Consider the following 283,421-nt stretch of genomic DNA (forward strand, 5'->3'; position numbering starts at 1 on the left):
TATAATTTAGATGTAAAATTTGAGGAAAGCCATGGCCCCTTCTGCGCCCGTTCCGTCCCTGTTCAAATGTTCACAACCTGAACTTGAATCCAACTTTAAACTGAATCCAAGCTGTATGTTAACAACCTACTTTCAAAATGTATGAATATTGGATATAAGATATTCATTTAAAACTAATTGAATTCAAGCCTAATCCAAATCCTTCTTTGAATCTAACCGGATATTATTTAAATGAGAACTTGAATCCACATCCAGTCGAATGTCTTTTGTTAATCCAATCCAATTTCTTGCTCGATCGAATGTAAGACCTTTTTCTCTATCCTAGTTTTTGTTGAATATCGAATTCAAATTGAATATTGACATCACTAAACGTGGCCTGAAGTATATTCATAGTCGGCAGGTATTGCGCTAATCAATGTTAGGAACAACACCTGCCGACATGTAAACGGTTTATATTTTTTCTTTCTCTTTTAAAATTAATTTATCAGAAGAACGAAAACTTGGGCGATAAACATATACGGGGTTGATACAGAGATTTACAAGACTACTGCTCATCAAGAATAGGTATACCCAACATGATCCAGATCCACATCTTATTTGTTTTTTTTTTTTTTTTTTAAAGAAAGAACATTGCTTGAATCCTTTGGAATCTCATCGAGGGGCATTTCTTAGCACCCAACTAAGCCACTATCGGGTAAAAATTTAATGCGGGATCCAAGTGATCAGGAAAGCACAGAACTGGTTTAATAAAGATTTGACACTTAAGTGCAGCTGGATCTATCTTTACATAAATGGCATATTTATATATTAGTACCACATGGACATTTTAGTTATTTACATGGTTCTGCTTGTCTCTAATTAACAGATATAATTTAAAGTAGTAAAGAATTTATGCCCCTATCACTATGTCCAACCTGTCGGAAAGTTCCCGAGGGTGACACATGGTTTTTTTGCGTAATTTCTACTAGCACATGTTTGCTCTATCATACTTTTTATTATTCAAAAATTCAACTCCTTGTCCGAAAATGATCAAAGTTCATTCGGATGCATAAATTCTTATATCAAAGTCTGCATTTGACAAAAATTCAATTTTGTAGAAAGGGAAATGTAATCTCCAATCTATAAATATATCCAGCAAGTCAGTTTCGGTGCTAACTCAGTGAGACAAAGAGAGATTATTTCAAGTTGTAGGAAAGCTCATATATATATATATATAGCTTCCATTATTGAGACGAGTCAAGGAGAATTGAGGAAATTAATAAAAAAGTGTTCTTTTAGTCTTTTTAATTTTCAGTTTCTTTCTTTTAGTAACTAGAAGCTGTTTTGTTATTCATCGTACTGGGCGCACGAAGTGTGAGCTGGCGAGAAGCTGACAAGATCGGTCGCCGAATTGCAGAGAAAGAAAGAGAGGATTATTGATTACCGCTGCCGCCTCCTCTTTTTTCTTCCTGGCCTCACCTTCTTCTTTCCCCTTGTCACTGTTTCTTCTAAATTGCCAAAAACTCAAAAATATGGAAAGGGAAATGTAATGCGCAATTAGGCCTTCTCTAATGTATAACTATCCACCAAGTCAGTTTGGGTGTTTAACTCTTTCTTATTGTGAGACAAAGGAGAGATGGTTTCAAATTGTAGGAGAGCTCATATATGTAGCTTCCATGTGCACAGTGTCTACTAGTTGATAGAATAAGCAAGGCTCCAAAGGTTTTGTTAGGCATACCATGGAACGCCGCTGCTAACAGTAGTTAAAATCATGGAATGATGTATTTCTTAACTATGAAAATGTCAAAGAGGAACTAATCAGTAATGATGAGGCAAAGATGAGTACATGAATTGCCTCATTAGTCAGGGCCATCAATAGTAAGAATATTATTTAAGAAATATGGCAAATAGTGACTGAAGAGGAGGGAATAACAGGAAATGAATTGATATTCCAATTCCATGCACTCTTCCGATAACTCTCATGTATTTACAGGTGATGAGTCTTAGTCTCAGAGAAAGCAATCTTCCCAAATGATTGAGCAACTAATTAAGAAAGTCATACCAAGTAGTTAAACTGACAAGGGGCTCAGATTCCAAACCGATCATTGTTTTTTCCTCAGCAACGATTGCTTCAGTAGCAGCCGATGTATCTAGTGGAAAGGAACGACTCGTAGAAGCTTCTGATCTTGTCCTTGTATCATATTGAGTGAAGTCATCAGGGAAAATGTGCCTCAACCACGATTGGCCTTTCCTGCCTTCACATGGAGGAAACACGACTAGTTTGATCTCCCTTTCCTGACTGCCGTCCACCCAAATTGACAACTCTCGTTTCACGTAGTCTGGATCATCTTGGATGCTGCTGCGGTGGAATCTCCTGTACTCATTAGCCTGTTGAGAATAGTGGGTGATGCCATCCGGGATTTCACAAAATCTGCCTTCCCCAATCTCATCATCACCTTCAACCTTTTGGTTGCCTTCACCTCCTACGACCAATACCTCTAGACATTTCATCTCCCACAGAGGCAGGCGACCTCGCAGTCTATCACATCCTCTGATATACAACCATTTGAGAGACTCAAGCAGCGGAAAAGAATCAGGAAGCACTTCAATGCTACTATATCTGAGATTAAGCAACCACAATCTTTTCAAGTTGCCGATAGAATTAGGCAACAACGTTAGGGATGTACAGGAAACTAATGCTAGCATCTCAAGTTTGGTCAAGTTTCCAACGGAATTGGGCAATGTCAACAGAGATGTACAACCATGCAATTCTAAGGCTCCAAGTCTGGTCAGATAACCAATGGACTCGGGAAGGCACGTCAGCTGTTTGCACTCATGTAAACGTAGTATCCTCAAACTCTGAAGACATCCTATGGTATCAGGAAGCCTTTGGATGTCGATCTCACATAATTGAAGCATGGGCGTGGCAGTAAGGACTTCTGCGTTAGGGTCAAGGTGTTGGCCCAGTTGCTTGCTCAATGTGGCCCAACTTGCAGCCCTTTGTTCCCGATCAAAGTCTTCAGGGAAAATGAGCCTAAGCCATTGCCACTTCTTTAAACCTGCGAAGCAAACATATTCCCACACTCGGATAACCCTCTCCTGGTGATCCCCCGTTGTAATTGACAACTCCCATAGATCTAACATATCATCAGGAGTATCACCACATCCCATGAAACGAATTCTCCTGAACTGTTGAAGTTGTTCAGAATATCCACTCATCTCTACCATGTCATCCGGCACTTCTTCATCGACTTCCTCTCCTTCCATGTCATATCCAACTTCAACCTCCAATATCTCCAACCCTTCCAAGTCCAATAAAGGTAAGCCGCCACTCAGCTTAACGCAAGCGTTTATGTTCAAAAAACAGAGGCCACAGAGAGACTTCATGGTACTAGGAAACTCCTTAATGCCAGATCGTCCGAGTGAAAGAGAATACAAATTTGTCATGCCCCCAATGGAGTCGGGCAACGCCGTAAGAGACTCGCAACCCCATAAAGATAGGAACGCGAGCCTAGTCAAACATCCAAAAGAAATAGGCAGACACTTGAGCTTTTTACAATCAGACAGATAGAGTTGCTTTAGATTCGGCAAATGCACTATAGATTCGTCGAGCTCTTCCATGTCACTGTAAGATAAATCAATCACGCGTACGCAATGTAAATTAGGTGTTCCAGTACTCAATGTTCCTCCCAGATCGGGTGACCAGTCTTCGCTTTGGTATTGACGGTCGACGAAGTCATTAGGGAAAATGAGACTCAACCACTCTCGTCCAGTGTGTCCTTGGAAATTCAACTCCAACAAAAAGATCACCCTTCTCTGATCCCCCACCGTAATTGATATGAACCACAAGTCTGCCAGCTCTATAGTGCAAAGATAATCGATCGTCCTACACTCTTGAGTATGGGGAGACTTGGCACTCATCTGCACTAGGTTAGCTACACCCTGGCCACAAACTTCAAGAATAGAACCCACTGTCAATCTTTCAAGACTTTTCAGTTCCCATAATGGTAGCACAGTTTCCAACTTATCGCAGTGTGAAATATTCAAATGGGTCAAACTTTCGAGAAACTGTATGCAATTAGGGAGCTCTTCAATCGGAACATATGCAAGAACAAGCTCTCTCAGTTTCCTCAGATCCCCAATAGAACTTGGCAGTACCCTTAGAGTGTCACAATGACTCAAGTTTAGCTCCTCAAGTCTGGTTAAACTTCTGATTGACTCAGGAAGGCATTTCAGCATTTTGCAGTCCTCCAAATTAAGGATCTTCAAGTTCTGCAGGAAACCAATGGATTCAGGAAGCAGTTCGATGTTTGAACCAGACAGGTCCAGCTCACATAGTTTGGTCAGGTTACTGATAGCGTTGGGCAACTCTCTTAGTTCTCCACCCACTTGTAATTTCTCGAGATTTGTTAATTTTTCCACCGACTGATCAGGAATATTCTTTTCCAACATGTTCTGGCATAGCCTAAGCTCGCTTAAGTTTTTCAGGTTTCCTACAAAATCAAGCAATGCTCTTAATTGACTCGCTTCTTCAAGAATCTGGCCCTCAACTTCTCCTGAAGCTGTGGCAACAGTTGGTAGCATTTGTAGCTTCTCGCAACCATTTAGGGACAATATCTCTAGCTTGTGGAGTGACCTTATTGAATGAGGAAGTGCATCGATCTTAGTGCCATGAAGGTACAACTCAATTAACTTCTCTAATTTTCCAATTTCATTTGGCAGCTCCCTTATAAGTTGGCACCCTGAAATATTAAGGTAAACCAAATGCTTAAGAAGGCAAATGGAATCGGGAATCGACACCAACTTGGAGCAGTTCTGAAGGTATAGCTTCTCTAGCTTCAAGGAACAAGAAAAATCAGGAAGCTTCACAAGTTCTTTGCATTCACTAAGGTCAAGCGACTTCAGATTAGTGAAAACCTGCCAATCAAAGCATGATTTCTTTTCATAAGAAAGAAATTCTCCATCAAAAACACAAACTAACATACAGTACTACTATACATGACTCTGAAGACGAACCTTTTTCTTTGACATGTAGCTATCACTCCAGACTTGAATAATGTTGCTCCTTGACAAGTCTAAGAATCCAATCTTTTGGATGTTGAAATTGTCAGGTAGCATTTTCATGGAGCAATACTTCCATTCTAATGATCTCAAACTGATGGCCATCTTGCTGAAGTCACCCATGAGGTGGATGTCATTTAAGTGAAGAAGCCTTAGATTCGACATATTAGTGAATGCTTCCACGTCCAAATTTTCTTCTTCTCGTTCAGGAACCTTTCGACAAACTATGCCTTCAATTTCAGGAGTCCCCTGATGATGGATTTCATTAAAATTTGTCAAACTAATAGTTCGTGCAAGTTTAATTAACCATAGGAGAATTACAAGTACATACAAAGAGATTGGCTCATTCTCTTACCGCGTGTCCATCCAATACATCCCACACTTGCTGTTGGTCCCATAGCCTGCTACGAGAGGAAATATTTCTTCCCATGTCTCGTAACAAATCATGCATACGTAGCTTCCCATGGTCATCCACCTCAAGAAGGCATTTTTGCGAAAGGGCATCGATTGTTAACTCTGGGGCTTTGAAGTCACACCCTTTTAATATGTCAATAATGTGCTCTTTTTTCTCATCAATGAAGAAACAAGCAACGTCCAAAAATATGTTCTTTTCTTCCTGGTCAAGCCCATCATAGCTTATTCTTAGGCACCCGTCGATATCATTATATGCAAGACCCCTCAACTTTGTTACCACTTCCTGCCATATTCTTTTATTGTTCTTTCCAATCAACGATGAGCCAAGCACCTCGAGTGCTAGCGGAAGTCCCCCTGCAGCTCCGGCAACTTGCTCAGATATCTCCGCGTATTCCTCAGTGGGTTTTTCATTGTTGAAAGCATGCCAACTGAACAGCCGTAGTGAATCTCTGTAATTCAATTCATGTACTTCATGTTTTCTCTCTACTCGATGTGCATCCAGCACATGCAGATCTCTAGTGGTGATGAGAATCCGTGTTCCTTCACCAAACCAGTCGCATCCTCCAGCTAATGCTTTCAGTTGATTCCTATGGTCAACATCATCAAGAATAGCAAGCAATCTTGTGTGACGGAATCTCATTCTGATCTGAGCCATCCCCTCACTAGAGTTGTATATATCTAAGGTTCCATGTTTAAATGCCTTGGAAATGAATTGTTGCTGCAATTTGGCCAGCCCATCTTTCTTCACTCCGTCCCTGATGCCTTCTATGTAGATGGCTTTATCAAACCTGTCCTGGAGTCTGTTATGTATTTCCTTTGCGAGTGTTGTCTTGCCCACGCCTCCCATCCCATAAATCCCAACCATTTTAACGCCTCCTTCCTCAATACTTAGCAATTTCATTACTTCTTCAACCCGGGAGTCCATTCCCACAGGATGGTCTGCCACATGCAACATTACGTTATCACTGTGCCCACCTACTCTTTTCACAATTTCTTGTATCACTTGTGCTTCTTTCTTACTTGATCTGTCAAATATAAATAAGAAGAAATGGAGGCATAAATGTCATTCTGAACAATCAAATTTCCCTTTTCTTTTCTTCTAAATTACGAAAACAACTAAATAAAATGCAAGTACTCAATAAGAGATCTGTACCTTCGGCAAAAGTAAAGCAAATAACTTTTGATAAAGGGTACTTCAATCTCTTATTTGTCTATTGCTACGGAAGTTGGACATAATTACTAGTTAGTGGATTCTACTAGAGACCAAATTCAATTGGTAACTAACTAGTTAATCTCAACCGATTGAAATATCCAGTTTTGATCACTCGGGGGCTATCTAGCCATTACCATTTTTTGCTTAATTAATTTGACTTAAATTTGGATTCAAACGATACCAGGCGAACCACATGAGGTGAATCGTTCTTATATCCAAGGCACCTTCATAAGTTGTGTCTGATGGCGATGAAGCCTCTCTCTCTCTCTCTCTCTCTCTCTCTCTCCCAAATGCATACCCTGGGCCTGGGCCTCCATGGCTCTCAAACCATGGAGTACCATGGGAGAGGGTTTCTCTATGTCTCTCTCATCATGACCTCCCGTCATGGACCCCGAGCCCCTTTTGGGTATAGGACCTACAGACTTCAGAATTCTCACGATCTAATATCTGTGGATCACATGAAATCGGAGGCCATTAATCCAATACCAAATCCTCAATTGGCAGACAAAGACAAGGAGAAACATCAAAACAGGGAGAAATATCAAAAAAGAACTAAAACACATCTAATCACATTAAGTCAGATTGAAAAGTCTGATCAAAAGGCAAGACAAATTTTTGCCCAAAATCTCTCAAAATTCACATACGCCGCTGGTGGTTTCAGGGGTTTAGGTCTACTTTTCCGACCAAAAACCAATGGTTTCTACCAGTTTTTGGTTCAATTGAATGCCGAGGATCCTAGAGAATCTTTTAAACTAGTGAAAGCACATAAAACCTCAAGAGTCCAAGGAAAACCCAAGAGAAATCACTCGCTTTTCATAGATATAGTAGGCAAGGTAAAAACAGGAAAAAACCACTTTTGATCCATCAAACCCACATCTAGATCTGATTTTTATCTTGTAAAACAATCGCTTCCCCCTTTTAGATACGTTTAGCAATTAAATCACTGTAAGAAATCGTGATTTTAAGGTTAAAATATCTGACTTTTAGGCTGAAAAATGAACGCCCAGAAGAAGCACTGTTCATTGTCTTTCTTCTTGTTTTTTGGCAGATTCCGGTGACGTCCGGCCTTCTCCATCTGAACTAATAGAGAAGGAGAGAAAGAGAGATCAAGCTCGACCCTTGGTTTCAGTAGAGAGGGAAGAGAGGAGCGAGGGAGAACGCACGGTTCGACCCCTTGCTTTCATTTTTTTTGTTTTTCTTTTTCGCTCTTCGTCAAAACAAGTTTAAAACAGGTAATCTGCTTCCATCCGCCCAAGACATATTTCCACCATGATCATGACCGTTCATTCAACCCAAATCGAGCAGCCCAAATGGTCTTACTCTTGTCTGGCAAATACCGGAGAGAGAAAGAAGAGACTTACTGACGATTAAGAAGAAAACCTTTAAGCTGACCAACTTTGCTCATTGCTTGTCTCCATTCGTCAACATCTCTAGAACACTTTTGATGAGTGGAGAAAGCCATTTCGAAAGGGCCACTCTGATGGCTCACGTTGGAAGGCTCAACGTAGAAGAAGACGGGGATGATCTCCTTCTTGAGTCGAAACATCGCTGCCAATTCCATCAAGCACGCCTTAGAATCAGCATATCGGCTCGACAGGATGACCACACAATACCTTGAATTTGCAATTGCTTCCAGAAGCCTTCCATCGATTTCCTGACCAGCCTCGATATCCTCTTCATCTATAAAGGTTTTAAATATTCCTGCATCTTTTAGAGAATTGTAGAGGTTCCACGTGAACCCTTGGCGGGTGTCTACTCCCCTGAAACTCAGGAAAACTTGATATTTGAAAGAGCCAAAAGAAAGGAAGGAGCTCGAGGATGGAACCAATGTTGAAATCGAAGAAGCAGCCATAGCAGATCCCCTCGTTAGAACAGATCAATTTCAAAAAAGATGTTTCTGTAGGATAAGGAAGAGGCGACATAAATAGCTTGTGGAGAATAGCAGAGGGATTTTCAGGTCAATGAGGGAAAAGGAACCATGTGGCTCTCTCTCTCTTTTTCGCCTCTTACATCAGTGATGCTATGCACGATAAATCATAAAAAAAAATAAAACAGGGAAATAGATTCCTGCATCTTTAAGAGACGTGGGGGGCTGGAAGAGACGTGGGGGGCGGCGATGAAGTCTTTGAGGGTGTCTTTTCCGCTAAAATTCAAAAACATTTCGTATTTGATCACCCCAAAAGAGGAGGAGGAGGATGATAGAACCCGTGAACTCGAACAAGGAGCCATAGCGGAACCCCTCGTCGTTGGAGGAGATGCTGGAAGACCCGAGATCTTAAATCGGCCGATGTGGAGGATAGAACAGGGCTTTTGGTCTATCACCTCTCTCTCCATCGGTTACATCGATCGATGATGGATAGTGTGCGTAAGAAGGCAAAGAAAACTTTCGCAGGTCACGCCCAATGTTTTGGCGGCACTACTAAGTCACGCATCCACAATTCTTTTTTACCGCGTAATTTGAATCCAACTCCTGGTTTGGATTTCTAATTAACAAACATCTGATCAGTCAAGTGTAAATGGGTTCCATTAATCGGCAGTATTCTAGTCGAATATCACATCAAGTGCCATGCTATTGGATGATCAGGAAATGGGAAAATACTCGAAATTAGGGTTCCTTTTACATGCCAATCTATACAGAACTTGCATTGATCTATACAGAGTCCGGTCAAATTCCCAATGGATTCTGGCAGTGTTGGCAGGGATGTACATTTGCGCAACACTAACTCCTCAAGTTCGCTCAGGTTTCCAACGAGATCGGGCAATGCCTTTAGAGATGTACAGTTGGATAGGTGCAAGCTCTTAAGTCCTATCAAGTTTTCGATGGGATCAGGCAACATTGACAGAGATCGACATTTGGTAAGTATTACCTCCTGAAGTGCCGTCAACCTACCCAAGGAATTGGGAAGAGCTGATAGACATCCACATACGTAGACGTGTAACTTCTTGAGTCCTGTCAAATTCCCAATGGAATGGGGCAATGTTGATAGGGATGTGCATGAGCCTATTTGTAACTCCTCGAGTAAAGACAACCTTTCGATTGAATAGGGCAATGTCGATAAAGATTCACAAACAAGCACATCTAACCTCCTCAGTCCTGTCAAATTCCCAAAGGAATCAGGCAATGCCAATAGAGATTTACAACCAGCAGGATTTAACATCCTCAGCCTAGTCAAATTTTCAATGGAATCAGGCAATGCCGATAGAGATTCACAACCGCACACATTTAAATCCTTCAGTCTAGTCAAATTTTCAATGGAATCAGGCAGTGTTGACAAGGATGTACATTCGAACAATACTAACTCCTCAAGTTCGGTCAGGTTTCCAATAGAATCAGGCAATGCCAATAGAGATTCACAATTTTCCAGCTTCAACCTCTTAAGCCATGTCAATTTTCCCATGGAATTAGGAGGAGCCGATAGGCATTCACAATGGGACGTGTCTAAACTTCTAAGTCTCGTCAAATTCTCTACGAAATGAGGCAATGTTGAGAATGATAACTATGATAGTGATAACTCCTCAAGTCTAGTGAAGTTTTCGATGGAATTGGGTAATGCCAACAGAGATGTACAATGAGACACGTCTAGCATCCTCAGTTCGGTCAAATTCTCAATGGAATTTGGCAATCTTGACGGGGATGAACACCAGCACAATCCTAAATGCTCAAGTTTGCTCAACCTTCCAATGGAACTGGGCAAGCTGTGTAGATGATAACAACTTGCCAAGTCTTTCATCTTCAGTTTGGTTGAATGTCCAATGGACTCAGGAATGTCCGTTAAACTGCTGCAGCCTCCAAGGCATAGTTTCTCTAGGTTCAAGGAGCGAGAGAAATCAGGAAGCTTCGTAAGTGCACTGCATCCACGAAGGTCCTGCACCTTCAGGTTAGTGAACACCTGTCCATCAATGGAAGCACCATTCTTTTTTTTTTTTTTTTTTTTGGGTAAGAAAGAAATTCTCCATCAATGAAGCAAGCAACAGAAATATGGTCCCACACATGAGTATAAATTGAAACTAACCTTTTTCTTTGATATGCAACAGAAGTGACTCTGTGCTGTTCAATTCATGGACTTGGTACTTTTTAGCCACATGACGATGCGCATCCAGAAGCTGCACATCCCTTGTGGTGATGAGAATCCTTGTTCCTTCACCAAACCAGCCACAGCCACCAGCTAATGCTTTGAGTTGATCCCCATGGTCAACATCATCAAGAACAGCAAGCACCCTCTTGCCAAGAAATCTCCTTTTTATCTCCGCAGACCCCTCATTGGGGTTGCGTATTTTTTTGCTTCCATCTTTGAACACCTCAGAAATAAATTCGTCCTGCAATTTGCGCAGCCCATCTTTTCTGTCCTTGACACCATCTATGATTATAGGCTTATAGCTTTTTCAAACCTGTCCTGGAGTCTGTTATGTATTTCCTTTGCGAGTGTTGTCTTGCCCACGCCTCCCATCCCATAAATCCCAACCATTTTAATGCCTCCTTCCTCAATACTTAGCAATTCCATTACTTCTTCAACCCTGTAGTGGATTCCCACAAGATGCTCTCCCACAGGCAACATTACATTATCACTGTGCTCACCTACCCTTTCCACAATTTCTTGTATCAGTTCTACCTCTTTCTAATTTGATCTGCCAACATTTAAAAACAAAACGAGAAGGCGGGGAGTGAATGTCATGTTATATATGCGGTTACTTTTTTTGTTCTTCCGAATTCAGAAAATAAATGAATAATATAAAAAAGAAATGTAAGTTTTTTAAAGCTAACAACAAATTTTTCTAGTTTTGGTAGCTTTTCCATCTCAGCTGCCTATTTCTACAGAATTGCGGGTTTGATTTTTTATGTATTCAAGCAACTACTTACAGCAAAATTTGAACTGTTAATTAGAAAATATCATCCCATTGACATCTCTAGTTTTGTTTTGGGCTCAACTATCTAGCTTGCTAGTAGTGCAATTTGAGACTTGATTTGATCACTTTTACTTGGATTTGGGTTTAAATCAAAGTCACACAAAAAAATTCCGTTTTAATTTTTTTCGAGTATAATACGGTGAGCTCAAAAAAAAAAAGGTAAATTGCTAAAAAATAAAAAAATATATAAAATGCAAAAAAATAAATTAATAAGAAACTAATATCACAAACATTAAAAAATAAGTAGATTTGGAGCAAATAAAAATTATAAAAATGAAAAAGAACAGTTTGACATTAAAAAATGTGAAAATGAATAAAATGAAAAAAGAGGAAAAAGAAAAAAGTGAAAAAAGGAAAAAATAATAAAAATGGAAAATCATATTTTTCGCACTTTTTTTATTTTTAACGTTTTTTTTTCCTCCCTCTCTCTCTCTCTCTCTCTCTCTCACACACACACACACACGTGTACATAGAGTAGTGATGAACAACAAAACTTTTAGTGGCATTTTCATTATGTTAGATCTAATACCCGAGAGTTTAATTTAAACTTTGTACTATCATTAATGGAAAGAAGAATCAATGGAAAGAAGAATCAATCTGATTACCACTCTAAATTGTTCAAAGTACTGATCACTATCATTAATGGAATGAAGAATCAATCAGAATTATACTGTGGGCCTTTTGATGCCTTTCATAGCTTCCCTAGTTTTGCCACAACCTTGCGAAAGGGGGAACCCTGTTTATGGTGTGCTTGATGACATTGATGACATTCCCCCGCCAGTCCCAATTCCTCTTTCATCGTCCATGTTTCCTTTTCTTTAGATTCCTCTGTCTGTATTCTCCGATCTCTTGACATTTGCAATTGGTTGAGAAAATAGTATCTACTACTTAGGACTTTCCAGGTGGCTAAGAAGGAGTAGAATAGTGATAGCAGAGGCATAGATGCTTTATGAAAGAAGGGAATGGATGGTCATTGGAATTTTCATTGAAAGGTTGTTGATACTAAAAGTCACTTAACTTATTCAAGTCAAAGTCAGACAAATCTTTCAAAGTGCTTACCAAATTTGATGGTCATTACAATTGTCTTATTATGGGTTTCCTACGCTTCCCCCTAGGCAAATAGTGACAACGATGAATGAGAGAAGTAAAAAGAAGAAGAAAAAGGGGAAATGGAGGATATAGACGGAGAGTAAGATCTTCATATCCCAGACTGCCAGCATCAACACTAAAGCGTTTTCCAACAATTACATTTAAAATGTTGTGTTATTTGTTGGCTGCAATGGAGAGGATTTGTTGCCGATCGGTGGAATGTAATTGCACAAAATTTGTGTCATTCCATAAAAACTTTAATTTGTTGTGATTTTTCTTTTGAATTTTGATTAGTGAATATGCCATTTCATTAGCTATAATTTCAGAAATTGTAACTCTTGGAATTCTCAAAGAATTTGATGTTTCACCAGCATTTCAGGAGAGAGAAAGAGAGAGAGAGCCGATAACATGGGAATGTATATCAAAATTAGGGGACAAGAAGTCCCCAAGATACAAAAATTGAGGACAAGAAGTCCCCTAGTTACAGTAATTAACTGCAAGACAAAAGCAATAGATGAATACAACTTACAGAAAAACAAAATAGGAGGGGTGGAAAGAGAGTGGAAGGACAGAACAACATCATCTCCCAGTCGCAGAAAGAGGACAACGCCGCAACTGAATGGCAAAATGAACATCTCCCTGCACAAGACGAGCCACAGACTCCGGCGAAGAGAAGGTGCCCCGAAGACCCTGTTGTTGCGCTCCTTTCAAATATGCCATCAAGCTGAAATGAGCCACAACCTCCAAACACGGCCCCAAGAAATAGACAAGTTGGGGGAATGACAAAAAAGAAAAAAAAGACAAATAGCAAAATGAACATCTCCTTGCACAAGACGAATGGAGAGAAAGAGAAAAAGAGTGAAGGAAAAGGAAAAGGTAAAAAGTTATAGCATAATTCATACACCAATCAAAAGATTCATGATATTGAGTAGTGATGAACAACAAAAATTTTAGTGGCAATCTGATTTTATGAGATCTATTACCCGAGAGTTTGATTTGAAGTTATACCCAACTTAAAATATTCCATGGTTCTAGGCAACTGGGGAATTTAAGAATTGTGCATGTAAAATCTCTGTTACACTACAAACATGTAGGTCCAAATGCAAAGTTTGCCTTTTACTTCCTGTTTTTTTTGAAAAGGCAAAGTGGGGAAGGGAGAGAGAAACTTACTGGTGACTAATAGTGAAGCCTTTAAGTTGACCAACTTTAGTCATTGCAGTTCTCCATTCGTCAACATCTGCAGAACTCGAACTCACTTGATGGTTTTTGAATGCCATCTCAAAAGGGTCCCTTTGATGGAGCACATCAGACGGCTCGACATGGTAAAAGATGGGGATGATCTCCTTCTTGTGCTCAAACATGGTGGCCAGTTCCATCAAACACGACTTAGAATCTGCATATCCTTTTGACAAGATGACCACACAGTACCTCGACTCTTTTATTACTTCGAGAAGCCTTTTGTCAATTTTCTCTCCGGACTTCATTTTTTCATCGTTCATCATCAATGAATGTATGGATTCCTGCATCATCGAGAGCCTTGGAGAGGTGCCCTATGAAGCTTTGTTGGGTGTCTTTTCCCCTCAAACTCAAAAATACTTCGTATGTGAAAGAGCCAACAGAAGAGATGGAGGAGGATGGAACCAATGCTGAATTAGAAGAAGCGGCCATGGCTAAACTCTTCCACTCTTCCTAAGGTTGTATCGATTTTAAAAAAGATGTTTCAGCTGGGAGAAGAAGGAAGATCAAACCTAGATAAGTGGGACGCTGAAAATTGCAGAGGAAATTTCAGTGGAAAGGGGGAGAAGGATGAAGGACCTTGTCATGATCACCTACTCTCCCTCGGTTTCAATATTAATAATGGATGGCGTGAATAAAAAACCAAGAAACCCACAGTTTTTCTCTACCGGTTTTTGTCAAATGAACCAAGGTAGATCTCAAACTCAACTTCTGATGGCTAAAATTCTCAAATTGGATATTCTTCCGCGTGTAAACTGTTGAGATTTTTTTCTTTTTTACCAAAAACCTATACAAAATTTCTAGCTTTTTAGCTATCAGTTGAACAAATCCTGTACAACTTTTATGAGGACAGTGTATGAAACAGAGACAATATTCATCAGAATAAGCTTTGCTTCAAGTAACGCAAAAAATTTTCTACTTTCAAATCGACCGAAAAGCCTCTCGTTGGAAAAGTGTGTCAGCTGCTTCAAACCTTTGCGAATTAATCATCCCATCAAACGTTCCTTTTAGCTGTACGGAAGAACAATGTTAAGAGCTACGTGAATAACAAACTTAATAAGTGCGATTTCCAATCAACTGGTGGAGCCAAAATTTAATTTTAGTCAGAAGGAGCACTAATTTAATAACTTTAATGTTTTTAAGGGCACTTTTGTATGTAAATAATCAAATATATCGGATTATTAAGATAACGATAAATAAACTGTTTCGAACAACATCGGATCTTGACAACATAAATTTGGTATCATTTCCATTTTTCATTTAAAATTTATTTAATGTTAATTTTTGTTTAAAGGAATCAGAAGTAGGATGATAAGTGATAACCGATATGGTGTTGATGAATTTACAACGTCGGTCGGTCGGTGGCCATCATGGATGGAGCATACCCATCAAGATCCAGATTCAGATCCAAATATCAGTTTAAAAAGAAATTGCGATGTCACGCACGGCCGTTTCTTAACGCCCAATTAATCCACTGCCCAAAAATATTTGCCTAAAAATATTTAATACGGAACCGAGCTGAAGAAATCACCAGAACTGCCGTCATCTAAAGGCAATATTGAATTTGGTGTTTGATAAAGATTGAAATTTCATACAAAAGGGACATCCAGTTATCTGTTTTAAATTACATAAGCAATATTCAATATTGAGTCATTTGAAGGTTGGTGCAATGGCAGGGTGGGTGCTGGTAGGTGGTCAATTCTTCTTTTCGAAACATCAATATGTCGACTTCTTTGTCATGTAGAAGTTGAAGCACAATGGGGTAGCATCCTAAGACACTGAAAGCAACCATCTACTTAAGGAGAAGAAAGAGTTTGGTAAAAGTTCCGGCTCTCTTTTGAGTGGTAAGGAAAAATTTGCTCACTCATTATATCCAATATTGGCTCCCATTATATCCAATATTGAGTTCTGACTGAGAAATTTGATCCTTTCTAATCAAGGAAAAGAATTCATGCATGGGATGATTGCATATCAAAGAATTAAAAATCAGCTCATATTAAGCGAGGGCAGGATACTTGGACCAAAAACTAATTGGGTCCTTGAGTACTTCTCAAGTAGGCTGTAAAAGCCTATCATTTTTAATTATATGCAATTGAATATGGTTGTAGAGATGCATATATTCATATATATAAACAGATATACTCAATATAATAGTTGGCCTTGTTAAACCTACCATTAAGGCATAATCAAGCAGTTATAGGTAAATTAAATGTATTAAAGAGGAGGTTACAACTTTGTCATGAAAAGGGAGTTGACAAAATACATTGATGGGTGCATTCAAAAAAATGATTTAGATAAAACTGAAGAGTCATCTTTCTTGTGAGAGGTGCAAATTGGGATGGCAGCTTTTGGGGCTTTAAAGAGGTCTATTTAACCTTGTTTTGCAGCAAATAAACCTGTGCTGCAATACAGAATGGAAGGTCAAGCAAAGAGACTCTAGATAGCCAAAATTATCATTCACTTATATATATATATATATATATATATATATATATATATATATATATATATATAGTTGAGTCATTTAATCGATTCTGGTGAACAGTTGAGAGAAAGACATGGATATGAAAGTGATTTAGTTTCTCCATGTCTTGAGAAAAAGGTGATTTAGTTTACATAATTTTTTCATTGTTTTTGTCTTAAATGTTCATCATAATAGAACGGATGGTTTTAATGAGTGAGTTGGGTAACATATGTATCGGTCGGCAACCGATAACAGGTTCCTTATGGTGGGCATCATTTTTAAGATGGGCGTAGGGCCGGTGGATAAGGTTTCGATTGGTGCCACCGATAAGCGCATCTCACCAACACCTGACTGTAAATAGTTTGTGACGCGATACTGGACAACGTTCCATTGTGACGTTCCATCATAATTGAAGGATTCAGACTAAGGGATGAAGAAATCTGTGGGTGCTACTTGTTATCGCTGCCAAAACGTTGGGCGTGGCTTGCCGAAGTTTTATTGGAAATCATCTTTTATGCACCATATATACATGGTGAACTGGTGATTGATGTATTCATGATCATGTGGTTCCTCCTCCTCTGATGTCAGTCTCGGATCCAATTCCTTCTCCCGCAAAAACAATCTGGGTGCGATCGGCCATGGGCGCTTCTTCGAGTTCAACGTCGTTCGTTCCCTCCTCTTCCTTGGCGTCCTCTTCCAGGGAATACGAAGCGTTTCTGAGTTTCAGGGAAGAAGATATCGGCCAAGGCTTCGGGGGCCACCTCTACACAGCTCTCAGGGATGCAGGAATCCGCACTTTCAAGGACGATGGAGAGATGGTGGCGGGAGTGAACAACGAGAAGCTCCTGAAAGCAGCACAGGAGTCAAGGTGCTGCGTGGTCGTCATATCCAGTCGATATGCGAATTCAGATCGGTGTTTGAACGGACTGGCAGCCATGTTTCGGGCTAATACGGAGATCATCCCCGTCTTCTACAATGTCGACTCTTACGACGTGCGCAATCAGAGTGGCCCTTTCGAGTTTGCTTTCACCAAACATAAACAGAATCACACCTATGAAGCTGTTGAGGAATGGATGCATGCGATGGCCACAGTTGGTAAACTTAAAGGTTTCCATGTTAATCACCAGTACGTCTCTCTCTCTTTCTTTCCCTCAAGATCTCTCCTTCTCTCCCACTGTTGATGTTTTTTGTTTCTTCACTTGCTTGTCTCATGGTTTCTGTTTCTTTACTTGCTTATATGATTATATCTTGTACTGATATTGATATCTCTCTCTTCCTTCGTCTTTTCCAGTAACCAGAAAAGAAAGAGAGATAAAGAGCCGATAAAATGGAAATGTATATCAAATTTTGAAGACAAAGTCCCCTACATACAAAAATTAGGGACAAGAGGTCCCCTAAATACAGTAGAGAGAGAAAAAAAAAATTATGGTTCATCGAACCAAAGATTTTAGTATGATAAAAGTGAGAATTTATGGTTCATCGAACCAAAGATTTTAGTATGATAAAGTTTATGGATCAAACTAAGGACCTTAGTTTGATTGTGGGCCTTCTGATCTGAATCAAACTGGTGAATATCTCATATCCTGATCAGCATCTCAGATTAAGAAAAAGGCATTCGATTTGTTTGAGATTGGTGTTCTTAGAATTTTTATATCCTTTATTTCTTGCAGCATATGAAATCTTTTGTTTGAAATGTGAAAGAACTACACGATAAATTTGTAAACTTCTTGAAATTCATGAATCTCAAGTGATCAAAGTACGCTCCTCCGCGCGGCTTCTAGCTTGACATGTGGACTTGAGATTTATGAATCTCAAGGTACACACATATTTTGGCTCCTGTTTAGCTTGAAGCTTTAATTTGTCTTGAGCTTCTGCAATTCTTAACTTCAAACTTTGCTAGAATCGTGGATTAATAATCAAGATTTGTCCCTTATTAAATCTGACAGTAAGATCATAGATCGGAGATAAGTTGTCTATTAATACTCGCTGATCTATTGTATATATATTTCATAGATGTAAATATACGATGAAGTTCGTCCGCAAATAACGAAATTCTTTAGAATTCTAAAGTCGAATCCATCAGTCAAATTTAGCATTTACGAAGTGATCATTTAATTAGTATCAAGCCTATCTATCCTAATATGTATATGTCAGATTCCAATTCCATTGGAAAAGATGGGTTACCTTGGATCTGAAGATTGAACCCTAAATCCATGTAGACGTCTTAAATCAAAAATTTTAACGGCTACGTTAAAAGACCCGTGAGAAAAACAAAGAGAAAATAATCATCATCCTTTTCTCCTTGTTTTTTTCTCAACTTTTCATCAGATGGATCTATGTTTGGTGTCCTCTATTCATTAATTTTAAATTATAGTATGTGTATTTGCCAAAACTCGTTATCAACTTTAAATACCTATATTTACTATGTATATTTTAGTTATTTCATAATTTTGAAAGAGGAGAAAGCTTAATTGATATATATTATAAGGTCCGTCCTATTATTCTTTTTGTTTGGCAGGTTGAGTAGGGAGAGACAAGTGATACAAGACATCGTGGAAAGAGTGAGCGGGTGCAGAGATAATCAGTTGCGTTTTGTAGATCGTCCTGAAAGAAATTTCGACTCCCCTGTCCGAGACGTCTCAGAACTTCTAAGTCTTGAGGAAGGAGGCGTTAAAATGATCGGAATTTATGGGATGGGAGCGGTGGGGAAGACAACAGTCGCAAGTGAGCTACTCGGCGGACTCTCCGGTAGGTTTGATGAAGTTATCATCATAAGGGGGATCAAAGACAAAGCCAGAAACGATGGGCTGCACAAATTACAACGAGAGTTCATTTCTCCAGCATTAGAAGATAACGAGGAAGAAACATATAGCTCCCGTGCGGGGATCAACGAGATCGAAAGGCGATTTCGTCACAAGAGGATACTTGCTATTCTTGATGATGTTGACGACAGAGAGCAGTTGAGAGCATTAGCCGGTGGACGCGACTGGTTTGGTGAAGGAACGAGAATCGTGATCACCGCAAGGGATGTGCAGATTCTGGAAGCGCATCGCGTAGATAGAAAGTATGATGCCCAGGGATTGAGATGGATCAACGAATCCTCATCACCGCATCATGGCCGGTACCACTATCAAGGAACAGATCATCATTTTCAACGTCAAAGGAACTATCCCCAACAAGAACGAGAAGAAGAAGAAGGTTTCAACACTTTTCATGCATCCCTTCGTCCCGGACAAGATCAAGAAGAAGCTCGGATGCGCTTCAAGAGGTATTAAGAGTTGTTTGACAGCACGACGCTGTGTCAGTGTCTCATAATAAATCTGTCTTAATTCTTTAGGACAGATTTATGGAACTGTAGCACCAATCTTGGCTGTGGCCTAATCTTTGAAACAGACTAATAAAGTGTTGTGCTGCCAAACAACCCTAGTTTATCCTAAATGAAACAATTGATGTGGTTTCATTGCAGATTTTGTGAAGGGTTCTACAGTCCCTTGTTTGGGTTCTACCAGTGTATATACATACATATTATGGGGTGTGGGCTTTGCTTCTTGTTTTGAGTGTGTAAAGTATATGGAGCGTGGTGTCCTGAGTGGGAACGCTTAGGAAAGTGAAGCAGTTCAAATAGGTGAGCTTGATGAGTCTTTGTAGGTCGTTTGATGCAAGTGTTGTTTTCTTCTGTAAGCAATATTTTTGAGAACAGTAGTAGCCTATTCTCTAAGTAGTAATGCAATGTTATGTTTGCTTGGTTAGGTTTCCTTTGTGAGCATGTTGCTTGCTGATTGCTTACTAAAGCTTCATTCGACTTGATTAATGATGCGATATTCAAATCTAACTCTTTCTTTAGTTAAATTATCTGTTAATATTGATTAAGTGGATCTCTGTTAAATTACTTACAAGAAATTGTTCAAGGTGCTCAAACTCTGTCGAGCTTTCATCATATGTATTAGATTCCAAAGATTTTATCGTAATCAAAGCATCATTTGAATTTGGTTGTCTGTATATAAATTTTTAATGTTAACTCCATCAAGTTTTCTCCAGAACCTCTCTCTCTCTCTCTCTCTCTCTCTCATGTAGATGGGTGAATCTTTCTTCTGGCTATTGCATTTGATGGATGTAAAACTTTCTCATAGCCCATTTTGTTTCCCCGCAGACCAAATTGAATGAAAAAATTTTCATTGATTTCACATGTGAGTGACTCCAACTTGTCTAAATCAAGAACTTAAAAGTTGAATCATTTTGTGGGTCTTTTTCAGATTGAAACTTTGAGATTTTGGAATCAGCAATGGGCTACAAACTTGACCTAGTTGAGCCCACTAGCTGGCTAGCTAGCCCCTCTCCTTTACTACATTCTGAACAACATGTGGCACGTCAACATCTTCTTGAATGTGAATTGATTTAAGGGGAATCCTGAACCATGAGATTATCAATCTCAACCTTTTTGAGAGACGAGAAGAATGTGGCCGACTTTTAAAGATATCAAAACATTTAAAGAAAATGATCTGCCAAAATTATTTTTGGAAAAAGGACTCCGTCTTCTGAGGGATTAAGGGTACCCAAGGCATCTCAAACATGATATCCCCCAAAGGAATTCACATCCAATTACTAATCAGGATTTGGATTCGAATCTGCAGTTTCATCACCGTAGGGCCTGAGAAAATTTGCATTCGGAACTTATACAACAGAAGCTTCTCCTTATCAATCTATTATTTTGTTAAATTTCCTAGAGATAGACTCACATGATCTCTCTCTCTCTCTCTTTCCCTACATATATGTGTGTGTTTATGCATAAGTGCGTATGTGTGTGTGTGTGGAGAGAAGCAAAGATAGATGAGAGGAGACCGAGTCGTGTGTACACTGTGAACGCACGAGTATATATCAAAGGAAAAAAGAAGGTTGCAGCATTTTGAAATTTTTTACAAAGTAATGTTTATTATAGACTTTTTCGCTTTTTCATAACCCATTTTTATGCTCCTAAAATGTTTTTCTTTTCCTTTAGTCAAGGGTATTTTGGTCATTTCACATCATAGGCCTGCACAATGGCACCTTAATTCCAAGATCAACACTACTCAATACTTTCAAGATGGTACCCTCCAAGACATGGCTACTAAATGCCACCTAACCCCACATTTGGTGTGTGGGGTAGAGAGAGAGAAAGGCTGGAGGAATTATTACAGCAGCTGCAGAGTGTGCTATAAGATCATCGCCAGTGGCGGAGCCACATGGTGGCTAGTGTGGACAGTTGTTCACACCAGCTTCACAAAATTAGTTTAATATATATGTTAATATTTTGATATATTTGATTGTTATGTATTTGATTGTTATACATATAAGTGCCCTAAACAAATTAAATGCCACAAAAAAAAAATTGCGACTCAGCTAGTGATCAACGCCAACATTAGTGATCACCGCCAACATTATTAACTAGCACATTCCTTATAATGATGCTGGCTTGACAATTCTCTCCCTTCCCCTCTTTGCCAACTTGCACATTCCTTATGATGCTGATTTGATATTGATCTCGCCCTCTCTCATTTACAACAGAAAGAAACAAAGAACTGCAACAGACATCGACTTGTATACGAATTCCACTGAAATATCCAGCATTATAACACAGGTGTATAATATCCTGATGTTGTTGGAAGACTCTTGAAAGAGAATAATAAAATACTAAAAAGGACAATATTATACTTTCAAGAAAAAGGTCACACCGTTTCCCAGATAAAAATCACCTTTTCTATTTCTCTTATGCTATTTGTATTTTTACTGTTTCTTCATGTATTTTATTTATAATGTACGTGGACGGTAAGCAGTGTCTACCATTTTCATTTTTTGTATATTCAAGATGTTATACGATCTTCCCTTGCCAATTTCTCAAGGATAAGACTTGTATCTCTTCCTTTCTCTCGGTATATGCATATTTATTTTATATATGTATGTGTACTTGTTTCCCAGCTCAGAATCATGCATTCTAAAGTCTGAAATCACATTTATCAAATTGAGAGTCAGATGGGATGCTCATTAAGCATTTAAATTATTTAATTCAGTAGTTCACAGTTAAACTCCGTATAATAGTATTTGGTAGTTGATACCAAGTTGGAATCCCACTGAACTGGATCCAATATTAAATTCAGCTCTCTCTCTCTCTCTCTCTCTCTACAGCTAAATTGAAGCTGACATTCTTTCCTCACCATAATGACTTCCACTTCACCATTGAAGGTGATCATCCAATCATACTATGCTCCTTTCTTTTTCTTTTTCTTTTAACCAAAAAACACGATCATAGATTTTTTGCTGAGTATATCGCAGCTGCCAACTAAAAAGGTTGTAAAAGGTGATCCAGATTCAGGTTGGATCCAGCTTTTACTGAATTCGACTAATTAGATTCCATGTACTCGAACTACAACCTTGTTATATATAAAACCGGATGATAAGCATAAGTTCCAAGATTTTTATATGGAACTGGTTCGGGACTTTGTCGGATCCCAGTTGGACTTCGAACTCAACCTGGCCCGAATAAACTACATATGGATCTAAATTTGATGAGTGATCGGATCCAAATTTCTTTATCAAGTGGCCCGACGGATAAATGGATTTAAAATTAGATCAGCAACCCCATATATCCGATCAATTTACATCCCTAGATTCATGTTTGTGACGCCAAAATTCAAGTTGTCCCTTCATGTAAATTTTCTCAAGTTAAAACACAAGAACAATGTCAATAATGTCTTATTGCCTTCGGGCCAAGAGACAAACCATTAAAGTTAATTCTCAGCTAACTCAAATTCAATTTCAATAAACGCCTAAATTTTTGTTTCTACTTTTTTGTGTTTTATAGAAGGGCAGCTTTAGTCATGAATCCAAAAGAAGAAAACTGAATGTCTGATTTTGCAGTGATAGATATATAGGCGTGTATATATATATATATATATATATATATATATATATATATATATGCAGTGAAGAGGATAAATGTAAAATATTCATATTATGCCATAAATAGTTGAATGTGATTTCTGTTTTCTTTGTTGGTGGGCAGGAATTTTTACTTTTGGGATGCAAGGTATAAAAAAAAAATAATTATGTCCTTAAAATAAGCGGGAGACTTTTATTTTAATCGTTTTAAAAAAAACAGATTCTTATTTTAGGAAATTCAAAAAGAGAAAATGTAACATTATTTTAGGATTATGGAGAATGGTACTCTCCCCTTAAAAAATACATATGACAGGGAATAAAATAATTTGGAAATGAGAGATTTCTTGTGGGGGTGTGGGGATGATTTATAACCAACGCTGAGTCCTTAAATTGAAAAACCCCCCACGCAACTCCTCCCTTTCTTTCTTGTTTGCTCACCAAAGCCCCTGTAAATGACGATCAGCACATTATTCTCTGAATCGGAATGGGCAGGTTTCACTTCATACTAAACCTCATCTAAGGTCCATGTTTCGGGTCAGTTAAAGAAAATATATACAACTGCTAACAAGGTCTGGATCTTGCATACGGTTTTTATGTCCAAAACCCAACAAGGATTAGAGTCGAACCCACTTTGGGTTTCAACAAGACATCAGATCCGAGTTTGAACCGAAACATAAAGCCCGATAAGTGGTTGTATTGGATCCATTAATATATATATATATATATATATATATATATATATATATATATAGAGAGAGAGAGAGAGAGAGAGGGGGATCTGGTGTTTGTAGCGGAAATCCAGGAAGTTTGGCCAGAAATCCTGAAAAGTGAAGGTGTGATCCTTCACGACTTTTTTCCCCATCATAGCGTGCAACGACATAGAAATGAGGGAGGCGGGGACCTTGTTGCGGAGAAGAATAATAGCACATACTAAATTCAGGAAAGGGATTGAAGATGCATTTGCCACCTCGCTCTCTTTCTCTCTCTAAAAAGTGGGCAGCATATAAACTAAAAAGAAAGAAAGAAACAGCTACCAGTTCAAAAGCAGAAGCCATAAAGCCTGAATTCCCTTTGCACAGGCTATATCTCTGCCGGATTTTCTGATCAAGTTGACAGCTCTCTCTCTCTCTCTCTCTCTCTCTCTCTCTCTCTCTCTCTCTCCTAGAAAGTAGGCTGGCTGTTTTTTGTATTAAGATTTGAAGCTTTTGAAGGAAGAAGAAGAAGGAGCAAGGGGAAGACATGGGCTTTGCTACTGCTGGTGATCTGAAACCCAGCATCTCTGTGAAGAGACACTTCCGACCAACCTCCATCACCATTTCAAGCACTGCCACGGAACGCACCCACGAACGTGAATGGTAACTAACTACCTTCCCTCTCTTTTTTGCTCTCCTCTCCCTCTGTCTCGCTCTCTCTCTCTTCAATTAATTTTCCGGAGAATGAATGGAAGATTCAGCTCGTAAGCATTTTGTCCCAAAAACAAGAAAACATATTTCGCGTCGTTGGTAGATTTGGGCTGTTATGCCAGAAAGGTCCTCCCTCCTTCAAGTATGCAATGCAACTTTATTTCAATAGCCCATTGATTATTGTGTTCACATGAGGGCATTTTTTAAAGTAACATTTTCATGCATCCTTTTTCCTTTAGTAAATCTAGATTAGTAAGGTTTTCCCCCAGATTAATCAATAAAAATAATGGTATTCCTAATAGCACTCAAAAATTAAAATAAACGCCACTAAAAGCAATCACAAGCCTCGCGAGTATAGCCTCTTACGATGAAGCTATACCAGGTGACGAATGATAGCTGGAGGAATGCCATCGTACACCAGGTGTCGAATGATAGCTGGAGGAATGCCATCGATCTGACATTAGGTTTTCTGTAGAGGCTAATTTTCTACAATTTTGGAAGGATATACAATAAGAATTACGAGTCATAATAAACATACTAGTTTGGGATTTTTGATCTTCATCAACTAAGGCAAGACAAAATATCCATATTGATTATTCCTTGGCAGTCCTTCGACTGGTAAAACATGATCTACACCAGCCACCTACAAATAGCACCTGTCTTGAACATTGCAGCACCAGAGCCTTCTCGTTGGGTTCCCTTTTTAGGTTTTCCCAACTGGTTAAAAGGAAACCTCCCTGAACCCTTCAGGAAGCAGCAGCAGGTCCACGAGAATGTGCACCTCCCCAACCCCAAGGGACACAGGCCACAGCTTTAGCAAACCAATAAATGCAAATGCAACTCTCTTGGTCAAAGCCTTGTCCCTCGAGCGGTGAAACCAGACAATTCCTGACTATGGCTGTTATTTTGGACAGATGCAGCTGGCAGGTACATACGGAAGCTGGCTTCTTTTCAATTTTACATAGAACAAGCACCAAAAAATTCCTTGCCTTTTTATTGAATCTGCTTTCCAAATGACAACAATATGGATCCAACATGTCCGCCAAGGATAATTTTCTGCTCCACGTGCTGTCCCTCTCAAACCAATAATCTGTTTCAATTATAGTCACAAGTTTATGAATCCATATCTTTGTGCAACCTTGTTTCCACGGTCACTGGCCTGTCAGACGACAGCACAACTTTGAGATCCTTCTGGAGGAAAACTCAATCAAGTGGACCCTTTGTTGATGGTGAGGCCGAAAGCAGGCAAGTGCAATGATTTATCACAGAAAATACATTCGCCTTCTTAGGTTTAGTTCTTGGAAAGGATAACCGCCAGTATGGAATAATACAACAATTACCCAAACTTAAATTACACCATGAGTACATTGCTATGGTAACATGGTTAGACTGCAATTGAATTGTGGACCTGCACGCTGCCAACAGTGGAATAAAAATTCTACACCACACTAATATGATATGTTAAGTACCATTATAATATCAGACTCCTTCCATATGAATGTAAGTTTTGTAGGTAAATCTGTGTCCAGGAGAACATCGCCACAAATTACAACTTGATGGTATATTATGAGCATGCAATACTTCCAACAGTAAGATGGACAGATAAAATGGGTGCATTATGCAGACGAAAGCTGAAACCTGACTAGTAACTGACAAGAAGCTCATTTACCACAAAGCCAAAAGAAGAATGAAATATCAGATCTTGATAAGAAAATACTGATGATAAGCATTTGCAGTTTCTCCTCTTATACAGTTATACTTGTTGCTCACAGAGTCCCCTTCATCTTGATGCAGGCCACTTTCAGATGTTTCCAGTGACCTTACAGTTGAAGTGCAAGAAGCAAAGTTCTTCCTTCACAAGGCACCTCTCTCTCTCTCTCTCTCTCTCTCTCTCTCTCTATATATATATATATATATATATATATATATATATATATGTATATATATATATATATATATATGTATATATATATATATGTATATATATGTGTGTGTGTGTGTGTGTGTGTGTGTGTGTGTGTGAGCATATCAAGTATAGCACAATCCCATGATAGACTTTTTACTCTCTTTTTTCAGGATCAATATTCTGTAAAGGCTGCAGATGTTGACCTCATGCCAACAGACATTTGTATTACTATTTAATATACGCATCAACCTTAAAAACGTACAAACATAAAAAGTTGAAAGAAAAGCCATTTGAGACGCAAAGATGTTTTTCTGCATGCAGTAATTCACTGCATGTGAGTGTACAGACATTTAAAGAGAATTATAATTGACAAGCAAACTACTTGATGAGCTGAGAATTGTTTTTATTAAACATATAGAGAAACACAAGAAATTTGTGACGGACCTGCACCAGAATTCAGCATCTTCTGGAAAAAATTTCCTCCATATTTTAGGGAAAGATTATCTGCATAACCATCATTTTATCTTCTCTCTCTCTATTCATTCCTCGATTGTTGGTTCCTAGCCAATCTATCTTCCAGACACGGTCCAAAACAATCTCCCTTTGCCATACTAGTAAGTACAAAAGTTACTCACTAAATTTGTTCTCCTGTCACAGTTTCCTCTGGTTTGCCAAAGTGGGAAGATCAGAAGATTGTTGACTGAAGCAAAGGATTCAAGTTTCCCTAGGATAAGTCTTGATAGATTTCCAGGCGGACCAGAAGCTTTTGATTTAGCAGCAAAATTCTGCTACGGCATAAATATTGAGATCACACAGAAGAATGTCGCAATGCTGAGATGTGCAGCATATTACTTGGAAATGACAGAAGAGTTTGCAGAGAAAAATTTGGAAGATCAAACAGAAAAGTATCTGAAAGAAGTTGTATTTCCTAGCATTCCAAATTCCATTGATGTCCTTCAACAGTGTGAAAATCTACTTCCAACAGCAGAGGATATTAAACTTACTAACAGAATTATCAATGGGATTGCAGCAAATTTGTGCAAAGAGCAACTAACTACCAGCTTATCAAGACTTGAACAAAACTTCCATCCAAAAGCTACCAGCTCAGAAACTGATACCTCAGCAGACAGGTGGGGAAGCAGTCTAACAAAGTTGAATATCAACTTATTCCAGAGGGTCATATCCACACTAAAGTTTAAGGGCCAGAATCAAGATATCATTGGAAAAATTTTGGTTAGCTACTCGAAGTTTTCTCTTCAAGGAGGATGTTTAGAAACAGAGCTCCAAAAGAAGCAGAAACTTGTAGTTGAAACAATAGTTGGATCGCTACCAACACCTTCAAGAAAATGTTCAATGCCAGTAGCCTTTCTCTTTGGCTTACTCAAAGCAGCAATAACATCATCTGTGTCATCAACATGCAGATCAGATTTAGAGAGAAGAGTAGGCCTGCAATTGGATCAAGCAGTTCTTGAAGATATCCTCATTCCTTTAAATCCATCTGACAGCAACTCCACATTGTTCGACATGGAAACGGTTCAGAGAATAGTCTCTAATTTTCTGAATTTGGATGACGGACAAGGTGATGATGATCTCGTACAAGCTCAGACTGATGCATATTATGAGCTTGATAGCCCAAGATCTCCTAACCAGAGATCAATCTTCAAGGTATCCAAGCTCATGGACAGCTATCTTGCTGAAATTGCAACGGATGCAAATGTGACACCCACCAAGTTCATTGCCATGGCTGAACTACTTCCTGACCATGCAAGAGTCCAGAGTGATGGACTCTACAAAGCCATTGACCTTTTTCTCAAGGTAATGATCAACATATCAAAATTTTTTGTATATGTCAGACTAACAAACTTCATAAGCTCAAACCCTCACAAATTTAATTCATACAATTTTGGATAACTTGTGGCTTCAATTAGAATTTTCTTCAGTTTTCAGATGTGTGCAGAGCTTCCAGCCGTCCTTTGATCTAAGAGATGATAAAATTTCTCTTATTAGGACTCCGAACTCAGAAGGAAAAAGTCGCCCATTTCTTCCAACTAGAAACAGAATATTGATTACCCTTAAGATTTTTCCCAGAGCTTCAAAGACCAAATTCAGAAGATGAAAACCCAGTTGAGATTGAAAACGCTGCTTTCTTTACATGTCCTACTGCTGTCTCCAGATTCCCAGAATGTAAGAAGTTAGGAAATCAAAGTACCACAGCATTCTCATGGCAGGACAAGCTATGGTTAGTTTTTTCTCATGGATAAACCCCTTACCAGAGAACAAATTGTGCTCTTTAGACTCCAGGCCAAGGTATCAATATTCACTATTTTGCTTTCTCTAAATTTGTCTTATTACATATTTCATGTTTGCAGGCTCATCCTAATATCAAAGAATCAGAATGTTATCGCCTTTGCAAAACCATTGACTGTCAAAAGCTATCTCAAGATGCCTGCAGCCATGCAGCTCAGAATGAGAGACTACCCATACAGATGGCAGTGCAAGTTCTGTACTTCGAGCAGATCAGACTCAGAAATGCCATGAATGGAGAGGGAAATCATCAGCATCAACATCAGTTTTTCAGTTCTGCCGACTCTCAACAAAACTTCCATAAACTGAATTGTGGGGTCGGAAGTGGCACCATGTCACCAAGAGACAATTATGCTTCTGTACGAAGAGAAAATAGGGAACTGAAAATGGAAGTAGCAAGGATGAGGATGAGGCTGAACGACTTGGAGAAAGACCATATCTCAATGAAACAGGAGCTCATCAGGTCAAATCCAGCTAGCAATATGCTGAGTTCTTTTGCTCGAAAGCTAAGCAAACTTCATGCACTGTTTCGAACTAAAGATGGCAAATCTATCAGCTCAAAAAAAGCACATATAGATGCTCGTTTTCTATTTCAGAAGCATTGGCGCCACTCTGTTTCTTAAAAACAAGTAGCAGAAGAACAGGTAACAAGTGAAAATTGTGATACGAGGTGATAAAGTATGTTTTCTATATAGCTGTTTTATTTTGTTCTCTTCACTTCTGGACATAATTGTATTCAGCGAGCAAATGAATATCACTCTATTTGAATAAGAAACAGCAGCATTGACATCACATGGTACAAAAAATTCATTTTAATGAAAACAATCTGAGGCAGCAAATTTAAAATGCAAGAGACCCAGTAATGAGGCTAAATCCATATCTTTCAAGGAATTCTTTTAGTTTTGATTCTTGACATGCACTTGCTTGTTTGCATTCCAGGTTTTTGACGGCAAAATTTTTCTCAGATATTTTTTCCAGCAAAGTTGTTTTTCTCAGAGAATCCCGTGAAAATTTTGGCAAAGTTTAAAATGAAAAAAGTCAAAAATTAGGTAAAAATAAAATAAATCAGAAACTAATAATAAAACATAAATAAACTTAGATGAATGTGATAAAAATAATGTTTTAGTTATGAAAAATCATTTAGTTTAAGTTCAAATTTGAATACACAATGATATTCACGTTAAAAAAGTGAAAAATATAAAAATCGGGAAAAACAAGAAAAAACATGAAAATATATTGTCTCGTTTTTTCAAAATATCATCATTTTTTTTCTCGTTAATATCGTGATATTTTTGAAATATCGCAATATCTGTGGCACTACCTGTTTGTACTGAAAGAGCTAACCACCTCCAATATTTCTGATATAATAGAATCACAGGAGAAAAAGACAATCAAGAATTAATGAGCAAGAAAGAGCCTAACTTCCAAACAAGAAGTTCATGAATGGTCTGTTGCAAACAAAGTATGGCTTCAGCAATTTAGGAAAGGACGTGCTTAGACTCACGTTCTATTTCAAAAAGGTAGGCAACATAATATTGTTTCTTGCTAGTCAGCGTCCATAACAAAAATGAAAGAAATAGAATTCAACTACGTTGACAAGAGAATGATGTTTATTTTCCTGATTGTTCCCATATTTCAGATATGTAAGAGACCAGATGAGTATGTCACATAGGTACGGGTGCGGGTACGGACCATTTTCAAAAAAATTGGGTACGAGGGTACGGCCGTACACACACGCTGACATATATATATATATATATATATATATATATATATATATATATGTGTGTCAAAAAATTTCAAAATGAATAACATATTCACAAAACGCAGTATGGAAGTAATTAAGATACAAATATATCAGCTTTCTTGATTCTCCATCGCATCATCAAGGTTAGAAGGAGCAACAGGTCACGCTTTTAAGATATATTGACATCTCTGTGGTTATGGCTCACACTATTATCGAAGAGCCAAGTTATAGAGAAGGAATGGATTTTTGAAACATTGTATGAAAGATTTTAAATGAAAAGTTGTGAGGAACTATGTACAACAAAGGTTTAGAGTGAAAAAGGAAACAAGAAAAGAGGGGGATTTTTAATTTTTAACTAAAAAACTGTACAACTTTGGACTTGGTCAAAGTTGACCGAGTCTGAAAATGAACAAAAAATGATCCTGGGTACGTTGACCGTACCCGGTACTGCGTTGACCGCACCAGGGCAGTACCCAGGGCCGTACCCGTACCATACAGGTACTCCTCCTTAAGAGGAGTACCCGTGTGACATAGTGAGATGACACAACACTGAGATGTTCAACTTGAGGAAAGATAGCGGTTGTATGACATTGTACACCATGTCTACAGTAATAATGAAAAAAAAAAAGCCACATATTACATAGTTTATTACAAAAATGTAATGACCAAAATCAGAAACAACGAATTGGAAAACCTTGGTTAAGCTAATGAGAACCTAGGAAGGAACTTTCAAAATCTTTAGCTGATTTTTGCCGCCTCAACTGAATTAATCTTTAAAGTCTCTGTGCTTAGGATCACACTTGTTACTGAAATTTTGAAACATATACATTGATCAAATAAACTCCAAGTTAAGTTCTGCCTAACTTTGAAGTCTGCAGTTTTCCTTTCTGAACCCCAAACTCACTGAGGACTATTCACATTTCAAACTTCCTTCATCAGATAGACAACAAGTTACAGATTTCTACCTTCCCATTTACTGGTTCAGCTTTGTCAACCACACCAACTATTTCTTGGAAAGAGACAGCTTTTGTGTTGCCATGTTTGCTCAAGCCAGAAGCAGCAGATTTCCACTCTTCCTAACACATAAGGTCATCTGAAGACAAAAAGAGAGAATAAGGAAGGGCATAGGAGTACAACAGTCAGATAAATGAAGCCAGTATCAGTCCATTTTCCAACGAACAAATGCAAAAAACCATCTAATTTAAGGAGAGCTAAATCACTGTATACTATCATAAACTATCAGAGCAAGACAAATACCCAAGGCCCTATCCTAATATCACAATGGTGTAAGCAGCTTTTATAGTGATCACTGCATGACCATTTCGTTTACTGATATACTGTCAGCTTATTTTAATGCCCTGTTGTGGACGCACACCTCTTAAGCTGTTAACCTTTCAAGAATAGCCCAAAGGGGATCCATGCAATGGAAGGGGCTTTGCCCATCAGAAAAATAGCCAGATTTTAAATCACATGGGCGCCACCTTTTGTGCAAGCTTAAGCAGGTATATGGCCTGGAGTGGGGGTGCTAACCACAAGGTTTTATGCCACCAGGGTTGCGACTAATTCTCACATCATCCTAAGTGTGGTTTCCTCATGAGTTGGGGGAAAAAGATTGGACCATTTGCTAATGCACATGAAGCATAAGAGAACAGCACTACAAGCGAGAAAATCTTATAATTTCAAATAATCAATCATACTTCTGAATGAACTGGAGAAAAGGTTGAGTTTTTTCATTTTCTTTAGTTGCTAATACAAATTACATGTGATTCAAAGTTTGGCATAAGTTGATAGGGCCAAACAGAACCACATAAACTATAAAGGGATAAAATAATGCTTCAAGGAGAATAAGTGTGAAAATGGTACAATCAGCACGCAAACTACAAATTGAAATACTTCAAGCAGCAGATCTCAAATACCAAGCACATGGAAAAAAATAATGTCACAACACTGAATTAACTGAAAACATGGAAATTCCTCTTGTCCCATAAGAATTTACTAAAATTTATTTTCTTAAACGTAAAAAGAAAGCCTGAAGCCAGAAAAGAAGGTACATGACAGGTATCCTATGTTGCTCTTACATGCTTAGAAGTTAGAATAGATAATGCCAGGTTATTTGTTTTTCCTTCAATAGACTCCAATTCTTCGAGATATTTGCGGATGTTGATGGCTTGGCTTCTCAACCATATGCATCCTACTCTTCCTCTGGAAATAAGTCCAAACATAACTTACTCAGAATTCAAAAATTTCACCTCTCATTTCTTCGCCTGTTATTCGTTTTGCCAGTAAAACCAACTTCCTGGCTAAAACTATTATCAAACTCTCTAAATCTTCCTTTTTTTTCATATGTGAAACGTTCCCTGTGTCGAGGATGATCAAAATTGCATAGAGCACCATCTCTGTCATTCATCCTTCTGCCAAAAGTACCATCCCAGGATTTATTTGATCTTCCTCCATAATCACCACCACGACCTTGTCTCACAAACTTTCTCTCTCTATCCCCTCTATCAAGGTAACGGGATCTCCTAAAACTGTCATTATGATCTCTCTTGCCAAAAGAGTTGCTTAAACCACCTCTTCTCTCTCTTGTTCCAGAATGTGGATTGTCAATGTATTTATGGCCATTGAGGTTTGAGGAAAATCTCCTGTCTGTACCATGGTCAAACCTATTTCTTTTGCTACCTCGTTGGGATCTCACAGCACCTTGATCATCAGAATCTGATCCAAAGGACAACTCATCATCGGTATCAGAGAAACTTCTTCCTTTCCTCAAGTTTTTCCTGCCCAAACTCGAAGCAGCCACTTTCCTTTGCTTATGCCGCACGGCATGCCCAACCTCATCATCAGTATCTGAATCAAACACAAGTTCATTTTCTGAATGAGAAGATGTCTGCCTAAATGAACCGCGATGGCTTCTTCCACCTGCTCCTTTTCTGGAATGTGTGCTGGCACCAGAATTCCAGTCAGAATCATCGGAAAATTCATCATCAGAGTTGGGCTCTTCCACATACTGAGAGCTGTTATAAGTTGATTTTCTCATCCAATGAGATGCCCTTTCGAGAGAACCAGAATGAGTACCCTGGTTGCCTCCAGACAAACTATCTGCTTCGCTAAAATCATCAGAATCAGAAGAAGCCACCACCTGAGAAATGCCTGATGAGGAAACCTCTGACTTGGAGTCGCCAGTTGAAATATCTAATTCGTAACTGTCAATGTCATCTTCTTCTTCATCAAAATCATCAAACCCAGTTCGAGCACCAAATGAAGAGATTTCTCTTCCAACACCTTCTTTAGACTTGCCTCTTTGGTAACTTCTTTGCATTTGGGTGGCTTCAAAGGGTTCATCTTCAAACCTAGAAATAGGTTCTGAAGAGGCACGGCCACTAAAAGAAGATTCTTCATCTATTCTTGGGGAGTCAGCATATTCAAATGCTGCAACATCAGCCCCATCAGACTCATTGTCATCAAAATCAAAGTTCCAAGCATTAGTAACATTTTGAATATTGGCCACTCTCTCCAGTCTTGTTCTTGGACTTGTCGGTGGCCTCTGTTGCAACTGATTCTCAAGAAATTCATCAGGTGGGCGTTTGTGGTCACAATGAAAGCATGCCATGTTTCGCCGGTAATTCAAGAAATTGCACCTGGCAAGAATATGTCAAGCAAACCTACTTAGCTGTGAACAAACACATGAACAGTGCATGAAAATCTTTTTCCAGTATCCACATAGCAACATTTCTATTGCATCTCTGGCAAAAACAAATAGTCACAAATTAATAAGATACTAGATACTAAAAAATTTGAGTGCAGTCCAAAACACATACTGCGGACATTCCCATTCCCCAGGCAGTAACTGCCTCTTTGGCCGCCTCGCATCGCACTGCAAACACTCAGTGTTTTTAGCAAAGTTCATAAAATCACACCTGAAATCAATAACGAAGAAGATGTCAGTGTCTAATAAAACGTGTATGAACCTCTTAACTCTTGAGAAGCAACCAGTAGAGGATTACTACCAAACTAGGTGGGTGGAATATATTGTCCAGCATCCAGCTTGATAATTTTATTTACCAAATAGGCAAATACCATAACAAAATGACAAAAACTGAACAAAAGTGTAGAAAAATAAATAAATAAATGCAGACATACTTTGGACAAAGCCAGTCTCCCTTCTTCATTTCAATGTCATCACGACCAACCCGCTTCTTTGGCGGTGGAGGTGGTTGCTTGACTTTTGGTGGAGTTTTCTTGATCACTGGTGGCGGAAGGTTTGGATCTATAGGAATGGCACTTAGTTTTACAATCTCATGCAGCAACTTACGGATGACTGTCTTCACTGGTTTCATTTTTATAATTAGCTTGTTCTCAACTGATCCATTAATGGGATCAAATCCGTAAGTCAACAAAACGCGCATAACGTCAAGTGTCCTGGCCTCATCCTCCTTGCGTGTCAACAAATAAGCCCTCGCACAAGAACTTCTTAAACTGCATGAACTACAGACCTGAGGACAGAATAGCATCATGGACTCAGACACAACAACTTCCTGAATTGGGAAACATGAGAGACCAACCATGAAATACATTGCAACGAACTCTTCTTATACACATAAAAATGGATTTTTAGGTTGTGAAGATATCAAGAGTAGGTAATATGTGAAAAAAAAATGACGGTAAAGTACAAGGCTATCTATTGGGTAACAAACTTATGATAAGTAATGAACAGGAAACGAGGTCACCATCTATACGTAAACACGTATATCTGCATAAGTACATACGTATTTTTAGATATGGGACATTTTGGTACAATCTTCTGTACATGCAATCTAGTTGGATTTTTTTTTCATCCCTTAAAAAATTTAAACTTATACATCTGAACTACAACTTTAGTGAGATCAGCTTTTGAATAACCAATGCATGTTTAAATGTTACTTTCATGATTTGAAAAACAATGCATGTTTAAATGTTACTTTCATGATCCAATAAACAATGCATGAAAATGCCCAAAATTTTGTAGGACCAAAAAGCACAACTTTTTTTTTTTCAAAAGAAAGACAAATAAAGACTTCACGAAAGGTTTTCATCATACTGGACACATTTACGCCATTGGATCAGGTAAAAACAACTTCTATTATGAAATCCAAATAAAATTTTACATAAACATAATTGTGAAAATGTGTGGTGTGTGTGTGTGTGTCTGTGTGCGTGTGTGTGCGCGCGTGTAACGCAAACTCATGGTTCAAGTGCATCAATACTATGATAATTTCAAATTCAAATGTGAACAAAATGGGAGTGACAAACAAAAGGCAGAGATTGAAATGGAAAAAAAAGCCTATAGATAACAGCTTCATTGTTGCAACAAAAATCAAAAGTTTTGGTCTGCTTACATCTCCTTCGTCAAGATGGACATACTTTCTTAGTAACTTTGCAGAAAATACCACCTTGTTATCCACGGAAGGACAACCATGACCAACAAGAATCTGAATATCCTTCCTCGATAACGACCTAATAATGAAGATTAGGTCAATACCATAGAACCAGGCAATAATCAAGGATTCAAGCATCATATACAAGTGACAAAACTAAGTTACTCCAACACATTCGTGGGTAAGTTATATATAAATATCAAGCTCTAAAAAGGAAAGTGCAACTATGTGCCGGGGACAACCAAAATAAGAAATTGTTAGGCTGGTGTCTAACTAGATGTCTTCATTGATCCAGTCGTAAAATTCCATGCATTCAATATATAAATGACTCACAGAGGTTGCATCCTCACAGGAACATAGGCTTAAATATAACTTCTCTATATAGGATAACTGAGTCAGCATCAGGTCTTTTTCAGAACCTATGAACAAAAAAAATGTGTTGATCCAGCTGTCCCGATTATCAATATGACGCTTGATCAACGTAACCAGGCGACAATACGTTTGAGGATCAACGAATGTTGTAACCTTATAGGACAAAGTTACAAACTATAATTCCGAACAAATAAACAAATAACCAGGAAATCATCACTCCTAGAAGCCCCAGAACGTGGAGTAGAAAACTTAACGAGGACCGATATTTGATCACATGGATCCCAACGATTTTCATTGAAAGGAATGCAGTATTTATCCCCAAAAACCCCGTCTGCTGTATACCTTCGTTGAATTTAGATATGAAAAATGTCCAAAAACAAATAAAGCTTTGTCTGCCAGTCTATTTTCAGGTTTTTGTGGTAAATGCATTCACTTTTAGTGTAAAAGCAATATTATTAATGCCATATAACCTAGAGGAGGACTAGAATAACGTCGGGTTATAAGGATCAGGAGCCAATTTCTAACCTCAAGATGTCGAATCGGTCTCGGCCGAAGTTCAGACAAGCTGTCCGGACGGTCGCCCAATCCCTTGTGAAGGCGAACCCTTCATCGGTTAAACCCAACGCATTCACAGCAACGTTCTCGAGATTCCGATACCCTGATGGATTAACACCAACGTTCTCGAGCATCTGGTCCTCGCTCTTCTCCTGATGACCAAAATAGTTATGTTGCAGCAAACGCTCCATCAGCTCAATCCATTCCGGCCAGGGATGGACGACCTCCATCGCCAACCCTCCGCCCCCAGCCTTCTGCCCCATCTCCTCCTCTCTGATCACCTGCTTCAATCCCACGACGCCACTGGAAATGACCGTCTCAGCCAGCGAATGAGCAGGAGCCGGAGTCGGATTAGGCGCCTCGACCTCCGCCTTGGCGGCGGCGTCGCCTTTCTTCTTCTCCCTCCACGCCCTGATTTGCCTGAAAGCCTCGTCTTTACGAGCACGTTCGCGCTCGATCATGTCCATCTGGTCGAAGACGAAACTCAGTCTAGCCGAGAGCCTCGGCACGGGGCCACTGGCTTTTGCGGCAGGCTCGGACTCTGGGAACGGCTGGGCGGAGGTCGAGAAGGGGGAAGCCCCTCCGACCATGGAAGTAAAACCTACAGGCACTACCCTCCTCCTGGGAAACCACGGCAGGAAACGGAAAGAAGGTTGGTGCCATCCCCTCGACGAGGACTTCAAGAGGAAGAGCAGGGCCGTGCCGGTGGTCATGGTGATTGCCACTGATATGGTGGCCGGCCGGATTTGCCCCGGCGAATCTAAAACGGTAAAACCTCACAAAACCCTAGTAAAACTGCGGCTCTCCTTCCCGCCTCCTCGGTCCCTCTTTCTCAGGAAGATCGCGGCGCGCGAAAAACACAAGGGTATGCTATAGCTTGGAAATTTTTCCTTTAAGCACCCTTAGTTTTGCAATTAACTCCATGAAGGGCCTCTTCTTCAACGCATCATTGCACCGGCCTCGGTTTTTGCTGATAACCAGCAAGGATGACTTTTTTTTTCTGGTCTATAATTTTATATATTACATATATAATGTGTTTTTAATAACTAAGGCCTGTTCCGGCCTCCTAATCACGAACCTGGTTTTTGTTTAAATGCAAAAAAAAAAAAAAGGATTTTTTTAATATGACCAATCTTAGGTTCGAAATTTAGTTTCTATTATTTGTGTGAGAGACACCCCAATTGGTAAAACTTTTTCTTTCTACCTCAAATTGAGGGTTGCTTTGAAACTAGAGTACCGGTGCGGTCAACATAGTTCGTGTTATTTAACTCAACTTATAGTATCTGTAGTTGTCTCTTCATCCGCCACAAAATAAAAGCGAAAAACTTCAATTCAGACAAACACGCATTATTTTTTACGCTAAATAAGCACGTTTAAATATGATGATTTTGTTTCGTTAGTATGCTTCTTCTTTTTTGTCAATATTTATAATACGTACTTAAAAAATCATCAAAAATTTTAAAAAATTTATATACTAAACATCTAAATGTATCAGTGTACATGCATATATATATATATATATACTCAATTTGTTTACATTAATTCACGCCAATTTGGAACATGCAATACAATGGAAGACAAACAGGAAGAAAAGAATAATGTACACATACACACACACACGTATATATGCAAACAAGGAATCAAGCAACAGCAGTGTGACGGCCGCTGCCATTTTCTTTCCCTTGGAAACGGATGAAGATGATTTTGATTCATCAACAAATCACATTAAAATCTTTTGCCTTGATTGGTCCCAAACTCATTGATTATATCTCTGTTGGTAGTCAACAATCTTTGTCTACATATAATTCATCGCTGCCTTGCTTCGTCTGTGTGTCTTCCATCATTGTGTAGCTCATTCTGTATCCATGTTAGTTCTCTGGTGTTCAACGTCGACTTGTTTGATAGATGAGTAGTTGTCCGCCGTTGGATTTTTAAGAGGGCATCTGGCAACAGAAACATTTACACATTACCATATTAATTTGACTACTTCTCTTATCAATTATAATCTCCAATGGCAAGTTGGGATGCTTGATAGCAGGGACATTAACAATTTATTCTAGAGATTTGGGCATATTTATGAAACACTCCTTGATTTGTACAACGCATTTAACAACAGGGACATTAACAATCAATCATAAAAAATTATAGCATGTTCATAAGATAACATGTTTTAATTTTCTATGAATATGCCCCAGTCTTTATGATCAACTGCAATATTCTTATTGCCAAACTCCCCCTGGTTGTCATGGAAACAGTCATTTACAAAAAAAACAAAACACATACCTTATAAATATTTAATTAAAAACTGTTATTAAGTTTGTATATACACATTATACACGTATTGGGTGTGCTTGATTGCTTATATATATATATATATTGGCATTCCATATTTTTGTCAACATGGCAAAGAAATAAAAATACTACCCATGGTTCGCCAGACTAAATATTTTAAGTAAAACTTAAGATCTACACTTGCCATCCTTATTTTATTTTATTCATTTTATGAAAAGATCTGTTAAAAGGTCGGACAGAGAGTAAGATTAAAGATAAGTGAATCTCAGTTCCTAAATATTTTATGTTAGAGTAAGACAAGGGCAGTCAAATAGCCTCTAAATCTTCTTACAGGTCACCTTACATTGCATGTCTAATATTGTGGAGTTTAGTTCCAAGTATCAACATTGCCTATGATATTAATTGAAGCAACTCAATTGGAACTGACATAAGTTTCTGATTCGAAATGCTGTCAACCTATGGGAGTTTTTGGACATTAGTTCAGTTGAATATCCAGAAAGATGCCGCGGCGAATAACCATAAAGTTTTGAAATAAATATTTGTCTCACCTATTTACAATAACTCAAACCTTCGGCACTCAATTGGCAATACCTATAAGTTACGAGTCGTTCTGTGAGAAAAAAGATTGGAAAATCTGGCGGGAATGCAAGTCGAGGCGACGAGGCCATGGCGATTAGCGCGCCACCGGCCATTTCTCCTTCTCTGTTCTGCTACCTCTCTCTCTCTCTCCCTCTCTCTCTGGTATCAGAAAACCAGAAGCCTTGCCAGCGGCGGAAGATGGAGGAGCCGGAGTCGGAAGAGGTGTCCTCGCAGGAACCGCTTCCACAGATCACTGATGACGATGTCCGCCTCCACGGCAGCTCGCCCTCCGCCCTCTCTTCCTTCCTCTCTGATTCGCCTGAAAACGCCAGCCTCCATCTCTCCTTCCTCATCTCCTTCCTCCACCTATTTTTCTCCCGTAGTATTCCTCCTAACCCCCAAACAATCTCTCTCATCTCTCAGTCCCTCCTCCCTTCACTCCCGGTCCGCCTCCTTCCTTCTCTCATGGAAACCCTTCTTTCCCTTTTCCAGGAGGCCCCGACCATAGATTCCGACCTCGCTCTCCCTCTCGATCTCATCCCAGTTGCTCTTTATTTGCTCCAGTCCACCCCGTCGCTCAGGATTCCTGGATGCCACGACCAGGTACCTGCGATCGAGTACGTAGACTCTGTGCTCGATCGGATTCTTGAGCTGGAGTGGACGCATTCCTTCCTATTGAGACTCACTCATCTACTTCGTGAGTTCCCATTTGGTGAGCGGAAGAATTCGCGATCGTCCGAGTTCCTGTTAAAGGTTTTCGCGGTTATGGAGGGCGTTGATCCTCAAGACGTTCCCCCTCTTGTTTACAAGATCCTAATTCTGGCTTCGAAGGGGTTCGACAGAAAGGTTGTCGCCAATGGGATAGTTGGATTTTTCAGCGATGCGAGGGCATGGCCAGCTCTGGTTCGGAGACAGGTGGAAGGAACGACGCTGCTGCATCTGGATTTCGTGGTGAAGCAGGATCCGTTGTTGGGCCAGCAGTTCCTAAACACACTGAGGTCGAGTCCCGAGAGAATGTCACACTTTGGGGTTGCAATGTTGCTCTCTTTCGGGAGAATTCGGAGGTTTGCCGAAGCTTCCATGAGCGTTCTACGGATCGCAGTCCTCAATTCTCACCGCGATCACCGCTTGGCAAGGTCATTTTATGTTTGATTTTGCTGTCATTTTTGTTTGTGAATTTTTTCTTTTGGATTGCTGCAGTATTTATACTCGGATTTTATTTTATTTTTCATTAGTTTACAGCAGTTGCTTTTTTATGGAATTTTGTTGTAGAGAATTTTATTTGCCATTGTAAGTTATACATCAAGTTTTGATTTCGCAGTGTTTGTAAATGGCTTCCGGATAATGTAAAGGAAGAGTGCTTCAAGTCAGTTAAAATGGTAGAACAGGCTATACTAAGAGCGGTAATTCTCTCTCCTCATTTTTCTTATGGTACAAAGTTTAATGAAAACTAGAATGATGACAACTTTCGGGTTGGAATTTTTTCGTGCATCTAAGCTTATTATTTTACCTTTTAGATCCATGAGAGCAGCTCCGGGAGGGAGTACATTATACCCAACATAGTGGAGCTTGGGTTCCTTTTGTTAGAGTCAGCTGGTCGTTCTGACGAAAGAAAAGATGACGAGTTGTTGGGCGTTGAAGGACTGGGCATTCAAACACTCAAGACATTGTTTGATGTCCATGACATAGCTAGAAATGAGGTGGACGGAAACTTAACATAGTTAGCCTTATGATCAATCTAATTATGGTTGCTAGATGGCAATACGTCAGACATTAATTTTTCTGTTCATGAATATGCTGCCGCAGGTGATTGAGCAGTGCAAGTTTCGGATACTCTCTCTAAAGCCTCAACAGAGTGTGCCCATTATCAAGTATTTTCAACTGCAATTTATGTATTTTTAGGAATCTTAAAACTTCTCATGCTTGTATTACGCTGTTTCAATCGTTTTCTGATATCCTCCGAATTTGGCAGTTGGGTTTTGATTATTGTTATTTAGTGTTCAAGCTGGGGTTTGGGAATGTTTACCTGCTAATGATAAAAGAAATTAGTGTATAAATCTATATAAATTTTGAGGTTACTAAATATTGCACTGAGCTTGGGCCTTTAGCTTGATCATTCTTAGGGATTCCGATTAAATTATTAATTATTGGAAAATGGGAAATCTTCTGATATCTGGAAATTGTCACTTTACATTACTTTGGAAGAGAAGGCGGTTATTGATTTATTGATTCTTCAGTTGTCGCTGGAACCAAGACTGGTGATTGGAATGACATTCTGGGTGCTTGTTACATCTCAAAGGTTTCTGCTTATGTTACTTCAGAAGGGTCGGTAAATGGGGCATGTATAGATCTTTAGATAGGTACCAAGTCTATAATGAACAAGCACTAGACATTTGACTTTGTCAAAGGAGACGATACAATGTCATTTTTCCAGTTCCATATGCTGAGTGATACTGTGATAATCTACCAGCTTCTGTCAATCAAATTCTGGCATCGGGAGGGTGGCATTGTTTGGTAAAGTGCAAACAAAAAAATTGACCAACCATTAATAGCTGAAAGGCATTGGCTGAGACAAGTTTGAGAGTTGGAGGGGTAGCTCTGCCCTTCACTACACAATGTCGTCATTCGTCAATTATCAAAAGTCATCTACACGTGTGCATGAGTATGTGTAGGTGCACATGGGTTCTTCTTTCTGTTGTATTATATAAATTCCAGTTCACGAAAAACTTGAGGGTGGGATAGCTATATCCTAGTTATATGGATGCTTAGCTGACTGAGGATGGATGCTGCACATCTTGAGATGAATGCTTTGTGCAACTTTCTAGTTCCTTGTTCTTCTTGCACATTTACCTGCAGACTAGAAATATTATTCTGTTGCATGTAAGGGAACAGTTTTCTTTTAGTTTTTGAAGGTATCTGATTCTGCAGACTTCTCAGCCGCCTGGTACAAAGTTATCCTTATCCGTTGCTGGAGCATGTTGCCCATCTGAAAGAGCTGTTGGACTATTTCACATTCATGCATTCTGGAACCGCTCTGAGCATTTTCATTGCACTTTTACCGCTCACCAAGCTCAGTCATGATCTTAAGGTCTCTGCAATTTGGTTATCTTTTTGCACAAGTTTCTAATAAGTGAGCCAGTGTGGCTTACTTTATACTTAATTCTTTCCCCAAAACAACAGAGGTATATGATTCTGGTTGTCCGGAAGGCTGTATTTAGAAGAGAAATTGAAGTACGTGTATCTGCAACCAGTGCAATTGTTCATCTGATCCTGTCAGAACAGAAAATTGGTAAGATGGACTCTGATTCGGTATCTGAGATATCTAGCCAAGCTAGCTGCAGCCAGCAAGCTGAGGTAAACTGTCAGATGGGAGCCACTCTCTTCCAAGAGCTAAGGGGTCCACTAAGGAGGTGTCTATCTCAGCAGGTATATTTTGGTTTCTCACTGGTCTCTCTCTCTCTCTCTGTATCTTTCTCACTCGCCCTCACACACACACAAGCACACATTGTCTTGCATCAGTCTAAGCATGTTGAATAATTGTTTTGCTTTGCAGGCACTAGTAAAAGAGACCTTGTACCAAGGCCTTGTGAAGCTTGTTTTGTTTGATCCATCTCTGGCGGAGATTGTACTGGATTTCCTTTTGCCTCATTTTCTTAAATTCAATATATCCCAAGAGGTAACATTTGGTTCACCTCCTATCTCAGATTCTCAGACTACCAATTTGGTTGGTTAGTATAAATGGACCCAAAAGTTTAATATTCTGCCCTTACTTATCCATCTGAACTTCTTGGACTATTGTTTCCAGAATGTGCAATTCAGCCATACAAACCATTGTCTTTGCTCATGCATTTGTTGCAGTTTGTTTTTCATTATTTAAATTAGTGCTTGATATATGTGTTTTTTGTTGACAGGAATCCAATTTTCGTCTTGTTTTGGACAATTGTATTAAAATTGAGAATGGGAAACCCTATCTTGATGAACCACTTGATTGTTTGTTTTCATGTGCTTGTTGGATTCTTTTTCTCCAGCCGCCAGGTAAAACTAAGCAGCCATTAGATCATTCATGGTCTTGCTTTGGCTTCTCTCTTTCTCAGGAGAATGAGGTACTTTCTTGCATATTGACCTCTGTTTAATAATAAATCATCAAATTTTCAAAGTCACAGCTCTGGCTAATGATTGGTGGCTAATGCAGCCAGGTGGGGTCTCCTGTGCTGAGGCATTTGCAAATGCTGTATTGCAGGTAAGGAAGTACTTCGGGACAGTGAGATTGGAAGGTATGGTATATTAGCTGTTAGTATCATTCTCCTGGAAACCTTGTTCTTGGCTGCTAATTTGCCTTTACATTTCTTCAGATATTTTAACTAAGGAGATAGACGTACAGTCTCTGGATGGACAAACAACTAGTTACCATGCATTTATTTTGTTGGGAATTCTAGAGGTGCTGGTAAATGCTGTTGCGACAGACTTGGAAAAATCAAAGGAAGGAGAAAAAAATCAATATGAAAAAGAACTTTATAATTTCCTTAATTTGTATGATTCAATTGAGAAGGTTTACTTTCCAAAGTCTACTAAGAATGGTTCGAAGAGAAAGAGAGTGAACTCTACTTCCTCGGATATGTTTAATGCGCCCAATTGTGAGAGCAAAGAGGGCCATGAAAATGAGTTGCTGAAGCTCAGACAAAGAAGAAGCCCTTTCCTGTCAACCGTGAGTGTTCAACATTTATTCATGATGGTGATGCAAAATGGTGATGAAAGTCACAATTGCCAAGCTGTTTCTCAGAATTATCATCAAACTTCCCAACAAAAGCCATCCGCATGTCACTCTAAGCTGATTCGTTTTGTACTCAACGCTTGTCTTCGTCAGTTAAAAACTTACTCCTTGATGGCATCTGATGACCCATTGAAGGCTTTGATATATGGAGATATCAAGTCCCTAGGGCTTCCATTGTTGCAGCTGGTTTGCCTGCTTGAATCACATTTGGACACAGAGAAAATACCAAAGATCAAGGAAGCAAAAGAGAAAGGAGCTTTTGATGATGGAGAAGGAGTACTCCATTTGTCCCTAATGTGCCTGCATGAGTTATTCAAAATAATTCTATTAGGGTCTCATATTGAGGATACTCTAAACGAAATGATGTCCGATTGGAAACATATGTTTAATTCAGGGGAAAGTGCATGTATGGAAGATAATGAAGTTGGTCAATGTGATTTATCTGTTGGAGATCAGAAGCTGACAACAGTTTATTTGTTTTTCAAGATGGTTATAAGGCCACTATTTTGTAAACTTCTAGGACTTTCCCAATTTCGAGAATGTGAGGTAAATACAAACTTATATCCACTCGATGTCTGTGTCTCCAGAGAAGGTTTTATTTTCTTAATGCTTTTGTTTTTCCTTTTCCTCTCTCATGCCTATCAGTTTCAAGAAAACACACCTCTGGAAAAATAATAATTGTTCTGATATATAACTTTATTGCAATAATTTAATATTCACATGGCTTCAGACTTCAGTTTATATTTACAGTTTTAAATTCGTTTTATGCATAAATTTCTGGAAGCTGCAAGAATTTGCATTATGTACAGTGAACTAGATTTCTAATTTTCTATATCTGTAAAGGTTTTAGTTTGGCTTTGTTTGGGGTCTCTTGTGAATCTTTAGCCACTGCTTACCAGCCTTCTAAGTAGGGCACCTACATACTGGTATTGGTGATGCTTATTGCCATACATGCCATGTTGTTATCAGCGTTCTTGAAATGGTTTTGCTTAAGACATGATTTGTCATGTGGTGACAGGAGATTACATTTTTGTGTAGTTTGTACTTGATGCTTCTTTCAGATTTCTTGGTGTATCGGGATTCTTGTGCAATCATATATGAGCTATTTTGTCTTCATGATTATAAAATTAAATTGCATATCCAGTTCAACCTTTGTCTTTGTGGACTGGGTTAAGTTCCCTAGTTCGTTGCTAGTACTTATAATTGGGGAAGCAACTTGTGCTGCATTCCTTAAGTTGGGTTGCTGAAATGACCAGGGCACAGGCCTAGGTCATGGTTAGATAAGCAATGTATGCGTGTGTCTTTTCCTATCTTTTTTTGCCTCGCCCTCAATCTACATATTTCTAAATGGACACTGTTGTATGGAGAAAAACATAAGTGATTGTTTTGTGACCTTGTGTATTTGAATCTTTTTCATGGTTTGCATTGCTTTCCCATATTTCTGTCTAATAAGTGCAAGCAGTCTCTAAGGGTGGGAAGCAACAGTCTGTTGATTACACTTTTAAAACTTGTCCTTTCCAGTTTCCCATGTCCTGGTTTCTGATAGTTACTAACAATTGCCTTGGAGTAACTTAGTGCTCAACAACAATCTATTTTCAGGTTCTCCTAGACATTGCTTTGTTGCTGGGGAAAATATTACCTTGCAGTTTGGCGAACTCTATTGGAGAATGGGCTAATCACATGTGCAGAACTACAAATTTGGCTAATCCAAAGGCTTCAGAAAGTTTGTCAGCAATAGCTATTTATTTAAGCTCATCCCCCAACGATCTAGCAATTGCTTGCAGCATGGCATCGGAGCTTCTGAAAGTCATAGGAACAGAGGAGGAAGAACCAATTAAAGAGTCTAAAGTCTACCTTACAATAAATAATTTGACAGGAAATGCTGTTGCTACTCTCATTCTTCATTCCATGGAATATTTTATTGTAGATTTAGAGTGGGCTGTCTTGAAATGGAAAACTGTTTCGAGAGATTCCAGCCTGCACTTGGAAGCAGCACTCTGTGCCAGGGCAGAAGCAGTTGTAAGCTTGGCTTCCCAGTTTGCCGAGATGAACCTCAAAGGTTATGGAACATGAAGAGGATTAACTTTAGAGTGGGTGTTGGTAATTAAATGAAACTCACATGTATACTCTTTTTGATGTGCCAGATCCTCATGCAGAACAGTTTCTGAAATTGGCTGCAAGAATTTATAAGAACTTGGCTTGTATAGCAAAATTTTGTATTGCATCTAAGGGTTACAAACAGACCATACCATCTAATGAGTTCCAGAAACTTGTTGAAGTTACCTGCAAGAAGCTCACATGCTCGCTATACAATTTCATGGCTCTAAAACAGGGGGTAATCTTGGTTACCTACTACTTTTGTCTTTTTAAGTGTTGCAAAGTTTGTTTCATTATCATTATTGTCATTGTCATCTTGCTGTCTCCCACACGACTGACTAGGCCATGGCTACTAGGGGATCGACTAGGTTGAGTTTCTTAGTGTGCCTCATTTAGGGCATCTGTTCAACTGCTTAGGCTGGCAATGCTATTTTACCATGCATGCTTTACTCCTTTTTATATTTTTTTTCATCAAATTTGTTTCAGTTTTTTTCTTTCTCGTAGTTGTGCTGTATATGCATGTGGTACAAGTTTGTTGATCTGTTTTTTGTTCATAGACATGCACATAAATGGTTATATACTGGCTACCTCAATAGTACTAAGCCATATAATTTTTTTCTTTTGAATTTCAATACTCAATATTGTATACAAGCTTTGTTATGCAGAGGTTTAGATTTTTGGATCACTGGAATCAGACATACATTAAGAATTGCTGGTGATCCAAAAATCAAGGACTGAAAATGAATCCAATTCGCTAGGCTGACAAAAAAAAAAAGATCGAAAATCTTATACAAGGTTGATTTATAGGTTCCTACATCATGCTGGCATGTTATATCATTTGATTGGGTTAAGAGTTAATACAACTCAGATAGGAAAACTTGAGCAATTTATGTATAGGATTATTTACAGAATATCTAGGTTGCATGTACATGTACTTGCATGTACTGCCTGTTTTTGTGCATGCATGCCGTGCAATTTTTTTTTCTTTTTTTGTGTGTTCTCTATGACTTCCACAATTATTGCAGGTATTTATATGTCAATGTCAATATGTTGTTTTTTCTTTTAAGATTTATTGCAGTCATATACAAGTACAATGTGCTTTTCTTTTTCTTTGCTTTTCTACAAGGACTAGTTACCTCATATTAATGAATGATGTCACTTTGTTTCTTATTGGTTTTTACAGGCTACATTCTTTTTTCCATCTATTCCATATTATTTTGGGTACCACATAGAACGACCTATGCATGATATTGCAACCTAGGTGCTACCACTAGCCATTTTGACTGCAGAATTTTGTCATCATTGTCATCTACCCTCTTCCATGACTTCCTCATCTTCTAAGGCATGTTTGACCTAGCTGCATAGATTTGTAAAGGTTTTATAGCCTTCTAACCAGGATTTGGATAGGAGTCCATGTAATGACACAAATTTCCATTGTTAGGGGCTTTCTGTTTTTTGCATTTCAATACCTACAAAATGGTTCTTGAATATAGTATTTTTTGAACTGTTAATCAAGATTTTATAAATTATAACCCATAAAATTTTAGATTCTTCAAAACCTGAACTTTTGAATTCTTGAAGTCCTATTTACACATTTGGAACTGTATCCAAGAGGCTGTTTCCAGGTTGTCAGAGGGATAGTTGACCTTGTATACGGCCTTGTCGTTCAATTTCAGCCATAAGCTTGGGTGAGGGACGACCGGCAAAAAACCTTCGTTGTCATGGCAATGATTGGCTGTGTAGCTTCAACGGTTTTCGAGTCTAACTGGTCCCAGTTGCTAAAACGAAGGTTTTTTTCTTATATGACATTTCATGATAAAATTGCAGGATCAACAGGAAGTTTTGAAGAAGAAAGGGGTTGTAAATAAGATACGGAGGGAGACAAAATGCATCCCAAACCTTGTATTTCAGATTGAAGATTATGAGAGATATCTCATTAAACTGAGCAAGCTAACTAAAGTGAACTTGCTCAGGCATGCCAAGCGGAGCACAGCCAGGGATTTCAAGATACTGGACATTAGGAGCATGAACGAACCGGGTGCATCTGGCCGCAGATCAAGCCAGGCAAGTCATGACGAATGTCAAAAGGGATCAGATGATGAATCGGAAGAGGAAGAAAATGAAGATGCTCAGGATGAAGGTGGGTCTGGTTCGCCTGAATCTGCTGAAGAAAGGAAAAATGACGATAGTAACGAGGAATGCACAGTATTAAGAACCAAAAGGACTAAAAGAAACGTTGTTAAAGATTCAGAAGAAGATTCTGAGTAGGTAGCGACGTAGGGTCGAGAAATTCATGGCTGTTTGGATTGAAAAGAAGGATTTCTAATTGAGTAGTGCAGGAAGAAGAGTCAGTTTAATGACCCTGGTTCTCAAGACTTTGAGTGACGGAGGCACATGACTGCTTGGGCCTTTTGGGTACAAAAAGTTTGTTCAAAGAGAGAGAGAGAGATCCTGTCAAATAGCAATCCATCAAGTGGGGAAGGAAAGCATCAGAAGCAAGCTGAAAACCAGATTCAAGTATGTTAATGCAGTTACAGGTTTAACTATCTGACTTGGTTTTCGTCTGCAAAATTTTGTTCAGTTAAAAATTTGTAAGATAAGAAAAGGGAAGCGGAAGAAGCTTTGCTGAAACAAGTTACTAAACTTTTTGCTGTCATTTTCTAGTCGATGAATATCTTTGAATCGTCACCGGCATCTGAGCATCGGCAGTTGGGACTGAAGTTTTCAAGGCAGGAATATCTGTACACGTCTCGATGGTTGAAGCTCGTGTCCGTTCTGCTGGTGTTCCAAAAGCGACGAAGAAAAAGAATTCTAGACGTCCAGTACTTCAAACCGATTGGAACTCTTGGTAGAAGTAGACCAGTTAATCTGCTATTACTGAGATCTGTAAAGTCATGTGAGGATTGGACAGGGTTTTGTTCATGAAAGATTTGAACTGAAGGGTGGGTCTTGTTCATTATGCTTCCCTGAACGACGAGCGATTTGGAATACAAAACTTGTTTTTAGCGCACGGAATCTTAGGCTTGGCGACTTCACCAGCACGCACACATAGAGTAAACAAGGTTTTGGTCATTTAGCCGATTTTTATGATTTTGGTCATGAAGCACGTGGAGATCTCATCATGCAATTTCAGATCGTACCCTTAAGATCGTACTCTTATTTTTTTATGCTTCCAATGTTTTAGATTACTTCAGAGAACGATCTAATTGTTTTCAGTCTAAGAGTAACACACCGAAAAGTGACAGCATCCACAGGATTTGAACTTCAATTCCCTTGAACGTAAGCTGCCCAATTACACCCCTTGAAACTATCCTCTCCCTTCTTGTTTGCTGGAATTAACACTCCACAATAATGTTAAGCTTTGGCAAAATGGTGCAACACTGGCAACAGGTTCTGTGGTACAAGCGAGGGTGCCTCTCTTAGAACAGCTTTCCATTCTGTAGAATTCCCTCCTCTACGGAATCAAACTATCATCCAATTTCTCAGCTTCTCGCATGAGATGCATATACCATAATGCTGGTAGTTAAGCCTAGGGATCAGGTCGGCCTGGCCCAGTTTGACACCCGAAACTCGGGCCAAGGCTCGGCCTGATTAAATTTAAAAATATTTTAAATATAAAATAATATATAATTAATTGTAATAAAATAATATATATATATATATATATATATATATATATTAATAACATAAATATTAAAAAAACATTATGTGGCTTACTTGGGCTTATCGGTTTAACTGGGTTGGCCCGATGCCCTTTTTTTTGGGCCCGAGTCGGGTAGAGTACCGGGTACCCGTCGGGGGCTTGGCCCAATGTCCAGCCGCATTTTTTGTAATAAGATATACTTTTTTAAGGTACTCGTACTCGAGAAGTGATCAGCTCGATCCTTGAACTGGTGCTACATAATTGCACAAAATAGGTATAAGAGTATTATTAATTAATTTTTGCCTTTTATTTTGAAACATGTAATTGTATGGATATAATTTTTATGGTCTAAAGCTTCAAATTGAGTGATATACCACTTTATTTAAATGAAATGCCAGTCACAGTGCTCATTTAGTAGGATATTTTGACATCGAAGAGTATTAAATAAAAGTACAAATAATGTAAACCAAGAAATTGCTTTTATTAGTTAAGAAACTGCCGCACTTAGAGATAAGTGGGGTCCTGAAAATTTGTATATCCTTATGAGTTATGTGCACTGGATATCAACTTCCTAATGTCTATGACATACAAATTGGAAATTCACTAAAAGCTGTTGATATTTGTTTCTATGGCAACCAGCCGGAAAGATCTAACCCATTGACGGCTTTAATTTGGATCTGATAAAAAATTAGATTGTAGTAAAATAATCAATTTATGTGTGCCTAATCTGACTTTAAGATTTATATGGTTTGAGTCCAAAACTGGATCCAGATCCGATTGATGAGATGTGATTAGGTGGGACTTGGTAAACCCTCGATCCGGCCTCAATCTGAACTTGTTTTATACTTCTATAATCCACATTCGGCCACCATACTCTTTATAGTCTAAAATATTGTTACAAAAAACGTGTTTTATTTGAAAAAAACGTGTATAAAACGTGAAAAATAAGTCAACTATATAAAACGTGAAAAAAAACACGTATAAAACGTGAAAAACAAGTCAACGGTATAAAACGTGAAAAAAACGTATTTTTTTAAAAAATGCCAAAAAACAAAAAATGCGTATAATACCCATTATATTTTTTTTTCCTTTTTTGCTGTTTTTTTATTAATTTTCATTTTTTATAATTTTTAAAATTATTAAATGTTTTAAATTTTTTAAAAATTTGTCAAAATTTTTCCTTTTTATTTTCAAGATATAAAACTTTACCGTATTATACCCGTCTTTTTCCTAGCCGTATAATATCCATACACATTTTTTGTGACAATAGTCTGAATCCCCATGATTCTCTACAATCCTAGTGGGACATCCATATATAAGCAAATAAAACTGTGGTACCAAATCCATTTGTTGTTGAAGCAGTGTGTCCCACAACTAGATGAATCTGGAATTCTTATTGGGACTCATCCAGAATATGAGCAAAAAAAACTGTGGTGCTAAATTCATTGATTGTTTGAACAGTGTGTCCCAGAAACTCTGGATTTCAGATCAGCCTCAGATCTGAGATCTGGGGCTATTAAATTCCTTTAGTTCATTTTCCTCAAATATTATCAAGGTTGAGCTGATTTGGGAGGACAATATCTTGAGCGTGCCTAAATGAAATATTCAATCAATCCATTTATTCAATCGGGTCGTCAACCTGGGCATCAGCCAGCCCGACTCAGAAAACCCCAGCTCCAGCCCCGGGCCAGGCCTAATCCAATTAAATTTAAAGATATATATTTTAATATAAAATAATATATAAATATAATTAACTACAATAAAATATTATAAGTATATATGTATAAATTAATAAAAAATTTTAAAAATAAATTATTAGACCCGAATCAGGCTTATCGGGCTCACCCGACCGGGCCCAATAATGAGTCGGACTGGCCCGGTGCCAGCCTTAGTCGTCATATAAGTCCATAAATATTTAGATGGGTCCCATTTGTTTGGGTCGTGGGAACTTCCATTAAGCTTCGAAGAAAAGGCATTGGATTCCTCTTGTTTTTGTATGTAACGGGTTTTGATACTTGGATGGGATGAAAAAGCCAGTGAAAAGGAGACGAAAGGAAAACGACTGGAAGGGGCCCACTAGATTCAACATGGGGTTGCTTGGATCAAACAAATCCAATGATGAGTTTTTGGGTCCAGTTCGTCCCCTCCACACAATTTCAAGCAATTAACTCTAATTTTGAAGAAGGGAGTCGCATAGCTGATCAGACTGGCAGACCCGTGAAAGTCTCATAGTTAATTTAATTCATGTGGTTGTTACTCCTCTAGATGGTAAATAGTCGAAGCGCGATACTCTAGTTGAGGTGTGTACAAGTCTCCACTCAAGTCTCGAAACAACCCTGTGCACCAGTAGTAGAAGGAAAGGTAGAGGAGCTTAGGAATGTTCAGAAAATGAAAAAAAAATTATGGATAATGGTTGATCATTTTACTGACGCAATTAATTGTGTCTACCGGAATCTGCCAATCTTTTATGAAATAAGATATGACAACCGATATTCATGGTTCATTTTATTTGTATTAAAGTGAACATGTTATGTAAACTACATGATTGATTTTGTAATGATTTTGGTTAATTGCAACGCAGATGGGTAGCTTTGCAAGGGTTTGGAAAGCATTAAGACATAAATTTCATGAACACTCTTACTCCGGATATTAATATTTTATATTTTGATGCATACTTCAAGCCACTATTCTTAACAAATATACGACGATGAATGCACTTCCAATGTTAGATTTGTAAAACAATGTTTAGAAATTTCACTAATTTCAATTAACATAGCATAGATAATTGAGAAACTTGTTTTGACAGAGATGCCTTTGGAACTGTTCCATGCATTCCCTGGTTTTGCGTGGAAAAGCAGCAAAAAAAAAACAAAGGTGCCTTTAGAACGGCATTTGGTGAGAAGAACATTGTGTTATCAAAACACATACTTCTTAGAACATACATTTCAAGAATACCATGTTTTCATTCTAAAAAAATATATGGTGATTATGCTTAGATTTAAGAACAATATTTGTACTTAGAACATAGTGTTTTGGGATCATATATTTTAGAAACATGGGCAACGAACATAGTTTATTGTTTCCAGACGAAAATGTAACGACAGATCTAGAAGCGAATCTTTTGGCGAAATGATATTATTGATAAGTTTACAAACACATAAGTGTTGATAGAATAACAAAAGCATGCGTAAATTTTGGGTTCGTTCCATTCAACCAATTAAATTAGATAAGAAAACACACGGTTAAATGAACTAAATCTAAACTTAAGCATGGTTCTTTTTTTTTTTGTATCATCAAAACTTTGAGTGTATTTTTTAAGAAAGTTCAAGTTAATTTATGTGGGTCAATTATATTATGGGATATCTTTAGCTTTTAAACTTAAAGATATTTCAAAATGAAAAATTTTGAAAACCATAAAGGTAAAAAAAATTGGTATTAATGACACTGATTTGTGCATTAATAAAAGGTCAGAGAGAGTGTTTCCGAATTGTTTAAAAGCTAATTTGAAGGAGGAAGGTTCTTCCTAAACCATCAACACACCCTTGGATCGTTCTCATCGTCTCCAATGACTTCGCGTCATAAACCAAGATTCATATGTGCCATTGCGTAATTGGGCAAGTCGGAATCTCGACACTCCGCCATTTATTTGGCGTCGCTTTTGCCTCTGTATTTTTAGACCTCTCACAGGCGGAGGCACAGATACTCAGTGAGCAGTAAGGCGGAGAGATGACGGAGGAGGGCGGAATTATCGGGAAGCCGCCGGCGTTGGGGAAAGAGCAGAGGCGGCAGTCTAAGGTCACCATCAAAAGCGCCGACATGAAGGAGGAGATGCAGAAGGCTGCCGTCGATCGCGCCGTGGCCGTAATGATCTCCAACCCAACTTCCACCTTCCCATTCTTCTTTCTCTTCCGCCTAAATTCTTTTCGTTTGCTTTTCTTCTACAAAATTTCGTGTTCTTGGAGTACTTTTTCCTTCCTTTTCTTAGAGGGGTTTCTGTGTAGTGGCGACGAAATACTATTCTTCTTTGCCGTCATCATCGTTTTCTTGTATCTGTTTCCAGGCGTTCGAGAAGCATAGTGTGGAAAAGGACATAGCCGCTTACATCAAGAAGGAATTCGATAGGATGTACGGGCCTACCTGGCATTGCATCGTCGGTCGCAATTTCGGTATTCTTTCTTTCTCCCTCCAATAACAGTATCATATTTGCCGGTTCTTTTGGCGAACTTTCATTGGCTCTCTTTTCCTTTTCCCTTTCTTTATTTGATTTCTTTTTGTTTCTTTTGTTTTTTCTGAGCGGAGACGTTTGGGTCTTGCATCTTGATGTACTCGGAATGATGGGGCCATCTCCTGATCATTTGTGATGTAATGTTGCTTTTCAAAGTTCTGTAGTTGGTGGATCTTGGGGGCGTTTGGTTTCTTGAATTAGTTTTGGTGAACCCAAGTTGGGAAACATATGGTTTTGGTGCATCTGTGGAGCATTTGGGAAGCACCATTGGGAAACATTTGGTTTTGGTGCTCCCAACTTGGGATCTTTCTGTTGATAGTGAATTGCTGGAGTGTCGAAATAGAATTAGGAGCTATCTTGGTATGACTCTGTTGCTCCATTTGTCACGAAGCACCAGCATTCCCTTGTACGCTGCCATTAAAAGGTCGGATAGTCTGTTGTGAAGATTGATTTGGTGAACAAAGGATTCTTTGAGTAGATGTTGGACGTCCTACATCTAATTAATGTTACTGATTATGCCTCTTCCTTTGGTGGATATACTTACCATTGACTTGTGAAGATGGTCATACTTGTTTGTCGTCCGGAAGATGTTTTCCTGCAGTGTGGTAGTTGGAGTAAACGGGGGTCAAGTCTAAAGGGGGATTCCATGTCAACAAGATTAGTAGTTCCTTCTTCAATATTTATGTCGAAAATTATATGATAGGAGATCCTAGTTAAAGTATGGCCGCCTACATGGAGGAGCGCATTATCTTAAGGCTTTCTGTTTCTTTGAATAGCAAAGATGGGGATGCAAGACCTTCTGGACGTTTGGATCTTTTGTTATATAATAAGTAAACCTCTGGCATCTTTTAGTCGACAAACTGCTTAAATATTGCTCTTATATGTTGACCGTTTCTCATCTTCGTTCCTTTTTATTATGTTCATAGCAATAATCCTAGAAAGTTTCAGTATCCTGGCGAGACGATTGAGAAATGTAAACTCACTTCGCTTGTGGGATTTGTATGAGTATCATCTTTTCCTCTCTCGGCTCATGTGTTGGAAATTCAATTTCCTGTTCTTTTGCTGCCTGCCTCTGCGCTTTTTCTTTTCCTTCCAAGATCGATTCATATTTTAATAAGAGGCCCTGCCCCTGCTTGACTCCTGCATCTTTTTTTTTTATTTTACATTGTTAGCTTGATAGGCGAGATCATCACACGCTATATGCTTGTACATTCTCTTGCTTAGTTCCAATGGCTTTTCCCATCGTTGAGGAGGTGACAGTGCCTTGCTTTTAATTGTTTGGCCAGTTCTACTCCTACCAAACTACTTCGTCCACTTATTGCTCGGTTTTGATGTAATTGGCATTCAGCAATGATTTTCTTCCTACTTCTGTGATCTATATTGCGCTTTCTTGCCATGAAGTTGTAAGAAAAGTTCTCGCGTCTATGATAAGTAGGACTACTTAGTATTTCCCAAGGTCATTCGTCTGTCATACTCCAATTTCCTGTTCGATAAATTCACTAAGGAGACTGTAATTCGGAACTTGTCAACTTACTGATATCTCCTTCCTTTTTCTAGTTTAAAATTTCAATGATTCCTATGCACGGTTGTTTGGTACACCTGTCTTCCCATGATTCCTGACCGCTACAGTTCTAAAATAGAGATGATGCCTTGTACCTGATCTGATACCTCTTCTTTTAAAAAGTTGAATCAGGAAGATAAAAATAACAAGAATCTCTTGTAAACGATATTTTTTTTTATTGATGTTTTCTTTATTGAGATTGGTACCTTCATCGGATCGCTGGTCGAACGCATGAGAACCACTAATTTTCCGCAATGACTGCCAACATTGTCGATGTTGAAATAGGGAACCAACATCATAGCATTTTGAACTTTTTTCTGCAGCATAACGTCTGACAATTTTCTCGCCATGTTCTGTGCAGGGTCCTTTGTAACTCATGAAACAAACCATTTTGTGTATTTCTACTTGGATGAGAAAGCAGTCTTACTGTTCAAGTCTGGATGACGAAGCTGCAGCCTCGGTTTTAACGATATCAATGATGTTGGTGTGTTAGCGTTGATTGCTGTGATGATGATCACTGTAATGGGTACCTTAAAAGATTGATGCTGATCTTGCTTAGTGATAGAGTCAGTGCCCATTAATTCATGTAATTTTGCAATGTAAGAATGCGGACAGGATATTACTATGAAACCTGTACATTTCTGATATTTCATTTGTGTGTTAGTTTGCTTCCTAGCAAGATGGTGGCATTACAATGAACTGCTCACCATGTTTACAGTAACAAAAGGATGAATCTGTTTTGAAAAGTTAGAAGCGGATATCAATCACAATAAAGCTAGAATTCAAGCTTCAATTGTCTATGAGTCGGATATGAATTATAATCTCCAAAAGAACAAAAACTTTGGAGGTGGGTTCCTCACATTCAGTCGTTAGCATGCCATATCCGGTCCTCCTCCTTTACGTGCATGAATATTTTCTCGATTCTTGCTCATTGCCGCTTAAATTCTACCATCAGTAATAACTTTCTCATGCTTCATTCAATTATAGATCCAAAATTTTGTGCGTTACCTGCGTCAAAACACTTTTTCAACACAAAGTTAAAAATTTGTATTTTGTTAAAACAATAAATTTTCTTATCGTACTTGAAATATCATCCGTGGATAACTTTCATCAGTAAGCACTTTAAAATGACTTGAAAATGATTACTTTTTAACAACATCAAATTCACATCAAATTCAAGTACTCGAGCTTTAATCGACTGAAACGACTCATGGTGCCAAGCTCGGGTCAAGTTATGACGCGCTGGATCCCGCTACCGAGCTCAGGCCGAAGACCGGCTCTGGGCAGCCCTAATTTCCAGTAGGACCCTTGATAGTCGGACCCAGGTCGGTTACACGGCCCGAGTCCCGACCTCGTGCAGAGTTCTTTTTGTGGTTACCTCGATTGAATCTGTAAATGAAGGTCTAATAGTGTACGAGGACATATATTTGAAATTTTCTTAATTCCGGAAATACGTGGCTCCAATATACTGGCGGCTTGTTCTTTAAGTGTTTTACCCAATTTCGTGAAGAAATGCGATCTTCATGTTTGCTGCTTGAGGACGACGCTGTGAAGAATCCTCCGTTCGCCTCCCCTGTAGACGATCCTCTTGCGCATTAGCTCTTTTTCCTCCCCTGCGGTACTGACGCTTCAGAAGTCTTTCCTGCAATCTCAATCGAAGTGGGTTTTTCGAGAATGTTTAAGAAGTAAGCTCTTTGCCTTCTCCATTCTAGGTTTCGTCGTCTCTTTTTCGTTGTCTTCTGTGAATTGATGGGGCCATCTTCCGCTCATTCTCCTGAACGAGCGTGGCAGGTCCGACTCCTTTTGATGATTTTGATGGTGGCGTTCGTTTCCTGAATTCGTTAATGACCGTTCTGAACCTTCTGTTCTGTTGTTGCTCTTGAATCCCGTTTGTAGTGCCCATTGTTGGTCTTGGAGATGGGCATTGAGTTCATGATTCACTTCTTGGGTCTTTGTTGTGTGTGTGTGTGCCTTTTTTTTTATGTTGAAATGAATACGAACCGGCATTGCTTCTTTAGATGTCATCGGTTTGTTGGCGGGATTTGACTCGAGAAAGTCTGCAAGAGTCAGTGGAAGAAACGACTGAAAGGAAAAGTTTCATTACTTGATAGAAGAGAAGCAATGGAAGGCGGTATGAAGGATAACTGTAAGCCGAACCAAGTTGTTATTCTAGGTAAAGAAGGAATGGAGAAACAGGACCCATATGATCGGCTTACTGTAGCTTAGATGAAGACGATCGATGAACTTATATGGTGGACTTCATGTAGTTGTAATAAGGATGGTCGACGATTTATATTCGTAAGATTGATGAGTCCATGCTACAGAACTCGTTCCACTTGTATGGTACGAGTGACTTATGATCGTCACCAAGAGGAGGGAATGTCGGAAATTTGAAACCGGAAGTAGAATACCTGCCCCAATATCGGAGCTGGATGTACGCCTGGTGGGTAGGGGGGCTTGTGAATTTCGCCGGATTGATGGGACATCAAACGTTGAAATTTCGAAAGGGGCATTTGTAGTTGCGATCTGCGTTTACTCTGTTGCGTGCAGTGGACCTCGATGGCTTTATCTACTTGAAGCCAGCCAAGGTATGCCGGTAAGAGGGGTTGATGGTGGTGGTGGGAAAAGAGAAGGCCTATCTACTCACACTTTTGAACTAATTAAAAACCGAAACAGGAATTCAAGGAAAAGAGGATTTGTGAATCGAATCAAGCTGGAGATGAAATCTTTAACTAAACAAATGAGCAACTTTGTTTCCAACTCTTAGGAAAATGCGCTTTGAATGAGGCTATCATCATTTTATCATAGAACGTGGTTGGTCAATCTTTGTATGGTATGCATACTTTGCAGTTTGAGGTTATTAAGTTTATGTAGCCATACAATGACTGAAAGGTTATTTTCTAAGTGAATATTTCATAACTATGTTGCTAGTTTGGCAGCTATTTATACTAAATTGCGAGAGGAGGAGACTAGCTGTATGACATCTGCGCTTAGTTTGTTCTGAATGGAGTTGGGGCATAAGTATTCTAGTTTCCTCCATAATGCATCTGGAAGCCTAGTTAGTGACAAATAGTAAAAGAGAAAAAAAAACCCTTATCTTTTTCTCTTTTTAAGTTTTGCCCTACGAGTCTCGTTCTTGAAAAGCCCCGCAGGCTTTTTCTTGCAATGCTTCCCATACAAATTTCTCATTCAATTAATAATCTTCATAACTGAGAAACGTACGACATAGTTGCACTGACTATGTTATTGCTTGCTCGTTTTGATCATGGGATGGCTTACAAGGGGTACTTGCTAAACTTTCAGGATGATTCTATTCTTCACTAAGTGCCATCTGAAGTTTTATGTGTGCATTACTTAAAGTGTACCTAGTTTTTTGTTTAGGTCCACAAGGAACTTATTTTCCCCAAATGCAGTGCACCAGCAAATGTATACGTGTTGCACTCTATCGATCTTGTACATAAGATCATCCATACAGTTTATTCTGTCCATAGGTAGAAAATAAGGACGTTATAATATGTCTAGCATGTATTCGGACTGTCTCTTTATTATGAATTTCAGAGTGCTTTTTCTTGTTGTCTATTATTATTGTTTTTAATTGTGTTAAACTTAACAGGTTTACAGCAGAAGATGTTTCTTCACAAAATCAAGTAAAGGCATCTGTGCAACGCAAGATCCGCCAAAGTATTGCCGATGAGGTATTATATTTTTCTTGTTACACACTTTACTCAGTGTAGCATAAAGAAATCAATTAGTTCACAAAAATGGAACCTCAGTTTCAGCAATTTCACCTTATGCTATTACCTTTGCTCAATTTCCAGTATCCAGGTCTTGAACCAGTGTTGGATGACTTGCTTCCAAAGAAGTCACCCCTCATAGTTGTGAAATGGTATGTCCATTTATTTTGTTCATATATTTTTTTGCTATATGATTTTTAAGTGTTATGTTTGTCAAAAATTACTGAGCAGACCAAAATCCTACTATAAAAACCAATATTTTTGGGATTTAGAGCTTGGATGATTACCATCTTAAAAAATCTTACGGGGAAAAGAAAGCGAAAGAAAATACAATGAAGGTATAAATTCAGAAACAGAATCACGAAGCTGAACCATTAAAAGAGCTAATATTTTTTTTGTTAACTTTGATAATATTTTTCTAGGATTTAATTTCTGAATGCATATGCATGATCATAAGAGCCAAATGCATAGAATGATAAGCAATGAAGAAGCCTAATCATCTCATATGACTGCATAATTGGCATGGTGCCCAGTGCTCACCATGTGTTAGGAAAAGTAACCTACCTCTTTTGTATTATGGTAGCTTGCAGTTCAGAAGCTTAGCTCTTCCTTATGTTTTTATGCTTATTTATTGTTATAGCTCCAATTCGTGAGAAAAATACCGGATATTTGATACTTTAAGTGAATAAATTTGTTAGGTTCTCAGGCCAGCTCTAACTTTTTACATACAAAAGCCGTTATGTATATATTTCTATAGTCTTCACGTGAACCTACTGCTTCTAATTCAATTTTTGTTTTATCTTTCTAGTCAAAATCATCTGAATTTGGTTTTGGTGAACAATGTGCCTTTGTTCTTCAATATTCGGGATGGACCTTATATGCCAACGCTTCGCCTTCTTCACCAATGTAAAGTATATCTACAGTTTCTCTTATCTTTTATTCTTTTGGAACTAAGGATATGACTTTCTAATTCTCTTCCTCTTATGAATAAGTGATTGCTTAGCGAATTCTGCTTTACTCCTCCTGTTAGTATTTTTCTGGGAAGTAGAGAAGCTTGCACAGAACTTTGGATTTCCTAATATTTATGGTCTAGGCTCTTTCTTCTAATTTGTTGCCATTGTTCTTGTAGATCCGGATGTGATGAAAAAATTTCAAGTGGACAGGGGTGCAATCAAGTTCGTTCTTGCTGGTGCAAACATAATGTGTCCTGGTCTTACTTCCCCTGGTGGTGTTTTGGATGATGAAGTGCTGGAAGAAACTCCTGTGGTATGGAATTCATTGTCTTCTCTGTAGGGCTTGGTGTAGGAATAGCCCTGACTGTCACTACTTTGGTCTAGATTGGTATCTCAAAAGTTGTTTGCAGATTTGTTTGGATGCTGATATTCAATACATTCAAGCCAAGTTATATTCTATGATATTTGACTTGGATGTTTAAATGTTTCCCAGGCTATAATGGCGGAAGGAAAGCAACATGCACTTGCAATTGGTTTTACAAAAATGGCAGCAAAGGACATGTAAGTTCTACTGATAACCACATGGATTTTTTTGCAATCCTGAACAAGAGGGGTCATGCAGTTCCCCGTGGTCACTTTGGTACTAAACTGGTACCGTGTCTCATGCAATGAAGTTATAACTGATAAGCACACTATGATTACCTTTCTTGATAAGGACCAAACAGTTTCCCTGCTTGCCTTCTGTAGATGCATGAGTACTGAGGACTCTGTAGGTTTCATTCATTGTGGTTCTGTGTCTTCTGACCATGGCGTTTATTGAAATCATGCTCCGGTGCTGTTTATATATACTCAAAGTTCAGTGCTTGGATTTTGGAAAGATAATTCCTGCTTCCATGTGTTTATAAGAAGCTGAACTTTTGGACTGTTTTTTCAAAAAATGTACGTTTATGTAAACCATCTTTGAAGCCTTGTTGCACCAACAGAATGTTATATGATGATCAACAAAAGTTATTGAAGTCCACAAAATCACTCAATTTGATGCTTCATGGTTATGATATTGGTTTTGGGTGATCTGTTTTTGAGCAATGAGCATCCATCAAATGAAGTAGTAATATTGAAGCTAAATGTCTGGATACGCTCAGTCATGCCGGGATAGCTGGCTTTACTTTTACCTAGTTTCCACCTTATATTTCACTGCTATTGAGATAGCATCAACTTGTGTAGGTTTTGACAGTTCAGGGTTTACATATCTACGTAGCTTGGCGTTCATAACTGAGGCGCGTGGCTGCCTTTTGAATTCAAGTTATTTATCACAGTCCTTGTCATTGTGGATACTTGTTTACCATTACTGAAGAGCTTCATTTTAGAACTTCCTCTAAAAAATTTGTTCTGCTTGTTGATATATCATAGTCTTTTGTGATTAGCATCTAATGATGTTTTTTTTTTTAAAATGTTGCAGAAGAGCTGTAAACAAAGGTATTGGTGTGGATAACATGCACTATTTGAATGATGGACTTTGGAAGGTAATTAATCGAATCCATGTTTCTCTTACAGTTGTTGGTTTATGTACTCTTTCAAAGGTAATAGTTGTACTAGCAACTACAACCTGCATGATGGAGTTGATATTTGCAGAATGCATTTTCATTTGTTTTGTGTTTCATTGTGAAGCACGATATTTTAACTTCAGCTTGATGTGGGTTCTTGTACAGATGGAACGACTAGACTAAGGTGATTGAGCCAATCAATATTATTGATGAATGAAGTGATTGAGTGGTAAGATACCGTTGGTTGTTCTCTTTCAAAAGTAAATGCTTTCCTTGTCTTTTGTAATTTACAAATGCAAAATATTTATGTAACACAATATCAAGAGGCATCTTGTTGACATGAATAAGCACTTTTTCTTATATGAAAGATATACAAAGGCTGTAGACTCATTCCATCTCCGGCTTGACAAACAAGCTGGACTCTCTCTCTCTCTCTCTCTCAGAGGCTTGTATTTCACTTCTTATGTCCAGCAGTGTCAGGAAACTTTTTGTCTCATATTTCTATTGTTGCAAGTATATTTTTCAAATCTGCTTCACAATGAATGCATGTACACATGAATTCGGTGGTTGGAGCCGAAATGATGAGATTATCTACAGCCGTTCTAGTGAATCCTTTTGCTATTGAGAAGATTTGAATGCAACATATTGAGGTGCTTCTCCTTCCAAATGGCATATGTCAAAATGGTGGGTCTTTTTTCTTCACCTGATCTAGACCTGCTACATTAGATATTATCTGAGCCAGTCGCGAGGCGTGGCACCTTAAAAACTCATGTCTACCACACCTTCCCCTGAGGAAGCTGTAGCCTTTTCCTAGTACAGGGAATGCCTATGATGGGTTTTCAACAAGAGATATTTGGATGTATCTGCCTCTTTCCTACTTCTGTAGTATGTCGGTGCCCCTTGAAGCCCCAGACTCACTGATGTAAGGAATCCATAGTAAGTTCGATCTAGTTTGAAGTTTGTGATTCTAGCTAAGTTCTATAACTTCTATTGTATCTCAGTCCGGCTCTCCATGTCTATAGCTCTAATGGATCTGATCCTTTTGTGTCCCTACTCCCTAATGTTAGAACTTAGAACCACTGGAGTTTGTAAGGTTATACTTCCTTCCATATAAATTTTGTAAAGTGGTCTCCGTAATGTGTCTTATAATGTTTTCCAGAGTGATGTTTAATTTGCTAATCTGTTATTCAGTCTTTAACTGCTTGTTGGAGCAGCAATTATCCGAGATAAAGGTTCAATGGTTCACACTATATAACGGTAGTTTTGATGGTAAACAATGCAAAATTGGGAGAAATTGTTCATCCTAACTGCTTGTGCATTTATGTGAAACATATGCCCCAGTCGATGTTTCTGATGATTTATTGCAAGGTGCGCTATGTTGTTGTTCCAGACGATCCTGCAATGTACAGTTATACTTTGTGTCTGTTTCTTTCAAAATGCACAGATTCTGGCCAGCAATACAGGTTTGTTTATGCTGCCTTGGAGATGCTTGCAACAGGAATTATTTCAATTATCAAATCTGTTTGAAAATAAAAACTACAGCTGATATTTAAGAACATAAGATCTTTCATGTTCTTGAAGCTTTTGTCCGCTTCATATTGTAAAAGACACTTGATTCATACATTAGGAGATTCTTGACATGGCACTGAACTAAGTGGCTCACCTTGGTTGTCTAGGCTAGAAACATGCACAGATGCAGGGTGTAGCAGGCAGCTCGGCTCTGTTCTAAGTCCAGCTCACCTTGATGGAGGGACTTGGTTGCGCAGCCGAAGTGTTTAAGCAAGTCGAAAGAGTACGAGAGCCTGGTCACTGCATAGAGCACAGACATAATAAACTCGCCCAGTCCCAGCCAGTCGCCCACCACCATGACCTTAGACAAGGGTCTCATGTGGAATGCTGAACCTGTCTACTCACACACGCACACACACTCTATATCTCTCTCTTTGGAAAAGAGTGTCAATCAATGTCTGTCAGTTTCACATTTCCTGTTTTTCCAGATCGATGTCAGTCGTTGTACATACATGTTTAGAGGGTCTTTTGCCCCTCTGGCTCCACATCTGATCGTGGAATTGGGTATTCTATGGCATTCCCGCAAGGCTGGGTGTCGGGGGCCGCCGGTGGGTACCTAGTACCCAGTCCAACTCGGGTCAAAGCCCGAAAAAAGGGGCACTGGGCTGACCGATTCTAAACACGGTTCAGTTGGGCACGATAATGTTTATTTATTTATTTTATTAATTTATATATAAATATAATATTTTATTATGATTAATTATATTTATATATTATTTTATATACTTTTTAAATTTAATGGGCCAGGCCCAAGTTTCGGGTGTCGGTCCGCTCCTTATCGGGCTGGGCCGGGCCAGTCCTATGCCCAGGCTTGCCTTCACGGAGGGTAATGGTAGCCTAAAGTTATGCAAGATAATGGAGATGGGTAAGCTGTTTTTTTTCAAGGGAACCAACCATGTGATCACCTCGTCCAGGTTGGTGTTGCGTTTGTTTCTCACCTGGTGAAAACCAAGGATGAAATGATTTAAGACGGAATCTTATTGGAAGAGACTTCACCAAGCAGGAACAAGCATTTCTAGATAGAAAATGCAAAAAATTCTTCGTTACTAAGTTGTTGAAATCAAGTTTCCTTGGTGTCAGTAAATTGGGACCGTAAAAAGAAATGAAGGAAAAATGCTTTTGCATGCAAGTTAATGTGTCCCCACAAACATATATGCTTGAAAAGCTATATGCTTTAAGCCTCATGAATGCGACGAAAGGACTGGCATGTTTTATGAATCTGATGAAAGGACTGGCATGTTTTAAGTAATAAAATATGTGGCTCAGGTTCAAGGTCGTGGCAGAGTTGAGCCGTCCTTGGTTGTCACGTTGGCAATCATGGTTTTATTCGTATGAGCAGATAAGGAAGTGTGGACCAAGGACACTAGATTTTAGTCCTTCTCCCATGAGTTTTTCAGGTCTGGACTCTAAATTTCCTTCATAGTTCATTTGATTCCACATCCTCGTGTCCAAAAACCAAGCTGAATCAGCCAACTGGAAACTGAACCGGTGACAAATCAGCTTGATTTGTCGTCCAACAAGTTCATTTTTAATTATTTTAAAATATATTTGTCATCTATTGTTCATTTTTAATTATTTTACAATTTTTTTTGTTTTCCATTAATTTTTTAAAGTGAATTTACTAATATTTTTTTCTATCGATTCAAGCTCCACCGCCGAGTCAGCCCATTTACTGAATCTAATCCTTGGTCAACTCAACTTTTGATTGTCACACAATGGTACGTCTAAAAACTCTATCAAATTTGACAAGCGTGCAGTCTTTTCATTGTCATCGTTGTCGGTGTGAGCTTAGTTCTGGTCCTCAGGTTGTTGGGTCCATCAGTCAGATTCAGGCTATGGACATGTACGACTCAGAAACAGCATGCTTACTGAACCAACTTGTGCTAAAGTCTTCCAAGCTGCTTAGTGCGTTTCTCTAAAGCAGTCTAATCTAGCTGCCATTATGGAAACGTAGGAAAACAAAAGACTTCATAAGAAGAAAGCCAATTCATCTTTTTCGCAATACATTATTACAGCAGCTACCAAAATTGAACTATGATGAAGGTGAATTTGTACATGTCTTGAGGCAACACACTGCATACACAGAGACACGAGGGCGCTCGTAATGCACCAAAAGATCCATGTGGAAGAGGCCAGAAAACCAAGTTCTCCAACTAATCTATCCACGTACAAGAAAGTCTCTGCTCCCCCTTCATTTTTCATCTCTTGTCTTTACACTTCGGTATGGTCTTCCTTGGAGAAGTCGGTATCAGCTTTTGACGTATCATCCCTGTTTTCACAAGCATCTGTCCCTACTAAAAGCTTAGCCTTGAGGGCCTCTTCCTCCCAATTGGTATTCCAGATCACAGTGAAAGCCATGAGAGCAGCAGCGATTTGTGCTCCAAGGAGACCATAGCAGAGGCCCAAGAACCCAAACTGGAAGGTGAAGGCCATAATTAAGGCAATGGGAGAACCTACAAGGTAGAAGGAAATTAGATTGATCCTAGCACCAGTGTTGGGTCTGGCACTGCCTCTAAGCACGCCACATCCTGTAGTTTGTGGACAATTGCCCAATTCACATAAGCCAATTACAGGCAGAACTTGCATGGTAAGCTTCAAAATCTCTTCATCTGTACTGAAAGCTTGTCCCCACAGCCTTCTTCCTACTATGGTCCAAACCAGACCTACCAGTGATATCCCGAAGGCCAGCACCATGGCCACAAGTGCAGCCAGGTGTGCCTGACTTGGCTTTCTAGATCCTAGCTCGGTGCCAACTCGAGTTGAGACCGATGCACTGAGTGCTACCGGAAATGCATACAGCAAAGATGTTGTTTGTATGACTATGGCTGCAACTGCGACTGTTACATGTGGGTCAGGAAGGTAGCCAGCTGAAAGTGTCATGAACTCATACCACCACCACTCCAAGCAAACACCTACACAACTTGGCAGTGCAAGACGCAGCAATGTTATCCAATGACCATTGTTGTCACCTTTAGAGATGAGGTCCTGCCATGACATTTTCAGATGATCAGTTTTAATGAATGTATGAAGCGACCAAAGAAACCAAAGACGAATGCAGGGCATCATCAAAATGATCTTTTATAGTTGTAACTTGTTACTAACTGGAGTTTTTTTGTTTTCCTCAGTAGCTTTTACCACATAAAGGATTGAAATATGATATTCATGGAACTAACGGATAAATTTGTGGACCTGAAAGGTCATAAGTGAATTGAGGACTTTATTAGAAATTTAGCAGCACTGCTTGATCAAAATATTAGAATATGCATAGTGATATATTTTAAATAAGATGTGCCTGTTCCTGTCCTCTTATTCTGTTTGTCCTCACAAGCTCTGAATGTCTACTGGACTACAAATTACGCTGGAGCAATAAAAAAAAGAAGTGACAAGTAACGACATTGGTGTGAAAGCTTGTGATTGAGACAGCCTGGGCAAAACTGAGCATGTCTACCAGAAAAAATACAATTATCTGGAAAAATGGAATTGCAAAATCCTGCATGTTCTGACAGAAGTTCAACACAGATTCTTCTTCCTGACACAGATCCAAAGTGATCGGTTCCTTTTTTGTACTAGATTCTTCATCGAGAATATTTTATCCTATCAACTCTTAATTTAAAGGTGTTCTATCAAATTGGTCCTGCATCTATTTTCGAAGAGTCAGAATTTTGGCATTAAGCAGTACCTGTTTGCATCCAGTTGGTGGACAGGAGCCAGTGTAGAGCATGTACATGAGAAGAAAAATGAGTGTGTTCAAGTTGGTGCAACAGGATGCAATGGCGATCCCAGGGATGCCTAGTTTGAGTACAAAAGCAAGCAAGAAGGTCAGGGGAACGTGAAAAATGACAGCAATGGTGGTGCTCCACATAAGAGGAGCAGTATTTCCTCTGCATCTAAGATATATACGAAGCGGATGGAGAAAGCTGTTGATGATAAGATCAGGTAGGGCAAAGACAGAATAAAGGCTAGCCATCTTTGTGATAGAAGGATCTTGCCTAAAATAGACCAAGACGGGTTGCAGGTTAAGCCATAAAAGTGATACAGGCAATGAAGTAAAGAGTAGCAGGAGAATTGTGCGTCGAAGACTGAGATGAACAAGATTAAGATTTTGAGAACCAAAGGCTTGGCTGCAAATGGGTTCCATGCCCAAGGCTAAGCCACTGAGAAGTGAGTAGCCAGTGATGTTTGTAAACCCAATGGCAAGTGCACCACCAGCTAGCTCAAGGCTGCCAAGTTTGCCCATGCACAGGACAGAGGTCATGGATCTCAGATATGTTATGAGATGCATGGTGGTGAGGGGGATAAAGATCTCCTTTAGTTGCTTTGCCTCCTCCACGATCTGCATGAAGTTTAGAACAGATTAGAGCAGACGTTGTCAGTTATACAAAGAACAGAAGAAACATTAAGATGATGCATAACTCCTGATCTTTTGAGTTGAAATAGCAAGGAGGGGATTTCTTCATACCTGTTTCATTGATGGTTGCTTTGGACTATGGGGATTATCAGTAGGTGCCATAATTGTGTCCCAAAGTTGTGTGTGTATGAGAGCGAGAGAGAGGTGTTGAACTCATAAATGCGAGTAAGGGGATTTATATAGTGCATGGGCAGAGGGTAGATTCTACGTGCGGAGGCCGCTATTGATGTTCTATTTTCTCAAGGAGATGAGGTTAAATCATTTTGTCAGTTAAAGGAACCCAGTGAATCTGCAGTACTCTCTGTTGTAGCTTTGGTCCCGGCAGGTTGAGAGAAACCGATGTCATTTCACTTTAATTAAAAAGGTAGAGAGTTACGGGATTGGGACGTTTGGATGACCACCACGTCATAAACTATCCGATTTTATTTTCTCTGTGGACTCCGAGGTGTCCCGTACCATAATTCACAAGAGAAGGAGAGAGCAAAAAAAAAGTTTCTACTTATATTACTTTCGAATCTGAACTCCATGTGCTTCTGCTATTTCATGCTTGTAAACCCCTTAAATTTACGAACTTTCCATATCGTTTATCTGCAAAGAACATATCATATATGACAGTGTAATCATATACTCACATGACAAGTTACATGTATGATTACACTGTCATATATGATATGTTCTTTGCAGATAAACGATATAGAAAGTTCGTAAATTTAAGGGGTTTACGAGCATGAAATAGCAGAAGCACATGGAGTTCAGATTAATATAAGTAGAAACTTTTTTTTTGCTCTCTCCCTCTCTTGTGAATTATGGTACGGGACACCTCGGAGTCCACAGAGAAAATAAAATCGGAAAGTTTTTGACGTGGTGGTCATCCAAACGTCCCAATCCCGAAACACTCTACCTTTTTAATTAAAGTGAAACGACATCGGTTTCTCTCAACCTGCCGGGACCAAAGCTACAACAGAGAGTACTGCAGATTCACTGGGTTCCTTTTAACTGACAAAATGATTTAACCTCATCTCCTTGATTTGCATATGAACAATACAGAAAGTTCATAAGCTTAAGGGGTTTACAAGCATGAAATAGCAAAAGCACATGGAGTTCAAATTCTAGAAGTAATGTAAGTAGAACTCTCTCTCTCTTGTGGGTCATGCTACGGGACGCGCAGTGCAATAATTTACACTTGGTTTCACTTCTCCTGGCATCAGATATCCTTTTATCTTAGAACATCCATTTCCGCTGGTTTGGCCCTGAACTGCTGTGCAGTGGTTGCATCGTTGTCCGTAGACTTTTACCATGTTCATGAAAAGAACATATCCAAGGTCTCCCCATCACCTTTTTTCGCCTTCACTCTCCACTGAGTTACTCCAAATGGATGAGATTCCTGGTTGGGCTTTTGATGCATAAAGCTAGTTTCCTTCTAAGCAGCAATTGACTGTGACAGTCCATGTATGCTACTCTTCTGCGGTCATCTTTGGTTATGCAGTCCTCATCTTGAGCACCACAGGAATCATCAGTGAAGGTAAAGCACATGGGCATCGCTTGGGTTGGCATATGCAACTTTTTATAAAAAATGGGGACTACCCTCATCTGATTTCAGAGCAAGTATGACTGGAATAAAATAGAACAGGAAATTTAGGCCTTGACACAAGGGAGCCATTCATCTATCAAACCGCACTTTACACCAGCCAAAAAAGACTGGAATGAAATAGAAAGAACAGGTGGAAGTTTACCCCTTGAACCTTAGCTATCAAAATTCAGAAGGGATTTCACATGTTCTAGTCATGAGGTGTTTCTATCTCAAGATGAAAATGGAAATCCTACTCCCACCAAGACCACGGCCATGCTTTTTCACGGCTCAATGGGCGCACTCTTTCAGTCTTTCAAGCTGAAAGGTGAATGTGATGTCAGTGGAGGATTTTTCTTCCAAAATGTCTTCCACTTTTCAGTTTACTTCAGGCAAGGGATACTTTGATAGCTGTGAAAAGGCATGGTTGTGGTCTTGGTGGGAGTACGATTTCCAGTTTCACCTTGAGATAGCAACATCATGACTAGAACATGTGAAATCCCTTCTGTATTTTGATAGCTAAGGTTCAAGGCGTAAACTTCCTGTTCTTTCTATTTCATTCCAGTCCTTTTTGGTTGGTGTAAAGCGCGGTTTGATAGAAACCATATTCATCGGACGTGGAGATCAAAAGCGCCTAATTTTTCTATTTTTGTTCTTTCTGATGGAAGCTGATGAAAAGTGCGCCTTTTGAAGAGCTTTATACGTCAACCTGATCTCCAGAATTCTCCCTCCCTTTCTCTCTCTCTCTCTCTCTCACATATACCAAGTGTAGGCATTACCTGTTCATGTTATATAAGTGCGCAACAGTGGATGGTACCAACTTCCTGTTTTGCTTTCTAGAATCATCTGTGAGTTTCTAACCAGCGATTTTTAGCTGCTACACATGCGCCGTGCTCAACAAAGATGGGGCAACTTGCTTTTAGGTTCGCACGACATGTCTGCCTTTACAAATAACGAGAGGTGGTACGTTGCGCATCAATGTCAAGTCAAATCTTAGACCCTGCCTCCCCAGCACATTCTGTCAGCAGGATCCTTTTACTGCAGTGATAAAATGAAATAAGATCTGATCACGTGTATACAGAGGGCTCTACAACTCAAGAGCCAACTTAAGCTAGGCTCGAAGTCGAATTGTTTGAAAACTCAAGCTTGCAAACACCATGAACTTGACTCGATTAAACTTGAGTAAGCTTGTTTAATTTAGGCTACAGACAAACATTATATGTAAATACACGATGACAATATAAAATGACAATGCCCAGATTTATAAAAGTAGAAAGAAGCCTGTTTCAGGAAACAAGCTGCTCTCTGGTCGTGCCCATCTCATGCGGTTCGAGTTTGAAGTTTGAACTAAGGTGCTTACTGAAGCATCTATTACCAGACTCTTCTAACTTTGATGGATGGCCATGGCCAAGAACAGTTGGGCTGCAGCCTCAAGTTTCATCCAGCAATCAGTGTGACCTACCAAAACTGTTTCACTAATGCTCATAATGGAGAGCGGTACCATTCTAAAAAAGTGGACCACGTATCTCTTTGAGAAAGTGATCTGACACATTATTGTACGTGGAACTGCATAGCATATATTGCTCAAACCAAATCAAGCTGAAGTTACCAACATCAGGTCTATATCAGTGTTTCTACTATGGTACTGTATCCAATATGATTTAGGGTTTGATAGTTTCAAAAATACTGTGTGTTTTGCTTCTTAATTAGTCTAAATTGCTTATTATTGCTTTTAAATAAACTCGAGAAGTAGATTCTTCTTGGCTGGGACATCATACCAGCTGTCAGCAAATCGACGTGGTGCCAATACCGATATTGACAACACTGGTCCATGCAGCAGACGGCATTATGCCGCGAAATCTACATGATGTGAACACTGATTGGATGCCACGGACCACCGTACTATAGGCGCCACGTTGAGTATTCAAAGACTGCAGACATGTCTGCACGGTGGCCATAGTTGATCTGGCAACTTCACTTCACTGCCCACCCCTTGGTCTGGACCATGGAGGGGAACCTACCAATGCTTATACAGCTGGTAAATGAAAGAGCAGTGGGCAGTTACATGTTCCTCTAGATGGGTCATGTGATACCTTGGCTGAGCTAAGTTAGAGTAGAACCCAAGCAGAAACAGCTCTCAGGATGGTTAGCATGTGTGTGTGAGAGAAAAGTTATATTTTGTAAATAAAAATATGCTACATGCTTTATTGCTGAAAACTTGCATGATATAAGAATGTAACCGCATTAAAACAAACTGTCACGACAAAAAAAAATAAGATTCACATGTAAAATAATTCAATTCAACCATTCTCCTTTGAAACACTAAATATGTCCATGTGATTGCTTAAAGCAGTCAACTATATCTAAAAAAAGTTGATTTTCTTGGTAGAAAAGAGATGAGGTTATGAAGTAATTCAAGGGAAACGTTGATCTGAATCCTTATGGAACCAGTGGCAGAACTCATTAGGATGCACTTTTCTGGCCCAAGAAAATATCTTTTTCTTCCCCAAAAAACCAACCACCATCTGGATCATGCACAGTTTTTTCTCAGACATGAACTAATCAATCTCCTCAATAATGTGGTGGACTCTGTCCTTCATATGTCCCACTCAAGAGGATTTGACTGCTTGATTTGATGAGTATAGGTATGCAGGTTATGGAGGTGTGCAATACAACCTAGACAGAGCTTCACATAAATAGTGAGTTTGGGTTGACTGCAGTAAATGAGTGACAGAGGGAGGGGGACCTAATGATTATCATATAAATCTTTTTCATTAATTTCATTTTCCATCAATAGATTTGTTTTACAAATAAGCAATACAGATATATAATTATTCGATTCCTCCTCCCAATATCTCTATTCCAACCTCTCTCTCTCTCTCTCTCTATATATATATATATATATATATATATATATATATATAAAATTAATATTCAATTAAGAAATTAGATCAGGTTCAAAATTAAGAATGACATTTGATCGGTTTCGGATTTGGATTCAGATTTTGATTAGATTTAACTTTAAATAAGTATAATATATCCAATGCCCTTACACTTTGAAAACCAGTCAGATTCAGTTCAAAATTTATATTTAAATTGAGAAATGAATGTAAAAAACAGATTCATTCTGAATTCAGATTTAACTTTTCTTTATTTGTATTCAAATCTAAATATGTGAATGTTTGAAAATATCTTATTCGAATCCTATCCATTCTCGGAGGATGGAGGAAAAGGCATGGGGGAAGGGGGTGGGTACGACTCCTCTAAATTTGCCCTTAAGGCTTTAATTCTTATTTTGATGTTTTTCTCAAATCTAATCAGATCAATAAATTTTACAATTCCAAAAACTAGAGGTATAGTTTTTAATGTGTGTTCTAGATTTTATAAGCTAAAAATAATTTAAGGAGTATAGTAGGACTGGTGGGTAAGCATCCCATAACTTGTGAATTTGTTTCCGTGGGCCTGATAGGATGGGTGTAGTACCGAGCCGAAGGTGCATTTTCTCCACACTAAACTCCGTCGTAACCCTGGACCATAGAGACAAAAAGAAAGGAGGAAGCTTTGGCAGACGCATGGTGCATTGGCCATTAAATTTTTAAACCATGGATGTAAGATCTGATGGGAGTAGTGGTGGGACTAGAAACTTTGGTCGAGCCGGTCTCGCTTAGTAGGATGGGTGCTTGTCGGGGGACTGACCAAAGTCTGGTGTTAGAACCCAACTTCATTACAACGGAAACTTTCAATGGCAAGCATAGGCAATAGCTCACACCAGTCACACGGTAGCTCTACTACTACACAGGAGGGGTTTCTTATCCAAAATCTGGAATTTAAATCTGTGTAGATCTCTAAAGATCCTTGGCAACAATTTCATCTATCTGATAGAATACAACCCTGTTGCTCTTGTAAAAGGTGAATCAAACTGACATGCCATTTTTTCAGATTTGGTGTCATTTTCAAGAGCTTGTTGCTATCACAATTTCTCCTTTCGTTTTGATTGAGGGAACTGGGTGAATGAAATCCAGTAGAGCCCTAAAATCCTCGAGTAATTTCTCAACACCAAGTAGAAATTCAACAGATTGTAGTCCTAATTCACTGAATTATGTGGATTGGAGCTCGATCTTCCTGCTTTCTAGGGATCCAAATGGATCTGATTTGGTCTTTTTTTTTTTTTTGGTGATCCGTTGGACTTGGACTTCGACCCAATTCCTAATTTACTTAATTATCTTTGGTGTGACCCGTCTAGTTTCCTACTACATTCATGGGCTGAATTTCTAAATTTAAAAAAAAAAAACAAAAAAGGTACCCAGATTAAAAAGGATCGGTTAGACTTGGTTTGATACTACTCTTCCGGGTCTGACCCGAACGGACAGAGATCTGGATCTTGATGACTTATCCAAACAGGACATATCGGTATTCACTTGAGTAATTTACGTAAAAGATGCCCAAATTTTCGGTATTTTACAAACGTAAGATCAGATTGCGGATTTTTGTAGGTGACTCCCTCCCTGAGGTTGTTATTTTCTGAACAGCCCCCAACTCCGACCCTGGGGTCAGAGTGTAGATATCGTAGTTTATGTATCCAAACAGAAGTCGGGAAAAGGTATCATTTAATATCTTAAGGATGAGAAAACCCTCTAAACAAATTTGATCGATTTGCAAAATTAATATAAAGTCTTTAAAGTCACTTTTAAATTCATTTTATACCTTATTTTTTGTAATTTCATTTCCAAGAATATTTTTCTTAAAAAAATTTTAAACTAGGTTTAGCAAACAAGTCTAAATATTAAATTTTAAAATCTGATTCAATTTCAAGGTTTTAAGTCCAAACTTCCGTGCCTAAACTATTTGCTTTGAACAGTTTAAGCATTTGGAAGAACACAACTGTCTATACTTAATTCAATCTTGTTGTCGCGGTACAATGTTTAATCCTCCCCAGGCTGTGTAATGACAACTGACGGAAGTGTTCAACTGAAGTTTCTTAAATTTTGGGTTCATATCTTAGATATGTGAAAATTCAAGGGACTTTTTCTTGAATGTCTCAAAACCAGGGCACGCGTGATAAGGCCTGAGGATCCTCTCCCCCTTCCTCTCTCCATCTGTGCAAGAGTCTGTAGCTCGGCAGCCATGGTAATCGCTCTCTCCTTTTCCATCACTGCGAAATTCTTTCTTTTCATTGGATGGATCTGTAATGGCATCTCTTTTGTCTGTGATTTGTTGTGGTATCGACTTAGTCGCTGGTGGGAAGAGCAAGAAGACGAAGCGCACGGCCCCCAAATCTGATGATGTCTACTCTGATGGCTCCCGTTGGAAGGCTCAACTTAGAAGAAGACAGGGATGATCTCTTTCTTGAGTCGAAACATCGCTGCCAATTCTATCAAGCACGCCTTAAAATCAGCATATCTGCTGGAAAGGATGACCACACAATACTTTGAATCGTCAATTGCTTTCAGAAGCCTTTCATCGATTTCCTCTTCAACCTCAATATCCTTTTCATCCATAAAGGTTTTAAATATTCCTGCATCATTGTAGAGGTTCCACGTGAACCCTTGGCGGGTGTCTACTCCTCTGAAACTCAGAAAAACTTGGTATTTGAAAGAGCCAAAAGAAAGGAAGGAGCTTGAGGATGGAACCAATGTTGAACTCGAAGAAGCAGCCATAGCAGATCCCCTCGTTAGAACAGATCAATTTCAAAGAAGATGTTTCTGTAGGATAAAGAAGAGGCGAGATAAATAGCTTGTGGAGAATAGCAGAGGGATTTTCAGCTCAATGAGGGAAAAGGAACCACGTGGCTCTCTCTCTCTCTATCTCTCTCTCTTTTTAGCCTCTTACATCAGTGATGCTATGCACAATAAATCATAAAAAAAAATAAATCAAGAAAACAGATTCCTGCATCTTCAAAAGCCTTCTAGACGTGGGCCGCGGTGATGAAGTCTTTGAGGAAGTCTTTGAGGGTGTCTTTTCCCCTAAAATTCAAAAACATTTCGTATCTGAGCACCCCAAGAGAGGAGGAGGAGGATGATGGAACCCGTGAACTCGAAGAAGCGGCCATAGCTGAATCCCTCGTCGTGAGATCGTTAAGATATCTTTGGAGGAGATTGGTAGGGTCGGTCTAAAAGCAACCGAACCTACTCCCAAGATTTATGGAGGGAGGCGCACCAATTGAAGAGATGTTAAGATTTACAATTTCAAATCCTTGCCGGACAGTCACCCCAGCTTAATATTCCCTTGGGTCAAGATGAACAAGTGAGGTTAAACCCGCCCAAGTCTTAACCTATACAGAAATCTAAAAAGATGTGAGACTTATTACAAACGTAAGCGATACATGAAATCACTCCTCACTCACTCAAACCATTCATTCAAGCAAACCATCCTGTCAAACCATGTCTAGGCGAAACAAACCATGCTCCAAACCCTTAGGCCAAGTAACCCTGAGTTGTGTCCTAGGCCAAGAGGGCTTTGGAGGAACTCAGCTAGTTACACGCCAATGTGGCTGATGTGCAAGCAATAACACCCTTAGCCCGTGTCTATAAGAAGGCACGAATCTCACCTCTCGGGGCCACTCCCGAAGACTCCACTTGCTATCACCAAGGATGAAAACCGCAGCCTTAGCTGCCCCCTTGGTATTCACGATCCGCCATGAATGTCCAGCTCTTTGCTTCCGTACACCTTGCGGAACCCTAGTCGACCCCAAGTTGTAAGAGAGAGTTGGGGGAAGCAATCGCCAATATCGCTTGGCGGACGCGGTTCCTTCAATGTAGGTCCGGTGGTAGGCTTGGCTGGTTCGAGCCTTCTAGGTCCAAGCCGTAGGTGGGTCCACCTTCTGAGTTCTCCTCCTTCCAATTTGGACTCCTCCCAAAGAAGGCGCAGGGATCACCTACCAATGATTGTGGTAGAATCTTCCAAGATCGGACTGATGATTGAGGACTTGCCCAAATGATGTTGATTGCTCGTTACAAAGGATCCCTTCCTATTTTGGTGCACGAGATCCTTCCTTCCAATCTTGGTGCGAGCTCAGATTCATTCAATATCCACGTGGAAGATCTCTCTTGATGGTTGGTGATTGATCTCCCGAGATTAGGCGAGATTCTTACCTTTAGTGGATTGCGTCTAGGTGTAATGCACCTAATCTTCCGAGATAATCTCCTTCCTATTTCGTTGGAGGGAAATTAGGAAGGGTATCTCGCCAAAGTGGGGACGAGCTGGCCTCACCCCACGTGTCTTCGCTTCCATCTGCCACGTCACCTCTTCTCTTATTGATGGAGTCCAGATACGATGTATCTGGAAGCGTAGAAGATTTCTCTTCCAAGATTGTCGCTAAAGATCAGGAAGGTAGGACGCGCCAAAAGCTTCCTTTTTGGGAACGGTTGGACACTTGGCACGCCTCCCTTGTGTCTTGCGGCGCCTTCCACAAATGTCACCCTAGCTGGCGACTCCTTCCTCCCTGCGTTGACACCTGGCCTCCCGAGATCAGCTGCGGATCTCACTTGAACAAAAATGTAGCCAAAGGATTTGGAAAGGAGATGGCGCCCAAATGTTACCTTTTTGGAGAACTTATGCGTTAGGGCTGCCTTTTCATCTCCGGACGAATTTACTCATGCTAAACAAGAATTAATTCAAGTAAAATCAAGATATAGCAAGGGCAGACTTGGAATTGAGTACCCAGTGGTCGGATCAGGCTGGAAGTCACTGGATCTGACCGGAATTCTGATCTACTCCATAAAATCCGGCAAACAGTCTTACAGACGCTTAGAACTTGAAGTCGCTGATTCAATGGTCAAATGAAGTCCATATAAGTTGATTTTTGGATATATTGTAGAACTTTTAATTACGAATCCAACGGTATATGGCTCGCCTGAAAACACCACCGGAATCGCCGGAAACAGCCTCTGCAAATGGCGGTTCTGTGGCGGACTGCGCCTGAGCGGCGGCGGCAGAAACAGTGAACTTTCGCGGTAGATTTTCCCGGTGCACCCTGGTCCGATCAAGCTGAAATTTAAGTATGTTGTATCTGAGGCCGAGATCTTTCCAACAAGCTATAAAACGCCATGAAACTCCCTGTGAATCTCCAGATATAGCTAATTTATCAGGGATGATTTCTGTCGCTACCTTCAGAAATCCGAGACCACCTTCTTCCGCGCGTTTCCTCCTTTCCTTCCGCGATTTCACTCTTTCCTTCCGCGAACTTTCTTCGGTCTTTCTTTCTTCTTCCTCACCTCACTTCCAGGTTTTAGCAACTCCATGTACACTTTCTGGATGTGAAGCTCTTTCGTTTAGCCACTGGAAATCTCAAGTCTCCACCGGTGTTAGACCGCAACCCCAAGGCTGCTGAATGCGCCGATTTGCTTCTCTTGATTCCCCTCGTTGAAACCTTCCAACCTATTTGATACCGTGCAGGTCTTCTCCAGTCAGACGAAGGTATCTTCGAATGCAAGAGGGGTCTACCTGTTGATCTCCTAGATCGGGGAAAACCAAAACCACTATCGCTAAGATTCGGGAAGATGGAGGATACTTAGCTTGCGATAGTTGCTCCGCCGAATGTCGATGATGAAGGTGGACGCCGGCTAGACCCACGGGCTGTCGTCTTCTTCACCTTCCTATAGATCGGCTGCCTCTAATCACCCTCGTGTTCAAGGTGATTGCACAGCCACCTACCCAAGGCTCCTTGGTTCGGATTCGTTGAAGATCACCACGGTTAATGGCTACCGGCAGCCGAGTAAGGAACCTCAATACTCTCACGGCAATAGTGAGTATTGTTGTGTAGTGCTTCTAAGGAAGCCACGCCCTAGGGACCAAGAACTCCACGAGGGAGAAAGAGAGAGCTTCTCTCACTTCATTCCAAATCAAAGCATAATGAACATCGTCTCGGTTTCGTGCCTTTATAGACATAGGCCGAACCGGTTCTTAACTTGTCTCGGTATGAGACTTACAAAAACCGACTCAAATAAAAGAGAAACGGTACATGAATTAAATGACTTAAACAAAATAATAAAATAGTCTTGGGTGCTCCTCCCGGATCCCAAATGAAGTCTTCAATCTCATGTTCTTGGATCTTGGACCCGTCTTTCATCTCATGCGTGTGGATCCTTCTTGGATCTCAGATCCCCTTATGGCTGTCCTTCGGATCTTCTTCTTGTATCTTGCTAGATCCGGATCCACTTGTCTCCTCACGCTGGTCCATGGTTGCACTAGGTGGTCCATCGCTCCTCTTCATGCTGAGCCCACCTTCTTCTAGGCTAGAGACACCTAGGTCTTCACCCTCTACATTAGGTGTGCCCAGGTCTTCTTCATCTAGGCTAGGTGCGCCTAGGCTTTCGTCCTCTAGGCCAAGCATGCCTAGGTCTTCCGCACCTAGACATGATGAGTCTAGGTCTCATTGGTCAAGGTAACCTAGGTCTTCTTCGAACCTCGCGTTCTTAACCTCACAAGAGAAAACATCGCCTTCACGCAAGAATGCCTTAGACGCTTTTTGGAGTTTAGTCTCCCTACGTTTTTCATCAACTCCGCTAGAAAACGCCTTAGCCGTAAATACTAGAGAGAAACTACGAAAGTTAACCTTCCTAGAGTTTTTACCCTTGATCGAAGTCGCTCCTACTTGTTCTTCGCAAAACTCATGAACACAAAGGTTAGCCTCACAACAAATATGAGCGCCTTCGGCGGAGGTACCCATGTGTGAAGTACGGGCTCTAAGTAGGCTCGTCCTCCCCAATCATCTAGGGTAGATTGTGCCAACTCATTCCAACTCATAGGACTCAACTCAACCATCCAACCTTCAAGCTTTATGTGAGGACCGTAATCTCTTGGAAGTGACCCAAGCAAGGACTCATGGTGCTCTTGGGGATATTTGGGTCATGTGTAGTCACTCCAAGCTTGGTTTGGATAAGACTTCCCACGATCATAAACTTGCCATTGAGGCTGTTTAGATCCATCTACATGCTGCTCAATGAATATGCAATCTTGCACAACATGAAAAAAGGGTTCAAGGAGTGGTAACTGATCTTCCCCAATCGTAATTCTCCTCTTCCATGCTTCTGCTGCATCACTCTTACTTAATTCATCTTCATAGACCCTTAATTCATGTCTTAGACCATAGTCCCTTGGGACTATGTCAAGTTGCGACTTACGTTGCATGTGAAGCCACTTAAGTTGCCTCCAATTATGCGGCCTTGGTTCATGTGTACCTGGATCGAAGATCAATCTATTATATATTCATGCATTGTTCATTCGTTGGAGCTCAATAGCTATCCGGTGTAGAGAGGTAGTGTTCCAAGTTCTCCTTTCACATGTGCCTTGATCATCCTCAAGATTGACCTTGTTGTCAACAAGTCTCTTGAGATTGGTAGCTTTAGGAGCATCCTCAATATGTTGCCTTCTTTTCATCCAAAAAGACATTCCTTTTCCCCAAGTAGGCCCTTTCACTTGGATGACGTGTGGAGGTTCGAGAGCATATAAGGGTGGACTAAGGATAGTGATCCGGCCTTGCCTCATTGAGTCCTCTTCTTTCTCATAACCATGCCCTGTGTTCATAATGGTAGGAGCTGAGATGGTGATTTGGAATGATTTCAAAAATTGGTCTGCCCATACACATATGTTGAGGGCACCACCCTCCTTAGGCAACAACTTGATCTCTTTGGAAAGATTCTTCCTTTCGAGACAAGTCGTCATGTTTCGTTCAATGCTCTTCATTTCGGGGCTAAGGTCATCACCACCCTCCTTAGGTAATGACTTAACCGCATGGGTGAGACCCATCTTCTTGTGATAAGTTGCCATGCATAGGCCGGCCTTTTCTATGCTTTCTTCCTCGAGGCTAGAGATAGTGCCACCCTCCTTAGATGACAACTTACTCTTGGTGGGGAGAGCTTTATCTTCTTGGTACTTTATCAACCCTTCTAACTCAGCCATTTCCTGCCACTCAAGTCTCATGTAAACTTGATTGTAGCCCTCCAAGCTTTCAGATCGTTTTGGTGGCCTACTCTCAAGAGCTTCTTTCTTGAAGGACGCAAGAAAAACCTTGGCTTCTTCCTTGGCAAGAGAACTAATCTTCATTTTGGGCTTTTGCAACTTCATTTTGAAGACATGATATCCCTTTCTAATCTTCGTGGGAGGCTGATGTAGGCTGGTACTTTCTCCAACTGGCTGGACCTGGTTAGTCCCCTCAGTTTGCTTTAAGTTGCACCTCTTGGGTGCTTGTACGATTCTTGTGATTTCAGCTAGAGTGGAGGGCTCTTGCATCATTTCATCATCTGACTTTTCCTTCCTGGAGGTTTGTGCAACTTCTGGTTTCTTGGGGCCGTGATCTTTCTTTTCTAAGCTTTCATCTACCTTAGATTTGTCATGCCTCTCCTTCTTGAAGTTAGAAATGAGTTTTTCAAGATTCTCTTGGAGCTGCAGTATTTGACACTTCATGTCTCCAGAGGGCTGATTTTCTAGTACTTCAATTGAAGAAACTTTCATGGGAATGCTTGGAGATCTTTGCATCTGGTTCTCCTTTAAGCATAAGCCGATATCTCTCCTTGCCTCTAAGTGCTCCCTTTTTATGTTTGATTTTGAGAGATGGGTTTGAGTTGAAGTTCGGGTGACCCATTCCAGCTTGTAGTCACTACTCACGTCTCCTAATTTGAGGACCTTTCCGGGATAAACTTGCATGTAGCATCGGGGCTTAATCTCATACCCCACAACTTGTAAGCCACCACTTTGTGTTTCATTGGACAACCACATCTTTCGGCTGTCCCTTTCAATCACGAGCTTGAAATGATAATTATGGATGTTAGGATGACAAAACACTAAGTCACATTTAGGGCTTGTCCCAGCCACTATGCACCTCAGTCTTGGGTCTTTTTCCAATACGGTTCCATGAATCAAGGTGACATCTCTATGGAGTACACCCTTCTTATAGCTGCGTAGGACTAGGTCCTTTTCATCCTTTCGAGAGGAAGTGGTTTGACCATGCAGATTGTAATCTTGGCTTGAGCTTTGATCATGCTTCTCATACCTCCTTTTTGCATTACTCGCTGAGGGAGTTGAGGTTTAAGAGTGGAAACTAGCTTGCTCAAACCAAACCTTCCCATATGTAAACTGGTATGGCTTGTTAGGTTGCTCATCTAGAGAGGGCTCTTTATAATCTTCGTCCCTTTCATCATAGTGCCCGCAACTGGATTGACCATAGGATGGACTCTCAGAATATTACTCATCCTCATCAAACTGATTTTCCTCATAAGGATTATGACTGTAGGATGAACCGGTCTCCATGTTCATGCTTTCCCAATCAGACATGTTTGCTCTCTTGTCGTGGATTGGGGTCAAGGTCCGAATAAAGCTCGAAGGGACTGGGCTAGCGGGGACTGCCCCACCTATCCCAGCCTCGGCTGCTTTGTAGTGCAGCCCTCCAACCTCTCACCAACGCACCCACCTGGTGCCGACGTTAGTGTGCTGGTCTGAAACTAAACCAGCCCGAGATTGGTCTTCTACAAGGGAGGCGAAATGTAGTCGTCTGCCACCGCGCCCACCTGGCGCCTCGGTAACTGTATCTCACCCTCAGCCGGGTCTCCAAAGGTACCTAAACTGCCGCACCCACCTGGTGCCTCGGCAGCGCAACTCGGGTTCGATCACCCTATGACTTTGCTTTGTGCAAAATCGCTGTCCTGAGTGTCACTACAGGCTGATGGTAGCCTAAAGCACAACTGTACTTATCGTTTTTGGACCTCAAACTTGGTCAGCACAAATATATAATAGCTATCTAACTCTCCACAAAATTTTAGCTCAATCCGAGATGTCTAGCCCACTGAAACAACACGATCTTCCTGACAGAATGTTCACCCGAACAGATTCTGTCCGCCCAGCCTGTTTGGCTGATATATGGTCAAAAATCTGAATTTTCTATTAACTTCAACTCTAATTCCTTATATGCCCTTAAAGCCACAATATTTATACACCTCTACACCAAATTTCATAAGATTTCGAGGTCGTTTGCCCCTCAAACTTGACTATTTTCTCCTGCTGGCTGCTAACAATCTGAATTCTGTGGTTTATACTTTCACCTCAAGCAGTCCGAATTTTGCTATTCCACTGATATGCCATCTGAAGCCACTGATGTGCTCGCCGTAGAGTTCAAATCAATCCTCCATTTATGGATTGATTGAGTTAGCATGAACAGAAATAGACGACCCTAGACTACAGAACTTAATCCCTTCTTTTGAACAGGAAAGGACATCTAACTCCTAGTTCATGCGGAATATTCAGCCCGTTGAATCCATTGGCCCTGATTCTCCTGAATCTTGTTTCCTAAGGATTCAAACACTCTACAATCTCCAGCCGCATTTTGAGATAGGGGAACAATTTTGTATATTTTTATTTCAGATGATTACTGATACATATTTGAGATCCCAATTCATGTACGAACATATAAATTGAGATATACATGAACTTACTGAATTTAAGAGAAAAATAACGTTGATCAGCTGGTCAAATATTTCAACTCATCTCAACCTTTTGATATCTCTATTGATGAGAGGGACAAAATATGCACAATTTATATAATGGAAAAAACATAATTAGGTGATCTAAATACCCAGACCATCTATCATGGATGAAGTCATAATAATAGCTTAAACTAATTTTATGACAGGTCATGTAAAAGTTTAGCTTTAGACACGTAAATCTTAAGACCACCAATCCACAGTTTAACAAGATATTTTTCCAAGTTAGTTACTCGCAAATCACGTGGCATGATCAGAATAGTGGGAAAAGGAATTGATAAAAATTTACTAATCATCCAGCTGGAAGGATCCAATGGAGTCCCGACTCTTGCAAAAGACAAAAGTGTCCAACCGAGGCTCAGGAACTGCAGAATAAAAGCCAAAGTCAGTAATATATTCGATCAGTATTTTATCATATGTTACTAATATGCAAACGTGGAAAAAAATAAGCATCCAAATTGAGATATTGACAAAAAGTGATAAGATCATGAGAACAGAGTAGTCAATACAGCGATAAATGTACACAAGGTGTGAATAAAGAAAAAATACGCATAACTGTAGGATGTAGCTCCGTAAAGACATGTAAGGTCATTCAGATAAAACAAACCATTGACCCTGGGTTTCGTGAATAACAGCCATAGCATCAGATACAAGATAAAGTGTAATGTATGCTCCAAAAAAAATTCAAAACTATTCAGAAAGTACAACATGCTCCAAATGAAAAAGGGTTCATCTGTTCAAGAGGGAATGACCTTTCTTATCTTCTTGTACTCGTGTGAGAACTCTTCAGCCAGAGAATGCACAGAAGTACATCCAGTGAAAAAAAACCAAAGCAGTGAAGAAGCATCAACCAACTAATGCCAAAGCAATGTCAAATGAACAACTAAAGGCTCATTCTTTCATGGAGGGACCAAACAACCTTTCCCATTTTTTTGGCATATACTCGTACCATCATATTAGCAGTGAGATAAGAGGGGTTTAACAAGGGGAGAGACATGAACGAAAGTCAAGCGAAGATGGAGATGGAGAGAGGAAAAAGTTTCGGAACTACCATCACCAACTCAGGTTTTTGCCATTTTAATCAAGATGATCACTTCAAACTTGATGGGAAATTTTCGAGCTTTCCAATAAGTTCACCTTGACCCCGACTACTCACGGCGGTCACAGTGGCACTCCAACTCTCCGGTGTGAATGCTACTTGAATCTGCTGAAAAAAATTCTGCAAGCAATTTCTGGCTATGGCTGATATCCGTAGAATCAAATCTCCAATGGACTGAAATCTGAGTACGCCTGGGTCTCCACACGGCTCTGATACCAACTGGTAGGTTGGTATCAGTAGGGTCTAATAACTTTACCGAAATACAATAGGAATACGCTAGAAAAGTCTTTTTGAATTCCCAGCTATAGCTGATACTTCCGGCTGAATTTGGATGCGCCCAGGTCCCCCACAATGTTCTGATACCAACTGGTAGGTTGGTATCAGTAGGGCCTAATAACTCTACCAAAATGCAATAGGAATACACTAGAAAAGTCTTCTGGAATTCCCTGCTATAACTGATACTTCCGGCTGAATTTGGATGCGCCTGGGTCCTCCACAATGCTCTGATACCAACTGGTAGGGTCGGTCTAAAAGCAACTGAACCTACTCCCAAGATCTATGGAGGGAGGCGCACCGATTGAAGAGATGTTAAGATTTACAATTTCAAATCCCTGCCGGACAGTCACCCCGGCTTAATATTCCCTTGGGTCAAGATGAACAAATGAGGTTAAACCCGCCCAAGTCTTAACCTACTACAGAAATCTAAAAAGATGTGAGGCTTATTACAAACGTAAGCGATACATGAAATCACTCCTCACTCACTCAAACCTTTCATTCAAGCAAACCATCCTGTCAAACCATGCCTAGGCGAAACAAACCATGCCCCAAACCCTTAGGTAGGCCAAGTAACCCTGAGTTGTGTCCTAGGCCAAGAGGGCTTTGGAGGAACTCAGCTGGTTACACGCCAATGTGGCTGGTGTGCAAGCAATAACACCCTTAGCCCGTGTCTATAGGATGGCACGAATCTCACCTCTCGGGGCCACGCCCGAGGACTCCACTTGCTATCACCAAGGATGAAAACCGCAGCCTTAGCTGCCCCCTTGGTATTCACGATCCGCCATGAATGTCCAGCTCCTTGCTTCCGTACACCTTGCGGAACCCTAGTCGACCCCAAGTTGCAAGAGAGAGTTGGGGGAAACAATCGCCAATATCGCTTGGCGGACGCGGTTCCTTCAATGTAGGTTCAGTGGTAGGCTTGGCTGGTTCGAGCCTTCTAGGTCCAAGCCGTAGGTGGGTCCACCTTCTGAGTTCTCTTCCTTTCAATTTGGACTCCTCCCAAAAAAGGCGCAGGGATCACCTTCCAATGATTGTGGTAGAATCTTCCAAGATCGGACTGATGATCGAGGACTTGCCCAAATGATGTTGATTGCTCGTTACAAAGGATCCCTTCCTATTTTGGTGCACGAGATACTTCCTTCCAATCTTGGTGCGAGTTCAGATTCCTTCAATCTCCACGTGGAATATCTCTCTTGATGGTTGGTGATTGATCTCCCGAGATTAGGCGAGATTCTTACCTTTAGTGGATTGCGTCTAGGTGTAATGCACCTAATCTTCCGAGATAATCTCCTTTCTATTTCGTTGGAGGGAAATTAGGAAGGGTATCTCGCCAAAGTGGGGATGAGCTGACCTCACCCCACGTGTCTTCGCCTCCAGCTGCCACGTCACCTCTTCCCTTATTGATGGAGTCCAGATACGATGTATCTGGAAGCGTAGAAGATTTTCCTTCCAAGATTGTCGCTAAAGATCATGAAGGTAGGATGCGCCAAAAGCTTCCTTTTTTAGAACGGTTGGACACTTGGCACGCCTCCCTTGTGTCTTGCGACGCCTTCCACAAATGTCACCCTAGCTGGCGGCTCCTTCCTCCCTGCGGATCTCACTTGCCCAAAAATGTAGCCAAAGAATTTGGAAAGGAGACGACACCCAAATGTTACCTTTTTGGAGCACTTATGCGTTAGGGCTGCCTTTTCATCTCCGGATGAATTTGCCCATGCTAAACAAGAATTAATTCAAGTAAAATCAAGATATAGCAAGGGCAGACTTGGAACTGAGTACCCAGTGGTCGGATCAGGCCGGAAGTCCCCGGATCTGACCGGAAAGATGACCGGAATTCTGATCTACTCCATGAAATCCGGCAAACAGTCTTACAGGCGCCCATAACTTGCAGTCACTGATTCAACGGTCAAATGAAGTCCAAATAAGTTGTTCTTTGGATATGTTGTAGAACTTTTAATTACAAATCCAACGGTATATGGCTCGCCTGAAAACGCCACCGGAATCGCCGGAAATAGCCTCTGAAAATGGGGGTTCTGTGGCGGACTGCGCCTGAGCGGCGGCGGCAGAAACAACGAACTTTCGCGGTGGATTTGCCTGGTGCACCCTGGTCCGATCAAGCTGAAATTTAAGTATGTTGTAGCTGAGGCCGAGATCTTTCCAACAAACTATAAAACGCTATGAAACTCCCTGTGGATCTCCAGATATAGCTAATTTATCAGGGATTATTTCTGTCGCTACCTTCAGAAATCCGAGACCACCTTCTTCCGCGCGTTTCCTCCTTTCCTTCCGCGAACTTTCTTCGGTCTTTCTTTCTTCTTCCTCACCTCACTTCCAGGTTTTAGCAACTCTGTGTACACCTTCTGGATGTGAAGCTCTTTCGTTTAGCCGCTGGAAATCTCAAGTCTCCACCGGTGTTAGACCGCAACCCCAAGGCTGCTGAATGCGCCGATTTGCTTCTCTTGATTCCCCTCGTTGAAGCCTTCCAACCTATTTGATACCGTGCAAGCCTTCTCCAGTCAGACTAAGGTATCTTCGAGTGCAAGAGGGGTCTACCTATTGATCTCATAGATCGGGGAAAACCAGAACCACTATCATTAAGATTCGGGAAGATGGAGGATACTTAGCTTGCGATAGTTGCTCCTCCGGATGTCGATGATGAAGGTGGACGCCGGCCAGACCCACGGGCTGTCGTCTTCTTCACCTTCTTATAGATCGGCTGCTTCTAATCACCATCGTGTTCAAGGTGATTGCACATCCACCTACCCAAGGCTCCTTGGTTCGGATTCGTTGAAGATCACCACGGTTAATGGCTACCGGCAGCCATTAACGGAGTAGGGAACCTCAATACTATCACAGCAATAGTGAGTATTGTTGTGTAGTGCTTCCAATGAAGCCACGCCCTAGGGACCAAGAACTCCACGAGGGAGAAAGAGAGAACTTCTCTCACTTCATTCCAAATCAAAGCATAATGAACATCGTCTCGGTTTCGTGCCTTTATAGACATAGGCCGAACCAGTTCTTAACTTGTCTCGGTATGAGACTTACAAAAACCGACTCAAATAAAAGAGAAACGGTACATGAATTAAATAACTTAAACAAAATAATAAAATAGTCTTGGGTGCTCTTCCCGGATCCCAAATGAAGTCTTCAATCTCATGTTCTTGGATCTTGAACCCGTCTTTCATCTCATGCGTGTGGATCCTTCTTGGATCTCGGATCCCCTTATGGCTGTCCTTCGGATCTTCTTCTTGTATCTTGCTAGATCCGGATCCACTTGTCTCCTCACGCTGGTCCATGGTTGCACTAGGTGGTCCATCGCTCCTCTTCATGCCGAGCCCACCTTCTTCTAGGCTAGAGTCGCCTAGGTCTTCACCCTCTACGTTAGGTGTGCCCGGGTCTTCTTCATCTAGGCTAGGTGCGCCTAGGCTTTCGTCCTCTAGGCCAAGCATGCCTAGGTCTTCCGCACCTAGACATGATGGGTCTAGGTCTCATAGGTTAAGGTAACCTAGGTCTTATTCGAACCTCGCGTTCTTAACCTCACAAGAGAAAACATCGCCTTCACGCAAGAATGCCTTAGACGCTTTTTGGAGTTTAGCCTCCCTACGTTTTTCATCAACTCCGCTAGAAAACGCCTTAGCCGTAAATGCTAGAGAGAAACTACGAAAGTTAACCTTCCTAGAGTTTTTACCCTTGCTCGAAGTCACTCCTGCTTGTTCTTCGCAAAACTCATGAACACAAAGGTTAGCCTCACAACAAATATGAGCGCTTTCGGTAGAGGTACCAATGTGTGAAGTACGGGCTCTAAGTAGGCTCGTATCAGAGATGCTGGGAGACCCGAGGTCTTAAATCGGCCGATGTGGAGGATGGGACAGAGCTTTTTCAGGTCAACTGGGGAGAATTAGGAGGTCATCACCCCTCTCTCCATCAGCTACATCGATCGATGATGGATAGGTGTGCATGAGAAGGCAAAGAAAACTTTCGCAGGTCACGCCCAATGTTTTGGCAGTACTACTAAGGCACGCATCTACAGTTTTTTCTACCGCTTAATTTGAATCCAACTCCCAGTTTGGATTTCTAATTAAGAAACATATGATCAGTCAAGTGTAAACGGGGTCCATTAATCGGCAGTACTCCATCCGTAAGGTCAAATATCACAGCAATATGGCTCAGTTTCCCAATACCATGCTATTGGATAATCAGGAAATGGAGAAATGCTCGAAATTAGGGTTCCCTCTACGTGCGTGCCGATCTATACAGAACCTGCGTTGATTTGTCGACAGATACACGCCCATAATGGCTGATCATTGACAAATAAAACAACATTTGTTACCTTTTCTCCTTTAATTCTGATAGACCCTGATGAAGAATGGGCCTCCTTCCGAAAGAAGCCACCTGGCAAAAAAAAACCACCCTTCCCCCTGCTCTTTAGGGCAGTTTGGGTGAAGCAGTAGTATACCCATATTGTGGAGACGATGGCATCATACTTCCTATCTAAGTGACTGCACATCCCTTGCAATCATAACGATCTAGTTCTTTGCCAAACCAGTCCCGTCCACAGTTAATTCTCTCATTCACAGTTAATTCTCTCAATTGCTCTCCATCGTCAACACCAACAGGCGGAGGTCGAGAAGGGCGAAGCCTCTCCGACCATGGAGATCAAACCTACAGGCACTACCCTCCTCCTGGGAAGCCACGGCAGGAAACACAAAGAAGGTTGGTGCCATCCCCTCGACGAGGACTTCAAGAGGAAGAAGAGGGCCGTGCCGGTAGTCATGGCGATTGCCACCGATATGGTGGCCGGCCGGATTTGCCCCGGCGAATCTAAAGCGGTAAAACCTCACAAAACCCTAGTAAAACTGCGGCTCTCCTTCCCGCCTCCTCGGTCGGCGCGCGAAAAACACAAAGGGTATGCTATAGCTTGGAAAATTCTCATTTAAGCACCCATCATTTTGCAATTAAAATACAAGGGTATGCTGTAGCTAGGAAAATTTTCATTTAAGCATCCATCATTTTGCAATTAACTCCATGAAGGGCCTCTTCTTTTAACGCATCATTGCACCGGCCTAGGTTTTTGCTGATAATCAGCATGGATGATTTTTTTTTTGTCTATAATTTTATATATTATGTGTATAATGTATTTTTAATAAATAGGGCCTGTTCCGGCCCGGTCTGCCTCCTAATCACGAACCTGGTTTTTGTTTAAATGCCAAAAAAAAAAAAACATTTTTTTAACATAACCAATCTTAGGTTCAAAATTTAGTTTGTATTATTTGTGGGAGATACGCCAATTGGTAAAACCTTTTTCTTTCTACCTCAAATTAAGGATTGCTTTGAAACTAGAGTGCCATTCAACATAGTTCGTGTTATTTAGCATGGAGTGTCCCTACTTGTCGCTTTATCAGCCACAAAATAAACCCGAAAAACTTCAATTCAGACAAACACGCATTATTTTTTGCGCTAAATAAGCACGTTTAAATATGATGATTTTGTTTAATTAGTATGCTTTTTATTTTGTCAATATTTATAATAGGTACTTAAAAACTCATCAAAAATTTTAAAAAACTTATATACTAAACATTATACATGCATATATATATATATATATATATATATATATATATATATTCAATTTGTTTACATTAATTCACGCCACACATGCACACGCACACACACACATACACATGTGCAAACAAGGAATCAAGCAACAGCAGTGTGACGGCCGCTGCCATTTTCTTTCCCCTGGGAATGGATGGAAGATGCTTTTAATTCATCAACAAATCACATTAAATTTTTTTTTGCATTCATTGGTTCCAAACTCATTAATTATATCTCCGTTTGTCGTCAACAATCTTTATCTATATACAACTCATCACTGCCCAGTTTCTTCTGTGCATCTTCCATCATTGAAATGACAATGGATGCTCTACTTAAGTTAGCCATGTTGATTCGGACCCATGGTACATAACCGGCCAACTGTTGTTTTTATTGCTGTAATTATATATATATATATATATATATATATATATATATATATATATATGTATGTATGTATGTATATATTAGTTATCTGGTGTTCAACGTCGACTTGTTTGATAGATGAGTAGTTGTCCGCCCTTGGATTTTTAAGAGGGCATCTGGTAACATAAACATTTACACATTACCATACAAATTTGACTACTTCTCTTGTCATCTCTAATGGCAAGTTCGGATGCTTGAGAACAGGGACATTAACAATTTATTCTAAAGATGTGGGCATATTTATGAAACACTCCTTGATTTGTACAACGCATTTAACAATAGGGACATTAACAATCAATCATAAAAAATTATAGCATGTTCATAAGATAACATGTTTTAATGTTCCATGAATATACCTCAGTCTTTATGATCAACTGCAATATTCTTATTGCCAAACTCCCCTTGATTGTCATGGAAACAGTCATTTACAAAAAAAACAAAACACATACCTTATAAATATTTAATTAAAAACTGTTATTAAGTCTTTATATACATTGCCTACGATATTAATTGAAGCAACTCAATTGGAACTGACATAAATTTCTGAGTTGACATATTTTAGCTGGCATTCTATATCTAATTCGACGTGCTGTTAAGCTATGGGAGTTTTTGGACATTACTTTAGTTGAATATCCAGAAAGATGCCGCGGCGAATAACCATAAAGTTTTGAAATAAACATTTGTCCCACCTATTTGCAAGAACCCAAACTTTAGGCACTCAATTGCAATACCTGTAGGTTACGGGTCGCTATGTGAAAAAAGAAATCGGAAAATCTGGCGGGAATGCAAGTCGAGGCGACGAGGCCATGGCGATCAGCGCGCCACCGGCCATCATTCCCTCTCTGTTATTCTCTCTCTCTCTCTCCCTCTCTCTCTGGTATCCGAAAACCAGAAGCCTTGCCAGCGGCGGAAGATGGAGGAGCCGGAGTCGGAAGAGGTGTCCTCGCAGGAACCGCTTCCACCGATCACTGATGACGAGGTCCGCCTCCACGGCAGCTCGCCCTCCGCCCTCTCTTCCTTCCTCTCTGATTCGCCTGAAAACGCCAGCCTCCATCTCTCCTTCCTCATCTCCTTCCTCCGCCTATTTTTCTCCCGTAGTATTCCTCCTAACCCCCAAACAATCTCTCTCATCTCTCAGTCCCTCCTCCCTTCACTCCCGGTCCGCCTCCTTCCTTCTCTCATGGAAACCCTTCTTTCCCTTTTCCAGGAGGCCCCGACCATAGATTCCGACCTCGCTCTCCCTCTCGATCTCATTCCAGTTGCTCTTTATTTGCTCCAGTCCACCCCGTCGCTCAGGATTCCTGGATGCCACGACCAGGTACCTGCGATCGAGTACGTAGACTCCGTGCTCGATCGGATTCTCGAGCTGGAGTGGACGCATTCCTTCCTCTTGAGAATCACTCATCTGCTTCGTGAGTTCCCATTTGGTGAGCGGAAGAATTCGCGGTCGTCCGAGTTCCTGTTAAAGGTTTTCGCGGTTATGGAAGGCGTTGATCCTCAAGACGTTCCTCCTCTTGTTTACAAGATCCTAATTGTGGCTTCGAAGCGGTTCGACAGAAAGGTTGTCGCCGATGGGATAGTTGGATTTTTCAGCGACGCGAGGGCATGGCCAGCTCTGGTTCGGAGACAGGTGGAAGGAACGACCCTGCTGCATCTGGATTTCGTGGTGAAGCAGGATCCGTTGTTGGGCCAGCAGTTCCTAAACACACTGAGGTCGAGTCCCGAGAGAATGTCACACTTTGGGGTTGCAATGTTGCTCTCTTTCGGGAGAATTCGGAGGTTTGCCGAAGCTTCCATGAGCGTTTTACGGATCGCAGTCCTCAATTCTCACCGCGATCACCGCTTGGCAAGGTCATTTTATGTTCGATTTTGCTGTCATTTTTGTTTGTGAAGATTTTTTTTGGATTGCTGCAGTATTTATACTCGGATTATTTTATTTTTCATTAGTTTACAGCAGTTGCTTTCTTATGGAATTTTGTTGTAAGAATTTTATTTGTCATTGTAAGTTATACATCAAGTTTTGATTTCGCAGTGTTTGTAAATGGCTTCCGGATAATGTAAAGGAAAAGTGCTTCAAGTCAGTTAAAATGGTAGAACAGGCTATACTAAGAGCGGTAATTCTCTCTCCTCATTTTTCTTATGGTACAAAGTTTAATGAAAACTAGAATGATGACAACTTTCGGGTTGGAATTTTTTCGTGCATCTGAGCTTATTATTTTATCTTTTAGATCCATGAGAGCGGCTCCGGGAGGGAGTACATTATACCCAACATAGTGGAGCTTGGGTTCCTTTTGTTGGAGTCAGCTGGTCGTTCTGACGAAACAAAAGATGACGAGTTGTTGGGCGTTGAAGGACTGGGCATTCAAACACTCAAGACATTGTTTGATGTCCATGACATGGCAAGAAATGAGGTGGACGGAAACTTAACATAGTTAGCCTTATGATCAATCTAATTATGGTTGCTAGATGGCAATACGTTAATTTTTCTATTCATGAATATGCTGCCGCAGGTGATTGAGCAGTGCAAGTTTCGGATACTCTCTCTAAAGCCTCAACAGAGTGTGCCCATTATCAAGTATTTTCAACTGCAATTTATGTATTTTTAGGAATCTTAAAACTTCTCATGCTTGTGGTACGCTGTTTCAATCGTTTTCTGATATCCTCCGAATTTGGCAGTTGGGTTTTGATTATTGTTATTTAGTGCTCAAGCTGGGGTTTGGGAATGTTTACCTGCCAATGATGAAAGAAATTAGTGTATAAATCTATATAAATTTTGAGGTTACTAAATATTGCACTGAGCTTGGGCCTTTAGCTTGATCATTCTTAGGGATTCCGATTAAATTATTAATTATTGGAAAATGGGAAATCTTCTGATATCTGGAAATTGTCACTTTACATTACTAAGAGAAGGCGGTTATCGATGTATTGATTCTTCAGTTGTCGCTGGAATCAAGACTGGTGATTGGAATGACGTTCTGGGTGCTTGTTACATCTCAAAGGTTTCTGCTTATGTTACTTCAGAAGGGTCGGTAAATGGGGCATGTATAGATCTTTAGATAGCTACCAAGTCTATAATGAACAAGCACTAGACATTTGACTTTGTCAAAGGAGACGATACAATGTCATTTTTCCAGCATAATTAGGTTCCATATGCTGAGTGATACTGTGATACTCTACCAGCTTCTGACAATCAAATTCTGGCATCGGGAGGGTGGCATTGTTTGGTAAAGTGCAAACAAAAAAATTGACCAAGCATTAATAGCTGAAAGGCATTGGCTGAGACAAGTTTGAGAGTTGGAGGGGGAGCTCTGCCCTTCACTACACAATGTCGTCAATTTTGAAAAGCCATCCACACGTGTGCATGAGTATGTGTAGGTGCACATGGGTTCTTCTTTCTGTTGTATTATATAAATTCCAGTTCACTTAAAACTTGAGGGTGGGATAGCTATATCCTAGTTATATGGATGCTTAGCTTACTGAGGATGGATGCTGCACATCTTGAGATGAATGCTTTGTGCAACTTTCTAGTTCCTTGTTCTTCTTGCACATTCACCTGCAGACTAGAAATATTATTCTGTTGCATGTAAGGGAACAGTTTTCTTTTAGTTTTTGAAGGTATCTGATTCTGCAGACTTCTCAGCCGCCTGGTACAAAGTTATCCTTATCCGTTGCTGGAGCATGTTGCCCATCTGAAAGAGCTGTTGGACTATTTCACATTCATGCACTCTGGAACCGCTCTGAGCATTTTCATTGCACTTTTACCGCTCACCAAACTCAGTCATGATCTTAAGGTCTCTGCAATTTGGTTATCTTTTTGCACAAATTTCTAATAAGTGAGCCAGTGTGGCTTACTTTATACTTAATTATTTTCCCAAAACAACAGAGGTATATGATTCTGGTTGTCCGGAAGGCTGTATTTAGAAGAGAAATTGAAGTACGTGTATCTGCAACCAGTGCAATTGTTCATCTGATCCTGTCAGAACAGAAAGTTGGTAAGATGGACTCTGATTCGGTATCTGAGATATCTAGCCAAGCTAGCTGCAGCCAGCAAGCTGAGGTAAACTGTCGGATGGGAGCCACTCTCTTCCAAGAGTAAGGGGTCCACTAAGGAGGTGTCTATCTCAGCAGGTATATTTTGGTTTCTCACTGGTCTCTCTCTCTCTCTCTGTATCTTTCTCACTTGCCCTCACACACACACAAGCACACATTGTCTTGCATCAGTCTAAGCATGTTGAATATTTTTTTTGCTTTGCAGGCACTAGTAAAAGAGACCTTGTACCAAGGCCTTGTGAAGCTTGTTTTGTTTGATCCATCTCTGGCGGAGATTGTACTGGATTTCCTTTTGCCTCATTTTCTTAAATTCAATATATCCTAAGAGGTAACATTTGGTTCACCTCCTATCTCAGATTCTCAGACTACCAATTTGGTTGGTTAGTATAAATGGACCCAAAAGTTTAATATTCTGCCCTTACTTATCCATCTGAACTTCTTTGACTATTGTTTCCAGAATGTGCAATTCAACCATTCAAACCATTGTCTTTGCTCATGCTTTTGTTGCAGTTTGTTTTTCATTATTTAAATTAGTGCTTGATATATGTGTTTTTTGTTGACAGGAATCCAATTTTCGTCTTGTTTTGGACAATTGTATTAAAATTGAGAATGGGAAACCCTATCTTGATGAACCACTTGATTGTTTGTTTTCATGTGCTTGTTGGATTCTTTTTCTCCAGCCGCCAGGTAAAACTAAGCAGCCATTAGATCATTCATGGTCTTGCTTTGGCTTCTGTCTTTCTCAGGAGAATGAGGTACTTTCTTGCATATTGACCTCTGGTTAATAATAAATCATCAAATTTTCAAAATCACAGCTCTGGCTAATGATTGGTGGCTAATGCAGCCTGGTGGGGTCTCCTGTGCTGAGGCATTTGCAAATGCTCTATTGCAGGTAAGGAAGTACTTCGGGACGGTGAGATTGGAAGGTATGGTATATTAGCTGATAGCATCATTCTCCTGGAAACCTTGTTCTTGGCTGCTAATTTGCCTTTACATTTCTTCAGATATTTTAACTAAGGAGGTAGACGCACAGTCTCTGGATGGACAAACAACTAGTTACCATGCATTTATTTTGTTGGGAATTCTAGAGGTGCTGGTAAATGCTGTTGCGACAGACTTGGAAAAAGCAAAGGAAGGAGAAAAAAATCAATATGAAAAAGAACTTTAGAATTTCCTTAATTTGTATGATTCAATTGAGAAGGTTTACTTTCCAAAGTCTACTAAGAATGGTTCGAAGAGAAAGAGAGTGAACTCTACTTCCTCCGATATGTTTAATGCGCCCAATTGTGAGAGCAAAGAGGGCCATGAAAATGAGTTGCTGAAGCTCAGTCAAAGAAGAAGCCCTTTCCTGTCAACCGTGAGTGTTCAACATTTATTCATGATGGTGATGCAAAATGGTGATGAAAGTCACAATTGCCAAGCTGTTTCTCAGAATCATCGTCAAACTTCCCAACACAAGCCATCCGCATGTCACTCTAAGCTGATTCGTTTTGTACTCAATGCTTGTCTTCGTCAGTTAAAAACTTGCTCCTCGATGGCATCTGATGACCCATTGAAGGCTTTGATATATGGAGATATCAAGTCCCTAGGGCTTCCATTGTTGCAGCTGGTTTGCCTGCTTGAATCACATTTGGACACAGAGAAAATACCAAAGATCAAGGAAGCAAAAGAGAAAAGAGCTTTTGATGATGGAGAAGGAGTACTCCGTTTGTCCCTAATGTGCCTGCATGAGCTATTCAAAATAATTCTATTAGGGTCTCATATTGAGGATACTCTAAACAAAATGATGTCTGATTGGAAACATATGTTTAATTCAGGGGAAAGTGCATGTATGGAAGATAATGAAGTTGGTCAATGTGATTTATCTGTTGGAGATCAGAAGCTGACAACAGTTTATTTGTTTTTCAAGATGGTTATAAGGCCACTATTTTGTAAACTTCTAGGACTTTCCCAATTTTGAGAATGTGAGGTAAATACAAACTTATATTCACTCGATGTCTGTCTCCAGAGAGGGTTTTATTTTCTTAGAATCTTAATGCTTTTATTTTTCCTTTTCCTCTCTCATGCCTATCAGTTTCAAGAAAACACACCTCTGGAAAAATAGTAATTGTTCTGATATCTAACTTTATTGCAATAATTTAATATTCACATGGCTTCAGTTTATTTGTACAGTTTTAAATTCGTTTTACGCATACATTTCTGGAAGATGCAAGAATTTGCAATAAACTAGATTTCTATATCTGTAAATGTTTTAGTTTGGCTTTGTTTGGGTCTCTTGTGAATCTTTAGTCACTGCTTCCCAGCCTCCTACGTGTAACGTAGGGCACCTACATACTGGTATTGGTGATGCTTATTGCCATACATGCCATTTTGTTATCAGTGTTCCTGAAATGGTTTTGCTTAAGATATGATTTGTCATGTGGTGACTGGAGATTACATTTTGTGTAGTTTGTACTTGATGCTTCTTTCAGATTTCTTGGTGTATCGGGATTCTTGTGCAATCACATATGAGTTATTTTGTCTTCATGATTATCAAATTAGATTGCATATCCTGTTCAACCTTTGTCTTTGTGGACTAGGTTAAGTTCCCTAGTTCATTGCTAGTACTTATAATTGGGGAAGCAACTTGTGCTGCATTCCTGAAGTTGGGCTGCTGAAATGACCAGGGCACAGGCCTAGGTCATGGTTAGATAAGCAATGTATGCATGTGTCTTTTCCTATCTTTTTTGCCTCGCGCTCAATCTACATATTTCTAAATGGACACTGTTAAAACATAAGTGATTGTTTTGCGACCTTGTGTATTTGAATCTTTTTCATGGTTTGCATTGCTTTCCCATATTGCTGTCTAATAAGTGCAAGCATTCTCTTAGGGTGGGAAGCAATAGTCTGTTGATTACACTTTTAAAGCTTGTCCTTTCCAGTTTCCCCATGTCCTGGCTTCTGATAGTTACTAGCAATTGCCTTGGCGTAACTTACTGCTCAACAACAATCTATTTTCAGGTTCTCCTTGATATTGCTTTGTTGCTGGGGAAAATACTACCTTGCAGTTTGGCGAACTCTATTGGAGAATGGGCTAATCATATGTGCAGAACTACAAATTTGGCTAATCCAAAGGCTTCACAAAGTTTGTCAGCAATAGCTATTTATTTAAGCTCGTCCCCCAACGATCTAGCAATTGCTTGCAATATGGCATCGGAGCTTCTGAAAGTCATAGGAACAGAGGAGGAATAGCCAATTAAGGAGTCTAAAGTCTACCTTACAATAAATAATTTGACAGGAAATGCTGTTGCTACTCTCATTCTTCATTCCGTGGAATATTTTCTTGTAGATTTAGAGTGGGCTATCTTGAAATGGAAAACTGTTTGGAGAGATTCCAGCCTGCACTTGGAAGCAGCTATGTCACACGGATACGGGTACGGGTATCCTATGGATACGGGTACGGGGACACGGCATTTTCAAAATTTTAGGATACGCGGATACGGCGAATATTATATTCAAAAAAATTAAAAATGATAATAAAGAAAGTCTCAAACAAAACATTGTTCATCACCAATCTCAAAAGTGATAACCGCTAAGACATAAGCAAGAAAGTCTCAAAGAAAGTTACAAAACATTGTTCATCAATCATCACAAAACATTGTTCATCATCATTCTAGTCATCATCAATGCCCAAATCATCGTTCTCCCCAATCTCCTCTTCTTCCACAGTAGAAGATGTTGAGGGAATACAAGGTTCTTCGAATCTTGAATTAACAACTTCAAGTTCATTCTCTTGTTCTAAGTTAAAGTCGTCAACATTCACGTCCCAATATTTAGTTTCTCCTTCCCTACAAGACAAAAAAATTGTAATTATTATGATGTTAGCGAATAAGAAGAGAAACATCTAAATCAATAAATCATATACTTAATTTACCTATATTCTTCTTTGTTCCGTGATAGAAGCCGAAGGTTAGAATGCACATAAACCAGATTTTCTGCACGTTTGCTTGTGAGATTATTTCGTTTTATAGTGTGGATTTGTGAATATGTACTCCAATTTCTCTCACTGCATGAAGATGTAGCAGGTTGAACTAGCAATCTGAAAGCAAGGTATTGAAGAGTAGGATAAGCAGTTCCATGTTTAATCCACCAAGATAAAGATGGATAATTATCTTTGTCTACAGTTGCACCTACATCTTCTCCAATTCCAGTAGAAAACCTTTCAAACTCATCATTAGCTCGGCGATTTTGATGTACATCAATGAAAATCCTATTAATACATGCTACTCTGTTTGTTGATAATTCTAGATCCAGATGTGGTGGGGTTCTTCCAACACCCCCTGTAAGCCACTTTTTTCCATAATATTTAGGATTTAATGTATGTGCCATGCATTGAAGAGGATTGCTACTTTTATCCCATCTTGCAATCAATATTCTATGCACATGATCAAAAAATGCTGAATCTTCAAGTGCAATACTTTTTTTTTCATGCTTAAAAATAACCTCTTGGATTTTTTCAATCATAGTGTCCCACATCTCATACACACAGTGCAACGTTGAATTATCACAATCAAGAACTCTCAACATCTCCCAGATCGGCTCTGTGAATGCAAGAAAATAAAAGATTTGATCCCACCACTTGTCTTCAAGAATCATTCCTTTGATTGCTTGAGCTTTGTCATCATCATCAGCACGGTAGAAACTCCAATCATCATCAGTCACCATACTGATCAATGCACTTTTCACCCTTTTTATCCTTTTGACCATAACAATTAGAGATGCAAAACGTGTCTCTGCAACTCTTAATAATTTTAGATCAGAATGCTTGTTATAAATGGAAAGTGCATGTTGATGATTTACTATGAAATTTCTGATGTTCCTCACATCCTTTTTCAAGTCTTCAATCCACGAACATAATTCATAAGCATGAGGATCTTGCTCTTTACTTGGTGGATTGCATATACTCTTTAGAGCCAAATTTAAGCTATGAACTGCACAAGAAGTCCAAAAGATATGAGGGTACTCCTTTTCTATCGCAATACCAGCTGCTCTACATACAGGTGCATTGTCTGTAATTAGCTGAACAACGTTTTCTTTCCCCACTTCTTCAATTATTTCCATAAACAATCCTTTCAGATACTCAACACTTTTGTATTCACCAGATGCATCTATTGCTTTCAAGAAAATTGGTCCATTTGCTGAAGTTGCAATGAAATTAATAAGAGGGCGTCGTTGCAAATCTGTCCAGCCATCAGAAACAATAGAAACTCCGTGTTGATCCCAAGTGAACTTTTGAGACTCTAACAATTTGTTCACTCGAGTCATCTGTTGTTCTAGTAGTACAGTGCGAAGCCTTTCAGAACTAGGGGGAACATACCCAGTCAAGTTAGAATTTGTAATAGATGTAACTAAGTCTCTCCAATATGGACTTCTAGCTACATTAAATGGTATGCAATTAGCATAGAAAAATGTTGCCACTTTTAGATCTAATTCTCGCCGTCCTTGTAAACTAAATGAATCCTTAATTGATTTCTGATGAACATCAACAACTTTTCTTTTTTTGGTAGGATTCTGAATATCATCATGTAAAATTGAAGCAATGTCAATGAAATCAGATCCAGATGATGTGCTTTTCTTATTCTCAAAGGCTTTTTGTTCTTTCTTCAACTGAGCCAAAGTCTCGTTAGTGATTTTCTTACATGGTTGAATTCCTTTTTGACTGATTTTTAATAGATGTGCTTTCACTCTTGTATATGATCCATTGAACTGTCCCTCACAAAAATTACACCTAAAAAAAGCATTTCCACCGCCTCCAGGAGGTTTCCCCATTAGATTCACGTATGACCATAATGGTGGCTGAGGTGTAGCTGATCCAGAACCACAACTTGTAGGTTGAGAGTCTTGAGACTGAGACACTGTTTTTCCTTTGCTCGCCATACTAGATTGAACATAATAAAAAAATGGAAAAAACGTATAATGAACATAAAATTTATGAAATAAAACAATACAACAAACTGACAAAGTATAAACATGCACTGCAGTCACAAAACTTCAGATATTCAGAAGCAGAACGAAGGCTGAATAGTGAACAGGAACATTCAGGAATTGTAAATGATAGTACTGCCAGACTGAATAGTGAACAGGAACAGAAGCAGTTCGTTAAAGCCTAAAACTAAAAGAAACATGAACAATAGCGAAGGCTGAAGTGAATAGTGAACAGTGAACAGGAACATTCACGAATGGTAAATTATATGTTAATGCCATCTAGATATCACGTATTCATCATTGTCTAGCATCATGAACAACAGCGAAGGCAAAATCCTCAAATCGGTTATACACCCAAAACGGCAAAATCCCCAAATCCCAAAATCAAACAAAAAAAAAGAAAACATCGCACATAGCATTGAAGAATATGATTCTAAACCGTCCAATCTTCAAACCAAAACATCCCCAAATCAGATTTTAATACCCAATGTAAAAAATCCCCAAATAAAAGTTGAAACCCTAACTTCTATTATCGAAAATAATCGACAAAACACTTACCTGTCTGTCGCTGGCTGCCGCCGGACGCCACCGGAAGTCGCCGTCGATCGCCGGAGCTCGCCGTCGCCCGCCATTGCCTTACTGTGCTGCCAGCCTGCTGCGGAAGCCGTGGAGGGTAAACGAAGGTCGAGCGTCGAGGGTAGATGTTAGTGCGTAAAACAAAACGCGGGTTAAAAAATCAGTTATACAAGTGGTTTGGATCGGGTCTGACCTAGACCCGATCCAAAACGTATCCAGCCGTATCGCCGTGTCGGGATCCCCGTGTCCGCGTGTCGACACCGGTACTCGACCCAGTCTGCCGTATCCGTGTGACATAGGGAAGCAGCATTCTGTGCCAGGGCAGAAGAAGTTGTAAGCTTGGCTTCCCAGTTTGCCGAGATGAACCTCAGAGGTTATGGAACATGAAGTGGATTGACTTTAGAGTGGGTGTTGGTAATTAAATCGAACTCACATGTATACTCTTTCTGATGTGCCAGATCCTCATGCAGAACAGTTTCTGAAATTGGCTGCAAGAATTTATAAGAACTTGGCTTGTATAGCAAAATTTTGTATTGCATCTAAAGGTTACAAACAGACCATACCATCTAATGAGTTCCAGAAACTTGTTGAAGTTACCTGCAAGAAGCTCACATGCTTGCTATACAATTTCATGGCTCTAAAACAGGGGGTAATCTTGGTTACCTACTACTTGCTTCTTTTTAAGTGTAGCAAAGTTTGTTTCATTATCATTATTTTCATTGTCATCTTGCTGTCTCCCACACGACTGACTAGGCCATGGCTACTAGGGGATCGACTAGGTTGAGTTTCTTAGTGTGCCTCATTTAGGGCATCTGTTCAACTGCTTAGGCTGGCAATGCTATTTTACCATGCATGCTTTACTCCTTTTCATATTTTTTTTCATCAAATGTGTTTCAGTTTTTTTCTTTCTCGTAGTTGTGTTGTATATGCATGTGGTACAAGTTTGTTTATCTGTTTTTTGTTCATAGGCATGCACATATATGGTTATATACTGGCTACCTCAATAGTAATAAGCCATATAATTTTCTTCTTTTAAATTTCAATACTCAATATTGTATACAAGCTTTGTTATGCAGAGGGTCAGATTTTTGGATCACTGGAATCAGACCGGACTGAAAATGAATCCATTTCTCTAGGCTGACAAAAAAATGATCGAAAAACCTATACAAGGTTGATTTATAGGTTCCTACATCATGTTGGCATGTTATATCATTTGATTGGGTTAAGACAACTCAGATAGGAAAACTTGAGCAATTTATGTATAGGATTATTTACAGAATATCTAGGTTGCATGTACATGTACTTGCATGTAATGCCTGTTTTTGTGTGCATGCATGCTGAGCAAATTTTTTTTTGTGTGTTCTCTGCGACTTCCACAATTATTGCAGGTATTTATATGTCAGTGTCAATATGTTGTTTTTTCTTTTAAGATCTATTGCAGTCATATACAAGTACAATGTGCTTTTCTTTTTCTTTGCTTTTCTACAAGGACTAGTTACCTCATATTAATGAATGATGTCACTTTGTTTCTTACCGGTTTTTACAGGTTACATTCTTTTTTCCATCTATTCCATATTATTTTGGGTACCATATAGAACGACCTATGCATGATATTGCAACCTAGGCGCTACCACTAGCCATTTTGACTGCAGAATTTTGTCATCATTGTCATCTACCCTCTTCCATGACTTCCTCATCTTCTAAGGCATGTTTGACCTAGCTGCATAGATTGGTAAAGGTTTTATAGCCTTCTAACCAGGATTTGGATAGGAGTCCATGTAATGACACAAATTTCCATTGTTAGGTTTTTTTCTGTTTTTTGCATTTCTATACCTACAAAATGGTTCTTGAGTATAGTATTTTTTGAACTGTTAATCAAGATTTTATAAATTATAACCCATAAAATTTTAGATTCTTCAAAACCTGCACTTTTGAATTCTTGAAGTCCTATTTACACATTTGGAACTGTATCCAAGAGGCTGTTTCCAGGTTGTCAGAGGGATAGTTGACCTTGTATACGGCCTTGTCGTTCAATTTCAGCCATAAGCTTGGGTGAGGGACGACCGGCAAAAAACCTTCGTTGTCATGTCAATGATTGGCTGTGTAGCTTCAACGGTTTTCGAGTCTAACTGGTCTCAGTTGCTAAAAGGAAGTTTTTTTTCTTATATGACATTTCATGATAAAATTGCAGGATCAACAGGAAGTTTTGAAGAAGAAAGGGGTTGTAAATAAGATACGGAGGGAGACAAAATGCATCCCAAACCTTGTATTTCAGATTGAAGATTATGAGAAATATCTCATTAAACTGAGCAAGCTAACTAAAGTGAACTTGCTCAGGCATGCCAAGCGGAGCACAGCCAGGGATTTCAAGATACTGGACATTAGGAGCATGAACGAACCGGGTGCATCTGGCCGCAGATCAAGCCAGGCAAGTCATGACGAATGTCAAAAGGGATCAGATGATGAATCGGAAGAGGAAGAAAATGAAGATGCTCAGGATGAAGGTGGGTCTGGTTCGCCTGAATCTGCTGAAGAAGGGAAAGACGACGATAGTAACGAGGAATGCACAGTATTAAGAACCAAAAGGACTAAAAGAAACGTTGTTAAAGATTCAGAAGAGGATTCTGAGTAGGCAGCAACGTAGGGTCGAGAAATTCATGGTTGTTTGGGTTGAAAAGAAGGATTTCTAATTGAGTAGTACTGCAGGAAGAAGAGTCAGTTTAATGACCCTGGTTCTAAAGACTTTAGTGACGGAGGCACATGACTACTTGGGCCTTTTGGGTACAAAAAGTTTGTTCAAAGAGAGAGAGATCCTGTCAGTCCTTGTACATACATGTTTAGTGGAATTGGGTATTTTATGGCATTCACGCACGCAAGGCTGGGTATCCGAAGCAGCCGGTGGGTACCCAGTACTCAGCCCAACTCGGATCCGAGCTCTAAAAAAAGGCACTTAAGGCTGGGTATCCCGGGCCACCGGTGGGTACTCAATACCCAGCCCAACTCGGACCCGAGCCTTAAAAAAAAGGCATTGGGCTGGCCCGATTCCTTATCGGAATGGTCCAGTTAGACCCGATAATGTTTATTTATTTATTTTATTAATTTATATATAAATATCGTATTTTATTATAATGAATTATATTTATACATTATTTTAATTTAATCGGACCAGGCTTACCTTCACGGAGGGTAATGGTAGCCTAAAGTTATGCAAGCGTATGGGTAAGCTGTTTTTTTTCAAGGGAACCAACCATGTGATCACTCGTGCAGGTTGGTGTTGCGTTTGTTTCTCACCTGGTGAAAGCCAAGGATGAAATGATTAAGACGGAATCTTATTGGAAGAGTTCACCAAGCACGAACAAGCATTTCTAGATAGAAAATGCAAAAAAATCTTCCTTACAAAGTTGTTGAAATAAAGTTTCATTGCTGTCACTAAATTGGGACCGTAAAAAAGAAATGAAGGAAAAATGCTTTTGCATGCAAGTTCATGTGTCCCCACAAACATGTATGCTTGAAAAGCTACATGCTTTAAGCCTCATGAATCCGATGAAAGGACTGGCATGTTTTATGAATCTGATGAAAGGACTGGCATGTTTTAAGAAATAAAATATGTGGATCAGATTCAAGGTCGTGGCAGAGTTGAGCGGTCCTTGGTTGTCACGTTGGCAATCATGGTTTCATTCGTATGAGCAGATAAGGAAGTGTCGACCAATGACACTAGATTTTAGTCCTCCCATGAGTTTTTCAGGTCTAGACTCTAAATTTCCTTCATAGTTCATTTGATTCCACATCCTAGTGTCCAAAAATCAAGCTGAATCAGCTTGATTTGTCGTCCAACAAGTTCATTTTTAATTATTTTAAAATATATTTGTCATCTATTGTTCATTTTTAATTATTTTACATTTTTTTTTGTTTTCCATTAATTTTTTAAAGTGAATTTACTAATATTTTTTTTCTATCGATTCAAGCTCCACCGCCGAGTCAGCCCATTTACTGAATCTAATCCTTGGTCAACTCAACTTTTGATTGTCACACAATGGTACGTCTAAAAACTCTATCAAATTTGACAAGCGTGCAGTCTTTTCATTGTCATCGTTGTCGGTGTGAGCTTAGTTCTGGTCCTCAGGTTGTTGGGTCCATCAGTCAGATTCAGGCTATGGACATGTACGACTCAGAAACAGCATGCTTACTGAACCAACTTGTGGTAAAGTCTTCCAAGCTGCTTAGTGCGTTTCTCTAAAGCAGTCTAGAATTGAGGACTTTATTAGAAATTTAGCAGCACTGCTTGGTCAAAATATTAGAATATGCATAGTGATATATTTTAAATAAGATGTGCCTGTTCCTGTCCTCTTATTCTGTTTGTCCTCACAAGCTCTGAATGTCTACTTGACTACAAATTACGCTGGAGCAATAAAAAAAAAAAGAAGTGACATGTAAGGACACTGGTGTGAAAGCTTGTGATTGAGACAGCCTGGGCAAAACTGAGCATGTCTACCACAAAAAATACAATTATCTGGAAAAATGGAATTGCAAAATCCTGCATGTTCTGACAGAAGTTCAACACATATTCTTCTTCCTGACACAGATCCAAAGTGATCGGTTCCTTTTTTGTACTAGATTCTTCATCGAGAAAAGTTTGTCCTATCAACTCTTAATTTAAAGGTGTTCTACTATCAAATTGGTCCTGCATCTATTTTCGAAGAGTCAGAATTTTGGCATTAAGCAGTACCTGTTTGCATCCAGTAGGTGGACAAGAGCCAGTGTAGAGCATGTACATGAGTAGAAAAATGAGTGTGTTCAAGTTGGTGCAACAGGAGGCAATGGCGATGCCAGGGATGCCTAGTTTGAGTACAAAAGCAAGCAAGAAGGTCAGGGGAACGTGAAAAATGACAGCAATGGTGGTGCTCCACATAAGAGGAGCAGTATTTCCTCTGCATCTAAGATATATACGAAGCGGATGGAGAAAGCTGTTGATGATGAGATCAGGTAGCGCAAAGACAGAATAAAGGCTAGCCATCTTTGTGATAGAAGGATCTTGCCTAAAAAAGACCAAGATGGGTTGCAGGTTAAGCCATAAAAGTGATACAGGCAATGAAGTAAAGAGTAGCAGGAGAATTGTGCGTCGAAGAGTGAGATGAACAAGATTAAGATTTTGAGAACCAAAGGCTTGGCTGCAAATGGGTTCCATGCCCAAGGTTAAGCCACTAAGAAGTGAGTAGCCAGTGATGTTTGTAAACCCAATGGCAAGTGCACCACCAGCTAGCTCAAGGCTGCCAAGTTTGCCCATGCACAGGACAGAGGTCATGGATCTCAGATATGTTATGAGATGCATGGTGGTGAGGGGGATAAAGATCTCCTTTAGTTGCTTTGCCTCCTCCACGATCTGCATGAAGTTTAGAACAGATAAGAGCAGACGTTGTCAGTTATATAAAGAACAGAAGAAACATTAAGATGATGCATAACTCCTGATCTTTTGAGTTGAAATAGCGAGGAGGGGATTTCTTCATACCTGTTTCATTGATGGTTGCTTTGGACTATGGGGATGATCAGTAGGTGCCATAATTGTGTCACAAATGTGTGTATGAGAGCGAGAGAGAGGTGTTGAACTCATAAATGGGAGTAAGGGGCTATATATAGTGCATGGGCAGAGGGTAGATTCTACGTGCGGAGGCCGCTATTGATGTTCTATTTTCTCAAGGAGATGAGGTTAAAGCATTTTGTCAGTTAAAGGAACCCAGTGAATCTGCAGTACTCTCTGTGGTAGCTTTGGTCCCGGCAGGTTGAGAGAAACCGATGTCGTTTCACTTTAATTAAAAAGGTAGAGAGTTTCCAAACGTTCCAATCCCGAAACTCTCTACCTTTTTAATTAAAGTGATTCTCTCAACCTGCCCCGACCAAAGCTACAACAGAGTACCGCAGATTCACTGGGTTCCTTTAACTGACAAAATGATTTAACCTCATCTCCTTGAGAAAATTGAACATCAATAGCAGCCTCCGCACGTAGAATCTACCCTCTGCCCATGCACTATATATAGCCCCTTACTCACATTTATGAGTTCAACACCTCTCTCTCTCTCTCTCTCTCTTGTGGGTCATGCTATGGGACGCGCAGTGCAATAATTTACACTTGGTTTCACTTCTCCTGGCATCAGATATCCTTTTATCTTAGCACATCCATTTCGGCTAGTTTGGCCCTGAAAACTGCTGTACAGTGGCTGCATCGTTCTCCGTAGACTTTTACCATGTTCATGAAAAGAACATATCCAAGGTCTCCCCATCACCTTTTTTCGCCTTCACTCTCCACTGAGTTACTCCAAATGGATGAGATTCCTGGTTGGGCTTTTGATGCATAAAGCTAGTTTCCTTCTAAGCAGCAATTGACTGTGACAGTCCATGTATGCTACTCTTCTGCGGTCATCTTTGGTTATGCAGTCCTCATCTTGAGCACCACAGGAATCAACAGTGAAGGTAAAGCACATGGGCATCGCTTGGGTTGGCATATGCAACTTTTTATAAATCCCCCTCGTCTGATTTCAGAGCAAGTATGACTGGAATAAAATAGAACAGGAAATTTAGGCCTTGACACAAGGGAGCCTTTCATCTATCAAACCGCACTTTACACTAACCAAAAAGGACTGGAATGAAATAGAAAGAACATGAGGAAGTTTACGCCTTGAACCTTAGCTATCAAAATTCAGAAGGGATTTCACATGTTCTAGTCTTGTGGTGTTTCTATCTCAAGATGAAAATGGAAATCCTACTCCCACCAAGACCACAGCCATGCTTTTTCACGGCTCAATGGGCGCACTCTTTCAGTCTTTCAAGCTGAAAGGCGAATGTGATGTCAGTGGAGAACTTTTCTTCCAAAATGTCTTTCACTTTTCAGTTTACTTCAGGCACGGGATACTTTGATAGCTGTGAAAACGCATGGTTGTGGTCTTGGTGGGAGTACGATTTCCAGTTTCACCTTGAGATAGCAACATCATGACTAGAACATGTGAAATCCCTTCTGTATTTTGATAGCCAAGGTTCAGGGCGTAAACTTCCTGTTCTTTCTATTGCATTCCAGTCCTTTTTGGTTGGTGTAAAGCGCGGTTTGATAGAAACCATATTCATCGGACGTGGAGATCAAAAGCGCCTAATTTATCTATTTTTGTTCTGCTGATGGAAGCTGATGAAAAGGGCGCCTTTTGAAGAGCTTTATACGTCAACCGGATCTCCAGAATTCTCCCTCCCTTTCTCTTTCTCTCTCTCTCTCTCTCTCTCTCTCACACACACACACACACACACATATACCAAGTGTAGGCATTACCTGTTCATCTTATATAAGTGCGCAACAGTGGATGGTACCAACTTCCTGTTTTGCTTTCTACAACCATCTGTGAGTCTCTACCCATGCTCAACAAAGATGGGGCAACTTGCTTTTAGGTTCGCACGGCATGTCTGCCTTTACAAATAACGAGTGGTGGTACGTTGCGCATCAATGTCAAGTCAAATCTTAGACGCTGCTTCCCCCAGCACATTCTATCAGCAGGATCCTTTTACTGCAGTAATAAAATGAAATAAGATCTGATCACATATATACAGAGGGCTCTACAACTCAAGAGCCAGCTTAAGCTAGGCTCGAAGTCGACTTGTTTGTAAATGAGTTGAGCTCGAGCTTAACTGAAAACTTAAGCTTGTTAACAACATGAACTTGTAACTCGATTAAACTTGAGTAAGCATGTTTAATTTAGTCTATAGGCAAACATTATATGTAAATACACGATGACAATATATATTGACAATGTCAAGATTTATAGAAGTAGCACCCTGTTTTAGAAAACGAAAACGTCGTGCCCTTCTCATGCGGTTTGAGTTTGAAGATTGAACTAAGCGGCTTACTGAAGCATCCATTACCAGACTGTTCTAGCTTTGATGGATGGGCCATGGCCAAAAGCAGTTGTGCTGCACCCTCAAGTTTCATCCAACAATCTTTAGCAAGTTTATTTAAAAGCAATAAGAAGCAATTTAGACTAATTAAGAAGCAAAACATACAGTATTTTTGAAACTATCTAACCCTAAATCATATTGGATACAATACAATAGTAGAAACACTGATATAGACCTGATGTTGGTAACTTCAGCTTGATTTGGTTCGAGCAATATATGCTATGCAGTTCCACCTACAATAATGTGTCAGATCACTTTCTCAAAGAGGTACGTGGTCTACCTTTTTAGAGCATTACCATTCTAAAAAAGTTAGGATATGAAAAAAAAAAATATCCAATTAAGAAATCAGATCATGTTCAAAATTAAGAATGACATCTGATCAAATTTGGATTTGGATTCAGATTTAGATTAGATTTAACTTTAAATAAGTATAATATATCGAATGCCCTTACATTTTGAAAACCAGTCAGATTTGGTTCAAAATTTATATTTAAATTGAGATATGAATTTATAAAACATATTCATTCTGTATTCAGATTTAACTTTTCTTTATTTGTATTCAAATCTAAATATGTGAATGTTTGAAAACACGGATACAGTTTAGGGTATATCTGATTCGAATCCGATCCATTCTCAGAGGATGGAGGAAAAGGCATGGGGGGAAGGGGGTGGGTACGACTCCTCTAAATTTGTCTTGAAGGCTTTAATTCTTATTTTGATGTTGTTCTCAAATCTAATCAGATGAATAAATTTTACAATTCCAAAAACTAGAGATATAGTTTTTAATGTGTGTTCTAGATTTTTATAAGCTAAAAATAATTTAAGGAGTATAGTACAGCTACTGGTGGGTAAGCATCCCATAACTCGTCAATTCGTTTCCCGTGGGGTGCCATTTTTGTGGCCCTGGTAGGATGGGTGTAGCACCGAGTCGAAGGTGCATTTCTCCACACTAAGCTCCAATGTAACCGTGGACTATGGACACAAAAAGAAAGGAAGAAGATTTGGCAGACGCATGGTGCATCGGCCATTAAAATTTTGAACCATGGATGTTAGATCTGATGGGAGTAGTGGTGGAGCTAGAAAACTTTGGTCGAGCCAGTCTCTGGCTTAGTAGGATGGGTGCTTGCCGGAGTACTGACCAAAGTCTGGTGTGGGCACTACACGAGGCTGGGTTAGGACCCAAATCCAGTACAATCAAAGCTTTCAAGGGCAAGCATAGGCAATAGCTCACACCAGTCACATGGTAGCTCTGCTACTACATAGGAGGGGGTTTCAGATCCAAAATCTGTATGGATCTCTAAAGATCCTTGGCAACAATTTCGTCTATCTGATAGAACACAACCCTGTTTCTCTTGTAAAAGGTGAATCAAACTGACATGCCACTTTTGCAGATTTGGTGTCATTTTCAAGAGCTTGTTGCCATCACAATTTCTCCTTTCGTTTTGATTGAGGGAACTGAGTGCATGAAATCCAGTCAGAGCCCTAAAATCCTCGAGTAATTTTTCAAACCCAGGTTGAAATTCAACAGATTGTAGTCCTAATTCACTGAATTATGTGGATTGGAGCTCGATCTTCCTCCTTTCTAGGGATCCAAATGGATCTGATTTGGTCTTTCTTTTTTTGGTTGGACTTGGACTTCGACCCAATTCCTAATTTGCTTAATTATCTTTGGTGTGACCGTCTACTTTCCTACTACACCCATTGGCTGAATTTCTAAACTAAAAACAAAAAAGGTACCCAGATTAAACGGGATCGGTTGGACTTGGTTTGATACCACTCTTACCGGGTATGAGAGCCCCTCACTGGTCCAGCCTTCACTCAGACCTGAACGGATAGAGATCTGGATCTTGATGATTTATCCAAACAGGACATACCAATTACCCGCGTTCACTTGAGTAATTTACGTAAAAGATGGCCCAACTTTCCGTATTTTATAGGTGACTCACTCCCTAGTAGAACCTCGCTATCGAGGCGCTATCGTTACCGAAGATCACGCTCAGCAGCGCAAATCGATTTCAACTTTGTGGTCCATCGCTTCTCCTTCTATCGCAGGAACAGGGGAGGCAGATGTTCCTTCGGCCGATTGGGGAGAAGAAGAAAAGAGTAGTGAGGATGAGAGGAGGATTGACGCCGTCAAATCGAAGAAAGACATCAGCCGTCGCTGGTCAAGGGTGAGAAGAAATCAATCCGGCCGCCGCGGGGAAGACGAGTAGACTTGGTTGAGAAGAAGATGGGATGAGAGAGAGAGTGACGCTCAAAACGAAAATCAATTCATTCTTCATTCAAGCGTAATCCAAAAAGCCCTAATTACAAAACTTATATACATGAGAAACGTCTCGGTTCACTTAGCTCCTAACCCGAGACGGTACAAAGAACTTAAAATAAAACGATACTAACACGTCTCAAACTGAGACGGTACAAAAGAGTAAATAAACATAAACAAAAGGGCGCTTGGAATGGATCTGGTTGTGCCCGCTCTCTCTATATATATTCAAGTCTAAATCAAAGTTGTATGTAAGGTGGATCTCAAGCAATAAATAGATCTAGTTCCAAAAGCCAAATGAATATAAAGATTCATATTATATTAACATAGATCCATAGATACTAGTAATATCCACATTACAACTAATATGAATTTAAAATACATGATCCTCATATACAATACATTTCAACAAACATGTTTGGATCATTGCTAACTCATCTATCTTTTGAGAAAAACAAGTTATCATGTACTAGCACTTTAGTGCTATAAAGTTTCAAATAAATACATTCTTGTCAACATGAGTGAGTTTTGGTCCAAGAGTGTTATATACATCTCTTGAGCATGCATTAAAAAACAAATTCAATTTTCCTAAGAAAGAGAAGCAAATGAAGCTTTATTCAATAATTCTCCAGAATAACCTTTGAATGTAGAATAGCACCACATATTACAATATAACCATATCCAAAGACAAACATGATAATATATATTGGAACCAAAGCAAAAACAAGTCAGTTTAGATCTGAAGCTAAACTTTATGTAACGTGGATTTCACCAATTCTAGAAGTTCAGATCATGTCAACATAGATCTAAACACAATAATAGGAAACAATAACGAATATCAAACAATCTAGTTCTCTCAAGTCAACACCAAAGATTTTTCCTTTTCTTACTTTTAATATGATGCAAATCTTAATTCATACCCGTAGTCATCTCTAATAAGAGCAAACAAAATTTATGTACTATAACTTTTAGTACATTAGATCTTTAAATAAAATATTCTATTAATATGGCTTTCATCATGTTTAAGAGCATTATTTTATAACTGCAGGTAAAATGCAATTGAGATTTATGGAGATATATAATGTATGTTAAATGTATATCTAAAAATTGAATATTATGTTTCGAAACAAAATGCAAACACGATGATATATTGGATTCAATGTCACTGTGCTATTTGGAGCCAATGATCCAATCAAGTTAACTTGGATCCAAATCTATCATGAACCGAGCACAATGCCATAGGGATCTCACCATGTTTAAGAGTGTTGATTTACACATCTTAGCATACCAACATGCAACAATATGATAATTCATTTTAAGTAAGATAAACACATGGTAATATAATCTTTATCCCAAGAATATTCTTTCATAAAGAGCAAAAAAAATTCATCTTTTAGCACTCTAGTGCTACTCACATTGAAAATGTACAACTCGTAAAACCATTAGATCTAAAAAATCAATGCATATCATAATACGTTTAGATCTAATATAAACAAGATTTTGATCTTGAACAAAAGGTGTAAAGAGTCAAATCAGATCATGCTCCAAAATAATGCAACGTTTAATATGAGTCCAAATACTAACAGTTAAATGGATATATAAAATAAAATTTTGGTCATACTTAATATCAGCATGGACTCATAATGGCGATGAATATCCGTAAAACAAGTATAATAACATAAATTTGAATCAACATAAATAAGATATGAATTTTTAACCAATATCCAAACAAATTTAGATTTGAATACGTCATGATTCAAAATTGAATACAAATATGCATCTTAAGTAACAATTAGATCCAAAACAAAAATTCAGATGGTTATTGAAATTCAGATCAATCTAATGTGGATCCAACATAATGACATCAACAAGAGGATCCAAAATCAATCCAATATGAACGTGTTTCAACATAATATCCACATCCAAATACGACACAAGGTTTATACCGCCATTGGGTCATGCACATACAAAATAAAAAAATTGCATAAGCATAAGTACATGTTGCTAACCATTTTTCAGTTTTTGCGAGCTCTGGGGCTCTCACCCATGAAGTCATTTCAAAATTAATTTCATGGCAAGTATAGAACAATAATACATGAAAAACAACAAGGACAATAATAATTAGAAGACAATAATAATTAGAAGATCTCCAATAACATTATAAGTTATCACTTAAAAGGAAAACTCAACATTAAACTTTAGACCACGAGTTTCCCGCTTAAGGTCACCGAGGAACAGGGCAGTCCGACAAATACACCTCCTACTCTTGGCAATGGAAGGATAACAGACATTGCCCAACGACCTCAGCAAGACAACCTGCCGACCATGTGCGAACCACCGCCTTACGTGCCCTCACACGAGTTACAACCGGTAGTGAACACGGTCGGCGTGCAAAAGGGGTCGACAGAAACATAAAAGGAAGATTTTATCATCTCCATGCTTTCGGGCGTCTGCTGGAACAGAAGCATCAGAGGGCCGACAGCAAGCGATTGGAACGAAGCGGATGGGGAACCTCCCATTCTCTGGTTTTTCCACCGAGGGTTTAAATTCACAGAGAGGAAACAAGGAGGTTCCCTAGGCTTACAATGTCTATCTGTGCCAGCCTTGTCTCATTTTAGTTGCTTTTATTTTTTTTCTTTTCTATCAAACCAAACCTGCTTCTTACGCCTCCATTGCCAGAGGGTTTTGCAGAGGCTGTTTTCGCTGCAATGGCATGCACCATCGGCAGGAATACAAGGCCAAAGCCTGAACCATCATGCTTATGCTCTAGATTAGGATAGTCTAGCATGCTTGCACATTGACGAAACTTGATCATAATAACAGGCATTCATCATAAGCATCACACAAATATAAGGGACTTACCTGTTTCTCTCTGATACCACTGTTGGATTCTTTGCAGCTGAATGGTGTCTGACGTCTGCCGATCGACTCTCTTCTTTTGCAGCAGGTTCACCACCGTGTCAACCATAGCCTCTTTAGGGTTACAAGAGGCAAGTGGCAGCACAAGGTGATGTATTCACGGGATTGCTTTTATGAGGTGTCGACCAAGGAGATCAAGCGATTAAACCTAAGTCATCCCAGCGGGCGGTTACAAGGAGAGATTGATGATGAGAATCAACTGCAAGTGAGCCCCCTTGTTGGAGAGGTGCCCTATGAAGCTTTGTCTGGTGTCTTTTCTCCTGAACCTCACAAAAACTTTGTATGTGAAAGAGCCAAGAGAAGAGATGGAGGAGGATGGAACCAATGCTGAACTCGAAGAGGCGGCCATGGCTAAACTCTTCCTAAGGTTGTATCGATTTTAAGGAAGATGTTTCGGCTGCGATAAGAAGGAAGATCTGATCTAGATAAATCAGACGCTGAAATTTGGAGAGTTGAACGGGGGAGAAGGAGGACCTTATCAGTTATCATGATCAACCACTCTCTCTCGGTTGCAATATTAATAATGGATGGTGTGAATAAAAAAAAAAAAACCAAGAAAACCGTGAAATTCAGGTGCAATGTCTGGGTACACCCACAGTTTTTCTCTACCGGTTTTTGTCAAATGAACCAAGGTTAGATCTCAAACTCAACTTCTGATGGCTAAAATTCTCAAATTGGATATTCTTCCGTGTGTAAACCGTTGAGATTTTTTTCTTTTTTACCAAAAACCTTTACAAAATTTCTAGCTTTTTGGCCATCGGTTGAACAAACCTTGCACAATTTTTTTGAGAGAAAATATTCATCACAATAGGCTTTGCTTCAGGTAAGGCAAATTTCTTTCCACTTTCAACTAGCCGAAAAGCCTCTCGTTGGAAAAGTGTGTCAGCTGCTTCAAACCTTTGTAAATTAATCATCCCATCAAACGCTCCTTTTAGTTGTTCGGAAGAACAATGTTAAGAGCTACGTAAATAACAAACTTAATAAGTGCAATTCCCAATCACTAGTGGAGCCAAAATTTAATTTCAGATAACTTTAATGTTTCTAAGGGCACTTTTATATGTATGTAATCAAATATATCGAATTGTTAAGATAAACATAAATTAACTGTTTCGAACAATATCGGATCTTGACAACATAAATTTGGTATCATTTTTATTTTTCATTTAAAAGTTACTTAATGTTAATTATAGTTTAAATGAATCGGAAGTAGAATGATAACCGATGTGGTGTTGATGAATTTACAACGTCGGTGGTCATCATGGATGGTGCATACCCATCAAGATCCAGATTCAGATCCAAATATCAGTTTAAAAAGAAATTGCAATGTCAGGCACGGCCATTTCTCAACGCCCAATTAATCCATTGCCCAAAAATATTGAATACGGGTATCGATGTATCGACTTCTTTGTCACGTAGAATCCTCAAACATTGAAAGCAGGCCATCTACTTGAGGGGGAGAAGGGGTTTTAAGAGCTTCGGCTCTCCTTGAGTGGTAAGACAAAATTTGCTCACCCATTATATCCAATATTGACACCCATTTATCCAACATTGAGTTCTGACTGAGAAATTTGATCCTTTCTAATCAAGAAAAGAATTCATGCATGGCATTTGATTGCATATCAAATAATTAAAAATCAACTCATATTAAGCGAGCGCAGGAACCTTGGACCAAATACTAATAGGGTCCTTGAGTACTTCTGGTGTAAAGTCTATCATTTTTAATTATATGTAATTGAATATAGTTGCAGGGATGTATATATTTATATACTTAAGCAGATATAATAAATATAATAATGAGCCTAGTTAAACCTATCATTAAGGCATAATCAAATATTAAATTAAATGCATTAAAAGGAAGTTATAACTTTGTCATGAAAATGGAGTTGTAACCGATAACAGGTTCCTTATGAATCTATGATGGGCATCTTTTTTAAGATGCGCATAGGGCCGGTCGATAAGGTTCGATTGGTGCCACCGATAAGAGCATCTCACCAATACATGATTGTAAATAGTTTGTGACGCGATAATGGGCAACATTCCATTGTGACGTTCCATCTTAATGGAAGGATTCAGACTAAGGGATGAAGAAATCTGTGGGTGGTGCGTGTATTATTTGTTATCGCCGCCAAAACGTTGGGCGTGGCTTGCGGAAGTTTTATTGGAAATCATCTTTCGTGCGCCATATATACATGGTGAGTGATGTATTCATGATCGTGTGGTTCCTCCTCCTGTGATGTCAGTCTCTGCTCTAGTTCCTTCTCGGCCATGGGCGCGTCTTCCAGTTCAACCTCGTTCGTTTCTTCCTCCTCCTTGGCGTCCTCTTCCAGGGAATACGAAGTGTTTCTGAGTTTCAGGGAAGAAGATACCGGCCAAGGCTTTGGGGGTCACCTCTACACAGCTCTCTGGGATGCAGGAATCCGCACTTTCAAGGACGATGGGGAGATGGCGGCGGGAGTGAACAGCGAGAGGCTTCTGAAAGCAGCACAGGAGTCAAGGTGCTGCGTGGTCGTCATATCCAGCGGATATGCGAATTCATATCGGTGTTTGAAGGGACTGACAGCCATGTTTCGGGCTAATACGGAGATCATCCCCGTCTTCTACAATGTCGACTCTTACGACGTGCGCAATCAGAGTGGCCCTTTCGAGTTTGCTTTCACCAAACATAAACAGAATCACACCTATGAAGCTGTTGAGGAATGGATGCATGCGATGGCCACAGTTGGTAAACTTAAAGGTTTCCAGGTTAATCACCAGTACGTCTCTCTCTCTCTCTCTCCCCCCCTCCCAGTCTATGATGTTTTTTGTTTCTTCACTTGCTTGTCTGATGGTTTCTGTTTCTTTACTTGCTTATATCTTGTACTGATATCTCCCCTTCGTCTTTTCCGGATACCAGGAAAAAAAAAGAGAGAGAGAGAGAATTTATGGCTCATCGAACCAAAGATTTTAGTATGATAAAGCTTATGGCTCATCAAACGAAGGACCTTAGTTTGATTTAGGGCCGTCTGATCTCAATCAAACTCATGAATATCTCATATCCTGTTCAGCGTCTTAGATTAAAAAAAAGACATTTGATTTGTTTGAGATTGGTGTTCATAGAATTTTTATATCCTTTATTTCTAGCAGCATATAAAATCTTTTGTTTGAAATATGAAAGAACTACACCATAAATTTGTAAACTTCTTGAAATTCATGAATCTCAAGTGATCAAAGTACGCTCCTCCGCCCTGCTTCTAGCTTGACATGTGGACTTGAGATTTATGAATCTCAAGGTAAACACATATTTTGGCTCCTGTTTAGCTTGCAGCTTTAATTTGTCTTGAGCTTCTGCAATTCTTAAGTTCACACTTTGCTAGAATCGTGGATTAATAATCAAGATTTGTCCCTTATCAAGCTGGGTTAACTTGGATCTGAAGATTGAATCCCAAATGCATGTAAATGTGTTAAATAAAAAATTGTAACGGCTAAATTAAAAGACCCGTGAGAAAAATAGGGACGCCTGCCAATTGGGTGGTATTATCTAATTTCCAACTCAAATTTGGGTCTATTAATATTTATCTGATATATATTTATTCCAAAAAAAAAGTAGGCCTCAGTGGCATTAGATATCATCATGTCCAAATTATATATATATATATATGTGTGTGTGTGTTGACTCTATAACTAATTCACATCTGGGGGACACCAATTCTAGACTCCATCTTGTAAACTGTTAAAAGAAAAACAAAGAGAAAATACTCATCATCATTTTCTCTTTGTTTTTCTCAACCTTCTATCAGATGGATCTATGTTTGGTGTCCTCTATTCATTAATGTTAAAGTTATAGTATATATATTTGCCAAAACTCTTCATGAACTTTAAATACCTATATTCTTTTTGTTTGGCAGGTCGAGTAGGGAGAGACAAGTGATACAAGAGATCGTGGAACGAGTGAGCGGGTGCAGAGATAATCAGTCGCGTAATCGTCCTGAAAGAAATTCCGACTCCCATGTCCGAGACGTCTCAGAACTTCTAAGTCTTGAGGAAGGAGGCGTTAAAATGATCGGAATTTATGGGATGGAAGCTGTGGGGAAGACAACAGCCGTAAGTGAACTACTCGGCGCCGGCGGACTCTCCGGTAGGTTTGATAAAGTTATCCACATAAGGGGCATCAAGGACAAAGCCAGAAACGATGGGCTGCACAAATTACAACGAGAGTTCATTTCTCCAGCATTAGAAGGTAACGAGGAAGAAATTTATAGCTCCCGTGAGGGGATCAACGAGATCCAAAGGCGATTTCGTCACACGAGGGTACTTGCTATTCTTGATGATGTTGACGACAGAGAGCAATTGAGAGCATTAGCTGGTGGACGCGACTGGTTTGGTGAAGGAACGAGGATCGTCATCACCGCAAGGGATGTGCAGATTCTGGAAGCGCATCGGGTAGATAGAAAGTATGATGCCCAGGGATTGAGATGGATCAACGAATCCTCGTCACCACATGAACTGCCCTCATCGCTTGAGCGTCATGGCTGGCACCAATATGAAGGAACAGATCATCATTTTCAACGTCAAAGGAACTATCCTTAAATGAAAAAAAAGATGTGGTTTCATTGCAGACTTTGTGAAGGGTTCTACAGTCCCTTATTTGCACCTTGTTGTGAGTGTGTAAATTTTATGGGGTGTGGGCTTTGCTCCTTGTTGTGAGTGTGTAAAGTTTATGGAATGTGGTGTGCGGAATGGCTGAGTGGAAGCGCTTAGGAAAGTGAAGCAGTTCAAATAGGTGAGCTTGATGAGTCTGTGTAGGTCGTTTGATTTAAATGCTGTTCTCTTCTGTAAGCAATATTTTTGTGAATAGTAGTATCCTTTTGTCTAAGTAGTAATGCAATGTTATGTTTGCTTGGTTAGGTCTGCTTTGTGAGCATGTTGCTTGATGATTGCTAACTAAAGCTTCATTTGGCTTGATTAATGATGAGATATTCAAGTCTAACTCTTTCTTTAGTTAAATTATCCGTTAATATTGATTAAGTGAATCTCTGTTAAATTACTTACAAGAAATTGTTCAAGGTGCTCAAACTCTGTCGAGCTTTCATCACATGTATTAGATTCCAAAGATTTTATCGTAATCAAAGCATCATTTGAATTTGGTAGACTGTATATAAATTTTTAATGTTAACTCCATCAAGTTTTCTCCAGAACCTCTCTCTCTCTCTCTCTCTCTCTCTCATGTAGATGGGTGAATCTTTCTTCTGGCTATTGCCTTTGATGGATGTAAAACTTTCTCATGCCCACTTTGTTTCCCTGCAGACCAAAAATCTCAACCTTTTTGAGGGACAAGAAGAAGGTGGCCGACTTTTAAACATCTCAAATCATTTAAAGAATCAGACATGCCAAATTTATTTTTGGAAAAAAGGACACGGCTTTTGAGGGATTAAGGGTACCCAAGGCATCTCAAACATGATATCAAGCAAATAAATTCACATCCAATCACTAATTGGGATTTGGATTCGATCAGAAGTTTCATCATCTTATGGGCCTGAGAAAATTTGCATTCGGAACTTATACGACGGAAGTTATGCATCAGGTTAATGTTTCTTCTGTTCTTTATACAACTGACAACGTCTGCTCTTATATGTTCTAAACTTCATGCAGATCGTGGAGGAGGTAAAGCAACTAAAGGAGATCTTTATCCCCCTCACCACCATGCATCTCATAACATATGTGAGATCCATGACCTCTGTCCTGTGCATGGGCAAACTTGGCAGCCTTGAGCTAGCTGGTGGTGCACTTGCCATTGGGTTTGCAAACATCACTGGCTACTCACTTCTCAGTGGCTTAGCCTTGAGCATGGAACCCATTTGCAGCCAAGCCTTTGGTTCTCAAAATCTTAAACTCTCTACCTTTTTAATTAAAATTAAACGATATCGGAACCGACAAAGGGATTTAACCTAGAATATCAATTGCGTGCGGATTGTGTCCTCCGCACGTAGAATCTACCCTCTACCCATGCACTATATATGGCCTCTTACTCTCTACCTTTTTAATGAAAGTGAAACTCTCCCTCTCTCTCCCTCTTCTCGTGCCATTGGTTTTGTCTGGCTTTTTCTTACTGGTCATATCAACACGTTTGACCATGTACAGCACCTTGGCATCAGTTTGACTAACCAGTGTCCTCTATGTCTTGTCGCAACTGAGTCTTGAATCCACCCTTTTACTTCTTGTTGTTTCTTCTCTAGTGTCTTTGCTTCTACCTGACATTTTCTTGTTATTAGTCTTCCAAACCCAACATCCATTCGTTTTTTTTTTCTCTTTTGTCTTTCCCCCCACCTGTCTGCTTCCTGGGTCATGTCTGGAGGTTGTGGCTCATTTCAGCTTGGTGGCGCATTTGGAAGGAGCGCAACAACAGGGTCTTCAGGGGCACCTTCTCTTCGCCAGATTCTGTGGCTCGTCTTGTGCAAGAGGATGTCCAGTTTGCCATTCGATTGAAGCGCCGCTACCCGTCTGCGGCTGGGTGATTGTGTCACTGTGGTTTTCCTCTCTCACCCCGACTCTCTTATTTTTATGTGCATTGTATTGTATATTTCTTCTTCCTGCTTTTGTTTTTGCGATTTGTTTTTCACGGATTGTTTTTTGTACTTGAGGGACCTCTTGTCCCTAAATTTTGTTATATATTCCCATTTTATCGGCTCTCTCTTTCTGTCTCTCTCTTGTGGGTCATGCTATGGGACGCGCAGTACAATAAGTGCACAACAGTGGATGGCCAATTTCCTGTTTTCCTTTCTAGAACCATCTGTGAGTTTCTACCCAGCGATTTTTAGCTGCTACACATCCGCCATGTTCAACAAAGATGGGGCAACTTGCTATAGGCAAACATTATATGTAAAAACACGATGACAATATATATTGACAATGTGAAGATTTATAAATGTAGCACCCTGTTTTAGGAAACGAAAACGTCGTGCCCTTCTCATGCGGTTTGAGCTTGAGGTTTGAACTAAGCTGCTTACTGAAGCATCTATTACTAGACTCTTCTAACTTTGATGGATGGCCATGGCCAAAAGCAGTTGGGCTGCAGCCTCAAGTTTCATCCAACAATCTTTAGTAAATATAATGTGACCTACCAAAACTGTTTCGCTAATGCTCATAATGGAAAGCGGTACCATTGTAAAAAAGTGAACCACGTACCTCTTTGAGAAAGTGATCTGACACATTATTGTACGTGGAACTGCATAGCATATATTGCTCAAACCAAATCAAGCTGGAGTTACCAACATCAGGTCTATATCAGTGTTTCTACTATTGTATTGTATCCAATATGATTTAGGGTTAGACAGTTTATGTTTTGCTTCTTAATTAGTTTAAATTGCTTCTTATTGTTTTTAAATAAACTTGAGAAGTAGATTGACATGAGTGATGCTTCTTGCTGGGACATCAAACCAGCTGCCAGAAGATTGACGTGGTGCCAATACCGATATTGACAACACTGGTCCATGCTGACGGCGTTATGCCGCGAAATCTACTTGATGTGAACACTGATTGGATGTGTGTGTGTGTGCAAAGTTATATTTTGTAAATAAAAATATGGTACATGCTTTTTTGTTTGAAAACTTGCATGACATAACAACGTAACCGCATTAAATCAAACTGTCCCGACAAAAAAAAAAAAAAGAAGATTCACATGTAAAAGAATTCAATTCAACCCTTCTCCTTAGAAACACTAAATACGTCCATGTATTGCTTAAAGCAGTCATCTAGATCTCGAGAAAGTTGAATTTCTTGGTAGAAAAGAGATGAGGTCATGAAGTAATTCAGGGGGAAACGTTGATCTGAATCAGTATGGAACCAGTGGCAGAACTCATTAGGATGCACTTTTCTTGCCGAAGAAAATAACTTTTTCTTCCCCAAAGAACCAACTACCATCTGTATCATGCACAGCCTTTTCTCAGATATGAACTAATCAAACTCCTCAATAATGTGGTGGCCTCTGTCCTTCATATGTCCCACTCAAGAGGATTTGACTGCTTGATTTGATGAGTAATGAGGTGTGCGATACAACCTAGACAGAGCTTCACGTAAATAGTGAGTTTGGGTTGACTGCAGTAAATGAGTGACAGAGAGAGGGGGACCTAATGATTATCTTATAAATCTTTTTCATTAATCTCATTTTCCATCAATAGATTTGTTTTACAAAAATAAGCAATACATATGCATAATTATTAGATTCCTCCTCCCAATATCTCTCACACAGCCCGATGCATAGAGGATTTCAACCTCTCTCTTTCTCTCTCTTTTATATATATATATATATATATATATATATATATATATATATATATATATATATATATAAGGTAGGAGGGAGGATAAGTTTATTCTAACCCATTGATTTGATACCTTTGGCCATTATTTTCCTAGGCCTTATGGGGTGAGACATGAATCATGCTAAAGGTGTATTATCTCCACATTCATACCCTAATGCAGTCCTGAACCATGGAAGAAAGGCATAGGGGATATTGATGTCAATGTATTCTTTTACGATCGAATATTCAACCGAACCATTTCGAAAAATTAGGATATGAAAAAAAAATATCCAATTAAGAAATCAAATCATGTTCAAAATTAAGAATGACATCTGATCAAATTTGGATTTGGATTCAGATTTAGATTAGATTTAACTTTAAATAAGTATAATATATCGAATGCCCTTACATTTTGAAAACCAGTCAGAATGCCCTTACATTTTGAAAACCAGTCAGATTTGATTCAAAATTTATATTTAAATTGAGATATGAATTTATAAAACATATTCATTCTGTATTCAGATTTAACTTTTCTTTATTTGTATTCAAATCTAAATATGTGAATGTTTAAAAACACGGATACAGTTAAGGGTATATCTGATTCGAATCTGATCCATTCTCAGAGGATGGAGGAAAAGGCATGGGGGGAAGGGGGTGGGTACGACTCCTCTAAATTTGTTTTGAAGGCTTTAATTCTTATTTTGATGTTTTTCTCAAATCTAATCAGGTGAATAAAGATTTTATAAGCTAAAAATAATTTAAAAAGTATAGTATAGCAAGCGGGACTGGTGGGTAATCATCCCATAACTCATCAATTCTTTTCCGTGGGGTGCCATTTTTGTGAGCCTGATAGGACGGTTCTAGTACCGAGCCGAAGGTGCATTTTCTCTACACTAAGCTCCAATGCAACCCTGGACCATGGAGACAAAACGAAAGGAAGAAGCTTTGGCAGGCGCATGGTGCATTGGCCGTTAAATTTTTGAACCATGGATGTAAGATCTGATGGGAGTAGTCCTCGGGCTAGAAAGCTTTGGTCGGGCCAGTCTCTGGCTTCGTAGGATGGGTGCTTGCCGGGATACTGACCAAAGTCTGGTGTGGGCACTACATAGGAGGGGGTTTCAGATCCAAAATCTGGAATTTAAATCTGTGTAGATCTCTAAAGATCCTTGGCAACAATTTCATCTATCTGATAGTGTAAAAGGTGAATCGTTTTGATTGAGGGAACTGGGTGAATGAAATCCAGTCGAGCCCTAAAATCCTCGAGGAATTTCTCAATCCCAAGTAGAAATTCAACAGATTGTAGTCCTAATTCAGTGAATCATGTGGATTGGAGCTCGATCTTCCTGCTTTCTAGGGATCCAAATGGATCTGATTTGGTCTTTCTTTTTTTTTTTTTGTGATCCGTTGGACTTGGACTTCGACCCAATTCCTAATTTACTTAATTATCTTTGGTGACCCGTCTAGTTTCCTACTACATTCATGGGCTGAATTTCTAAATTAAAAAAAAAAAGTACCCAGATTAAACAGGATCGGTTAGACTTGGTTTGACACCACTCTTCCGGGTCAGACCCGAACGGACAGAGATCTGGATCTTGATGACTTATCCAAACAGGACATTACCCGCATTCACTTGAGTAATTTACGTAAAAGATGCCCAAATTTTCGGCATTTTACAAACGTAAGATCAGATTGCCGATTTTTGTAGGTGACTCCCTCCCTGAGGTTGTTATTTTCGGAACAGCCCCCAACTCCAACCCTGGTGGTCAGAGTGTAGATATCGTAGTTTATGTATCCAAACAGAAGAAGTCGGGGAAAGGTATCATTTGATATCTTAAGGATGAGAAAACCCTCCAAACAAATTTGATCAATTTGAAAAATCAATATAAAGTTTTTAAAGTCACTTTTAAATTCATTATCTATCTTATTTTTTGTATTTTCATTTCCAAGAATATTTTCCTTAAATATTCTTTAAAGTAGGTTTAGCAAACAACTCTAGATATTAAATTTTAAATCTGATTCAATTTCAAGGTTTTAAGTCCAAACTTCCCTGCCTAAACTATTTGCTTTTAACAGTTTAAGCATTTGGAAGAACACAACTGTCTACGCTTAATTCAATCGAAACGACAACTAACGGAAGTGTTCAACTGAAATTTCGTAAATTTTGGGTACTATTATAGATATGCGAAAACGTAAGGGACTTTTTTTGAAAGTCTCAAAACCCTAACCCTAAAGTGAGGGTTTGCATTTTAGGGCGGGCGTGATAAGGCTTGAGGATTCTCTCTCCCTTCCTCTCTCCGTCTGTGCAAGAGTCTGTAGCTCGGCAGCCATGGTAATCGCCCTCTCCCTTTCCATCACTGCTTTCTGAATTTCTTTCTTTCGTCCTTGTATGGATCTTTAATGGCATCTCTCTCTTTCTCTCTGTGATCTGTTAGGGTATCGACTTAGTCGCTGGTGGGAAGAGCAAGAAGACGAAGCGCACAGCCCCCAAATCTGATGATGTCTACCTGAAGCTCCTCGTGAAGGTCCTCTCTCTCTCTCACAGTTGCAGCTTTATTTTGGGGAGTTTAGTTTCAGTTGTGCTTTCATTCTCAAGTTCTAGAATGTTCATTTCCTGTCTTCTTCGGTGTCTCCATTTTGATTTCTGAAAGATGCCTTTCGCGTCCTCCTGTCTCTTTCTGGTGCTCAGCTCTACAGGTTTCTGGTGCGAAGAACGGGAAGCAGCTTCAATGCTGTCATTCTGAAGCGGCTGTTTATGAGCAAGACCAACAGGCCGCCGCTGTCGCTCAGGAGGCTGATCCGGTTTATGGAACGAAAGGTCTTTCTCTTTCTCTCACGCAGACACGCACACACTCGCACCTTCCATGTTTCTCGGAATTCTGGATTCTATTGTTTTCTGATGGACTTGGGAAATTTCTTCTTGACAGGGCGATAAGATCGCTGTTGTCGTCGGCACCGTCACGGACGATACTAGGGTCTATGAGGTCCCGGCTTTGAAGGTCACGGCCCTTAGGTTCACGGAGAGGGCGAGGGCTAGGATTGAGAAAGCAGGAGGAGAATGCCTGACCTTTGACCAGCTTGCTCTCAGGGCTCCGCTTGGCCAGAACACGGTAACCTTTGTTATCTTTTAGGCGACTTTCATATGGCTGTAAACGTGATCTCTTGCTTTTGGTTGGGATGTATTATTGAGATCTTCCACCATTTTCTTCAATTCCCTTACATGGTAATTTTGAAAAGATTTTCTTGTTTATGGTACTGTAATTTGATCGGCTGGGTGAAATGAATCATATATAATGTTTTGTTCAAGTCAAGCCACTTGCTCTGTTTGTCTTTCTGCATTGACTTTGCTCAAACAAAAAAGGTTAATTTGGCATTATTATTGAAAGCAATAAATCTAATTAACAATATGTTTTACAATGAATGTTAGTTGCCTGATTTAGACCATAAACAAAAAAGATGTACCTTATGGTTGGAAAAAATGTTATATTGTTAGATCTTCATTGGTGTAAAATCCTCCTACTAATGGTGCTTTCTGTTTTGGGATTGAAAGTGGAAATTGTTTAGCACAAGTAACGAAACTGTTGACTGTAGAGAAACATCCTAAATCTTAGTTGTGTAGCTTCTATATCGGTCGAGGTTTTATGACTAATAATGCATAAAAGAAGATAGCAACTTCATCCTATCGTTTCCTTGCTGAATTGAACCATGATTATTGATCCACAATCATATTTTGAGCTTGAATGGAGGACAACTTGTTACAGAGAAATAGGCTTGAGGCTTAAATTATACTGTTTCTAGCTCTGAGACAATGTATTTTTCTGTAAATGAAGACTCAGTTTGGGCTGGTTCATTAAGTTCAGTATGAATTCTGTCACTTTTAACCTTAAGCGTATGCATTCTTCTTGGATATGAGGCAGCTTCAGCTTAGTTTGTTTGGCGCACTTCCTTTATGTGCTTGAGTTTGTCCAGGATTGTCTAGGAAAGGAGTCAAGGTTGATGTCTTCTGCTTGTTCAGCATGTTTATTAGCCCAAGTCATTTTGTGATTCATTTTTGGTGATTTGTTGAACTTTAGCAGCCAAAAACGTTGCTCGTTAAGGTAAATTCTGGATAACTGCCACGTATTTTGTTATCTGTTTTTGTCCGTTATTGGCCTAGTAGCATGACTTAATTATATAAACAGTTGAGTATCAGCTTGCATACAGGACTTAGGTACACTTTAGTGATTGGATGTGATCAAATTAGAGGTGGTTCCAGATTTTAGGTTCAGATATGATCATGTTACTTTTGTCCAAATTGTGAATACTATTAGCTGATGTTTGGATTGACATCGGCAATCATTTATCAAGACAATTTTCCCATGCACCGTGAATGGCATGCGTTTATGAGTCCATGACTAGGATCAAGTGTTTAAAAGTGTCTAGTCAAGAGTATCCTATGTTTACACTGTTTGTTAGTCTTTCAAGATCTATAAGAATTTGTTAGGATCACAATAAAAAAATGAAGCTTTCTGGATTCCATACATGGTTAAACAGATTTGGTCAGCTTAGATATTGAAATAGAACTGATTAAACAGGTTTGGTGAGTTGGGCCACTGAAACAAGTGTGCATTTACATTCTTGTGAGCAATATGTTCCATGCAGTGATCGGATATGTGGCTCACTGGGGTACATGGATGGGCGATACCCCACTTGTTTATTGAGCGAAATGGAAAAGTATGGTAAGGGGCTTGAGGACCAATGAGCTTATACATGTTTGTGTAAGTGAAATATGATATGAAAAATTTAAGGCCTGAGGAGCAATGTGCTAATACATGTTTGTCTAAGGTAAAGACATGTTTCTAAGGTCTTGAAACCTTCTCTGAGGCAGTTCTGCTTGATTTTTTCTTGCCATATGATCCTTTTGAGATGTATTCAGGATCTTTTGATTAAAATTGTGCGACAATGGCTAGCTTTCTTGGGACAAGTTATGGTGCGTAAGGCGGTTAGCGCCACAACTTGCAGTTCCTTTGGTTGTTTTTTCCTTGTTGAAGTGCAATGATGGAGGGAAAACGAGTAACGATGAAGTTGGAATTTGGTTTACATGATTATCATATCATACGTTTCTTTCTTTTCATTTTGCAAATCAAAATTTCTCTTTGATTAACCCTCTGGAATATTTAGGGCTATGTGGTTTGGCAATTAGAAGCACTGTTCATTGCTGATTGTGATTTTTGCATTTTGTGTCATTATTCGATATCCAAACTATCATCTGATGACTGTTCAATTGTGGAGCTGACATCTGGTCTTTTTTCAGGTTTTGCTGAGAGGTCCTAAGAATGCCCGGGAGGCACACAAGCACTTTGGAAGAGCTCCTGGTGTGCCTCACAGCCACACCAAGCCTTACGTCAGGTCCAAGGGAAGGAAATTTGAGAAGGCTAGGGGGAGGAGGAACAGCAGGGGTTTCAAGGTCTGAGGGTGGTTTACTCGCTGTTCCATATTCTTGCTGGTTTTGCTTTAGGATATTGAATTCCCGAGTACCTTTCCTCATCAAGTTTTGTTTGTTTAAGTTTTCTCTCTGTGGGGCGAAAACCCTACAAGAGTGATATTCGAATGATCGTTTGAAGACTTCGACAAGATTTAATAGTTCGATTCTAGATCACCTTTGGTTTCGGTTTAGTGGATTTGTGATGTTCCATTCAGTTTTGTGAATGTGCCAAAAAGTCGCTGGCTTGGGGAGGCGCATACGGGGATTCAGATGGTTTGGATCTAACAGGGAAGATCTTCTTTTACTTGTCATTTGAATCCGGTTCCGGCTCAACCTGAATTTATGCAGCTGTCCAGGGATCGGAATTTTTTTGCATCTTTAACATGTTTCTTGCCCTGTAGGGATGGGTATGCATGTCCAGAATTTTATATCCGATGCTCTCTCCTTATCGGCCTGTCTCAATTTTAAACTTGCAAATGAGACGGATTTGGCTTATGGCTTCTGCCATCTTGACTTTGTCGGATCCGATTCTGATTTCGCCTTTGATGGGCTCGGAATTATTGACTTCTAAAATTAAAATTCATGAAATGGGAATCATGGTATCAATCAAGGAATTTTAATTTATGAATTATAGAGTCTTTTTTTAATTAGACTTTTAGGACTGTGTTTTTATTGTCGGGGGTGGAATTTTGATTCTAGAATTTATTTTTGTTTGTTACATTTTTTTAGGGCATATGCCATGCTGATTCTAATTCATCTATTCTGTAATTTTAATTCCTGTTTTACGAAGCACATTATTTGTAATTTTAGAATCCAAATTCAAGGCCGTCAAACTCAAGGTAGGTCAGACAGGAACACACCGTCTGATTTATGAGAGACGAGGGGGGATCGCCAGTTTTTATCTTAAGACTGTACGATCATTAATACACTGACAATCCCGTTGGAATATTTCTTATAGATTTCTGGATGAACAAAGTTAAACATCAAGCAAGGGGCATAGCGTAGCTGGTTGAGTTAAGGGTTTGTACTAAGGCAGGTCTCTAGTCCGATTCTCGTGGGCGCTATGTTCCTGTGTCTTAAGGTGGTAGGGCGCAACATTAAGCTGAAGGGTGCACCGTTGCTATCGCTGACATTGACGCAGTTCAGGACCCCTATTTCGGGGGAATGGGGGGCCTTCGGGCCTTTTTCGGGCGGTGGGATTTATACCCCTTGCTCACCCGAAAGTTAAACATCAAGTGTCCTAATAACCTGGTGAGGATCACTTTTGTCACCTTATCAGAATCTTTTTTTTGCGATTGAGGCAAGAATAGGCCCTTCACCTGTGTAGAGACATGATTCGAGGCACTTTGGCAGCGAGACCATTATATAGCATTCTATAAATATGTCTCAAAGATTAGGGCAGATTTATAAAATGTTGCATTTTAGCTCTAAGCATAATTTTTAGAGTAGCAAAAGCTGCCCTTGTAGGTCATAAACGATCGTTGAAGAGCATAGGCTGAACCGAATCCACACAGATAAATTTGGGTTCAGATCAGTTTGGTTGGAATGTTGGCAACGGCTTGTGCTGTCCAAAGTAATACGGCAATGCTCACTGCCTTCGAATATCGACCTCGAATCATTCTTGTCTGCCGCGGATTTGGTTCGAACCAGTGGACCATGATTTATATGCCTATAATTTCAAGCTGCATAAAATCAAACCATGATTGCTTACTTTTAGAGATGTTCAGGAATTGAGTTCGAGCCCAGCTGAGTCAGCTCGAACTCGGCTCATGTCCTACAGGGCCTCATTCAAGCTCAACTATTACGAGAAGTTTGACTTAGTTAAGCTCAATGTTGCTTTTCTTTTTCTTTTGATACAAGGTTCGACCATGAGTTTTGAACTACAGACCTCTTGACGAGATTCAGACGGCGACCATTTGAGCCTAATGCATTTGTTTTGCATCCATGTGCTTACTCCAACCTACTTGAGCTTAAATGAGCTGAGCCTACACAGTTGAACCTCTCCACGTTTAATTAGGCAAGTTTACTTCAGGTTTGAACCCAACTACTTTAATTAGCGAGTCGAGCTCAAGCCGAGCTTATAGGAGTCGAGTTCCAGCCGATCAACTCATTATACAGATCTGCACATTCTGTACACACATTTTCCATCATGAATCATAAATAAAATTTTTAAGACGAAAAAAAAAACGAGAAGACTGGAAATTGTAGATGGTGATAGATGCCTAATGAGCCGTCGTTTTCGTCCGGTTTGGAGGCTGCGAATAGCAACAGCAAAGAGAGAAAGGTAGGTGGTGCACCCACTTTGATCTGCCTTCTTCAGTCTGTGCCGTATGCTTTGACACGCCTCTTCCTTCAATGGATAACTCATACGAGTAAATGGTCAATGTTTCTTTCTTTTCTCCTCTTATTTTTCCGGCGAGAAAGGTGCCGGAGCTTTGATGTAGTGCAGAGGATTTTTAATGAATCAAATCGCCGAAGCCGCTGGTTTGATGAATCGGCGAAACTGATCTTAAAAAATAATTAAATAAATGGGACATCTAAGGACGTTAAATAAAAACACAAAACTCTTAAAATATTTAAAAAATAATCAAGAATTTAACATGACACCCTTGAAACTTTAAACTGAATTAGCACCCATAAAAATCCAACATCAAATACGTTTTGCCCCTCAAGATGTGTGTCAACAAAGATGAAGAAAAAGAGGAAGTCAGACCTTCTTTTATGGCTGACTTCTTCCCTGTGCATTTACAGCAAAAAAACTGAGCGAAAATTTTCCGAACAATTCACTTTGTTTGATTATGTACCACTCGTCACCCACTCAATACACTTTTTTTTTTAAAGATTATTGAAGGCCACAGAACTTAAGCTTGGTTAACTTTTGTGGTACAGAAATTTCAGAATTGTTATTTTAGCAGCTCACCTATTCTAACTTGTTTTCTTTATCCAAGACTCCAAGTAGATGTGCGGAAACTTGAGCGTGTAGTAACCCCGACTGCTTTCATAGCACGTTAAACTCTACCCACTACAGTACTCTTCCCCTTTTTTTCATTATGTTATCGTCGTTCTGCTTGGACTGTAGCGAGTGTATATATATATATATATACACACCATGTCGATGTAGATAATGACAAATCGATTTTAATTCAGGCTGCTTTCCTTGGATGTATCTTGATAGTCCTTGGAAAAGAAAAGCAATGAACCATGTTTTTCCCTTTATTAAAATAAAGATTCTTTGAAGTACACGGATTTACTTATGAAAATCCTGAGCTGCTGTTCCTTGACCTTTATAAAGATCTGTCTCTGCAACATCATTGACCAGTGAAACTAGGAATCTTATATATATCAATTATATGGAGTACATTTGCATGGTTCGTTCTTCTGTCACAAAAAAAAAAGGTGAGATATCTTACGTATTTCAGTCATCATAATTGACATAATCCTAAACCGACATAAGCGTTGAAAGTAACAGTACTAGTTTGGTTATAGGAACAACTTGTTACTGTTCCATAAATTTACCCAATTATCAAGGTAGGTTCATGGAATACTGTGAATCTACCACATTCATTGGGACAGATTCATGAGATAATAACAAACTATTATTGTCGCTGGACAACTCCTAATGTATTTAGTTGAATCTGATCTGCTGACCCATGAAAAAGATATGATTTTTGGTCTAGCAAGTGGATTTACTCTTCAGCTTCTAGGGGTTGGAGAGGAAAATGGTTTCTTTCACCAGATGATAAGAGTTTCATGCAGATGACAGGAGAGGTGGAGAAGACACTGATACTGGTTGATGGGTTGTGGGCCTATTTCCTAGTTGATTAATCATTATGCCTTACAGGATACCCTCCATGAATGTAGCAATCAATTCTGTGCAAACAGCACATGCATGTAGACAGCCTGACCTTGCCAGCCTTGCCCATGTGCATTCTCATGTGCATAGATCTGAAGCAACCCACATCACCAATTGAAGAAAATTCTGACAGTTTCTTTTTTTTTTTTCAATTTGGCTGTTTATTGTTTAAAATTGGTTGATAACTTTCAAGGCTGTTGCCATTAATCCATCTTTTTCTATTCTAAAGTGCTCCAAATTAATCAGTGACTTCAGATTTGTCAATAGACAATGGTTAATTGTGCAAAAAAGTGGAATTTTCTTGCAAGCGTAAATATGAAGGAACCACAACAGAGCAGACAAATGTGTCAATTTCAAAGTTAATTTTTTCAGAAAAGCCAAGTTTTTTGTCAAGAACTATTTATATTGAATTGAAAATGTAACTTCTAATTTACTGAGAAGTCGTAATTTCGCAGACAACCATCACGGAAAGGACCATTCTTGCAGCTGATTTTTGTTTCACTTTTTCCCTTTTCCTTCTTTAAAGAGAGAATGAATTTCTTTGCAGGTTGAAGAGCATAAAATGAGAAAATAAGATGCAGAGATGCTCTTATCTAGAATTTCATGGAGCCATGGGCATTGTCCATTCCGAAGTCAAAATAAAAGTGTTCCTGTTGAGGTTGGAGTTTGGTTTTTTTCAAGGGAAAAAAAACAAGAGATTTATAACATATTTTCTCCCCCCAAAATTGAAGATTAACTTTAACTCTGGGTATCTGGATTAGTAAAATACAGACATTTGTACTTCAGAATCGCCATGGTTGTACGGATGAACACGTGATGAGATTTTAAAAAGTTCAGGCATCATCGTTCCTGTCTTATTTCCAGCAAATGCTGTTGTTATTTTATTAATAAGGGAGAAATCTGTCTTTAAGGAGTAAAAACTCACTCAAAATGTTGGATTAAAGGAAAGGGAAAAATTGAATCCATCGGAAAGTTAGAAAATTAACACGTTAATAGTCCATAAGATCGGTAATGAGTATGAAAAGAATCCCATTTTCCCCGGAGTTCTAAGCTGCTGCTGTCTATAAAAAGGACCCAACGAACGCACGTTTTTCAGCGACCTTTTTTTCCTTCTGGTAGATTTGATTAGATCAGACAGAAAGGAAGTTCAGCGGGTTGCGATTGGTGTCCATGGCTTCAGTGGGCAACAAGATTTTGAGCCTGGGAACAAAAATTGTTGCTGTTGGCAGGAACTACGCCGCCCATGCCAAAGAGCTCGGTGCTGCCCTGTCTGAGGTATGTGATCAGATTCAAAGCATCCCCATCTTCTCTTTATTCCTTCTTCCTTGGTTATTCAGCTTGGTTTGGGAGACGAGGTTGAGATGTGATCTAGTCATTTCGAGTTCTCTTTTTGTGGATCTGAGTTTCTTCGAAGTAGCCCATTTTCGGCTTGGAGGCTTTTCAGTGTGATCTTCTTGCTTCGTTGTACAAGACAACAGCGACTCGCTGGTTCAGAGACACATTATTTTCAAAGCTTCCTTGAGAAGTAAACAATAATGACAATTGTTAACCGCTCAGAAGTTTAAATGAGCAAGGAATTTGGTAGTTGAAACTGGTTATTAATACTGATAGAAGACAAACAGATTTAATGGCATCCTAACCCTTTAATTCCCTTCTGTTTGTGTGTGTGCGCGAGCGTGCGGCATATGTATGTGTGTGTGTGTGTTTCTGTCTGCGTGAGAGAGAGAAAGAGGGAGAGAGAGAGAGAGAGCAAGCTGATGCGACATTGCTCCGAGATTTTAGAAGATATAAAGCCAGTCAGCTGTTTGTTGTTCAAAAAACATGTGAAGGATGCTTTTTCTACTCATGCTTGTAAGTTGCAGGCCAAAATCAGCCTATGTTGCTGCTTTTTTCTGTGCTTTTAATGAATCTCTTTACTTGAATGGTTAATATTCTTGAGAATCTCTTTACTTGAATGGTTAATGTTCTTGATGGCACTAGTTCTTTTACTTTCGATATGGGAAATGCATGAAAGTCAGATTTCAGTTGTCATCATCATACGACAAGTGACGCCAATTTGAGATGTCAATTCCAAATCTTAGTTTCATGTAAATTCTTCAGGAACCAGTGTTGTTCTTGAAGCCTACTTCATCTTATGTACAAAATGGTGGCACCATTGAGATTCCCCACTCTATGGAATCGTTGGTGTATGAGGCAGAGCTGGGAATTGTTGTTGGGAAGAAAGCTCGTGATGTTCCCCAGAATTCAGCAATGGATTTTGTAGCAGGTAATTGTTCTGTATTAGCTTGTCCCTAGATCACGTTCAGTTAAGAAATCATATTATCTGTTAAATCTTTGTATTATTATCCTCATGCTGTTCAATTTGTGCATGTCTATACCACATATTCTCTTTGGTTATATCTTTGTCGCATGTCACACACATAAATGTACATTCACTTGCTTCTTCATCATATTTGCTGAAGTATAAGTACTAATGTAGTGTTCATATCTTATATTTGGTATTCTTTTTTAATCTAATTTTCTCTTTCTAATATGTTTTCCTTAGCTCCTCTCGTGGTATTTGGTCCCTTAAGATAGAGAACAAGGTGCACAAGGAATTTCCTTATGGTACTGATGTTTGAATCCAGGTTTCCAGTACAAGTAATGGCTTCAAGATATACATTCAAAAATATGTGTAAGAATTTTGGAGAAAGAAAATTATTCTGAACAGAACCGGCAACTAAAAACAGACATCATTATCCCTTTTATTAGTGTAAGGAAATCATGAATATTGTTATGCTTGGACTTTGAAATTCCAACTAAACTAAGCTGGTGAACAATTTAAACTTGCATAAGCTCTTCAAACCAGGCAACAAGAAAATCTGATTTCAGTCTTTTGCATCCAAAACTGCGTTACTGCAGGAATCTTTATTGAGGATTCTTTATCCGACTGTTAACACTAATACAGTTTTAGCCTTGAATTATACTGAATTGTTGAGGAACCTGTTGCTTTTCCCCTGAAAAAGCTTTTGTTGTGCCGTAGCTCTCAGAGAAAGCTAGATGATCAGTAGAAAAGAATGATGGTAACAGTCATATGATGTCATTGGTTGCATGAAATATTGTGTTTGTTATTTTTTTTTTATCAGGTCATAGAACTGAACGTCTAGTAGGTTACTATGAAAAGGGCCTCCTATTAGGAAAAATGCTCGTCACTTGAAACTGTATATATCTACCATTTTTCATACTATAGCAGCTATTGTGTCTGCTTGATTTTTTTACGTGTATCCAACATGATGAGATCTGCAGATCTCGATTGTTTGAGCCTGTATAATAAGGTTTTGTACTTAGTCCAATGCATTTTATGCCCAATGAGGTTATTGTTTGCAATTTGCAATCTGGAAAAAATTGTAAAATATGCTATTTGGTGTATAGTTAATTGCGTTGAACCCTTGAGCTAGCTATGCCTGCCTAAACTTTTCAGAGTTGACCTATTCTACGTAACATGATTATGACTATGTAGTATTTTTTAAACTTTCAGGCTATGCTCTTGGTTTAGACATGACAGCAAAAGAAATGCAGAATGCTGCTAAGGTATAACTTGAATAAATAATTTCAGTCTGGTTCTGCATCCATTTTTTCTTTTCTACCAATTAGGCTTCATCTTTTATGGGCAGTTGTCTTGATACAGCAGTCCTGCTACACCTCCAAGGTGAAAATATGAGCAGGTCATTATACATTTCACTCTTAAAGGCTTCTTTGCATCATCGGTGGTCTCTTTGACCTGAATGTTTGGAACATGTCTTTAGATTTTTTCCTTCGTCTGATGCAGTATATTGTAGAATATTCAGTTAACTGCTGTAGCAAAGAAAGAAGGAATTGTTTTAGGAATAGGACCCAAGCACTTGTACACATATGGAAGCATTTCGGAAGATCCAGATATGCTTGAGGACGTGCAACATGATAAATTTTTTATCGGTTTTTTTGCATATTTTATGGTGTCTCCCTTGTTTTGTTGGTCATCACATCTTCTATCTTCTTTGATCATGATAGATCTTAATGATTGGAACAATATTTTTATCTACAGCTTCAATTTCTGCTGCTGCTTTTCAAGACATATTTACATTTGACTTATCTAACAGTTAGCAGTCTACCTGTTTAACATCTCTAGTTTTGACTCTTTAGAGTGGACTTCTTGTATTTTATTTATTTTCCCATTTTCTTCGACAGGCTGCTGGTCTTCCGTGGACACTTTCCAAGGGGCAGGACACTTTTACTCCAATTGGGGACTTTGTAAGAACCCTAACTTTACTGCTTGTTCTCCATTTGTACGTTTTATTTCTTTTCTGTTGAGGATGGTCTTTTTCGACCTCTGCTTGGAGAATCTGTTAACTAATTAGTGTACTAGCAGACTAAAGCTGTCACTTTCTTAATCTTCTCTTTTTTTATGGTCTTGTTGTTAGACATCCAAGAAATGAAAATACATGGCAAAAGTTATTTCAATCTACTTTGCTTAAAAATCATTCTTCTCCTTGCAGGTACACAAATCAGCAGTAGCGGACCCTCACAATCTGGAACTTTGGTTAAAGGTCTAAAATCATGCTTAGAAGCATAGAAGTTTGCTCCCCGTCTTACATCTATGATGCTAATTGATTTTCTCAGTTGGATGTAACTTATACTTCTGTAACATGGATTGATATGTTGCTGCTTGTCCAGGTCGATGATGTCCTCAAACAGAAGGGTTCAACCAAAGATATGATCTTCAAGATCCCATATCTCGTAAGCCACATCAGTTCCTACATGACACTTTTTGAAGGAGATGTGATACTAACAGGTACGCGGAATATCTTGGACAGGATGTTCCACGCATTCATCTTACCTTGTTACTCTAAATACTTGGAGCATCTTCCACAGCTAGAGACTGAAAACTTTCATATCTCTATGCAGGCACTCCGCAAGGAGCTGGTCCCGTGAAAGCAGGCCAGAAGATCAGTGCTGGTATTACAGGCTTGACTGACATTCATTTTGATGTTCAGAAGCGCGCGAAACCTATCAGCAGCTAAAGAGAGATAAAATGATAAGACTAGAAAGCATGCTCTGCCTCCTGCAAAAGAGTGTTTCTCCTGTGTCACCTCTCTCTCTCGGCCTTTTTGCCATTTTTTGATAAATATTATTTCATCCGGCTCATTGAATGGTTCAATGATCTGGATTGTAGGGACTGAATGGGCTTTTCCTTCGTGTAGTTTCAGAATCATGACTGAATTTTGAAATCTTTTAAGCTGCTCTCTGCAGATTATGTATGTCCTTTTTGTGTAACAAATAAGTGCAAGCTTATGCCAAGTTTGGTTCATCAATCTCAGTGGGTAGAGTTTGCCTGAAACTGTGGTCTCAATTCTTGTCTATTTAAGACCCACATTTTGAGATGCAGAATTGCCATTATATTGTCATCTTTTTCATTATCACCATCTGCGGCCTTCCATTTCTACCAACCATTCATGCAAAAACATCATAACTGGTCTGCTGAGCCGATGTTTGAATAAATAATGTCACTGATGCCAAAAAGATTTACCCAGCATAAATTTGGTATACCCATTATCCTTCCTTAAATGTGGTTAAGAGCGTAGAATAGAACATTGATTGTATTTGAAAAATCAGAAAACTTTGGTGCACATATCAACGTTTCTGTAAAAAGTGATGGAGAAAATAACGGTCAACAGCATTTCTGTATCCACGTCACCAAGACGGGGCTCCTTACGGTGTGCCTACCGTCCCTCCAGGTGAGCGACCCCCATTCGTACTTGTATATACCGTCCGTGAAGTTCACGCACCGCGCCTCCACCCTCACCCGGTACCCCTTCTTCTCCTTCCTGCCCCCGAACACCAACTCCGTCGGCTCCACCACCACACTGGTACCCTTAGGCGGAACCACCTCCACGGCGTACCGCGAGCTACCTTCCGCCACGTTGGTCACGGTACGGACAAGCTCCACCGCCCCGAGCGACCCGTTCGCCTTCGGACCCTGGTCGAACTGGACCGCGATAGCGGGGTAGTTCAGGTCCGCCGGCCTCCCCTTCTTCTTCCCGGAACATGCCCCGCCTTTTCCTGTAATTACCCTTATCTCCTTCTCCGTGTAGTTCGAGTCGCACAGGAATTGCACGTAGTCCTCAGGTGATATGTCATACACGAGACCTGGATCCACAGCCCGCTCCGGGTTCACGTGCCCGGATCCAAAATCGAGGACGGTTGCCGGCTTTCGCGAGTTGGCATCGGCGATCGGCGACCCGGCGCGGTCCGTCGAGTAGGCCGTGGTCATCATTGCCGACCGGATTGCAGCCGGCGACCAGTCCGGGTGAGCCCCCTTGAGCAGGGCAGCGATGCCGGATACGTGCGGGCAGGACATGGAGGTGCCGGAGTAGATATTGAACTCTGTCCGGCGGGTATCGGACGAGAGTCCGCTGGGCCCCAACCCGTCGGGCCAGGCGGCCAGGATGCTGACTCCCGGCGCGATCAGGTCGGGCTTGAAGAGCTCGGGCACGCCGGCGACGGGCCCGCGCGCGGAGAAGGCCGCCACCATGGGCGCAGGCTGGGCGCCGACGTGGGTCCCGCGGAAGACGAGCCTAGCGGTCCCGTTGGGTTTGGTCATGGCGTAGAATCGGATCTCGAGGGACGCCCCCGACCCAACGGAGACCGTCGGTAGCAGGTACGGGTCCGGGATTGGCTCCTCCCCACCCTGGTAGTTCCCGTTCCCGATGATCGCTCCGGCGCCGCCGGCCTTCCGCACGACCTCCGACTTCACGATCCGGTCGATGCCACCCCTTTCGCATATGACGATCTTCCCGGCCGCCTTTGCTGGGTCGAGCGTACCGTCCATGCAGAGCGGGGCCGTGAATTCCTTCCCGGCGGCCGCCACGTTCTTCGCGAGGACGATCGGGAACGATTGGTTCCCCGCTGTTCCGGGACCGCGGTAGAGGGACTCTCCGGGGAAAACCCGGCCGTCGCCGAGTATGACGTCCGCAGGGAAGTTGCGGTCCAGGGTACCAGCTCCGACGGTCGTGATCCATGGGGAGACGTTGTCGACGGTCATCGAGCCGGGGCCGTCGTTCCCGGCGGAGGCCGCAACGAAGACGCCGGCAGCCGTGGCCGCGAAGGAGCCGATCGCGATCGGATCAGTGTCGAAGGGTAAGGCGTAGCCGCCTCCGACGGAGATGGAGATGACATCGACGCCGTCCCCCACGGCACGGTCGAAGGCCGCTAGGATGTCTGAGCGGTGGCACGAGGAGGCGCCCCAGCAGATCTTGTAAACAGCAATTCGCGACCTGGGCGCCATACCGGAGGCGACGCCTCCTGCGAGTCCGAGCAGTGATGCCCGCGAAACGCGCCTTCCGGCGGCTGTAGAAGCAGTGTGCGTGCCGTGGCCCATAGTGTCTCTGGGGGAGAGTACCTCTGATTCATTTATCTTCCCGCGCTTTTCGGCCTGATAACCCGTCGGAAACATTCTGGCTCCAACCAGCTTTCGGTTACATGACGTCTTCGGGAAATCCTTTCCCTCCTCGCACACTCCCTTCCATTTGGCGGGAACAGGGCCGAGACCTCGGTCGGAGAAGCTCCGCCTCTCCGGCCAGATGCCGGAGTCCAGGACGCCGATCACGATGTCGGACCCGTACCTCGAGAGCCCCAGAAGCCTGTCTGACCGAGGAACGAGGCCGAGGAACTCCGGGGAGCGCGTGGTGTGCAGCCGCATAACCCCGTCCGGAATAACCTTGAGGACCGCCGGGTTCTTCCCCATCTCCTCCGCCTCCTCCGGCGTCATCCTCGCAGAGAACCCATGAAAAACCGTATCATACACATGCAGAATTCCGGTGCCTTCTTCGTCCTCCGCCGCCACTTGCTCTGCGGGTTTCACGTTCCTGAGGGAGGACTGGTACCAGCGCTCGTGGGAGGCAAAGGCGGAGGGCTTAAGGTCGCTCTGGACTCTTACGATGAACGTTCTCTCGTCTCGACCACCGGCGGAGAGGACGGAACAGAGAGCAGAGAGGAAGAACCACGGGAACGTAGCCCACAAGGCGATCCCCATCTCCGAAATTCTCTCTCCCTCCGACTCCCGTCGGAAGAACCAGCAACTAACCGTTGTCGCCGTGAGAAGGGGCCTCCGGCGCACGGAAATTTATAGTCGACGTCGGGAAGCCAAATCGGGGAAGAAGACGAGTTCGAGGGAGTGAAGGTGCAGAGTGCAGACGGAAAGGGGAGCGGTGGGCAATGGCGGTGGGTAGCCGTTTTTTTCAAACTTGGGTCGAAGGGAGGGAGAGGGTCGGCTGAAAATCATGGCCGTCCGACACTCGTGCCAATGGCCTCCGTTGGCACGTGCCATGCTCTTTGGCGCCTTCCTAAACCTCCGTCAACGCCATTAATGGCGTCCCATAATGAGTCGGGTCGTGTCGGGTCGAGTTATTTTGGATAATAAGTCTCCAACCCACAAAGGCGCCACATACGAATTTGTTTACGACCCAAAATGATCTTTCAACTACAAATTGATTTTCAAGTCGATGCTGTATTTCACTTTTTGTAATTCAAATTTGTTATTGTTATTATATCTGCACTAACAAAATCAAAATGAATTTGAAAAAAAAATATATGCTATTAGTTTTGAAAAAGATGAGTGCAAGGTGGGAGTAGGTAGACAGTTACTTTTTATTTCTCGAATAGAGCAACATTTTATACTATGCACACCCAAAAACGCTATTATGAACTTTACATAATGTTTTATGTTGAAAACCTAGAAAGGCTATGAAGCCAACGGGAGTTCCATATACAATAAATGTGGGATAATTTGGTAAAAATCTCGCTCCGGATTCCAAAATTGTTTGGATTTAAAGTGCAGCAATAAGTCGATTGATTAATGTTGCCATGCAAATTCAACATTAAATCTCAAACTGCTTGCCCTGTTACAGCTTGCGTTCACTTTGATTCAAGCAAAATATGAGAAAATAGGCCTTAGTTGTTTGTTGTGCAACAAAATGAAGGGAATTAGTTCTACATCTTTATCATAAGCCAGTTGAAACTTGAGATTATGGATTTTGATTGGTGAATAAGCAAAAAATGCTGTTATATTTATTTCATAAAATAGTATAAATGTAAACAAAAACAATTTTAAAAAGGAAGAAATTAAATTGTCTGGGACATATGGCTTCTCCACAGTGGATTTTTACCTTATAACGGAACGGAGCCAGAAATTTTTAGCTAAGAGACACACTAGAGCAGACCTTGACCTTGTATTGAATGGACAATTGACATGGACCCGAGTCCATTTCCTATTTAAAACCCATATGCCCATGTGGGGGCAAGCCGACCACACTGGTCCACATGTAGCTCCGCCACTTATTTGATCTCATATCCTAAACTTGGTAAAAACGAAAGTGCTGCACTCCCTAATCCCTATCTTTTTGGCTGGACGGTGGGTTCGGTGTGGACAGACCAGACCCAATTGAAGTTATGGTCCGAACTCGGTGCGTGCTGGCTGGCTGGCTGGCTGGCTGGTTGGTGTTGTTTGTTGCTTTCGTCTTAAAAGAAAAACCAACTCCATGGACGTTTCTTACCAGGAATTCAATGCGGCCGGTTACATTTCCGGCCGCGCTTCTGAGTGTTCACATTGCAGCGACCTGTTCATGCAAGAAATGAAGGATTTTCCGAGATGCGACAATTAGGCATTGGGGGTTCAATTTTCACAGTTTTCGTGGGACTAACTTTGCCATCGAAGAAGGAAATCAATGAGAAAATTGGATAATTTTTGTTTGTTTGAAAATCTGATGGGAGAAAGCTTTTCCCCGGTGTCGACATTTTTCGCAACTTTGCCGATTAACAAACAAAGTGGCATTTATTGGTGCTCGACATTTCGCTGCCAGCCTTTGGCAAAGAACAAAGCAGCTCCACCAGCAAACGCCCAAAGTAGCACAGCAATGGGAATCAAACACACTCTAAATAAATGAAAGTTTTAACTTTTTTTGGCATTTTTATGAGCTGATTTTTTTTTTTTTTTAAGTAAAACGAATAAAATAAAGCAAAAAGAGATAACAAACAAAAAGAGCACCTAGAAAGCGACCGTCAAGCTAAAAATTGCATGTTTGATTGCACGGAAGATAATATTGATACTGACAGGCAGTAAAGTAAGATGGAAATAATAGACGCGTTATGTTGTCTAAAAGATCTTTTTCCTTTCACAATGCTTTTTGTAAAGATGTTACTATAAGTTGAGATTAAGCAGTTTTTTGTTAAATTATATTAATGGTGATTAACCTATATCCTTTAATATTGAACTCACTCCCATATATATATATATATATATATATATATAGAGAGAGAGAGAGAGAGAGGAATGTCTGGAAAGTCTAGCTTGAGACACTTTGTTCATTCATTCAAACACCTAAGCTATTGTACAAGTTATGCGATTCATTCTCAAAGTTTCGAGTGTAGATATCATGAATTGCTTAGAAAAACAAATTGGATCCAAGTAATATTCGAACCATTGATTATTGAAGAACTTGAAAGCCACCTTCATGAACTGAAGATCCAAATTTGTTTTGCCCATATCTTTTTCCCTCAAAGAGCCATGTTATTGGTCTTTCAGAAAGTGAGTTGCCGAAAAGATCCACTAAGCTTGGGCTATTTAAAGCTGAGAGACCCGTAATAGTTTTGGATCCAAACCCTAGAAAAGTACGTAGTAGAGGAGTTACATTTGTATTGGGCATCGAATCCGGTTGTCCGATTTGATCGTATTGGGCTAACAAGAAAAGTGGTTTCTTTCAACTTCAAGAAATGGAAATATGAGATCCAAAATAGTGGACTCAATAAAACGGTGATCCAAAGTCCTAACGGGAAACGTATGAGATATAAGAGCGCTTATCTAAAGTTTCAAAAATAATATGACATTAGGACAGCGAGATCTGAAAATATAATGAACTACTATGAACGTTATATAAGAAATAAAGCAAAAAGTTACAGGAAATTTGTACATCTTGTCATAATATCCCAATAATGTGACAATAATGACATGAAAACTTTATTTATGCTTTTTTTTTAATTTTCATTTTTGAGCATCCCTTTTATTATAATTCTCAAAGAGTCATCTTTTATGGTTTAATTTTATAATAAGAGCTACACTTTAGCTGAATTTTTTATGAAAACTGTCGCTAAGAACATGAGGGTTAACTTTAATTAACTTAGAAACGGAAAAAACCGTTAGCTGCAAATAAATTTATTGCATAAGAGAAAAGAAAGAAAAGTTAGCTGCAAATAATTTTATAAATTTTCACTAAATTATATTTTTATCGTTTTCGTAAGCAATTTTTTTTCATATTTGACAGTTGTTAGTAGTTTATTGAAAACTGTAGCTTTTATTTAAAAAAATAAAAAAATGTTATTTAGAAAAAGAAAAAGCAAAACGAGCTCTGTAAAGAGTAAAGTCCTGGCTAAGGATGTTTATGTTTTATTTTGAAGATGTACATAAAAGCCTTTAATATTAAAAGAAATATATATATATATAGTAATGAAAGGTTGCATACATAGGATAAGTCAGTTGTGGGCTGTGTGTGGGCAATTGCTCATACGGACTCCAAAAAAGTTTATTATATTTATATGCATATTTTCCAGCAAATTTTCTTATTTACATACTGGTGCTCTTTCAAAACTTAAAGCTTTACACCTAATGCTCCTTAGTTAGAATTTTGTTATCTCCATCCTTCGTTCCATATGAATAAAAACATATGACCTTGTGTTTGGATACAGTATATTAAAATGTGTCTAAAACCATTTAATCTTATGAAAAAATATAAAATCAAGTAAGTTCAGGTGAATGAAGGAATTATGACACGCTGCCAGAAAAAGAGAGCAGTGGAAGCCACTTTCTTTTTCTCTGTAGATCATATTTCCGGCATCAAGGAAAAGTGTTGTTTTTGGATTTTCTGAACTAAAATGTATTCAAATGTGTTTAATATTATGAAAAAAAATATAGAATTGAAGGTTTTTATTAAATGAAAAAGGATTATGATCCATTAAAAGGTTGTTTGGAATTTCCAGTAGCCGCTCGTCTCGTTTGCCCGCGCTTCAGTTCCCGCCTCTCTCTCTGTCTCTCTGTCAGTGTCTCTTTTGGAGAACGATGGTCGTTGCCTGAAGACTAGGAGCTTCACAGGATGCTTAATGTACAGCTGACGTAATGTTCTTCTTGCTTATGAGTCCAAACCCTAGATGCTATCATCCATATTTCTGTGTTTGTTATCTACCAGTACATATGATTTATCTGATTATCTTATGGGGAGTCAATTCAAATGGGTTTTCAGCAGAATTATGATGACCCAAAAACTTGTTATAGTTCTATTGATCTTTTCTAGTTGATTCAGATTGCCGTCAATAATGTTTCTTTTTTCATGTATTTTATTTCTTATCGCCATTTTGCTTTTATCTTCATGGAAATTGAGGCGAGGATTAATGGAGAGCTGGAGAAGTGGTGCTTTACTGTTATCGTTTTGAGGGGCACCTGTTGATGGATCGTGTTCTTGGGTTGTAGATGCAAGGTTGGTACTGGTTTGGAAATGCTGGGTCGCGCTGCGCGTCGATGGATTTCCACGTCATTCGCTGAGGGTCCCTTTGTCGAAGCGCCGAGGCCGTGGCTCTTCGTCGGCTTGGGAAATCCGGGACAGAAATTCCAAGGTACCAGACACAACGTGAGTGCAACTCTTTGACTTATATGTTGCATTGCATCTGTTGTTTTTGAAATCTTGATTGTAGATTGGATCTGAGATGAACATATATGTTGCGTTGCATCTGTTGGTATTGATAAGCATTGTTTTAAATGGTAGATTGGGTTTGAGATGAACATGTGTGTTGTATTGCATCTGTTCCTATTGTTAAGTCTTGTTTCGGATCGTAGGTTGGGTTTGAGATGATTGATGCTTTTGCTGAATCGGAAGGAATCTCCATGGACACGGTTCACTGTAAAGCCTTGTTTGGAAAAGGTTTGTCGTCCCTGTGGAAGGCATCTAGCGTTGCTGTTTTTAATTAATTCAATTGCCTGTTGTAGCAGCTTTGATAGAAATTCTTGGAATAATCGTTTTTTTTTATTTTGGAACTTTTCCAGGTCTTGTGGAAAATACACCAGTATTTCTGGCAAAGCCTCAGACCTATATGAATTTGAGCGGTGAATCAGTTAGTAATCAACGATTACCTTTGCGAAAATTCATTTTTCTATTTGCGCTTCTTATTGCCTTTGCCATTCTGTTTTATTTACATGCTCTCTGTTTTATTTACATGCTCTGGTTACCGTAATATGTTGCCACTGAGTTTTTTTTTTGTTTGAAGCACGTGTATTATTTTGCATTTTATATAAAGTCTAAGATCAAGTTATCTATTGTTCTACATACCGAACAGAAATTGCGTTGATAGCCTTGTAAATATACTGATGCAATACATTGACAAGTAAATGAATGACCCTGGGGCCACTTACATTGCCAAGTAGCAGCATTAGGTAGCCTAATCAATGGCACTTGTTTTCTTATTAGGTTTTGCTGAAGTTTGATCTTAAGAGGGTCATAATAGGAAGAAGGTAAATCAGTCCTTATTATCAATCTGATACTTTGCCTGGAGTTATTACAAGGATGACTAACATCCAATGATTCCGTTACAACTTTTGGGTCTGCCCAGTCCAGATTGTCCGCTATTCATGCAAAGACAATAAAGACATTGAAAAACATATTGGTTCTCGAATTTGAAAAAAGTGTAGCCAACTCCTTTATTGCTGCAGGAGAGGATGTTCATTGCTGACTTGTGCATGGAGTGGCGTCTTCCAAATATCATATGATGGATAATGGTTTAGACATCGAGATCTTGTCAAAAAGACTTGTGGATGGTGTTAAGTCTTGTTCTTGCAAATTATAGTCCAGAATCCTACTAATTTGTTCCTTTTTTTCGTGTAATTTTCTGCAACAGAAACAGATGTTTCTTCTCCATCACTTTAGACTGGAAACATAGTAAGATACCTGTTAGTTAACTGCAGGTGTCTTTTTCTTGCATCCTCCACATGCATCCTTGTCTTCTGTTCATTGTTAATGCTTGGAAAGGCTTAAGAAAATGTTGAGAGCAATAAAAGAATGCTAACCATGCAGTAGTTCATTTACTCCCATTTTTTTCTCCAATTTAAGAAGTAAATACTTCACTGATTGAGCAGAGAATAATCATGCTTTAGTATGTTTTCTTGGATGGATAAGATGTCTCAAATGTACTCTTTTGGGGACATCTCATCTCAAAATTACTTCCTAAATCAAACACGAAATTGAGTGTCTCTATCCCGATTCTCAAAATAGAGTGGAAACAATCATGACATAGGGGTGCGACTGTAGAGACAGTGTCTGAGACGTTCCTCCCACGACTGCATGTCTAAGATGGTGTCCTGACATGCTGTAATGGAGACTCAAACACAACCTCAAAACCATTGGATTGGTATCTTTTTCATCCAATTTATACGTAACATCACTATCAGGAGAATTTTGTTTAGAATTTCTGCCATGGATATTTAGTCAGATGTATGATCATTCGACATGCCTATTAGAAGGAAGTTCAAGAAATCCAATTTGTATAATCTTTTCATCTCTTCATATTTTCTGACTACAAGGATAAAGTGCATGCCTTGTAATTTAACAGGTTGAGAATCATCAGAAGGATTTTGTAGTCTTATAGGGTTAGATTGTGTAACAAAACTCTTTGCCGGTTAGTGTTTGGCACTTGGTGCCATGATTACAGTTGACCATTAGTGTGTTGATGTTCAAGGTTTCAAATGGACCGGACTGGCTAATGAATTTTTGTACTTCAGGTTGCTATCAAATACTGCTCCTGATTGACTTGCAGATGCCCTCTTATTTTGGTCTGTGTTAGTTGACTTTATTTGGGTTGGCTGGTATAATGTTTGGCTTGTGTGCTAGATTGATGAAGTGGGTGCACTTCTTACCAAAGGTTTTGAATTTTTTTATCTATATTTCTATCAAGTTGAGTTAAATGAATATTTTTCTAGTTGCAAAAAAGGGCTCATTTCATCTGATGAGAGCAACTTATAAGGCTAAGTTGACAGGGCATTAGAAATTCAGAAGTTCAAAATATATGAGAGGTAGTGTTTTCTTGCTTATTTGCTGGTGAGTTTTTTTTTTTTTTTTTTCTTTGCTGTACCATCTAACAGGGACTTTTCTAAATTCTAATGATTATCAATATAAGCTTTGTACTGATCTTATTCTATGTTTTGACATTGTATTGTATAATAGTTACTTCGTTATGCAATAGGAGGAATCAGTTAAGTCATTCCTAACAGAACCTTCTCCGAATAGGAATAGTTAATCTAAATTTTGATATTGCTGCTGATGCTAATCACTTTTTCTTATCAAAAGTTACTGTCAAAAAGCTAATCTATGTCTTTCTTGCTACATTGACTGCAGAGTGGACCACTTGCAGCATACTATAAGTTACCTCTCAGTCGTGTCCTCCTGGTATGTTCTCTTTTTTTTTTTCATTGCACGTTTGATTTTACTGGGAAATGAGATATGCTGAATCTCTGTGAACTCAAGTTGATCCCAAAGAATTTGGAAACAAGTGGTTCTTTGTGCTTGTTATGTTGTAACTTTGTCAGTGTTTTTCTTTGTTTTTTAATCAGGAGGATTTTTTTTTATTAGTATCTGATTCATCAACCAGCCTTTTACTATTCGTGGAGTAAACAGAGAGGAAAACACCTGTGGCTGATGGTTTGCAGGGTCCGCTATTTTATTTCTTCAAGCCTTCTTCCAGATTTCTGAGCAATAATTTTTGTAACTATTAGATGCATTTATATGATGAAGGAAATGATGAGCATGAAAAGGGGAAGGATTTGAAATTATGGCTGAGTTCGATAAATTACTTTTATTGCGGTCTCTTGAGTTCACCTGAAGTTTTATTCTCTTTCACAGAAATCTTATTAAATATACTCATTCTTTTAACTAAATGTGGACTTGTTTATTGCTTATAGGCTTTTGATGATATGGACTTGCCATGTGGAGTTCTTCGACTACAACCAAAAGGAGGACATGGAGGGCACAATGGGTATGAAATGCACAGGCTCTTGAACATCGCTACCACATTCCTCTTTGTTTACTGGAAATGTGCATTTGTCATTTGTGTAAGTATAGATAATCGTTTCCATGTGAGAGACGGTTTCATCTTGGTTTGGGGTCTACAATGTCAAATCCCAAGTGTACTTGGAATGTTTTCATTTCAATCCTCATTTTGCATGAACTCACAACATTAAATTGTTGTACTAGAGCTGCACGAACTAAGACACTGAAACTCACAGGATGCATATGTGGCCTTTAACCTTATCCCCATTACTTGCATCATTTTCTTAAAAAAGCATCTACAGTGCGTTAGTATGGTTGCAACACGTGTCTGCAGTTTTTGCAACTAAACCTTATAGGATGAAGGATGCGGCCATGAAAATGGGGTGAGAAAGACTACAGTTGCTTTTCCACTTATGAAGGTCTAATATTCTCTGCTAAGATTTCACAAATTTACAGTCATTTGCCTCATTCAAATCCTTCAAACTATGAGACCTTCAGACATTTTTTTGTGGGAGTTACTGATATATTTTGCCAATGTGTTAGGCTAAAGAGTGTTATATATCACTTTCGAGGGAACAGTGAGTTCGCACGCTTAAGAATCGGTAGTCCCTATTTTTTGTCCGTTCAATTATTACTGTTATCATTTTTGGAAGATCCTATTTCATGTTTGTGATATCTTGCTTTATGTTTCACATGCTGAAGGTATTGGAAGGCCACCAGGCCAGATGGACCCAAAGGCATTTTTGCTTCAGAAATTCAATGCAACAGCTAGGGAACGGGTAAGCACACTGTTGAAGGGTGTCACGGTCATATAATTTGTCCATAATCCTGTGAACTGGCAACTATAGGTGTGGTATCTGTATTGGCCTGTGTAAACGACGGTGCATATTTTGATCTACTACAGAACAACTTATGAAACCACTTGCAGTTTTTACTTGTTTGAGCAAGTAGCCATTATAAAATATGAATTTCATTATCTATATAAAGTTAAAACTGGGGTTCTCACAAATGATATATCTTATGTTCCTGAATTCCCATGTTGCTGCTGAATTGCTTGCTTTTTAAGTCATCATTTCGTACGTCTTTTTGCCGCTCATTTGTCTGACTTAGCATCCTCTGGTATGCAATAATTGTGGAAAGCTGCTTTCTTGTGGATATTCATGGTCGATGATCTTCTTTGTTCGGCTTGGACTTTCCCATTCTTTAACACGTTTGAGGCATCTTTTTCTCTGGTTTCCTTCTTTCTTATTGTTCAATTGTGGATAGATTGATGCGGCTTTGAAAGAAGGCGTGGAAGTATTGAGGCATCTTATCTCCAAGGGTTTGGCTGAAAGTTCAAGACGGTTCAACAATGAGCAAAAGTACAAGCACTGTAACTTGTGAGGACCATGACCATCTAAGTAGTTCGCAAAAATGATGTTGATATGATAATTTTGGTTTTTGAACAAGCAGCTGGGGCAAGTATATGCCGGCATCATCTCACATATAATTCATCTGTTAAAGGATCACAAGAAAGACATTGCAAGCTCAAATCAGCATCCCAAGAATGCCATATTGTCCCCGACAAAGCTCATATCATTCTTGAGGGGCTGGAAGTGGATGACGATGGTTGCCTTTTCTGCTGCACAACGCACATTTTAAGTTGGTATTTGCTAATGCTGTAACTTACCTGCCCATATTTGAGATGGATAATGTAAACTAAAAAGTTGTTGGCATGGAAGGTTTTTGCTATTTGTTGTGAATTCTTTTGTCTCCCATAAATTGGCAAAAATATATCAGCAGTACTCTCAAAAAGCTTCTAACCTTACCGACAGAAACCCAAAATGGATATTCGATACCATGGTTTGCACTGAATTTAATATAATAACAAGATCATTATTTGAAATTGAGAACACAATTTCAGTGCATGTAATCATTGATCCCGTGCCACTGCCTGTGGATCAAACAACCCCTTGGTATACAAGTGTCTACTTCGTCGCGGTTACAATACAGGCAAAGAGAAGTTCTTAGCATGAAACACCTTTCAGAAAATGCCTAGTCCAGGTTCAAGCAACCCTCCTTGTTTACAAGTTCGTTCATTTTGCCAGCAGCTGCATCTAATGTAGCTTTGCTCTTACAAAAAGCAAATCTAACATACCTCTTCTTGTAGCTGAGATCTCTTTGTGATTCCAACGACTCTTTCATTGATGAGGATTCGGAATGGGCACCATTGCAGATTCTAGATCCAGTATGGAAAAATCCACAACCAGGAACAGCTGCTACACCGGCCCTCATTATCAGTTTAGCCACAAACTCAACCTGGGTAAGAGCCAAATATTGTCAAGAGGAGCCAACTTAGTTCCTTAATCTTTTTAACACTACAGCCAGCAAAGTGAAAGAATCGATGTTCGTGTAAGACAGAATGAATCAGCATATACTTTATCATTGGACGTGCAGGGCTCATGGTTTATCAAGTTATATTTGAGATGGTACAGAGAAGGGAAAATCAGATTTCAAGAGCTCGGTCAAATCTGTCAATATTTCACCATCTTAGAAGAACTAGTAGCGAAAAACCATAAGGTTGCCAGAAAAAGATTGACCAATCAAATAAAAAATCACTTATTCTGGGCACTCACATCAGAAAGAACACAATTCTCAGGAAGCTCTGCAAAAATGAAAAAGGCACCCCGTGGCTTAAAGTGGACTTTGAATCCAACCTCGGCAAGCATCTTAACAGCATAGTCTCTTCTCTTTTGGTAGTCCTATAAAAAGAGAAAAAACAATATCTCAAGGACCGTAAGAACACAAATGTAGCACTTATTGGAAGCTAAGAGAACAGTTTTCTTTACAGCTCTTAAGGCCTCAAAAAATCCTGGAGGACTTCTAAAAGCCGTTAGGGCAGCCTCTTGAAATGGTGCAGGGGCTGAATCGGTAAGCTTGACGTGAATATTCTTTATTGCAGAAGCAATGACTGCAGGAGCAATCGCCCAGCCAATCCTCCAACCTTGCAATCCAGCCTTTCCCACCAATTAGAAAGCAGCAGGGTACCAAAAAATGCAATGAAGATCAAGCTAAGAGCATAAATAACAATGATAACTAACAGATAAAGCCATGAAAACCTCTTACAACACAAACTAATCTTGCTGCTTTTCTTCTTTTAATCAATTCAATAAGAATAAATGCTCAACATTGGTTATCTGGCCAAATGAAACCTCGCCTTCCCGATTTAACAGCATTTTGCCATCACCATTACTACCGGACAGTAGTACTAAGAGCTTACTGTCCAGTAAATACTTCACAGACTCCTATGTTTAAGAGCCACCCCCGATATTTGTTGAGGTTACTAATTAAGCCTCAACTCTATTCCTTGTGATATATCATATTACTAGATCACGTGAACTGTACACGAGGCTGAACTATTTCATCACTTTATGGCTTCATCAACTTGTTGATGTGTGTGTGAGAGAGAGAAAGAGAAAGCACTTGCCTGCATCCATATGAGTCTGCATGATTATTTGTTAGGAACAACAAAGATATGCATGTGTAACACTTTAGTGCTACTGAGATGATGCAAGTTCACAAGCCTTAGATCAAGTCAAAGAATTCAGAGTTACTCTTTTGAACATCCTCTACAATGGTCAGTATCTTGTGGGTACATGACATGAGAAATGAATTTCGGATCAAGACTAGTTGATCATAACACACTCATCCAAGGTCCACTAGCAAGATGAATTTGTCCTTGCTCTAGATGGTTCAGCATCTGACTGGTTCTTTCATCTATGTCGACCGTGAAGGACATACAGCACAAATGCTTTGATCCTAAAGATGCCTCTTTGAAATCCAAAATCCAAATATGTTGATTCAGATTTTCTTTTCCTGAATTATACTACAGCCAACTATAGCCGACGATTTGCAATTGGATGAGCTAAAATTGCCTCCAACATCAGACAAGTTCATTTTAATTCCCTTGACAAAATCTTATCCCATTTTATGTGATCTTTCAGTTAAATCTGTAAAACAATTTCAGGTAAGAGCCTGAGATGGTCAATATGTTTAACATGTAACTGGTTAAAGAAAGATATGAAAGTAGGATAGAGCACGCACCTGTGACACTAAATGTTTTTGACAATGACGAAGTTATGATGGTTCGATTTTGCATCCCTGGAAGTGTTGCAAGTGAAAAATGTTTTTCTGTGTCAAACGTTACATGCTCATAAACCTGCAACTAAAGAAACCTCTTTAAACACCACAGAGAATGTATCATAAGAACCACAACTGAAAAAACAAATCTTCCAGGAAAATAACAAAATTAAGGAATGGAATAACAAAAAAATCCAAAGATTCAAAAACCAACTTGCAAAGATTGCCAAGTGAAATTTGTTGAAGTTACCACTAGTAGCTAGTCAAATTTGTCTGACCATAGAAATAATACAATAATGCATCATTATCATTCAATTAGGACTCAAAAGCTAATCAGTTTTCTCTTGAAGTACACCACATGCTGCTAAAGGTCTGTTTTATCATACAACTAAGCATCCCCATTCAATCTCTGCAGAATTCAAATTTTAATGGAAAAAATTCCAAACAATCCACTGTCCTATTCAGAGCGAGAGGGAGAGAAAGAGAGAGTATTAAAATTGTCTTGTGCTCATCAGGGAAGAATTAAGGCAATGACAGGTAACTGCTGCGATAGTTTGCAAACATGGTAACTGAGATTGTGCAACACTACTCAATTGTTCAAAACTTCAAATAACCCAAAAGTAAGCCCAGTGGAAAATGGTATACATACTTCATCTGTTATTGCTAGACAATCCATATCACAGCAAGCACCAGCAATAGCAGTCATCTCATCTATGGTGAAAACCTTCCCTGTAGGATTATGCGGACTGAGAATTTATTATTAGATGAATATAAGAAAATATAGGCCCTCAAATTCAGGAACAAAAAGGATTCCAACTTTAACATTATTATTCTTCCTAAGCCATGCAAGATAATAGTCAACTATACTTCACACTCTGAGAACCTGAAAGAAACTAACGGGGTCAGCATACACTGCAGATGACATAAATGAATCAAAAATTGGAAACATCATTGTCACCTAGTTGCTTAAAACGCCTCTACAGTATCTACCACATCTTACCACTAATGCTGTGAAAAAATTTCTATGTTTGAAGAATATGTGCAGCTCTGTGCTCTGATGATAACATAAGGCATAAACAGTGTGCGGTTTAGAAGTCTTGACAATATGATGATAAATTCACCAAAGTAAACTGAGAATCATTAGACTTCAAAACAAACAGTAACTTTGGTTTTAACTTTTAAGTGTCAACAGTCAAATGAAAAGATGCTATCCAAGATAAGCTGTCCATTCCTAGTCTTAGCAAAAGGCCACATAGAGTATTTCAATCAAAATTAGCAGCCTTTGAAACAGATTGCAGATATTATGGAGCATAACAAAATATGAATGGCATCTGGAGTCTAATAACGTAGGACTGATTTCAACAACAAAGGCAACACAAACAAATAGATCTATCATCAACAACAAAGAAAAAGCCAACTTTCGAAAGTGCCAATAGCATCAATTATAACAAATCTGCAAGATTTATTATTATCTATTACAGTAACCTTACACTAACCTGTTTAAAACTACAGCTTTTGTGCGTGATGTGAATGATTCTCTGAATCTCTTTATGTCCAAAGTCCACATAGGGGGATCCAGTTCGACATAAATCTTGAAATAAATTTGTCAATATTAGTTCTCAGATATCGTCATAAAAATATACCCATCTTAATGAAAAAGTTGACACAGATTTTAACTTAACAAATCTAACCAAAAAAAAAAAAAGATCCAACTCACAGGAACACCACCAGCCAGAGCTATGCAGGTTTCATAAGTTTCGTAAGCAGGATCAAACAACAATACCTCATCACCATGATTAATTGCTGCAAAACATGAAGCAATCATGCCAAGGAAGGTAAATATTTCCTAAAATAAAAAAGTGAAGGTGTTTTGTAAATTTAAAACTTAGAACATACTTGCAAATATTGTTGCTGCAAATGCTTCTGTCTGGCCACAACAGATAGCAATATCAGTGAGAGGATCCGCATCGATGGAATGGATTTCTTTTGCTCTTCTAGCCACATAATTACATAATTCTTGGACATGCCTAGGAGTGAAAAAATGAACCAATAAAGAAAAAGACATGTTGACCCCAAACCATGATAATCGACATGCATATGTGGCTAGATAAACATCTGTAACCAAACTCAGTTACTACTCAGATCCATTCATTCACGATCATAACTGCCTTGGAATATCTCAAAACGTTTGGAAAGACAAGGCTTTCCTATTATGCCATTCTGAAGACATAATCATCAACACATGATGAATATCACATGAGATTACATCTTTAAACCATAGCTATAAATGCCACACATATCTGCAGTTTCTCCACATGTAGAGAAATCAAATTTTTGAACCTGATATTTTGCAAAAACTGGTAATACGGGAGAGACGTATGGTTTTTATTCTTTTCTCTTTTTTTTTTTTAAATTTAACCTTCTTCGTGTTCATCATTTCTCTGCTTTACGCAAATGATACTATTCAATTATTCTTAAGATGGATAGTTACTGCTTCATATTTTTCTAATCTTTTCTTTGGTAAAACCTTCAAGCGTTTGATCCGGGAAACTTTTTAATATGGAACATGGAATCTTCCAAGGAATTTCATTGCGTAAATTCACCATATAAGATATCACTGACATCAATTTGCGTAAAAGGATCATGAATTTTGAGTCAAATCAGCTGTTCGTGTATCCATGGTTTTAGCTGCAACATGACATATATAAGGTAGGGACATGAATCTATTACAAGACACGCTCGGTTTTTTGCCATGTAGTAGTACATCACCAGTCTCCGACGAACCATAAATGTAAAAGTGTCCCACAGTATCACAAGAATTATCCTGGTATTCCTTTTGTGCTACAGCAAAATCTCCGTACCAGAAGCATTTTTCTCTTTTTCAGGTTTTACTAGGTCTTTGCGCCTTATAGACAGATCCTGATCATTGAATACTTTACTGCTAACCGGTATATACCAAAATAAGAAGCATGTAATGGGACATGCTAAAGCAACCAAATTACGTAACCAGAAGAAAAGTATGGAGGAGGTTAGTCTACAAAATTCAAAATTAAATAGAAGCTGACAATTGATCGTTCAGCTATCCAATATAGAGACTCTTAACCAAATTACGTCGACAGAGACCTTCGAGAAATGGTGCATAATGTAGGAACACATGAGCACAAAGCATCTCTGACCATAACGCATACATAATTCTGCATGCGCCGCCCTAACCCAGCGAGAAGAATTTTGTTCGGAAACAGTCTTGTCCAAGTTGGCTTATTCAAAGTCACTAACGAGCAAGGAACCATTCGCTATCGATCTAAACGAACGGAAAACAACTGTCTCGCTCTCCAAACTGCCAGTGAAAAATCAAGTAGCCTCAATCATAACACTCGATCAAGAACCGCAATACTATCACAAAAAGCAAAAGGAGACCGGAGAATAACAGACCGATAATCGCAGAGAGCGCTCTACAACCATAAAGTACAGAAAACAAGAATGATCTCTATGATTCTCCGCTGAGAAGGTGCTCACCTGTACTGATTGTAGTCGGAGTTGATGGCATCGACGGCCGCCTGCTTCAATTCCGGCGGGGCGGGGAAATCCGGGAATCCCTCAGCGAGGTTGATGGCGTTCGATCGCTGGGCGAGGAGGGAGAGCTCCTGGATCGGCGAGGGCTTGAGAGCGAGGGCCGCCCTTGACAGCCTTCCCTCCATCTCTGCCGCTCTTCTGGATAACGGAGAGTTCGAATCCCGCCCCGCCTCTTATACTTCGCGCGCTTGAAGTCAATTGTCGGGTATACCCACGAATCTTTCGCTATATGTCCGTTCCGGGTCACGGCTGGAGGAAATACTTCACACCCGATTTGATCCGCTTGGATCCCATTGGCAGATGAGAGTTGGTCTTAGGGAGGGCTGTTCAAAGAAGTCGAGCTAACTCGAGTTTGACTCCGACTCGCTTAATAAACCTGACTTGAAATCGACAATCTAAACAAGTCGAGCTTGAGTTAGGTGGGTTCAGTAAACTTGGTTAAGCTCGACAAATAAAATACGTAAAATACATCTCATAAAATTATTCAAAAAAAAGAGATTGCTCAAATGGATATAAATGGTACTGAAAGGTTTCATGTTCAAGTCCATATCCATATGTTGTCTCTTCTTTTAAAAAATAAAATTCATTAAGCTTAATCGAGTTGAGCCCGAGTTCCTTTCAAGACACATGAACCTAACTGGCTCAGGAACAACCCTAATTGGCCTCATCAAATTGGGATCTCATTTGGCAACTGCCGTGGGGTCGGGTTTGAGCCAGGCCCAACAGGACAGGATCTGTTGATAAAGGTATATATATATATATATATATATATATATATATATATATATATATATATATATATATATTGTTTGCATCTAGAAAAACTTTTTCAGGGGGATAAAAAATCATGATAAATTTAATACAAAATACCGTGCATTGTTTTTGAAGCAGAAGAAAATAAAACTCCCAAGAAAGAAAAGCTCCCTGTTTAATAAACATGAAGTCGAAAGTTTTGTATGTAAGTGATCCAAACTGGTAGTTTCTAGAAATCCTCGTAAATCAATTTGCGTAAGTCTAGTTATCAAACATTATGTTTACGAGAATTTAAACTTTACATCATCCATCCAATTTTGGTCACCGCAAGATATGCAAATCCGATCTGCGTCATGATAAAAACAGTCTTTCAAGGTATCATCATAAGGCATTAAGTGCGATGATGTCACATGTTCTTATAGAAAATGCCCACTTGAATAAGATATATTTAAAATCTTCAACTTTAAAAAAAGTCAAGGATTGAATAGTGGGATCAAATTTTTTTAACACACATTAATGGGGTTACCCTTCTTCTTTTGAATTAACAGTTTCAAAATATTAATGTACTAAAAAATCTTTTTTTTTTTCTATTTAGGATTCATAAAGACCACACCTAGGTCGAAAGACTGTGTCACTCACTATATAGTATATGACTTTCAGGTTGCTAGATCTGCATTTCAGGCTTATGGCTAATTCTGCTTATAGGAATAAATCAAGAATGTCATTCTACTAATTACCGCTAGTTTAATTAGGGATGTCAACGAATGAGATTCGGATAGAATATATTCTTAATTATATCTACTTTTTTGATATTCACATATTCAGTTCAAATTCAAATAAAGAAAAGTCATATCCAAATCTAAAATTCGATTTTACAATCCGAATCCGATTTTTATGTTTATATCTGAATCCGAATTTTGAACTGGATTTTATCAATTTTCAAAATTTAGTATCATTAGATACAAGATATTTGTCTAAAAATGAATCCGGTCTGAATCCACATGCGAATCCGATCGGATAATTATGTATATCTGAATCTGGTTGGATGTCATTTATTAAATCTGAATCCGATCCAATTACTTAATCAGATATTAAATTTTCTTTCATATCTGATTTTTTCGGTACGGTTCAGTCGAATATCCTATTCAAATCAGATATATTGACATTCCTAAGCTCAACTAGCTATATCAAAACTTTTGAATCCATAAGTAGCGATTTAAAATATTATTATAGAGCTAGGGATTGATGAGATACACCGACATAGAGTTTTTCTACTAAGTACAAGTGCTACTTATCAGTTATTTACAAAAATAAAAGCTTGCTTGTATTTGTGATTTCAATTTCTCGTATGTATGAAGGAATATAAACAGATCGAATATATATATTTGTCAACCCAAATTTTAAATTCATATGGACAATCTGATAAAGAAATTTGGATCAGGTTATTTATTAAAATATGGATTTATTAAAGGTCTGCAGACCTTATTCTGGCTGATTTTGTTATTCGATTTTTAATGAGACGAAGTTCAAATTTGAGTCTAACCCAAATCTAATTACATACAATTCAATCAATTGAAAAACTACTAGAGCTTAAACCATTTAGATCTCTGCATTAGGTGAGTGCGTATCAGCATTCTTCTAATACGTCAAGGGGGTTGCCATGACTTCATTAGAAGTTTTTTTTATAAGAGGCTGAATCAATCCATATGAGCCAATAATGGGCTGATTAAAAAAATATAAAAATATAAAAATATTTTTTAAAAGAAAATTGACACCAGCTGAGCAGGGGCAAAAGTAGAAATCTTTCCTGAGGGATGCCGAATTAAAGTTTTTATATTTTGATCTGGACCGAAATATCATTTTTTTAAAAATTTTTATGTAAGACAAATGAATCTTTTTTTTTTAATTTTACAAGTAAATTTTTAATTTTTTTAGGTGGGTCGGGGTCCTTGCGAACGCTGCCCTGCCTCGACAGCTGAGTGTGTAAGAAACAGTAGTTGGACTGCACCTTGCTCATATTGCTCATATGTGTCGTTATGTTTTCATACTTTAAAATCTCAAATTGATTTTAAAAGAATTGAAAAAGAAGGAAAAAAGAAAGTATGCTTCAATCAATCTATGTATGGGTCTTTGTGATGCTACTTTTTTTCTCGTTCAAAAAAGTAGCATCCATGAGAATCAAACCAATTGTTGGCTCGACGAATTATGTTATGCCCCCATAAGACAGACAAGACAGACAATATGAGCTGATATGTGTAAAAAATTTTCAACTTCTTGTACCAAACAAAAATCTAGATTTAAAAGGTCAATTCATTTGAATCAGATCTTTTGGGTTAAATCGAGATTTACAACGCTGGTACTTTAACTTTTGAGATTCTTGCTGCACGAGGGACGATCGTATTTAAATAGTAGTCCTGCTTAAGGAAATTTCTTTCGGCTAAGAAAATAAAAAGAACTCATTGAACAGTATTTCAATGCATGGTCCTGAAATTTTACAGTAAACTCTGATTCCAAACCCAAAGAATTTGTCTTTCCAACCATGAACGACAGACTGGTGTGCCTTTCCCTTTCCGCTGGCAAGCTGTGTATTTTAGATGGGAATGTTTGTTTTGCTTTCTCACTCCATCCAATCCGAAATAAGTTAAAAATTTGGGGAAAAATGATCGTCTGTCCCCATCATCGTTTAACAATGGATTCATAATTTGGGCTTACAGTATTAGGTATTTGTATTATTTTGGAACAAGTCAAATAATAAACCAAGCATTAAATGAAATATTTTCGTCGGATAGCAAAACATTGAAAGGTACAGCTACGGAAATGAAGACGAAGTGTTTGGCAGATTACAAAAGTAGCTGTCGATATTCCACTTGCTCAGACAACACAAATGGCAAGCGGCCATGTCCATCTACCATCCCCACTTTCACTACTCTCTCTCTCCCCCTGCCGCTTTGGCCCCTCTTCTTGCTCTCACATGAACACCATGATTGATTCCCCGACGTGTCTTCTGTGGTGGTGCTGAGACAGAGACAGGGGAGGTGAAGGAAGGAAGATCACCACCAGGACATGGATTCCTTAATACTGGGAAGATCTCATTTTCTCAAGTTTTCATTTGGGAGAACCCTCCAACTCCTCGGGTCACTTCCTATTGTCTAGGAACCACGGTTGATTCTTTATGCATTTGATGGTGGTAATGATCTGGGCATTAGAGAGACAATAAACAAGCTGCTTCAGGAATGGGCTCCATGACTGTTGGGGAGTCTGCAATTTCTGAGAACTCTTCACCCAAATTGAAGCCCGGGATTCGGATGAGTGTGGATTTGGTAGCGGCGGCCAGAAAGCATGTTTCATTTCTTAGAACAGTGCATCATTCTGCATCGCTGCATCAAACTGGTTTCCTGTCGCAGGCCATAAGAAGGTTTCTCCTCTTCTTCTTTGTTCAGTCAATATTGAGTCTCCATGCTTCGACTGTTAACATGGTATTCTGTTAACGAAGATGGAGTGGAGTTAAGTCGTTAACTGTTCCTTTCCTTTTTTTTTTTTTTATTTCAGGTATCATCAACTATGGATGCCTCTGTATGCCCAGATATCCGATTCCTCCCCGCTGGTTCTTCCTCCTATGGATGTGCAGTACATTTGGTTCTGCCACACCTTGAATCCTGTACCGTTCTTCATAACCAGTTAGTATTCTCTTATAGTCACAAAATTCTTGGATCCTTATGACGCTACGTCTTGCATAAATCCGTTTTCCAGGCGGCTTTCCGTCGGTATTGCATGTCGAGATTCTCGAAAGTGATCGAGAAACCAGCCATCTTTGATGATGAAAATGAAGAGTACGCCATGAAGAGATGCAGGGAGATATGGAAACAAAGGTACCCATCTGAGCCTATTGATCCAAGAGACTGTCCAGAGGATCCTGCGGCTGCGGGGGATACTGACCTTCATGGGGTCGACTTGTTAGCTGTGGCGATAAAGCAATTGCGGTTCTATACGCTGGTTTCCGACCCATTCTGGGGGGAGAGTTCCTTCCTGGTATCTGCAAAGCACAGATACAGAGGATTTATCTATCTGCTGCAGAAGTTTCGGGATGGACATTCTTTGTTGGTACCCACCATTGATATTCTTCTGATATGGATGACCCACCAGGTAGCTCAGAGACTCTTTTCTCGATTATAATGATTATGTAAAAATTGACCGTTGATGGTGCTTCTCGGAATGTACAGAGTTTCCCGGCGAGTTATCACCGAGATGTTGGGGATATGGAAATGTTTGGAGATTGGGAGTGTATGAAAGAGGAAGACATGAAAGCCACGTGTAGACTATGGGAAGCTACGTTCGATCATCCATACGAGAGAGCAGGAGTGACTTTTGATAGGACCAGGTCGCCGGTTTATTGGGAGGCATCAGCCGTAGACGTGAATCGTGGATTTAAATCTCTTGAACCGAGACTTGTCACGGAGGTAAAATACAAAGAAGAGATGAGAAAATCATTGGGTGTTTAGGTCGCCCGTTTATCCAAAAAACAAAATAATGCAAATGAATTATCACAACTTATCCAAAGATCAGGAGTTTTTATCTCCTTGAATGCATTTTTCCTCTCTCTCATTCTCAACCTGCAAGAAAAGATAAGACTTTTCTGTTGCATGCATAAAAGACATATACCTCTTGTCATTGAACAAGGTTATTGACTTCTCTTTCTGATAGTAGGCATCTTTAGTTCTTTTTTCTGATTTACTGGTCTCCTTGACTATGTCAAGTTTGCTGTGGTGTATATTGTGTAGTATCAAAACATGGTGATTGGTTTATTCTCAAGTCTTAAAAGGAAAAACAGAAAGGATCAGTTCACCTTGTTTTTCTTCTTTTTGGTTTGAGCAGGCTTGTATATTCATGAAGGGGAATGTAGAGGAAGGATGTGTTAAGAAGACCTTCTTGAGACTAAAAACCATCAGACGCCACAAAGAGTTCAGAATGGACAGGCATGTCTCTAGTATATTGAGATGCTCATCAGAGATGGCTTTTTGGCAAAAAGAGTGCCAGTTGTGGTGCGAACTAGGAACCAGGGGAATAGCTGTTGAACTACGAAGAAAGGGAAGGGGCTTTTTCCGATCAGAACTGGTGGAGGATATTGTCTTTTCGTGGAAGGAGGTGATGAGGGCACCATCTCTCACTGTTGGCCGAGTAATAACAGTAGTAGAAAAGGAGGGGAAAGCGAAGTTAAGAGTGGTGGTATCAATGACACCACCAGTTCAGGCACCATATCTTCTCAAGTGTGTACCTGACAGGGTCACGGACGATGCTGGTGCAATGATTTCTGATGTTATTCTCCGGATGAACAAGTATCGGCCTCAAGAGGGTAGATGGTTGTCTCGAACAGTTCTTGATCACAGTGGGAAGGAATGCTTTGTTATAAGAATCAGGTAAAGCCAGTTTCGTTTAGGTCTGTGTGCGTGCGTGCGTGTGTGCGTGTGTGTGTGTGTGAGGCATGATAGTATTTTAAGCTGCTAATTTGGTAAGCATGGCCAATTTATTTGATGTGGAAACTACAGTATATGCTTATCAGTGTTAGATTGTTAGGTTCTCCGAGAAGTTTTAGGCGATATAGCATTCAAGGTGATGACCCAATCTGCTCAGAATATTGATTATGTTCAGTCTAACTGTTGTTATGCCAGTAGGCCGCCTGAAAGCCCGTGCAGATCACTTCAGGACTAACATCGAAAGATCATGATGGCTTTTTTTGTTTTTCCCTTAATAAGAATGCCTCCAGAATCCTGTTAACTGCAGTATATGTACCGGTCTTCGTTTATATAGCTGCAGGAAACACATTTTTAAGTCAATCTGCCTCGTAAAGCCACGCTTCTTGTTACATGATCTTGCTACTTAGATGTACATCAAGTCACTGGCTTCTGTTTTAAGTTAGCTAATGCCATATCGTTCTAGGATGGCCCAAGGATTTTGGAGAAGAGGGGGAGAAAATCCAAAGCCTGTTAAATGGGAGGAACGAATCATCCAGGTGTGCGATGGTCCCTGGTCATATGTTGCTGACTCCATAGGGATTGCCCCAGGTAATTTCCATCTTTATACGGCTTTATCCACTTTAAACCTAAATGTCAATAACTAGACTTCAGCATGCTGAGATAAAGTAGTCATTTAATAAAAATGCTGACAGTCTTAATTTCAGTTAGACGGCTAAAATGTTATGTTCAATTTTGAATTTTCAGTTAATAATCACTAAAGTGGTTTGAGTATTATTAGTCTAGTGTCCAAAATGGAAGAATGTTCTAAAATTAGCCTAGTGCAGCTTCTTGATTAAAATTGACTATGGAGGCAATTCATTCACTTGGTGGCAACTGTGTTCCGTACAGATGGGCTGTTCTGATTTGGGGTAAAAGTTTAACTTAAAATGTTGTGATTGCACTTGCAGAACGGATCGTGGGAACAGCCACACCTAAAGTAGATGTAAGAGAAGAAGTTTTACATGGCAATGGAGTTATATGGTCTCTGTCAACTGGTTATGAGTTGACCATACAATGGGCGCGAGGATTAGATTTCTCACTAGAAAACAACACTTCTGGTGAACATGTAAGTTTTTGGGTAACCTGATTACTCCAACTGCATGAAAAGTTTTGTGATATGGAGAAAAGAAAGGCAATGCTTGCAGGTTAGACTACTGAAGGGGAGGAAGCTGCAGTATCAGGTAGCAGAACCGCATTTAGACAAGGATGACATTGAGGAGGGGTTCGTGACATTAGTTCGGTACTCATCAGATGACCCAGTTGGAAGAGCAACGGCTCTGTTGAATTGGAGATTCTTCACTGTCGAGTTCCTGCCAGAAGAAGATGCAGCTACTGTGTTGCTCGTATGCACAGCAATAGTTCGGACGGTTTCAGATGTAAAGGGAGAAGATGTGGGGAATTTGTTGGTGCGAAGGAGGCTGAAGCAAGCAAAAGCAGGAAGCAGAGACTGGGGATCTGTAGTACTTGGCCATGACACGTTTTCTCAATTGAAAGATGAGATTTCCTCAAATGTGCACCTTCAACCCTGGCACTGGAATCCCAAGGAGGTGATGTCATTGCCAGAGATGAGTTACAGTTTCCAAACTGGGTTTGGTCAGTCTTCAAATGCTGATGGTGGGGATCGATTATATCAAGGGGGGATATAGAAAGAAGGGAAGATCTATATCAGGTTTTAGCAGGCTGTTCTGATGGAGAACCCTTGCTGCAGAAGATCTGTTGAAGCGGTTGTTCAGCCATGAAGATTTATGGCCTTTCTTCCTACAAAGAACGGGACAATCCAACCTTCAAGTGATGTATATAAGGCCATTGCCTCAATGCGATAATCCATAGTTGCTGCAGGAATGAAGCCTATGCTTGTTGCTGAATGATTCTAATTATGAAATATGGCCCCTCCCAGTGTTGATGTTTTTTCTGAAACCGAGTCAGATTAAATACAGAAGAACCTGTATGATTGAACACACACCTCATGCTGTATATTGGTATCAGCCATAATCTGAGGCATTGAAAGTCTATATAAAGTACACTATCTGCATTGCTTTGAGATTCTTGAGGATCCAATTACCATGATGAACCGAGTATTCGAGTACATTTTTTCCCTTTGGTGATAATTTGGGACAAAAGATGAAAATTATTTCTGGAGATAGAACAATGAGTTTGATGTTTCTATTGATTCTAAAGGAATGGAACTCTATTTATTATGATCTTTTATTCCTTCATAGAACTTATGACAGGATATATAAAAATAGTTGACAGTCACTACTGGCATTTATTGTTCTTTTAATCCTTTGTTACATTGTCATTTAATAAAAGATGGGCACAGGGTTACTGCCATATACGTACATATGCATATAAATATATATAAGATAGGTTGACGGATACACCGAAAACTTTTATGAATATGTGTCATGTATTATTAGGTGAAACTAAGAAAAAAGAGCAAACAATGGAAGCTTTCCAATCTTTCCAATTTTGAATGTGAAACTTTGCTAGATATTGAGCAAAGCAAACCGATCTGATGTGATTGTTTTGCATCATCAATTTGTGGAGCATTGAGCAACCTGATTTGACAATCCACATTAATGGAGGGGTGTATTCATGAGTAGACTGTCTTCTATGGATGGTTCGTGAGGTGATCCTCGTGATCGCTTTAGTCCATTTCTTCAATGCTGAGGCAATCTTGATGTTGATTGATTGTTCCGGTTTTTTTCTCATCCATACTTTTTACTTTCTACCGCTTTTGGTCTGATTTCAAATCTATTTGGTCGGATTTGATAAAGAAACTTAGGCTCAGTCATTGATCACTCCTTGAAAGTTCTCATGAAGTGTGTTCCTATTCAAAATTGCAGAGGTTTTCCTTTTTAGAATTATATGTAATGAAGTTAAAATTTGGTTTGGAAAGTTGTATTAGATATGAGTATGCAAAAAGATTAATTGGGGAAAGTTGTACTCTAAGTTACATGGGTATGGGTACGACAACTTAAAAAAATGTAGGTATGAAAGTATGGTAGGATGTATGTATGTATGTATATATGCAAAATAACACAAAAAATTCAAAATGAAAGTAACATTTTAGCAAACAAGTAGTATGTTAATGAATAATAACTCTAAGAATATGATGAAAAGTAAGGTAAAATAAATTAAATCTAAGTAAAATTAAGCAGTTTGAATTTAAAGTTACCCGAGTGTGTCCAAGTACCTATTTTGAATATAGATACGGTAATATGGGATACATGAACCTTACTAAAGTACCCATGTGACTTAGGTTGTACTCGATATGAGTTTGCCAAAAAGATTAACTAGGCATATCGTAGGAAAGGGATATCGTTACTCGATCTGATATTTATGTAAAACAGAATCTGATATAAGAATCAGGTGTCGCTTCAACCAAATGTGATCGGATTTTCGGTTCCAATTTCAATTTTTTTTTCATGTCAAATTGGTTGGAAGAAACAAACTTGTCCTTGCCCACATTAACACAGACATCCCTGGGAAAGTTTTATCCACAAATAACTTTTTCTGCGGTTGATTTCACGGTCGACATTGAAGCAAGGCATATTTTACGAGTTGGTAACTAATAAAGAAAATTGTCTTCATCATCATTATTATAGTGACCTTCAACACGCGAAAGAAGCTGGGCGGATCAAACTTGTACTGCCAACTGAGATTTTAAGTCGCATCGGGACAAGAAGTCCCTCTGAGATATCCCCACACCCAGGTTACCGTTGCACCAAAAGGAATGCAGAAATCAAAGTATCAAAATAATTGCCCTTAAAACGAAAATATGTCATGTCAAGGAAAATTGTTAAATCATCGATTGGGATATCTGATATGGATTTCTTGAGAAAAGTCAGATGTGAAAAAATTTTAACATCCAATTAAGAAATCAGATAGATTTAAAAAGTGACATTCGGTGATTCGAACTCGAGTCCGGATCGGGTTTCAAATAAATGTTCTGTATTTAATCTTAATACCTTTAGAAAATTGGTTTCGAATGCACAGTAATATGGTCCGGATTTAGTTTTGCATTTATATATATGCATTGGGGAATTTGTTTAATTGTCTAAGTATTGGTTGCCTAAAAAAAGTTAAAGTTAAAGTTTGATGTATTAATAATTCCTCCGAGCAAAAAATTTCTGACTCCACTATTGCAAATATGGGATCTTTCTATTTAACTGTTTGGAAAAAATATGTTCATCTATGTCATAGATCAGACAATTTTGGAGGATGTTTGACTACTTTGAATCTCAAATTCGAGGTGATATGAGATCTTGTGAATTGTTACACTCGATTTTCATAAGATTTTACATTCTGCGTTTGAAAGATGCATAGCTTACGACATGGTTTTGTAATTCTTCATCTTCAAGCCATACATTTCATCAATTAAATCCACGGTTTTCGTGCTTTGCTACAATCATGAATTTAAGATTGGTAATTGATATCATATTAAATAAAACCTTTTGATCTTATATCCCAAGCAATCAAAATTCTTTCTTAACAGGTATTTGATTGCCTCTATTCTCATATTTATAGATTTGATGCAGGATATTCCTTGTTGATGTCTCTAGTTTTAAATCCAACTCAAAAGAGAGTTTTGAATCAATACCAAATTAAGTTTTTCGGTGTTTTGGAATGTGGCACTTCACCCTTTAACTTGTGCATGGAAAGGCCATTAAATGTCCGGTCCAAAGTATGGTATAAATGTTTATTTATTCTCGCTTGAATCTGAAGAAGTAGACAGCGAAGAAATCAATCAGCTATATAATAAAAGGTGAAATATTCCATTCGCATATGATCCCTGACAGGACAGCCCTACCAGACGGAATCAAACGATACCAAGCAAACGCCGCTCCGGTGATGATTCCCATCCCACACGAGATCTGTTGCATGCGATTGTCATCAACCTGTCATGCTGTTGTTGTTCTCTTCTTTTGAGCAACAAATTTTTGAGGGACATGCGTCACCTGAGAACAACGGAAGTCGGATCAGGACATCACTCCATTGCTATCTTCATCCAAGTAACGACGTTCGAGCGAGCAACAGAGGAAAAAGAAGTCTGATCAGGACGTCACTCCATTGAGATCTGCATCCAAGCGACGTCACTGAAGTGACGAACAGAGGACGCATCCCATGACAGTGCGGTTTTTCTGTGTGTGTGTGTTTTTTTTTCCACCGCCATGATCACCCCCCTGGCTGAGAGCGATTGTAATACATAAAAGGGAAACGTGTTGTCGCGTGTTATTGGCTGGAACAAAGTTCGCCGGCGTTTTCACCGCAAAAACTTGACATGTAACTCCCGCCTTGTAGCGCTATAGAGGATGCATGTACAGCTGGAAGGAGACTGTCCTTTATGTTTTTTTTAATTTTTTTTAAAATTTACATATAATTTTTTTAAAAATATTTTTTTGTATGGTCTAATATAATATGGTCTTTTTGGTCAAGATTCATACCTAAGATTGGAATCTGAGGGTAATATGGGCGGACAGACCCAGATCTGGGTCAATTTGGACAATGTGGGTTTGGCTAGAAGAGGCCATGTTTCTTGAAACAAGTCGAATTAAAGTTTTGACACTAACTAATTGAAATATGTTTTTTTTTAATTTTTTAAAATTTACATATAAATTTTTAAAAAATATTTTTTCTAAGGTAGGGACAGGGCCGCAGAGTGTAACCTATAGTAAATTGGACATTCTCATTCCCAAAGTGTTAAAAACAAATGTAGCTTATTGAAATGGAGAGTTGAAGTTAGTTTAGATATTATGGAAGAGTATTTCATAGGGACAGAGTTAAGATTTTTTTAGGGGTTTGCCAAACAGTTCAACTTTGGATTCAGGTAAGATCAAACTGAACTCGAATCTAAAAAATACGTTGCACAACTATTTCATACAAAGACAGAGCTATGATTTTTTTGAGGGGCGGGCCAAACAGTCCAACCTCGGATTCGAATAGAGCCGAACTGAACTCGAATATAAAAAATACATTGCACAACTATTCCACACAAGGGTAGAGCTAGGATTTTTCTTTCAGGGGCGAGCCAAAAAGTCCAACTTCGAGTCTGGATAGAACCAAACTAAACTCGCATCTAAAAAATATTGCACAACTAAAACTTTTTAATTTTTTCAATGTATTTTTTTTTTCAATTAGTTGGGGTAAGACCATGGTCTAGGGGCCCCCTCCCTCCACCCCTGATTCCAGGGTGGTGGCCTCAACGGAGCGCTAACACTCTTTACATCTAAGAAAGGTTTCAGGTTCAAAACCTATGATCATTGTCACGTTTTCATGTGTTATTTTTTTAAGCTGCTGAAAATAACAAGTACAACTTGAAAAGGTGCACCCTAAGTTTATTTAAGACTCGAAATGAACCAAAATTGAAAACATAAAGATAAGATCACAAGGGTTCCATGCCCAAATTGGTTTCCCTTAAACCAAATTAAAAATTAAATAAAAAAAAGAGCATTGCACATCTGAATTGAGAGCCAAATGTTTGACTCTACCTTTTCCTTTTATAGCCGTGGGCTCCAATTCACATTAAGTAATACATTTGGTCACATCTATTGACACAAATTTGTTGGTGCTTACCTTACTTCAAACAGTACCGAGCTGCCTACCAGTCATTTTGTTTTGAGCGACCTACCAACCATTGGTGCCAAACACCCTAAGGACTAGGAGATAGCTAGCTAGTTTTTTAGTTTTTAATTTTTCTAAACATGGGTATCAAAATCAATTCTTGAGTTAAATTGCCCAATAATCACATTGAAAAATTGGATGAATTCAATCATACTTAGATTCGGATATACGTAAAAAAAAAAGTTTTATTATTTCATTTCTTAAGAAAAAGAAAACAAAAAGTTTAAAATTCATGAATAATTGAAAAAAATGAAAAGAAAATGTAGAAAAGGCGGCAAGTGGCTCTTAAAGAATCCGTCCTCGCCATAAGCGATACATAAATAAGCTGATTCTAAAAATATTTCCACTACAATAGCCCATTAACATAGAAAATTTCAACAAAGAAAGGAATAAATTCAAAAGTCAAGGTAGTGGAAGATCTTGTGTTATATATATATATATATATAGATATATATATATAGATATATATATATAGACGTATATCTATGGGTTGGAAACTGTGGGCAGAGTATTCTTGTGATGCCAATCTCCTCGACCAGTCATTGTCCAGCGATCGATGTCGCGGGGGAAAAAAATCTGCGACATCCTTTTTGCAGTTTTCTGCTTTTGGCGTGACGCCAAAAGGACGGCCACACGCGATTGTGAAGGTCAGAGAAAGGCGATGACATCTTTACAGTCCAAATTCCAGTGAGAAAAACTGATTCATCCGCTTCTGTCCCAAAATCCAAAACTGTTCGTCCGTCCAGTTGTATCTTTTTCCAAAACTTTTTACGTGGGAAGAGGCTCTTGGATGAACTCTGAAATTGGCTTAAACATTTTTTTAATGAAATGTAAAATTTTTTTTGGGTGAGCAAAAGGGTCAATCCCTCTACCCCAAGCAAATACCCTTCAACTTGTCGCGCCCTATCACCTTAAGACACAGTAACATAACACCCACATGAATCAAAATATAGACCTGACTTATACAAACTTTTAGCCTGACCAACTATACTATGTCCATTGAAGCAAATGAAATGTAATGCAATTACATCAAACATTAACTACAATTACATCAAACATGTAACTACAAATATGAATCGAACACCTTTGTTTATTCTCTCATTATTAAATGTTCAAAGCACTTTTTCTAATATGAACCCTTTAAATATGGACTCATTGGCTTATAGGGCCCTTACTCTCTTAGACCATATTAGCTTCTGAACTCCGGGGTTTACTGGGTAAAAGTGAGAATGTAGCCTCTTTTCTCAGCGGTGAGTTTAATGAACTCCCGGTCACTCGTAAACAAAATAAGAAATAGGAAGACTTACACATCATGATTAACGAAGAGATGTCAATGACTCAATGGATTGCTTTTGGATAAAATATCTGACCTGCTTCAATAAAGTTGGAAATAGAAACAAATTTGTCATATTAATGTCTACGAAATGACATTCAATTAATCATAAAATAAATAAATGCATGATTGGAACCCCTTGGGGTAGGGGCCATTTGGTGGCTGGCTGCCTGCTTCGAATTCTCGTGGCATCAACCTTTTATTTTGCAAAAGAAAGGTTACTGACGTGCAAATTGAAGCATAGTAAGGAACAACAAACTCTGTACTTGGGGGCTAAGGGGTTGAGTGGAGACTTTGGCCTTTTACTATGTGGTGGGAAACCTCATTCATTGAAATGCCCGATTGAATCATTTGGATTTGATATCGGATTCTATTTTATGTAAATAACCTGTATAATTAATATTCATAAATTTAGAAACTCAATTTTTTGACATGTGCCGTTCACATTTGATTATATATTTAAAAGTCAGATTCTAATTTGGATATGAATTTAGAAGTCATATTCAGTTTCATATTACTGATTTAAAATATAATTAAGATGTGATACACATTTTTTGTTCATTTGTATCCAAATTCCAATATCTGAACATCCGATGGATCGGATATGGTAAATGTTACAAAAATACATGCCCAGAACGATGTGGGTCGAAATATTATTTTTCAAAATTTATATATATAACATGTGATTTTTTAAAAAAAATTATATGTAATTTTAAAAAAAAATTGAGGTGGGGCTAATGCCCATGCTGGCCCTACCTTGGCTCTACCTTTAAAAATGATAAAAGTAAGCCTTTGCAAGCTAAGAGTGGGTGTTGGGCCAGGGGTCCATTGGACTTTCAATCCCCGGCCCGGCCCAAGAAAATGGCATTGGGCTGGACCTGAAATTGTTTTAAATTAATTTTAATTATAATTTTATATATTTTTCTTTATAAATACACATATATGTACATTAATTAAAAAAATAAATCAGGTCTAGGTAGTAAAAATGAGGCCCAAGCCAACGAAATGAGATCCTTCCGTTTGTTTGTTCAGATGTTCAGCATTTACTTGAGATCCTTACAGTGAGCGAGGGAGAACCCCACTACCTGAATGAGAGGCCGAAACCTTTCTATTTCCTTCTTACCTCCAGAATTTAGAGCTGCATTGTGATCTGAGTATAGTTACACTCTTCAACTTAGAGTTAGCGCACCGAGCATATGGTTCCGAGTGTTTGTTTGCAAATCCCAAAAATGTGAGATTTGAAGACGTCTCAAATGACAATGTCTCTAAAAATATATAGATATAATTTTTTCAAAACAATATTAAAATTAATTTAATAACTAGAAGCAATCCGATCCATTGACAACCCTAAACTTAGAGAATGCTTCATTAATTCAAATTTAGAATCCATGGGTCGGACATGGCATAAGATCCATAGTAACGTTCAGAGTTCATCAAACTAAGAACTTTAACTTGGATCGAAGATCCAGAATTGAGATCTTTATTTTACTTTTTTACATTGAGAAAATGTATGATCTTAAATTCATAAACCTCAAGTATCTTAGATAAGAAAATATGAGCTTATGCAAATGAGACCCATGAGCGCCACTACTTACATCTCGGTTTGTATTCTCACCATGCTGAGAACAGAACTCGGACTAGTTCGATTAGTGCATCCCAGATCTCGTGAACGGAACACGGGCGTACCGTCCTCCCACACGCTTTAAATATGTCCAGGATGGCGTACAAAGGCACATTACAGAACGTTTGTGGCTGAACACGCGGAACGGCAAAAGGGGGACACTCCATTACAAATGAACGTGAAACGTGATCTGGACCGCTCACTCTGCGTTGTTGAGCTTCTTTATCAGATTCGACAGAACTAGTTCAGAGTCACATTAGTATATAATCCAATAAATTCTAGCTCATATAATATATATATATACGACGAGGGTGCCCGCCGACAGTCTTTTTAAGTTAGAGATAAACACGAGTTGAGTGGAGCACTAATTCAGCCAATTCGAGCTCGCCTGGACTAATGAAACATCAACCTCGAGTTTGTTTGAGTTTCAGAATAGTGAACAGAAGCAGCTCAAGGTCAACTCGATAGTTACGTGTTGAACTCGAGCTCAACTCAATTAAGGTTGGACAAACTCGTTTGAATATATGAACTATTACCTTGCCATAAAACGAGCTCCACTCGATTAAGGCTCAACAAACTTTAATGAGCTTTTGTAAAAACTTACATAATTAATTAACATCAATATATCAGTTTTTAATTAAAAAAACAAATCGGATATTTAAAAAATTGCAACACATCGTTTTGGAGCCAAGTCGAGCTTCAACCGTTGAATTCAAACTCAACTCGATTATTTGAATGAGACAACTCATAAACTAGAATTTGACTCGTTAAACAAATGACTCGACTCAAACTCGTTCATAAATTGAGCTTTAACGCGACTAATTATTTACCCTTACCCTAAGCTCTCTGCTTTGTATATGGGTTCCAATTCGAGTGGGATTTAATATTTATAATTGAAGTCACATTCGAAACCCGATCCAACATTTATACGATAATCAGATTGGATCTCTATATAAAGGTTGGGCTCAGATTGAATTCTCAGACTGGAATTGGATCTTCAAAGATTTCACCAGATCTTCCATCACCCCAACCCAACCCTGACTGATCACACACGCTCTCTCCCTCCCTCTTGTCTTGGGGCTGAAGAAAGGGTCACATGAAAGGGGGGGATGGAGGTGCAAAGGAGGACGTGGTTTTGGAGGGAAGCCAGCGGGCGGCGACCCACAGGAAGGAAGGAGGGGGAAGGTGGCCCGCTCCCCACGTCACCACGTCTTTATGACTGGAAGACTCAACGACGGGAGGAGGCGGCATGGGCCAGTGGGGGCCGCCCCTTAACTTGTAACCAAAGTTTTTTTAAAAAACATTCAAATATATCCGACCTCGATTCACGCAACGCGGCCGCCCACACTTGCCCGGATCAAATAAAATTCATCCGTATCGGCCCTTGCACCGATACGTGCTTTTCGTTTTCCCGGGCTCCGTTTGCTTTAGTGGGAAAATTTTTCCGCCGGAAAGAATCTTGAAGCTCAAAAGGAATTAATTATACTAGAGAAATATTTATCTGCTTTATTCCTATGATCGCTCCATAACCTCTACGAAGAAATCAGTTTCCTATTCAGTGTAGGTTGGTCATTCGCGAGTTTGGAAGCCCTCAACCCAACGAATATTTTCACAGAAAGCAATCGAGGGATTCCATTAATAACTGGCTGTTTCGATTCATTGGAACAACTTGATGAATTTAACGATATAACTAGGAAAGACGTTTCAAATACCACACATGAGTCACCGGGCATGCTAGTTTGATGTATCCCATTTGATATCTTCATATCCGAGAATCAACAGATTCAACTCCGCATTGAGCTCGTTCGAGTAGTATGGACTCATTCTTTGTCAAATAGAAACGATCCGATGCCCAAATTAAAGCGCAATGCAGGCTTTTAACCTGCACAAACGCAGCCTTGGAACCTTAGAACAAAAGAACGGAGCGGTTTCTGCTCTCACTTAAAGCGATGCGGAATGACTCCAAATCACCAGAACATCAAATAATTATCAATATTAATACTTATCTATGAATGCATGTTATTGTTGTTGTTGTTAACATCAGTTTCTTCAAGGATTGGAGTTGTTATCTGCTAATAAAGCTGATTGATAGTATTAATAGAACCTCTAAAGCCACTACCCGCCCTCATTGTCCTAGCATGTGTGAACTTTCCCAAGAATCCGACGCCACTGGGATTTGAAGCAGCAACAAGGCACAAGCCACCTACCGGCGACCGAACCAACCAACGGGGTGTACCAAACCCCCATAGGCGTTAGGTTAAACTAAAGAAACCCTAAACTAAAAAACAAGGCTTCGTTGTGCCACCAAAAGTATAGCATATTTATATTTATATGCTTTTGTTTTATATGAAAATGGCAACACCCACAGGAATTCTCTCCTCTCTTTCATTGGTGCCGCTTGTTTTCCTCATACATTACACTTGTTAGGGAAAATTTGATATTCTCTTGGCAGACAGATATTTGTGAAACAAACAGCGGCTTGGGAAGAAACAAGGGGCTCCCAACACTTGGCCAGTGAGTTGGCATTGAGGATTCGAGTCAAAAGGGGAGGTGAAGAGGTTGAAGGGATTCATTTCCCTCTGTGGCATCTCTATAAGATTTTGTTGGGAGAAAAATCTGATAAAAGATCGTCAGAGTTTGGTAGCCGGAAAGTTTTAAGAATTTATTGCGCGAAAACATGATTTCGGATGTGAAAACTCGATCATAGCTTTTCCAACCAAACGCGAAACTGGACTTTCATTGATCGAAAAAAAGTTTATCTAACAAAATTAAGAAGAAGAAATCACTTTTTCCCATACATTGTTTAGTAACAGAATATCAGATATTTGTGAGATCCTTCCTCAAAAAGCACAAGTTTAGCAAGTTTTAGGAGGCAACCTTATGGGTGATTGACCCTGGAAAAACCGTATCGGACGATTCGCCATTGACGTTCCGGTTAAATGGCAGAAGAAAACCGGATGCTACCATCAACCAAGATCACGATTTCCCTATCGTTTTAGCAAAACTAGAGATCTCAAACGTTCAGAGTTTGGAGCTTGGGTAGTTTCATTTCTTCTTCTTTCCAACTCTTTCTTTTTTTTTTTTTTTACAGTTTGTACAGATTCTCAAGGGACGATTGAAACGAAAAGAGGATATTTACACCGTCTTTAGAGAGAGAAAGATAAAGAGAGTTAAGAACTTGAGAAATGTAAAGCAAAGGGAGCAAAGTTTGCATTGAACCAAAGAAAGGAACAGCCTAACGACGCACTAAGAGAAATGGAAGACCTAGGAAAATCAGGAACTTGTTCGGGACAAGATCCCGAACTGTCCGGAAACTATTCACAAAAAATCGAAAACGGCGCAAGGCAGATGGACTGAAAAGGAGGGGACGGGAGATTGCCGGTTCGTTTCTTTCGGTCGATGGGTGGGATCACATCGGCGAAGCCGTGACGGCGGAGGAGGAGGAGCAGCTGACGGGGACGTCGTCGAAGCTCCAGAGCTCCATGGAGGTGGTCACCGGCGCGTCCTGAGCGGGGGGCGGCGCCGGCTGTTCGTACGCCGCGTCGAACCCCTGAAGAAACTCGATGTAGGTGTCGTAGGCGCAGAGCTCCTCAGCCAGCTTCATCGCGCTTTTCTTGTCCTCCTCCCCCCAGCGGCAGGCTTCTCTGGCGGAATCTCGGCTGCTGCTGCTGCTGCGGCGGCCGGGGTGGCGGTGGCCTGCGGCTGGTGGTGAAACGCCGGGACAACAGAGTCGAAGCCGAGGAAGACCGGGGCTTCCTGGCGGAACTGGTGGCGGTGGGCCGCCGCCAAGGGTGGGCGAGGGGCGGAGATCTCGCTGGGGAAGTTGACCTTGGCCTTGCTGCCCCTGATCTTGCGAGCCTCGGCGTCGTAGGCGCGGGCAGCCTCCTCAGCGGTGTTGAACGTCCCCAGCCACACCCTCACGCCCTTCCTTGGGTCGCGGATCTCCGCCGCCCACTTCCCCCACGGCCTCTGTCGTATCCCCCTGTAGAGGTTCTTCCTCTTCCGCTTCGGCTTCGGGTCCTCCTCTTCCTCCTCGCGCTCCTCTGTTTCATTTTCACAACACCACCACACACTCTCAGAAGGAACAAAGAAAAAAGGGAGTAGCAGGAAAATGGCACAGATCGCAGAGGGAAAATGAGAAGAAGGGTTTCGTAGTCGTTACCAGAGGAGAGTCGGCGCTTGGAGAGGACAGGGAAGGGCTTGACGGCATCGTCGGCTTTTTCTCCGGCAGTGGTATTGGTGAAGAGGTCCGGCCATTTGTCGGGGATGGCAGCGGTGCCCTTCGCTTGGCTTTGTCGTATAAGGTCGAAGATGATCGCTCCTCCGCACATTCTCGTTCAGCTTTCCTTTTCTTCTTCCAACGACAGAGGGTAGACCCCCAAGCAACGGATCTTCTCACGCAGAACTTCAGATGATGAGAGAGAGATGAAAGAGTTGATGAGATGGTAGCAAGATATGAAGAGAAAGAGACGTCTTCTTCTTCTTTTGTGCTCTCGGGCTCTGGTTTAAGACTTTTTTTTTTTCCAACCAGAGTTGAAATGACAGGGAAGGGCATATTTATAGACTCAAGGATTCCCTTTGCGACTGACTTCTTTTTTTTTTTTCCTTTTTTGGAGATCGATTTGCTTTTGTGGGGCGATATTTAGAGGTGCTTAGCTGCTTGATATTTTTAAGTTGACGAATGTTATGTACGTTTCTGTCGACATGGAATGAGAAGTATGATAAATTTCTCAATTAAGCAAACTACAGGTCTTAACTTAAAGATGTTAGAGAAAATCTGATTTGACATTAGAGAGAAGAGAGTCTTAGACTCATTGAATTTTGACTCCTGATAATCTTAGATCAACCAAGATCAAGGTAATCAAATTGTTTATTGAATAGTATCGATCAAGGTTGAAAGCAGAGATATCGTCACACCTGAATCCGAATGTGACTCTACATTCGAATCTGAATTGCATTACTATGTATATTTTCTCCAAAATGTATAGATATTAGGTACTGAATCTAAATCCAAATCAATGTATATTTAAAACCAAATTCCAATACGATGGGATGTTATTTTAAAAACATAATAAAAAGGTGATTAAAACAAGAAAACTTTTATAAAATTTTGTAATAATTAAATATTGATATGTGGTATTCTGGAATCTGCACAATTGTTTGCTTGTTCACAAATATCTATTTGGCACATTTAACGATTCAAGTTCGAGTTTTAGAGTGGTCACTCTCACGTATATGTGAAAACTCAGGGAAACAGAAGAATGGCAGCTTCAAATATCACTAGAGTAGTGGGGTTCCCTCCACGATAAAGTTTTTTTATTTCAAGACTTGTTTTCGCGGGCTTTTCATTTACTAGTCCAATCGTTTTATCTCCTTCTTAGTAGCTAGAAACGTGGCAGATGGAGCAAGATAGATTGATTTTGAATGACAACTTAAAAAATGATGTTTTGTGAAAAATAAAGGTTTTTAACTAATTTTTGAAAACAGTTTGTTCTTTTGAGTGATAGGAAAAGAACTAGGCTTTCAGTCTTGGATTACTAAAATCAGTTGATATAATTAAGTTTTGACCTAGTTTTAATGTCAACCAAACACCTATTTAAACTATAGTTTCAAAATTTTAACAAGGGCCGAAATATAATTTTCTAACATTTTTATAAGTTTTGAGGGGAGGCGATGGCCCCTCCTGACTCTCTTTAATGTGGGGACCCAGTGTAAGCAAACGTCGCATTCTATCACTATGAAAAAGATGATTTAAGAACTTTAGTTTATGGTCAAAACCTCATATTTGAAGTTGAAAAAGAAGAGAGGGGTTTGACCTTAAATCTGCAAATCTCATGTTATCAATTATCTTAAATCACCTCAGACATCATATCCAATGAAACCTCCTCAGATATCATATCATATCAGCTGCTATCAAACACACACACTGAAGTATTCAGCAATGGCAGAAGATCAAAGCAACACTGCTGGAAAGTGACAATTGGTAATTGGAGTTGTAGCAAAAGGACTTATTGTCTCACACGACAAACTAATGTCTTAGAGGTTCCGGTCTACCCAAATAAAATAACAAGGATGATATATATATATATATATATATATATATATATATATATATATATATATATATATATATATATATATAAAAAGAGAGAGATAGAGAGAGACTCATACAACCCTCTACCAAATATAGGGCAAGTGTACGGCTCTTGAATGTCAAAGGCCAAACTGCTTCAAAAAAGACAGGCATGAGGAAAAAAAAAGATTTAAGGAATAACATTTGATTGGGTTTAGTTTTAAATAAATATTCAATTAGGTTCTTATCCCATTTTAAACAAATATACTATATCCAAAATCCACATATTTTCAAAGTCAAATTTAAACATATCGATGATGCCGATTAGATTCAGTTTCAAATTTGAACAGTCACTTTGGCATTAGGACTTGCATTCGGAAGTTGCATTCAGGTCAGATTCAAATTGTGAATTTAAAAAGTCGGATTTGGATGTGGTACATATTTTTCTTCCTTCACATTCCAATCTAAATCTGAATGTATGATAATCCCATTAAATTGAATAAAAAGGAGGATGCATCCGGTTCAAATCCTATCCGTCACATCCCTATTCTGTATAAAAACTGCATCCTAGACATTCCTAATGAACCCTCACCTCTCAATAAGGTCCAAACGATGGAGGGCTTTGTGAGTGGACCCTCTCCTCTAGGGGTGAACAACGAGCTCAACTCGTTAAAGTTTGACTCGTGAATGAGTGAGTTTGAGTCGAGCATTTGTTTAACCAGTTGAGCTCGAGTTCATGAGTCACTCGTTCAAATAATCGAATTGAATTCGAGCTCAACACGAAACTAATCGAATTTGTCAAGCCTTAATCAAGTCGATATATTCATATGAGTTTACGAGTTTGTCAAGTCTTAATTGACTCGAGCTCGAGCTCAACACGTAATGATGAATATTAATTCTATTCAAATGAGTTTGTCGAGCTTTAATCGAGTTCGAGCTCAACACATAATTGCCAAGTCGAGGTCGAGTTGCTTTCGTCGAGCAATTCTCGAGCTTGAGCCGAGTCGAGCCGAGCTCGAGCTCGAGCTGACTGAACTGGAGCTCAACTCTGCTCGTGTTTACCCCTACTCTCCTCTCTTATGGTCTGTTTCGTAAATAGAATAATGTATAGCTATTGAATGAGTATGTCTCAAAAATGATGTAGATTCATGAAAAAAATTAAAAAATGTTATTATATGAATTTATCTCAACTTTTGGAATGGATTTATGAACATATTTATCAAACAATTACATTTGCAAACTAAGAAAGACTTCATGATTATGAGGGGACTGCAAGAGGCGACAGTATCTCATCACTTTCTTCCAAAAACCAGATCAAAAAGGCGGCCATTAAAACGGGGTAGCTCGCTTGCAATTGCATTTAACTTGGCAGGAGCACGTGCATTGGCCCCCACAATCAGGAGCTCTCTCTCTCTCTACACATTTGGGATGCCAGTTTTCATTGGTGTTGGAATAGTCCCGCTATGCATGAGCCATGTTGCCTCTGCTTTTATCCTCTTTTCTTTCGCTTCTCATTTCTTTCTTTTTTCTCTCTAGAATGATCCACGGGAAACTGTTGGCGCACATCGAATGGGCACGAACCCAGCTGAAGGAAAACCGAACCTACTTCCTTAGCCCGACACATTTCGCGACGACTCGCTTCGGTTTGGAGCATGGCTCTCCTTTTTCAAACGTAGTTGGTGGTTTCAAATCGTTCTTCACTTGCATCTATTGCTCTAATTGCTATTTACTTGATTCACGAACTTTATCAACTTAAATGTTAATCATTAAATTACTTGAAAGGATGCCCAATTCTAATTTTTTTCACCTTGCCTTTACTCAATATATTAATAACATATTATCATCACCACATATGGTTTCCTACTTCAACATAAACTATTAAACTATTGAAGTATAGCAAATGAATATTTGACCCCTTGTGACACTATCGGGTTACGTACCGGGTAGGCTTGGACACGAGCCGAGTCGAGCCCGACACAAGAAACTTGCTTGGCTCTAACTCGAGTTGCGCTCCTTGCTCCTTATAACAAGCTCGAACTCGACTAGACTACACAAAATCGAACTCAAACTCGACTCGCTTAATCCATTTAACTCGTTTTGTAAGCATTAACTCATGTAACTCGTTTAACTTGTGTAACCGTTTAACTTGTGTAACTTTTGAAAATTTGTTCCTACCTTGAAAATTAAAACTGGTTAACCTGTTTTGGCAGTATTATATAGAGTATTAATTTGTAAGTCGAGTCAAGTATAAATGAGTCGAATTCTTGAAACTCGAACTCGACTTGTTTATCATTTCGAGTAACTTTGTAAGTCGAACATGAGCTGAGTTTTTTCAAGCAATTTTGAAGCAAGCCCGAGTTGACTCAGCTTGTTGTGCAGCCCTAATTGAAGGTTGACATTCATGGAAATTATTGAATTAAGGACTGACCTTGCATCAATCGCTAGTTCGACCAGCTTCACCAAACTCCTTGAAGCCATAGACACTCACTCCTACAAAAAAGCCAAAACCAACATTGTTACTAGAAGAACCCTAAAGCAAATACATTTGCTTCATTTGTGGGCTCTGGACTGCTATAACTTTCAATTATCTTTAAAATTTTTTGAATGTTTTCATTTTAATAACTTCATGCATAACTTTATATATATATATATATATTTTGACTGATTCGTAACCAATTTAGCTGATTCGGCAGATTGCTCTACCAATTTAGCTTCCAAATAGTTAAGTCATCCCCAACATGCCATAGCCGCTTTCAAAGGCTTTAATTATTGATACTTCAAACCAAGAAACAGCAATGCACTATTTAACTTGCTGGAGGAAGAGGAAAGGGGAAGGGGGTCCCTGCTAGGGTAATATTAGTGTACCCACTGTTTGTAGGGGTGAACAACGAGCTCGACTCATTAAAGCTCGGCTCATGAATGAGTTCAAGCTGAGTCATTTGCTTAACGAGTCGAGCTCAAGTTCATGAGTCAATTCGTTCAAATAATCGAGTTGAATTCGAGCTCAACACGTAATGATGAATATCAATTCTAGTCAAACGAGTTTGTCGAGCTTTAATCGAGTCGTGTTCAAGTTCAACACGTAACTGTCGAGTCGAGCTCGAGGTTTCACTAATCGAGTCATGCTCGAGCTGACTGAGCTCGACTTGGCTCGGCTCGTTTTCACCCAGTCTGTTTGGAACACTGAGAACAAGTCTTTATTATATATCAAAAGAAGATCTAACGGTGTCGATTTCTTCATTTTGACCCCATAGTTCACAAGAATCACAACCCTTTTGAGAGTCTCCATTTGCAAGCAAGTAAAATTTTATGGGTCCATGAGAACATCATGTTTGAGAGGTTCGAGCTTTAATCGAGTTCTAGCTCAACACATAACTATGAATATCAATTCTATTCAAAGGAGTTTGTTGAGCCTTAATCGAGTTGAGCTCGAGCTCAATATGTAATTGCCGAATCGAGCTCGAGCTGCTTCTGTCGAGCCATTCTCGAGCTTGAGTCGAGTCGATTTCGAGGTTTTAAGCTTGAGCTGATTGAACTCGAGCTCGAATTGACTCGGGTTCACCAAGTCTGTTTTGGAACCCTGAGAACAAGTGTTTATTATATAGCAAGAGAAGATCTAACTGTTTCGATTTCTTCGTTTCGAGCCCACAGTTCACAAGAATCACAACCTTTTTTAGAGTCTCCATTTGCAAGCAAGCAAGTAAAATTTTATGGGTCCAAGAGAACTGCATTTTCGAGACGTGCTCCAAAAAAATCAGACCGCTTTTCACGGACTCGTGCCTCTGATCTCCCATCGATAGTGGATCCGATTCGGATAAAGAACTAAACTTAAAAGCCTTGTCTCTTGAAATTTGTGTCATGTTGTTGGAGTTTAGTCGCCGGTGATTCATGGAGCACACTTCTTTAAAAGACCTTTTTCTCTTTCAAATTAATTTATTCTTTTTAAAATCTTACGACGGGGAAGGTTCGGTTCATTTAGACCTCGCGGCACACTGGATTCGTAAAAACTAGCGTCCGGATAATAAAAGGCACGGCCCCCACCTTAACTGATACATTTGGATTCGGACAAGCTTGGCGGTCGAGGACCCTCATCATCATTATTGCTTTATTTATTTATCTGCACTCTAATAATAATAATAATATTATTATTATTATTTACTGCTTGTTAAATTTAACAAAAATAATCAGATAGCGAAAGTATCGCTCATGTAGAACAACAGTCTTTTCTTTTGCTTAAAGCTTTTTTTGCTTTTTCATTGTACTTTAACTTGTCTTTTACTTTCATACCTGCCACTCTTTCTCTCTCTCTCTCTCTCTCTCTATATATATATATATATATATATACATATATATATATATCCAGAGGGAGAAAGGTGTTACAGGTTACACGTATGTAAATAGAATAGACTTCCACATGGGAATTTAAGCTTAGTAAAGTCCAATTTCAGGAAATCATCCATTAAACCTCTGAAAACAACATAAAAACAAATCATAACTATATTAGTACAGTTAGTAACTATTAATACATTTAAATTTCATTTTTAACATTGAAAAATAATATCTTTTAAATGCTCTGAAATATTAAGAAAAATACCAAGATCTTTGAACACTAACATTTGTTACATTTACCGGGTAAGTAACACAAACCAATCAATTTACAGTTGTCACGTTGAAAATATCTGGCCACTTTTATTTATCATATTGGTACGAGCTTAAGTTAGTAACAACTTAGAGCCAATGGTCGTCTTCATATTAATTGAGCAAGTTTTCAGTGCTTCCACATGAATTTCAGATGTTCATAATTTGCTAGCTCCTTCGAAATGAATATTCTATTTTTTAACTTTGCCAAGGCAGGCCTCCATCAGTTTATGAGCTGCAATTTTCAGCCAAAGAATTTTTAGCTTCTTCCAATTTGAAGTGATTAAAATCTCAAGAAACAAACTTGGTTAAAACATAAATACAAGATGATCATTTATCTTTTCAACTACCAGATCATAGTAGAACGACAATCACAGAGAAACTTCTGCAAACAGATTTTATTATATTATCGACAAGGTGACCTCTGTTCTAGGTCCGAACTCTTGGTAGCATGCCCGGGCTCTGAAGAAAATTTCCGACGACGATCACGGAAACATGATCTTCTTCTCATTCATGCAAAATTAACCACGCACAATTTGCTGTTCTTAAATTTTCTACTGCTTTTGCTTGATCGAGAGAGGGACGGGGAGAAAATGAGTAAAGAATTCATAGCTCAACGAAATCCAACCAGTCGAATGAAACAACACCAAGAGAAATTAAAACAGCACAGAGCAGAAGCTCATGTCCCACAGAGAGAGGGAGAGAGAGAGAGAACCTAATGGCGCTCTGGATGATGACTATGGTTCTTACAATCAGATCAATGGTTTTATTCCTGAAACGTATGAATAAAATAACATCTTATTCTCCTAAGAAAACATTATTATTTATTTGTTCTAACCTACCATTTACTTTGCTTTGCTACATGTTGGTGGGGAGAGGGAGAGAGGGGGAGAGAGAGATCGTCGTCGTCGAAGGACAGACACTACTCCGGCGGGATCACATTGGGAGCGTCGACGAGCAGCTGACAGGGACGTCGTCGAAGCTCCAGAGCTCCATGGAGGTGGCGACGGCGGTCTCCTGGGCTGGTGGCGGCGCTGGCTGCTCGTACCCGGCGTCGAAACCCTGCAGGAATTCTATGTAGTTGTCGTAGGCGCGGAGCTGCTCGGCTAGCCGCATTGCGCTCTTCTTCTTATCGTCCTCCACGGCAATCGCAGGCTTCTCCGGCGGCAGATAAAAGGCTGCCTGGCGGTGGTGGTGATAGTCCGCTGCAGCCGCATCGAAGCCGAGAGAGCCCGGAACTTCCTGGCGGAACTGGTGAAGGTGGTGGACAGCGGCAGCGGAGGAAGGGCGGGGAGAAGGGATCTCGTTGGGGAAATTAACCTTGGCCTTGCTGCCTCTGATCTTGCGAGCCTCGGCGTCGTAGGCGCGGGCAGCCTCCTCGGCAGTGTTGAACGTCCCCAGCCAGACCCTCACACCCTTCCTCGGGTCGCGGATCTCCGCCGCCCACTTCCCCCAAGGCCTCTGCCTTATCCCTCTGTAGAGGTTCTTCCTCTGCCGCTTCGGCTTCCGCTCCTCCTCTTCGTCGTCCTCCCACTCCTCTGTTTCACATCAAACACCACCACGTACTTTCTCAAGAAAAAGGAGGAGGAAATGTGGAAAGAGGAATGAAGAAAACAACAGAGGGATACAGAGATAAGCGGGGATGAAGGATTAAAGGAAGAAGGGGTCCGCACCTGAGGCGAGTCGACGCTTGGGGACGGCATCAGTGAAAGACTCGACTGAGTTGGAGCATTTCTCGGTGGCGGTGGCGTTCGTGAAGACGTCCGGCCATTTGTCCGGGATGGCGGCGGTGCCCTTCGCTTGGCTTTGCCGTATCAGATCGAAGATGATCGCTCCCCCGCACATCTTCTTTCACTCTATGGCCTTTTCCTCCCTCGTCCTTATCTTTCTTCTTGTGGGGAGTCGCTCTTCAGAGAGAAGAAGAGATTTTTCCACACGTAGAGAAGATCAAACCCGAGGGCAAAGAGAAAAATGGAAGCCCCCCTCTGCTAGAAGAGAGAGAGCTTTTGCTGCTTTCCTTATCCCCTTCTCTTTCTTTAACCTTTTTACGGAGAATGGAGCAGGAAGGAACTGCTATTTATAGGCTTAACTTGAGTGCAGCCTCCCTGTCTGGGGTTGAAACTATTTTCCCAGGGAAGTTTCTTCGTTGGCAGCTGAGTTTTCAGATTCCATTGCTCTTTTCTTAATTTTTTATCCTCTGCCCTTGAAAAAATTTAAGCTTCCTTTTCTGTTGAACACGAGTCGGAAAGAAGAATAAATCTTTCTGCTATGCGTGGTATTTAATTCACACAGCCACGAGAAATATCTGTTTCCTCTGCTGCCTGAAACTCCTCAGAATTCTCAGCTCCTTCAAACAACTTTGGTTACGTTATTGATCAATCGACATAATGGCTCACTTTGATAAGGAAAAACAAAAGATAACTTCTGTTTGGAACCAAATCTGAATCTAACTTTCAATTTCACATTGGAATCTGAATTCAATTTTAAATACTCAATTGAATCCGACCTATATGATATGTTAAAAACTGACTATCAACACGAGTATATATTAAACATACGATATTTACTTATAAAAGCAAGAAGATGGCATTAAAGACTTCGATCGAAAACTAATAACTTTTACTTCTATATGAAGTGATTGAAAAGAAATGTTCTTCCTTGAGTGCGGATGAGGGCCTCAATATAAGACGGAGATGGAGTGTTTCATTCACAGGGTGTACTGATCTGATGTTCATGTGACATGGGGCTCACCCGCCTACCTAATTTTAGCTGTATCCCTTCGTTGAAAAGTAGCTAGACAGCATAATTCATGAGCAAAACTTGCCGTAACAACTAATAAAAAAAATAGTCATTCAAAGGTTTTCATGTTCGCGTAATTTATTGAGAAGCAATGAACTTTTGTATAGTTCCTTTGATCATGTGTGTTCAAGCAACTTGGGATCTAATTTACACATACAGCATTGAGTGTATCGCGCAATTACAGATGGTTCCTGAAACATTGTTTTATTTAACGAAATTCCCGATAAATCATCAAAGGTTTACAAATAAGGAAAAAAATTATAACTTAATAAGAAAATGTGAAGTAACAAGTTATTTTCCTAGTTTCTTTGTGCAAAATATTAAAATCTTTTGTGAAAGTTCTATGTTGTTGATAGTTTCTATGATGAACAGAGACAATTTCTCATACGGGCACCAATTTATGTTATTTATGTGGAAGTTCACACGGATAACCTTGTTACATATTGGTGCCTTCAAATCTAAGATTTCATATATTTGTACCCATTGATTATAAATTTTTAGCTTCTGGCACTAACGAGGCGTGTGGCTGGCCTATGACTCGACCATTTATTCATCATGTATTTTATTTACAAGTAAATTGTTGGTTTTGATCATATATCTTAAACATCTTATTCAATATCAGTTCAATAATCAAAGCGTCACAGGGAATGAGCAAAATGGTAAGATGATGATGTATTTGGGAATGCAATGGTGTAAAGTTGAATGTTCTACATTAAATTTTAAATCCGTCATTCCATTGCTTAAGCTTTCTCTTTGTATATATCCTTGTAAAGATTTGCATCTAAGTTTTTAACTTTTCATTTAAAAATTTGCGGCTAAGATTTGTTAAATGTGTGAAGCACTAGCTTAAATTTGAACTCAAGCTCATTAACAAGTCGAGTTTAAGTTCCAGGAGCTCCGACTAAATTAAAATTGAGTATGCTCATTCACAGGAGGGGTTGTTTAATGAATCGAGCCAGAGACAGATCCTAAAAGATGCTCATTGAAAAATAAAGAAATTTTAAGAGACTGGTATGAGCAATGCCTATATCAGTTCGACATGGACTCAAGTGTTAGCTTGTCATCGAGCTTGCGTCAAGCTAAAGTATTGTTGAGCTCAAGTGCAATTAAGTTTAGGAGGCGAGCCAAGGTAAGGCCCACATGGGCCCTGGGCCAACCTCAATCTTTTTTTTTTTTAAATTTGTATGTAAATTTTAAAAAATTCACTTGTTCTATATAAAAATTTTGAAAAATGATATTTCGTCCTTAGTCAAAATGTAGAAGTTTTAATTTGGTCTGCTTCATGAAAAATTGTTCGCTCTACCCCTAGTTACATTGCATTGTTTTTCTTCACCAATATAAGTTGTCACTGATCATTGGGATAAGATCATCCCCAGCAGTATGACATTTGAATCCATCAAATGTCATGCTAAAGCAAGAAATTGGATGACGAATTCACAAGTTTAAACGAGTCGAGCTCGAACTCAGACAATCGAGTTGTAACTCAAACTCGATGGTCGACTCGAGTTCGAGTTTGAACAAGCTCGAGTTTAAGTTCAAACCAAGCAATATATGAGGGAAGCGCCAACACTTAATGCACAAGCACACGAACGTGTGTAGAGGCATGCTTAGCTTGTGCCAGTGCCATGCATATCCTGTGAAAAGGGGATGTTTATCTACAAGGACGTCGTATTGTAAAGAAAACTGTTGGCTACCGAGTCGGTGGGCGCGAGACCAAGGTCAGACTAAGCCACCTCTCGACCTGACTCGATTCTTTTCGAAGATCGAGGGAGCTGACCGACTCCATTGATTTGGTGGCCGGAGGACTTGAACATGAACATGAACATGGGTTCGGTTCTTGATGTTTGACGGAAGCAGTAAGGGCACGCCCCCTTTCCTTTCCCAGCAGGTTCATCAGCCTCTCTCGCTTTCCATCTCATAGTCTTTGTGTCAACACGGCGATTCAAATCAAACGCTTGACTAGTTTTATGGGCGGCCGCAAAGCTCGTACACTTAAGTCATATTTGAAGGAAATCCTTGACCCGGACGGCCGAGGTCCGATGAAGATCGTCAACTTTTTTTTGTTTCTTCGGCCGCAAAGTTCTCATCCTTTCAACTTTGAAGAACAGAGCAAGTCAAATACACAAATCATTTAAAAATTAGATATCTTTACTTTCTCATGCCATAAAATTCAATCAACACATGAAATGTTCATTTCATTTCTATTTTTCGTGTATTTTAAGCATCTTCATAAAGTCATATTGATAAGAGAAAAGCGACTTAGTGAAAGACATCTATATATAAATACCAAAAAAGTAGTTACCATATTTTTTGTATATTAAATTGAATAAGAATAATATGAGCCGTCGATATTTTAAGTAGATTAGATGGTGGACATTAGACCAAGTTGTATTTCCAAAAGACAAAATTACCTTTATTAATTAAGGAAATTGATTTGCTTCTTTCCATAAGGGGAATTTATGTTATTTGGAAATACAATTTGCTTTTCTATTAACTTAGTTTATACCATATTTACAAATAACGTTTCAAGTCTAAATGGTAAGGTTTTTCTTGAGTATAATATAGCGATCTTGAAAAAAATAAAAAAAGACTAAAAATGAAGGAAAAATAAAACAAGTGAGAAACTAATAACACAAACATCAAAAGATAAGTAAATTTGAAACAAATAAAAAAGTAAAAAAATTGAAAAAAACGTGAAAAATGCATTAAAAACAAGTTTTTTCATTTTAAACATTTTTTTTAGTTTTAAACGGCAATTTAATTTATCATGTTTTTTTAAAAAACATGTTTTTTTGTGACTATGGTTATTGAATTTTTAATTATATATATATATATATATGTTGATGACTTTTATGTTGTTGCTAATGATGAGCGGTGCATGTGCTTCATGCTTATTCATTTTAAATGGGCAGGAAAAAGTTGGTAGAGTAATGAAATGAAATGTGTGGGTGGGGAGGAGTTGGTGAATGAATGATTCTTCGGGCTTTCTTCTTCAACCTCAGGAGCACGCCGGAAATGGAATCCTCCAAAACCAGTGTCTCCTCTTCACTGGAACCGTGGGCCCAGATCTTGGAAGCGCAACCATTAATATTATCAGCAAACCGACTTTCTATCGCATTGTCCTCATCCTCATGTCAGTCTCTTCTTTCTTACCAACAGAGGGTTGCTACTAATACAATGCATGATATATATATATATATTTTAGAACAAGTCCAAATTGAAAGGTTGATAGTTTTTAAATTAACGAGGAAGATTGCATCTCTACGCAGTGAAAACAAAATGGTTAAAGTAACTTGTGGAATTCAATAGGCCACATCTTGTTTCTTTACATGAAGTTTTTTTTTTTTTTTACTGAGTATCATCCTGGGCAGAAGTTAAGGATGCAAATATTTCTCGTTCGGACAATTTTAAGTACATGAAAAATTGGACACAGTCAAATTCAGCACAGCCACAAAAGAGAAAAAAAAAATCAAAATCAGGGTGCACCAGATGAACTATAATTAATTAGAAACTAAGTTATAATAATGAAAACTTGTCTATGCACACATTAATTGGCAAAAATTAATGTTTATAAATAAAACTAACTTAAAGGGTACATTTAAATCAGCTCATGGTGCTACTAAACCTGCCCTTGACCACATAGTCATGGCCCCATGCAGCATTAGAGTTTTGGTTCCACAAAGGCGTCAATGGTTTGGATATAGTCTCATATTCGATTCCGTATTATATACAATTTTCATTGACTAGATTAGTTGCCAAATTTGAATTTTGTATTGTTCTATTGAAAACATTTTCAAATTATTTAATTTTTTCTTGTTGAGTATCAAATGGGGAATTAAAAAATAATCATGAAGTTTTTCTCCTTTTAAATACATCTGAATCCAAATTTGTCTCCAAGATCTCTTTAATATGATCATTAATTTGAACCTGATCCACTTTATAATTATTGCATGCCCACCTTGGGAACTAAGGAACATAATGTTACTGTTGCCAAACGCTCCTCCCCAATTGTTCTGCATTGTTCAAGCGCCCCCGAAAAGTTGCACCAGAGGCGGAGCCAGGGGGCACGGCACGCATGGGTCGTAGCCCTAGCTTAATTTAAAAAAAAAAAATACTTGTCCAATATTAAAATTTTGAAAAATGATAATTTGGCCCGTGTCAAAATTTAGAAACTTTAATTCGGCACCAGTCAATGAAAAATTTCAGGATCCGCCCCTAGGTTGCACCAATATATGGCTTTCGATAATAGAGGCAAGGAGGCAACTCTCGTGCTATATTTAGTTTTTAGATCTAAGATCCAATGTTATCAAACATGTGCACCCCTAATCGGACCCAAGTACCAAGTGTTGGGACCATAGCAGAAACTAGAGGACGTTTATTGTCAATGATAAAACTCTTCCATTCTAGGAGACCAATGGTTTTGTCATACCAGCTAGAGCAATGGCTACGTTTTGAACCCTTCCTACGCGTTTACTTACACAACTTCAAGAGGTTTGGCGTAGCTGGTCGAACTAGCAGTTGGCATGATGCTAGGTACTGATTTGACTTGTGTGGGCGTCGAACTGACCGAAGCAGGTATACGTCTAGAAGGTTTTATGCCGCCGGGCGAACGACAAAGACACTCTTTTGATCCTTACATTATTCAAAAGATGTGTATACCTACTGAGAATGTGGATGATCCTTAAGCTGTGTTTGGCTTCTCTTGCGTGGTCTAACCTTTCATTCTCGAGTTCCTTAGATTGAAGATTAGACCTTTCTTTTTCTGATCTTAGATCAGGTCCTGGTCGGAGCCAAGGGGGGCATGCTTAGTCGACCATGAAAAATTCTGAGAGACCTGCACTGCTACGATCCAAGAAGTCCTTTTTCCTTTTGACATCACACACCAAGTGATAGTGATGGAAAGCACAACCATACACCTTTCCACACCAAGTAAGAGTGATGGTAGTTAGGGATGTCAAGGATTGGATTCGGATATATTCTTAATCATGTTTGTTTTTTCGGATATTCATGTATTTGAATTCGAATTTGAATAAAAAAGTTATATCCAAATCCGAATCTGAAATCTGATTTTACAATCCGAATCCGATTTTTATATGTTTATCTAAATGCCAATCTGAATTTCAAACAGATTTGGCCAATTTTCAAAATTTAATGGCATTAAATGAAGATGTTTGTTTGTCTAAAAATGAATCTGATTCGAATCCGTATCTCAATCTGATCAAATATTTATATATATCCGAATCTGAATCCGATCCGATTTCTTAATCAGAATTGTCAAACAGATCGGTTCACTTGGTTATCCGATTCAAATCGGATATATTGACATCCATATAGGTATCACAACGGCATATAGGTATCACAACGGGTTGGCTTGGGTAGCATGTTATAGCCAAGTCCTCACTTTAAATCTTGGAAGGTCCTATCTTCATGGTATTGATGAATGTTGAGCTTAAGATTAAGGGTGACATTGTGGTGGTTATGTGTCCTGCTCTTCTCCCTCCCTCTTCCCCCCCATCTCCTCTCTCTCTCTCTCTCTCTCTCTCTCTATATATATATATATATATATATATATATGTATATATATATGTATATATATATATATATGTATATATATATATAAGAAACATGTTGGATCAAATGTATTCTCATCTTTGTCTCCTTGTAATTGGTCAATTTCAAAGATGGGAGGGGACATAGAAAACCAAGACTAATGTAACTCATCTCTCTCTCTCTCTCTCTCTCTCTCTCTCTCTCTCTCTCTCTCTCTCTCTCTCTAAATGGGTAGAGCCATAAATTTTCCATGAGAGAGACTGAATTAAAGTTTTCTAAATTTTGACAAGATCCAAAATATCAAATTTTAGAATTTTTTATATAGGACAAATGAAATTTTGTAAAATTTACATGTAATTTTTTTTTTCAGGTGGTGCCAGGGCCCATGCGGACCCCCCTTGGCTCAGCCCTTGGGTATATATATGGGATACACGTCGATTTCGTGAAGTGGGACAGTGTGTTGAGTTTGGAAGATATTTTTTCGTCGAACGTTGATGAGGATGATGGTTTAAGTTGAAACTGAGGAGTACATGTAATGTTCTTCATGCATGTTGGGGAACCTTTTAAGATTATTCAAAGATTTGTTATGTTTTTTCTTGGTTTTGGAATACGAAAGCAATACGTTTTCAATTGTTTGGAATGAAATAGCAAGACTGGACAAACTGGCGCGAATGGATCCAAGTTTTGACAACATCAACAACAAGAGACTAAGATGAGTGAAAGGATTAGGAACCAGAAGAAGAAAAGGATGTTAGGAATTAGACATGTTTAATGGAGGTCTGACTCAAGAATGAAACAAGCAATATGACACATAAGTCTTCTGAGTGCTGAAAAAATCATATTATGGAAATCAGATCAGCTAATATTGGAATTGCAATAGGAAAAAAAAAAAATCAAGCTAAACTAAGAATCAATAGAAGTACAATTGTATAAATTGAAGACCTAGGTGTTGTTCGTGCCATTAAATTATGGTGGTTATAAGCATTTAATTGAATCTCTGTATATATAGTTACAAATCAATCTCATTGAATGAAGTACAATTATGCAAAACTGTTTGAAATTACTAGTTAGAGTAAATTGCCAAATGCCTCCTAATTCCACCATTGATTTCATTTGAAAGGGAACCCAAATTTTGGTTTCGGTATTCTTTCACTGGATTGCACTAACTATCTATTTTCCAAATAGTTTGCCTCTTTCATTTGAAGATAAAAGGAGACTATCGTAGCTTAGAACAGCACTATCTAAGGCATAACGTAAAATCCGTAGAGCTTTCATTATCTGTTCTTTCCTGAACAAACAACAATAGAAGTAGGGACTAGGGATGTACATTGAGTCAAGTCAACTTGGGGTCGACTTTAACTCAGCCTGTGTAAACTTACTTGAGCTCAACTTGTTTATTAAAATGGTTCAACCTCGAGCTTGAGTCAAAGCTCAAGTTATAAATGAGTTGAGTTCAATTTACATGAGTTTATCTTGTTTATTAAATGGGTCAAGTTCGAGCTTGAGTCCAACTCAAGTTACAAACTAGTTGAGTTTAATTTACATGAGTTCAACTTGTTTATTAAATGAGTCAAGCTCGAGCTTCAGTCAAAACTCAAGTTATAAACGAGTTGAGTTTAAGTTATGAGAGAGGGCAGAGGACCGAGAGGTGAGGGTAGTGACCTTTCTTACGGGCGTGAAATGAAGCACTCAGTTATAATTTCTTGAAACTCGAACTCAACTCTTTTATCATTTCGGGTATCTTTGTAAGCTTGAACTCGGCTCGTTTATAAACGAGTCAAGCACAAGCATAGTTTTTTTTTTAGCGAGTTCGAGTCGAGCACAAATTGATTCATCTTATTGTGCGGCCCTAGAGATTGCCCCTTTTCTTGAAGTAGAGAGTGTCGTTTAAGCGCATGTATGACTGTAGGTGCATTTCACTTGAGAATAGCATGTTTAAATTTATATAAATGTTTAAAACTAAAAGTTGAACATCACGATACGATATGAAATGTCTGGTCCTGGTCGTTGAAAGGGACCTTAATTAGTTAACGTATATGCAAAGTTCATATCAGTTAGAGAAAAAGCTTGATCTTCTACATTCGACTGCGTATCTAACATGTATTTCATTTTCACTCACTCTCTCTCTCTCTCTCTATGTATATATATATAAAACTGATTAATCGATTATAGCTATGTCACACGAATACTTGGGTTTGGCCCACGTATCCGTATCTATACTTCGATACCTGAATCCCGATACCGATACTCCTTGGATACGTCTGGATCGGGCCTGGGTCAAACCCGATCCGAACCCGTTAAAGAAAACCCGATTTCATTTTATCATTTGATAATATAAAATTAGTCGTATCCGCGTATCCTAAAAAATTAAAAATTACTGTATTTGTACTCGTATTTTCGTACCCATACCCATATCGTACCAGTATCCGTGTGACTTAAACATTATAGTAGATGATGAAAAATTAAATAAATATCACAAAAATAGTTGCCATACCTTATGGTCCATTATATAACAACTGTTGACGGTACTTTTAGTAACAATTATATTGTTTTTAATAATATATTCACCTGTAGATATCATATCGGGTATTAGATCGTGTGAGCATGGGATCGAATCAAAATCTCAATATACAAGAGAGATCCAATTAGGTCAGATTTTGGTAAACGGTGGACCCGAATGTGGACGGAATCCCTTCAAATCTGGATAGACTAGTGTGATAGAGAATGCAACAAAATTCTCGGGTCAGAGTCCTAAATTGACTCTCAAAATATATGATAAGCCCGAAACTACGACCCTCCCGACTCTCTTGACCAATCGTTCCGCAACTGGTGATGAGCGATAAATTATTAATTTATGCCGTGAAATTGACTTTTGAAAGCGTGGCCGGTGCAAGTGGGAAATATTTTCGCTACGTGACATTAATTCAGAGCCGAGCCAGGAACAGTAGAATAATAAAGAAACAAAATTCTCATTTGAGGTTCTTCCTTTTAGACATAATTTCAAAGGGCATCCTCGTTTATCATATTTTTGTGCTACTTTTAGGGATGAACACAAGTCAAGTTCAGTCAGCTCGAGCTCGACTCGACTAATGAAACGACTTGGCTCGAGCTCGATAATAGCTCAATGAAAGCAGCTCGAACTCGCGTCAGTAGTTACGTATTGAGCTCGAGCTTGACTTGATTAAGGCTTAACAAACTCGTTTGGATATAATTGATATTCATGGTTACGTGTTGAGCTCGAGCTCGACTTGGTAGTTACGTGTTGAACTCGAACTCAACTCGATTATTTAAACAAGTCGACTCATGAACTCAAACACGACTTGTTAAGCAAATGACTAGTTGTTTTTTTGTGTCTTGTGAATGCAAACTTTGCCAATAAGGGCTTTAATATTATTCCTAACAATATGATACTTGTTGGCCAATACAAGCTTATACGCACTAAGATTGATAATGCTGCTCTTTTATTTTTCATTTAATAGGAAATGACCTGTTATCATGTTCGTTCGTTCCTAGCTTAATTCCATAACTAAAGTTGAAAGAAAATGGTCAAAAAGTGAGATATAATTCATGCTATAAAAAAAAAATATAAGAAGTGTAGTAGAGCGAGAGGCTCATATTTTAAAGATGTCGAAAAAGTAATCCTCTAAAAGGAAAATTTAGAGAAAAAGTTGGGTTGGAAAGTGAAAGACGAAAAGAATAGGGGGGCTTACCTACCCTGACACTATCAGAGTTATAAAAAGAAAGCGGGAGTCGTCATCGGTGACGAAAACATGAGCGGCGGAAGTCAGCAGGGTCGTCATGTCATCGGCATTATCATATAGCCAAGGTGGAATCTCTAATCATGCCAAGTCAAGAGTCCCAACATGATCACCATTCTTTACTTTTTTTTTTTTTTTGTTTAAAGAAAAAATCTAAAAAGAACTCCAACATATGGTTAGGTCGATTATGTTTTGGAATACATGTTTCTAAAAACCATATTTATAAAACAATGTGTTTTAGTTTAGAAAATATAATGTGATTATACTCTAAGTTAAGATTGTTTGATTTAAGAACATTTATAACTATGTTTCAAGAAATAAGAAAGCACAGTTTTGAAACAAGAACATTGCATTTCCAAAACACAATGTTCCTCTTTTTGAATCAAACAAGAGAGTTTCTGCATCACTCAATCAAACATGTGTTTTAAGAACATGAGTTCGGAGAAAACCAATAGCGGAGCTACTGGTGTGGACCACTGCACACACTAGCCTTTAAAATCTTTCGTTGTTTCTGAGCTGGTCTTGAGTCCAGCCACATGTGGCGCTCACATTAGATGAGTGCCCATAAGCAATCTTCCTACTAAGGTAGAGACTGGTCGGTGCTCTTTAATGAAAAATTTCTGGCTCAACCACTAGAGAAACAATCTTCAAACTTCTTCTCCTAAGAGCAAGCTTTCATCACTAAGATGTGAAAAGCGCTAATTCCCTGGCAATCATATTTGTATTTCTCACTTGCTTAACACAAAGATGAGACTCATTTGAATCATATCTTTAAGTAGTTAAAAAATCGCAATATTTTCGCCCTAAATTCCAATCCATTTACGTTTACTCTTTAAAAGTAATCAAAACGCACGCGACATGTGCTTGAGGAGTTCATCGAACTTCATATAATATTGATGAGTTATATATGGCAAGATTAATCATACTAATTACATATATGATCAATGATTGAGCCTAGCATGAGCAGCTAGCTTTATGAACTTTTTTCTGGAAGATCTTTTTCGAAATTTTATTACACAATATATTGTAATCGAAATAGTAACTAACAACTTAATATATGTGCATGGAAAAATTAATTAGATCCTACAATTCCATGCATGAAAGACATTATAAGTAACTCTGATAAAATGCCAGTGAAAGAGCATTTAAGTGTGTCGAGTAATATGTGCCAAAGGGGCTCTCTCTCGGACCCCGAGATTTAAAAAAATAAAGTTTTATGTGTTCTGTTTTCTAAGAAATTTAGTTTGATCCATGTAAAGATATCGTGACTTTGCTGTGCAAGAAATTTTTGGAATACTTCTTTAATTATCATCGTTTGGCAAAAAAAAAAAATTCCTCGCTCCACCCCTGCATTTAAAGAGATAAGATTCTTCTTTAAATCGTCCCAATAATCCATGGCTAAAATCTTGAGTATTAAAATCATGACGAATAGAAACCCTATAGGTTGTGAGAAGGAGTCGAGGCAAGGGGGGCCGACATGGGCCATGGCACTCCTTAGATTTTTTAGGAATTCAAAATTTTAATTTAACTTATACGAAAATTTTGAAAAATTATGTCTCGGCCATTATTAAAGTTTTGAAACTATAGTTCGCCCCCTACAACTATGGCCTCGAAAGGCATATCGGCTCCTTCTACTTTTCCGAGTCGACGACAGAGATAATCTAATCGAGTTCTTTAATCTCAATGTGTCAGATTATTGACTTTGGAAGAAGAAACACCAACTTATATCCGTAAAATTAGGAAGAAGTGGAGAATTAAGTAATGGAAGCACCCAAGCAACTTGTTCATCTTATGGATACGTGGACCCATGTTCTCTCAATTTGCTCCTCAAATACAACCTCGATCTGTCCCATTATACCAATAATGGTAGACTCAAATATTAAATACGCATCCAAATTTGGAAACTCTGGACCATCTTGAAAATTCCTTTTCATTTTTTGGATCTGCAAGCTAGTGTTAGGTAAACCTCTCTACTGGATTTAATGAGAGACGAACCCTAAGTCTTTGAAGATATATGAGTCCCTAATAAAATAGTTGAAAATGATTGAATTTTTCAGCTTTTTTTCGTTTAAACTCTAGAGATATTTTGAGCTCTTTACATTAAAGAATGAATACATGATGCAAGATAAAATAACGTAAAGATAGAGAAAGTGAGAAAAGATTGCTTCGGTGTTCCTTCTAGTTGCATAAGATCCAAAGAGACAGCTAGCGAGTCTTTTATGTTATTGCGATGGAACATCATGGAGGCCCACATCGAACCGATTGCAAGTGGCTGCCAGTGTTCAAGCAAACAGTTACGTGTCCAGTAAGAAACTGCGGTATCAAGGGTTAGCTGATGATGACAATGAATGATGATGATGGTGATGTGAATGTCGACTTAAATCTACCTAATTATCCTTTCATCAAAACTCTCAAACCTACTCTTAATATATATATATATATATATATATATATATATATATATATATGTTAAGAGTTAAGAGTCAAGCTCGAGCTCAACACATAACTGTTGCGTCGTCGAGCTATTCTCAAGTTTGAGCCAAACTCGAGCTAACTGAAGGCTCGTGTTCACACATAATTACTGAGTTGATCTCAAGCCTTAATCAAGTAGATATATTCAAATGAGTTTACGAGTTTGTCGAGCATTAATCAAGTCGAACTTGAGTTCAACATATAACAAAGAACATCAATTCTATTCAAACGAGTTTAGAAGTTTGTCGAACCTTAATCAAGTAGAGCTCGAGCTCAACATATAACTATCGAGTCGAGCTGTTTTTGTTGAGTTATTCTCGAGTTCGAGCCGAGTCGATCTTGAGGTTTCATTAGTCGAGCCGAGCTCAAACTGGCTGAACTTAGGCTCGGCTCGGCTCGTGTTCACCTCTACATGTACTTTAGGGGAAAGAGGGGTTGAATGTGGGGATCGACTTTTAGGCCTGAAGTATGTCCCTCTCCCTCACCAACCTGGAGTACGGCGTGTCTATATACTAATAACATGCTGGTGAGCATTGTGTAGCCAATAAATTAGAGGTGTTCCTCAAGGCAGAAAAACAAAGCACTTGATACTTGATTCTATTAAGCTTGCACAGGTGCCCCTAAGACAAAACCTCTCTAGGTTTATTGGGTAATTCAACAGTTAACTATTCTAAGGAGTTTGGCATAAAACCTCTGTAAGTATATTGGGTAATTCAACATTAACTATTCTAAGGAGTTTGGCATAGCTAGTAAGACCAGAAACTAATAGAAGGACATATATATCTATATATAATGGAAGTAACTAACAAGATGTGGTACTTTATTAACTATGTAAAAATTGGTATTATTGAATACGACAAGGTAGTGAAACTTTGACAATGAAGGAAAAATAAATTCAGAAGAGTTGGTGCAATTGGGTGAGTCTAAGTTACTGGTTAGGTAGTCGTGTTTGACTGTTAGTTTTTTACCGGAGTAACTGGGAAACAAATGTAAAAGATTAACAATCCATCCCAAAATTTTACCGTCGCTCGAAGAAGAGTATTACCGATGGAATGATTTATTCCCGTTATGCGAAATAAAAGCAAATAAGATTCCATCTCAGATGTCTCAGATGGCAGAGGCGAAGCATTTATTCTTCGCTGAAGAAATTAATGCACAGTATTTATTACGAGTCGGAGATTAGCTCCTTTATTTGGTTGAAGCCAATGATTTTTTTTTTTTGGGTTTTTTTTTATGTTGAAATATGATTATATTCTCAATTTACAGCGATAAAAATTCTTCTTCCGTGGTTTTCTGAGGAGATTTGTATTTTGATTTATCCCCAGAATTTCTTTATATTGGGGAACAGTTCTCAAAATATTGCTTGAATTTTTCGCTTTTCGAAGATCATGAGAAATATTTTCTCCCCAACAACACGAAGGAGTTTGTATGCCCTTGCCTCATACAAAAACATTATATCAACACCTGATTCCGGACTAAACAGCACCGAGTCGGATCGGAAGCCATGAAAATTGTATGCCTCGAACCGGATTGACGGTAGAAGGCTATTTATGTGACTGGAAAAAAGATAATAAAAGGAAAAAATAAAAATCTAAACAGAATATTAGGAGCCGGCTAAAAAATTATATACGTTTAGTAGAAAAAGAAAGAAAAAAAAAAGAAGGAAAAAGAATCCGAGTCGCTCTAACGGGAGGGATCGGGAGATGAGACGAGACGAGGGGGAATATCATCGAAGAACCAGAGGTGATCGTCGATCATCATTCCTCCCTCGTCCTCCTCCACCTTGACCGCGCCGCACGTTTCCCATCTCAACCCCAAATCGCCCCAGCCGTACCACAACGCCAGCTCGCCGTCCTCCGCAGGGAAATCCTCCGCCGAAACTACCGCGTCCGGAGGCGGTGACGGCGTTGATATACAGTCCGACTCTGACGCCGGCGACGGCGCGGACGTCACGTCCGACCCCGACACGGAGGTCGGCTCCTCCTTCACCGCCACGGCTGGATCCTTCTTCTGCTCCGCCTCGGCTTTCTTCTTCCCCGCCCCGGCTCTTCCTCCGGCGGACGAACCCTTCGACCTAGAGTTCCGTCGGAGTACGGACTCCCCCTTGCGGACAGGCATCACGATCCCGGGGAAGTTCACCTTCGCCTTGCTCCCGCGAATCTCCCTCGCCGCCTCGTCGTAAGCCATGGCCGCCTCCTCGGCGGTGTCGTACGTCCCGAGCCACACTCTGGCACCTTTCTTCGGATCCCTGATCTCAGCCGCCCATTTCCCCCAAGGCCTCTGCCTTATCCCTCTGTAAGCGTTTTTCCTCACTCTCCGGCCACCTCCGGCCGCCGCCCCGGCCTTCCCCGCAGCTTTCCTCTCGCCTGTTCCACAACGCAAGCCAAGATTAGCTCACAGCTCAAAGCTCAGAGAGAGAGAGAGAGAGAGAGAGAGAGAGAGAGAGAGAGAGAGAGAGAGAGGGAGGGAGCTTACCAGAGGCAGGTGCTGCGGGGGCGTTTGAGGCGAGCCCATGTTGCGCGAAGTCGAAGCCGAACAAATCGCCTCCGTCGCAGTGGGTGGTGTCGTAGAGCATGAACTCTGAGCTCGCCTCCGAGTAGTCGGAGAGGAGGAGCTCCTCTGGCGACATCAAACTCCGGCCGTCGTTCGATCTCATGTAGTCGGAAACAATAGAACCTCCGCACATTCTTTCGGTTTCCCGGTGACCCACCCCGGCACTCGCCTTCCCCTATTTATGCCCGCGCCCGATTCTCTGCTGCTCGAAAAATTTCCCAAGTTTTCTCTATTTTTGTCCAATTTTCGGTAACGCCCAAGTACCTACTCATAATTCACATGCCCTCTCTCATTTTCTCGCTTTTGCTTTCAAGTCGTCAAACTTTTTAAAAGAACTGAAAGTATCCCATCCAATTACGTCCAAAATGTTACTCTTTTCCTATTTGCAGCCATCATAAAGACATATGAAAAATCATGATAAATTTTAGCTTCATTACAAAAAAGAAAAAAGAACTCAATAAAATTCAATAACTTATGGAGCAACAAGATTCTATTACACACACATATATATATATTAGAATTATTATTCATATTAAAAAAATTCGAATTTCTGACCATAAATTAGAGTTATTAATCATGTTAAAAAAGTTTCAAATTTATGGTTAAGCAAGAGTTTCCGGCTTTTGGGGTGAATTGTATATTATAAAATGTTTTTCGCCTTTACAGTAATTCAGGGAAAAGAGTCGGCAGCAAGCTAATTTCTTTTTTCTTTTAATTTCTTCCATTGGTACTGTGGGGCCCATAACTCGGAAGCATTGCGGGGCCCACTCAGGAAGTCCCACGTCAGTGCTGACGAACAAGTAGGAGCATGTTGGCCCACGCCACGTGGCCATCCTAATCTCGGGTCAGGGCGTGTGGACCTCCTTAGGACGGCGCGTGGAAATTTTATTTTGAAAAACCCTCCCATTTTGGGTCCGAACCAAGTAAACGAGCCGAAAAAACGAAATGACATTTCTGCCCATAGATTTATTTGAATAATGTTAATCACAAGACTACAATTTTAAATATCTGAAATATGTCCAAGGATTTCCAATCTGTAGTTTTGAGGTTGAACTCTTCCTCATCGAATCTCAATTTCGTATCTAATTCAAATCTGATCTATTGACATCTTAATGACAACCATTACGACTTTTTAAAAAAGCTTATCCAAGAACCTTTGAAGAGAAATGTACGTTTTCTTCGTCATTAACTTAAAAATAATCGTTGTCAACTTCGGGATTAGAGGAATGATTAAGCTCCATTCACCTTATCAAGTATTTTTAAACCCAAGAAAGTCAATAGCTCAATAATGTAGATGCACGTATATTTATACACCATAATACCAACTTAAGAAAATGAAAAACAAACTAAAAATTAGCTCTAAAGTCAAAAGTTTCTAGTGCGCAACTTGCCTTTTGATAGAACTTGGTCTTGGAGACATTTAACATAATCTGATATTTGATCCAAATTCGGATTACTGGATTTAACACAAAAATCCACAATCCATTAGAATGAGTTTATGCAATTATCCATCTGAATTCAAGTACATGTAAATTTTAGATTTTTTTTGTATATTTGAACTTAAATTCGATTACCCATTGCAATCAAAATGGCGATTAGGCAAAAGATTAGGGGTTAATTTCAAGGAAGATATTTTGGGGATTTGATTAAAATAAAGAGAGCAAGTGGAAAATAAGATATTGGTTTTGGCGCCAAGGGTAGATAAAGACGTGTGAATAAAAATAAAGGGCGAGCCACGTTCGGTCCTGGGCGGGCCCCGGTGGCATGTGTCCAGCACAAGAGGTCAAACTTGTCCGTGAACAAGGAAGGCGCGTGGAGGCCACGCTCTCCCCGTTCGGGACCACCTTCTTGAGGTCCGGATTCGATGAGACGCATCAATGGCGTCCACAAGCGACCGGACCGGGCAGAGGCACCACGACCGGACGGCGACCATAAATGGTGTCCACAAGCAGCCGGACCGGACTGGCCCATGAAGGTGTAATCGCACCACGGCCGGACGACGACCCTGACTGGTGTCCACGACCGACTGCACCGCCGGAGGTACCAACTGCGCGACCGGCTTTGCAGAGATAGAAGAGACTCTTTTGTATTTCTCCTCTTCCAGTCTCATTATATATATATAAATATATATATATATATATATGCAATGTCTCTCTTGTCAGTTTATCACAAGTTTTCTATATCTATCTTCGCTTAATTCAAACATTATACAAGAGAAGAATACTGGGGCGCTTTCGGAATATCATGTGTGTTAGAAAATACATTAATGTTGCCTTATGTATGCATATGTCGAGGCAATATGCATAGGAAAAGATTTTTTTTGTGGGTTTTGCCGCATTTTTTTTATGGGTTTCGATAAAACTGCACCTGGGGTCGCGTGGCGTTGTCAAAAAGTATAAAAATTAAACATGTTTATGTACGTTAACGTTTTATATTTGACCTTTTCAACATTTCAATCAACTTTATAGTTTCCCGTGAGTGAGTGGGGTTTTTCTGGGTGGAAGCTTTCATCCAACCTCTTATCATTTTTAAGTATAAGGTCTAATGTTTCAACTTGAACCCTATTGTTAACGTCTTGAAGATTCAAAACAGAAACTTACCACCTATCTACCCTCATCCCAACTATTGTGTTAATCTTGAACATTTCAACGCAAATTTAATAATTTTTGTACTTTTAGTAAAGAGCGATTCAGTAGTCTTCATATCTGCCAATATTTGCAGGGTGCAGTCTTGGCCCCTTCCTTCAATTCAAAGGCGATACACCATGTATCAGCCGATTCGGGCCAAGGTGATGAAATAGTTACACACGAACCGGAGCCCTTCAGGGCATGAACGCGAATGGAAGACAAAGAGACACTGGAGTGGTCCATTCTCTCTCTCTCTCTCTCTCTCTCTCTCTCTCTTATTTGACCACATAGAGTTAGGGGTGAACACTAGCTCGAGTTCAATCAGATCTAGCTCGGTTCAACTAATGAAACCTCGAGCTCGAGAAAAGCTCGATACTTATGTGTTGAGCTCGAGCTCGACTCGATTAAAGCTTGACGAGCTTGTTTGAATAGAAATGACATTCATCGTTACGTGTTCAGCTCGAGCTTGACTAGATTAAGGCTCGACAAACTCGTTTAATTAATAGAATTGATATTCATTGTTACGTGTTGACCTCGAGATCGACTCGATTAAGGCTCGACAAACTCGTAAACTCATTTGAATATAATGACTTGATTAAGGCTTGACAAACTCGAGCTCAACTCGGCAGTTACGTGTTGAGCTCGAAATCAACTCGATTATTCGAACAAGTCGACTCATGAACTCGAGCTCAAAATCAACTCTCTCACTCTCTTGCAAAAAACTTCCTTCAATATAGGGGATTATTCAAAGTTAACTCTTTCAATGAAACAAACTTGTCTTAAACTTGCAGGTGCACAGTCTATCTCAAGTTAGGGATTGATGTATAAGGCTGGGCATTGGGCCCGTTATGTTTCTTGAATATTAATTTTTATTTTTATAATAATATATATTTTATTACGATCAATAATATTTATATATTATTTTATATTTTAAAATATATTTTTTATTTTAACTGGGTCAGGCCGGACTTGGGCTGCAGTTACGAGTTGCGGCCCGGCCCGATACCCAATACATTTTAGTATTATAAAAAAATATATTTTTAAAGTCCAATTTTCTCTCTCAAGCTATTTCAATAGAGAGAGAAGTGTGGAGGTTGTTTGTGTTATTTCACATTTGAGTCTGACCTGACCAACCACATGCAATTCCTACCAACTTCAGGATTGAGAAAAATCATAAACTTAAATAAGTAACACACGTATCCATAGTCAATCACCAGAGGAGTTTAATAAGTTATTTTGCCGCTAAGTCCACACTTCCCCAGTTGAATTGGCCCAACTTAAGTGTCTTACAAGCATGAAGTGTGCAGATGTTTTTGCATCTTTCACACTTTTTTCTTGAAGTAAAAAACAATATATTCTCATTACTCAGGTTCATATTTTTATCTTTCTTTGGCCTTTTTTAATGAATCCAATGTTGAATTTGCCTTGTGTTTGTAGAAATTTAAATATCAGGCAACTTGCCATATAATCAATGCCAACTAAGAGCTCTTGAAGAGTTTGTTGAATATTGGGTGATTTAACACAACAAACACATTAATGCCCAGTTCTAGATGATCACATGGGGAGAGGGAGAGATAGAGAGAGAGTCACATGGAAAGATCTCTCATGGGTCAACACATAAACCAGGACGGAACATGCTTCTTCTTTGCTGATTTAAATAATAATTCGGTCAAAAACAGATCTTAAATGAAATAATGTTTTTCTAAGAGCTGGTCCGTGTGAGAGGAATCCACCGAAGAGATGGTCAACTTACGAGAACTCAACCCCCACCGTGTTCTTAATTCTAAAAAACCTAAGGAACTGTGAGAGTGGCTCATTCAATTAGAAGAATTAAGATGTTCAAGGGTTCTGTTCATACCCAAATAGTAGCGTTTGACGATGATGATGGTTAGGATCCTATCATCAAACCAGGGGCGGAGATAGGTGGGGTCATGTGCTCCACGAATTCGGATGTCAACGGATCAGATTCAGATCGGATATATTCTTAATCATATCTGCTTTTTTGGATATTCATATGTTCGGATTCGAATTCGAATAAAGAAAAGTCATATCTGAATCGGAAATTCGATTTTTATATTTATATCCGAATCCAAATTTTGAACCGGATTTTGCCAATTTTCAGAATTTAATAGCAATAGATACTGGATATTTGTCTAAAAAATGAATCCGATCTGAATCCGAATCTGTTCAGATGTCATTTATTAGATTCGAATCCGATCCGATTTCTTAATCAGATATTAAATTTTAATTTTTTTTCTACATCCGATTTTTTCGGATCGAATCGATCAGATATCCAATTCAAATCGAATATATTGACATCCTTTTTTAGGTGGGACTTACTATGGAAATAAACACCGGATTTTACTATTTTGCGAAAAAGAGAATTTGAGATCCTTAGTTTATTGCCAAGAGCTCAGATTTTAGAGAGCATTTGAGAGCCTTGAAATTGAGACCCAGAAGATTTAAAAACTATGAATTTAAGATAAGACCATCCCCACTCTGATCTTGAACCTGACCCTTTCTCAATGCAAAGAAGTACTAAAACAAGAATTTTAAATCTAACCTATGATCATTTAGTTTGATAGAGCATGAATTTCACCATGAATCTTTTGCAACATCAGTGGATTTCAAATCCAAAGTAATCAAACACCTTTTAAGGTCTTGTTTGTGGGAGGGGTCTGACCTTCAACGTGCAGATCTAAAATTCTCGATCATCTCAAATTACTTTGGATTTCAAATCCAAGGCTATCAAACACCGCCAAACATCTGACTAAGAAAATCTGATCAGCTTTGGATTGAAGAAATGACTTCTGATTTGAGCAGACATCGCCTGGAAGTACTAGTTAGTGATTAATATAGTCGATCTAATCACAAACTCGTGAGTCGAATTTGGCAGGACGCAGTTAACTGGTTTAGATCCGAATAAACAAACCTTTTTAAGTCTTTGGCTTTCGCCTTTCAATAAAGCTGCTGCTTTGTACTAGCAGACAATGGGAAACTATTTTTTCTTTTTCGGGATTAAAATTATTTCCACCGATTAAAATTGAAAAACTCAGTTTTCCAAACTGGCCCACTTTTCTTTCGTAATTTAAAAAAGTTGTCTCCTTTTAAAAAATTCTGGACAGTCATGGAAAGAAGTAGAAAAATTTAGAGACGGATTTGGTAAGGGTGGGCGTCGGGCCGGCCCGTTTAAGTTTAAAAAATATATTTTTTTAATTTTTTTGTTTTAACAATATATATTTATTATTATTAAATATATTTCATATTTAAAAAAATTATTTTATAGTTAAAAAATTGTTTTTTATTTTTAAAGCCGGGCCCCCAGCCTTTATCGGTGGCATTTTAGTAATTTTTTATAAATATATGTACATATTAGTCTTTTAATGTTTTCATAATTCTCATATTATCTATTAAAAACTTTTTTTTTTTCGATTTAATAGGAGCATTTTAGTCATTACATGTGCATGCAAGGCGTTTGGGAGATTTGCCATGGACTTTGGACATGGGTCTGTCTCAAAATTTTACAATTGGTACTAACCCATTTAGTAGCAATAATCCATGAATTCTTTAGGCATAAATGTATAAAATTTTATTGAAAGGTGAGATGATGAAGCCATCCCTCGTGTATTTATTTTCTGCAACTTAGGAGAAGGGACACATGTGGCCCAATAACTTGCAAGTAGTTTCAAGACTTATAACAAACGATCTTAACCATTAATTTAGTTCTAGTTAGTGGACGGTTGACAGAAAAAAGGAGATGGAACATTTTAATAATTTAATATAATATTTATATTTTTTTCTCCCAAATGTTAAATGTGGAAAAAATGAAAGGCCTACATCATTATTAAATAGTGGAACTGAACCTATCTGAAAAAGTCGGACATGTAATATTCGATTGAAAATCAAATTAGGACCAGATTTAGTTGAAAAATCACGTATTTTGCTTGCCAAATTCATGTTGCTCATCTAATCTAAATCGTAAGTTTCTCTACAAGAGATTTGGATCTGTGACATTAAGTTTAGAGTTGTGTCCCTTCTTCAATGCATGATTAACAAAACAAAGCCCTTTTTAATTGCCAATGAGCTGGATTGGGATGGGATGTTCGACCAAATTGCTTGGTAAAACATTGGATTTGAGAGATGGGATTAGATTCAAATTTAGGAATGACATTTGCTCCGGTTCAGAGTTTTTAGATTTATTTTAATTTTTAAATAAATGTCCGGTCAAGTAATAAGCATCAATATAGCTTGCTAAACTCAACTTTCCTATATTCAAATTCACATTGAGTTGGTAATGGATTGTGATTTTTCTTACTCAATTTGAAGGATCTTCGGTTTCTGGGTAGGGTCTTCCCAATGGGAATTTGATTTTTCTTACTAAAATTATTTGGGCACGTCTAAATTTTGGTTGGGTGTAAGAAGCTAGTCATGATTTTTCGTATTTTTTGTCATTCGAGTTCGTGGATCTGTTCGGACAAACAAATCTGTGGATGCGGATATACCCGATCCGGATCCGAATCATTGAAATGCTTCTTGTCGTGTCGAGTGTACGACTCGACCGGACCAGCCCGCCAACATGAACCCCGATGAGGACCTTTGGCATTCACGTCGGTCCCCTATATATACATTAGCGCCGAGGCGCCGTCTTCTCCCATCCCATTTGCTCTCCTCTCTTAGCTCGGTAGGCGTCGTCTCCGAAGGAATTGTCTCTTGCAGGTAAGCAAAACCCTAACTCTTTCTCTTCTTTGATTTCCTGTTTCTTGTTCCCCCTCCTCCTTTCTTGTATCCTCTCTCTCTCTCTCTCTCTCTCTCTTTCTTTACTTTTGGGCATGGATAGAATTCTGGCGTCGGGATTAGTTTTATGGTGATTTGGTTTTTGGATCTTGTTTGTGGTGGTGGTTTTGATTTTTAGTATATTATGTGCTGTTCTCCACTGCCAATTGACTGGTTTTCTGATACTTAGCTCCTAAGCTTTGATTTGTGTTTTCTTGATCGAAATAGGAAACAGACTATCAATGGCATGTGAAGACCATCTCAGTTATCGATCTGATCTTGGTTTATAATAGAGATGTTGAGGAAAACTATTTGGTGCAAGTCGGAAAGAGTAAAACGGCTTGGCAATGTTGGTGTTGCTTTTGTGTAGTTATTGGGAAAAGATTTTGATGTTTTATAGGGTCCGCGGAAAAAAGGGACAACTAGGTCAAGTTGAGTTTAAGCGACATAATATACCCCATTCTTTGTAGGGATCTAAAATGAGGCTTAAGGAAAATGAGCCCAAAGGAACCCATGTACACACACGCGCACACACATGAGAACGTAATGGTTTAAATCGGGGCGTAAGAAAAATGGGTCATATCTGTGGACGAGTCATATACTTTGTTTGATCTATATTATTCATTGTTTCAATTTATTATCTAACGGTAACAAACGTATCCACGGTTCAGCCCCCTAGAAAAATTTTCTGGTTCCTCATATCTTGAGCAATTATGCTTTCTAGGTTAAACCATGTCAATAGCCTCATGGTTGGGGAAGGTCATGTCAAAGGAAAAGACTTGCTTTATGATATAGGTTTTCTGTTGGCGCCTCCCGTCTCTCGCTAACCATGGCTTGTAAAGGTCACACCACAATATGATGTTAGCATTAGGAAAAGTTGAAATATTTGTGATAATTTTGTCATAGATTTGAAGTTCACAATTGGCTAGTGTTGGTCAGTAAAGTATGTACAAACCAATTGTTGGTGAGGTGCTGGACTTTGAAGTAAGGGCTTGCAAAAACGGTTCATGGTTTACATATCTGGTGTATTTCTCTATATAAATGTCTCGTAGGGACTTGGATATCACGATGTCACCTGTCTTAATTCACCAGCAATCAAAACTTAGGTGCCTCTCATGTCAATCATACAAGCCTCTTAAGTCTTATCTTATTCAATCACATGGGCTGGGGGAGCAAGTCAAAATAGAAAAGCTAAAAGCATTTGTTGTGTGTGAGTTTTAAACTTTTAACTGTTAGTTAGATAACTGTTATGTGCATGAGAAACTTACCAACTTATTAAATCCATGAATGTAAGCCATGTGATCAAATGCTTGCACATTTTTTTTCCAATCTTTATGATTATCATTTATGATTATCATCCTGCAAACTGATTGTAAAATGTTTATAATCTTAACATTTTTGTTTCTAGCCACTCATGGATATTGTTTTCAACATATGACGTTGGTTGATTTTCCTCAAAGTTGGTTTTTACCTGATTAAAGTTTCCATAGTTCTGCTTGTTAGCTGAGGTCTGCAAAGAAGTTATTAATAAATTGATTTTTATTCTATGTCACACGGATACGGGTACGGGTATCCTATGGATACGGTTACGGGTACGGGGACACGGCATTTTCAAAATTTTAGGATACGCGGATACGCCGAATATTATATTCAAAAAAATTAAAAATGATAATAAAGAAAGTCTCAAACAAAACATTGTTCATCACCAATCTCAAAAGTGATAACTGCTAAGACATAAGCAAGAAACATGAACAATAGCGAAGGCTGAAGTGAATAGTGAACAGGAACATTCAAGAATGGTAAATTATATGTTAATGCCATCTAGATATCACGTATTCATCATTGTCTAGCATCATGAACAACAGCGAAGGCAAAATCCCCAAATCGGTTATACACCCAAAACGACAAAATCCTCAAATCCCAAAATCAAACAAAAAAAAGAAAACATCGCACATAGCATTGAAGAATAGGATTCTAAACCGTCCAATCTTCAAACCAAAACATCCCCAAATCAGATTTTAATACCCAATCTAAAAAATTCCCAAATAAAAGTTGAAACCCTAACTTCTATTATCGAAAATAATAGACAAAACACTTACCTGTCTGTCGCTGGCTGCCGCCGGACGCCACCGGAAGTCGCCGTCGATCGCCGGAGGTCGCCGTCGCCCGCCATTGCCTTACTATACTGCCAGCCTGCCGCGGAAGCCGTCGAGGGTAAACGAAGGTCGAGCGTCAAGGGTAAATGTCAATGTGTAAAACAAAACGCGGGTTAAAAAATCGGTTATGCAAGTGGTTTGGATCGGGTCTGACCCAGACCCGATCCAAAACGTATCCAGCCATATCGCCGTGTCGGGATCCCCGTGTCCGCGTGTCGACACCGGTACTCGACCCAGTCTGCCGTATCCGTGTGACATAGTTTTTATTGTGTAAAAAATTTTACATGGTGGGCTTGTATCATTTGTGTAATCTTTCATCATAAGACTTGTCATCGATGCATGAATACCAAATCTAGACCAATTAAAATATTGATTTGCAAATGTTAATATGTTATTGTAGTTTCCAGTACCATTGGTCTAATGCGCAACTGGAGCTGTTGCTTTCATCTAAATAATAAATATTGAGTGGCTTTCATTCTAGACATAGTTGCTGGATTGAGATCCGAAACTGGAATGCTGTATGGGAGTTGGAATTGTCAATGGCAATTTAAAGTTTTAGAGGACAGGGAAGCTAGAAACAAGTAGGAATCAGATAGGAACTGCTGTCTTATTTTATTTAAAATGCTAAGGCGTTAGTATATGCATGTTTCGCACTAAATTTAGTAGTAATTAGGCACTTCTTATCTATGTCATATAGGTGCGGGGTGCAGATGCAGATGCCGGAGCGGGACATCTTAAAAAATTTAGGTGTGGCGGTGCAGCCGAGAATATTTTTTATTATTGTTCTCAATTTATATATATATATATATATATATATATATATGTATATAGCAAATTTGTCTATAAACAACAAAATTATCAAATAACAAATTCGAAATTGCAAATCAACAATTCAACGATTCTTTAAGTTATTAATGTATCGAATGTAATGCATACGACCATATTAGAAGTTTAGAACAACATATATTAAATATAGAAAATACTGTAACTTACTAATATAACATACTAACATATATACAAAAGCAGAAATTAAAATTAACATTTGGAAAGTAGAACACTGCTGCACCTATAATACAAGTAACAATACTTATATGTTCATATATTACAACCAATAGCCAATAATGCATACCATGATATGAAACAGCGGTAAAAGTGTAAAACAGAATGCGAAAATGGCAAGTTACAACACAACTGTATATCGTATGCTATGAAAACAGCAATAAAACAATGACATATTTCAGAAAATAATTATAAAATCCTAAAAGAAAAGTACATCACAAATAAGAACTGAAAAATACACAGCAAATATAAAAAAAAAAACAGGGTTGCGGCAAGAGCAGACAATTATTCATTAGTCATCACACGTTAAAAAAAAGAAAACTGGACAACAGTGGAAAAATGAACATAAAACTCAACGGAGAACGTTGGAGGATTGGACGTCAGAGGACTGTATGACAGCCCGTCGTCTCAGCCTCTCAGGTCGCTGTCACCGGTCACTGAAGGATGAAAACTGATAAAAGGAAAACACTGGCTGCTAGAGGACTGAATGCAGGTTGCCTTGTGCCACAGAAGGGCTGAAGGTTGCTGCTGGAGGACAATCTACCGGTCTCAGGTTGCCCGTCGCACCGATGGCCATTGGAAAATCATCATCTATCAAGTCTCTCCACACACACACTCACACACAGAGAAGGCTGAACTCCAAAGCGATCAGGCGGTCGAATGACTTCAGTCGAAACCCTAAACCCCTTTTCAATACTTTTAATGAAGTAATTAAAAAACAAAAAAGACACATATAGACTTGACACGGGTTGACTGCACCTGAGTCGAGTCAAACGTGAGTCGGGTGCGGGTCGAAAATGGACAGAAATGGTCGGGTATGGCTGACCACACTGGACTCTCCTTGACCAATCGTGGGTGTGAGTCGAAGCCACACCAGCACCCGAGTTGTGTCGACGCCGGTGCAGTGGCAAAAATAAAGTGTCCATGTGACTTAGCTTCTTATATGGTTCATTTGGGTTTCATTTTAGGACAGAGATTCTGTATTTACTTTATTTCTTTTGTTATTAGTTACATATTTTTGGAAAAAAGTCTTTGAATTTTAACTAATAACTATGTAGTTAAAAACTTAAAATCATGCCTAGTTAAGCCTTATTGGGATTGGTGCACTGGATTAGCTTTTGCCATTGGCAAAAATAGTTGACGTCAGCCTCACTATCGGCACGCGCTTAAGCAGGCATAGGCCTGGGAGTGAGAGTACTAGCCACATGGTTTTATTCTGTTGAAAGTTCAATAGATCATATGTATCAGATGTGTTTTCCTCCTTAATCACATGGTTGCTTTAAAATGCACCCAGCACCTGCGTTGAGCCAACATAGGTGTGGGTGCAAGTGCGGCTCCGCACTTTATCCTTTCCCTCTCTTTTTTGTTTTTCTCTTCTTTCTCTCCCTCTTTTCTCTTTTATCTTCTCTCTCTCTCTCTCTCTCTCTTTTTGTTTCCCTCCTATTTTTCCCTCCCTTCTATCTTTTTCACTTTCAGCTTTTTCAGTGAGTTAGACAGTCGTATTCACCTCTTTTTCTCTTCCTTAAAAAGAAAGACAGCAAAAGGATGACCAGTCTGCCATCCTTTAAAAAGGACAACCAGACTGCCGATATTTTAAAAAAGCTTTATTTTATTCAATTTAAAGTTTTAAAAATAAACTATGTTCAAGTTCCATGTGACTTTAAAATGCACCCAGCAGACAAAATGACTTTTCAATAAAATTTCATTTCCATTCAAAAAAATATAAACATATAACATTATACATATACATACATATATATATATAGCTGCACCCTTGTGCCCAAGTTTTTTGAGTTGTGTTGCACCAGCATCCGCACTTGCACCGACACCTGCACCCATGTGGCATAATTTTCCTCATGGCAAAAAAAAAAGAAAAAAAAGGCAACATCATTATTTAGTCGAGTTTGAGTAGTTGAATCCTCAGTCTAGTCAGCTGTCAACTGACTAGGCAGGCAACAAGTGCTGTCAGCAGTCCAGTCCGGAAGTAAAAAATTCAATAGATTAACTATTTTCTGGAGAATTCTTTCAGTTCTCAATAACATTGGGGTATCCCTGCTTGCTTGCAGCAGAAAAAAAAAGTATTTGCTGGAGAACATATATGTTTTCATCTACATTTATATATTCACATGCAGTTGTATCATTGTACCTAAATCCCAGATGATTGCCATGTCTTAGGGAAATTTTGTGCTGATGTTGTATCACATACTTGGACCCATTAACATATGTGATAATGCTCATGCTCCAGACAAGTCTTTGAACAGTAAAGGATGTAAGCACCTAATGTTTGGCATATTTGAACAATTGTCTTAAAGAAAGTGAGTAGTAGCGTGTTGAAGATTAGTTCCTGGAGAATGTTATCAAGGACTTGAATTGCCCAATGCCAAGATGAAGTCGCAATTTCTTGATTCCTTTTAGATAACAGTGAAACTTATGAGACTCATAAATGTATCATTAGTTTCTTAGTATACCAAAATTTACTAAAAATATGATAATCACACGTAGCATATACCATGTCATAAACTATGAAGAGTTAATTGCTTTTGGTATGCTTGTTACTAGGAAAATATAATTTTATGTGTTTTAAGAAAACATCAATGCTAACCCTTCCTCTTGGAATGAGTTACATATAACATAAGAGGTTTGAGAACCATTTTGATGCTCTTAAAGACGATTGGCACATTATACTTTAGCACTGAATGAAACTATTTGACTAAGAGGTACATGATTCATGGACAGAATATATTATGCTCTAGCACAAATGCAAACTATTTGACCAAGACGTACATGATTCATGGACAGAAATACTTATATCATGTTAGACAATATATGTATAATGATAAATTCTACCAGACTTCTGTGCTGAATGGATTGATGCTTTCTCAAAAAGAAAGTATTTGGAACTTAATCCCATCTATCATGCTATAACTTTTCTATTCATGGATTATTGTTATTGGCCATTTACTAAAGGCTAACAAACCTTGGGTTTTGTACCTTTTAGTTAGTGTACACGTTTCTTATGAGCTTTCATATAAGCAACCAATCTAATGAAAAGATTAAAAGTAAGCAGCGATGTGCTCAACTAATTGACTGGTTGTTGGGGTTCCTCGTTATGTAATGAGTGGAAAATTCTTGCATGGAACATCATTGGACTCTGCTGAGACCAGATGGACAAGCTCTGCTGAAGATGTTTCCCGTGAGAAAGTGTTATGCGAGGTTGGATTCCATCATGCATATTATGATCAGCCCTATCCTTGGTTGTGCTTTTATGATTTTTGAAGGTCTAATAAGCAGAGCCAGATGGACTTTCCTAATGTTTGCTGTAGCAATATGCTGCCTCAGTGCTTGAGTTATGCTAGTGCTCTTATGTGGATTCTCCAATGGTGCTCTAGTAGTTCTCTTGTTGAGAGTATAGTGCCCTTTTTTCCAAACGTGATGCTTCTTTCAATTTCAATTTTCCTGCTATAATCACTTGACAATTGAAATGTTACGGCTTCGTTATGTTTGTGATGGAGTTACTTTAGAGCTACTTTACAGTGGTATCTGTCCACTGAAGGGAGTGTTAGTCAACCTATTGGGTCCATCAAACAGGACCTTACTTCATAATGCATCGGCAGAGAATCATAGACCATCATTGTGGTTGTATTTCAAGAGAACATATTTATAGTATGTCATATTCTTTTTTCATGGCTAGAAAGGGAAAGGTTTATTTTTTTGTGTTTGATTCCTAATTCTTTATTTTTTTCCTTTCAATTTTTATTCGGCTAATGTTCTGGGAATTTGGTTGTTACAGTTTGAAAATGTCAGGTAAGTATATCATGGGTACTCTTGCGGTGACCGGTGTAGTCGCCTATGTGCTTGATAATCTGATATCTGACCAGAAGTTATTTGGAGGTTAGTTTTTCTCTCAGTTTTTGAATATGTACCATGTTGGGACTTTTTGTGGTTTGGTTCGGTATTCTGACAATGAATCCATTTAGGCACCACTCCAAAAACTGTCACGGGCAATGACTGGGGGGAGGAAACAGACAAGAAGTTTCAGGCGTGGCCACGCACTGCTGGGCCTCCAGTTGTCATGAATCCCATCACACGTCAGAATTTTATCATCAAGTCAAATGAGTGATGATACAGTCTGTCTATTTGCATGCTTGATAAACTTAGTGTTAAACTTGACACCCATAAGATTATTTTCATTCCAATTGGATGATTTGTTCGTTGATGTGGTTCTCTGATCCTACTGTGCCTCAATGTATTACTTGAATAATCAATTCTATCAGCCCAACTGCTGTTTTTGATCGTCTTCCTTTTGTAGACTCTGCAAGTTCTCAATAAACATATCTTTGTGCTTGGGGCAATGGTGCAGCTAGTGAGGTCAAATCGAGGCGCATCAATTGCTGGTTGAAAGTTCTCAATAAACCCTGGGCACCAAAAATTGTAGAATTGAAATTCTTGCATATGGGGTTTCTCAATTAATCTCGTGAATAGGTACCTACATTATCTGCTAATCAATGGGGTCTTTAGGTAAAGACCTGCAGTATCCTTTTACGGATGTCTCCTGTTCAAGTACTTCATGGTTGATTCTCCGTATCTTGTGGGCGAGACTGGATTCTCCTTTGGCATTCTTGTCTGCCATCTTTCCCCACTCAATTCTCCTTTCATTTGGTTGGTTCAAAAACGGAGTGGTGAAATGCTCTGGTGAAAAAAAAAAACAAAAAAAGAGGGCTCTATAACTTGAATTGGGGAGGAAGAATCTATTTGCGTCACATCCTAAGCTTTACATAAAATAGGATAGGCCGTCCACAAGGGATGTAAACCGTTTGGATGTAATTTCGGGATTCTGTTGTTTTTTGGCTGTTCCAAATTCGACCTTTTGATCCTAAATGCATTTAGACTATCTGAGTCCAAACCATTTAACACTGGCCCCCAAATTTGAACCAAATGCAGCAATTTTAGAAACATTAGTGGGCTTGAACCAATAACCGGCCACTTGCTGGCTATGACTTCCCAGTTGTCCTAACCACTTGGACATGAAGGATCCAGCGGGACCGACATGAACACCCGAGAGTTTGATCTATGTTTGAACCTACTGGGCTGCTGCAAGCCAAAACCTGTTGCTGCCACAGCCAAAGAGGAGAAGTGAGTTGGCTTCACTGACTCTCTTTCTTTGATTAAACTTGGGTCGGGTCAAAACCTTTAATGAGGTTGACTTGGTCAAATTTTATGTAATCAAATTCAGATTCCGAATTCATATCCTGTTCCTTAAAACCCAATTCAGACCCAATATTGATGTTTATTGGGTTGGAACTTTATCAGATCCCAGAAAGGTTTCAACTCAAATCCAGATTCAGTTAGAAAACTGCGTACAAAATCTAAATTTGATTAGTAATTTGGTCTAGAATTCCTTACCAGATTTGAAGAGACAAATTCAAAACCGACTCAGGAAGCGGAACGTATGAAATCTTTCCAACTCTTATCATTCTCATCACCATCATCAGGTCGTCATGTCAACTCTTAGACCACATCTTTCCAACCCTCAACCCTCAGAAGTGTATGAAATCTTTCTTTGTCAACTTGGTCCTGGAAAACCGCTGCAGAACCAATTTAGATGATCCTTTCATGTATGTTCTGATCGACACTTTTACGAAACCCAGTGTTTAAACAACCACTAGATTTGGCCATTGTAGATTTCAGATCCATATGAAACTCCAAGGCCCGTCCAAGGGAGCGGGGTCAAACTCGAAATCCATCTACATGAGATCCTCAATGATCTCAGCTTGTTGAGTTTTATGTTCAAATTCGGATTCAAATACTCTACCATATATTTAGTTTCAGCCCATCAGAATCCACTTTTCTAGCCAGTAGATGTATTTGGTCTCGAGTCGGTAATTGGATCTTACCGAACCCCGTTGTTCTCCACCCCAGACAGGGGACCCGGGTCTGGACCTCCCTCGGACCCGAGCTAACACCCAGTAAACTCGATGCAGCCAGGGACCGGTGACGAAAGTTTTTCAGCTACCGTTTTCCGTTTGCCCTCCTCTGGCTCCCCACTCTCAGTACCCAGCTTGAACCATGACTGAAGAAGCCCTCGCCAGATAGCCGTTGCCGGCCGGTTTCTCTCACTCCCCTCCTAGGTGAGTCTCTGTCTCTCTCCCTTCTCAATTGGATTTGGGGTCTTTTATTTATATTCGAATAAGCTGATCTATGTCGAGTTGTTCATGTGTTACTTCCGAGAATTTCTGTTATTTTTCAATAATTTTCATGTTGGGTTTGTTCAGTTGTTCTTCTGTGAACATTCAGTTGTTTACTTCGGGGCTTTTGTGATTCTTCAACGCAATGCCATGTTCGACTCACGAGTTGCTCTTGGTTGAGGAACGGAAAGTCTGAACAAAAACAGAACAAGAATAAGGTCGCAGAACAAGAAACAAACAAAGAAAAGAGCAGCCTTACATGACAAAAAGAAGAAAAAAAAGAAAGAATTGGTAGAAAAAGAAAATGTCAAAGTTGTTTCCATGTTGCCGGTTGCTTGGAAATAGCCGGTCTAGGCAGCCAGCTAAGGGCGCCCTACAAAATCTCTGTCACATGGGTAACCTCTTTGATTTCTCAAAAGCACAAAAGCTGTGTGTCACGTGTAGTTCTATTTGTCATTCTTCCCTCTGTCACTCGTACTTATGCTTCTCATATGGTTCACTTGCGCTTCATATTTCGGGCTTTAGGTTTGTCTGTCGAACATTTTTGACAAACTTCAGACCTTTAATGTTTAATTTCTGATTGTGTAGTTAAAATCACGACTACCCGATCGATTTTCTTAATCGTATAGGGAAAAAAGTTTTTTTTGTTTGATTCCTAATCCTATATTTTATTTGCGTCGATGGTTTATTCAGCTAAAGTTATGGAAAATTGGTTGTTAGAGCTTGACTGTAGCGGGCAATGACTGGTCGGAGGAAACAGAAAAGACGCTTCAGGCATGGCCGCGCACTGCCGGGACTCCGGTTGCCTTGAACCCCATCACTCGTCATATTTTTGTCTTCAAGGCAGACGAGTGATGGTACACTGTCGGAGTGCATATTTAGGATCCGATTTCCTTGATAAACCCAGTGTTAAACTAACATCCATGATTGTTTTCAATCCAATTCAATGATTTTTTATTGTTTGGCGTCTGTTCACACTGTCCTTCAATTTATAAGGTGAATAATGGTTGCCCAACAATGCCGTAAGAACATTGTAGAATTGAAATTCTTAAATTTTGGGTTTTCTCTACTTGATCTCACGACCTTCAGCATGAAGTAGTTGTCTAGGTTTAGGAAGGACCGCAAAAGGTCCTTTCAGGAGGATGAGATGAAAGTTATCTGCTATAAGGAATATAGCATGCTTCTTGGATTATTAGTTTCGATGTATGGAAACTGGTCTAAGCTCTATGATGTTCTTACTTGGAAGGATCCTTGGCAGCATTCTTACCCGCCAAGGCACACCTATCGACAGAGAAATGAAATTTAAAGGGGCTTTAATGTTAAAAACAAAAGGACCATATTGCAAGCAAAATACAGATGAAAAACAGCCTCTCTGTAAACAATTATGTGTACGTGATTTCAAGAGAGTGAATAGTGAATGAACGGCAGAGAGCAAAACAGAAAACCAATCTCATAGAAGACACCCAAATTACGTGGTTCGGATAGACTGTTTGTCTTCCTACATCCACGGGGAGAAACTAGCAGGATTCATATTATATGAAGCATAAAAAAATACAGTGAGATCCAAGAAACCATAACATACTAAATCCCTTTACAAAACAACAATGTCTCTGCGTGTCCTTCAGCCCCAAATCTCTCTCGTTGTTTTCTGTATGTATCTCACATAACCCCAAAACTGAAAAATATACCTCTTCGTCTAGAGACGACACACAGAATAACTGCCCACAAGAGATTTCAGCAAGTGAGAGAGTTGGTCGTGGAGTCTCCATGTTGACGACGACACCTTGAGACGCTCCACCAAAATCGCAGGCCACTCGTTGAGTTTCTCCACCAAAATAGCATACCACAAAACAATGGCGTGAGGCAAAAAAGGGGAAAGATGTCGAGCCCTTCCATAAAGCAAAATAAGGGTTTTAGAGAAGAAAGACATAAATGCCCACTGTTGAATTACAAAAGGCCAAGTCAAAAACTAATAACAAAACTCCACCTTTTCGGCTTGGTCATAATCCATAAAACATATAAGATCAATCCTGTTCAATATGAATGTCCATTCTCCCTTGGACTCCAAACATGTTTAACATGCACAAATCTGAGCCAAGCTCAGACAATAGTGAGTGAGAGGTTTCGTCAACATGTCTGCCACATTATGTTGCGACTCCACCTTTTGTAGTTGAATTTCACCATTTGCCACAAACTCCATGATTTTATGATATCTGACATCTATATGTTTAGTTCTTCCATGATAAATTGGATCTTTAGTCAAACATATTGCGCTTTGACTGTCACAATGTAATTTGACATTTTCCTGCATAATACCCAGTTCATTGACAAGTCCTCTTAACCAAACTGCTTCTTTAGCAGTTTTTACTGCGGCAATATACTCTGATTCAGTTGTTGATAAAGCAACAATATCTTGTAATGTATCTTTCCAACTGATTGGGCCTCTACCTAGAGTAAATATATACCATGTTGTAGATCTTCTTTTATCTAAGTCACCTGCATAATCTGAATCAACATAGCCAATCAGAGTATCAGAAATATTTATACCTGCCTGAAATAATAAACCAACATCTGATGAGCCCTTCAAATATCGCAGAATCCATTTTACTGCCTCCCAATGTCTTTGACCTGGATTTGCCATATATCTGCTAACAACACTTACAGCATGAGATAAATCAAGCCTAGTACAGACCATAACATACATAAGACATCCAACTACATTTGCATATGGTATTTTGCTCATAATGCTGCTTTCTTTTTCAGATTTGGGACAATCTTTCAAAGATAACTTAAAGTGTTAAGCAAGTGGAGTAGAAACTAATTTTGCATTCTTCATATTAAATTTAGCCAACACTTTATTTACATACTCTTTTTGTGTCAACCATAGTTTCTTTTTCTCTCGATCTCTACGAATTTCCATACCTAGAATTCTTTTGGCTGCCCCGAAATCTTTCATTTCAAATTCATTTCTAAGTTCATATTTCAACTTAGCAATTTCTAACATGTGTTTGCATGCTATAAGCATGTCATCCACATAGAGCATCAAAATAATAATGGAATCATCATTCAAAAAAGAAAGTAAACACAACTGTCGTGGTGCTTGCTTCAAGCCATAGAGAGACCTTTTCAATTTGCACACTAGCTTTTCAGTTTTTTCTTGAATAAATCCTTCTGGCTGCTGCATATATATTTCTTCTTCTAGGCTACCATGTAAAAAAGCAGTTTTAACATCTAGTTGTTCAAGTTCCAAATCATCAATAGCTACCATGGCTAACAAAACTCTAATTGAGCAATGTTTCACAACTGGAGAAAAAATTTCTGAAAAATCCACTCCTTTTTTCTGAGCATAGCCCTTGGCTACCAGCCTAGCCTTGTACTTTGGTGGTTCTCTTGCACTTGAAGATTCTTTTATTCTAAACACCCACTTGCAGCCAATCACTTTCTTTCTTTCTGGAAGACTTACCAATTCCTATGTCTGATTCTTTTGAAGAGACTTCATTTCATCTTCCATAGCAACCATCCATTTTTCACTATCCTTGCTTTCTATTGCTTCCTGAAAAGTCAGTGAGTCAGTAGACATAACTGGAAATGCATATGGTCCTGTATCTTGAAATTTTAAAGGTAATCTAACTTCCCTTCTTTCTCTACCCTTTGTAATAGAATAAGGTTCTTCAAGTGGTTGTTCTTCTTCCTCACTTTCTTGTGATGGTTCTTCCAAGATTTGGTTGATCTTATCATTACTCCACTCAAGCTGAATTTGATTACTTGTCTTTTCAATGTCTTTATCACAATCTTGAATTTTCTTTTTAACGATGATGCTTCATCAAAAACTACATTTTTGCTGATCTCCACTTTCTGTGTGCGGGGTTCCAAACTTTATACCCTTTCACACCTGATTTGTATCCAAGAAAGATGCATTTCTTTGATTTAGCATCAAGTTTGCTTCTTTCTCCTTCCTGCAATAACACATAAATAGGACAACCAAATATATGTATGTCAGAGTAATCAACTGGCTTACCATACCATACTTCTTCTGGCACTTTCAGATTTAATGCTGTAGAAGGAGATCTATTTACTAAAAAACATGCAGTGTTAACAGCTTCTGCCCAAAACTGTTTTGGTAAACCTGCAAACAACCTCATGCAACGAGCCCTCTCAATCAAAGTTCTGTTCATTCTCTCTGCCACGCCATTTTGCTGTGGTGTACCTGAAATAGTGAAATGTCGAATAATCCCTTCAACTTTGCAAAACTTTTCAAACTGAGAAGACGTATACTCATCACCATTGTCACTTCTTAGCACTTTTAACTTTTTACCTGTTTGTTTTTCCACACTCACTTTCCATTCTTTAAAAGTCTCAAATATTTCAGACTTATATTTGAGGAAATATACCTAAACTTTTCGTGAGTAGTCATCAATGAATGTAACAAAAAATCTAGCTCCTCCTTTAGATGTAACTGGTGCAGGCCCCCATACATCTGAATGGATATATTCAAGAATATCTTTGCTTCTTTTTATAGAGGTTGAGAATTTAACTCTGCACTGTTTTCCAAGAACACAACATTCACAGAATTCAAGTTTACATGATTTGATGCCCTTGAGTAGCTTTCTATTATGCAATTCTTGAATCCCTCTTTCACTCATATGGCCTAATCTAGCATGCCACAAATATGCAGTATCATCATCAGAAAGGGATGAAGAAGATGAGATGGCGGCAGTCCCTGTTATAGTTTCTCCAATCAACCTGTATAGAGATCCAATTTTCTCTCCTTTCATGACAACTAAAGCTCCTCGCTTCACTTTCAATATGCCATTAGCACCACTAAAAGTAAAACCATTAACATCAAGTGTACCAAGAGAAATAAGACTTTTTCTTAAATCTGGAACGTGTCTATCTTCTGTTAGAGTTCTAATGACACCATCAAACATTTTTAATTTTATGGTTCCAATTCCAACTGATTTACATTCTGTATTATTTCCCATCAACACTTTTTCAGTATCACATGATGTATAAGAATCAAACCATGACTTATGAGGACACATATGGTATGAACATCCAGAATCTAAAATTCATACATCTGATTTGAGATTATTACATGAGGAAATGGCCAGCACATCTCCATCGACATCTGATGCTACACTTGCTTCTTCGGCTGCTTTCTTTTTTTGTTTGTATTTTTCTTTAAGCTTTGGACAATCAACTTTCCAATGACCCTCTTCTTTGCAATACCTGCATCTGTTGTCTCTACCTTTGGACTTGGATCGAGATCTGAATTTCTTGCTGAATTTATGCTTTTGACGACTTCTCTCGTGACCATGTTCCTTTACCATTAAATTTTCTCCATGATTTGGCTTATGTCTGACTTCATTTAAAAGCAAAATAGTCCTGACTTCTTTCAGCTTTAAAGTATCTTTTCCATAAAGAATAGTAGTCACAAGATGATCATACAATTTTGGCATAGATGAAAGAAGAAGAAGGGCTTGGTCTTCTTCATCTACCTTAACACCAACACTACGAAGTTGAGCAATCAATTTATTGAAAGTATTCAGATGCTCAAGCAGATTTGTCCCATCAGTCATACGTAAGCTATAGAGCTGTTTTTTCAAATACAACTTATTTGTGAGAGACTTTGACATATACAATTTTTCTAATTTTGCCCACAAATCAGTCGTAGTATCTACATCTGCAACATTATACATCACTTCATCGACTAGACAAAGCTGAATTGTACTCATCGCCTTCAAGTCTAACTCATCCCAATCAGCATCTTTAATCCCTGATTTCTCTTTTCCAAGCAAGGCTTTATGCAGGTTGTTTTGAACCAAAATGGCTTTTACACGTTTTTGCCACTGACCAAAATCAATCTTGCCGTCAAACTTATCCACCTCAAACTTAGTCATTGACATATTTAACGTCACAGTCAACAAAACACAACTATCACAAACACAAATCTTGCAACCTGGCTCTGATACCAGATGTTAAAAACAAAAGGACCAGATTGCAAGCAAAATACAGAGTAAGATGAAAAACAGCCTCTCTGTAAACAATTATGTGTACGTGATCTCAAGAGAGTGAATAGTGAATGAACGGCAGAGAGCAAAACAGAAAACCAATCTCACAGAAGACACCCAAATTACGTGGTTCGGATAGACTGTTTGTCTTCCTACATCCACGGGGAGAAACTAGCAGGATTCATATTTATGAAGCATCAAAAAATACAGTGAGATCCAAGAAACCATAACATACTAAATCCCCTTACAAAACAACAATGTCTCTGCGTGACCTTCAGCCCCAAAACTCTCTCGTTGTTTTCTGTATGTATCTCACATAACCCCAAAACTGAAAAATATACCTCTTCTTCTAGAGACGACACACAGAATAACTGCCCACAAGAGATTTCAGCAAGTAAGAGAGTTGGTCATGGAGTCTCCATGGTGACGACGACACCTTGAGACGCTCCACCAAAATCGCAGGCCACTCGTTGAGTTTCTCCACCAAAATAGCATACCACAAAAGAATGGCGTGAGGCAAAAAAGGGGAAAGATGTCGAGCCCTTCCATAAAGCAAAATAAGGGTTTTAGAGAAGAAAGACATAAATGCCCACTGTTGACTTACAAATGGCCAAGTCAAAAACTAATAACACTTTAAACGGCCCCTTCCGGATATAGGCTGATAAGGGTCTTGCATTGGCTGAGCTGATTTATTAATAAAAAAGATGAAAGAAAGCTTTATGTTTTTAAGTTTTTTAAATTTAATAGGTATTGGCCAAAACACAGCGTACTGTATCATGCCAAAATGCCAAAAAATTTAGAAAAAAAAATCAGAATACTAATTACAACCTTGCCTGAGAGACATTCCTTGAAGAATTCCTGTTCATCTTGCAGTTTTGCTCCAGGAGATTGCTGATTTACATTTTATGACCTTATTAGTTGAAAAATGGGCAAAGAACCCCCCTAAGGGTAGGGTCTTTTCAAAGAATTGCTGTTCATATTTCAGTTTTGCTCCCTGAGATTGCTGATTCTGGATCGTGGGTCTTCAAACGAGGTATGAGGCCCATGCCATCGCTTGTTCTTGGAGAAACCGCTGTTGCTGCAGTTTCTTTAGATTAGTGGTGGGATCGTGGGTTCACTGGCAGCCTATACTTGACCGAGCTTTTGTTTCTTTCATTTAGGGGCCGTTTGATGGCCTGGAAAAAAATTTTTGGAAATATATTGCTGGAAATATGAGAAATGGAAAAATGGAATGAGAAAAATTTTTCCGATTCCAATTTTGGTGTGTGTGTGATACTCAGAAATATATTTCCAATTCTATATTTCTGAGTTTGATGGTACAGAAATATATTTCCAAAAATTTAATTCTTAGTTTGATGATATGAGAACATTTGTTCGGATTTACAAATGAAGAACATGCATAAGAAAATAACGACATGAAGACAAATGAATGATCTGCATAAGAAAATGTATACCATAGAAAATGTGAAGTCACCTTAATCAAAATTTGCATAATCAAACATATAAGAGCAGACCACACAAAACCATCACAATTCAACCTATTTAATTTGTAAATTAGGCTAAACTTGGTTCCTTCTGGTTTCTTGTTGATTTCTTACTTTTCTTTCATTGCTTTCTTCCTTATACAATTACACAAAAAATCAATATTTCGATAAATTTCTCTGCTCATTACAACTGCTTGCCTTGAAATGAAAGCAACCTTCATTAAAGTTCGGTCTCAATTCTTAAATATCTAGTTCTTGACAAGTCAATCTCTATGGAATGACATAATTTGTCATTTTTAGTCATATTTTAACCAAGCTTGTAATCCTAATTGATTCTTTCATCAAGCAACTCAAACATACATGATACAATAAAGTAGTCATAAAGGATAATTTAAGCAACTTAAATTCGATATCAGCATCTAAACTTGAATCTGTTTAGCATGTAACTAAACAAATCAAGGTTAAGCAAGAGGTCAATTATGTTCATGGATCTCATCTTCTTTGTGTTCAAGATTTCTCTCAATGCTATCAGTTGCACATACATTTTCCTTGAGAGGCCTTTTTTCCTGCTGAGGTTTTCTATCTGTTTCTACTTCTCCTCCACCTCTGCACCAAGGGCTCGATGCTTTTCTTGAGAGAAGTTGTCAGTGATTGCATTTCCACAAGCTTGCTCTTCAGCTCAAACTTCTGGTTCCCAAGGGATTCTATTTTGGCTTTCAGGTCCTCGATCTTCACTTTCAGCTCGCTGGACAAATCTTTTTCTCTCCGACAGAGGTCAAAACAGGTATGATTTCCCAAATGAAGCAAAATCAGACTTTTAAGTGACTGAGATGATGACAAACTAACAACCAAGATACTGATTCGGTTTGTTCATGGACATAACATCAATGTACTTGAGCAAACCCAAACACGAATGCTGATCAAAGATTCAGAACCACAGTATCTAAAATACCCCATCTAAGAATATTCCCAATTGGAAGGAAAATACAGCTCTAGTCTCTTACACAACAAGACTCCAAGCCATGATATAACAGCAATATAACCACCACCAAGCCAAATCCAGTAATCAGAAAATGGACTGTACAACCCATAATACCATAAAAATTATAAATTTCTTCATAAATCATCCCAAAACAAATCACCAAGTTGCATATCAACACGAACGAGAACCAAAATCTTGGCGCTGGACTTTATTTATAACCAAAACCAATATAACAGGCTTTCAACCATAAAAATCACAGAGGCTTCAAAATCCTCCAAAAAAAAAAAAACACCGCATTGCCAACGCAAGGGAAAACCAAACTTTAGAAACCTATTGCCAATAGATTACTAAGCTACAAATTTTATTTCACAACAAATTTCCTGCAAATAGCACAGAGTTAAACCCTCGGTCTGCTTCATTTATGTCAAACAAGTAAAATTTGTCAAATAATAAAACAAGTGGCAAAAGAAGAGCATAACTAGTGGCAAATAAAGAGAGCAGACATGTAGACTGATCCAGAATATATAGCATCTCAAACATAATGGGACAGAGACGGTGGAGGCTCACCGTTTCAAAGGGGAAATAATGGGACAGAGACGGTGGAGGCTCACCATTTCAAAGGGGAAATAATGGGACAGAGACGGTGGAGGCTCACCGGCGGACAGCTGGAGGATCACGGCTGTCCAACGGAGGAGAGACGGTCTCTGTGACGAGGAGGAGAGAGGGAGAGGGAAGGAGAAAAACGCAGCAGCAGCAGCAGCAGGACGATGCAAAATGTTGACGAGGAAGAGGCGAGCCCTAACGGGCAAAAAAATATTTCTCGAAAGATATTTCCACCTCTCGCGGTGGAAAAAAATTTCCGGAAAAAAATTTCCGTTTTCAGGTTTAACGGGCAAAAATATTTTTCCGTGTTTGATGAATCGGAAAAGTTTTAAAATTTTGAAATTTCTTTCTTGCGCTACAGTATTTTTCCGGCCCATCAAACTGGCCCTTAGACTCTGGATCTGATTAGTTTACGGCCCTTTTTTCTCGTTGCAAGGACTGCTGACAGAGAATTAATTTTTTTTGTCCAGAACATTCTTTTACAAATTTTATTAAAATTTCTACAGATATACTACTGAATGAGCCTATCTGTTCATAAAACCAAGCCTGGATTAGACAACCAGAATCGGCTCAGTTAGTTTTCTTGACATTCTCGGACCAGGCTCAGTTATGGAGTCTTAATCCAGGGTCAATCTTCGCATACCCCCATAAATGGCGTCGCAGTGCAACAGGGAGCTGGATTTGATTTACAAGTCTCTGATCCGAGCTCGAATTAAAACTAAGTTCCACAATTTGTTGTTGAGGAGAAGACATGATTGTATTGTAGAGCAAGATCCAATCCATATAGTTCTTCTACTTGAGTTCGAAGGTTTACTTGGGTATTCAATGGTGCAGGAGGCCTTGGTGTAAGTACTTTGCTGGTCTCCACTCGGTTCCTGCAGGCCCAACCGGCAGAGGCCATGGCCAAGGAGAGAAAGAATTCTGGCTCACCGACCCACCTTCTGGGATGCTGTCATTTGTTTCGTGAGGAAAGTTGTAATGAAATCAAGTGTTTAGGAATGTCGAGCATTAATTAAGTAACAAGGGTTGAAGTATTTCCTTGACCTTCAGGAACGAGATAGTTTTGAACAAGAAAAAGCATATTGCTGACCACTTTCTTGAACTTTACTGAGGCAGGCGATACCTCGGGGAGGAGTCAATCAGGCGAATGTCGCCCCATTCCATGAAGAGTATTTAGAGGTTAAACAGTTGGCAGGAGTTTCAGAAGATAAACCTCAACTGATATTTATTTCAGGTGAAGTGGTTGACTAACTTACAACATCAACATCATCATCATCATTATGAAGTCCAATTCTCAACTTCACCACATCCTTCCAACCTCAGAACTGCATGGCTGCTTTTATTTTTCAGAAAATAACTACACTAGCAAACAACAAAATCTTCATTCATTTAAAATATTCACAGCCCAAGAAGAGACGACCCCATGTAAGCATGGGAATAATTATGATTATATCATAGACAACCTAACATTGGGATCCCTGTTAAACTACCGCCTGCAGATACACCTGATAGAATGCCTAAAAGTATATAGATGCTACCCACAAAACTCCGATAGTCCTTATGGTATCTTATGGCTAAGATGAACAAAAGGTAGAACTTTACATAAATTGGTCAACAAGGGACTTCCAGTCTTGCCTACAGTATCCAAAGATTATAAGCAGAAAACCGTCTGGATCTCCATCCAACAGAGATCATCTTTTTCTTAACAGCATTGAACATTTGAACAGAAACGGAATTTTCTTACAACAGAAGAGGCTTGTTCAACCAGCGAAATTTGCAACCCCGGGTCTGAAGCATGTGAATGAGATCAGGAGATAGCAGGTACTTTAGAGCATCCAACATTTTAACCTTCTTCACACTCTCTGATGCTCGCAATGCAAGTTCAAACCCGTCAAGTGACACACGAGTAAGGTGCAGCATCTTCACGTCTTGCAAGCATTTAAGCTCACTAAATAGCAGATACAAACCCCCATCTGATATCCGACAATATGATATATTTACCTGAATGTATGAAGAAAAAAAAATCAGCAACTCGAATTGCACACAGACGTGAAGGGCAAAATATTTACTTCGGTGCAGTGTTAAGTAGAAAAAACAGCCCAATTTTCAGTATTGCCTCAATTAGGCAAGTTTTAACTTTCTAAGGAACTTGACAAATTGTGAAAGAGATATAAACAGACCTGCCTCAGGTTTATGGCATGTCGAGCTAAGGCCCAAATGCCCAAGTCGTTGATAGCATAACATCTTTTGATATCCAACTGTGCCAGCCTGGTACATCCACGCGCCATCAGAGCCATGCCCAGGCATGTTACCCTTGTCAGTCCCCTCATTTCCAGCTCCCATAGTTCATCCAAACTGCCAATATGTTTCAATCCCGCATCTGTGATTTCTGTACAATAACAGATATTGATTCTTTTGAGGTTCTTGCACCCTGTGACCAATGCTGCTAAACCATCGTCGCCAATGCCTGCACACCTGACCACAATGGCAAAGACAACAGTAAGTTTACTCTCCGCAGAGTTTCTTAACCTGCAATTTTACTCGTTAAAAATCACCTATAGAGATCGAGTTCGCGCAGCTCCTTGCAGTTTGAACCAATATAGGCGATTCCTTCATTAGAAATATTAAGACAGAGGCCTAACTTTATAATCTGCAATTCTGTACATCTAGAAATGTGCTTGAGTGCTGAATCATCTATGTTACAGTCGGTAAGGTCAAGTTCTTGGAGGAAGGAGCACCCAGTTCCAATTTTCTCTAGACCGTTACCTGTGAACAAACTGCAGGATTCCATCTTAAGGCACCTGAGTTTTTTACAGGAAGAGGCAATGGCATGGAGAGCAGCGTCAGTGAGTTGGTGGCAGCAAGTAACATCGAGAATTCTCAACTCATTGCAGTATTTAACGAGACTGTTGATTCCGTCATCTGTCACTCCCAGACATTTGCTCAATCCAATCTCTGTCAGGCTCCGACAGTTCCTGCTGATTGTTTCAATTGCTGATGGAAACAACACACAGGCATCCAATCTGAGTGTCTTCAGGTTCTTGAACTCAATTATCTTTGCCAACACTGGAACGGTGAGCTCCTGCATCATCAACCAGCACACACTGTTTCATCACTTCTTGCCTTTAGGACATGTTTCATAAAACCATTATCAAAGATATAGGTACATATATCTCCATAAGACTATAACAACCAAAGGGGTTCCACTGAGGCCGATAAGCTTGTAAGGTAAGCAGAGGAATGACTGCGACGTCTCCAATCAGCAGACTTCTCAACCATATGGTGGACAGTACAACATTCATGCGTATAAGTTCACGAGGAGAAGCCCCAACAACTCATTACAAAAGCAAGCACTAAAACAAAAAACTGGTTTCGATTGCACAAATTGGAGAATCAACATATTTCCTTGTTCGGAAAACAAACAACCCCGACCTACGCAGGTCAATGGATCAGAAGCAAAGAACGACAAAAGGATAAAAGAACAAAGAAACAGAAAAGTAATAGCTCAGGAGCAGAAAGCTTAATATTAATTGGATGATTAACTGAACAACTAATTCTATTTAAAGATTATGCTGCGATCCGCAACTAAAAGGTCAATTCTCGTTGAGGTCCTTACATCTAGGCAGTAGGCAGCGCCAAGTTCCTGCAATTTCTCATTCCCCTCCAGCAATGACATCATGCCTGAAGATGAGATGTTTATGCACCTTGATACGTCAACCTTCTGAAATTAGAAAAGAAGAAGAACAACAACAAATCAAACATGTGCTACGATTTTCTTTCCTCCTCAAAATAAAGAAGCACCAGAAAATTCCCAAAATGCAGGCCAATTAAAAAACAATGTTAAAAGAAGAAACAGTCATTTATCTATCAAATAAGCAGAATTACGGAAGCCTTACTTGTTGATATCAAGCTTTTTCGTTTACCTGAATATGAGAGCTACAGCGCTTGAGGCATTCTAGGCCATCATCATCCACCATTCTGCAACCTACCATGACTAACACCTCCAATTTCTTCATACAAGCAATCGAACTCAGACCCTTATCCGTCACCTTCATAAGAACAACTAGTCAATTTAGTTTCTCCTGTTTCTTGAACAATGTGAGGAGGACAACTGCTCGAGGAAAAACTGAAAAATCAAAACATAAAATTTCTACCCACCGAAAGATAAGAAATGTCGAGAAACCTAAGATCCTTGCACTTGGCAGCTAGGAGTTCAATACCCAGATCGGAGATCTCCATACACCATTTGAGATTCAACGAGAGCAATTTGCTGCATCCAACTGCAATTCTCACCAGGCCGATGTCGGTGATCTTCAGGCATTTCACCAAGATCACGCTCTTGAGGTTAGGCGCCAGCGATAACGCTGCTGCTTCCGAATCGCCCAATCTGGAGCAGTAAGAGAGATCGATCTCTTCCAAACTGGGGCACTGCTTGACAAGAAACTCAAGCCCCCTGTGATCGACTCCGGTTGCCCTGCTAAGATTGACTCGCCTCAGGTGATCACTGCAAACCCATGATAGCATCTCATTCGTCAGACACGAACAGGCAGAGAGATCTAGATGCTCCAAAGAAGGGAAACTTTTGATCGATCTGTGCAGTATCTCCGGCCGTAAGATCCTGATCCTTTTTCTTGACAATGCTTCGATCTTCAGAAACTCTTTGCAGACCAACCTCCATGACTTCTTGTCGTCGAATTTCTCGAGAATTTTGAGGAGAAGATCGTCCCACAGGACGGAGAGAACAGTGGGAGGTCCAGAAAAGTGTATCCTCTTGGTCATCGAGGAACGGGTGACAGCTAAAGCCAGCTCAATCTTTCAACACGGGAGCTTCACTTCCGAAAGGCAAGCAAAACCAGGCCTAAGTATCTAGAAAGAGAAACCAGCTCTTTGGTAACCCCAAGAGTTAATTTAGGAAGAGATTGTTCTCCCATGTGTGTACCAATAAAAAAGTGCAGAAAACCCATTCTGAGAAGTCATACCGATAAAATCGGCAGATGAGATTGATGGGGAAGAAAAGCAAAATACAGAAAATAACAGTATTGCAGATAAAAGTTTGCAGAGAGGGAAAACTCGTTCTTCTCAGGTGGGTAGTTCAAAAACAACAGTATTTGCCTTCCTCATACGTTTAGGAGAGAGAAAGAAAGATCAGAAGAAGAAATCCAGGCAAACCAGAAAGCAAAAGGAAAGAAGGATTGGACCCCTTTTAGTGAGGTTAGGTGGGGACGAACAAGAAGAAAGGAAAAGGCAAGCCGTCAGGGCCGCTCCGGTTAGAGACGTCTACCAACGGCGGCCTTTCTTCTCTGATCAGAACCTCGGTGATGACTTTCATTTTCCTATTCTCCCTCCCTCCCCCTCTCTTTCTCTCTTCCTGAATCTCTACTCCAGCAAGAGAACAGATACAACTACCGAAATCGTCGAGAAAAACAAGCGTAATAGAAAGATAAAAACATCCTCACATATATCTGCAGATGAAGCCCAAAACCAGACACCACCTTCTCGAAATACCACCTTCACCAGCTCTCTCTATCTCCCTCTCTCGCTCTAGCTCTCTCTCTCATCTGAACGAAGGCGAGAGGTGGGGAGGTGGAGAGAAAAAAGCAGAGGGTCCCGTGATCCATCTTGCGTTTCTTCTCCAACGTATAGCTAAATGACAATAATGTTCTTGTTTAACGAGGGCTACTTCGAGACTTTTTCTCTTCTTTTCTTTTCTTGTATTTGAGAAGAAAAGCTCAAAAATTAATTTTATCTTTTACATATAATCAAACTTTTAAGGCAACGTTATAAAATCAGCTTTTTAAATTGAATAGAAGGAATTAAGGAACTAGGAATCAAGTCAAATAGCTTTCATCTTTATTTTATATTTTCCTTTGATGAATAAACTTCACTTAAGATGAGTAAATAAAACTAAATCTTTTTAAAGAAGTCGGTTCCTTTCAAAATAAGAAAAAGAAAAAAGCAGATTCTCTACGGCCACCACGGTCATTTCGCACAGGGAAAAATGCTAAAGCACGGATTGTACCTGCCCGTGTTCCTCCAAAGTTTTTTCCTTCTTCCGCACTCTGTCGCACTCTCTCTCTATCTTATTTTAATATTTCGACGAGAAATTAAAGGACTCAGGTCCCCACGCCGTTATTCAATTCGGCCACGTTCTCCTTCTTCCTCCGTTCCCTTCTCTTTTCGTCGCATTCTGCGCGTAGTTGCATACAGTTTTGCAGACGCAAGAGCGAAGCAGACAAGTACAACGCCGTGGTATGTTTCTACTGGCCGGAGAGGAAAGTCCCCAACAGCTGTCCGGCCCTACTGAGCTCCGGCCTGTGGACCAGCTCCAGCCGCATCATTCGCCTATTATGCGCCGCCTGCCCAAGCCACCGGCCAAGCCCAGCGGTTGGACTCGCCGGTAATAGTAAAATTGTCGCAGCCAGCTTTTTAAGGGCCGCCGTATCGTAGTTAGGTACTTTTGTTTTTTTCCTAATTTATATCTGCTGCTTGATTTCTCTTTTAGGTCGATTTTAATAGCTTGAATGTCGTCCACTAAATTTAAGGTTTATATTAAACTATAGATTTTAGATCCATGAAAATGTTGAAATCTATATCTATAGATCCAAAACTAGAGGAGAGGTCTAACATAAGTGTTAATTTCAAATTCATGCATGAAGGCGGTAGCTCGCTCCAGTAGCGGAGCTATTGCGTGACTAGCATGGCCATTGGACACACCAATCTTTGAAATCTTGCATTGTGATTAAGCTGGACCTAGGTCTAGTCATATGTGTTGTTCATACCATACTTGAGTCAGTACCCTACAATCATTCATTCACCTATGCGATAGATCGGTTAGTGCCCCTCAGCAAAAGTTTCTTGGCTCCATCACCACATGCAAGTAGAGAAATAATGAAAGATAAAAGGTGCAGGGAGTACATGATACAAGGGTTTTTAAAACCTAAGATTTTTATCCAATTCATATTGACTAAAGTACAATCTTCTACCAGTGGTTGTTCTCGCTAGTTGCAATTCCATTCCAAAGAAAACCAAATTTGCTCAAGAGTGTGTTTGGCTGGCGGCGAGGCTTATGTATGGGCGTCTGTGTTCTCTCGACTTAAATTTCTGGCTCTGATTGAAGTTCAATTCTCTATCCAGTCTAGTGTCCAAACCCAAATCCTAAGAATCGAATTCAATTTCAATCACACATAAAAACCAAACCCCAACCCTAATAAGGTCCTCCTCTTAGTTCATATTATACATATCTTAGTCTCCAAATCCAAATCCGATTAAAATCCAGATCTGACCCGGTTTGTTTTAGACCCGACCCATGAACCCCCACCTGTTAGCTGGCAGATACTTTTCTCTGTCTCTCTCTCCCTCCGGAAATCAACGGAATCCGTCCATCCGTACAACAACGGCGGGACCCAGTCCAGTTGGGCTGCACATGGCTGTGGGACCCACCGCTCTTGCGGGGATCCGTACGTACCCGGGGAAGGACTCTTCTGGAACAGGACGTCAAGGTACCCAAAAAAAAACGGTGGGGGAAAGATGGCGTCCCTTCTCGTGATATTGACACGTGGCAGAAACAGCCAATGAAGCCGCGGTTTGCCGGATCCGACGGCCGCGGTTTGCCCGAGGTGGTTCGGACGTACACGGCTTGATGACGTCCGGCGTCCGGTTTGACCAGCCGTCCGGCCGCTGTGACGTAACAAGATGGTCCGGTCTCTTTATTTTATGTAATTTTTACTTAGATTTAATTAAGCATTGTTAGCGCGTAAGTGTATATTATAAATTTAATGGTTCAAGCTGATGTAGTACTGACCAGCGTGCGCCAATCTCGTTTTCATTGTATCTATGTGTTGGACTTTTTGTTTTTCTAAAATTAATGTAATTTAAAATATTATCAAATAAAAATGTTTAATACAAAGTTACAAATTATTGGTAGAACGTGGTCGATCTACCCGATGAGCGGTGTTTTTCGTCCTTTTGAAAAGGTAATTTTTTTTTTAACCTATTCATTTTTGTCTTGAAGTGTTTTACTTTTCTGCTCTAAGGGTATTTTGGTCACTTTCTGCACTCAGGCTCCGACGATATTGAAGAATATTCCGATGTTATTTTTTTACAAGATCAGTACACATCTCTTCGTGCTAATTGTACCTTTCATGCATCCAAGTCCTGTTTAGTGGACTTGTAACATTAAGGATTTCCAAGGCAAAGTAAAACATTTTCATGCAAACTAAGTTAAGACACCAATACCTTTTATAGGTATAAAAATTACGACAATTACCAACTTAACAACCATGACTACTACCAGGTTGTTTGATAATTGAAACACTAAGTGGCTATTTCATGAATCGACCCCAAATATTAAGGAAGATTTATGAAACATTAGAATTAAGTGTCTAGAATATTAGAGAAAATTTATGGAACATTAGAACTAAGTGTCTAAAAAGATTCATGAAACATTCACAAGTTGTCCCAAACAACCTCTAAGTGTATCTTTTTCAATTTATCCTATCAAATTACATTAGACAAAAAAAAAAGATAGATAACTAAGTTAGGGTTGTTAGCTATAAAGATTGTGTGTGTGTATATATATAACTAAATGTTGGAACAATTTTCTTTAATTCTTCCTTTAATAAATGCTCAAAATAAGTATTTAATGAAGTCAAAAGCAAATAGTACTTTGTGCATATTTAGGTCAACCATCCGATCATGTTTGATTGAATGGTTCTATTTAAGCCAACTCAAAGCGGAGTGGAATGTAGGTTGACTGTCAGCTCAAAGATGCAAACTGCCACCTACTAATTTTAAAACTACTCTGTTTCTGAGTATTTCTATGTACATTATACCCCAATCAACTCACTTGACGGTATTTTGTATGATATATTGACTTTTTTTTAATATAAAGGTTTAAGAAGCCTTCAAATTGGTGCTTTTTTTTTTTTTCTTGTGGCATGGAAGTAACTAAATAGCTCCTTGGTTGCCCATTGATTTGGCATGTTTGATGCATGCATATTGCTTGCTTTTGTCTTTATTCAAGCTATATCCTTTCCTTATAGTCAATACTTGACACTTACTTAGGGGGTGTTTGATCATACCAGATCAGATCAGAGGGTCCTATGGAAGAGAGGGTCATCTTAAAATCCTTGGTTCTAACAGATTGCGGATTTAAGAACCATAGATTTAAGATCATCACTATTATGTCTTAAATTTATGAAGGCGACTTGAGATCCATGGAGTTACAAGATGTCAGGTTTATCTTGCATCTTTCAAACATAGGACTTCAGATCTTGTTGGAAATTAAGGATTTAAAGTCCTAGGATCTAAAAACCTATTTAATATTTGAATAAATAAAACACTCCCTTAATGGTCCATTTGGCAGACGGAACCTTATATATAGCCATTTCATAAATATGACCTAAAGATTGAAACATATTCATGGGACACTTTAAAAAATATTTTATAAATCTGACTCAGGTAGATTCATGAAACTGTTGTAAACTGTTTTATTTGCCAAATGGGCAAGAGTGTGTTTATCCCTTCATTCTTTTTAGTTTTTTAACACTTGGAAACCACACTTGTAACATCATGGGACTTAAAGTCTTACTCATATTCCTTCCTGAGGCCTGTAGGCTATGGACTTAAAAATTGCTCATGCGTTCAAGAAAAGAGTCCTTGAAATTGTGGAGTTTATGACAACTGCAGCTTGCTGCTCCTCTAACTTCTAGGAAAAATTCGCGTTGAATCTTTTTTGTATGAGCTGAAATTTTACCCCTTAAAAGGACAAATTAAATTCAGGTGCTAATTACCCCAAGAGGTTGTAGCACATTGGGCGACAAGGCAGTTAAGAATGGAATTCAAAATAAATCTCTTTTATTTAAGTTATTGGAAATTAAGAATGGCATTCAAAATACAAACTCCTTCTATAACACGAAGGTTTGTGTTAAATCAAAAGAATTCAGTGGGACTTATAAACTTTGCTCCATTCACGAGCAAGAGGTTGAACAAGGTCAGCTCATTGAGCAGCCTACTCTTTCACATTTTTTACAGGAAAAAAAAAATCAAATTTTGAGTGCCAAGTTAGGCTTATCGACCGCATCATACCACTGGACCAGTGGATAATAACAGATACTCTCTTCAAGAGTCAATTTCGAGATCGATCAAAACCCCTAACTCTACGCCCGATATCTTCGTCAACTTGATTCTGCTTTAACAGATTAACTTTGTTATGGTCTTGTCTGTTTTAAGTTCACCATTGGTGTGACCCGTTCTTTTTGTTTTTAATTTAATTCTAAACCTCCTTTCATCCTTATCAAGAGAAACCTCTCGAAACTCTCTGCGTAAAAAATTCTGGCTTTTTTCTACCTTTTTCCGTTATACCACGAGCACTTACATTTCAATTCAAATTTTCACCTATTGAGAAATTACCTCATGCAGTAAACAAACCAAATTACTTTGTTAACTCCTTGATTTTCAATTAGCACAATATTGAGTGAGAGAGAGAATGGCAAATGTAGCTGGAGAGAGGAAGAAGGGAAGAAACCGAAACACAGTTGAGAACTGTAGAGGAGGTGACAATGGCAGGGGCATTGCTGCGATTTTCCTGATCGGTGGCGCCGTCGTCGCTGGAGTACTTTTGGCTGCCATTATCGCCCCCAAGAGAAAGAAAGAGAAAACTAAAGATATGGGTATGAGAGAGAAAAAAAAAACAAGGGACTCCTGCAAAGGAGCCATGAACAGGCATGAAGATGACCTTGGATTGCTTTCACTACTGCCATTAGATGTAAAAGCCTCTATCGAGCCGATAGAGAAAGAGTGGTAAGTATAAAAAGATAAAATAGTGTTCGCCTTTATATATATATACACACACACATACTTCTGATTGCACCATCTAATCCACCATGTTGTTCGACTTAGAAAGGATACCTTTCATTTTACGTTCGCATGCACAGTTGTTGTCAGTGTTACTGGCGTTCTTCTCTTTTTGGACTTGCAGTCGACCGGGTTTTTCCACTAACACAGATGAAAAAGCGAGTCCCATATTTCAGGTAAAGTTCATTTCTTCTAAGGCTCTAGCCAAATAGTGTTTCAATGCTTAACTACAATAGCAACTGTTCTTCTCTTCTTCCTTTTCTTCTAGGTATTGTTTTTCCTTCTTATTCTTCAGTTTCCATGGAGAGAATAGCAACACCCCTCAAGGAAGGAAAACATGGCTATACTGATGTTTTTCTTGATGTACATAAAGATCACAATCTTTGCCTCTTGACCTTGAGGAAGCCACGTAGATCCCATCTTCGAAGTAGGCACCAGAAACGGAGACAACAAATAAATTGAGCAGATTATATTGCCGGTCAATTAATCACATTTCTAGTAGCATCAATGCTGGGTCTTTTCTAAGATCCCTACTGTTCAGTTGGTATTAGACCAGAGGGCCGTCTTGGGGCCTTCCCTATTCCTTTCATCAATATTGCATGTTCAAAAGTCCTCCCGTTCACAGAAGTTTTCACTTGATTGAAGGTTTTTCATAAGGTTATAGATGCCTTCGCTTCCAAGCTTTAGACTGGAGGTGATCATGAAGTTTAGCAATTTAAGTCAGAGGGGTGAATATGCCACATTTCATCGATATCTCACTGACTGAATAATGGTGACTGGGGAGCACGGGCTTGTCGCTGGAAAAGCTAGATCGTTTGACAAAATGAAAGCACGAAAAACGCACAAAGTTTTTTTTTTCTTTTTTCTTTTTGGCTGTCTTCTTTTTCACTGCATGTAGAGAAATTCCACATCCGTGACTGAGATGTTCTATGTGCAGGAAAAACAATTATCTCAACAGTTCATCGAAGGACTCAATAAGGGGGAAGCTCCCATTCCGGATTTTAAGATAGAAAAAGAAGGCGCTCTCTTTCTCCACCACCTTGAAGCATTTCCTCCTGATGCATCTTCATTAGATCAGCAAATTCTCCAAGCAGAAAAGATGGTGGACAGTTCAGTATCTCAACTATTACATGACGAAGGTTACAGCAGTTTAACACGCAATTTGTCATCACAGAACGATGGCAAAGATGGCAGTGATGCCGGTCGTGGCAGTCACTGTTCTGTATCTCTACCATCATTAACAGATGATATTACTATTGGTGGTGGTGGTGGTGGTGGTGGTGGTGATGGTAGTCCCCTCAGTGATTGTAATAATATTGATGGTAACGGTGGTTGTGGTAGTCGCGGCAATTATAGTTTTGTATCTCCACCAACATTAGATCAAGATCATGGTAATGACAGTGGTGGTCATAGCAGTAATAGTTCTGTATCTCTGTTGTCATTAGAAGATGATAGTAACGATAGTGGTGGCAGTGATGGTCACCATAATTCAGTATTTCTGCCGCTACTACAGAATGACCATGGGGGAGACAGTGCTGGTGGTGGCAGTGGCTCAGTTTCTCTACTGCTATTACAAGATGATGGTTGTGCAGGCAATCATAGTGGTGGCAGTGGTGTTGATGATTGTGATGGTGATAGTTCATTACCTCTGCTATTACTACAGGATGGTGGTGGTGGTGAAATCAGCAATAGTGATGACTATAATGTGGACCGCGAAAAAGAAAATAGTTCTGTTGCGTTTGAACTAGAAAATTCAGCAGGGGCAATCACTATTACTGTAGCAGCAGAGGTGATTAGTTGCGGGAGTTACTCCTCCGGACCAGAAGGTTTTCCAGCTGGAACAAGTCCTATCACCACCTGGCCCAAACTTTCTATCAGTGAACGCTCGAAGCAAAATTTAGAAACCAATCGACTGCCTTTTGGTATCTCTAATGATGTTGGCGATGATGATGACGAAGATGATGACCAGAGCAAATATACTCATTTCGAGCAGCAGCAGCGGAGAGGAATTGAGGTAAGGAAGATCTTTGAAGAAGATATGAGATGCACTCAAGAATTGGCTGAGGAGTCTCGCTGGTCTCACGAGGCTCTGAGCATCCTACAAAGCGTTGATACCAACCTCCTAATCTTGAGTGCAGGAGCAGTTTTGTTGTTGTTCGTTGTTCAGTTTGTTATTCATGTTAACATGTCTTAATGTCTCTAAACAAATTTAAATTCACGGCAAATAATCAAAGATAGGCCTGTTCCGTGAGAGAATAATCGTCAATGTTTTCTTTGTAATGCAATTTTGTTTTAGTGAAGGACTGGTATTTGTGCCCTAAACAGATCCGAACACCTCTAAACTTGTTCTTCTGTAAATTTCCTGATTATGTTATTTCATGTATTCACATGCTCATGAGATTTCCTTTTTCAGTTTCTATAAGCAAGATGAAGCATAATGATCACCGAAACCCGGCTTCTTTTTCAAAAGTCATTTCGAGCCCAGCCATTGTGTTTGGTACAGTAGAACGGAATCAAAATGACATAATTTTGTATCTTCTTTATTAAAAGTGTTTCTTTTTCTATAATTTGTGGCAAACTGTTCGGCATAATTCATGATGGTATAACGTAATTAACAATATAATTGGTTAAGTACGATAGCACATTGTCGAAGAAAAAAACAAATATTTAACCCAAGCTCTGGCAACCTTATCGTATAACCGTCATCTTCAAGAAAGCACTCCACAGACCTTCATTTAGATTGAGACGACCACTTGGTCGAAAAACAGCCGCACCTTTAATGCCATGTTGAGACTTACGGCAACCAAGAGCTCACCAAACAGAAGATTCTCATTTAAGATCGAATGATGCCAGTCTCTAGATGACCAACTTCAGCAATTAAAATAATCGATCATTTTGATTCATTTCAAGCATCGGCTGCTTGATGGGTAATAATGGTTGGGATTTATATGATTAACAATTTCTGCAATTGCAGCGGTTAGATAATGAAAACAAGATTTGAAGTGATGATAAACCTCAGGTTTTACATACAATTTTACATCCAATCCAACTAAAATGATTGCCTGATTAAATGCAGAGATAAGTTCCGATAATAATCCAGCCTTGTTTGGTCGTAAAAAATTTCACAAGTCAGACTTGATATTCCCTAATCTAACAGGAGTCCAAGTTTCTTATCTGTCTATCTAATGACACAATCTACGCAGCATTCTTGATTCAGTCTCACATTATTATACATTTACAGTTACACCCTCCGTTGCAGCCCCTCTAAATGTTTAAAAAACAAGGCAGTAAGCACCGCTTGGTTGAATAGAAAACGTATTTTTTCAGTAACAGAGAAACCACTCTTGGAGTGGTAATGGGTCCTGCTAGATTAATCTGCCGTTCCTGTAATCACAAATTGCTTGAACGTGATAGTGAATGGGAGACTTATTCCCCAAAATTGAAAACCATTCTTGGGGTCGAAACCTGAATAGTGCTGATTTAACCTGCTGTTCCTGTCATCACCTCACCAACGGTGACTCAGAAACTTTGGACAACAACCAAATTTATCAGCAAGGTAATGATCATTGGCCAAACAGCAAGGATGGTATCCGAGAGACTCAGCTACACAGAGCCCCACAGACCGAGGTAAAGGGCCAAGAAGGCTGTAAGTCATAGTCAGCGGTATATGCCAGAGACAAACAAGAGCTCCGTGAGCAGCTAGAGTTCTAACTTGAGATTTTCGACACCCAGGATCCCTTCCATAGGATGATATGGTAAGCTCTGACTCAACACAACCTGTAAATTTTGCAACTTCATTTGATCCTATTTTATTTTTGTCAGTATTTTGAACTTCTAAAACCTTAGCAGGGCGAGTTGACTCTATATGTACCAATAAAAGAGAGAAAATGCGTGAGCAAGAAGACTCAAACCACCACCTGCACCACAACAGCGAATGGAATGTCGAAGAATAAATTGCTAGTATAACCTTGAATTTTATTTTTAACATGTGAGAAGGATACCAGAAATGACCTATGTCAACAAACCAATTAGGAACTTACATGACGACAGGCCACAAAGAACTACCCAATATCTCTCTTTATATACAGCTTCCTCATATGCACGATGAAGGTGCTTGAAGTCGAGAAACACACTTCCTACGCCTACCTTCCCAGCAGATGTTTTTCGTAAATTACATTGTTCTGAGCTTTGCATTTCCACTGGTTGGTAGCCATACTTCAATGTAGATGCTTCATGTCTCATAATTTAACATTCAAGAAATCCATGATCCAGATTTTCTGACTTCTGCCAGCTACAACCAGTTGACCAGCCAAGGACGCCTTGAATCAAGTCAATGCTTGAGCAGGCACTTACCTGAAAAGATGCGCAAGCAAAACAGCTTGTCAAGAATTCAGAATTGAAGCGGCACCGAGTTAATCTGTCAATTAGCTCAGTTAACTCAGGTAGTCGCATGGTAACAAAAGAAGATGGACTTGTGAAAGTTGGACTCTGTTCTTGGAATAGGTTCTCCATGCGAAATCCAACAATACTCAAGCCTGCTAAGCAAGGAAACTATGGTACGGTTTTCTAAGAAATAAGTATGTGCGATAAGAAGATATGAGAAATTGAAAAATAAGACTATCCATGGGTACCAGATTGGTAAGATCTCCTTCAATGTGAAATAGCATGACTCCGACGCCTTTTATCTTGTCAACCTCTGCCTGGTCATCAAAGGCATGTCAAAATGGTAGGTAGGTAAAAAGTTGAGATAACTGTATTAACCAAAGTAGATCCTTACCACACAAGAACAGATCATTATTCCAGCAGCCGTTAAAGCAGCAGTTACTTCCGCCATCATCCCTGTCCCCACAACAATATCCAGATGCTGGAATCAGTCAGCAACAGAACAGCTTAAACTGATTACAGATTATTTATTTTAGCCTTTTTAGGCAAGAAGTCATATAGAAACATGGCAACCTTAAACCAGCTCATTCCACCATACATTTACAACCCAAGATGACTTTTGCAAACCAATAACACAATTAACCAAAAGCTGAAAAGTCAATAACTGCCGCAACCTCAAGAACAGAAGCCAATTAAAAGAAACAGAGAAAAACAGAAGTGTATAAGCTATGTCCCATGAGTGTGGGGGTGCGGACACAGGTGTAGAGCAGTTTCAAAAAACTTGGATGAGGGGACAAGGCTATACACACACATAATCCATAAAATATATGGACCATGAAAGGTATGGATCCCATGAACTACTGTTCATCGTCCATCACATGAGATCTGATGGGGAAAAAGCATGGACAGTTCAGGGATGCTACAAATTTGAATGTCTATACCCATTTTCACCTCCCATTCTTTAGATCTCATCTGTCAAATCTCACGCAATGCTATCCTATGACCCTATATATGTGTGTGTAAAAGATTTTTTATTTATTATTCATACTCATGAACTACAGAGAGTCTAAGTATGCAAAAAAAAAAAAAAAAAACTATTTAATGTCTTGCATGGACTGCACCCATGTCCAGCTGCATGGCACCCTTCCAGGTGAGTCTGTGTGTGGCATAGTGTATAATTCATCTGCAAGACGGCGTACATAATTCATCTGCACTGTGACAAGATCTAAAACCAATTGGCTTGCAACAAATTTAGTTCCATAAGGGAAATTGACAGAGCAAGAACAAGAATGTCTAGATGGAGGATCACCTCCTTGATTGACTGAAACAACACAGAGCCATTGGATGGACTGTCCTTCAAGATTGTGCCAGAATGCTACTTTCCCAGACCGCCAGGTTTCTAGGCCAGATAGTACTTCCTTATACAAAGGAACATGTTTCTGAGGCAACACAGAAAGACCACTTTCTTGAGACAAAAAATCTCCATTGATCTTCAAGCTCATCTTCTGCAAGTTCTTGTTATGTTTCCCATTCACTTTTGGGGTGCCCAGCTTTCCTTGAACATGATGAATATTTTCATGACTGTTTCTTGTTGACAATCCTGAAACATTCATCAGTATTTTCCTCCACATTGATTTCTCCTCTCTAGAAAGATCTGGAATAACATTGATTGGTTCAACACTGCACTTGTTATCTGCAACAAAGTTGTTGACCGCCTCTGCTGTTATTTCAGCAGCTGAAAGTGCAGCTTGCTCTCTCAGGAACTGAACATAATAGAAATTAATCAGTTGATAAAGTAAATTTCAAATAATTGAAAAAGAGATGATCAAGAAAAACTTGCCTTCATGATCTTATGTCTAGCACTGCGGGTCTTTGCATGTTGCAACCATTGCTGATGGCGCTGGAATGCAGTTTTGCTTGATAAAGCCTAAACCACATAACCATGCAATCACCCACCAACATGAGCGTTAACTGAAAATGCAGTATATCTTCATAACAAAAAAAAATTGCTTGACAGGATACACAATGTACAGAAGGTTATTTGTGTCAAATAAAAGTAGCTGCAACAATGGTGCCTTCCCTTTCCACTAAGAAGAAGGATGTATGAAAGTTTTTGTCATTCCAGCATTTATGTCAAGAGGTGAAAGTTGAAATTGATTGGAAGATCAAATAATTAATGTTATTGAGTGGATCAAGCAACCTAATGCACCAAATTGTTCATTTATTCCTTCCCACATTAAACAAAAAGAATCAAAAAACAATTTTCTTTTTGGATCAATAAATTCTCTCCTCATTTTTTAGAAATCACTAAATGACAAGCGGCAAACTATTTAGCTGGACAGCTAAATGTGGTACTAACGTTGTATGTGATAATCTCCACAACTTCAGCATTGACAAGCACATGTGTAGGAGACACAAGATTCCCATTAACCTGCAAATAAGCAGCTGGGTTAGATGATTCCTTAGATTTAGTATCTTTTTAAAACCATAGGAGAAGCGAAGAACTAATATGTAACCTTTGCAGCCACCATTTTGTTGCCAATTTCTGTATGTATCTGATAAGCATAGTCAACAACTGTAGCTCCTTTAGGCAAGTTCTTAATCTGCACCATAAGATGCAAAGAACATGTATTTGTAATGATGACAAACATGGCACAAATGTGATCCTAATAATGGTGACACAATAAGCTCCCTTACCTCACCCTTTGGTGTGAAAACAAATACACGGCTCCCTAAAAGGTCTCGGGTTACAGTATCCACAAATTCCCTGGAACTCATATTCCCAACAAATTCTTCTTGCCATTCTCGAATCGCATTAAGCCAGCCAATCTACAATTTTTGAACAGTTCCATGCAAATATTTAAGAATCGATCTATTCACATACATTTTAAAGGCAAATCAGAACATCCAACTGACTCATATTATTATTACCCTGAGTGCAATATCTGCATTGTTCAGGCAAGCAGCTTTTGTTCTCATGTTCCTACCAGAAATGTTATTATGCCTGCTTGTGCTAATTCCTTGTTCTTTCCCACTGTAATGAGCAGCAATACCTCTTTCAGCTATCAGATCCATGTCCGCAGTTCGTATCTGCCAAGAGTGAAAAATGTTAACTAATAATTTAAAGTGCAGATAAGTGTTTGTGGAACTGTACAAGTATGACTAAGCTACCGAACTGAGGCTCATCAAGTCCATGAGCACAAGGATGGTAAGGAAATGACAAGTTGAAACCCGCGGGGAAACAGATCAAGTCCATAAAGATCACCTGAACTTCCAATCTAAACATGCTCTCATAAAGAAATGGTATCACTGCAGTATGCAGGCTTTGGTAGCCATTAGGTTTTGGTGTAGCTATGTAATCCTTCATCTGTTGTCAATTGAAAGAAGAAATACTTTTATTTGCACCAAAAATAATAATATATATAAAAAATCAGCAAGGGAATACATAGATGCTCACAGCTCGAGGGATAGGAGTCCAGATGCCATGAACAAGACCAAGAACATGATAGCAAATCTGAAACAAACAGGGAAAGAACAAGCAAGTCAATAAAAGTAAAACTTCAGTTTAACAGCCGAACATCCAAACAACCCACCTGCTGAGCAGCACATAAAGGTCCTACTCCAATGCATGGCTTTGGGCTGACAACAATGCGAAGCTGGTAAAACAAGCACTATGGTAATTAACTTAAAGAGCAAGTTGATCCATACCAAGTTATCTGGAGGCATAACTCTATAAGTATCAACCAAAATATGCTTTGCTTTCAAAATTTGGTAAACGAACCTGTGCAATTTGATTGACCTCATGAATTGACCCCTTTGACTTCAGAATAGCCTTATATATGCTGCAGTAGGAAAAGATTACCATCAGTCATAGAAAAAGATGCCACCTGAGAGCTAACAGATTTGACAAACGTAACAGATAACACATGTTGCATGAAGGTGCCCATGCATGTTGATGCTTCCCTTGTTCATGTGAATGCATATACATACATGCATTTGGGAAAACACATACAGGATATGCAAAGATGAACTTACAGATGGATTGCCATGCCCAAGTTGACCCCATACAGGTTAAGGTACAGCTGTCAGTGTTTTTTACGTTATACACTAAGTAAACTATATAAAAATACACACACACAGAGTTGCTGCCACCACACCAACATCTTCTTTCATGTGACATAGCATAAAGGTGGATGTTGATTAGCTTAGTTCAGAAGAATCTTAACAATTGAAGCTTTTAAAAATGCATATAGTTGCTTTTCTCGAGTGTGCATTCCTTCCCAGTTTCTATTCGTTCTAAAGAAATTGTCTTGATAAAAAAAACCTCTGGTGCATATACATGCATTGTTCCCAGGTTGTAAAATATGGATTCTTTCTATGTTACGTACGTTCATTCATTTGCCTGTGGATACAAAAACACAAGCGTTGAACTATGATCTTAGTGCCTACTGCTTTTGCTTATGCTTTTGCCTATGCTTATGCTTATGCTTCTGCTTCTCAGAATGTGAAAGCCAAATGACATTTTAACCACTACGCCTATGAATCTTATTTAGAGATGCCAAGGACAACAAAAGCATCTTTGCTCTCAGAGCTATGAGTTGCATTTTGCTCTACAGCCATGGGCTCATGAAGCACCCTTGTCATGTACACCCTGCAAATTAGGTGTCAGTCCCTTGCTAATATGGGTGGACACAGATGCGGATATTGGAAACTGCAAAACATATGTTGATTTTTTTTATTACTTTATACGTTATGCATATCAATAATAACTGTATGGCTTGTTTTGCATAAAATCTTATTGTTGTCAATATATATATATATATATATATATATATATATATATATATATATATATATAGATATAACCCCCATGTGATGTAGCCATGAAGTTATTGGGAGTATTATTGGAGAGCTCAAGCAACACACAGTCATAGTCAAGCAACAGTCTAATGGTAAGGGTCAAATACTAGTAGTAAAATACTAAAATGCCATGAGATCAAGTAGAATTATTTTGACTATGAAACAATGAGGTAATAGAGAGCCTGGAAAGGAAATTGGGGACAACAAGAAATTCAGCTATCAATCATGAAACATCTTCATCTAAAGCAATCTACAAAGTTGACCATCATACTTAAGCGACATACGAGGTTCTGGAAAACTTGGAAGTTGGAACATTGGGAAATATAGAAATTTCTCAAAGTGCTATTACATAGAGCAGTTAAACTAACTTTGCGATCGTAGTATCTGAATGATCAAGTTTGAAAATTGAAACACATCAACAAGGTCCTTTCAACTTATATTTAATATTTCTAGCATGAAGTATCAGATAAACTTTTCCATAAAGACATATGAGTGAATCATGCAAACTAATTGGGATAGCAAGGAGTCAGAAGTTTGTGTATGCCTGTATGGTCTTTGGTAGAAACATCCAGCAATTTTACTTGGAATTCTAACATGAAATGTCAGATAAACTTTTCCACAAAGATATATGAGTGATTCATGCAAACTAATTGGGATTCCAAGGAGTCAAGAGTTTGCGTATGGTCTTTGATAGAAACATCCAGCAATTTTACTAGATAGTATTCCAGAATCTATGATTTTCTCACATGAATTGACTTTTGAATCCTAGCAGAAGCTCAAGAGATACAAAACAAGAATCCTGCATCTTGTGCATAAAGGTGGATTTAGTTTGACTTGACAGAAAACTAATTATCAATTGCATTGCATAGTACAATTATCATATTTGGCTATCGAATCAAAGAGGTCCTGATCAGCATCACATCAGGTCTTGATTAGGGTATTGACTTGCGGAGATAAGAAGTCAAAAGGGAGCAAAAAAAAAGTACTTACCTATATGGGTCCTTACAAACTGAATGAACATCCACGCTAACAGTCATAAGTTCCAGGAATTGGTCCTTCTCAATATTTTGGACTAGGATCCTCTTGGCCTGAAATCAGACAAAATAGTTAAGAACATCAGATGAAGAACCAATGTCATGCATTATCTAGACGACCCCAACAATTCAATTTGTTGGGACCCCCTCAGGACACATTTGATTGTCCTCATCGCCAGAAACATTAATTAATATGGATACCTCATCAAGTTCCTTGCTATGCTCTTTACAAAGCTCACTAATCCTTCTCTGTATCTCAGCATACTCATGAGCATTTGTGTACATAAATGACAAATTTTCTAGCTCTGACTGCCATAGAAAATCACCATATCGCATCAGCATAAGGAAACGAAAATATGGAAGAAGGATAACTATAATTCACAAAATCCAGGAAAACCATCTATCTGCAAAGTTCCTCAAATGTTTAAAAGAAAACACACCAAAGGACCATAAATAGCCAAATTGCCAACAGGAAGTTTTCCCAAAATAAAATCTAAAGTCCAACTTGCTGACTACGTAATCAATCCCAATCCCAATGACTTCTTTAAGTTCCAAAATCCTGCCAATTTTTTGATGCCAACAAAAAAATGGAAAGGATTGGGATTGATTACATAGTCAGCAAGTAATCTTCTTTTTAAAAAAAGAAATAACAGACTCAGGCACTAATTCTAGGGGAAGCCCCTTTCCAAGTTAATCAGAAATGAAGATTACAAGTGAAAGAGCTCTGGACATACCTTAATTCGATACATCCCAAGCAGTTTTGCTAGGGGAGCAAAGACTTGCAATGTCTCTAATGCAATACTTGACTGTATATTGAAAGCAAGAAATGAGGAAAAAGACAAATCATTGTGCTAAAAATGGAAATTTGATCATTACCTGCTTATGTTGAGGCATGTGGGAGAGTGTGCGCATGTTATGCAATCTGTCAGCCAACTTGACAATAATAACACGAACCTATACAGATACAAGTCAGAGAGTCAACATTATGTTCCATGTAGATTAAATTGCGAGAGTCTGTAGGAAATACCTCTTCTGTCATTGCCAGAAACATCTGCCGAAGATCATCAGCTTTTACATCTTGTGCTGAGGTTGTTGCATTATTATATTGCAGCTTCCCCAGCTTAGACACCTGCAATAAGAAGCATTTGAAATTTAATGATACCAGACAAATTTTTAGTATTAACTCAATAATCAGTAATCACAAAAGTGCAAGCATCTCAAACCTTAGTTTCTCCCTCAACAATGTGACGGACAGTAGCACCAAATTCTTCTTCAATTCTTTCAAAAGTAACAACTTTTGTGTCCTCAACAGTATCATGAAGCAATCCAGCAGCAATTGATTCCCAGTCCAAATCCTGGTGATCAAGTGTATTGTGGATAAAAAAAAACAAATACAAAGCGGCAGTCAAATGGGCGTCAATCAAAAGCAATAGCCTCCAACAATAACTGCTCTATCAGGATATGTGGACTTTCATCACATTCAAATACTAACCAATTCCCCAAGAATCCTAGCCACTTCAACCGGATGAATGATGAAGGGTTCACCACTTCTCCTTTTCTGTCCATCATGAGCTTCAAATGCCAGCTGCACTGACCAGCAAAAGCAAGTTTATATGACATTTTAACTGTTATTAGGTTCCTATTTGTAAGAGATGACATATGCCTCTTATGATAGAAAAAATCATATGACATTTTCCAATTCAAAGATTCAAATTACCATATACCTTCAAGGCATTCTTGACTAAATGCAACTCATTTGGTGGAAGATATGAAATGGACTGCTTCAAATCCTGAGACCAACAGAAATATAAGAAACACTGATATGAAAGAATGTAAATTTATTATATATCTTCTTTCATATGTACATAATTGAAGATATCAATAGGTGACTAATATTCATTTTTCCTCTTTTTTCTAGAAATATAGAAGTCTTCGCACTGACTGCGTCAGCTATTTATAAAGAAATCACATAGTGGAATAAGAGGAATAGGGTGTTAGTGGAACCTAGGATCACATCAGATAGGATAAACTTCTGGAACAAGCATCCCCCAGGAATGGATGCTTAACAGCTACAGATTTTACCAAACTTGCAAATGCAAGTCGTGTCTGTTGGACCTGAAGTTAGGTACATGAGGTGACATGACATAAAAATTCGTCAATTTAGTTTTTGAATATTAACAAATTGCAAAATTTGAAAATAAGAAAAAAAAAGAAGTAGAAAAGTTTCTCCCTATGAGAAAACATGAATTGCATGAGCATATGAAAATAACAAGTATTTGCTACCTACAACGTGAATAATTTCATTAGAAACAATAAAAATTGACTATTTAAATTATTTCCAATACTTAAATGGATGTCAAAATGACTTCCTCCTTGGAGTGTTGAAACATCTTAATGGTCATAAAACATGAAATTGTTTATTTTGGAGATGGAAACATGTACGTTTTCATTAGAAACAATAAACAACTATTTAGATTATTTCCAATACTTAAATGGATGCCAAAATGACTTCCTCCTAAATTATTTCCAATACTTAAATGGATGCCAAAATGACTTCCTCCTTAAGAGTGTTGAAACAACTTAATGGTCACAAAGCATGAAACTGTTTATTTTGGAGAGGAAAGCTCTTACGCGAAAAACCATAAAAAATCTATATTTATTGCATAGAACCAGACCCAAATTTTATTATTTTCCTTTAAGAATACAAGAATGCCTTTCATGATGAACTTAGTTTTCAGCCTTAAAAAATTGATATAGTTTTAAAGTCCAAACGAAACCTGCACCTTTCTATGTTTTCAAGCTGTAAAGTAAATTACACTTTGCACCATACTCTAACATATGATATGGTATCATTTCTCTTCATAGTTACATTATGCAATGTAATGTACTGTGTGACACATCACGTTACATAAAACACAATTATGAAATAAGCATATGTTTAACAAAAGATTCAAATGTGAACAACTTTCTATATAACGCAGTACACTTTGATTAGTATGTGATAGGTAAATTGCTTGTGATAAACATTCTTAAAAGGAGGGAAAATATACATCTTCCAGCAGAGCACAAAGTTTTGGAACACATCATACCTCCCATAGAATCTCTGGAGATATTGCATCTGAACCATCTGATGAAGAAGATGATGTTGAATAGAGCCTCCATCCATTACAAGCACCAGAAATTCCACATGATTTATGAAATCCTCCTAAGACAGCAGAATCAACTGATTCAAGGAAGCCCAGGCCTTGAATGCAAGCGATTTCACAATTCCATGGAGTCTACAATAACACGATTTTGACCATTAAAACTACATATATTTGTATACACTAAGAGCGATAATAATCTTAAGTTTTGATACGAGCAGTTTAAGCTTTAATCGATTAGAGAAGAATTTGGCATTACATGTCTAAACTTAGTTTAATGAATTAAACATGAAAATAGATTATACATACCTAACCAAAATGTATTTTCAAATATATGACATTTTTCTGTGACCAAGCATTTGGCTACCATGAAGTATTCATTAGGCAAGGAATGCCAAAGAAGACAAATACACAAGAGTAAATATCCATGCATACATGTGTGAGCAACTAACCATGTATAAGAAAGAGAGAGAGAGAGAATCTATAACGTGATTCCGACACAAGAGAACACAAATCAGGTGCATGTCTCTTCTCTTCATACTGATCTGATATGATTAAGTTGTCTCTCGGTCATATTTCACTTAATATGAAATTAACTTTTTTGACCATGTAATTACCATGACCAGTACACATGGAAAAAGAACAACTTAGGTGACGGCTACTTGTATGTCATAGTGCTAGAATTTCCAGCTAAATCTACACATGAAAACTGCATTGAGAAGATCGGTATGTTGTTGTCCATACACAATTATGGTACTTTGCTTTCTAAATACGGACTATTGTAAACTTACATGCAGCATATTCCATGTGTTTTGCAACATAGGCCCCATCACCAAAACAATGGTAGTCGGGACAGAAAGAGGACACCATTTATGTCTGTTTCTCATTTGTTGGAGCAAAGGCAAGCATGGATATAGGGAGCTTCAGTTACAAGTCAGTTAAAAAAATGATAGCTAAGACCAATGCATGGAAATGTAGGAAAGAGGTGGATTGATTAAATTAACATACCTCAAAACATGACTTCAGTAGTCATCTATTTAATATCCCCTGAAACAGGAGCTGTTGTTTTAATGTCTATACAAGATATGAATGACATGATCAACGTTTTTTTTCCAATTGCATGTCAGAAGGAATCGGTGCTGGAACGAGTGATCCATTTGCGATTGTGAGGGACCTACTGAATAACCACCTCAAAAGATTGATGCAGACACAAATTTTTCATTAATGCCTTCAAAGTCTAATTGAAACATAAGGACAAATTAGATATAGAAAATTATGGATAAAATGAAGATCTATCAGGAACTACGATTTTTGATGTGGTCGAATTTTTCCAAGCGCGTGAAATGTTTGACAAAAAGAAATTAATGTTCTTTGACAGAAACCATGTACATATATTTGATAAAATCATAAATGCTATTCATCATCATCTAGCAGTTTTCATGTTAACCAAGACCATATCGTGTACAATTTTTTGGAAATTTGCATCCAAGAAAGAAAAACGGCTTAGCTGATGATGTGGTATTGAAATTTTTAACTGAACGGTGATGCCCAACATCCCCACCCATGCCAACCAGCACTTGGAAAGGGTCTGCTTCATCCCTGTCCGTAACTAGTTTAGTTGGATATGCATCAGTAACTCTTCTGATCTTCCTTGATCCAGATACTTATCTTGAAATTGGCTTACAGATAAAAAGAAATGAGAAAAGCCTAGAATCGAGACTTAAGAGGAGACCGATGAAAATATTTGCAGCTCATCAACAAGGTTGCTGTTACTCAACGCTAGAAAATTGCCAAGCTTTTGCTGCAACTATATCCGCTATTCATCCAGTAATCCTTTACTTCGCGGAGCTTACCAAGGCTCCATCTAATTGATTGTTTGGCATGGAAATATCTCAGCCGAAAATCTGAAGACTAATGATACTTGTTCTTGACTTACTCTCTAATACCACACTCATCAAATGCTCGAGGTTCAAACTTTACACAAAAAGAGAAAAAGAAGGAATAACAGATGACTATCCTTAGGAAAACATCGCTATTTCTCACATAAGAAAGAATAAATTTCTCCCAGACTGCGATAAACTTCAGATAACAAGTACACACAAAAGGGAGCCCAGAATTACATCAATTCTAAAGTAGAGATGACGGTCACCAATACAGAAGCAAGCGCCATGCAATCCATGGCCATTAATAATGTAATATACATGCGGTGACGAGTAATTTAGTAAAGATCACAAAATTGAAGCAACCAAATACCGTAATTAGAGAATCGAGCTTACATATCTTCCATGGCGCTTGGAGTTCCTGGTCTCCGCCCTGCAGCTTTGAAATGTCGAAGAATGAGGCTGGGTGGTACTTGCAAGAAAGCCGCTCAGGACGCGGGGCGCCTTCCATGCACATGACAGGGCGCTGCACTCCCACCTGCCACTCACGTCTTGATTGACAAGCTTGCAACGATTCATACACTCCATAAGAACTGCATTGTATTCCCCGAAAAGGAGACATCAGGCGAGAAATAAAGAAACAAATGTCAAGCAAACAAATAGAAGAATGAATTCCGTCAAAGCTTACCGGAAATAGACGTTGCAGAAACCATCCCTAAGCGAAGAAATCGTAGAAGGATGCAAACGAATGCATGACTGGAAAAAGAGACGGTAAACAGAGAAGTTGGTATCTCTTCCCTCGTTTCTTCCGGTAATCGGAATTCGGAAGTTTGAAGAATCAAGAATAGATGGGCGCTCCTCTTTCTGGTTGAAGAAGGGCAGAGAAAGCAAAGGAGAAAGAATGAAGCGAAGGCAGACAGGATAACAAGCGAGAGAGAGAGAGCAGGCCGGCGTTCAGCCAAGGCCACACACGCACCACACCCTCATTTGTTGAGATATTTCTCCTGGAAAGGGGACGATTTCTTTGCTTCTTTTTCCTTTTTTGTGGAGTTTTTAAATTAAATGTTTTTTAAAGCGACTAAAAAAAAATTCTGGAGCCGACTCCTTTAACCTGTTCGACTTCGGTTGCCAACCATGAATAAAATCTGCCTTTTCATGTTCCTCCGGTTTTATCCTCATTTAAAGATTTCATGTGAACACTCTTAATAACCACAAATATGCATATATATATATATATATATATATATATGTGATGACAACCTATCACAGCAATTCAAACTACTTTTTTCCTGTTAAATAAATAATATAAGCATTAAATGGGTAGAAAATAGAGTTAACTGTTTATATATGCAAAGATGTAAAAGTTCAATAGTTATTCAAGTTGCTACCTAAAATTCTATTATTGATGGTATGGTTGGTTCAACATAAATGCTATTATTGGTTTATATTCTTAAAACAGAAAACCATTGTTTTTAAAGTTCATAAAAAGTTTTTATGCATTGTGAACTCTTAAAAGTTTTGACACTTTGATTTTCCATTTTATATAACATATATACATCAAATAAAAGTTGTTGGTACCGTCCAATCTCTCTCTCCCTCGCAAAGAAAGAAATAGAATAAATCGGATTTTTTGGGGGGAGGGGCAGATACTTGAGGTTCTTCAAAGAATGGAAATTCATTTTGGAAGTATCGACGTTCCTTCTTACCTAGAAATTTCTAGCTCGGCCAATGACAGAAGACTCATAAAACAGCAAGTCTGTAATAAGCAGAAGCCTCTTGACCTCCTCGGTTTGATGTTTTTTTTTTAATCTAATAAAAAGAAGTTTCTTTGAAGATTTGAGCTCTTAATGGTGCCAATTTAATGAATGTAGACTTTTCATAACTGCACTTTCCAAATGAACAGAGAAACTGCGCCCATTGGGCGCCTTTAGACCCCATTTGAAAGTTGATACAACTTTTGAAAACCAAAAAGTTCCGCACGTAGCTTTATCCACAGGTAAAAGTTTCTTGGGTTGAAAACTTTTCTTATTTGCACTAGCACAAAGAAAACCTTTTCCAAGTAAATCTTAAAAATCTCATGAAATTCAAACAGAGACTTAGAATTTTGAGTGAGTATGAAAAATATTTTTCTTACCGCCTAAAAGAGAGTCGAAGTTCCCATCCAACCCCTTGTCCCCATATATGACTTGGTTGTGGTGTCTTGGGATGTCGTCCCCGCCACACTTCAACTTCTGTGTCAGTGGTCTTCTTTTATAGCACAAGCAAAAATTCGAAACAAAAATTGGTCACCCATTATTGTGCCAACCCCTCAAGATGCTTTCACTTTAAGGCATGAATAAGTAAATGAAACTATTAGGGGTGCAGATATGCAGTGAGTTTGTGAAATTGGAATGGTGGATGGCCCTGATAGAGGCAAAAAAGAAGAGAAGCTGTGCTCTCTGGTAAGGGAGGAGATATTATATATATATATATATATATATATATATATATATATATATATATATATATATATATATATATATATATATATATATATATATATATATATATATATACGCCTACCATTTAGAAGACATTATATATGTGTGTGTGTTTGTGAAAATTTTGTATAAGCAAAACAGCCCATAATCATAACGCCTACCATTTAGAAGACATTATATGTATATGTGTGTGTTTGTGAAAATTTTGTATAAGCAAAACAGCCCATAATCATAACTTATAGAATGTAAGTTGAATGATGTGAAAAAAAAGGGATCAATTTGTTGGTAATTTTTGCATGTTGTTAAATAAAAGCAGTGAAATTTTTCTTGGGTACACCTCGAGCATAAGAGAAATTTTTCAAGGAAAGAAAATTTCACCCTATTTGCGTTCTTACTTATTTTTTGTCATTTTTTATTTTCTTTCTTTATGAGGGTATGAACTGTTCTAGATTTCGTGTTTGAATTCGTAGGGACACGACGAAGGCACTGCCAGGATCCAGATGTCTATTGAACTCTTTGGGAAAAAACATAAATGAGTTTGAACCCAATTGCCAACTATGTTTCATTTCTTTTCACTGACTGATTATAGTTGGGTTTTTACTATGTACTGTCTTATTTGTTAATTGGCATTATTGGAAAAGGGTTTGGTTGGCACTTTAATATTGCACTCACTGTTTTGGAGACACTTGCATGTGAAACTTTATAGGCCATCTGCATTTTGATGGTGAAAATAGTATAGCCATTTGTGCAGAATATTATTTCCATTAGGGGAATGGGGATATATATGAGAACATGTTTGGGGTGGAATCATATACATTTGATTATGTTGTTCCAAAATCCTTACAATATAAGTAAAAAAGTGTTAGGAATCATGGAAAAACCCTGCTTCTTAGGTTGCCCCATTCAATGAGATAAAAAGCAATCAGTCTTTCCATCAAGTCATCGTTAAAGTTGCCTATGCTCCTAAAGTTTATGGTTATCATGTAAAAATAACAATTTACCTATGATACTAGCTAGAGCTTCACCCTTCTGTCTAGTAGGATCGATTTTAAAATCCTTCAAGTTGAATAGAAATGAGAATTCGATGTTTGAGCTTAAATTGTTTGATGACATTAATATGTAAATTCTTGCCTTTGACATCAGCGGGTTTAATCATATGTTAAAAAAACAGTATTTACCGATGCCAATGGATCATATCTCAAGCAGATCTGCTTCATAAAAGTTGGGTATATATATATTTAAAGAACATCCCATTAAGAAATTTAAATGGATTTGGAGTTAAGAAATGACGTCCAACCTGATTCAGAATCAATTCAAAATAAATATTGGATCGGGTTCAGGTTGTGAATTTTAAATCAGATTCAGATACTTCATAAATCTTTTCATTCATATTTGAATTCAAATATGTGAACATCCTAAAAATTAGATATTGTAAAGGGTACATGGACAAACCCAACAATGGAAATGCTTAAAATGAGTGTTGAGATCACGTGATTTAAGGGACATTTGGATGGCACCCTCCTCTAACCGAGTTTTATAAAACCTAGGTTTTATGAAAACCAAGTTTTTTTAATGAGTTTTAGAAACTTTGTTTTTCTAATTGGGTGGCACATCCAAAACCTGGTTTTTGAATAACCGAAAGAGGATTAGGTTTTTCATTTCCTTTTACAAAATCAGGTTTTGTCAAAACTAGGTTTTCTTCAAACCCAGTTTTCATAGTTCCCAAACATTCCAAAACCTGGTTTTGAAGTGTCACCCAAACACCCCCTTAGGGTTCTCAACTTGGCGCCTTTTCTAACCTAACAAAAAGTTATATTAGGTGCTGGTTTGGTCAGGCACTTTGCTTTCTCCTTCTCTCAAACCCAAGGAAGTTTTTCATTTTAAAACTGCTATGATGGCTTGTTCTCTTATGCATAGACCATAGTGGAAACAAAGTCAAGATTCTCACATTTCTTTTAGGAAAGGGAAAAGATCATGTGACAGTCAATATTTTAGATTCAGCCACCACCCTTTTGCAATCATGTGTACATATTTTATATACTTTTTGTAATATATTAGACTCTTCTCATCTTCTGTTCAGTCTCTTGTTTGGCATATTTTGAGCACCAAAGAAGCATTATCGGGTCAAGCACACAAGGAATAACCATAAAAAAGTAAATCGAATTTAAATTCTCAATAAAGATAGAATCTTGACTACTGAATTATATACTTTTTTGCCAGCAGCAGATCTAATCACCTGGCTATATTAAAGATTTCAAATTGGAAAGATCAAAAGTTGGATCAGCACATGGGCTGCGTTCCATGGCATAATGTCTTAAAATTCGGTCTAATCTCGAGTTGCCCATTAACAAAAAGAATGTGTAGAATCTAAGTAGATTTCTTAATTATTGTCAAGAAAGAAGGAAGAAAAAATGCTTGAGCACATCAATAAAAAGCTGTCACCAAGAACTCATTCAATCTGGTGGGATGCTTGAATTCAAGAACTTGAAATCGAACAACTGAACAAAGGAAAATCAGTTCTTTGTCATCATCTGGTCTAACTGCTAGGAGTCTCGCTACATCCAGCTTGCATATAACGCCCAAATAGAAAAGCTAATCATTTGCTATCTGGTGCCTAAATAATGCACCACAGGTATATCTTATCGGATCAAACACACACCAAACACACACGGAATAACCATTATAGAGTTTAAAGTCTCATTAAAGTTAGAATCTCGACTATCAAATTATGTACTTTCTGTCAGCAGGAGATCTAATCACCTGGCTATTAAAGCTTTTAATTTGGAAAGATCAAAAGTTGGATTAGCACATGGAGTTCATGCTTTCATAACAGTGAAATCCCAAAAAATCGATTCCAGTGTCGTCAGGCAGCTGAGATCTTTCCAGGTTGGAATCAAGTGATGTGATTTCTCACATACACCAAACTCAATTCCGTAACTTCTCAAACCATGAAATCTAGACATCCATATGCTCCATATCCTCAAAGAGCTAAGATTTGGAGCGGGGCCTCTTGGATTTGTGTGTGCAGAAACTTTCAATCTCCTACAAAATTAACAGCTATGACCTCTGTAATCCAAGTCAATGAAAAAGGCTACAGAATTAAACCATTTTATCACCAGGTCGCTCAAGTTGCAACAGGCTTCAAGATAAGGATGTGAATCTGCCTCTTTACATGCTCAAATATCGTTTTCTTGGTAGAACTCTTGTTTCGTTTTGTGTGTGTGTGAGGAGCTCGGATGAAAATTTGCGGTTCGAAATCTAAAGAAGAAGAAGACTTTATTAATATCAAGCTTTCACGCTAGTGTCTAAAGACTAAATTCCAACTAATGGGCCTTGTATGCCGTTTTTTTCCAACCTACTTTATGAGAAAAGAGAAGCATTGAATGAACTCTTTTGACTTTGAATGCTTGAGAATTCTCACGCTGCACCGTTTTCTATTCAACTTTTCTTCATGCAGCAGGATCCTACCAGATCATGCCAATGCAGCTTAGGCATCGATCTCTCGATCTTCTCCAGCTTGGAGTTAGGATGCAACTATTACCAGATCAGACTAAAAAAATATTACTTAATCATTTGAGGGTTGAATTCAAATATGAAATCATCTTTAGTGAGAAATCTTGCATCGGATTTGATTTTTACTCCAACTGTGTCTTTCTGACTAATGCATTCGGATTTCAAATGGATTTCATTACCATATCACGGTACAAGAGCGGCAAACCGTTGACGTCTTGCATGCTTCTTCTAGAAAACCAATGCCTGCAGGTACCATTTTTCTCATCTAAAAATCTAAACCACTTGCTAAGCAAACTTACCAAGTTTCGCACAAATTGGCTGATTAATACATTAGGAATTGGCTGTTTAAATCTTACGAAATCGGAATTTTTTTTTTCGAAAATATGTTTCCGAGTGGTATTTCAAGAAATTCCTTTTTTACCCGTTAAGGCACGCGAAATTCTTTTTTGGCCCGTTAGAGCACTCTCATTTTGTCGTACTACTCAGGGTGGTGGAACCTCCACAACGGAAGACAGAAGCCTCTGTCGGATAGGTGATGTGCGAACATCAACGGGGAACGGCCGCTGGCACACTATGAAACACACACAAGAACCATCTTTCGATGTTAGAGGGCACTCTCGCATCGCAAGCAAAAGCCTCCCTCCTTACCCTGCCGCCTCCCCTCGTCGTCTCTCTCGCCCTCTCACTCTCCTGCTCCCCTCGTCGCCTCTCAAGCCCTCTAACTCTCTTCCTCTCTCTCAGTAGGGTCTGCCGTCCGCCGGCGGTCGGAGAAGAAGGAGAGAAAAGATGGTGCAGTACAATTTCAAGAAGATGACGGTCGTGTCGTCGGGAAAGGATCTGGTGGACATTGTGCTGTCGCGGACTCAACGGCAGACACCTACGGTGGTGCACAAGGGCTACGCTATTTCCCGCCTCCGGCAGTTCTACATGCGGAAGGTAAAGTTCACGCAGACTACCTTCCACGACAAGCTCTCCACCATCATCGACGACTTCCCCCGCCTCGACGACATCCACCCCTTCTACTCCGACCTCCTTCACGTGCTCTACAACAAGGACCACTACAAGCTCGCCCTTGCTCAGGTGAACACCGCTCGATCCCTCATCGGCCGTGTCGCCAAGGATTACGTCCGCCTGCTCAAGTTCGGCGACTCCCTGTACCGCTGCAAGTCCTTGAAGGTCGCTGCACTCGGTCGGATGTGCACCATCGTCAAGCGCATAGGTCCATCCCTCGCCTACCTCGAGCAGGTCCGCCAGCACATGTCCCGTCTCCCCTCCATCGACCCCAATACCCGCACCATCCTCATATGCGGCTTCCCCAACGTCGGAAAATCATCCTTCATCAACAAGATCACTCGCGCCGACGTCGACGTCCAACCCTACGCCTTCACCACCAAGTCCCTCTTCGTCAGCCACACGGACTACAAGTACCTCCGCTACCAAGTAATCGACACCCCCGGCATCCTCGACCGGCCGTTCGAGGACAGGAATATCATTGAAATGTGCAGCATCACCGCCCTCGCCCACCTACGTGCTGCCATCCTCTTCTTCCTCGATGTCTCCGGCTCTTGTTTTAGTGTCAAGGATTTTATTTTGTCAGAGTTTGTTAAACGTTGATTGATTTGTTGTTAGTATTGCTGTGCGTTGAAACAACTAACTGCCATGGTTGTTCTTGTATCATGAATTGCCTTCACACGGAGTTGACATAGGTATAATTAATTTGATCTCAGGGAGTTGGCAACAATTTAATGTTGCTTTGAAGGTGTGTCATGGTTGCTTATTAACAAGAACCGAATAAAAGGTTGGTGTATATTAGAGCTTTCAGCTGCTTTAGGGGTCCAATGTCATGTTTTCAAAGCGAAGTTGCTTTCTGGTTGCGCATTGTTGAATTCTGACTGCCCAAAAGTCATGGAAAGAATGAGTTGATATTTATTATGCACTTGCTGAGTCCACGGTTATCCACTGTTGTGGTGGACAAGCAAATAGCGGAAAATAAATTAAAGTACCTTTTCCTGATTTGGATGGTGCATTTCTTAATGTGTGGGGATTCTGGGGAATGGGATGCATGACCCTGATTTAGTGCTATTGAGGGACTCACTTTTGGTGGTGCTGCTAATTGCACACATTCCATGGTTTGGTTCATGACAGAAAGGGTGGTTCCTTTGATAAAAAAAGTATTATTAGATTGAGATGATAGGAAGGGTTAAATGAAGTCTTAAGTGTGGGCCTTTTTGAGCTCAAACATGGTTGGTCACATGGATTCTGGTCAGTCAAGCTTGAATGGTATGGATGGGATGACCTGAGCAAGATATTAACTAGTTAGCATTTTTGCTTTACATTTACTTATATTCAAATTAGAGCAAGGATGCATTTTCTAACAATGTTGATTACACAAGTACGACAAATTTTGTCAGTACAAACGTGCATGACTAACCGTCTTCTCCCATGGTCTGGTTTGAGAGAAATGCCCCAAATTAGATTTTCAGTAATATCTGCTTTTATATATTATTTTGACATTTTGAGAAAGATGTTGAATTCAATTAGACAAAACTGTCAAGATGGGAAGGATAGGGAACCAGTATGGCTGAGGATGGACTTTGCTGCAGATTGTGATGGTGGATTGGTTATTGCTGTATTGGGGTTCGAACTTTTTAGGCTTGTTATGGCAATTCCACAACTTGGGCATCCATCTCTGCTTGTTCTCTTATTTCTTATGCATGACCTACCCGTGGTTCTTTATAAGATCAGACATAGAATTGTATCTGTAATGATAGGTTTGTTATAACAAGCAAAAATAGTGGCCAAATGGCTAAATGAAAATCTTTTACCGCCGGCCAATATCCCTTTCTCTTCCAAAAAAATCTCTGTGGTATGCTTTTTAATTTTTGAGATATGTCATTATGGAAAAAAGCGAACTCAATTAACTTTTCTAACTACTACTTTTATGAGTGAGGAACTGGGATGCATGCATGGGGTCAACCTTGGTGGTCAAATCTGATCAATGGAAAAGAAAGTTTGTTCCTAATTTCTGTAATGTGCAAGTTGATTTCTTCTGAATAAAAGATAAAACTGCTTGAAGTTTTTTTTTTGTTGGTTTGATCCATTGGAGCATAGTCTTCCTGTCTAGAATCATTGATTCATCCAGGGAGAGAAGAAAACTATAAAAAAACACTAGTAACGAATGCATGTAGTACACTTCCTATAAATGTAGCCACAACTGCCTTATTTGATCGATGCTGCATTCCCTGTTGCACATATCCTCCATTTTTAGCTCGTCTCTCATCCTCTTCTGTGTAATAGGTCGCATTTTGAATTGCATAAAAATTCTTAAATCCTCGAATCTGATGTCGCTTCCATGTAACATAGTCTCTCTCTCTCTCTCACACACACACACTCCCACTACTGCACACAATACACGGACTCGTGCATGTGAGTGGAGACATACATGTTATTCATTGATACTTACATTTTCAAATTGGCGTTGTTCATAGACACACACATATTGGTACTCAATGTTTTCAATTGGCGTTGTTTGCTGCGCTCTTCTTTCCTATGTTACTCACACGATATTCTTTTCCAGGTTTGCAACGATATAAATGGCCTAATGCCACCTGTGAGGAACAAAAGATCCAGTGTGCGTATGTTCTCAAACATCCACAAGTGATGGCCCATCGGGATACAGATAACTCCAGGGTTGCAAGGGGAAATTATGTCCTTTTCCATTGTTTCTTTCATAGCCGCTGTCTCTTCCTTTTTCTTTCTCTTCAGCTACTACTTTGATATCCCAATTTTGTCAGTTAGGATGTTTCCATGCCATAAAATTATTTGTGCTGTGAATTTTAACAAAAGATTAATATTATATCTTGTTTGTTTTAGAATGAGGATTCTTGAATTTGTTCAATGGCTTTGCATGTCCAAATTGTTGTGGGGTCTGGGAGCTGTTGTTAGTAGTTTGGCACTTGGCAGGTGCAGGAGCTGATACTGCAGGCAAGCAGCTATGCACTATGGCCTTCTGAAGCTTGGTCGAAACATTTGCTTGGCCGGTTGTCAGGATTGACGTACTGTTGCTTTAGAGATTGCTCTTGAGAGTCCCTTGTGTAAGAATCTTCTCAAAATACCATCAGACCACGTCTCTCCGTCTGAAAATAAGGGGGATGGAGAATAGAGAATAGAAGGGAAGCAATGAAGGAGAGAATGCCATCGGCCAATGCAGCCGCACGATGCTTGATCTCTATATTAAAACATGACCTAAGCATGTTATAACAAAATGAATAAAACATGAAGTAATTACAAGAGATACCACCGCCTAATATGTTTAGGCGTGAAAAAAGAAAGTGGATCGGGTCTGAACAGACCTGATCCAATATGCATACAGACTTAACAGCCCCCCTCAAGTTGTGCATGAGATTTGATCATGCACAACTTGTTTTTCAAATCCCAAAAGTGCTGCCCTGTGAGTCCTTTGGTAAAAAGATCCGCTATCTGTTCACTGGTGGAGATATAAGTAGGCAAGATCTCGGCTTCTTCAACCTTCTGACGAATGAAGTGTTGATCAATCTCAATGTGTTTGGTACGATTATGCAAAATGGGGTTGTAGGAAATTTTGATTGCGCTTTGATTGTCACATAGTAATGATGACTGAACAATCAGAAGATTGAGCTTGCCAAGCAAATGCCGTAACTATGATGCCTCAGTTGTCCTTGCAGCCATTACTCTATACTCCGCCTCAGTGCTAGATCGTGCAAATGCGCGCTGCTTTTTACTGCTCCAACAAATGAGATTAGAATCAAGAAAAAGACAAAAACCTGAAACGGAGTGTCGGTCATCGGGATCTCCTGCCCATTTTGCATCAGTATAAGTATATATGCTATGTCCAAAAGAAACATTGGGACACTTTGTATAGACCAATCAATCTCCAAGAGTAGCTTTGAGATACCGTAAGATCCGCTTAGCGGCATCCATATGTCCTTCTGTGGGTGCATGCATAAATTGAGAAATCTGATTTACAGCATATATTATGTCTGGGCGAGTAAAAGTGAGGTATTGTAACATACCAACAATGCTGCGATAGAAGGTAGGATTTGAATAAGCAGCGGTTCCATCATAGGCAGCCAATTTAGTGTTCAGAACACTAGGAGTAGTTATGGGTTTGCAATTAATCATACCTGCCCTGTCTAAAATATCAAGGGTATACTTATGCTGGGTAAGAGTCAATTGATCATTCGTCCTGTCAAGTTCAACACCCAAGAAGTGCCGTAGTTCGCCGAGATCCTTCATCTTGAATTCTTGCTGCAACATACCCTTAACAGAAGATATATGTGAAGACCCAGTTATAATAATATCATCTACATATATAAGTAACCAAGTGGTAGCTTTTTCGGTACGATATATAAACAAGAAATGATAGAGAGAGCTTCGTAGAAAACCAACTTGTTGTATATGATGAGAAAACCGATCGAACCATGATCTAGAAGCTTGCTTCAGCCCATATAAAGACTTGTGTAACTTACAAACCCATTTGTGTGGATCATGAGTAGTGTAGCCGGGAGGTTGCTCCATGTATACCTCTTCCTTAAGAATCTCATGAAGAAAAGCATTTTTGACATCTAACTGGTAAAGAGACCATCCATATGAGACTGCAAGAGAAATAATCACACGTATTGTGCCCATCTTGATAACAAGACTGAATGTTTCATCATAATCTTCCTCATATTGCTGAGTGAAACCGCGCGCTACAAGACGTGCTTTATGTCGATCAATGCTACCATCTGGCTTATACTTCAGTTTGTAAACCCATTTGGAGCCCACAACATTCTTATCATCTGGACGAGGGACAATCTGCCAAGTCTGACACTCATGCAAGGTTGCCATTTCTTCATTCATAGCTTCAACCCAACATTTTTCCTTACTCGCATGTTGATAGGATTTAGGTTCCACCTTTTTGCTCACTTCTGTCATAAACAACTGAAAATCTAAAGAAAAGTTGTTATAACTCACCCATCGATCAATGGGATGTCGCACATGTTGTGATTGACGTGGGACTGCAGTAGGAGCTGATCGCCTAGAGTACACCAGCCCTGAGAACCGACTATGTATAGGTGGATCATTGTGAGAAGATGAGGGCATGTTGTCCAAGGCACTACTCACAAGTGTCTCGGGCTCATTAACACCTTGCTCTTTGTGGTTAGTCAAACGTTCTGCCCCTTGTTTAAGATTTCAGCATGTAGCCAAGTGTCATAAACCTCATTTTTATCCTTGAGTGTCATACAAGTAGCTTTGGGATCTTGTAACCTGCTTTCATAAAAAACAACATGCCGTAAAATATGAACATGCCCAGTTTTAGGATTGTAGCATCTATAACCCTTGTAATTTTCTGCATACCCTATAAATCTGCACAAAATAGCACAATCTTGAAACTTGTTTCGTAGAGAAACATCAACATGCACATAGCAAACACATCCAAAAACACGCAATTCCTCATAGTGTGGCTGCTCTTGATGTAATAGAAAATATGGTGATTTTCCATCAAACAAAGCTAATGGCAGTCGATTTATAACATGGACAGCCGTATGAAAAACCTCGATCGACAATGTCATGGGTAAGTCTGTGTCATGCATCATGCTGAGGGCGCTTTCAACAATATGTCTATGTTTCCTTTCAGCAATTCTGTTTTGCTGAGGAGTATGCGGGCATGAAATTTGTCTAGTGATCCCATTATCTAGCAAGTACTTAGTAAATTCATTAGAAATAAATTCACCACCACCCTCACATTGAAAATGCACAATATTACTGGAGTATTTATTCCGAACCAAGGCATGAAATTGAGTGAACAAGCGAAAAACTTCTGATTTGTGTTTCATGAAATGGATCCAAGTATATCGGGAATATGAATCAATAAAAATGACATAGTATCTACTCCCAAAAGAAGAAGGAATTGGAGCAGGTCCCCAAACATCAGAATATATGGTGTCAAAAATCTTTGAAGCCCTTTTATTGATTAATTGAAAAGGAAGGACATGACTCTTACAGATATGACAACTTGAGCACATGCTGGACTCATTAACTAAACTTAAACTGGACTTATCTAAGAGTCCGTCTGCAACAAGACTTCGAACAAAAGACTGACTACAATGAGCTAACCGATCATGCCAAATGGATGGCTTATTATACTCTGCGACATTGACTTCACTATGACTAAGAAAACATGAATCTGAAGGGTGAGGTATTGATAGCTGTGGAGCTTCTTCAAGGACATACATATTTCCTTTGCAAGTGCCCTCAGCGAATGTCTTCTTGGTTCGAGCATCCTTGACATAAACAGAAGATGGTGTGAATTCAACAGAGGAGTGAGTATCATCAATAAGTTTAGACACTGAGATAATATTTTTCTTGACACTTGGAACAACAAGGACATTCTTTAACGGAATGAAAGAAGAGCCCATAGATATTTGTGCATTTCCAATGTGCGATATTGTGTGATGGGAACCATCTCCCGTGACAACTAAGTCTTGATCTAAATAAGGAAAAACACTAGAGAGATTACCTGTGTCACCAGTAACATGGGCTGCTGCTCCAGAGTCCACATACCACTCTCCTTGCTCGTTTTGTTTCAAGTGGAGCTTAGATAAGGCTATCATGCGAAGTTGCTGCACGTCCGCTGAAACATTTGATGTCTGATTTGACGTAGATGATGACGAAGCTGACCCTGCTGCTGCCCTGTTCTCATGCCTAACCTGATTATTTTTGTTCTGAGGGTTGTGCCTACATTCTGATTTTACATGCCCCCTTTTGTTGCAATAGAAACAAGTTGGAACCCTTCTAGATGTGGCAGAGGTAGTATTCATGCCTGGTGGTGTTGGGAGAATCCCTCTTCCCATTCCTACCTGAGAAGTCTAAGGACGAGTGCGATTTCCTTGTAGTGCATGTGTCCCTGTGATCAGTATATTGTGGCTATTAGAAGGAATCAAATTCTGTCGCTGAACACGACTAGCTTCGTGTTGGAAAAGCTTGGCCTTCAGATCTTCAAAAGATGGAAGAACATGTAGGACTTCCAAGGCTGTGCAGAAAATGTCAAATTCTGTTCGTAGTCCACTCAAGGCTTGTTGGACTTTGTCCTTGTCGTTGACGATGTCCAATTGCAGCAAGCAGATCACTAACACACTTGATTTCATTCAAGTATTCCAAAACTATACGCGTCCCACGCTTGATGTCCTGAAATTGCCTTCTTAATTGTAGAAAATGTGCTTCCGAGACTTGAGAATATGTTGTGGCAAGGGTAGACCACAACTCTAGGGCAGTTAAATCATCATCAATACCTCCCAATACCTCCTCTGACAAGGTAGAAGTGATATAAGCAACAAGGGACTGGTCGTGAGCCAGCCAAACTTCATATTCGGCATTGTTCTCAATAAGAGTTTCATATTCAAAACAAATTTCACCTTTATCTCCCACGACTGTCTTCGTTACTTCACGGTCAATATACTTTGGAGGTGCTGGAGTAGTCCCATCGATGTGCCCATACAGTCTATGACTTTTAATAAATGGGACAATTTGACGTTTCCAAGTCAAATAATTGCTATAGTTTAGTTTTTGAGAGATGAGTTGGGAGAGGAAACAGAAGGATAGAAGAGAAGGGGTCGGCTGATCCATGACTGATTAGAGAAGATTAGGGCTGGCGATTTGAAGTTTTGGGCAGAATTTAAAGGCAACGACAGAAATTAGGGCAAATTGTAGCAACCAAAATTAGGGGAAATCGTGGGATTTAGGGTAGATTAGGGCAAATCATGGGATTTAGGGCAGAAACAGAACTTAGGCAGAAATTAGGGAAAAACGTGGGATTTAGGGCAGATTAGGGCAAATCGTGGGATGTAGGGCAGAAACAGAACTTAGGAATAATCACGGCAGAAATTAGGGCAGATTATATCAAACGGAAATCACTCACCGGAGGACGATGTAACTTGGCTCTGATACCATGTAAGAATCTTCTCAAAATACCATGAGACCACGTCTCTCCGTCTGATAATAAGGGGGATGGAGAATAGAGAATAGAAGGGAAGCAATGAAGGAGAGAATTCCGTCGGCCAATGCAGCCACACGATGTTTGATCTCTATATTAAAACATGACCTAATCAGGTTACAACAAAAGGAATAAAACATGAAATAATTACAAGAGATACCACGACCTAATATGTTTAGGCGTGAAAAAAGAAAGAAAGTGGATCGGGTCTGAATAGACCCGATCCAATATACATACAGACTTAACACCTTGAAAGTGAAATATAATGGTGTTATATTTTTCCTGCTTGTCAAAACAGAGGGCCTGCTTCTGTGACCATTTTCCTGCTAGGACTTACGAGGTTTAAAACAATCAAGCTGCATTGCTTGCAGTTAGTTTTTCTATGTTTTACTCGGGTTGCTTATTAATATATATATCATCACTTCTGCTCTTGCTTTGTGACGATTCATGCTAGTGAATGCCCCTGTGTGTTGTTTATTGTATGTTGTGAGATTCTCGGGCATATTCCTGGTTCAGGAATCACAAGACTTTCATGACAATTGATTGTTGAGCCTCTGAGCAGGTAGCAACTATGATGAAGTGTCGCAAGTTTTAGAGTGTCCTCATTGCCATTGAACTAATTGAGGCCACTGGTTGTAATTTAGTTTTCTTTCTGCAGTGTGTTACTTTTCTGTATTGGTCATTAGAAACCACAGAATCCTGTTAAAGGTTTCAGAGTTAGTGCCTTCAGGTGATCTTTGTGTAAAAGAGCAACTTTAGAAGTATTATATTTGTTGTTATGATGAAGTATCACAAGTTTTAGAGGGTCCTCGTTGCCATTGAACTAATTGAGGCCACTGGATGCAATTTAGTTTTCTTTCTGCACTGTGTTACTTTTCTGTATTGGTCATTAGAAACCACAGAATCCTGTTAAAGGTTTCAGAGTTAGTGCCTTCAGGTGATCTTTGTGTAAAAGAACAACTTTAGAAGTATTATTGTTCCTTGGTCTCTCATTCATCCCCTTGAGCCATGCGTTCAAGATCTAGTTTCTTGGGACTCCAAAAGTTGACGTGAATAAGTGCCATTAATTTTGCTAAGTGGACGAAAACAGTGAACACCTCATGTTAAAATTTGCCATACACAAGAGCTAGCGAACATATGTCATCCAATGGTTTGGCATGAGGCCTACATTTGAAAGATATGGTTATCTTAGAAGCTTTAGAAAATGGTGTTCCGAGAGATGGTGGTTAAACTTTTACACACATGGAAGGCAAGATTTCCAGCAATGGTTTACGAACAGGAGAGTCAAGAAATGCACCTTTTCCCCAACCGCAAACTCTGTGTTGATGTCGTGAACGAACTTGCTGCGATACGTACTGTGGCCGCTAAAAAAGACCGAAGAAAGACACATGTTGACAGTCTGGAGGAAAATTCAATGGTTCTCGAAAGAAACATGAGATTGTTATTATAGTAAACCAGATCTTCATTCAGATTGCTTCTACAAACCCCAACTGTCAGAATATTGCTGTGATGGCTGAATGCGGCACTGATAGCTCTGGCTGTGTGTTTTTGTATGAGAAAACGGATGATGACTAACGCCCCGGATTTTCCTGGATTTGGTTCTCCAGTAAAGGGGATTGAATGCAACTTGGGGTTAGGTCATGCGAGTAATCTAACAGTCCTACTGCCCTATAGAAAGAGTTGTAACCTCACTCTTTCTCTCGTTCTCTTAGGGTTCAGCCTTCTTTTTGTGCCTTGGAGTGCACCTTCAATGTGTTTTAACTTGTGCATAACCTCTCTTTTACAGCATTCTCTTTTACAGCATAGGAGAGTTGATGTTACTAATAGTTGAATTGGAGACTAATACTTTGAATTGGAGACCGACCACTTATCAGCCCACAATCTGATGACATAAAGGCAGGCCACTTTGTGGGGTTCGTTTACATAATCCTGGACACAGGGCATTATTCCCTGGGAATCCGCTTTGTGGTGGCGGTTCTTCCATATCCTTGTCTTTTTGGAAAAAGTCTCCATTTCCCGTATCTATCTTGCTCTGATATTTTCAGGAAAAAAAAAAAGCAATTTTGTGTAGGCTGAACTACATAAAGCGATCAAACGAGATCTATGCTAAGCATCCATCGTTGTAGGATACTCGTATATTGAATCGATCTGCACAATGAGAGAGAGAGAGAGAGAGACAGACTGTATTATAAATTATCATATATATTCTTGATCTCTCTGAATGGTACTCCCTAATTCTCGATCAGCTGTAGCAAATACAGGCAAAATATGCTTGCAGCAAAAATATCTAGCTAGTGGCGTGTATTGCAGACTGAGTATACCAAGAACTTGCTTTGGGAGATCATGACTATGTAGGGAAAGGGTTCAATAAAACAACAAGGGATACTTCCACAGTTACTAATTTCAGACAGTGTCCGTCGGGCGAGCTATATGCATATATTTTTATGCAAAGGATTGGAGCTAGGTAGAACCCAAAAGATTATACCAATATAGACATCTCAAATATTCGTTTTTTGTACTTCTTATATTTAGAAGTTTTATGTTTAATCTATGAGTAGGCAGATGTATCAGCCGGCCCTTGTTGAGGGTTGTCTTGTATCAATTCATGTAGATGTTACTCATTTCGAGCCGTTGTGCAACATTTGAGCTGGAAGGTATATCATAAACCACTCAATGGACCCTAAAGGCTAAGGGTAGGAGAAAGGAGATAGGGGACCCTAAAGGGCAGGGGAAAGGAGAAAGGGGGTGGCCTCACGGCTTGTGAACCACCCATTAGGCACCTGTAAGCACCCTAAGGGCAGGGGAAGGGAGAGAGGGGATCCTAAGGGCAGGGGAAAGGAGAGGGCAGGGACATTTAGGCACCTCTTGTGAACCGCCATTAGGCACCTGTAGACATTTTAGCTTGTAGATTCAAGAAAAAAGAAGAAAAAAAAACTGGGCAGAGTTTCCCCTACATATCATCCAAAAGGAGAATATGGGATTTGCTTCAAGTTCTTGGAGATGTATGAATCAAGTTTTAGTATGGTTCCATATCAATAAGAAGACATGAAGCATGATCTCCAGGAAGGTCGGCCATCTGCAACGGACATACACTCTCAGGGAAAAATGGCTCAATGATGCCAAGAGCCCATTCGAGAAACCTGTCAATCCTGCACTAAGCAAGTGCCGTCGATGCTCAATCACATCACTTCGGCTTCTATTTTAACAAAAGATTTCAATCATGCAGACTAAGCAAAAAGGTCTGTAACTGAATAACATCACATATTTATAGCCTCTAGCTTATGACATACATGAAGCTACATTTTAGCAGACCGAGGAGACCAACCGATACTTAAATTTCTAAGTTGTAGACCTGAAAAACTGCATATATATGTATATATACATATAAGTTTTGCAGCCATATATATGTATAAGCTTACACAAGCTCATGATCCTTGCATGCAGTATGAAGGCAAGCTGCCCTCAAGGACGCTTCCTGGTGGTGCAAATGTAGTAGCCCCGGTACCTCAAAGCGGCTTCCAACGCGTCGATCGCAGGCGACTCGTCCGTGCAAGGCCTAGCCTGGCACTCACCATTGCTGCTGCCCGGAAGCTGCTTGAACTGCACGGCTGAGCGCCTCGTCTCAGTCTTTATGGTGACCGTTTGGCTACTTGGGGTTGGTGCCAAGAACCTGCACACTTGACCCCAGTCCACTGTTGGACCCTCAACCCACATGGTCTGAGAGGGTTTCCTGCCTGGAAACAGAAATGACATTTTTCTTCTCTCTTTCCCTGCTCTCTCTCTCTCGGAACTGGAACTCTAGAGATTGCAAGTTCTTCTAATGGGTACACGTTAGAAGACTTGTGCTGTATTGGCAAGGAAAGATGAGAGGGTGATTCTATTTATAGGGAGAAAGTAATGGCTACTGATCACGAGCGCTGCATGAAAACCAGCAATCACCGTTCGAAAACCAGCGGCCACTGTATGAAAATCAACGACTTGACCTTAAATGGTTCCTTTTGATCGATAAAGACCAAGAAAGAAGTAATTAGAGCGGTCTTCAAGTGATCAGTGGAAACATCAGGCCTGGGCCCAAAGAATTAATGCTTGATCACATGCTAATCATGACTGTAAAGACTTGTGTTATATTTATAGCCGACCAAGGTATAATGGCTCCTCTTTCGGTTTATCCATCCAAGCTGGTCATATAGCTTCTTTGGAAAAGTTGGGCCTGATTTTTCCTTGCAGAATTAAACTATAGCTTTAAAATTTTAGTAGGAGTTGAAATATAATTGTTCCAATTTTTTATATTTGTTAAACTGAAATTTTTAAATTTTACATATAAGATTTTGAATTTTTAAAAATTTAAGGGAGGGGCCATGGCTCCTGCCGCCCCCTACTCTGCCCCTGGTTCCTCCTATACAATATATATATATATATATATATATATATATATATATATATATATATATATATATATATATATATATATATATATATATATATATATATATATATATATATATATATATATATATATATAATATATATATATATATATATATATATATATATATATATATATATATATATATATATATATATACACGATTATTACATTTTGGCACCTAAAAAATCCAACTTTTTTTGCAAGTTTCGGCATGAAGTCTCCCATACACAAAAATATCTTCATTTTTTTTCGAAACCCAAGTGTGATGATGATGATTGTTGCAGACTAAAGGATATATTTGAAGATTTGATTACAAAAATTGGAGTATCTATGGACCCCCAATTTGCTTTGGCATCCTCTTTTTAGGCAATTCTTGCACTTTTTGCCTTTTTACGTATAGTCACAGTGGGATTCTGTGGAATATTATTTTCGCACGCATAGCAGGGCAGGCGTCAAATTAATGCACCAGCTGGCGAGTGCAATTTTATTATACCCTCACAATGATCAGAAACAAATGTTCTTAGATATCTGGAGTAGTTCTAGATAGCCAAAAGAGTCAAGAGTAGAAAGCTGCCGTATATGGTGATCGAGGAGCATCTATTATACCAGCCAGTGAGCATAAATACACACACAAAAGTACCCTAAATTAATTTTTTTGGGTGAATGAATAACTAAGAACTATTTACTTGCATGTTTAATATGAAAAAGGTAATGAGAATGATGATTAAAAGTCAGTTTAAACATGTAACTCTCTATAAATAGCTACCCAACTAATTGCATAAATGAGAGAGAGGGTAAGATTTACAAACTCATGGATTAAGTAATTATAGGACTTCGTCGTCGTAACTATAAATTTTGAACAGGGAATATTTGATCATGTGCAAGTGGCAGTATGATGTTCATTTCTTCTACAAAACTGAGTCATGAGAGACTTCCAACAATTTGATTGGTAGGATTCTGCCTCATCCAAGCCTACCCAAAAGGAAAAAAGGTGGCAACAACACATTAGCAAAAAAAATGTTGAACAGGATGATAAACTTTAAGATTTTCTTATTGCCGCATCTGCTTTTGTAGTAAAAGGACTCAGCAAACTTACATAATTAGTATTAACTACTTTCATCCTCTATGAAAACACTATGTATTTGGGAGTACAACAGTACATGCCACTTGGTGAGACCCACCTACACATTATTAACTTATTATGCTACTACTGATAATGAGGAAAGGGACTATATAATATCTAAGATATAAAGAATCTCAAAAACTTTAGAATAAAAACAATTAATAATACAAGGCGTGAAAGGCGTGCTTGCTTTCCCACGGCTCCCATTCTCTTGGTATCATGCAAATTGCGTTGCTACGTGGAGTCTACGCCAGCTCCTAAAATCTTATATTGTGATTAAGTTGGATCTAGGTTCAGTTAGGTTCAGCCACATATGGTGTTTACACGAGACTTGAGTTAGTGCCTTACAATCACTCATTTCTTAAGTGAGAGATCGGTTAGTGCCCCTCGATCAAAATTTTCTCACTCCACCACTACTACTGTAATCCAAGTCAATGAAAAAGGCTACAGAATCCAACCATTTTATCACTAGGTCGTTCATGTTGCAGCAGGCTCCGAGATAAGGATGTGAATCTGCCTGTTTACATGCTCAAATATCGTTTTCTTGGTGAACTCTTGTATCGTTTTGTGCTCAAATATCGTTTTCTTGGTGAACTCTTGTTTCGTTTTGTGCTCAAATATCGTTTTCTTGGTGAACTCTTGTTTCGTTTTGTGTGCGTGAGGAGCTCGAATGAAAATTTGCGGTTGGAAATTTGAGACTCTTGAAGAAAATTAATTCCTTTGTTTCCCTTGCCATCGGAAGAAAAAAGAAGAGGAAGACTTCATTAATATCAAGCTTTCACACTAGTGTCTAATGCCTAAATTCCAACTAATGGGCCTTGTCTGCCGTTTTTTTCCAACCTACTTTATGAGAAAAGAGAAGCATTGAATGAACACTTTTAACTTTGAATGCTTGAGAATTCTCACGCTGCACTGTTTTCTATTCAACTTTTCTTCAGGCAGCAGGATCCTACCAGATCATGCCAATGCAGCTTAGGCATCGATCTCTCGATCTTCTCCAGCTTGGAGTTCAGATGCAACTATTACCAGATCAGACTAAAAAAATATTGCTTAATCATCTGAGGGTTGAATTCAAATATGAAATCATCTTTAGTGAGAAATCCTGTATCGAATTTGATTTTTACTCTAACTGTGTCTTTCCGACTAATGCGATTCGGATTTGAAATGGATTTCATTACCATATCACGGCACAAGAGCGGCAAACCGTCGACGTCTTGCATGCTTTTTCTCGAAAACCAATACCTGCATGTGCCATTTTCCGCATCTAAAAATCTAACCACTTGCTAAGCAAACTTACCAAGTTTCGCACAAATTGGCTGATTAATACATTGAGAATTGGCTGTTTAAATTTCACTTTCTACTGCCAAAAATTGCCGAACCCTCTCCCTGCATTCAAAAAAATTGCACCATAACCTGCACCAAGCTACATCTTAAAATCAAGACATATCAAATTTGGAAACATTAATTCAAATACATTGTCAAATTCTGAGCCACTCCACCTGATGATTGAAAGAAGAGGAAAGGTATATAGAGAAGCTAGCAAAGACCCCAATCAGATTATGCCAATACATGCACGTAAGGCGTTGATGGCCTCATGGGTGGAGCTCTTGTACGAAGAGGAACAAAAAGATATAAAAAACATTGAAGCATTACCCAAAAGTCTCAACCCGCAATATGTTTATAAACAATAATTTACCAGTACTAAAACTTGGAAAACGTCCAAGAATAGAATTGAAAAGCTTACTAGACGATTCACGTTTTCTTCGATGGGAAACTGAGGAAAACTTGAACCATCATTAGTCTGTGGATATTATAGTCAAAAGCCATTGTGATATGCCTAGATGCATCTTGGGATCCAAACCATCATGTGGAACATGCTATTTCCCAGTGAACAAGTAGTAATTCATTTATTTATATTCAGCAACCAACAGCAGCAACATATATAGATGCTCGAACCAGAAACACTGTGACACACAACTACAAATACAACTTTACCACCAGTCCGCAAGGAGACAGTCGGACTATATTCAGGGAACCTGAGAATGATAATAATAGATGTATTAATTGGAAAACAAGCCCTTGGAATAAAACTTGAATGCCTTAACCTAATCTACCTAGCCAGGTTGTGAAGGACCTGCAGACTAAAGAACATTTACCATCATACACAAGGAACCTTAAGCTTTATTACGACTTTTTGAGTTCTTGTAATGGAAAAGAGGAAACCAAGTCTCGATCCATCAATTTAGACACATAATAAACAAACAAGACAAGGTTTGCTGCTCTAAAAAGGTTGGGCGGATCTGTGAATGGAATGAATAGTGCAGAGCAGCTTCCAAATTGTCAAGCAGCAGTAAGAAGTATAACTTCACTCTTTCTCCTGTTCATCATGCTCGATCCTCAGCTGCACGTGGGACAGAATTTGCCTAACAGATGCAAAGCGGAAAACATCAGAGAGAGACATATATGATTACAGGTATGCTGTTTTCTAATAACGACTTTACATGTCATATGGTCAATTACAAAATAGATATGAAGGTCCATTCTAGAAGTAAATTTTCCAGAACCCATGGTGCATTTCCAATACAGGGGCATGGAAGCAACAGGATATTGATCTTTATCTGCAAACCATGATGAAAGAACAGAGAAGGTTAACAAACTTACAAGCTCACGAAATTTTAAGACATAAAACATCTCCAGATATCTCTTCAGCTCAAGTCTTTCAAGCTTAGAAACATGCTTCCAGAATCCATAAACCCCAGCCAAGGTCATTAATCTCTCGGAGTATATCTTCCATGTGTATCTGACATTTTTTTATAAGATCAACATTGCAGAAGCCCAAAACCAGGAAGAAGTAAAAAGACATTGCTAACAGGAAAATAAACAATGTAAAAAATTAAGCATGAATAGCTATGGATCTGTAAAGCAGACAAAAAAATCTAGGTTGATAGCAAGAAAAACACATGGAGGAAGATAGTTTTCGCAACGGTCCAAACCATTGCACCAACTGACATGTGATTGAAGAGGTTAATTGAATAATCATGACTGAAGAATAATAGTACAAGTTACACTAAAAACCTTTCATGAATGCGTCGTAAACCCCCTGCAGATATTTCATCCCAGTATCCTGGATTTGTCTTGCACTTCTCAAAAACGTTTGCCATCAGTTCAGCAGCAGCATCCGGATGATAAGGATCAACATGGAAACCAGATTTGCCATGTTCTATGATCTCAGCAGGTCCTCCATAACAGGTGGCGAAAGTTGGCAGACCACATGTCATGGCCTCCACAACTGTAAGCCCAAATGCTTCATAAAAGGCAGGCTGAGTGGATCCGGAACAACAAGAAGATTAGGAACAATGGAGGGTTTTTCAAAAGGGTTGACATGGCCAAATAAAGTACCTGCACAAATGCACCTTTTGTGTCAGCTATACAACGATACAGCTCACCATTGCGCACCCTGTTCATCTGAGAGCATATCCACCGCAATTGACCATCCAATTTATACTTTTCTATAAGATGATGAATCTTGTTAATTTCTTCAATCTCCCCACTGTCATTAGATTTCTTTACATCATGGTGACCAGCAACAACGACAAGGTTAACAAGCTCCCTTAATTTGGTATTCTTACCATACCACTCCACTAATCCAGATATATTCTTCACTCTGTCAAGCTTTGCTATGGAAAAGATGATTGGCTTTGACGGATCACTCAACGTACCACTAAGCCAGGTACATGAAGACAGAAACAAATGAATACAAGAACTAGTTTCATCAGAATAAATCAAACTGTAACAAATGCAGTAAAGAGAAACTTACCATAACTCGAAAGAGAAAAAAAAAAACTCATTTTCATATACAAGTGAGCAAAAAAAAGGACCTGCTTTATCGAGCCAATGGGAGCCTACATCTTGGCCATGGTGATAATGGGTTATACAGTCATGTCATCCTCGTGCAATTTCACTTTTCATGCAAGGTTTTCCAATCCAAAATCAACTTATTACTTGACCAATATACCTTCTAGGTGTAACCTAGTGTATACCAGGTAGAAAAACTTTTTTCTTTTAACTTAATCTATTGGCACAGATGGCAACATAGCTGGCACTTACAAATCAAGCTTTAAATCATGTTCTTTTGAGATAAAATCATATCCTTTGACCCACCAAATTTTGATGCACTGTGAGACACTGATTTTTTATGCCCTTGATTTACTTTTTTTTTACACATTGACTTCTTCGTTAAATAAACTATGTATGTTACATCCACCAAACTATTTTGGCCATTTGATCAGTTAATTTTAAGGTGAGGAGCATGGGAATACACCATTCAATCTCTCTACCACTAGTGTAATATATAGATATAGGTGTGTCACAGTATCTGAGTATGCTGAATAAGCTGATTGAAAATGAAGAAATGATTGAAAGCGAATTAAAATTGCAACAGGAAAAAGAAAGGCAACACTGTTGATGACTCACAAGTATTCGTCATTTTGTTCTGAACTATATAGCAGCTTCCGGATTGCTCCATGCAGTGTGGTTAACCGCTTTAGCTTGTCTGAGTAAGGAAAATAAATGCACATGTCGCAGCCAGGAGATACAATATTGAACTTAGGATCAAAAACGTCAATGCCATTAATAACTCTGTACAATCCAGGAAGAGTAAATGCACAATAGCTCTCATATTGTCCAATAACATCATCGCTGAAACAAAGACCAAACTTAATGTTATATGCCAAGATACCAAGCTCATGGCTGTAACTACAAAATATATCTCTGACTCATGGACAATTAACCTCGATCTTTGTCTGGTTTCACAAAAACAAAATGATTTTAAATGCAGGACGTTTTTAAAGTTTATCAAACTGGCAAAAGAGAAGGTTAATTCTTGATCAAAATTCAGGAAACATACTGGATCAGAAAAGGAAAAGGTAAAGTGAGATCACCAGCTTACCTATCAAATAAAAAGGAGTATCTAACGACCATGATAATTGAAGGAATAGAGGATGGTGTACATATATCATTAAGTAGAGAGCTATGCATGACTTATTTATTCAACACATAAACTGGGAAGGCTATTTCAAACAGTGTGGTCAGAATCAGCAGCATTGGCAGCCAATGCAAATCGATACCATGCTACCCAATATCAGAGTGTGAAAAAGTAAAAAATTTTATTTCATTAACTATTTTAAAATAATTATTAGGTCATTTTTAACAAAAAAACAAAAAATGGCTAATATGGACAATGCCATCATGCATATCAGTGAAAAGTATCATTCTAAAGGCTTTTTATACAAGAAGGGAACTTACATTTACAGTATAGATATCAACAACAAAATGACATTCTATGCACGTCAGTGGTAAAGAAATCACTTCCACTCATAGGGAACATTCACGGCGAAAACCATACACATTCTAGAAACATGTGCCATTCATGTGCAAGGAGTGAGACGAATGTGACGAAACACATAGATTTAACTATACTTTGCTAGGAAAACAGCTGATGCCATTCTAACCGACCTAGGGATCACAGGCAAAGAATGATAAAAACAAGGAACAAAGAACACAGAAATTCACATGGTTTAGACTAAACATTCCTACTTCCACGGCTGCACCACATTCTCTTTTCTCCCGGTTCTCCTGTTTATAATAAGAAAGCTTGATGAAAATTACAGTATTACACATATACCTTCAACAGGAATTAGACTCCATACCTTAATATACCTTTCAGCTTTGTTGACAAAACGTGTGGGATCATTTAGATAAGGAAACTTTTTGTCCTTTTGCTTTCTAATACCTCAGGAATGCCTGAATGTCAAATTCTGGGTATTGAGTAGGGGTACTGCATAGCTTTGATACAAAAAGGACTTTTGCAGATGAAAGGTTGGCCCTTGTTCACTTGACCTTTTCCATGAGAAATTTTCAGAAATATTTACTTGATTTTATCCACTGATTTTCCTTATCCTTACTGCATTTAAATATCATCATCTAAAACTGATTTTACATTTACATGCATAAAAACATTGATTCCTATTGAAAAACTTTAGCTCCTTCCACCGCTAATGTGTTAAACCCTTTTACTAGGTTATAAGTTGCCAAATTTAAAAGCCTGTAAAAATATACAGATCTATAAAATCTTAAGTTACTTTCAGGATGAACATGAATCCAGAAAACCTTTTCCCTGTCTTAGTACATCCTCTGCTTTCCCCTCACAAGAATTTAATTTTTTTATAGGAATTAACAGTTATTTCATGCTAAATAATTGCCTAAGCAGTATCATGCTGTTAATATGGCCATCCACCGTAGTGATAGATGCAAAATCATGACCTGGGACCTCCATGAACTAATTTACATTTACCAATTTAACACTTGACCGTTCATAAAACCTGAGACATTTTTGTAAAATAACCTGAGACTCATTAATGGCCCAGGTTATGGAAGAATTAAGGGTGCGCTGATGATCCTATTCCAAAGAATAAAAGCATCACAGAACCAAGAAATAGAATACTTTCAAGTTATAAGTCCATTAAATAGGTAACAGTGATCAAGGAAATGAAATTAGAAAATGCTTCAAAAAAATTGGAAGCGTACCTTCCTGCAATCTCCTGGAATGTGCTAGTGATAATGAAATCAGAACTGTTCATGGCAATTAGATCAGCAGTATATTGGCAAGAAAAGTGATATCTGTTATCATATTTTCTCCAATATATATCTGAATCTGGATGCCTTGTTTTCTCAAGTCCATGTGCAATGGTGCACTGCAGAGTGAGCCAAAAAACCAAAAAGGTCAACACGATACACCTTCACATATAAAAGGAAGAAAGACATAGTCAACCAATACAACAAAAAATAGGCTAATCTGCCAAGTGACATGCCTGTGTAACTCCTAGTTTGTGAGATAGCAAAGACGCCACAAGATTTCCATCACTGTAGTTGCCAACAATCAAATCTGGTGAAGCTTGCAACTCTGCAGCAATTTCACTGGCTGCATCCTGTATCATGAGATGGAAATACTCAGAAACCAGAAAATGCATTTACCGTTGTGAATGATCAAGTCTTAGATAATGGAGGTTCATATGACAATACTCCAAAAAACCGTGTTAATTTCATACCATAAATGGACCATTAACAAAAGAGCCGATTTACGCATTAGAATTTTTCAGAATCGATAGAAAATACTATTCTAAAACTGTTTTACCTCTGAAAATTTCTCTAAGTAAGGCCACACATCAAACCTTGAAATCCACTTCCGGAGAATCCCATTCTTTGTTCTGAAAGGCACCCGCAGAATATGTGCATGCTGAGTTCCAGTTATTTTTTCAAGACGTAGGCCACATGTTGTCCCTTTAGCATCAGGTATCAACCTAGTCACCTGCAAGAAGTGATATGTAGCCATGTCTAAATTTAACAGAAACCTAAGCAACATGCGGGAAACTGGAAAATAAGAAAATTACAGATGATGCCCCCTTAAAGAAACAAGAAACAAAAACACAGGTTTGCCCCACTTTACACAAATGAAGCAATATATCTTAATCTACAAAAAGGTCTTAGATCATTTATGAGAATATATCTACAACAAAAGTTCGATAACTGTCTTAGTAAAGATCACAGTGGATAAAGCTTACCACAAGTATTTTCGGACTAACATTCAGCCCTTGCTTTTTTATTCTACTAATCATCTCAGTCTCTAAAGCGCGAACTTGGTCCAGTATATAAACAACCTGAAAATAGAAATAACACCAGCTGATTTACAACAGTAGGATTACAACAACATGTGAACAACAAAACCATACATCACTATTTACAACTAAGCAACATACCTCAGTTCACAATTAAACAAGTCACTTTTAGAATATATCTCAGTTGACAATTAAACAAATCTCGTTTAGAACATGAAACATATTCCAATTCACAATAAAATGGATCAGTTTAAAACCAATGACTGATCTTCCAAATGTTTGATAATAATATTACCTGTCCACCAGTGTCTGGCAGGCCTAGAACATTTGCTTGGCTGAAGTATCCATGAGGAGAAAGGATCACAACATTAAACACCATAGGGATCCTTCCAAGAAATGCCTCTAAAGTTGACGGATCAGGTGCTTGTAGTATATCCAAAAGTAATCGGACCATCTCCAAAACTGATTGAGCTGTGTTACCCCAACCCCTTGCTAAACCCAGTTCCTGAAATCTGATTTCAAAATACAACAGAAAAAAGAAAAAACTGCCACATTGTAACACTATCCAGAATTATCGCGGCCATTTACCTTGTTGTTTTATGGTCAAAATACTACAAATAATGAGTTCGAAAATCACTTACTTATACTCAAATTCAGAAAATGGTACATCAGAGGAAAACTTAGACAGACATTCCTCTGCCTTCGAGAGGGCTGACTGAAGACTGGCCAAGGTCTTTATTCTGTCCGTTACCAACAACACCTTCAAAATTTATCACAGTAAACCATCACCTGTTTATGACATTGTCTTTTAAGCAAAGCTACCAACAAACTGGGAGTCAGAGAAAGAGAGAGAGAGAGAGAGAGAGAGAGAGAGAGAGAGAGAGAGCTTTCATCAACATTGTAAAAAATAATCATTTCGAACAGGAAGTTGGAAGGACTACAATGCTCTGATCAATTCAATCAGAAAAACAAAAACCACCAAACCAAAGAGAAGAGAGAGAGAGAGAGAGAGAGAGAGAGAGAGATGCAACCCTGATTCGTGACAGAGAAACATTAGAAAAGTTGCAAAGTAGTATTTACGCTGGAGCATGCTGAAATATCATGCATGCTGATGGATTAAAAATTAATTGGGCATAGAAAATGTCTAGCTTATAAACACAGCACGGGAAGACTGTCGAGTTAACCTGGATTCACTAGTCATGTCTAATAGACAAACCCATGAGAACTGTAATTATATCTAAATGTGGCTTTATAGATAGCTCCTTCCAGATTATATCTGAACACAGCCTTAGCCTGTTCTATTTCTCAAATCTACAAATTACAGACTGAGAAGTAAAATGGATGGATTACTATATCAAAGTGGAGACCAACAAAGAAGAAGAAACATCCTAAGACTTGAACTGTCCATCATGAATAGGTTAATCTACACCTGGAACCTCTGTGCCACTCACTAAAAGAATATGATCACCAACATAAACTAGTGCGCCCCTATTTAGAACTAGGATAAAAAATGTAATATCAATACATAAAGATATGACTTCTTGTAAGCAATACAGCTTATTCACCATCAACGCCTCAAAGGAAAATGTAGGCTTCAGAAAGAATGGAAGATTTTGACATAAATCATACAATTTGAAAACATTAAGGAAAATGACATACATGCCATTATTTAAGCATCAAAAGGAGAAGACAATTTACATGTCCTTTATACTTGTGTGCTCGAAGGAAATCGAGCAAAGGCTCCATGGAACTGGAATCATGAAACATTCTCGATGAAAGATGACGGTTAAGGAATTGTACACCATTTCCAATCCATGATGGCTGGCTTGGACGAGGAAATGAACTATTAAATGGTCCAAAGTCCAATTCCATCACGTAATTGTCTTCAAAGCTGCACAAAATGAAGACTAAAATTTAAGTTAGTCAACATCAAGTTATTGTTTATTGGAAACATTAAAGATGAAAAAAAGAGAATAGATCTGCCATAGACAGAAGGTTTAGGCCAACCGCCAAAGATCCTCAAAGTTTGAAAAACGCAGACCTTTCATCCTCAAGGCGTTCTTTGAACCTCAAATACTCCGCTATATTCAATTGTTCCACATTAAGCTCATGAAAGTTAAAAAGTACAAATTCCCAAACTCCAGGCCTTGGTCGGATGGCCATCGCAACATATGGAGGTAAAACTATAGCTTCCTGCAAGATATCAAATTCAGTACTAACAGCAACTCTCATACATCAACCCAGATTATTTTTAGAAATTGGAAAACACATTAAATTTATATTGGAAACTTCCGCATTTGCATGTTCAAGAAGGAAAAAAACGAGGACATCACTTTGAGGGGGTGGGGGGGGGGGTGTGGAAGAGAGAGAGATTATATCCACCTGCGTGCAACTCAAGACATCCTTGAAAGATCCATCACTAAGGCCTTTTAGCTCATCATCAATAGGAATCGTGCTTTCAAGCTCATCAACCAGATGATGCGGTTGTAGAATACCCTTACCTTGATCTACATATCTGAATTAAAAACATAAACAGGAAACTTACAACAAGCTACCACAAAAATTCTTCTTAGACTCTTTTACCTCCTACAAATCCAGGGTCTTACAAATAAGCAATAAAACTATCTAAGCGAGATAGTTCCAAGTCTTCGGGCTCAAAATTTCCCCCTTCAGGAACTTAAGATGATGAGGCACCAGCATAAAACCTAAAACTATTTGAACGTCCTCTTCTCCTGCTCGCTTTGTCTAAAATTTTCAGTTCAAATATCCCCTGTTAAAAAACTGGTGGTAAATCATCTACTTTTAGCAAGCCATCATATTTTGATCTATGGATCTTGTGTAGCCGTGAATGAATTGCACTACAGAATAGTTCTATGAATCTTGCGTGAAAGAGACCATCTCACACGTTGTTATTGTTGGGCAATGATTCTACTATGTTCTTCAAAAGATTATAAATATGAAAAAGGTAACCTCCATGCTCTTCATCAAAGCACCAACCCTAGCAAGTAAAACTTCACTAACCTGAAGACGACACTCCTAAAACCCCATTTTTCCAGTTTTAGTTTTCTTACAAAGAGCAACCCAACATCGCTCAACTCCAATTCACTCGCGAGCCAAATCCAGAGCAGCAGTTTTGATGCATAAATTAAGCAAGTCCCCCGTTTCCCTGGATGTTTATTTCCTTCCTCCTATCCTGCTTCCAACGATCAAGTTTCTTACCATCCTCAACAAGCTCTTCTTCCAAACTCTTCTCTCGGAATCGATCCTAGAGACAGACGCCAACACCTCAGTTGCTCGCCCTCGATGGCAACACCATGCCACCATCTTTCTCAAAATCTCGCAGAAGCAACTACAATTCATACAGTACCAGAAGCAGCATATCTGCCATCTTATAGGATCATCTTTTTTCGAAAAAAGTTCGTACAAATCCCGCCAAGCTTGCTTGAAGCAGAAACTCCAACGATCAAGACAATTAAAACGGAAACATGAATCGTTTTCGGACAACCTTAACAGAACAAGTCGACCGATAAAATCACCGCCACGTACACCAAACGGAAAAGAAAAAGAAGAAACCTGGAAAGGAGGTAAGCGAGATCGTTCCGGTGAGAATAGAGAG

The 283,421-nt window shown here is 39.1% G+C and overlaps 24 protein-coding genes and 2 pseudogenes across 37 annotated transcripts in view; 14 read left to right on the top strand and 12 right to left on the bottom strand.

Moving 5' to 3' along the window:
* Nucleotides 1-1,908: 1,908 nt before the first annotated feature.
* Nucleotides 1,909-8,970, bottom strand: LOC116254628 (disease resistance protein RPV1-like). The gene is made up of 4 exons (XM_031630138.2): nt 8,029-8,970; nt 5,396-6,479; nt 4,996-5,289; nt 1,909-4,896 (listed from the first exon to the last, which is right to left on the bottom strand). The coding sequence occupies exons 1-4, from the start codon at nt 8,517-8,519 to the stop codon at nt 2,023-2,025; spliced, it is 4,743 nt and encodes a 1,580-aa protein (XP_031485998.1). The 5' UTR covers nt 8,520-8,970; the 3' UTR covers nt 1,909-2,022.
* A 249-nt stretch (nt 8,971-9,219) lies between these two features.
* Nucleotides 9,220-14,187, bottom strand: LOC116255281 (disease resistance protein TAO1-like). The gene is made up of 4 exons (XM_050078102.1): nt 13,832-14,187; nt 11,057-11,182; nt 10,681-11,009; nt 9,220-10,133 (listed from the first exon to the last, which is right to left on the bottom strand). The coding sequence occupies exons 1-4, from the start codon at nt 14,185-14,187 to the stop codon at nt 9,220-9,222; spliced, it is 1,725 nt and encodes a 574-aa protein (XP_049934059.1).
* Nucleotides 14,188-16,975: 2,788 nt separating this feature from the next.
* Nucleotides 16,976-20,067, top strand: LOC116255282 (TMV resistance protein N-like). The gene is made up of 2 exons (XM_031631057.2): nt 16,976-17,487; nt 18,880-20,067. The coding sequence occupies exons 1-2, from the start codon at nt 17,000-17,002 to the stop codon at nt 19,634-19,636; spliced, it is 1,245 nt and encodes a 414-aa protein (XP_031486917.1). The 5' UTR covers nt 16,976-16,999; the 3' UTR covers nt 19,637-20,067.
* Nucleotides 20,068-24,222: 4,155 nt separating this feature from the next.
* Nucleotides 24,223-30,664, top strand: LOC116254138 (BTB/POZ domain-containing protein At1g03010-like). Of its 2 annotated transcripts, XM_031629279.2 has the most exons (5): nt 24,230-24,381; nt 24,485-24,628; nt 26,471-26,537; nt 27,240-28,397; nt 28,952-30,664. In XM_031629279.2, the coding sequence occupies exons 2-5, from the start codon at nt 24,513-24,515 to the stop codon at nt 29,507-29,509; spliced, it is 1,899 nt and encodes a 632-aa protein (XP_031485139.1). In that variant the 5' UTR covers nt 24,230-24,381; nt 24,485-24,512; the 3' UTR covers nt 29,510-30,664. The 2 variants fall into 2 exon arrangements, with proteins under 2 accessions (XP_031485138.1, XP_031485139.1); XM_031629278.2 differs by having other exon boundaries at nt 24,223-24,628.
* Nucleotides 25,136-37,804, bottom strand: LOC116254137 (uncharacterized). 4 transcript variants are annotated; one of them, XM_031629277.2, is made up of 7 exons: nt 36,945-37,804; nt 36,009-36,126; nt 34,774-35,126; nt 34,452-34,550; nt 32,712-34,271; nt 31,599-31,726; nt 25,136-26,084 (listed from the first exon to the last, which is right to left on the bottom strand). In XM_031629277.2, the coding sequence occupies exons 1-5, from the start codon at nt 37,685-37,687 to the stop codon at nt 32,879-32,881; spliced, it is 2,706 nt and encodes a 901-aa protein (XP_031485137.1). In that variant the 5' UTR covers nt 37,688-37,804; the 3' UTR covers nt 25,136-26,084; nt 31,599-31,726; nt 32,712-32,878. The 4 variants fall into 4 exon arrangements, with proteins under 4 accessions (XP_031485137.1, XP_031485136.1, XP_031485135.1 ...); XM_031629276.2 differs by having other exon boundaries at nt 25,136-26,091; XM_031629275.2 differs by lacking the exon at nt 25,136-26,084 and adding an exon at nt 29,128-29,266.
* Nucleotides 37,805-39,966: 2,162 nt separating this feature from the next.
* On the top strand, nt 39,967-49,723 carry LOC116255283 (uncharacterized). 2 transcript variants are annotated; one of them, XR_007573457.1, is made up of 14 exons: nt 39,967-40,981; nt 41,167-41,248; nt 41,363-41,545; nt 41,652-41,716; nt 42,774-42,933; nt 43,026-43,271; nt 43,399-43,521; nt 43,757-43,948; nt 44,038-44,119; nt 44,198-45,162; nt 46,216-46,675; nt 46,761-46,951; nt 48,541-49,230; nt 49,378-49,723. XR_007573457.1 is itself a non-coding variant. In XM_031631058.2 (13 exons), the coding sequence occupies exons 1-13, from the start codon at nt 40,044-40,046 to the stop codon at nt 48,979-48,981; spliced, it is 4,128 nt and encodes a 1,375-aa protein (XP_031486918.1). In that variant the 5' UTR covers nt 39,967-40,043; the 3' UTR covers nt 48,982-49,723. The 2 variants fall into 2 exon arrangements, 1 of the variants encoding a protein (XP_031486918.1); XM_031631058.2 differs by having other exon boundaries at nt 48,541-49,723.
* A 4,165-nt stretch (nt 49,724-53,888) lies between these two features.
* On the top strand, nt 53,889-56,794 carry LOC116254084 (uncharacterized). Its single transcript, XM_031629160.2, has 3 exons — nt 53,889-54,217; nt 54,417-54,522; nt 56,504-56,794. The coding sequence occupies exons 1-3, from the start codon at nt 54,083-54,085 to the stop codon at nt 56,584-56,586; spliced, it is 324 nt and encodes a 107-aa protein (XP_031485020.1). The 5' UTR covers nt 53,889-54,082; the 3' UTR covers nt 56,587-56,794.
* An 865-nt stretch (nt 56,795-57,659) lies between these two features.
* LOC116253912 (uncharacterized) lies at nt 57,660-62,763 on the top strand. The gene is made up of 8 exons (XM_031628904.2): nt 57,660-57,827; nt 59,756-59,837; nt 59,961-60,028; nt 60,685-60,782; nt 61,006-61,142; nt 61,323-61,390; nt 62,289-62,352; nt 62,539-62,763. The coding sequence occupies exons 1-8, from the start codon at nt 57,817-57,819 to the stop codon at nt 62,554-62,556; spliced, it is 546 nt and encodes a 181-aa protein (XP_031484764.1). The 5' UTR covers nt 57,660-57,816; the 3' UTR covers nt 62,557-62,763.
* A 3,130-nt stretch (nt 62,764-65,893) lies between these two features.
* Nucleotides 65,894-107,026, bottom strand: LOC116253907 (protein DETOXIFICATION 55). 3 transcript variants are annotated; one of them, XM_050077963.1, is made up of 3 exons: nt 106,876-107,026; nt 106,096-106,749; nt 65,894-66,927 (listed from the first exon to the last, which is right to left on the bottom strand). In XM_050077963.1, exons 1-3 carry the CDS (start codon nt 106,975-106,977, stop codon nt 66,154-66,156), a joined length of 1,530 nt encoding a protein of 509 aa, XP_049933920.1. In that variant the 5' UTR covers nt 106,978-107,026; the 3' UTR covers nt 65,894-66,153. The 3 variants fall into 3 exon arrangements, with proteins under 3 accessions (XP_049933920.1, XP_049933919.1, XP_031484760.1); XM_050077962.1 differs by lacking the exon at nt 106,096-106,749 and adding an exon at nt 67,622-68,275 and having other exon boundaries at nt 106,876-106,987; XM_031628900.1 differs by lacking the exons at nt 106,096-106,749; nt 106,876-107,026 and adding exons at nt 67,622-68,275; nt 68,402-68,562.
* On the top strand, nt 75,000-128,408 carry LOC116253911 (60S ribosomal protein L18-3-like). Of its 2 annotated transcripts, none has more exons than XM_050077964.1 (5): nt 75,000-75,044; nt 125,189-125,278; nt 125,443-125,571; nt 125,681-125,863; nt 128,047-128,408. In XM_050077964.1, the coding sequence occupies exons 1-5, from the start codon at nt 75,042-75,044 to the stop codon at nt 128,203-128,205; spliced, it is 564 nt and encodes a 187-aa protein (XP_049933921.1). In that variant the 5' UTR covers nt 75,000-75,041; the 3' UTR covers nt 128,206-128,408. The 2 variants fall into 2 exon arrangements, with proteins under 2 accessions (XP_049933921.1, XP_031484763.1); XM_031628903.1 differs by lacking the exon at nt 75,000-75,044 and adding an exon at nt 124,970-125,085.
* On the top strand, nt 91,284-98,127 carry LOC116255284 (uncharacterized). The gene is given in 12 exon segments (XM_050077961.1): nt 91,284-92,630; nt 92,812-92,893; nt 93,008-93,190; nt 93,290-93,354; nt 94,411-94,570; nt 94,663-94,870; nt 94,873-94,907; nt 95,035-95,157; nt 95,393-95,584; nt 95,674-95,721; nt 95,834-96,798; nt 97,830-98,127. Coding segments are annotated over 11 exon segments (2,043 nt in total). The 5' UTR covers nt 91,284-91,692; the 3' UTR covers nt 95,843-96,798; nt 97,830-98,127.
* On the top strand, nt 116,623-119,862 carry LOC116253908 (TMV resistance protein N-like). Of its 2 annotated transcripts, XR_004172562.2 has the most exons (3): nt 116,623-117,233; nt 118,365-119,239; nt 119,764-119,862. XR_004172562.2 is itself a non-coding variant. In XM_031628901.2 (2 exons), exons 1-2 carry the CDS (start codon nt 116,746-116,748, stop codon nt 119,044-119,046), a joined length of 1,170 nt encoding a protein of 389 aa, XP_031484761.1. In that variant the 5' UTR covers nt 116,623-116,745; the 3' UTR covers nt 119,047-119,308. The 2 variants fall into 2 exon arrangements, 1 of the variants encoding a protein (XP_031484761.1); XM_031628901.2 differs by lacking the exon at nt 119,764-119,862 and having other exon boundaries at nt 118,365-119,308.
* A 4,692-nt stretch (nt 128,409-133,100) lies between the features above and the next one.
* Nucleotides 133,101-137,505, top strand: LOC116254921 (probable acylpyruvase FAHD1, mitochondrial). Its single transcript, XM_031630570.2, has 7 exons — nt 133,101-133,345; nt 134,171-134,336; nt 135,588-135,640; nt 136,277-136,339; nt 136,585-136,635; nt 136,763-136,880; nt 136,994-137,505. The coding sequence occupies exons 1-7, from the start codon at nt 133,241-133,243 to the stop codon at nt 137,107-137,109; spliced, it is 672 nt and encodes a 223-aa protein (XP_031486430.1). The 5' UTR covers nt 133,101-133,240; the 3' UTR covers nt 137,110-137,505.
* A 100-nt stretch (nt 137,506-137,605) lies between these two features.
* Nucleotides 137,606-140,432, bottom strand: LOC116254916 (subtilisin-like protease SBT1.5). The gene has a single exon (XM_031630565.2). It carries the CDS (start codon nt 140,118-140,120, stop codon nt 137,757-137,759), a length of 2,364 nt encoding a protein of 787 aa, XP_031486425.1. The 5' UTR covers nt 140,121-140,432; the 3' UTR covers nt 137,606-137,756.
* Nucleotides 140,433-143,981: 3,549 nt separating this feature from the next.
* LOC116254920 (peptidyl-tRNA hydrolase, mitochondrial) lies at nt 143,982-149,908 on the top strand. Its single transcript, XM_031630568.2, has 9 exons — nt 143,982-144,248; nt 144,603-144,759; nt 144,966-145,050; nt 145,173-145,240; nt 147,514-147,564; nt 148,077-148,150; nt 148,708-148,766; nt 148,867-148,943; nt 149,431-149,908. The coding sequence occupies exons 1-9, from the start codon at nt 144,229-144,231 to the stop codon at nt 149,545-149,547; spliced, it is 708 nt and encodes a 235-aa protein (XP_031486428.1). The 5' UTR covers nt 143,982-144,228; the 3' UTR covers nt 149,548-149,908.
* Nucleotides 149,909-150,018: 110 nt separating this feature from the next.
* LOC116254919 (uncharacterized) lies at nt 150,019-155,990 on the bottom strand. 2 transcript variants are annotated; one of them, XM_031630567.2, is made up of 9 exons: nt 155,800-155,990; nt 154,180-154,310; nt 154,001-154,086; nt 153,780-153,874; nt 152,933-153,029; nt 152,248-152,362; nt 150,993-151,147; nt 150,780-150,905; nt 150,019-150,462 (listed from the first exon to the last, which is right to left on the bottom strand). In XM_031630567.2, the coding sequence occupies exons 1-9, from the start codon at nt 155,979-155,981 to the stop codon at nt 150,199-150,201; spliced, it is 1,251 nt and encodes a 416-aa protein (XP_031486427.1). In that variant the 5' UTR covers nt 155,982-155,990; the 3' UTR covers nt 150,019-150,198. The 2 variants fall into 2 exon arrangements, with proteins under 2 accessions (XP_031486427.1, XP_031486426.1); XM_031630566.2 differs by having other exon boundaries at nt 152,248-152,368.
* Nucleotides 155,991-159,476: 3,486 nt separating this feature from the next.
* LOC116254761 (glycine-rich domain-containing protein 2) lies at nt 159,477-164,322 on the top strand. The gene is made up of 8 exons (XM_031630329.2): nt 159,477-160,024; nt 160,159-160,267; nt 160,360-160,752; nt 160,830-161,066; nt 161,482-162,023; nt 162,544-162,668; nt 163,028-163,185; nt 163,265-164,322. Exons 1-8 carry the CDS (start codon nt 159,843-159,845, stop codon nt 163,763-163,765), a joined length of 2,247 nt encoding a protein of 748 aa, XP_031486189.1. The 5' UTR covers nt 159,477-159,842; the 3' UTR covers nt 163,766-164,322.
* A 10,561-nt stretch (nt 164,323-174,883) lies between these two features.
* LOC116255297 (ethylene-responsive transcription factor RAP2-3-like) lies at nt 174,884-176,304 on the bottom strand (annotated as a pseudogene).
* A 6,847-nt stretch (nt 176,305-183,151) lies between these two features.
* On the bottom strand, nt 183,152-184,464 carry LOC116255296 (ethylene-responsive transcription factor RAP2-3-like). Its single transcript, XM_031631080.2, has 2 exons — nt 184,082-184,464; nt 183,152-183,946 (listed from the first exon to the last, which is right to left on the bottom strand). The coding sequence occupies exons 1-2, from the start codon at nt 184,251-184,253 to the stop codon at nt 183,345-183,347; spliced, it is 774 nt and encodes a 257-aa protein (XP_031486940.1). The 5' UTR covers nt 184,254-184,464; the 3' UTR covers nt 183,152-183,344.
* A 14,115-nt stretch (nt 184,465-198,579) lies between these two features.
* Nucleotides 198,580-199,684, bottom strand: LOC116254667 (ethylene-responsive transcription factor ERF094-like). The gene is made up of 2 exons (XM_031630201.1): nt 199,463-199,684; nt 198,580-199,353 (listed from the first exon to the last, which is right to left on the bottom strand). Exons 1-2 carry the CDS (start codon nt 199,671-199,673, stop codon nt 198,671-198,673), a joined length of 894 nt encoding a protein of 297 aa, XP_031486061.1. The 5' UTR covers nt 199,674-199,684; the 3' UTR covers nt 198,580-198,670.
* A 7,057-nt stretch (nt 199,685-206,741) lies between these two features.
* Nucleotides 206,742-214,452, top strand: LOC116255052 (uncharacterized). 2 transcript variants are annotated; one of them, XM_031630785.2, is made up of 4 exons: nt 206,783-206,883; nt 209,794-209,843; nt 213,946-214,046; nt 214,133-214,452. In XM_031630785.2, the coding sequence occupies exons 3-4, from the start codon at nt 213,953-213,955 to the stop codon at nt 214,273-214,275; spliced, it is 237 nt and encodes a 78-aa protein (XP_031486645.1). In that variant the 5' UTR covers nt 206,783-206,883; nt 209,794-209,843; nt 213,946-213,952; the 3' UTR covers nt 214,276-214,452. The 2 variants fall into 2 exon arrangements, with proteins under 2 accessions (XP_031486644.2, XP_031486645.1); XM_031630784.2 differs by lacking the exon at nt 209,794-209,843 and having other exon boundaries at nt 206,742-206,883.
* Nucleotides 214,453-214,488: 36 nt separating this feature from the next.
* LOC116255343 (U4 spliceosomal RNA) lies at nt 214,489-214,620 on the top strand (annotated as a pseudogene).
* Nucleotides 214,621-226,778: 12,158 nt separating this feature from the next.
* On the bottom strand, nt 226,779-231,052 carry LOC116254537 (F-box/LRR-repeat protein 3-like). Its single transcript, XM_031629984.2, has 6 exons — nt 229,579-231,052; nt 229,344-229,469; nt 229,037-229,141; nt 227,976-228,502; nt 227,601-227,895; nt 226,779-227,421 (listed from the first exon to the last, which is right to left on the bottom strand). Exons 1-6 carry the CDS (start codon nt 230,197-230,199, stop codon nt 227,161-227,163), a joined length of 1,935 nt encoding a protein of 644 aa, XP_031485844.1. The 5' UTR covers nt 230,200-231,052; the 3' UTR covers nt 226,779-227,160.
* A 9,154-nt stretch (nt 231,053-240,206) lies between these two features.
* Nucleotides 240,207-252,568, bottom strand: LOC116254685 (putative GTP diphosphokinase RSH1, chloroplastic). Its single transcript, XM_031630222.2, has 24 exons — nt 252,263-252,568; nt 251,971-252,167; nt 249,641-249,829; nt 248,276-248,341; nt 248,044-248,136; nt 247,775-247,906; nt 247,579-247,680; nt 247,428-247,505; nt 247,286-247,357; nt 246,753-246,860; nt 246,508-246,605; nt 244,439-244,499; nt 244,251-244,313; nt 244,115-244,171; nt 243,923-244,024; nt 243,589-243,747; nt 243,355-243,486; nt 243,174-243,260; nt 243,017-243,088; nt 242,498-242,584; nt 241,967-242,420; nt 241,052-241,113; nt 240,906-240,974; nt 240,207-240,627 (listed from the first exon to the last, which is right to left on the bottom strand). Exons 1-24 carry the CDS (start codon nt 252,285-252,287, stop codon nt 240,520-240,522), a joined length of 2,673 nt encoding a protein of 890 aa, XP_031486082.1. The 5' UTR covers nt 252,288-252,568; the 3' UTR covers nt 240,207-240,519.
* Nucleotides 252,569-258,353: 5,785 nt separating this feature from the next.
* LOC116255285 (nucleolar GTP-binding protein 1-like) lies at nt 258,354-259,181 on the top strand. Its single transcript, XM_031631061.1, has one exon. It carries the CDS (start codon nt 258,354-258,356, stop codon nt 259,179-259,181), a length of 828 nt encoding a protein of 275 aa, XP_031486921.1.
* A 15,112-nt stretch (nt 259,182-274,293) lies between these two features.
* Nucleotides 274,294-283,421, bottom strand: part of LOC116255119 (sucrose synthase 4-like) — a 9,501-nt gene continuing 373 nt past the window's right edge. The window contains exons 1-15 of one of the 3 annotated variants that reach the window (XM_031630877.2): nt 283,379-283,421; nt 282,188-282,320; nt 281,847-281,998; nt 281,504-281,696; nt 280,447-280,565; nt 280,101-280,317; nt 279,752-279,847; nt 279,325-279,498; nt 279,002-279,118; nt 278,718-278,884; nt 276,606-276,830; nt 275,532-275,853; nt 275,208-275,452; nt 274,794-274,932; nt 274,294-274,555 (exon numbers count right to left, since the gene is read on the bottom strand). The exon at nt 283,379-283,421 is cut by the window's right edge and continues 373 nt beyond it. In XM_031630877.2, the coding sequence (XP_031486737.1) occupies nt 274,517-274,555; nt 274,794-274,932; nt 275,208-275,452; nt 275,532-275,853; nt 276,606-276,830; nt 278,718-278,884; nt 279,002-279,118; nt 279,325-279,498; nt 279,752-279,847; nt 280,101-280,317; nt 280,447-280,565; nt 281,504-281,696; nt 281,847-281,998; nt 282,188-282,320; nt 283,379-283,421 (2,381 nt within the window). In that variant the 3' untranslated portion in view covers nt 274,294-274,516. The remainder of the gene's footprint in view (nt 274,556-274,793; nt 274,933-275,207; nt 275,453-275,531; nt 275,854-276,605; nt 276,831-278,717; nt 278,885-279,001; nt 279,119-279,324; nt 279,499-279,751; nt 279,848-280,100; nt 280,318-280,446; nt 280,566-281,503; nt 281,697-281,846; nt 281,999-282,187; nt 282,321-283,378) is intronic. The other 2 variants (XM_031630878.2, XM_031630879.2) reach the window with 2 other exon arrangements.

The sequence above is a fragment of the Nymphaea colorata genome, chromosome 5 (genome assembly GCF_008831285.2).
Source record: "Nymphaea colorata isolate Beijing-Zhang1983 chromosome 5, ASM883128v2, whole genome shotgun sequence".
Lineage (NCBI taxonomy): Eukaryota > Viridiplantae > Streptophyta > Magnoliopsida > Nymphaeales > Nymphaeaceae > Nymphaea > Nymphaea colorata.

Excerpts from the sequence above, each read along its gene's own strand:
- LOC116254628 (XM_031630138.2), bottom strand. The coding sequence starts at position 8,519 with ATGGCTGCTTCTTCGATTTCAACATTGGTTCCATCCTCGAGCTCCTTC. Across the intron at positions 5,290-5,395 it reads ATGTATTGGATGGACACGCG|GGGACTCCTGAAATTGAAGG; the intron begins GTAAGAGAATGA and ends ATCCATCATCAG. Across the intron at positions 4,897-4,995 it reads GCTACATGTCAAAGAAAAAG|GTTTTCACTAATCTGAAGTC; the intron begins GTTCGTCTTCAG and ends TTTGATTGGCAG.
- LOC116255281 (XM_050078102.1), bottom strand. The coding sequence starts at position 14,187 with ATGCAGGAATCCATACATTCATTGATGATGAACGATGAAAAAATGAAG. Across the intron at positions 11,183-13,831 it reads GGCTTCACTATTAGTCACCA|GGTTGAAGAAGTAATGGAAT; the intron begins GTAAGTTTCTCT and ends AATCCACTACAG. Across the intron at positions 11,010-11,056 it reads CATAACAGACTCCAGGACAG|AAAAGATGGGCTGCGCAAAT; the intron begins GTTTGAAAAAGC and ends TGTCAAGGACAG.
- LOC116255282 (XM_031631057.2), top strand. The coding sequence starts at position 17,000 with ATGGGCGCTTCTTCGAGTTCAACGTCGTTCGTTCCCTCCTCTTCCTTG. Across the intron at positions 17,488-18,879 it reads GGTTTCCATGTTAATCACCA|GTTGAGTAGGGAGAGACAAG; the intron begins GTACGTCTCTCT and ends TTTGTTTGGCAG.
- LOC116254138 (XM_031629278.2), top strand. The coding sequence starts at position 24,513 with ATGGGCTTTGCTACTGCTGGTGATCTGAAACCCAGCATCTCTGTGAAG. Across the intron at positions 24,629-26,470 it reads CGCACCCACGAACGTGAATG|GCCACTTTCAGATGTTTCCA; the intron begins GTAACTAACTAC and ends ATCTTGATGCAG. Across the intron at positions 26,538-27,239 it reads CAAAGTTCTTCCTTCACAAG|TTTCCTCTGGTTTGCCAAAG; the intron begins GCACCTCTCTCT and ends CTCCTGTCACAG.
- LOC116254137 (XM_031629277.2), bottom strand. The coding sequence starts at position 37,687 with ATGACCACCGGCACGGCCCTGCTCTTCCTCTTGAAGTCCTCGTCGAGG. Across the intron at positions 34,551-34,773 it reads GGAGACTGGCTTTGTCCAAA|GTGTGATTTTATGAACTTTG; the intron begins GTATGTCTGCAT and ends TATTGATTTCAG. Across the intron at positions 34,272-34,451 it reads GGGGAATGGGAATGTCCGCA|GTGCAATTTCTTGAATTACC; the intron begins GTATGTGTTTTG and ends TATTCTTGCCAG.
- LOC116255283 (XM_031631058.2), top strand. The coding sequence starts at position 40,044 with ATGGAGGAGCCGGAGTCGGAAGAGGTGTCCTCGCAGGAACCGCTTCCA. Across the intron at positions 42,934-43,025 it reads AGCTCAGTCATGATCTTAAG|AGGTATATGATTCTGGTTGT; the intron begins GTCTCTGCAATT and ends CCAAAACAACAG. Across the intron at positions 44,120-44,197 it reads CGGGACAGTGAGATTGGAAG|ATATTTTAACTAAGGAGATA; the intron begins GTATGGTATATT and ends ACATTTCTTCAG.
- LOC116254084 (XM_031629160.2), top strand. The coding sequence starts at position 54,083 with ATGACGGAGGAGGGCGGAATTATCGGGAAGCCGCCGGCGTTGGGGAAA. Across the intron at positions 54,218-54,416 it reads CCGTCGATCGCGCCGTGGCC|GCGTTCGAGAAGCATAGTGT; the intron begins GTAATGATCTCC and ends ATCTGTTTCCAG. Across the intron at positions 54,523-56,503 it reads CATCGTCGGTCGCAATTTCG|GGTCCTTTGTAACTCATGAA; the intron begins GTATTCTTTCTT and ends TGTTCTGTGCAG.
- LOC116253912 (XM_031628904.2), top strand. Across the intron at positions 60,029-60,684 it reads CCCCTCATAGTTGTGAAATG|TCAAAATCATCTGAATTTGG; the intron begins GTATGTCCATTT and ends TTATCTTTCTAG. Across the intron at positions 61,143-61,322 it reads TGCTGGAAGAAACTCCTGTG|GCTATAATGGCGGAAGGAAA; the intron begins GTATGGAATTCA and ends AATGTTTCCCAG.
- LOC116253911 (XM_050077964.1), top strand. Across the intron at positions 125,279-125,442 it reads ACCTGAAGCTCCTCGTGAAG|CTCTACAGGTTTCTGGTGCG; the intron begins GTCCTCTCTCTC and ends TCTGGTGCTCAG. Across the intron at positions 125,864-128,046 it reads CTCCGCTTGGCCAGAACACG|GTTTTGCTGAGAGGTCCTAA; the intron begins GTAACCTTTGTT and ends GTCTTTTTTCAG.
- LOC116253907 (XM_050077963.1), bottom strand. The coding sequence starts at position 106,977 with ATGAGTTCAACACCTCTCTCTCGCTCTCATACACACATTTGTGACACA. Across the intron at positions 106,750-106,875 it reads AGCAACCATCAATGAAACAG|ATCGTGGAGGAGGCAAAGCA; the intron begins GTATGAAGAAAT and ends AACTTCATGCAG. Across the intron at positions 66,928-106,095 it reads CACCTACTGGATGCAAACAG|GACCTCATCTCTAAAGGTGA; the intron begins GTACTGCTTAAT and ends ATGTCATGGCAG.
- LOC116253908 (XM_031628901.2), top strand. The coding sequence starts at position 116,746 with ATGGGCGCGTCTTCCAGTTCAACCTCGTTCGTTTCTTCCTCCTCCTTG. Across the intron at positions 117,234-118,364 it reads GGTTTCCAGGTTAATCACCA|GTCGAGTAGGGAGAGACAAG; the intron begins GTACGTCTCTCT and ends TTTGTTTGGCAG.
- LOC116254921 (XM_031630570.2), top strand. The coding sequence starts at position 133,241 with ATGGCTTCAGTGGGCAACAAGATTTTGAGCCTGGGAACAAAAATTGTT. Across the intron at positions 133,346-134,170 it reads TCGGTGCTGCCCTGTCTGAG|GAACCAGTGTTGTTCTTGAA; the intron begins GTATGTGATCAG and ends TAAATTCTTCAG. Across the intron at positions 134,337-135,587 it reads AGCAATGGATTTTGTAGCAG|GCTATGCTCTTGGTTTAGAC; the intron begins GTAATTGTTCTG and ends TTAAACTTTCAG.
- LOC116254916 (XM_031630565.2), bottom strand. The coding sequence starts at position 140,120 with ATGGGGATCGCCTTGTGGGCTACGTTCCCGTGGTTCTTCCTCTCTGCT.
- LOC116254920 (XM_031630568.2), top strand. The coding sequence starts at position 144,229 with ATGCTTAATGTACAGCTGAC. Across the intron at positions 145,051-145,172 it reads TAAAGCCTTGTTTGGAAAAG|GTCTTGTGGAAAATACACCA; the intron begins GTTTGTCGTCCC and ends GAACTTTTCCAG. Across the intron at positions 148,944-149,430 it reads ATGCAACAGCTAGGGAACGG|ATTGATGCGGCTTTGAAAGA; the intron begins GTAAGCACACTG and ends AATTGTGGATAG.
- LOC116254919 (XM_031630566.2), bottom strand. The coding sequence starts at position 155,981 with ATGGAGGGAAGGCTGTCAAGGGCGGCCCTCGCTCTCAAGCCCTCGCCG. Across the intron at positions 154,087-154,179 it reads TGCAGCAACAATATTTGCAA|CAATTAATCATGGTGATGAG; the intron begins GTATGTTCTAAG and ends CATGTTTTGCAG. Across the intron at positions 150,906-150,992 it reads TTTTTGAGGCCTTAAGAGCT|GACTACCAAAAGAGAAGAGA; the intron begins GTAAAGAAAACT and ends CTCTTTTTATAG.
- LOC116254761 (XM_031630329.2), top strand. The coding sequence starts at position 159,843 with ATGGGCTCCATGACTGTTGGGGAGTCTGCAATTTCTGAGAACTCTTCA. Across the intron at positions 160,753-160,829 it reads TGATATGGATGACCCACCAG|AGTTTCCCGGCGAGTTATCA; the intron begins GTAGCTCAGAGA and ends CGGAATGTACAG. Across the intron at positions 162,024-162,543 it reads TGCTTTGTTATAAGAATCAG|GATGGCCCAAGGATTTTGGA; the intron begins GTAAAGCCAGTT and ends ATATCGTTCTAG.
- LOC116255296 (XM_031631080.2), bottom strand. The coding sequence starts at position 184,253 with ATGTGCGGGGGAGCGATCATCTTCGATCTGATACGGCAAAGCCAAGCG. Across the intron at positions 183,947-184,081 it reads CAAGCGTCGACTCGCCTCAG|AGGAGTGGGAGGACGACGAA; the intron begins GTGCGGACCCCT and ends GATGTGAAACAG.
- LOC116254667 (XM_031630201.1), bottom strand. The coding sequence starts at position 199,673 with ATGTGCGGAGGTTCTATTGTTTCCGACTACATGAGATCGAACGACGGC. Across the intron at positions 199,354-199,462 it reads CCCCGCAGCACCTGCCTCTG|GCGAGAGGAAAGCTGCGGGG; the intron begins GTAAGCTCCCTC and ends GTTGTGGAACAG.
- LOC116255052 (XM_031630784.2), top strand. The coding sequence starts at position 206,744 with ATGAACCCCGATGAGGACCTTTGGCATTCACGTCGGTCCCCTATATAT. Across the intron at positions 206,884-213,945 it reads GAAGGAATTGTCTCTTGCAG|TTTGAAAATGTCAGGTAAGT; the intron begins GTAAGCAAAACC and ends TGGTTGTTACAG. Across the intron at positions 214,047-214,132 it reads TGACCAGAAGTTATTTGGAG|GCACCACTCCAAAAACTGTC; the intron begins GTTAGTTTTTCT and ends GAATCCATTTAG.
- LOC116254537 (XM_031629984.2), bottom strand. The coding sequence starts at position 230,199 with ATGACCAAGAGGATACACTTTTCTGGACCTCCCACTGTTCTCTCCGTC. Across the intron at positions 227,896-227,975 it reads CGCGAACTCGATCTCTATAG|GTGTGCAGGCATTGGCGACG; the intron begins GTGATTTTTAAC and ends CATTGTGGTCAG. Across the intron at positions 227,422-227,600 it reads ATGCCATAAACCTGAGGCAG|GTAAATATATCATATTGTCG; the intron begins GTCTGTTTATAT and ends TCATACATTCAG.
- LOC116254685 (XM_031630222.2), bottom strand. The coding sequence starts at position 252,287 with ATGGTTTCTGCAACGTCTATTTCCG. Across the intron at positions 244,314-244,438 it reads AGGTCAATCAAATTGCACAG|CTTCGCATTGTTGTCAGCCC; the intron begins GTTCGTTTACCA and ends TTGTTTTACCAG. Across the intron at positions 243,487-243,588 it reads ATGCAGATATTGCACTCAGG|ATTGGCTGGCTTAATGCGAT; the intron begins GTAATAATAATA and ends CAAAAATTGTAG.
- LOC116255285 (XM_031631061.1), top strand. The coding sequence starts at position 258,354 with ATGGTGCAGTACAATTTCAAGAAGATGACGGTCGTGTCGTCGGGAAAG.